At 42.8% G+C, this 235,199-nt stretch overlaps 2 protein-coding genes across 21 annotated transcripts; one reads left to right on the top strand and one right to left on the bottom strand.

Moving 5' to 3' along the window:
* Positions 1-18,075: 18,075 nt before the first annotated feature.
* HOOK3 (hook microtubule tethering protein 3) lies at positions 18,076-161,270 on the bottom strand. 12 transcript variants are annotated; one of them, XM_073345893.1, is made up of 25 exons: positions 136,231-136,315; positions 133,989-134,102; positions 133,454-133,520; positions 132,514-132,702; positions 127,388-127,460; positions 112,922-112,972; positions 109,181-109,313; positions 106,747-106,814; positions 100,330-100,392; positions 98,514-98,597; positions 97,483-97,646; positions 93,868-94,008; positions 92,172-92,373; positions 82,802-82,912; positions 80,409-80,496; positions 79,354-79,423; positions 68,785-68,925; positions 63,607-63,694; positions 56,144-56,178; positions 47,352-47,434; positions 44,588-44,688; positions 39,669-39,773; positions 39,314-39,385; positions 34,576-34,712; positions 18,076-21,831 (listed from the first exon to the last, which is right to left on the bottom strand). In XM_073345893.1, the coding sequence occupies exons 4-25, from the start codon at positions 132,525-132,527 to the stop codon at positions 21,816-21,818; spliced, it is 2,040 nt and encodes a 679-aa protein (XP_073201994.1). In that variant the 5' UTR covers positions 132,528-132,702; positions 133,454-133,520; positions 133,989-134,102; positions 136,231-136,315; the 3' UTR covers positions 18,076-21,815. The 12 variants fall into 12 exon arrangements, with proteins under 12 accessions (XP_073201994.1, XP_073201999.1, XP_073201997.1 ...); XM_073345898.1 differs by lacking the exon at positions 132,514-132,702 and adding an exon at positions 116,307-116,409; XM_073345896.1 differs by lacking the exon at positions 133,454-133,520.
* Positions 161,254-206,208, top strand: RNF170 (ring finger protein 170). 9 transcript variants are annotated; one of them, XM_073345904.1, is made up of 10 exons: positions 161,254-161,354; positions 164,166-164,223; positions 172,320-172,360; positions 174,253-174,296; positions 176,010-176,153; positions 184,805-184,880; positions 186,065-186,173; positions 197,341-197,414; positions 200,013-200,117; positions 204,932-206,208. In XM_073345904.1, the coding sequence occupies exons 5-10, from the start codon at positions 176,017-176,019 to the stop codon at positions 205,199-205,201; spliced, it is 771 nt and encodes a 256-aa protein (XP_073202005.1). In that variant the 5' UTR covers positions 161,254-161,354; positions 164,166-164,223; positions 172,320-172,360; positions 174,253-174,296; positions 176,010-176,016; the 3' UTR covers positions 205,202-206,208. The 9 variants fall into 9 exon arrangements, with proteins under 9 accessions (XP_073202005.1, XP_073202003.1, XP_073202002.1 ...); XM_073345902.1 differs by lacking the exon at positions 174,253-174,296; XM_073345910.1 differs by lacking the exons at positions 161,254-161,354; positions 174,253-174,296 and adding an exon at positions 163,030-163,080.
* Positions 206,209-235,199: the final 28,991 nt, after the last annotated feature.

Raw genomic sequence — 235,199 nt, 5'->3', positions numbered from 1 at the left:
TTTTAGAATAAAATTACAGACTTGAACACCAGCTGGTGTTCTCAACAGAACTGTGACGTGTATACTAATCTAAAATAACAAAAAAAAACTACCCCACAGTTTGAAGTTTCAGTTTCATTCTCATTTTCTTAATCCTCAGATTCCAAGTATTTCCAGCCAGCACAGTACAACTTTGTTTTTGTTTAGTCTCTGCAACAGAAAATGTTTTAAGGGAAATTTTACACCAGTCCTCTGGTTATACTAGGAGTTACCCCCGGGAGGGATTTTTTTTATTGATTGTTGAGGATTTTCAGAACCAATTTTCAAGCTGTAGTCTTTTCAAACACATCTTCTGCACATTACAATAAGACACACCGTTCAATAAAGCATTTTCAAGACTGTTGTTCAGTTGATTTTCTTTGGTGTTGGTGCATTATCCTGACAGTTTGACTCTAAGATTTCATAGAAGATTTAGATTTGGAAGAGACCTCAGGAGGTCATCTAGTCCAACCCCAACTAAATCATCCCAGCTAGGGCTTTGTCAAGCCGGGCCTTAAAAGCCTCTAAGGATGGAGATTCCACCACCTCCCTAGGGAACCTATTCCAGTGTTTCACCACACTCCTAGTGAAATACTGATTCCTAATATCCAACCTAGACCTCCCCACTGCAGCTTGAGACCATTGCTCCTTGTTCTGTCATCTACCACCACTCAGAACAGCCCAGCTCCATCCTCTTTGGACTGGACCGAAAAATTAGCTGCAAACTGTCTACAAGGTCAGTTCAACTAAGCAACACAACTTATGTAAAACAAAATTGTGCAATTGTTTCCACAGTGCATGTACAAGCGAAATTCTTAGGGATGTAATTTTGCTTCACTTAACAGAAAAGCCAGTGTATAAAACCAAATAGGCATTTCTTAATGAATACTGACTATTATTTAAAACCTGTATAAGGCTAGTTTGGTGAGGACACTTATGTTACATGAGCTGCAAACTTCACTCCACTTCTAGATACTGTACTTCCTGCAAGGGCTGGTGCCACAAGTGTCTGTCTCATATGAAAGTCTGAATACCTGCTGGCTTATATTTAACAATGAATGTTGTAGATATTGTATATTTAAACTCTTCAATATCCCAGCTATTTCAGATTTTTTGATATATGTAACTTAAGCAAACACACTGTTTCCTAATGAAGCTTAAAAAAAATCTTGCCTAAAGAGTACTTGTAAGATGGATGAAGAATATCCTATAAATATTAGTTTAAATATTTTTTTCCATAAATGGTGATTTTGTAGGAGTGGTGGGGTTGGGGGGGAGAAAAGGAGTCCTAACGGTTTTTAACCCGGCTACTAACAGTTGCATTCATAAAAAAATGATGTTCTCATTGAAACTAAAAGCTTTCCAGAGTTTTGTATTCTGGGATATTTCAAAAATATCCATTAAATCAGTGCATTACGTTAAAGATGCCACTGGGTGAAAACAGCCCTTGAAGGTTTTCTGAGGGAAAGGGGTGAGGTAGGAGAAGAAGACAGACATCTCAGCACTCACACCTTACGGAATCTCTCCAGGTAGTGGGAGGAGTTGGGTCACCTAAAGTTGAACATTCAATTTGTAGATGAGGTGTCCCATGGAAGTCAGTGGGCAGCTTGTATGTGTAAAGTAAATTCCCACTTTCGGGCAAAAAACCCTAATAGTTGGGTGGCTTGTGGGCATCTGCAAGAGGAGGGGTATAGAGGCAGTTACCTTAGGGCCAGAATGGTGAGCTGGCAGAATGAGTAGCCTCCAGGCAGTAGCCTCTTCTCTCTGTTAAGGTCAGAGCAGAATATCAGTGCAGTGCATACGGGGGTGGAGGTCTGGCTCCATTGCCCTTTTGTGGAAGTGAACAGGCACGGGTCCTTGTATGAGCCCTCTATTCTGTAAGGCCTGAGTCCTGTGTGTGTGGAGTTAAAAGCGAGACTGACTGAAGTGTGTAAAACATTGTTGGTGATTAGTAAGATACGCAAGTGATCACGGTGGGGATGGGAGCAGGAGCGCTTTACCTTGAGGCATGTTTTACATTATATACAGGAGACAAAGGGACATACAAACTCTTGTTCACAGAGGACCAGGAACAAGTGTTCCTGGTGGATGCTTTTTCCTTAATACAAATGTGACTCCAACTATGTTTGAAACTAACGACTAGCTTCAATCAGGCTTTTTCATCTGTTTGTTCTCAGAAATATACCATAATGAAAATCATTTAATCTTAGCCATCATTAAATTGGCTTTCTGGTCCTATCCAGTTGTATTAACCCTTAAAACAATGACAGGTTTCAGAGTAACAGCCGAGTTAGTCTGTATTCGCAAAAAGAAAAGGAGTACTTGTGGCACCTTAGCGACTAACCAATTTATTTGAGCATGAGCTTTCGTGAGCTACATTTTAGCAGGAGCTGAGGGACTGCCTGGAAGGGAGAAGCTCCTTGCCTAAAGTGGCGAGTGTATTTCCTGGGGTTTATATAGCTATGGCTTTTGTACACTGAGGACAGCGGGGGTGACCTTTTGGTCCCCTTCCTGACTTTAGCAGTGGCTTCTCTTTGTGATGTCACCTCCCTGTCACTATTCCCTCCATTAATACTGCAAATATTACAGCCTAAGAACTAAAGCTGGCTGAAAGGATGGAAGTTTGTATCAACCTTCGCAGGGACCAAACTCCAGGCTGCCACACAAGCATGATCTTGCATAACTTCAGACCAGCTGCTGGCTACTCTATCAAGTTCTCTTTATCCTCCTGGCAGGGCTTTCATCACTTCCCTGCTCTAAGCAGCCCATTAAAACAAGGGGTAGGCCATGAAAGGGTAGACTAAGTTCCTACCCCCAAATGACCAGCTCAGGAAAACACCAATAATCCTAACATGACCTAACACATGTTAACTCATTTCCCTGAGGACTTTCTTTCTGAAAGGCGGTTTTGATCATAGTCATCCTACAGGAGTTTCTGACTTAGTTCCCAGCTATTGTAATGAATATTACTATATATTTGATCCACCCCCAGGAAGTTTCTTCACTACTTTTCTCTGGACCCTCATTGGCAAATCAAAGCATTGCCTTTTGGTCTAGCCATTGTTCCGGTTGCTTTTGCCAAAGCATGGTGTCTCAGGCCCTACAGAGAAAGGACCAGTTTATTTCTACATATCTCAGCAATTGAGTAAATGGAGGAAACGGTGCTGACTTTGGATGGGGTTTGGTCCTTCTTGGAATCACACGGCTGGGTCATAAACCAACCCAAAGTTCATGCTCCTGCTCTTGGGAACTAATCAACTCAGCGATTCCTGCATCAAGACCATAATTCCTGTCTCAGTCCTACCACTTTCTGAGTTGTGCCTGAGCAGTAACTTTTCTAAGGGTTTATTGAGAAGGGCAAATGTGTGTGTGTCCTGTCACACTACGGTTGTAGCATGGGAGATATGGGTTGTAGACTCAGAAACAGTGAAAGGAGGAAGCCCAGAGAGAAGACAGGAGGGGCTTGTAAATTTCAAAAGGACTTTAAATTTACAAGATGCTGGAATAGTCATTCATAGAATTACAAATCATAGATTTGTTTATTGGGACACTGTAAGTATCAACTCCAGTACACACAGGCAGGACTGAAGGTTCTGTTAACCCCCAACACAACACTGAGAGAAGGATATAGCACCATCTATTGGTGGAGGTGCTTGTTACCTGAATCATTACAACTTTCCCCCTTCTAATTAAATCACCATTTAAAACTAACTCCTAGGAACCCACGCAGTCTGCCACCCACTTAGGTTTCTTTGTGCATCTGCCTGCCCAAATCCTATAGTCAGTCATGAACCCCTTACTCATAGTTGGATCCAGATTATCAGAGCACAGAAATTGTGTCCTTAAGGTCAAACTTCTGTGTTGTGGACAGACTGTCTGGTGAAGACAGCAGTCTGTTGAGGTCCCAAGAACATCCTGGCAATGCCTCCTCTACAACTGGTCTCCCATGATGAAACACAAGTCCCTGCTGAGGGACCTCCCAATCCTCTTCTGCTGCATCCCTCTGGAATAGCTGTTGAGCATCCTCAGTGGCTGCCTGCCCCTTTCTTTCCATGAGTCTGTTTACCAGTTCTTGATGCATGACAATGGGGTGAGCGCTTACTTTTTGTAGCAGCAAAGATAAGTTGTTTAGTTTCATAATCACCAGATAAGATCCCACCAAAAAGAAGTAAGTCTGGGAGTTGTTTTTTCCCAATGCTTTGCCACATCGCAGAGCCACACCAGTTCTCCTTTCTGGATTTACTTTCTTTTGCCTGTGATGCCACACGTGCATTCCACTCTCGCTGTCCATGTGCCCCATTGCTCAGCCATCCAAAACTTCTTGCCTCAGCAGCACTCATCCAGGTGGCTCTCACACCCTCCACTGTGGCATGACACTGCAGGTATAAAGGACAAAGCTGCCCTTGTGTGCCCACCGGCACCGAGTCTTTCTTCCCACCCAGGCTGGTCATTGGGATGTCTCAGCCTTTGTGTAGATAGTTTTGTGTCTCCTAATTAAGAAGTTTCTAGTTTAAAAAACAAAATCTGTTTCTCTGTTCCCCATTTGGGGAGCTTGTGCCAGGGTCTGCCCCAGTCACTGGGCTTCAAGTCTTCTGCATCTGGCACAAAACACGGGCCTGTCAGCAACTGCATGACTCTTGTCTTAAGTGCCTGGGCAAGACACACTTAAAGGACTGGTGCCAAGTTTGTTAGGACTTTAAGCCGAGAACAAAGAAGGCCGGGGAAGCTAGGCTGACGCCTACCCTAGGCAACGGCCCAGTCTGAGTCCATACCGCATGCTGCAGCTTCAGTCAGAAGCTCCCCGCCAAGACTGTCGGAGTCCCAGCCCGCGTCTCCTTCGCCTGTGCCCCAGAAGAGGCCTGAGGCTGCCAAAGGGGCACCAAGCCTGGGAAGCGCTCCACCCCCCGGGCTGGCTAAGCAAGGAGGAAAGGAGGCGGGTAGAGCGTGTTCCAGTTTGAGGCATGGCGCCTTCTCCAAGTTTGTGGCACTCGCGGCAGCGTTGACTCCGGTGCTGCTGCAGCCTCTGTCGAGTCCAGAGCCAGAAACTGCAACCTCAGCTGGAGCAGCACCGCGGCAACAGGAGACCGTCTCAGTGCCAACGACACCAGAGGTGTTTGCTGTGGTGAGAGACTTCCTAAGCCTGTTGGTACCCATGTCTCCAGCAATACAGTTAATAGCTCTCCCGGTGCCCTCAGATTGCCCAGCACTGACTCTTTTGGAGCAGCACCCTGATCTGCACCACTCTTACAAGTCCTCCTACTCATCAGTACCCTTGGGGGCTGGGGGGAAGCTAGCAATGATGGCGTTTCTTCGGCAGTCAGGGTCTTGGCACCAGTCTCTGGCACCAACAGGATCGACCCCTCCATGGTAGGTGGAAGGAGCGGCCTCTTCTTCGGTCTCTGAGGTGGGATCATACATCTCCCAGCCTCAGAGCAAGACTCGTCCCGCCCTAGACCCTACCACCCTGGGTACCCTCAGGCCTCTGCCTCAGGGCTTGCTGTGGGAATGTGGCCAGGAGGCCCTTGGGGCCTGATCCTTTATCAGTGGCCTTTTTGGAGTCCCTGTGGATTCCCCTAACTGCCAGGTCATCCCCACATCCTTCTGAATCAGTGGCCTCACCCAGATGAGGTGAAAGGTAGCACTGAGTCAAACCTGCTCCTGTGGCCGGTACTGGGCCCGGTCCCGAGCCACTGGCAATGATTCCTGAAGAGCCTGCATAGCAGCCTGAGGAACAGGTTGCGGAAGAGACATCCTGAGTTTTCATCCTCATCCTCTCCGGGTAAGGCGGTGTCTTCTGGGATAACCTCATCCCCAGCTGACGGCTATAAGGTATAGCAAGAGCTACTAAAGAAGGTGGCTTTGGACCTGGGCATTCAGGTTTAAGGAGGCAAGGGAGCCCTCTCCTCACCTTATTAATATTTTATCTACAGCAGATCCATCTAGACAGGCTCTGCCAATCAATGAGGCGATTTTGAGCCTATAATGTCCCTTTGGCAGACCCCATCATTGTGGCCTCCCACATCAAAGCTTGCAAAGTGCAAATATTATGAGCCCTCACAGGGGTTTGGCTACCTGTACTCCTGTCCTCGTCCAGAGTCACTAGTGTTTGCGGAGGCTAATGAGAGGGAATGAATGCTAGGGGGTGTCAAGCTACCACCCTGCAAATCCAAAGGTGCAAAGAAGCTGGATTTATTTGGTAGAAATGTTTAGTTGACTGGAAGGCCACAACTTAGAATTGCCAACCAACAGGTCTTGTTGGGGTGCTATGGTTTTAACTGGTGGGTTTCTATGTGGAAAGTTAAGGATCTGCTGCCCAAGAATGCTAGGTAGAAGTTCTCCTCACTAGTGACTGAGGACAGGTTAGCGGTGCGGACTTCAGGTGCAGGCAGGGTTAGCCGCTGCAGACGCATATGCAGTCTCTGTGGGAAGGTGCTCTTGGCCTCATTCTTCTGGTTTACCCCATGAAGTTCAGCAATCTATTCTGGATTCACCCTTCGAAGGTGCTTTGCTGTTCTCAGAGGACAGATACGAAGCTACATGGCCTCAAGGACTCAGGGGGCAAACTTTGAAGTCTTCGGGCTTGTATCCCTGTATAAGGCTACAGCTCCTCGTCAGGACCTGTCCGGAAAGAAGAGCAGGGGTTTTTAGGAATATATCTGCCCCTCCTTCAACTTCTGCATTAGCTCCTGGCCCTTCTAGACACTCAGTGGCAAGTAACGCTAAGCAGACATTTTGACGGCTCAGTCGAGGTTGTCATGCCGGCCTCCACGCTTCCAGATCCTGTTTCACCTATTTTTGCAAATTGTCTCTCCCTCTTCTGCAGTGTTTGGTCTGGAATTACTTCAGACTAACGGGTCTTCAGCACTGTGGAACCAGGCTACAGCCTCTACTCCTCCTTCCCACCCTCCCCATCCCTCTTCAGGGACCATCTCATGAGAAGCTCCTCCTCGAGGAGGTTTAATCTCTCCTTCAGATGGGTGCTGTAGAGGAGGTTCCACAAGGTCTCAGAGGGATGGTGTTTTTATTCCCAATCCTGAAAGTGAAGGGCGGGGGCAGGTCTCAGCCCACTCTTGGGATTGCGTCTTCTCAACAAGCACTTAGTCAGTTTTCCATGGTCACCCTAGCTTCTGTTTTCCCCTCCCTTTACCCTGGAGACTGGTCTGCCAGTTCATAGGGGTAGTGCTGGACAGATCTCAAGAGAGAGTTTTCCTTCCAGAGTTGAGGTTTCAGACAGTTCATGCCATTGTTACAGATCTCAAGTCTCACCCCATCACAAAACTGTTTGAGGCTGCTGGGGCATATGGTCTTGTGCACATAACGTGGTCCAAATATGCCAAACTGTGCTTCAAAAGTCTTCAGAGTTGGCTAGCCTCAGTTTACGCACTGAGCCATCATCTCAACTTCGTAATGAGGATGCCCTCTCAGGCCCTTACCTCCCTCCATACAATGTGTGTGGGGGTGTCCCCATTGACTGTCCTCAACGGACCCTCACATTAGTGATGGATGCATCTGCTCTCAGCTGGGGGGCCCAACTCAGTGCTCTGCAGACTCAGGGATGATGGTCTTCAGGAGACCTGTCTTTACATATAAATGTCAGAGAACTGAAAGCTATCAGGCTAGCTTGTCAGGTTTTTCTTCTGCAGGTGCAGGGGAAGAGCCTGTTTAGTTCTTACAATACAGTGGCAATGTTTTACTTCAACAGGCAGGAAGGAGCCCAATCTTCCCACCTCTGCCAAATGACAACTCAACTTCGGGAGTTCTGCATTGCCAGCTTGGTAGCCCTCAAAGCATCTCATCTTCTGGGGATGCAGAATGATCTTGCAGACCACCTCAGCAGATAATTTATGAATCACCACAAGTGGTCTTTTTGCTCAGATGTGGCCAGACTCATCATCCAAGGGGGGGTGGAGGTTGTCTCCACTGATTGACCTATTTGCCACAAGAACCAACAGAAAATGTCAGCAATTCTGTCCCCTACAAGGTTGCAGCCCAGGCACCCTGACAGTTGCAGTCTTGCTTTCCTGATTGGTCAGGCTCCTCTATGCTTTCCCAGCAATCCGACTTATTCACACAGAGTATTCCTGACCATCAGGTAGAAACAGGATAGAGTCATACTTATAGCCCCAGCATGGGCCCGCCAACATTGGTTCTCCCGTCTCCTAGCTCTGTCAGTGAAGCCCCCAATTTTGCTTTAATTGGACTCGGACCTAATTGCCCAAGACCATGGTCAACTGCATCACCTACAAGCTCTTCATTTAACGATACAGATGTTCCATGCACAGGGCCGGCTCTAGGCACCAGCAAAACAAGCAGGAGCTTGGGATGGCACATTTCTAGGAGCGGCAGTCTGGCCTTTCATATGCAATCCAGACCAGTGAGGGACTCTGTCACCATCTTCCCTGCAACCTGGGGTGCCTCACAACGCCTTGCTGCTGTAGCTCCCAACTGCCTGCCAGCATGCAGGTTACACCCTAAGTGTCTGTATGCTAGGCCAGCAGCTCTGACTTCACCAGCCTGTCTACAGCCCCACTCTGGCTTCCACCAGCCTGGGTTACTGCATGCAGGATGACCCCAGCACACCCCCAGTCCCGAATTTCCTTAAAACCATCTTCCCTCCAATGTCCAGCTCTCTCTAGGATAGTTCAGAGAAATAATACATTTTGTTTGTTCCTTTAAAGCCACAAAAACACATCACAGCCTAACCTAACTGGGGGCAAATACACCCTGCCTTTAAACGCAGCACAGAGTTGGTTTGTGGTAAAAATGAAACAAACAAAAAATAGATGCAGGATTAAAGGTGAGTTCAAGTACAAGGAATAAAGGAAATAGCTATAAGTAAAACAAAATGTTTTTTTTCTAGCAAGATACTGGCTTTGTTCAAGATGGTTTTTCTCACCAGTTCTTCTTCTTCCCAGCCTGGCTGACTTTCCCTCAGTCAGCACCTTCCACGGAAGTACAAGGTGCTGGCTTCCCTTGACTTCTTAGGTGAACGATCTTTGCTGAAGAAGGTTTCTCACCCATAATTAGACTTCAGTCTGCATGGAGCACATGTGTACCCCTCAGTGGAATTCTCATACGGCCCCGCGCTCAAAGAGCTCTGTTTTGTACTGTCCAGGAAAGGGCTGGACAGTGGATTTAGCACTGAGGTGACGTTCTCAGGTGCAGACAATGTCAGGAGGAACAGAATAGGCTGCAGTATTTACTGTTGTCAACAATCCCTCGAAGCTGAGGATGGTTTTATCTGGTTTTATTTTTCATGGGTCCTTTGGTGACTGAAGAGTCCAATTCTTGAGCCACAGGCTCATTAGCACACATTGCAGGAGATGTTGGAAGACAGGGTTGGGCCGTGATTGCTGTATGACTGTTGTTGTTGTTCCTTTCTTTTCCGGCATTTTTCTGAGACCAGGGCAAGGCAATTTTCCTCAACAGTGGACGTTCCCTCTGACAAGTTTTCACCAGTTATCCATATCCCAGGCTGCTGTCTCCTGGTGTGCGGTGTCATTGGATCATAGAAGATTAGGGTTGGAAGAGACCTCAGGAGGTCATCTAGTCCAACCCTGATGCCACATCTCTTGATGTTTATCTGAGGGTGTCTTTAAAGTGTTTCTTTTGGCCTTCTCTTTTTCTCCTTTGGTGAGTTGGGCATACAGCAGTTGTTGTGGTAAGTGTACATCAGGCATGCACACACAATGCCCGCTCCACCTCAGCTGGTGCTGGATAATCAGGGCCTCTGTGAGGACACTGACATTAGTGCGGTTATCCTCCCACTTTATGCTGACGATCTTCTGAAGAAAGTGCTGGTGCTGGCATTCCAGGTTTTTCAGGTGTTTTCTGTAGGTCACCCAAGTCTCACAGCCATAGAGGAGAGTTGGGATTACCACCGCTTTGTAAACTAAAAGTCTAGTGTGTGTGCTCATGTTGTGATTGTTGAACACCCAGCGAGACAGTCTGCCAAAGGCAAGACTGGCACAGCAAATTCTGTGCTGAATCTCAACATCTATGTCTGCCCTCTGTGAGAGATGGTTGCCAAGATAGGCAAAGTATTCTGCATTTTCCAGTTCTTCTTTGTCAATATAGTTCTTCCTTGCTGGGTCTGATGATTGACTGGGGACTGGCTGGTGGAGAACTTGTGTTTTACTGATGTTCAGAGTTAGCCCTGGGCTTTTGTAAGCTTCAGAGAAACAATTAAGGGCTGTTAGAAGATCCTCCCTTGAGTGCAACTACAGCACAGTCATTTGCGTACTGGCGATCGGTTATTGTTGCCGATACTACTTTAGTTCTGGCACGGAGTTCATGAGTGGGGTACTTATGGAACTCCATTCATGAACCTCTAGTGCCATTGGTGTGACTTCTGGAATGCATGTGTATTGGAGCCAGGCCCTGAAAGTCCCAAGCAACTTTATCACCATTTAGGCCCCATTGTGAAACCCTGTTGCCAGTATAATTATGAATCGAGCAACGAACACTTCCCAAATGAATTCCGGGTGAGCTGCATTTATGCCTCTGGGCTAATGGGTGAGTCAGATGAACAGGCCAAAGTCTGGGAGAGTGACAGACAATAGAAAGACTTAAGGGCACATTTCCACCTTTGTGTAAGTGCTAATTTGCACCTGAAACACGTTGGATGGCAGTCTCACAAATACAGCGCCCTGAGCCAGCCCACTGACTAATGGGAATGGTGCTGCACTGCATCGCATCATGAGACACCCAGGTTCAAGTCTCCGTTCGCAGTCCATAGTTTTCTGAGCTGGAAGGAGCAGGGAGGGCCACGGAAGCAGCGCATCAACCTCAGCTACAGTTGGGTAGCTCTTAGTCTTAGGTTACGAGTGGGGGAACTGAATCCCTCCCCCACCTACCCGCAGCCACTCTGTGTCGCTCTGGTCCATGGGATTTATCTCCTCACACACCTCTTCCTGATTACAAAATGGAAGTGTAGTGTTGTGTCTAACCTGGGCCAATAGCTACACAACAGCGATGCAACAGTACTAATACAAAGCACAGTATTCTTACCTCAGCCCTGGGTAGCCACAGCCAGAGGGAGGCTAGGATTGTCAGCACGGCGTACCCTTCTGGTGCCTTCAGCCTCGCAGAGCCTCTCATCCCAGCCTTGCTCCTTCAAAACTAACCTGCAGCAGATGCAGCTGTTTCCGAGCTGCGATTCTGATGTTGCTCAAGGCCAGTTCTGAGGTCATCACATGACACAGCCTGTTGCTATAACGACCTCACACACACTATTGCTAATGCTCACAGCACACAGTTACTTACAGAAGTGCCTCCAGCTTGGCAGTAACTGTCAACGGAGTATTTTCAAAAAAAGAAAAGGAGGACTTGTGGCACCTTAGAGACTAACAAATTTATCTGAGCATAAGCTTTCGTGAGCTACAGCTCACTTCATCGGATGCATTCAGTGGAAAATACAGTGGGGAGATTTATATACACAGAGAACATGAAACAATGGGTGTTACCATACACACTGTAACCAGAGTGATCAGGTAAGGTGAGCTATTACCAGCAGGAGAGCCGGGGTGGGGGGTTGGGGGGAAGAACCTTTTGTAGTGATAATCAAGGTGGGCCATTTCCAGCAGTTGACAAGAACGTGTGAGGAACAGTGGGGGGCGGGAGGGGGGGAATAAACATGGGGAAATAGTTTTACTTTGTGTAATGACCCATCCACTCCCAGTCTCTATTCAAGCCTAAGTGAATTGTATCCAGTTTGCAAATTAATTCCAATTCAGCAGTCTCTCATTGGAGTCTGTTTTTGAAGTCTTTTTGTTGAAGAATTGCCACTTTTAGGTCTGTAATCGAGTGACCAAAGAGATTGAAGTGTTCTCCGACTGGTTTTTGAATGTTATAATTCTTGATATCTGATTTGTGTCCATTTATTCTTTTGCATAGAGACTGTCCAGTTTGGCCAATGTACATGGCAGAGGGGCATTCCTGGCACATGATGGCATATATCACATTGGTGGATGTGCAGGTGAACGAGCCTCTGACAGTGTGGCTGATGTGATTAGGCCCGAACACGGCTGCTACTCTGAAACTTGTCATTAGGCAAAGGCACAGAGTATTTTCAAACTCTCATGCGTGTGCAATACCTTTTTGTGGGAGGGAGTAAACATTTTTAAAAACTGTTTTGATGGAAAATATTAGCCTGAGCTTGTCAAGAAACACTTTTCAAAAAATTAAAAGTAGGAAAACAAGAGGAAAATGCTTTTAACTGGGAGAAATTTAGCTCTTTAGAAATGATCTTGCTGGAACATAATTCATATCTATTATAGGCAGCTTGTCATTGTAAAGCCTCTTTGTAGCCAGATTTTAAATGCTGTGAGTAGCTTTAGAGCTTTCTGGGGCAGAGATGTGCTTGCTACCATTCATCCATTACACATGTACTCTGCTGTATCAATAATAATATTTATCATGTGTGTTCGTCTTGTGGGACTCACCTGTTTGCAGGGATTCCTTTCACTGCAGGTTTCTTCCGCTTGGGGTGAGGCACACCCTGAGCTAGGCTTGTTTTGTGGTGGTGGCTTGTACTTGATGGAGTTGGGGTGGGGGCAGAAAGGGGTTTGAGCCTGGAGCACAAGGCATTGTGGGAAATGTAGCGTTTTCCTGAAAGCCAAATCATGGGGAACAAGGCTGTGGGGTGGGGTTGGGGGGCAGCTTCAGGTCTACAGTTACCCTACTGTAAAGCCAGGGTAAGTGCAGTAGTGTCACTCTACTTTTACAGCAGCACCAGTGCAGAATTTAGAACTCTAGCTTTAGAGGGGACATTCCCCAGCACTGGAGATGTGCTTTTCCCCTCGGCTTTGCTGATGGACAATGCACTGCGACAGCCAGGAGTGAGCAGTCCTCATATACACAGCAGTCCTGCAATGGTATAAAAGTAGGTCCTGGAGCGCGCAACTTTGTCCAGCCTAGGGGACAGTGGAGTGTCCCGCCACTGACTGAGCTGTGTCCATTGCCAGGGGGCACATATTCGTAGTATGCCCTGTAGAGTCTATAGGGAACTATTATTGTGCTTCGTTTGACAATAAACCTGGCTCGGGTTTCTTCGTACCTTACTAGAGTCTGTGGTTTTGGGGGGTTCTCTCGGGGTCTGTTGTGTTAGCGATCTGCGCAGGGCTGGGGCAGCACACAGAGGGAACACGCACGCAGCCGACTGTTATCATCATCGAACAAGACTGGAGCACCACACTGGTAGCTACCGACAACACGGGTATGTCTCGATTCTTCATACTAAACAAAGAAGTTGAATCCCAGCCTCAGTATAGAGCTGCCCCTGTGCCAGTAAGTCTTGGTACGTGTTTGTGAAATGCTGGGAGATCCTGGCATAGAAGGGCCTATAACTGTGATCTCCCCAGACCTGTGTAGGTAGGTATTGGACAGCCCATTTCCCGAGCTATAAAGTGAGTTTACTGAGAGGGTAAGGACTCTCACAACTGTGCCAGAGCTGGGAATAAAACTCAGGAGGTCTGGCTCCCACTCTTGTACTCAACAACTAGACCACTCTGCTTCCTATAGCATCTGAGCACCTCCCAGTCTCCAACGGGGTTTATCCTCGCAACAACTTGGGACTATCCCCATGGTACAGGCAGGGAATTTCAGTACTGAGTAGATTAAGCAACTTGCCCGAAGTCACACAGGGTGTCTTTGGCTGAACCAGGAATTGTTACCAAGTCTCTTGAGTCTCGGTCCTGTGCCCTACCATCTTTCCTTCTCTTAATGAAAAGGACCTGGGGATTACAGTGGATGAGAAGCTGGATATGAGTCAGCAGTGTGCCCTTGTTGCCAAGAAGACTAATTGCATATTTGGCTGTAGTCATAGGAGCATTGCCAGCAGATCGAGGGAGGTGATTATTCCTCTCTATTCAGCACTGGTGAGGCCACACCTAGAGTATTGCGTCCAGTTTTGGGGCCCCCACTACAGAAAGGATGTGAACAAATTGGAGGGCAGCGAAATGATTAGGGGCCGGGGGCACATGAGTTATGAGGAGAGGCTGAGGGAACTGGGCTTGTTTAATCTGCAGAAGACAAGAGTGAGGGGGGATTTGATAGCAGCCATCAACTACCTGAAAGGAGGTTCCAAAGAGGATGGAGCTCGGCTGTTCTCAGTGGTGGCAGATGACGGAAAGAGGAGTAATGGTCTCAATTTGCAGTGGGGGAGTTTTAGGTTGGATGTTAGGAAAAACTTTTTCACTAGGAGGGTGGTGATGTGTTGTCTAGGGAGGTGGTGGAATCTCCTTCCTTTGAGGTTTTTAAGGTCAGGCTTGACAAAGCCCTGGCTGGGGTGATTTAGTTGGGGATTGGTCCTGCTTTGAGCAGGGGGTTGGATTAGATGACCTCCTGAGGTCCCTTCCAACCCTGATATTCTATGATTCTATGAATTCAGAGGACTTTAATTGCTTAACTAAGCATTTGCACTGATTTCAACTGCATGCTTGCTGATGTGGTTAAAAAAGATGTGGCCGCCCCTTTATACTGGAAGCTGAACAGGAGGGTGAAAGTCCACCAGGTTGTGCATACTTGTTAGAATATAAATATTCAGGCCTGCCTGTAAAGGCCTATACTTTAAGAACTTGGGTGTATTTTTATCACTTAGCTAGTTACAGGAGTATTAAAACAACAAATCCAAATCACAGTCTGCCTGTATATGGGCCTTCTCTCACCAAGATAATGGGAGGCCTTGTTGTTAGGCTAAGGCCTTTGGCTAAGCAGCAGGGGCAGCCATAAACTGGGAGGCATATGGTCCCATCCTCACATTCCAAACCAGTCACACTGAAATAAGGTGCTATTGGGCTGTTAGGAAGATGATCCTGTCCTGATAATGCCCATCACCACCAGATAAACAGATCTTAAGATGGTTGAAGAAAAATTAGTTTGACAGCATCCTGTCTGGCAAGAAATCACTTATCAGTGGTTGTGAAACCCTCATTCCTGTATGTTTTAATCTTTATGGCCCCCCACTTTTCTATTGTTATTCTGTCTGGTTCTCTAATTGTTTGTCTGCTGTATAATTAATTTTGCTAGGTGTAAGTTAATTAGGGTAATGGGATATAATTGGTTAGAGAATTATGTTACAATATGCTAGGATTTGTTAGTTGAATTTAAGTAAAATGATTGGTTAAGGTATAGCTGAGACTATTACTATATAATCTGGGAAGTGGGGGGGAAGGGAAATTGGAATCATGCTTGCTAAGGGGGGCGGAACGGGAACAGGGAATGGGGAACAGGGACTCAGGCAAGGCTCTGCGGCATCAGAGCCGGGAAGGGGGATGCAGGGTAAACGCTCTGCAGCATCAGAACTGGGAAGGGAACACTGGGGAACAGACTCTACTGGAATGTAGAGATAAGCCCAAGTGGTGTAAATATGCTTGCTTGGAAACTAACCCCAATTAACATTGCATTGTCTGTGCTTCGGACTTCTGGTCTTTTACTGCTTGCTGTCTGCATGACAAGAAGCAGGGAAGCGGGAGGGTTGAGGGAAAGCCCTCTAACATCTTGGTGGCCTGACTCGGATGCATCACGCTGGACAGGTAAGTAGCAGCCAGGTAGGGTGACTGGACAGCAAGTGTGAAAAATTGGGATGGGGTGGGGGGTAGTAGGAGCCTATATAAGAAAAAGACCCAAAAATCAGGACTGTCCCTATAAAATCGGAACATCTGGTTACCCTACAGCCAGGTAAGTCCCTCTCCCCAACTGTCCACGCAGATGCTTGGAGGGGTATGGCAGGCTCTCATAATGGTAGCTGTGGGTCCTTGCAAGCTGTGGTAATGGTCTTTTTGGATAAGTGGATATGGAAGAATCAGGGTCCATCCCAGGTGCGGGGGGTCAACCTGGGATGAGATTAAGGAGGAAATGGGAGCAGTGTTAGGGGATCCAGGGGGATGGGGACTGGCTGAGGAGCCCACCCTCCTTGGTAAATGGGTAGCGGAAGGAGGTCCGTGCCCAGGGGACAAGATGCCTTCCAGGGCAGGAGGCACTTAAGTCCGCTGATAGGAGGTTTGAAGTAAAGGCAGCATTATGGGAAGCTGCCAGTAATCTTTCAAGTTGGTGCTACTCCAGCGAAGGCTACTGGAGAATTGTAAATTAGAGTTAGGGGTGGTTAAAGATGATTTGGCACAAACAGTTTGGAGTCAGAAGCAGAGTTAACAGACCACCTTAAGAGACATGAGCTGGGACTTGCTCCTAAGGGAGCAGAGAAAAAAAAGTTTCAAAGTGAAAAACAGCAAGGATTGCAGGAGTGAGTAACAACCCCCACTCTTCTCCCAGAGCCAGGATAAAAACCTGGGGGTAAGGGTTCCCAACTGTTTAAACTTAGGGAGCCCCACCCTGTGCTCAGAGCTAACTATATCCTTCTCTTCCTTCTCCTAACAGACTATCCCTCTGAAATGGGTCACTTTAGGGGATTTTTCAATGTACATTTGGGGATTGTTTTTGAATTTTTTAACTTTACTGGGACATTCCCCCCAATGTTATGGTTCTCATATTTTTCCAAGCGACCTTCATCCTTTTGTTGGTGACACTGTCAAAAATAGATGCTAATCAGTGATAGTGTTAATGTTTTAATAGAAGGGATGTGGTTGAAAGGTTGAAGTGATGGACTTGGTGGTCTTTTGGTAGTTTGCATTTATAAATTAAGCTTCTGTAATTTAGATCGGTGTGTGACATCACACTGGACAATGAAGGTGCATGCTAAGAGAACATACCGTAGAGTGCTGCCAGCCCTGAGTCTCCAGGAACATGCTGCTTGCTTAAGGGCTGATTTATTAAGATGTTTGTGCTGCAATTAATAGGAGACAAGAAACAGAAGCCTTGCATTTTCACTTGTCTTGGTTTGATTGTCAACTGAACTCAGAGGCTAATTGTTGTATCTTCATGCAAACCGGTATGATGAACTTTCTAGGCTAGTTTGGTGATGGTGCTGGAATATTTTTCACCTTTAAGGAACATTTCTAGTTTTCTTTTTAATTAAAAAAAAAAAAATGTTGGACCACTGTAGACCACTGGCAGTCCTTTCTCAATCTTGAGAACTTTCTAAGATAATACAGGGGGGATGGTCACTTTTCAGATATATTTTGGACATTTCTGGTAGTATTTTATGACCGTTTCTAGGTAACTGAATATTTCTGGAGGTGCTTCAGGGTACATTTCTTAGTTCTTTCTAAAATGCTTTGAAAAGGATCCCAAAAACAATCACCAAAGAAATGGCCAGAGAAGGTTCCAGTCCTGCTGGAACATTTCAGAACGTTTTTCCATTTTGCAGGAGCAATTTCAGACATAAAACTGGAAATACACAAGACCCATACCAGGACACACTTATGCACCTGAGTAACAAGCCGTTCAATTGAATTCAATGATAAAGTTACCGCAAGCGTTTGGAGGAGGGGAGCTTTAAGATTTTTGGGACAAGGACCAGGTCTTCTTACATTCTCTGGGAAGGGCTTAGCACACTTTCAGGTAATAATATTCAGATCTTTTCAAACACTTTGGTTGGGGGCATGTCGAGACTTTTTTTGGACACTCCTGGGACTTCTCTCAGGGTTTGTTTGAGGCCAACATCCAGACCTTTTGGAACAACTCTGAGCTAGGGTTTCGTCTTGTCTCAGAGGCCATTTCTAACGTAAGTTTGGATATTTGGATGTTTGTGGTTTTTGAGGACCTTTTTGGCCTTGTCTTGAGCACACAGGGAACATTCAGACATTTTTCGTACATGGCTGGCACAAATTTGGAACCATTTCCTGGCTTTTCTAGGATATCTTAACAGCCAAACTGACATTTCTGGAGTACACTAAGGACATTTTTAGAACTATATTTTATTGGCCTTTGCTTGGAAATTTGTCTCTTTGGAACTTTTTGTGCCTTCCCTGGAAACATAGACTATTAGCCAACCTTTTTTGATTTTTCAGAGATATCAAAACACACCTTAATATTATTCCATTATATTATTGCCCAGAATTTGTTTGTTACTCCAATCCCTGTTGCAGTCTAAATTTTGGTAATTTCTTCACTACCTCAACTTTCTCTTCTGGCCTCTTCCTCGACCATCCCAACCCCTGCTGTCACAATCATCTCCCTTTCTTGAGCATCTGCACTGACATCTACTTTCCACGTTACATTCAAGCTTGTGTTCACTTTCAATTCATTCCATGATTCTGTCCATGCTTACAGTTTTGACTTCATCTCTGGCCTCTCCCTCCCTCCTTTAGTTCATACCTGACTTTGTGCTTTCCATAAGCCCCATATGGTTAAGTCTTTCTTTTCCTCCTAGCCAATATTTCTGAAAATCTACCTGTTGAGTGAAGCATTCCAGCTATGACTAATGACCGCTTACCTCACTGTTCTGTAATTTTACTGTGCAGTCTTCAGGGGATGGACTTGTTACCCAAAGTTCACCTTTTGTACAGAACTCAGACACACTGTACAGATATATGTGCTTCTGGAGGGTGGCGAGAAAGGTCCCTGTGTGGTGGGATGTAGGGCCAGCTTTGAGACCCTGTAATGAGTAGGCCTTAAAGTTTTAATTGAATTGTATTTAATAATCTCAATCAAAAAATATATAGCATAACTAGCTTCTTATTACAAAGGACAGCTTCAGATTTAACAAACCCACAATTTTAACAGAAACCTCACTTTGTGCACTTTCTCTAATACAGTAACAGACCAGAAAAACAAGAGATTCCATTTTATATAAGCCTTTATTTACAACTTGTTTAACAACTGTACACTTTTTTGTAGCCTTGGAAGCATTATTGTATTTGACTGGGAAAAAACATTATTAAAATGTTTGCATTCTTCTGACCATTATCTTGTATTTTTGTCTTTTTACAGATATGTATATTAATGCCACTACCATGACAATCTGGTAGTTACAGGATAAGAATCCATAGGTGAACTGAAAAGGGAAATTAATGCGTTGACACTCTAGAAATCCATTCTCTGACAGAAAATATATTATTGACAATTTCACAAACAGTTATTTTGATAACTGGTCAACACAAATTAGGACAGTCAAACAAGCTGCCACTGAGAAAATAAAACAGTCTCTTACGCACACATCCGGTTAGTACATTAGAAACATGCTTGGGATCACCCTCTGGGGGAGAGATGCTAGGATAACTTAATTAAAAGAAAGACAGCACATTTACTTGAGGTTACTAGCTCAATCTGACATTTCCCTACTGCACTGAGTAGACTCAAACAGTTATGTCAGGCTAAAAACTTTTCAGGAAGATACAAATGCCTTGGCTTCAGAACAGCTTGAATAGTAAACTACTAATCTACACAGCCAGCCTGGTGGCAGGGAGAACAGCTCCAACACACCCAGCCCCACTACTCCAGAAGTCTCTGTCTAACCCCTCAACAGTCAAATGGCATTGCCAGCCCAAAACTACCAACTCTGGAGACATCGATATCCAGCAGCGGTTGGGGAAGACATCACCAGCTGCACTACAGAGTTGGAAAACGCAGCTCAAAGCCACTCATCCAGTTCCCAACAAGGAGAGAAGGCATGTTTATACAGTACCTCCTAGCAAGGGATCTACGGTTATTAATGCTGAAATGTCACATACCAGGCCCAGGGGGCTCTTTGCTGTGCATTGTTCAAACATTGCCTGTCCCACCCTGATCAGATCCTAAGGCCTTTGTGTGGGACAGATTAGTGACGCTTCTGATTCCACCTACATCCTGAGCTTCCCCGGGTGGTGAAATCTGTAACTGCATTGCCCCAGCAGGCTGGGAGGTTGTAGAGATGAGCCCCCAGCTCCCTGATGGCAGTGATGAGGGCCCTTCCTGGCAGAGTACTTGGATCCCATAAGACTGAAGAACCTCCTGCATGGCCCTCAAGAGAGGGAATGTGGAGGGATGAGTCATCCTCCTCTGCCCTCCAGCAGAGAGAATAAGGAACACAGTTCCATCCCAGTCCTTATTTTCTCCCCTACCTCCTGCAGAGACCCCAGTTCTAATCTCCCTTTGGCCCCCAAAGAAGAGCCAGCGATTGCTGTAAGGCAGAGAGAGGGACAGTGAGCTACATGTTCCCCTGCATCACTCCTCACATCACCGCCTCCAGATCTGGTGCAGTTTCCCTCCAGGCTGATCAAACCCGGGGTGTATTTGACCAGGAGGGTTGCCTGGGACTTACGATTAGGGGCAAGGTGAGAGCCCAGGCCCTAGCTAGTTGGACCTGGTGCTGAACAGAATGCTCCTTACAGGTTCTGAAGAGGCTGCAGAGACTAGGGGTGCCCAATACTCCTCCAGCCCTGCCCCACCTATCCCTGTGTACTGATGTGAAAGGAGGGTGCACAGAGCAGGCCTCTGTACCAAGCAAGGGATGTGCTGCCCCTACCCAGCCTCCTAAGTGCTTTGCAGGCACAAAGACAGGGTCAATTTACCCCTAAGGCTCTGATGCTTAAATTTGCTCATGAGTAAAGTTAAGGATATGTCTAAGTTTCTGCAGGGTTGAGATCTAGGTAGGAAGCATGCGGTTGCTCAAGAACTGGACTTCTAATCAAACGGAACAATGTACAGTACTAATGATTCCAGATTCTCTTGAGGCTTTTTAGCGAATACTATGGCTTACGAGGTCTCACCTTTGTCCCAGATGTTAAAACGACAGTATCTACACAATAAACACATGAACTTAGAATACTACAAAACAGCATTTCCTCATGTCTTGTATCTTGCCAGTGCTGTCTGTCCAAGTACAAAATGAAAATACAGTAATACAAACGTGTGGATATTTAAGAATTTAAAATTTTAAATAAGCAGCTTTTAAAATTAGTCAATATAGGCAGAACAAAGCATTTTGAGTTATACCGTCTACATACTGCAAATCTTATAGCAATACTTCATAATACAAAGAAACAGGCATGCTAGTGCAAATGGAAATGAAACAACTGAAACGGGGATAAGAAAAAGACAACTCAAATAGTACAAGTAAAATATAAACAACCCAAATAAGCTGGCAAGGACATTTTGCATAATACTGTAAGTCAGCAAGTGTAGACTGATTTTATACTAGTTATCTCCATTCATGTTCCTTTCTAGAATTGTTTAACTTTTGTACACAGATAGAAAAAAATATTACTGAAAGAAACTGATGACAGCTAAATGGACAGAGAAAAATGTAACAGTCACAAACTACTGTGTATATACATATTAAGAAAGTATGCAGTGTTTGTAAATAAAATATTGCATGATAGTTTGTCCAGGCTTGGAGCTTAGCAGATATACCTTGCTTATTTTTTAAGGAACATGGGAGGGTCAAACAACAATTCGTAATAGTTTTTTCCTGCAAGAAAACTTTCTTGGCTTTACCTTAAATATTAAAACCTGATTAGACCAGAGCCTTCAAATGTGCAAGAGCTTTAACAGATGAATGATCAGAAAGATACATTTATGACCTCATTAAGACTAGCTGTTGTCTAGCTTAGCAAATGGAAATGGAGCAGAAGGTTGTGTGTTAATAATCAGAATGAAGTAGTCAAAGTGGATAGACAGAAAAAACGGAGTGCTGAAAGGGAACTGTGTCAATTTACCAAATACCCTCTCAGGAATTCTGAATACTGGTTTTTCCCTGGCCCCAGTCTCCTGGGGAGACTTTATTCTGGAGGGGAGGTGGAAGAGGGAGATGGTAAAGCCACTCCCCAAGATGGCAAGCTTCTTTGCAAGTGGATCTCTCTCTTTGAAATCAGATGCCATGAGTCTTAAGTGGTAGAACTGGTTAAGTTTTGGGTTATGCAGTCTGGACAGAAAGCAAGTCATGCACTGAACAGTCCCTGTTTGATAAATAATGCTGCAGGTCATGCAACCACATCACTGCAAATAAAAAAATAAAGAAGAAAGTTAAAAAGCAGCCAACATTTCATTACTGTTAAAAATGAAAACAAAACATATGTTTTCTAAGCAGTTTAGTAAAGCTGTGTCAAGTTATAGCTCAGCTAGGTCAAGGGGGCTTCAACTGCTATTTTATTAAGGTGACTAAAAGCATTCACAATATGATTAATGTGCTAACAGCTGAATGGAGGAACAAAAGCTAGTCTTGGTTTAGATCAGCGCTGCCACCTGGGGTGGGGGAAGGGTGGGGGGGACTGGGAGGAGGGTCATTTGTCCCCAACCTCCCTCAAGCTTTTTGCATTTGGTCAAAGCCCCACAGGCCATGGAGCTGGGGATGGCTGTGGCCTGGCCACTTTTAAGCAGTGGTCCTACACTAGAACAGTACGGCTGCTGCCAGAGTGGTCCAGAGCATTGCTCCAGCTGCATGGTGACAACGGCGCTGAAATTTGACCAGGCTGCCACTCCACACAGATAGGTGACTGGGCCAAATGGTGCTGTGCCTTGGTGGCACATGGGGTGGGAGTTCCTTTGCGGCGGAGCTCAGGGGAGTCTGTTGAGAAAGTGAGTCCTGGCAGCACAGGCTCATGCACGGTGTGGGTAAGAGAGAGAGGGGATACTCTGGAGCCGAGGAAGACCTCGGGTGGGGTGGGGTGAAGATACTAGGAGTGACAGGAACGGGGTTTCTGCTGGAGGAGGGGGTGGGGGAAACTGGAATTGCACCCTTGCCCCCCTCCAAAAATACCTGAAATTGGCACCACTGGTTTAGACATCCTAAAACGGAGTCTTGTACAACTCCTAGTAACAGACCAAGGCCCAGATCCTCAAAGGTATTTAGGCACCTAATTCAAATCAATAGAAGCTGAGCACCTAAATACCTTTGGGGATCTGCACCCAAGTGGCCATACCCAACACCTTAGTGCAGAATGCCTTGTCAGACACATACGAAGCTCAAGGAATAGTTATGAAATTGGCCTCCACAAGTTTCACTCATTTTTGCTGCCTGTGAGCACAATCAGTAAAAAAAAAAAAAACATTTCCAGATGTAAAAAGGTGTCTGTCTCACATCATGAGTTTTAACCATTGAAAAAGGCAATGGAGTTATAATTTCCATTCTCGTCTGAGAGAAATTCCACATAGTGTTACAAGATAAAAGCATTATGATTAAGCATTAGTTTTGATTAGCTGCACCAAAGCAAGCCTTTGTTTGATGCACATCCCGTGTCACATTCTTACATTAACAAGCTTTAGTCATTTGATGTAAAATAAGTTTTTGATCAAAAGCAAATTTTAGATATTACTGCAGAAATATACAGAATAGGAGAGAGACTTGTTTCTAGTGTCTGCTCATTCTGATTTTCAATAATTCCAGCACAATGTAAACAGCAAATGCTGTCCTCTGATAGAAGACATGCTCTGTGAATTTGGTTTTTTCCTCTAAGAATTTCCCTGATAAGTACCTAATTCTAATAATGCTTCTTGTGGCACGAAAATCTGGATTGAATTTATTAGAGAAAATATCTTTATGACTAAAAGTTAAGACATTTCTTTCAAAAGTTATAACTACAGCACAAGTCCTGTAGCTGATGATTTAATTCTACTGAAGCCAAAAGAATACAGTAACTCAAGTTTGCTGCACATAATACAAGTATACAGGCGAGTCTCATCTTACACTGGGGTTACGTTCCGTAGTCAGCACGTAAAGTGAAAATCGTGTATAGTCAAAATTACATTTAGTGTAATCGCAGGCGGAATCGCCCGCACTACAGGTACAGTATTGAAATTGTTATTTTTCTTTTTTGTTTTGTTTTTGCCGACCATGCAAAGCTGAATTCACACATGTTAAATGCGCGTAAGACGAGACTTGCCTGTACTCTTTCAAATTTCTGTAACAAAATGACCTTCCTGTGCGCCTCCCTTCTCACCTGTTTCCTCCTAACCAGAATACTTTTTATTTAGGAAAGTCGGAAAGTGCACACAACAGAGAGAACAGACTAACAAATTAAGTGAAAGAAAATCAGGAATGCATTAAAGAATGCATTCAAAGCAGAATATTGATAAAGTGTGTTTTGAATAACACATCCCTTAGATGAGGTGCATTGTTATCCACTCAAGCACTGCTAAATGAGCCTGCACACTGGGGTGTGGATGATTGGAAATAATAAAATGAACAATTAATTTTAGTAATGCCATAAAAAGTTAAAATGTTAAAGCTATCTGAGATCAGAGTTTACTTCTTTAAATGGAAAATCCTGTTTTTTTACTCTCATCAGAATGTGAGATAATGCAAATCTACTTGTACAACAGGACTAAGTGAAATATAAAGGTACACAGCTAATGCACATTAATAGAATGGAGAGAACAATGTACTCTTCAAGGTGTTAGTGGGAGTCCTTTGAAAAAACGGGTAAAGTCTGGCCAAGGACGTTACAGAATACACTATGGTCCTAGAGAGGGAGAGATGCTATTACCCTTCCAGCTAGAATAGTGCACGTTTTATTACTAGAAAAGAATCTGCTAACAACTTCTTCTAGGAAAGATTTAAACAGCAAGAAATTTTTCTACCATTTTAACAGCAGCTTGTTTTTGCAGCACCGTTTTATAAGACCGGAGAAATCCAAGATATAGGGGCAGATCCTCAGCTGCTGGAATGTGTCATTGTTTCGGCTAGGAAGGAGCTATGATGATTTCCAGCAGCTGAGGATGAGGAGGTTACATACCTGTAACTGGAGGTTCGAGATGTGTGGTCCCTCTATGTATTCCACTGTGGGTTACACAGGTGCACCACACGTCTGGAGTCGGAGATTTTGAAAGCCGTGTCAGTTGGTCTGCACACACGCCCTGGCTTGCCTCGTGTTTCCGACCAAGGTGATGAAAGGCAGGGTGAACCAACCACCTCTTCAGTTCCTTTGCCACCGCCGAATCAGGATCTGAAGCAGAGGGGAAGAAGGGCGGGTAGTGGAATACATATAGACTTACATATCTTGAAGAACGTCTAGTTACAGGTAAGTAACTCTTCTTTTTCTTCAAGTGATAGTCCCTATTGTATTCGACTGTGGGTGACTGACCAGCAGGTCAAAGCAGGTGGAGGGTGAGGATGGTAGGGTCGAGTGGAGAATCGCCGTCCACAATGAGGCATTAGCAGCCGAGTCTTGTACTAGGTTGTAATGTCTTGCACTGTGTGTACAGAGCTCCACATGGGTGCTTTACAGATGTCTGGGAGGAGTACATCGTGAAGAGATGTTACAGTAGTGGTCTGGGCTCTTGTTTAGTGTGCTCATAGCCCCATTGGGAGAGGGGAAGTTTGAGAGCTGATAGGGAAGAATGCAATCAGATATCCATTTGGAAATTCCCTGGGTGGAGATGGCATGTCCTCTGATTCTCTCCTCTATAGCAACAAACAACCTTGAGCACTTTCTCAATGGTTTTGTTCTCTGTAGGCAAAAGGCCAAGGTTTGCTGACCATCTAGGGAGTGGAGCCTATGCTCTTCTGCAGATGCAGGTGGTTTCAGGAAGAAAACACTTATGTGAATGGATTGGTGAAGGTGAAATTTCAAAACCACTTTAAATTTGGTGTGTAGGTGTAAAGAAACTTTATCTTTGGGAAATATAAGGTGTGGAGGATCTGTCATCACTGCACCAAGTTCACCGACCATCCTAGATGATGTGATGGCTATGAGAAAGGCAGCTTTCAAGGAGAGAATGGACATGGAGCAAGTCACTAAGGGCTCAAAGGAGGGCCGTGTTAGAACCGAAAGGACATGATTCAAGTCCAATGGGGGTGTCATCTTTTGAGGAGGTGGGAAAGTCCTTATCAGGCCTTTCCAGAATCAACTGGTTAGCAAGTGTGCAAAAATAGAGCTGCCCTCCATAGGGGGATGTAACGAATTAACAGCCACCAAGTGGACTAGCGTGGAACTGAGGGACAGGCCCGATGTCTTTAAAGATAGGATATAGTCTAGGATGAGTGGAATACCCATAATTTTTGGTAGAATGCTGTGTCCAGGATGAGAAGTGTTTCTAGTAGATTGGTAACATTTCCTAGTTGAGTTCTTTCTGCTATAAGAGAGAATGTCTCACACAGCCGAGGAGCACACCCGTTCTAGGGCTGATGACCATCCAAATACCATGCCCTGAGGAGAACTGTTAGTGGATTAGAGTGTCTGATCCTGACATTGCACTGGCTCAGGAGCACAGGGAATATTGGGAGAGTAATGGGAAGGGAGACGACAGGCGTAGGAAGTTGGGGAACCAAACTGTCTGGGCCAGAAAGGGGCGATCAGGATAACTGTTACTCTGTCCTGTCGGTTCCTGAGTAACACTCGTGGCAGCAATGGTAGCAGGAGGAAGGCATAATTGAACTGGTATGACCAGGAAAGGAAAGTGTCACTGTAGGAGTGGTAACTGAGGGTTCCTCTGGAACAAAATGTGGCACATTTGTTTTTGGCCTGGAAAGCGAACAGATTCCTGGGGTCCCCCATTGTGTGAAAATGTTGTGGAGCACAGTGTCATGAAGTTCCCACTCACGGTCGATTGCGAAGTGTCTGCTGAGGGAGTCTGTGAGCACATTCTGCATCCTCAAAAGGTAGGCTGCAGATAGGGTGACTGATTCTTGATGCACCAGTTCCAGAGATGGACTGTTTCTGTAGACAGGGAGGCAGATCTCGCTCCCCCTTGTTTGCTGACGTAGAAGACCATTGTAGTTTTGTCTGACATTATGAGGACATGATGAAAGCAGATGAAAGGAAAAAAGGACTTGCACACCTTCCGTGCTACCTGTAGTTCCAGGACATTGATGTGCATTCTGGACTCTCGAGATGTGCACATTCCCTGTGCTGTGTGGTTGCCCATATGTAGAGACACAGCCGTAATGATCACCTTGTCTGGTGGTGAGGGGAAAAAGGGGACCCCCTACACGTATGTGATGAAGATTTGTCCATCACAGGAGGGAAGACAGTACCTTGGCGGGAACTGTCAGTGTGAAGTTCATGGAATGGTGACTTGAGGAGCAAACTGACTGTAGGCAATGAAGGCGGAATCTTGCAAATGGAGTGACATAGGTGCACGAGGCCTCGTGGCCAAGGAGGGACTGACATGTTTTGACCTCTACCCTAGGATTGCTCGTGATGTGAACTATGATATCATTCATGGTCTGGAACCTATTTGTGGGCAACTACACCTTTGCAGTGAGAATTCAAGATTGCCCTGATAAAATTCAAAGATTGCGCAGGGGTAAGAAAAGATTATTCGATATTCATGCTGACCCACAGTGAGAAAAGGAGACGGAGCATCACAGAGATTGACATAAAGGCTTCATGGCAGGATTTGACAGCGAGGCATCAGTCACTGATGTAAGGGAAGACGAGGAGGCCATGACATCTGATATGAGCTACTACCATAGACAAAACCTTGGTAAAGACTCTGGGGGCTGTGGCTATTCTGAAGGATAGAACTCTGTATTGGAAATTGTCAGAGCCCACCGAAAATCTGAGAAATTGTCTGTAAGCGGGATGAACTATTTATGGCTAAAATAATGTTATTTTTCAGAATGATGTAAGAGCTGAGGACACTAAAGGTTGCAGTGTCAACTGTGAAGAATTGATGGCTCACTCTCCCTTTTAGCTTCTGTGTCACATTGCAATTTGTCATCTATCACCCCTACACTATGCCGTTCCCAAGTATTTGCATCCAGTGAGTATGTGCTTTGGATATATTTTCTCCAGATTTATTATCTTGCATGTTTCCATGTTGAATCTCGTTTCATTATCTTCCTCATTCCTACTTCTAATCGTTTTTCCTTCCTCACTGGTGTTTCCAACACTTCCCCATTTGGCTCTCTACAAATGTATTAATAATACTGATTATTAATAATAGCTCCTTCAATGCAAGGATCTTGAGAAAATTGATCACTTTATAAATATTCTGCCTCACCATGTTCTTCACCTCTCATCCCAGATTCTCACTAAAGTTGATAAATGAAAGCAGGCATAACCCCAACCCCAACAAAACTCCACTGGACAGCCCCCGCTGTGTTCTCTTAAAATGTATGCCATTAGGGGCATTCAAGTTACACTGGCAGGATAGCAATTGTAAGGCAAGTGCTTGCTTTCTTTTGTAAGATGAGTGCCACATTTAGTTTACTCATCTTTTCTATTACTATCTCCCTGTGTAATTATTTCTGTCACAGCAATTCAGATCTTTGGCATTTTTGTTACCATGCCATCTTAGCACAGTGACAGTGTAGGACAGGTTTTTAATAATGCTAATAAATTAGCAAGACATGGAAGCATAATGGCTGAATAATAAGCAGTTTCTGAACTGTGGGCAGCAAAGATTCCTCTAGGAAGAGGCCACCTGAATGCTGTTAAGTTTTGAAGTAGCTGCAACCTTTCAGTGCATTTTCAATGGTGGCCCTAAAACTGGCACCACAAAAGCAAAGATCATTGTCCTGAGGATCCACAGCTGGAAGTAAAGGCTGAAACGTCCACTTTTTTGAAGATGAAAATAGCCATTTCTCCCTAACTGTAACCTTCAGCATCTGTTCAAAAATTGTTCCCATGCCTAACTGCAAAACACGCCAGCACCTAGCAGTAAATAAGGCTGCCACCAAATACAAATGATTTCCCGGTTGTCCCATCTCTTCCCCTATAAGTAAAACTTTCATTTTGTCTGGACAGTGCTTCAACCAGCTGTCTCAAACCCGCTTTGAAATCTGAGGCAACAGAACAGCACTGAGAGAGAATTCCTGTGATCCCATGAGATGGGGGTTTACTTTAAATTGTGGTATCAACATATAATATGTCAGGCTATGCCTCCTTTGTCAGTTCTCCAACTGGCTTCACGTACACAATGAACAGCAGCAGAGAAAATCTCCAATTCTCCATTAGCACCAACCAATGTGCAGAACCACTTTAGAGAAACCCCATTATCTCAGCAAGTCTCTTCAAATGTGGAGTGAAAACCTGCCCCACTGAGATCAGTGGCAAAATGCCCATACATTTCAAAAGGATCAGCCTTTCACCTAGACTGTAGAGCATTCGTCATGAACTGTTTCTAACCCATCAGCTGTTTTTGATATCAAACAATTAGATTGCCTTGAATCCACTGTTAGGTGTTAATTTGATGTCCTGTAGGATAGTGCAGTTTGGGAAACAATGCATATTGCTTTTAGAAGAGTTTTCTAGGGCTTTCTAGTCTACTTTTATTTGTTAAATGTCACCATCTGTCCAATTCAATGAGTTGATAATTTTAAAAATGACACTCATGTCTCAATCTCCAATGAAAACATTAAAGTCAAGAAAGGAAAAACAAGAGAAGCATTCAAATTCTCCAGCTATGGTGCTGGTTGCAGTGAATCTCCAGAGATCTATTGTGCCAAATGGGAAAAATCTGAGGTTGGCATGGTAGAAAAAGACAACCTTATTCTGATGGGAAACAAGCACCTTTCTGGAGTTTCTTGTTTAGTCAGCCGTAACTCAAAAACTAACTTAAATCAGTTCCAGGAGCCCAGGTGTTCAGTATTCTGCTTCATACGGTGCACAAACAGCAGCAAAAATCTTACAAAGAAAAACACACTGCTCCTTGGAGTTTTATACCTTGGAACAGATCTTCCTCCCTTTTTTCAGCTGAGGAAAAAAAATCCTCTTGTTTTCACCTAGATTTGGCTGCAGAGTCACTAACAAGCTTCAATTGCCTTCCTGAATTCCAGACAGGGAAGAAATGTCAACTGCTCATGCTTGAGGAGTTCCACTGCCGAGGACCCACAAGACCCAACTAGGATCTGAAATAAAATTGCTGAGAAGCCTTCCAATTCCCTGAAAGTGTCAGCCAGTGGCGTACATATAGCAACACTTTTTGCTTGTTTTAGGGGCTTAGTGTCTTCAGCAGACATGAGGTCGGGGTGTTTCTGACTCAGTCAGGATTTTCCCCTTGAAATGTGACGGGCTCACATGTCCAGGCACACCAGATCATGCCAAATTATATCTATTTTTAATGAGAAAAGACAGGTAGGCAGGAGAAGTGGTTTTATTCCCAAAAGTGAAGTGTGCTGGGAGAACTGTGCAGGGAAGTGGGCAAGGCTGAGCTAGGATTGACTTGGCTCAAACCATTATTAATCTTATTCCTCAATTTTGTGACCATTAGATTCACCTTTTCAGTTTAAAGGGGAAAATCCCATGCACGCTTCAGGCAACACAGTAATTTTAAGGCAGGATGGTTGAAAGTCATTTTGCTGTCCAGTGCAAGGGAGCTCATTTTAGGTCTTGTTGAGAAGAGGCTTCACCAAGAGTAATCCAGGTCTCTGAGACACTGTAGACCAGGGCTCTCAACCTTCTTTTCCCTGAGGCCCCCCCTACCATGCTATGAAAACTCCACGGCCCACCTGTGTCACAGCCACTGGTTTTCTGCCTATAAAAGCCAGGGCCGGCGTTAGGGGGTAGCGAGCAGGGCAATGGCACGGGGCCCCATGCCACAGAGTCCCCACCAAACTACATTGCTCAGGCTTCAGCCCCAGGTGGCAGGGCCCAGGGCTTAGGTGAGTAGGGCTTCCTACCCTGAACCCCAGTGAGTCTAATGCTGGCCCTGCTTGGTGGCCCAAGGGGCCCCGGACCCCTGGTTGAGAACCACTGCTGTACATGACACCATAAGTATGTGACTGCCTAAGTCCTATATAGAATCATTTTGGGGAGATCTAATTATTTTAATGACAGACATTGTAAAACATAAAGGGCCAAATTCAATTCAATTTACACCCATATAAACCTACTTGAAGTCAGATTTAAGTATTTGGCCCTACGAATGCAAAAAGATTTTCCTCCCAATCCTCTCCAAGAGTAAAAGTAAAGAGAAAAATTCTCAATCTAAGGCATCAGATCCAGGTGTTGTTCTAAGTATGTTTCATAGAAAATGAAAAATTGGAAAGACACATTCATGGTATTCTTCCTCAGAGTCACTGTCTAAAGGGAGTGGTGAGATAAAGTATAATCTAACTACTACATCTATGCCAAAGCATCAAAGCAAATAAAAAAAAAAACTATTACAAATCAACCAGGAAGCTGCCAAGTAGACAATCTGATGTAGAGGAATATTGAAAGAATGCAGAAATCATTTGAATGCATCTTAGCAACTTGCACATACCACTCAATGTTAAGAATGCTAGAATAACTCAATGCTAGAAAGTGGCAGGTAGAGTAGTTCTAAACAGGATTTTAAAAATTCACCCTTTCATACACTAATGAACATAAAGTTCCTAATGCAATCCATTGGAATAGAAAACTGCTAGCAATTTTTGTTAAAGTGAATGTAGAAATTACAGAAGTCACCTGCTGGTGACACTAGAATTGCAAAGGATTCTTATTTGCTTAATATCAAGAAGGATACAGTGAAAAAATAATTGGCAATTTCCTATTCGTATTATTTTCATTTTAAAACGTTTATAAATGTGTATTTCTATATTAGACTTCTCTTTTGTGCTACACTTTGGCTAAAAGTTAACTTTAAAATCAGTTTGTTACTGTTTATACAGCATTCTGAAAAATGTAAACCATTACACAAGTGCTAAGTATTCTTAGGGAAAAAATGGACTGTTAATATTCTTCTTTATTATGTATCTACTATCACATGCTTGGCACTTTACAAGCTTGAATCCACACATGTCCTTGAATATAAAAGAAGTTAAGTTCCAACCGCTTGACAGCACTGTAAAGTAGTGGTCTCAGCCTGGAATCTTGTGGACTTGCTTACGCATTAGACCATTTGCTTTTATTTTAGTTAATACAAAGCTTACAAAAAGAAGGTGCCTGCCTGACATTGCCACAGTTGTTAGGAACCCCAGAAAGGGCTCGTATGGACTGCTCAGCTTTTCTGTCATTATCAGCTAAAAGTGTTGCTGCCCAAAAGGGGTGTTTACCTCTTGCAGGAATGCAAATTAGTTCTCCCATCAGGGAAGTAACATTTTTAGGTGAGCAGGGCAGTACTGTACGTGTACTTTATTTAGTACTAATTTATGGTATTAGAAATAGTGACGGCAGTTTTCATATAAACTTGTAATTATCCACAACAGCAGCAAAATATAGACTCAGTGTTAGTCTCTGCTCTTCCTATCTACACAGTGTCCTCTGTAAAAGTAGCATAAAACTCAACAGGATAGTGCAGATTTCACTCAGATGCTCAGAAAGAACTATGGGAAGCACCTCAGATAGTATCTGATCTTGTGGGGAAAGGAAGAGGAAGGCCAAAATAAAAAGAGAGTGGGCTCCAAAAAAAAAAAAAAAGTAGACCTCAAGGGACCAGTGGCAACAAAGAGGGGGAGAAGAAGCCAGAAAAGAGAGAGAAAAAACTAAAAAACAAAAGCAAGTTGTTTAATTTTAGGATGGAAATTGTATCGGAGTTTCTTTCAGATATACATCTAATTAACAGTAATCTTAAATGGACTCAGTAGACAAACTTGGAGATATAGCCTCCCCATTACAATTTTGGAACCCCCTTCTTTCACAAGTAGATTTTGGCAGATGGTGGTGCAAAGGAAGAGCCTGACAGACAAAAATAAAAACAAAGCCTTAAATATTCTTGGGTTCCTTCTTAGGGGCTGAAAAATGCTGTACATACTTATTCATGGACATTGACTACCTCTTGCTCCCTTACACACACTACGCACAAGACAGGTTCCTAAAGTGACCAGTCTGAACTCCACAAAAGACGTGTGTCTGAATAATCATATTGCTAGATGGCACTTACGAAACTTGTCCGTTTAGCATTTTGTTTCTCAACAAAATACAGGAAGGCAAATATCAGTTTATGCCTGAACTGCCTTTACATTGTTAGCTTTACACATACTACAGGAAATATCTTACCTAACCTAATTTTAGGCACAGTACAGAGGGCAGACAACAGCTATAAAGTCTTTTTGATCACTACTCTACATATAACACTACTAAACAATTATTTCTCTCTCTTTGGAATAAAAGACAAACATTTTGCTCATGGATGTCAGAAGATGTTCTTTGTATTGCTGGGAAAATCAGAATCAAGATAAATGCTTTCAACATATATTTAATGGCCATTTTTAAATGGATTAGGTATGAACAGTTGGATGTGCTCTGGAATAAAACAGCACTTACAGATGTCACTGTCTTTGAATCCATATGTACTGGTCCTTCAGGGTCCTTTGACCATTTTAAATCAAAAGGTTAGATTAAAATATACCTTGGAATGCTTAAAAAAGCCAAGGTGAGCTACTTTTGAAGGGATTTATAGGAAGGAAAGTTTTGCATTGGGCAAGAGATTAAAATAATTTTACAAAATTTAAACTTAGAAACTAGATTGTATGCACACCATATCAGGAGCAAGATTTATGTTGAAGGTGATGTCACAAAACACACACATACAAAGCTCCCCTACTAGTAAATCCATAAAGGCTGATCCTAAGAGGTGCTAGGTGTTGAGCATCTTCAACTCTTCAAGAAGTTATTGGGAATTTAGGGCATTCAGAACACTCAAATACTCAGCACTTTGTAGGAGTATCTGTCCTAAATTAATGTCAGCAGTGAGAACCACTCACTTGTCTTACCAATCAAAGCGAAGATGCTACATATAAATGGACAGGTATGTGTTAAAAGAATTAGACTACAAACAGAGTTTTCAATAGAGTAAGCAACAAACTTGTCTAAAGGCACAGCTACCATTAGTAAGGCAATTGATATAATCATCCTCCTAATTGACATATTAAAAATAAATCTTTCAGTGGTAGATGACAATTTGAATACATTAACCTCAACAATATTCAGCTGGGCCTTGATCCCTGATGTATGGTTAGTCCACCATTACAAAGCTTTAAAATAAATACCTTCTTTTAAATCAATGATGCTGTAGCACATTAAAGCATTACAAATATTTCTTGATCTTTCTTTTTGGATATACTCAACCAACCAGAGTGGGGAGAACAATCTGAAACATTTCACCTGTGGCAGCAAACAATAGACAATACCAGTGGAGAAATAAAAGCAGATCTGAAGCCTTTTAAGAGAAAAAGAATGAAAGAATGGTCTCCAAATCATCCTACTTCCCTATTAAATGCCAAGTGCCAAGAACAGGAGCAACCTCTTCACTTGAAAGGAGAAACTCATTTTTGTTCTGTAAACATTCCACATCAGGTGTCACAGGATGTAGCTAAGTTGGCACCTATGCTAATGTCTAGGGTGGCAGGGTCCCCCCCCCAGGAAACATGTTTTATAACAATTTTATGCAGCAATTTTGCATTTCTTATAAAGGATTTTCAGCTATTTTAAACAGATTACTACATAGTAAAAAGGAGAGTAATTCCCTTTCAACAAAGAGAGTCTTATAAACGATAGTAACACACGTAGATACACGTATACCATTTGTGACAGAAAATGTATGTTTGCTACATAGCCTATGTCAGACATTAGGTAAGAGATGACAACTTCATACAAATTTAAAAAACTCCATTATAATAAAGCACTCCTCTGGATGTTTTCAAAATTTTGGCACATTTAAAGAGAGAGAAAGAAGACGACTCCAAAAAAATAAGAATGGAGGGCATTAAAACAATGAGAAATCATAATAAATCCCCTTCCTGCAATGAGAAATAACAGTGGTAACGAGGAATAAAGATAGAGAAAGGATGCTAGTTGCATTTCCTGAAACGTCACGTGGAACAAAGTATGCCTGGATCACAGGGTTGATTCCTTTCTAAAGGCCAGGCTTCTCTACCTTGCTGTAGCTGGTTGGACATGACCAGGGTAAGATCTCCTTGTGCTGGTGGCTTGCCTTTGTCTAGCCAGGAAGGACTGTCCAGAGCCTGTACTAGCCAGTCTATCTTCTGCTGCTTTTTTATGCAGAGTCATTCCCTGTGAATAAAGACAAACTCATTAGTGAACATTCGTGCATGCTTCTCAACGTGTTGTCCATTTACTACTTGTCTTTCCTTTGCGTTATCAGCACCATCTAACCTGTTTGGGACTTTGACATTTTGCCAGAGAATTGTGTGAAAAATGTGTATTTTTGCAAGCGTAAAAAGGCTGCTTTACTTTCAAAGTTTGTAGTAATCAAGCAAAAAGGTTTCAAGGATAGTAAGTTATGCCCTCCCATACTTGAGCATGATTTTCTGCATACATTGCAACCACACATTGCCCGGGCACTCTTTTTTTTTTAAGTTATTTTCAAATAAAAATAAGGTGCATCTCTCAACTTTTAGCAATGCATTTCTCACATGGAAATATCAGCATATTATAAATGGCAGGAATTTGTTCTGAGAGAAAACACAAATATGTTTGTTGTTGATGATTGCAGCAGGAGCTAATTGGCCATGCTGGCTCCTGACTGCTGATTGACTGGGAGAGATTAAAAATTAAAATTCCTGACAGCACGCGCTCAGACAGTTCTAATTGAGAGAATCAGGAGAGAGAAAGAGAGAGAGAGACTGGTCTGGGCAGTGGAGAAGAACGGAGGCCTAACCTGGAAGGAAGAAGCAGCTGAAGCTATAGCCACCCATCTGGACCTGCAGAATAGCCAGCCAGCTGAACTAGCAGCATTCCCACTTGGGCCTTGTCTGTACCAGCAAACCATCCCAGAGCAGACTCAGCTTATACCAGCAGAAGAGTTCTTTTGCAGGTATACTTTATACCAGTCCCTAAACAAAATAAACTATATCAGCAAAAGCACTTTTTTGCTGGTCTAACTGCATCTCCACTAGGTCTTCTGCTAGCATAGTTATGCTGGTTAGGAATCTGACTTTTTCACCCTCCCAACAGGCATAGCTATGCTGGCAAAACTTTAAAGTGTAGACAAGGCCTGGGAAACAAGGGGCCTTAAAGGGACCTGGTCATTTCAGAGAAAAAAAGAGCAACAGAAACTTGTGAGTGGACCAGGAAAAAGACCATTGTTATTTCCATGCTGTTGAGACTATATACAGCACTTCATAAATTCATGCCAAACAAAATCTCTGCCACATGGAATTTACAAACCAACATATATGACACATCTGTAACAGGCAACACTTTGAACACAAATGGGTGCTGCTATTCAGGGGAGGGGAGGTTTAGCTGTTTAAGTACAGGATTTGGAATCAGGGATTCCCGGGTTCTACATCCAGCTGTCACTCACCTGCGGCAAGTCAATACCTTTCTGTCTCCAACTCTAAAATGAGAATGGTAATTCCCTCCCTCAGAGGGGTTTTGTGAGGACTAACGGGATGATGTTTGTAAGAACATGAGAACGGCCATACTGGGTCAGACCAAAGGTCCATCTAGCCCAGTATCCTGTCTTCTGACAGTAGCCAGTGCCAGGTGCCCCAGAGGGAATGAACAGAACAGGGAATCATCAAGTGATCCATTCCCTGTCGCCCATTCCCAGCTTCTGGCAAACAGAGGCTAGGGACACCATCCCTGCCCATCCTGGCTAATAGCCATTGATGAACCTATCTTCCATGAATTTATCTACCGTATATACTTGTTCATAAGCCGAATTTTTTAGTAAAAAAGGGAAGCATCAGAGAAGGGGATCAGCTTATGAATGGGCAGAGAGGGGGACATAGCCCCTCCCCCCAACAGAGGGGGCAAGCAGAGGCAGCACAGACAGCAGAGCCAGAAGGGAAGAGGCGGGGCCAGAGTCTCTCCGCTTCTGGCCACGCTGCTCTCCCCCCAGCCTCCGAAGCAGCTGCAGCTCCAGGGCTGACAGGCTGCAGCCACGCCGCTTGGCCCCGCCAGCCGGAGCAGGCTGCAGCCACGCCGCTCAGCCTGCCAGAGCGGCTCCGGCCAGGCCAGAGACATCCTCCCCTGGCCCGCCCCAGCTAAGGTGGGAAGGGATGGGATGGGGAGATTGTGGGGGTCCCGGGCTAGGGTCATGTGGGGGGTGGTCACAGGGGTTACTCCCCTGACCCCCAGCTTCTCTCCCCCCCAAATTTCCCCACCAGTTGCTGTCCCGGCCCGTCAGGGTAAGCAGCTGGTGCACCTGGACAGTTTGTTTACGTAGGTTTACTCCGTGCCTGCGGACACTTGAGGTAAACAAACTGTCTCTGCCCGCCAGCGGCTTATCCTGATGGCCCAGGAGCCAAAGTTTGTCGACCTCTGAATTATAAAAATTCCATTTTTACTTATCCATCCAGGGGGGAGGGGAGAAGGGGGGCGCGGGGGGTAGGCTTATAAATGAACCAGCTTACGATTGAATATATATGGTAGTTCTTTTTTGAACCCTGTTATAGTCTTGGTCTTCACAAACTGTAAATTGCTTTGACTGTGTGAACTGCTATTCAAGTATGTCATGCGATGAGAACTCATTTGTTTATCCTTACCCATAGCTGCTGTATCTAAACTATTAACATGATATATATAGGTAATTGTGAATGCTTGTATGATGGAGAGTTTTCAGGCTCATGTCACACAGAAGAGAAAATTCCTGTCACAACAGACTGAGTCTTCTCCTTCTAGTTTGTTGACTTTGATAATCTGAGGGCATTTGATGTACAAACCCTTTCACTGGTTTGCTGGTCAGCTGCACTGCTCTGGGGGGAGTTCATATGCACATTCTTCCCCAGGACTGCAAATAGGGTATTGACGAGTCAGGGAACAAGGCAAGCGGCAGCAGGCAAGCACGTGCACAGAAAAGATGGGAAAGTGAGTGTGCTCGAGGATGTTTGGTGCTGTAATTCTCTATAAGAGCCTTTTGAATAGTGCAGGGGAGCAGAAAAATCCTTAGAACTATAAAGGAGTTTTTACAAAACTATTTCAGACCACACTGTTTAAAAGGTGATCTGTCAGGGACTGGAAAAATACAAAGTGATGTAATTTAAAAAAACTGAAGTGGTCATTGTCCCTTTAAATGTTAATGGGATGTTTTATCTCCAAGTAAGCAAGCATAACATTAGGAAATTATGCAAAGTCATCTGAAATTGCTTTCCCACACCAAAGGTTCAAATAATCAAGACAGGATGTGGTGGAGCATTGTTTCTTCTTTCCAATTAATGAACATGAGAGGGAGCATATTGGCTGCCAGGCATCTTAAGGGAAGGGACCTGGGAGGGATTCAAGCTCCCTTCTGGGACATCGACATACCACAAGGATCAGAAATTCCATCTATCAGGAGGGTGGTTCTGAAGGGGCCATGCCCTCTGTCATGGGTAACTCTGGTTCACTCAGGGTGAAATATACCCCCTGTCCAAAGGGCTAGGTAAAGCACGTGGCCCTACTTTATGCTGTATTTTGAGGACGGAAGTAGTGCATCAGCCTTGCGCTGGCTCTGTGCATGTTCCCCCTGATATTCCTTTTATATGCTCCAGGGGACAGCTTCATGTATTGGAAGGAGGGAGTGTTGTTTTTACCTATATAGCCACCATTACTGTACTCTGGTTAAATTCCCCTTTGGTTTTCTCAAATATGGTTCTCTCTGCTATGTGTGGAGAAACTGTCTGTACCATTCCCCTCTATTCGACATTGGTGAGGCCTCATCTGGAGTACTGTGTCCAGTTTTGGGCCCCACACTTCAAGAAGGATGTGGATAAATTGGAGAGAGTCCAGCGAAGGGCAACAAAAATGATTAGGGGACTGGAACACATGAGTTATGAGGAGAGGCTGAGGGAGCTGGGATTGTTTAGCCTGCAGAAGAGAAGAATGAGGGGGGATTTGATAGCTGCTTTCAACTACCTGAAAGGGGGTTCCGAAGAGGATGGATCTAGACTGTTCTCAATGGTAGCAGATGACAGAACGAGGAGTAATGGTCTCAAGTTGCAGTGGGGGAGGTTTAGATTGGATATTAGGAAAAACTTTTTCACTAAGAGGGTGGTGAAACACTGGAATGCGTTACCTAGGGAGGTGGTAGAATCTCCTTCCTTAGAGGTTTTTAAGGTCAGGCTTGACAAAGCCCTGGCTGGGATGATTTAACTGGGAATTGGTCCTGCTTTGAGCAGGGGGTTGGACTAGATGACCTTCTGGGGTCCCTTCCAACCCTGATATTCTATGATTCTATGATTAACAAAACCAAATATGCATAACTTGGCTAACTGCCATGGTAGGGGACCATAACAGTCAATAACCAGTGTCTAGAACCTCTTTCAGAGACATTTTAATGAAGTATAAATAAATACACTGAAGGTTGTGAGCAATCAAGGAAGGAAAACCAACTTGACTTTTATATTATGAACTCATGTTTAACCTGATGTCTGTTATCAACATGATCTCTTTCAGCATTTTGTGTATCCACTTTAAGTTATGGCAAGCATAGCTACAAGATACAGGTACATGCTTTAATTATTTATATTTTTTAGTGTTGTCTTGTTTATAGATTACTGAGCCAAATTCACTCATCTATCTGTGTGCACACAGGACAGTTTTTTGTTTTTTTTTCTGTTCAAACAACTATATTGTACTTAAATGAAAAGGGTTCATGATAAATGCCACACAGACACCACCAACAAAGTCTGACAATTGTAATCCTAATACAGTTTGGAGCATCTTACCATATTATACCAGGCACTCACAATAAATTTCTCCTCCATCTCTCTTTGCGTCTTTGTTTTCTCATATTCTTTCTAGGGGAGAAAAAAAAAAAAAAGAAAAGAAAACAAAAAGACCATACATTTAAAGCTGTATGACAAGAATGGATAATATGTATTAGACAGACATTGCCTGAACCCAAAATGCCTGGATTCATAGATTCCAAGGCCAAAAGGGACCATTGTGATAATTTAGTCTGACCTCCTGTGTAACACAGGCCCGAGCACTTCCCCAAAACAATTCCTAGAGCATATCTAGCAAACATGGAAAAAATCTGGAAAACCTAGAACAGCCAAGAGAAAACATACGGATTGTTACCTCTAATGAATGAAACATTCGGTCCCGTTCCTGCAGTTGATTTTTCAGAGCCTGAATCTCAGGAGCTGTGCCCTGGTTTTGTTTAGGATCTAAAGTACGGATAACCTGCAAGATGCAAACACAACAGTTCATTTAAATAAATACCACAAAGTGATCTCACTAAATACATCTAGATAACATAAAAGGCACCAAGCGCCAAAGGATTATAACCATCCAAGATAGGTCTTAAGAAACATTAAAGTCTTTTAAAGTAGGTACTTGTAACTATGTGGGATGGTTTTAAGAAACTTAACACAACACAATGTGAGAAGAACACACTATTCTAAGATTCTGTATCCTTTCATCCAATCACATCCACCCTGCTAGGTCAGTCAGTGGTGGTGAACGTCCTGCCACTGCCTGACTTCACCATGTAGGGTGGTGTAAATTGAATCCTATTTAAGAGATGCCATAGCATCTGCTCTCTGCTGTCTCTTAAAGGACTCCATCAAAACAAAAAGCTCGAAGGCTTGATGTCTTGGACTCAAGAATATAGAGTCAGAGAGAACTAGTTCTTCTCCCGCTTCCAGTGTCACAGAGTGAGGGTGAAGGGTATCCGTCCCTGAAGCCATTCTCCTCAGTGCTAAGGGATACATGCAGGAAATATTTCCCTCAACTTTCCACCCTGCACTCAAAGACTCCCTCTCACTGGAAAGAAATGGTGGAAGGTGACCATGACTCAGGGACTTGGAGCACCATTTGTCAGTTTCTCCCGGTAGCTCTGCTGCAGCCATTAGCAGGAATCCGAGGGAAGTGCCAGGGAGATGAAGAATCCCCATTAAGTTTGATGGGTCGATATCTCCCTAGGTTCATATGTGGCACCTACCACAGTAGGATTTGAACACCTATAAAAATTGAACTAAAGCAAGAGAGAGAGTCCAACAAGTGGCCTAGATTTCGAATTCCATCCAAGAAAGTTGCTGGAAACTTTTTAACAGTAAACGTGTGTGTGTGCGCTAGCATGTACACAGCCACTTCACTTCCTCCTCCTGTCTTCTGCCTACTTCAGAACTTCACATAGGTAATGAGGATGAAGTGATGTCAGACACTGAAATGTCAAATAGAATATGCTGGAACAAAATCATCATTTAAGTTTTAATAAACCTCCTTTAATAGATGGTATTCATGCAAGAGTCCTGAAGGAAATTAACAATGAAGTGGCTGAGTTACTAAGATACTGTGTACTCAGTCATTAAATCTAGCCACTACACTGGGTATAATCACTGTATCCATTTTTTAAAAAGGCACTATGGAAGGATCATGGAAATATCAGTAAGTCACAAAAAGCATAAATTTGTTGAAAAATAATTAAAGCTAGTGTTACATAAAACTCTTGGATCAACATGCTATGAACAGGACAAATCAGCACAGCTTATGCAAAGTGAAAATCTTGCCCCTCTAACTTGTTAGAATGCTTTGAGAGAGTCAGTAACACAACGGATAAAGAAGAAGTGAAAAATATAATTTATTTGGACTTTCAAAAAGCCTTTGAGATCCTTTACAAGAGGCTATTAAGTCACAAAAGAGGAGAGGTAAACTTCTGTCATGGACTAGAAACTCACGGATGGGTTCTAAATTAATTCTTCTCACTTAGGAAAAAGACATAGGCATCATCATGAACAGCTCAGTGAAAACATCTGTCAGTGGATGCAAAAAAACTAACAAGATGTTAGGGTGTATTCAGAATAGGAAAGAAAATAATAGTGAAAATACCATACTGCCATTATAAAACTGCTGGCATACCCACACCTTCACAAGGGGTGATGGCCGAGAGATTAAAGTGCTCAGTTACAAACCCAAAGGTTGTGGGTTTGAGTTTCGCTTGATCTCACACTGAAGGGCCGCCTCCAATTCACCCAGCTGCAAAATGGGTACTTGATCTATAGGATTAGGAAAGTAAAAGGTCACAGCAGTCCCTTGTGTACTGTTGGCTATGGAAACTGACATGTCTATAAAACTGTATCAGCCTGATGAGCCATCTGTGGCTTGAGGAAGACTTTGATTTTTTTACGTCAGTTTTGGGCACCCCACCTTGAAAAGGATATAGCAAAATAGAAAAGGGGTAGAAAAGGGAAAAGAAGTGATTAGAAGCATGGAACAGCTTGCATATGTGGCTGTACTAAAAATCCTTCATTTGGAGAAGAGATAAATAAAAGGTGACACAATAAAGGGGTATATAAAAGAATAAATGGCATAGAGAATGGCAGTTGGGTGCTCCTATTTACCCTCTCAAATCAAGAAGGGGAGACCAAAGAAATTAAAACTGACAAATTATTTTTTGACACCGTGCATACATAATTAACCCATAGAACTCACTGAGACAAAGAGCTTAGTAGGATAAGCTATTTCTATGAATATCTCAGTTATAGCTGTCATAATAAACATTAAAAAGGGAAATTAACCCTTATGCTTCAGACATAAACCAACCCACTAACTGACTAGAGTTGGAAAGAACTTTCCAACTTTATGGAAGAACTATGGAAGAAATTTAAAGAACTTTATGGCAGGCGACCAGCTTGGCTTAACGGTGAAATCCTAGCGGATCTTAAACATAAAAAAGAAGCTGTCAAGAAGTGGAAGTTTGGACATATGACCAGGGAAGAGTATAAAAATATTGCTCGGGCAGGTAGGAATGAAATCAGGAGGGCCAAATCGCACCTGGAGCTGCAGCTAGCCAGAGATGTCAAGAGTAACAAGAAGGGTTTCTTCAGGTATGTTGGCAACAAGAAGAAAGCCAAGGAAAGTGTAGGCCCCTTAATGAATGAGGGAGGCAACCTAGTGACAGAGGATGTGGAAAAAGCTAATGTACTCAATGCTTTTTTTTGCCTCTGTCTTCACTAACAAGGTCAGCTCCCAGACTGCTGCGCTGGTCATCACAACATGGGGAATAGATGGCCAGCCCTCTGTTGGAGAAAGAGGTGGTTAGGGACTATTTAGAAAAGCTGGACGTGCACAAGTCCATGGGGCCGGACGAGTTGCATCCGAGAGTGCTAAAGGAATTGGCGGCTGTGATTGCAGAGCCATTGGCCATTATCTTTGAAAACTCGTGGCGAACGGGGGAAGTCTGGACTGGAAAAAGGCTAATGTAGTGCCAATCTTTAAAAAAGGGAAGAAGGAGGATCCTGTGAACTACAGGCCAGTCAGCCTCACCTCAGTCCCTGGAAAAATCATGGAGCAGGTCCTCAAAGAATCAATCCTGAAGCACTTACATGAGAGGAAAGTGATCAGGAACAGTCAGCATGGATTCACCAAGGGAAAGTCATGCCTGACTAATCTAATCGCCTTCTATGATGAGATTACTGGTTCTGTGGATGAAGGGAAAGCAGTGGATGTATTGTTTCTTGACTTTAGCAAAGCTTTTGACACAGTCTCCCACAGTATTCTTGTCAGCAAGTTAAAGAAGTATGGGCTGGATGAATGCACTACAAGGTGGGTAGAAAGTTGGCTAGATTGTCAGGCTCAACGGGTAGTGATCAATGGCTCCATGTCTAATTGGCAGCCGGTGTCAAGTGGAGTGCCCCAGGGGTCGGTCCTGGGGCCGGTTTTTTTCAATATCTTCATAAATGATCTGGAGGATGGTGTGGATTGCACTCTCAGCAAATTTGCGGATGATACTAAACTGGGAGGAGTGGTAGATACGCTGGAGGGCAGAGATAGGATACAGAGGGACCTAGACAAATTGGAGGATTGGGCCAAAAGAAATCTGATGAGGTTCAGTAAGGATAAGTGCAGGGTCCTGCACTTAGGACGGAAGAACCCAATGCACAGCTACAGACTAGCGACCAAATGGCTAGGCAGCAGTTCTGCAGAAAAGGACCTAGGGGTGACAGTGGACGAGAAGCTGGATATGAGTCAGCAATGTGCCCTTGTTGCCAAGAAGGCCAATGGCATTTTGGGATGTATAAGTAGGGGCATAGCGAGCAGATCGAGGGACGTGATCGTTCCCCTCTATTCGACATTGGTGAGGCCTCATCTGGAGTACTGTGTCCAGTTTTGGGCCCCACACTACAAGGATGTGGATAAATTGGAGAGAGTCCAGCGAAGGGCAACAAAAATAATTAAGGGGTCTGGAACACATGACTTATGAGGAGAGGCTGAGGGAACTGGGATTGTTTAGTCTGCAGAAGAGAAGAATGAGGGGGGATTTGATAGCTGCTTTCAACTACCTGAAAGGGGGTTCCAGAGAGGATGGTTCTAGACTATTCTCAGTGGTAGAAGAGGACAGGACAAGGAGTAATGGTCTCAAGTTGCAGTGGGGGAGGTTTAGGTTGGATATTAGGAAAAACTTTTTCACTAGGAGGGTGGTGAAACACTGGAATGCGTTACCTAGGGAGGTGGTGGAATCACCTTCCTTAGAGGTTTTTAAGGTCAGGCTTAACAAAGCCCTGGCTGGGATGATTTATTTGGGGATTGGTCCTGCTTTGAGCAGGGGGTTGGACTAGATGACCTCCTGAGGTCCCTTCCAACCCTGATATTCTATGATTCCCCATGAGGCAGGTTATCACAAAATTGTTACCTTACTAGGTGCCACCTGGTGCTGGTCACTGTCAAGGACAGAATACTGGACTGGGTGAACCACTGGTGTAAATGAATATGGTGCTTCCAATGGGGGGATTGGTGTTTGTATAAAAGACAGATAGGTGAACAGGGGCAGTGGGAAGTTGGTTTTCACAACCATGAATTTGAGGTAGAGGCTTCTGCAGGAAGAGAAACTTAATACTATGTAGCATATTGGTATCAAACTGAAAAGTACAACAAAACCCATTAATTAGCTTCCTTTCCTGTGGTGATTAACATTGTTAGATCTGTTTTATTTATTTTCATTACCACAGAGAGGGGGTGAGCAACATAAACCTCAGCTCAGAGCACCATGCACTTACACTCTTGGCCTTTTCCAAGTACTTTTTGTATCGTTCCTCCATTTGCTTCATTTCTTCCTCTTTTTTCCGTAAAGCTTCTTGTAATTCTTCAATTTTGAGTGCTTCATGTAGGGAGAAACGCATTTAAAAAAGTCATATTAAAAATACACACACTTTAATATTGTATGTTTAAATATAAATTAAACCCATAGCTAGCACTTATTTTTTCAGTAAAGGAGAGCACAAGTCAGGATAGCAAAATGTCCTACTAATTCAGCAGACAAAGTGGTTAAGTATTCAACAACTCAGAAACACATGTAGGGAGAAACAGTGTGTTCTACTCCACTGTATGCACCAGTTAAATAATTAACCTGTAGACAACGTTACTATTGGAGCATATGGAAAATTAAAGGGATAACTAGTGCCCTTCATTAATGTCACTATTGGCCAACTCACTGTTAATTCATAAAAGTGAGGGTTAGCAATGCAGTACACGTTCCAAAACATTGTGACAGTATAATTCACCTAAGGCAAATATAAGTTAAAGAAATCTATAGGAGAAAAAACTCCTGTACATATTCCCCCAAAGGTAACACTGAAGAATTTCACCAAAAATGTGACATAAAAGTAACAAATTATTTTTAACATTTTATAAATAAGTTTTATGGACCAGCAGGACAGTTTCATTGTACAGACACTTGAATGGGTTGATTTATGAGGATATCTAGCCAACAGCATCCGTATAGATTATCGTTCGTCCAAGGACTTGTCTGAAGAGACTGATTTTGTCATCCCTGATCAAATGGTGCATGACAAAAGTGTTTGGTTCTTGGAGAATCTCAGATCAGGCATAACTCCTGATAATCTGTTTTGCAATAGCACTTTGTTGTGGCACTCACTCCCATTTATCTTACTTGCAACATCCTCTCCTGGCCTGACACTGAGAATGTGACCGGGAAAAGTAAGATCTACTTTACTGATCATTACTAGAGTCAGAAAGGGATAGTCAGAAAGGTTATATTATCTATTTTAAAAATTTTGCTTCTTACTCTACCCTACAATCCTAGATATTTTCAGTTGTTTCCACTCATGACTGTTAAAAGAACCCAAAAAATTTAATTACAGACACAGTTTTTACTGTGACGCTTCAGAGTAGGATAACTCTTGAAGTACAAAAACTTTAGAAGGTTCCATAAATGGCATTTAGGCCTATCCAAATAAAAGCTTAGGCCAAGATTTTCAAAAGCTGCTAGTGCTTTTGGGTGTTCAATTTGAGACACCTTTATGAAAAAATTCCAAGTACCTGCCCTCTAAAAATCAGGCCCCTTTAAGGTGTCAGATACTTTAATATTGAGGTTCAGCGAGTGGGGAAGTTGCTGAATCCCCATATTCTTTATTTCCAGACATTTTATCATTTTTAAGGTGTGGAATTTTTGTGAAGTGTAATATTATTTTGTGCGGTTATTGGACTCCACTGAAAAACATTTTCAACTTTAACTCTTTTTGAGCTAAGTTTTTCTCTTGTATGAATAGACCAAAATTTGTAATATTGAACAGCTCCCAGATTGGCTTTTACTCTAGAAAAATCAGAGAAAACTGTTGCTGAAATGGCAGCTTGGCTTTTCTCGGTGAGTTTTCTAATGGAGGAAAACTCACAACTGTTGTTATATCTTGGTTCCAAATCTTCAATAATGTGCATGATGGAGAGGGAGGGAAGGGGCAGCCATTTAAAAATGTCACTTCCTCCTTCAACCCTTTACTGTCATCTGCCACTCACTCCCACTGCCTATTTTCCCTCCCATCCCCACAGATACATAAGTGTGCCCATCCCCTATCAATGTGCCCGCGCTCAGACACAGTGGGCATAAGGATTATGTGGGCTGACATCTTACAAAGGCCTGACTAGTCAATACCACATCTTTGAATTATCAGAGTCCCCCAGCCATATGTCTTATATTATAGAAGATAAAAAACTAAGGAATGTGTCCCAGTCAAACTAATGCAGAACAAAATAGTATGTAGATCTTACAGGATCCTTTCATGAATAAAGCCTGTCTGGCACCTTCAGATAGATGCTGGCGTTGTTGTTTGAAAGATGATGGGGCACTTATTTTTTTCCAACCTATTCAATGTACTGGCGGCACACAATTGCCTTTTTTCTAAAAGCAATACACCATTTAGAGTCCTTTTCAATTGGGCCTTGGTGTATGGCTGTGAAATCCCAAACTGGCCTACTTGTCCAAAGCCACATTCTCATTGACCAACCAGCGTCCAAAGATTTACTCTAATGATTTTTCTGAACCTCCAACTCTGTCAGCACCATTCCAGTCTACTATCTGAACACATGTTGACGCAACATGTAGTACGTATCAGCATATTGTGGGAGAGCTAATAAGCATGGAGGGATTTTTAACGTAACAGATACCAGGGATATGAGCCTATCTCAGATAACAGCAATTTTGGATAACTGAGGTTATGACGACCAGTAAAGAACTGTATTAACTTGACATTCCTCTGGGCATCAAGATTTTAGTAAAGTGACCTCTGCTTCCTCTCTATAAACATTAGCAATATCTTTAGGGTCAGTAAATCTTGATAGTCTCCTCTGCAAGAATTAATATCTGCTTACCATTGTCAGACTTCCCTATAATTCTGTATCAATAAAACACTTAAAAATTTACAATCCATTTTTTTACAACGTTTTACAGTTCCCTGTTAATTAAAGACCCTCCGAACATACAAGCTTTTTAATGTAAAGACTGTGTTCTAATGGAGGAAAACTCACAACTGTTGTTATATCTTGGTTCCAAATCTTCAATAATAGCTCGTTTCCTCTGTATTTCATTGTTAGCCTCATGCAGCTTCTCCCTGTTACAAATTGTGAAAAGATACATTATTGTTCCAACACTCTTCTCCATCTCAAATGAAAATTAAGCAATAAAAAAAATTCCAGGTTCTACAATTCTAGGAAATTATAACAAAGCTGACTTTTGGCTGCGAGGCACTAGGGCATGGTGAGTGATGATTTAACTGGGAATTGGTCCTGCTTTGAGCAGGGGGTTGGACTAGATGACCTTCTGGGGTCCCTTCCAACCCTGATATTCTATGATTCTATGATTCTATGAATGAACAAAGAATGGAACTGTTTAAAAAACAGAAGAAAAAACATTACTGTATATGCACAGTTGTAACATCAGAAAGCTCCATTCTGAGTCCAAAATTCTACAATTACTTTATAATTTACAATAACCTGTACAAAGCCTGCTTGAAATACATGATTTTGACAGCTATGATATTATTAAAGACTGGCTAACCCCCCACAATGCTCCAAAAAGAGACTATACACTTCTTGTAAGCCAGTAGGTCATTAAGTGAGGAGGTTACTTACCTGTAACTGGAGGTTCTTCAAGATGTGGGGTCCCTATTTGTATTCCATAAGTGGGTGGCATGCACACCACGCACCGGAGTCCGGATGTATTTCTAGCAGTGTCCATTGACCCACACGTGTTTGCAGCCAAAGGTATAAGAGACGCAGATCACACATCCCCTTTTCAGCACCCCCTCTTACGGCTGTGCAGTCCAGTCCGCAGCAGAGGGAACGGACGGCAGGTATTGGAATACAGACAGGGACCACATATCTTGAAGAACCTCCAGGTACAGGTAAGTAACCTCCTCCTCTTCTTCTTCTTCTTCGAGCGATGGTCCCTACACTTATTCCATATGTGGGTGAGTAGCAAGCAGCAATCAGTGTGGAGGTGGGTGAGAGGATGCAATGGGAAGTGCAGTCTGCAGTACGGCTTGGCCCGTAGCAGTGTCCGTAGCCGCTGCTTGTGCAATGGCGTAGTACGACGTGAACGAGTGGACAGAGCACCAGGTTGCTGCACGACAGATGTCTTGCCACAAGACGTTCGCACGGCAGGCCAATGTGGCTGCTTGTGCTCATGTACAGTGTCTGTGACTCCATCAGGTGGTGGTATGTTGGATCATACCTAGGATTCGTGGATGCACCTGAAGACCCATTTGATTCATTGGGAGGAGAGGGCTTGGCCCTTGGATCGGTCGGCAACGTCCACAAATAGTTTTGGCAATGAGCGAAAGGAGTAAGTCCTGTGGAGATAGAATGCCACTTACACGGCAGATGTCGAGGGAATGCAGGACCCTGTCCGCGTGGGAGGCATGTGGTTTGGGGCAGAAAACAGGTAGGTGGATGCACTGATTTAGTGGAGTATGCTCTGTCTATCCTTGAGCCCCATCCAAAAATCAAATTGGGGTGCCGGCACTGATCCTGTATGAGGAGATCCCGGAGTGTTTGGAGGCAGAGTGGTGTGTGGATGGAGAGTCTGAGGAGATCCATGAACCAAAACTGATGGGGCCAGAATAGGGTGACGAGTATTACAGTAGTTCGGTTCCAGTGGATCTTGCGTAACACTTGTGGGAGGAGGAGAATGGGGGGAAAGGCATAGCGGAGGTTGCCTGTCCAGGGGAGGAGAAGAGCGTCGCCCTGCGAGTCCTCTCCCATGGCCCCCCGGCACAATAAAGGGACAGCTTTAAGTTCTCACAAGTGGAAAAGAGGTCCCACCACAGGGTACCCCATTTGTGGAAGTAGTATCTGAGTGTGGCATTATGTAACTCCCACTTGTGGGTTGAAAGAGAGAGAGCCCTGTGTGAAGGAACAGGGGTTGTGACTCGGGCCACACAGTGGTAAGAAGGAACTGAAGACACATTGGCCCGCACACCCTATTATATCCTTGGCTGAGAACACAAGGGGATGCCCTACGCACGTGCGTGTCAACAGATACTGCTAGAAACATTTCTGGATTCAGGCACATGGTGTGCATGCGCATATACGTATGGAATACATGTAGGGACCACCACTTGAAGAACAACTTTAGGTAACAACTGCAGTTCAGAAAAGTGTAAAATTAAGACAAGTGTGTAAATGGTAAAACAAAATGATCAAATTTTTAAGATATTATCTTTTATTCTGTTTGTCGTGTTGTAACCCTGTTGGTTCCAGGATATGGGAGAGACAAGGTAGGTGAGGGTAATATCTTTTATTGGACCAACTTGTGCTTGTGGAAGGTACAAGTTTTTGAGCTACACAGAGCTCTTCTTCTGCTCTGGGGAAGGAAGCAGAGTATCTGAGCTAAATAGAAGTTGAGACAGATTGTTAAAGCAGAAGGGGTAATGCATTTTGGAGGTGCTCACTTGAAATGAAGTAGGCAACTGGGAGTTAGATCAGTTATGCATGAAGGGTAGCAGGCAGTGTGGTGTGTTACAGATTGTTGTAATGACCCATAAAATCACTGTCCCTGTTAAATTCATGGTTTTTGGTGTTCAGCCGAGTTATGATTTTAAGTTCCCAGGCTCAACTTTTGGAGGTGCTGTGCAGGTTTCCTTTGAGGACAAGTACTGAAAGATCAGATACGGAGTGATCACTTTGTGAAAAGTGTACACCCACAGGTATTAGGGTGTTTTTGTTTATCGTTTTTCCTGCGTGAGTACACTGAAGAGTGTAGTCGACATCTGGTTTCACCCACGTACTTACTGAGTATTTGATGCACTGGATGAGGTACACCATCTGTTCTGATAAGCACGTGTAGGATCCATGAATCTTGAAAGCTATGTTATGGTGGGTATGATATCTCTCCTGCTGTGTGTCTGCAAGTTTTGCATCTGTTTTTCTGGCAGGGTCTGGTGCCACTGTTAGTTGGTGTGTCCTGCTCTGTGGGGAGCTGCTTCTGATGATGAGCTTGGCAAGGCTGGGGGTTGTTTGAAGGCCAGAAGAGGGGATTCAGGAAAGATTTCTTTCAAGATGTGGTCCCTATCAAACATGGGTTGTAAGTGTTTGATGATATCCCGTACGGGTTCCAGTGTGGCGTGGTAGGTGACAACTAGGAATGTGCAGTCAATATGTTTTTTTTCTGTAATAAAACAGGTTCTCTTGGGGTATTTGGTTGGCCCATTCTCTTCTGTGATCTACTTCTCTGGTGGAGTGTATTTGTTTAGTGAAGGCAGTTTATAGTGTATTTAGGTGTGTAGCTCAGACTCTCTCTTCAAAGTCTGTGGTATATGAATGCCTGGCTGCAGATAACAGATTTTTTGGTATGTCTGGGTGGTTGCTGGATCTGTGGAGGTAAGCATGGTGATCAGCGAATTTCTTGTATATAGTCATTTGTAGGGTTCCACTGTTTAAACTAATTGTAGTGTCCAGAAAGTCAAGGGAGTGTTCTAGAGATAGTTTGATGGTTGGGTGGCGGGTGTTGAAGTTGTGGTGGAAATATATGAGGGAGTTTAGGACTTCTGTCCAGATGATGGAAATATCATCTACATATAGCAGGTATATCATTGGTTTCATGGTACACTTTTCTAGAAATTCTTCCTTGAAGTGGCCCACAAAGAGGGTGGCATATTAGGAAGCCATTCTAGTACACATGGCTGTTCCCATGGTTTGGTCAAGGTGTTCATTGTTAAATGTGGAATTGTTGCAGGTGAGGATGACATGGATGAGTGTTGTGATGTGTTTTGGGTGGATTTCCAAGCACTGTCTATTATCTTATTTGTATTTGAGTTATGGCAGCGATGCTGTCATGGCGAGGGATGTTGGTGTATAGGGAGGTGACATCCATGGTGTTCAGGTGGAGGTTGTTAACGTGGAGTTTCTGGAGGCTAAGTTCCCTCTAAGCTGTACGGCCTTGCAGAGGACTATTAAGTGCCACGCAGGTGCTCAAGGCTATGGCGGGGAGAGATGTCTCTCCCCCAGCCCCGGACATGCCGTGGCCAGAGGAGAGGCACTCCTCCCATGACCCAACCCAGCCCAGCACTGAACCTGCGGCAGCCAGGTGAGAGGCGTCCCTCCCCTGGCCTCAACCCAGCCCCAGCTGGGACCTGCCGCAGCTGGGGAAGAGGCACCCCTCCCTCCTCCCTCAACCCAGCCCCAGCTGGGACCTGCCGCAGCTGGGGAAGAGGCACCTCTCCCCTGGCCCCAACTGAGCCCGCCCCGGACCTGCCGCGGCCGGGGGAGAGGCACCTCTCCCCTGGCCCCAGATCCGGAGCTGCTGCAGTGGGTAGAAGCACCTCTCCCCTCCAGCCCAGGTGCTGCTGTGGGGAGAGAGAGCTAGAGGGAAGTCCTCTCTCCACACTGTAGCCCCAGGGCAGCCTGCACCCCAAATCCGTCATCTCCAGCCCTACCCCAGAGCCCACAGCCTCAGGCGGAGCCCTAACCCCCACCCCCACCCCAACACTCTGCCCCAGCCCTGAGCCCCCTCCCACACTCCAAACCCCTCAGTCCTACCCCCACCCCATGAATTTTGTTATCTGTACCAATATGGAGGTGATGTTTTAAACATCACCTCCATATTGGTGCATATAACAGAATTCACGCCACACATGCATGGGAAAAATTAGAGGGAACACAGTCTGGAGGATGTTGTTAGTATCTTGGAGGAAGCTAGCCCTTTGTGTGGTGAGTGGTTTAAGGAAGGTTTCTGAGTCCTGATATTCTTTCCATAAGATTGCCATGGCCAGATACGATGGGTCTAATTGGGTTCCCTTGTTTGTGTATCTTTGGAAGCACGCAGAAGGTCCCTGGGGGTGGTTCGTGGTGGATGATGTTGTAGAGTTTTCCTTCGAGTTGCTTGGGAAAGGATTTGATGGTATCTTTAAACTCCTGGGTGAATTGTGATGTGTGGTCTTCTTTCAGCTCCCAGACTACTGCACTGGGCAGCACAGCATGGGGAGGAGGTGACCAGCCCTCTGTGGAGAAAGAAGTGGTTCGGGACTATTTAGAAAAGCTGGACGTGCACAAGTCCATGGGGCCGGATGCGTTGCATCCGAGAGTGCTAAAGGAGTTGGTGGATGTGATTGCAGAGTCTTTGGCCATTATCTTTGAAAACTCATGGCGATCGGGGGAGGTCCCGGACGACTGGAAAAAGGCTAACGTAGTGCCCATCTTTAAAAAAGGGAAGGAGGAGGATCCTGGGAACTACAGGCCAGTCAGCCTCACCTCAGTCCCCGGAAAAATCATGGAGCACGTCCTCAAGGAATCAATCCTGAAACACTTACATGAGAGAAAAGTGATCAGGAACAGCCAGCATGGATTCACCAAGGGAAGGTCATGCCTGACTAATCTAATCGCCTTCTATGACGAGATTGCTGGTTCTGTGGATGAAGGGAAAGCAGTGGACGTGTTGTTCCTTGACTTTAGCAAAGCTTTTGACACTGTCTCCCACAGTATTCTTGCCAGCAAGTTAAAGAAGTATGGGCTGGATGAATGGACTATAAGGTGGATAGAAAGCTGGCTAGATTGTTGGGCTCAACTGGTATTGATCAATGTCTCCATGTCTAGTTGGCAGCCGGTGTCAAATGGAGTGCCCCAAGGGTCAGTCCTGGGGCTGGTTTTGTTCAATACCTGCACTAATGATCTGGAGGATGGTGTGGATTGCACCCTCAGCAAGTTTGCAGATGACACTAAACTGGGAGGAGAGGTAGATACGCTGGAGGGTAGGGATAGGATACAGAGGGACCTAGACAAATTGGAGGATTGGGCCAAAAGAAATCTGATGAGGTTCAACAAGAACAAGTGCAGAGTCCTTCACTTAGGACAGAAGAATCCAATGCACCACTACAGACTAGCGACCAAATGGCTAGGCAGGAGTTCTGCAGAAAAGGACCTAGGGGTTACAGTGGACGAGAAGCTGGATATGAGTCAACAGTGTGCCCTTGTTGCCAAGAAGGCCAATGGCATTTTGGGATGTATAAGTAGGGGCATAGCGAGCAGATCGAGGGACGTGATCGTTCCCCTCTATTCGACACTGGTGAGGCCTCATCTGGAGTACTGTGTCCAGTTTTGGGCCCCACACTACAAGAAGGATGTGGATAAATTGGAGAGAGTCCAGCGAAGGGCAACAAAAATGGTTAGGGGACTGGAACACATGAGTTATGAGGAGAGGCTGAGGGAACTGGGGATGTTTAGTCTACAGAAGAGAAGAATGAGGGGGAATTTGATAGCTGCTTTCAACTACCTGAAAGGGGGTTCCAAAGAGGATGGATCTAGACTGTTCTCAGTGGTAGCAGATGACAGAACAAAGAGTAATTGTCTCAAGTTGCAGTGGGGGAGATTTAGGTTGGATATTAGGAAAAACTTTTTCACTAGGAGGGTGGTGAAACACTGGAATGCGTTACCTTAGGAGGTGCTGGAATCACCTTCCTTAGAAGTTTTTAAGGTCAGGCTTGACAAAGCCCTGGCTGGGATGATTTAATTGGGGATCGGTACTGCTTTGAGCAGGGGGCTGGACTAGATGACCTCCTGAGGTCCCTTCCAACCCTGATATTCTATGATAGGTTGTGTCAGAGAGTTGTCTGTGTTGATGCCATCATTACAATTAAGAACTACGACAGCACCTGCTTTGTCTGAAGGTTTGATCTGGTGGCTGATTTCAGGGACTGTATAACTATCCTCTTGGCGGTAGAGACTGTGGTGGTTATAATGCTTGTTGAGGATTTCAGAGTCTGTTTTTTTCCTGAAGTAATCAATGTAATGATCCAGTGTGTGGTTTCATCCAGGGGGCAGGGGGAGAGTGTTCAGTCAGATTATTCTTTTTTCTTATGACTGTTAGTGGGGCAGTGGGCGATGTCCTTGTTGTGAAAAAATTCCTTGAGGTGGAGTCGGTGGAAGAATTCTTCTAGTTCTCCACATGTTAGTAGAGTATCAGGTTCTGTGGTGGGACAGAAGATCAGTACCTTGCAGAGTACAGATACTTCAGTTCTGTTTAGGAGTAGTCTTGATAGGTTGATGATGTTGGGGTGTCATGTGGTGTCCCCATACAACAGAATCATAGGACTGGAAGGGACCATGGGACGGAGGAGGGATAGCTCAGTGGTTTGAGCATTGGCCTGCTAATCCCAGGGTTGTCAGTTCAATCCTTGAGGGGTCCATTTAGGGATCTGGGGGAAAAATTGGGGATTGGTCCTGCTTTGAGCAGGGGGTTGGACTAGATGACCTCCTGAGGTCCCTTCCAACCCTGATATTCTATGATTCTATGACCTCAAGAGGTCCAGTTCCCTGCACTCATGGCAGGACTAAGTATTATCTAGACCACTCCTCACAGGTATTTGTCTAACCTGCTCTTTAAAATCTCCAATGATGGAGATTTGTCCTCCCTAGGCAATTTATTCCAGTGCTTAACCACCCTGACAGTTAGGAAGTTTTTCCTAACATCCAACCTAAACCTCCCTTCCTGCAATTTAAGCCCATTGCTTTTTGTCCTGTGATGGGTAATAGTGTCTTAGTTTCTCCGAGAGGTGGTGTTCTGTTGGTCGTGGAGCTGACGTAGTTGGTTCCACTTTCTGTTTTTGTGTTGGATGTCTGTCATCAGGTTTTTTGATGGTTATTTTGGGTTTCCTGCATGATCTCTAGATAGATCAAAGGCAACCAGCACACCACCTTCAAAAGGCGAGCCTGGAAATTAAAATTTATAATTCTGCTAGACACCAAAAACCATGATCTTACATGAACATTGGTTTATGACTCATTACAGCAATTTATAACACAGCACTCTGCCTGTTACCCTTAACTGCCCACTTCAAACCCTTTATGAATAACAATCTGACCCCCAGCTGCCTACTTCATTTAAAGTGACTACTTCCAAATGCATTACCCCTTCTGCTTAATCTGTCCCAGCCTGTATTTAGCCCGGACACTCTTCTTCTTTCCCCAGACATAAAGAAGAGAACTGTGCTCAAAAGCTTGTACCTTCCACTAACACAAGTTGGTCCAATAAAAGCTATTACCTCACCTACCTTATTTTTTATTATCTTTTATAATGCAGTGGCTCTGAACCTTTCCAGACTACCGTACCCCTTTCAGGAGTCTGATTTGTCTTGTGTGCCCCTAAGTTTCACCTCACTTAAAGGTTACAAAATCAGACATAAAAATACAAAAGTGTCACAGTAAAATAGCTGACTTTCTCATTTTTACCATATAATTATAAAATAAATCAATTGGAATATATATATTGTACTTACATTTCAGTGTATAGTACATAGAGCAGTATAAACAAGTCATTGTCTGTATGAAATCTTAGTTTGTACTGACTTTGCTAGTTCTTTTTATGTTGTCTGTTGTAAAACTAGACAAATAACTAGATGAGTTGATGAACCCCTTGGAAGACCTCTGCATACCCATGGTTGAGAACCACTGCTATAACGTATACTTAAAAATGGACAAGTAAATACTGTTTATATTAAAGTGCTTTCTTCAGGACACCATGAACTATTCCTCTTGATTTAAGCTTTACAAAATTTTTAATCAAATTTTCTAACACCATAAAATGATTATTCTTCCTTAATTATTTTTCTTTGGCAAAGTCTTTCTCTACAAGATGTAAATAATACTTGAATAATGGCTTCCTTAGGTATATTTGACTGTCTACACTTCTGTTGCTTACATATCTTCCAGATCATTAATGAGTGGCTACCTTCCTGCTATTGCTACTGGCTAAGCATTCTCCAATGTACAGAAAGTCAGTATTTTTATTTCATAATACAAAAACAATACAGGAAAGTTTTATTACTTACAGATGTTCTTCGAGCTTCTTTTTCAGAAGAATTGACTAAAATAGAAAGTTAAGTGTGTTAATTATTTAAAAAATTGTGGAAATTTAGATTATATCAGTTATGGTGAAAAACATAATTTTATATTTATACCAAAGCTGCCATATTTTCATTTCATTCTGTTTATAGCAAACATTTACAGCAGTTCTCTATGGTACTGTAGTAATTATCCTTCCCTTGACAGTTATATGATCACATGGAAGTTAGGATGCTTTACAACCATTTCTCTGAAATTGGAGCAATACTGAATAGATCAATTTATTAAAAAAAAAATTCTGTTTCATTTGTTTTCTTTTCTCCATGCTCTGGTATGTTTGCAGGGTAATACAAACTTCTTTATCTGAAACTAAAAGACAGCGCAGCAAGCTTTCCTGAAGAGTTGCACTACTAAAGCATTAAAGAAACATCACTTTTAAAATAAATCGGTCTAAAACCCTGGTTCCACCAAAATCAATGGAAGTTTCACCACTGACTTCAGTAGGGACAGGAGTTCAGCCTCAACTTTTTTCTTTACATTTTTTTCCCCTGTTCTTTGTTCTCATGTCTTTACTGTTTGACTACAGATGCACAAATACCTTACACCTGTGGTGTCCTAAGCTGTACCTTGTGGTTAAGTCACAGCTGGATAAACATTTTTTTTAAAAAAAGCTTCAAAATAATTTTTCATTTGTGACAAAATGTAACTTTACATATTTAAGCATCTCATTTTTTATCAAAACCATAAATGCCTAAAAACATAATAGTGTTAATGAAACAGAAAGCCATACTCACAATAGCCTTGAGCAGAAACCCATGCCAAGAGACAGAGAGAACATATTAGTATGAAGCAAAAACAGCAGCCAAGAGAAGAAACTATTTAGTAACTCATGAACAGAAAAAGTTAAAACTATTTATGGGTGGGGTGAATATATGCACATTTTCCCTTCCTCTCTGTCCTTAATCGTTTCATTATCCTGTCTCATTTTCTGGGGACTTTTAGAAAGCTAGCACAAATTATCTATACAGCGTTCAAGCGTGTGGGTATGTCTACACAGCAGTTAGACACCCGGGGCTATCCCATCCCAGCTGCAACTGTGCCTGGAAGTCTACACTGCAATGAAACAGCCCCATAGTCCGGGCGCTGCGAGCCTGAGTCAGCTGTCACAGGCCTGCTGTGGGTTTTTATTTGCAGGCCAGACGTACCCGATGAATGCTTTTCCGCCTCCACACTAAAAACAAACAATATAAAAGTAGTAAAGAAGCAAATATGTGAACCAGCATACTCAAACTAGAGTTTCATAGGATAGTAGTTGCTGTTTTTAAGAGTCATTTTGAAGGCGTGCCCATGTTAGTGACAAAACAGTCAAACAATATGTAGTCTGTTGGATGGACCTTGTCTTCACTAACAAGGTCAGCTCCCAGACTGCTGCGCTGGGCATCACAAAATGGGGAAGAGATGGCCAGCCCTCTGTGGAGATAGAGGTGGTTAGGGACTATTTAGAAAAGCTGGACGTGCACAAGTCCATGGGGCCGGACGAGTTGCATCCGAGAGTGCTGAAGGAATTGGCAGCTGTGATTGCAGAGCCATTGGCCATTATCTTTGAAAACTCGTGGCGAACGGGGGAAGTCCCGGATGACTGGAAAAAGGCTAATGTAGTGCCAATCTTTAAAAAAGGGAAGAAGGAGGATCCTGGGAACTACAGGCCAGTCAGCCTCACCTCAGTCCCTGGAAAAATCATGGAGCAAGTCCTCAAAGAATCAATCCTGAAGCACTTCCATGAGAGGAAAGTGATCAGGAACAGCCAGCATGGATTCACCAAGGGAAGGTCATGCCTGACTAATCTAATCGCCTTCTATGATGAGATTACTGGTTCTGTGGATGAAGGGAAAGCAGTGGATGTATTGTTTCTTGACTTTAGCAAAGCTTTTGACATGGTCTCCTACAGTATTCTTGTCAGCAAGTTAAGGAAGCATGGGCTGGATGAATGCACTATAAGGTGGGTAGAAAGCTGGCTAGATTGTCGGGCTCAACGGGTAATGATCAATGGCTCCATGTCTAGTTGGCAGCCGGTGTCAAGTGGAGTGCCCCAGGGGTCGGTCCTGGGGCTGGTTTTGTTCAATATCTTCATAAATGATCTGGAGGATGGTGTAGATTGCACTCTCAGCAAATTTGCGGATGATACTAAACTGGGAGGAGTGGTAGATACGCTGGAGGGGAGGGATAGGATACAGAAGGACCTAGACAAATTGGAGGATTGGGCCAAAAGAAATCTGATGAGGTTCAATAAGGATAAGTGCAGGGTCCTGCACTTAGGACGGAAGAATCCAATGCACCACTACAGACTAGGGGCCGAATGGCTAGGCAGCAGTTCTACGGAAAAGGACCTAGGGGTGACAGTGGACGAGAAGCTGGATATGAGTCAGCAGTGTGCCCTTGTTGCCAAGAAGGCCAATGGCATTTTGGGATGTATAAGTAGGGGCATAGCGAGCAGATCGAGGGACGTGATCGTTCCCCTCTATTCGACACTGGTGAGGCCTCACCTGGAGTACTGTGTCCAGTTTTGGGCCCCACACTACAAGAAGGATGTGGATAAATTGGAGAGAGTCCAGCGAAGGGCAACAAAAATGATTAGGGGTCTGGAACACATGACTTATGAGGAGAGGCTGAGGGAACTGGGATTGTTTAGTCTGCAGAAGAGAAGAATGAGGGGGGATTTGATAGCTGCTTTCAACTACCTGAGAGGTGGTTCCAGAGAGGATGGTTCTAGACTGTTCTCAATGGTAGCAGATGACAGAACGAGGAGTAATGGTCTCAAGTTGCAGTGGGGGAGGTTTAGATTGGATATTAGGAAAAACTTTTTCACTATGAGGGTGGTGAAACACTGGAATGCGTTACCTAGGGAGGTGGTAGAATCTCCTTCCTTAGAGGTTTTTAAGGTCAGGCTTGACAAAGCCCTGGCTGGGATGATTTAACTGGGAATTGGTCCTGCTTCGAGCAGGGGGTTGGACTAGATGACCTTCTGGGGTCCCTTCCAACCCTGATATTCTATGATTCTATGACCTGTGGGCCATGATGTAGAAAAATATTTATTTTGGGGAGAGTGACTTTGAGCAGAACATCTCACGTCAAATTAATCTGCATTACTATTTTCAATTCACACTGATCATCATTATATACAAGCCAAACAACGTAAGCTCTTTGGGGGAAGAGTCCACCTTTTTGTTCTGCTTGTACAGTGCCTGGTATAATGGGGTCCTGGGCCTTGACCGGTGCTACTAGGCACTACTGTAATTCAAATAATAATAACCAGCAAAGGTACAATGATGAAGTCACTGCTCTACCTCCAAATTCCCCTCAACAGGGGATTAACTACACAGCCAAGTATGGACCATTTAAGTGCAATCCAAGAAAAACTCTCAGCTGGTCTAAGCATTTTAAAACACTGTTTTTACACTCACTCTCCTCCCTGTTTCTGAGGACAGGCTCTGATTATTTCCGAGTGGGACTTCCTTGATATACTTCATATTCTGGCAAAAGGTTATGGACCAGACGCTCAAGTGGTACAAACTGGTGAAAATCCAACTTCAATGGCATTACAGCAATTTACACCAACTAAGAATCCAACCCTGTGTGGTTTTTGGTCCCTTCATCCTTGGAATTTTTCCTTTTACTTTTGCTGTCTCTGTACCAAATGTAATGGAAGACAGGCATATGGCTCCTTTAAACAACTGTTACAAACTGTTGTATATATCACCTGGTAAAGGAGATGTGGAATAGTCACAAGGTATTTTATCCCTGGACACTTAGGACTCAATTATTCCCATTGACTTCAAAGAGGAAGGATCAAGGCATTAGTAGTGCCCAGTCTCCTTCAGGTCTTGGGAGTAGAAGACTAAACCAAGATTCAAATCTGGGTGTCCCACTTAGTGCTCTGATCAGTTATGTAGAGACCACAAGTGGCTGTTTAACGGAGTTGATTTTGCCTGCATGCATTTGCTTTTATTTTTATTACTTGTGCAACGCCAAAGATGTGAATTGTGCATTAGAAACACAACTGAGATAGGTTCCTACTCTAAAGGACATGTAATCTCACTGGGATGGATACAATATAAACACTAAAAAGAAGAGGTGCAAAGGTGAGAACTGAGTTATAACTTATCAGTGATGGCAGATTAGGCAAAAGGATGCATTATGCACCCTATGCATGAGTTCTGTATTGCTCTGTAGTCAAGCTGATATTTATATGGCACATTTTACCCATTTGAGGTTGCTGCACATACCTACAGCACTATAGAAAGATTTTCAGGGACAGTAACAAATATATTTGAGTTAAATAACTAAGTAAAGAAGTGATGTGCTACAAAAATGTATAGCAAACCCTTTTAAAGGCCATAGCCAAGTTGAAAAACACATTTCTGTCTCAAAATGTTGTACCTATTGTTGTTACAAGTAACCCTTACGACTACAGTCTTGGGATGCATCAGGAGAGGTATTTCCAGTAGGGATAAGGAGGTTTTAGTACCGTTACACAAGGCACTGGTGAGACCTCACCTGGAATACTGTGTGCAGTTCTGGTCTCCCATGTTTAAGAAGGATGAATTCAAACTGAAACAGGTACAGAGAAGGGCTACGAGGATGATCCCAGGAATGGAAAACTTGTCTTATGAAAGGAGACTCAAGGAGCTTGGCTTGTTTAGCCTAACTAAAAGAAGGTTGAGGGGAGATATGATTGCTCTCTATAACTATATCAGAGGGATAAATACCGGAGAGGGAGAGGAATTATTTAAGCTCAGTACCAATGTGGACACAAGAACAAATGGATATAACCTGGTTATTGGGAAGTTTAGACTTGAAATTAGATGAAGGTTTCTAACCATCAGAGGAGTGAAGTTTTGGAATAGCCTTCCAAGGGATGGAGTGGGGGCAAAAGATCTATCTGGCTTTAAGATTAAACTGGATAAGTTTATGGAGGAGATGGTATGATGGGATAACATGGTTTTGGTAATTAATTGATCTTTAAATATTCATGGTAAATAGGCCTAATGGCCTGTGATGGGATGTTAGATGGGGTGGGATCTGGGTTACCCAGGAAAGAATTTTCTGTAGTGTCTGGCTGGTGAATCTTGCCCATATACTCAGGATTTAGCTGAGGTATATTTGGGGTCGGGAAGGAATTTTCCTCCAGGGCAGATTGGAAGAGGCCCTGGAGGTTTTTCGCCTTCCTCTGTAGCATGGGGCACGGGTCACTTGCTGGAGGATTCTCTGCTCCTTGAAATCTTTAAACCATGATTTGAGGACTTCAATAGCTCAGAGATAGGTGAGGTTTTTCACAGGAGTGGGTGGGTGAGATTCTGTGGCCTGCATTGTGCAGAAGGTCAGACTAGATGATCATAATGGTCCCTTCAGACCTTAGTATCTATGAATCTACTATACTGGATAGGAGGAAAAAATTATTTTTCTCCATTTAAAAATAATTGACATCATCTTAATTTTCCCAAAGTTTCACAATTGTTTGCCATTGGCCCTGCTCAAAACCTTCATTCACTTTAGGAGAAATTTCCCTACAGCCGCCAGCAAACTCCCACCAGCTGTTTTGCCTTTTTCTCCCATGTGGGAAACAGTTTATTCGTTTATGACAAATACTCAAAGGCAATTAGAAGTCAGCTTTATCCTACTGTCATTACACAAAAAGCATTTGTAGTTTTAAACAGCTGCACACAATTATCATAAAAGAAACTCTGGAAAAAATATTCAGGAGGTGGATTTTAAAATAACAACAACATTTAATAACTAATTTATCTCTACCTCAAAAGAAATTAGGAAAAGAAAACTGCTTTGCCAGTGATTTCTTACCTGTATAAAGAAACAAAGGAAAAAAATTCCCACGTAATTCTGTCTTTGCCCCGCACCCTCAAAATGAACTATTTCTGTCTCCATGCAGATCACATGTTAGGAGCACATGTACTTGGATTTGCAGAAGTGCCTGACTTCAGAAATAAACAATATTTTTACTACTGCTTTATGGGACAGGAAATGGAACTACTTAAACTTTCAACAACAACTAAAAAACATCCCACATTTCCAGATGGATTACAATACTGATCTTCCAATTTTCCAGGCCCACCAAGAAAAACTGGGTCTTTGATCCATGTAACTGAGGGCACAGAGTAGGTCTTCGAACAATAGAATGGCATAGACCTACCTTCAAAATAAATTATCTACACTACTTATTTTTTTTTTAAAAATTGTATATATAAAACCTATAACTAATTATAGGTAAGTATGGTTTATTTTGGTGTAGTTTACACTGGTAAACACTAGATTAAATTAAAATAAGAAATTCAAAACAAAATAAGCAGCTACATACTAAGGGCCTATCTCCACTTACCGTGGATCGACGCTGTGGCGATCGATCCACAGTAGGGTCGATACAGCGGGTCTAGTGAAGACCCACTAAATCAACTGCCAATTGTTCTCCTGTCGACTCCGGTACGCCAGTGTAGACGCCGTAGTAAGTCGACCTAAGGTACGTAGCTGGAGTTGCATAACTTAGGTCGACTTAGCCCCGTGGTGTAGACCTGCCCTAAGTCTGCTTTTAAACAGTAACAGCGAAGAAGAAAGCAACAGCTTGAAGACTTGCGCCTATGGGTTAGAAAGTAATATACATTTGGATATGCAAGAGAGCATACACACAACCCCAAAGGTTACTGCTTTCTTGAGAGCTCTGGAGCTTGTGGGTTTTAAAACATGTGCTCTCAAAAGCAGGATCTGCACAAACAATTCTCAGTGGAGAATTTTAAGCTATGCCTCCACAGCAACTGTACCTTTGCCCCACACTGCATTAAAAAGGCAGTCAGGTTTATCAAGGCATGCATGAAGGGACAATACTGTATTCGTAAGAGGGCTGATGGTTTGAATTTCTTGGCGCTGGCACGTGTAAAATCTCAACCTTAATTTGCACTATGCAGGTACATTTATAACAGCAATTCCTGGGTTTTCTTTGGTAAGGAAGGACTTTGCTTCAGGAAAATAACACAAACAAAAACCACAGTATATTTTACTAAATGGTACTGAGAGTGGTGAATTTACATAGTGTGGCCTTGATTTTCTAAATCTCACTAATCTACAGAGTACAAACAGAATTTGAAATTAATGTTGAATTTACCAAAGGAACAGGGACACTGAAGATGACAAGACAGGGAATGAACTTCACTTCTTTTCTACACATGGTAATTTGTTTTAGACAAGAGTCTCGTTTTACAAGAAGTAGGTATAGTTTAATTTTAGGCCATGTTGCTGAAATCTAAACTTGGGAACATGAAAAGCTGCCAGAAATTTGCATCTGGACTATTTCGTCATAATTTAATATGTAGCTGGTATCACATAAGGGGCAAGTTAGGATAACTGTGGGTACTTGAATATAGGTATGATGTGCACTTCTACTTACATCTTCAGCTTTTGAACCTTGCTCCTGCAAAGATTTCTGCAATTCTTCAACCTGTGACTGCACCTCCAGAAGTCTCTGATTTACCAGCCTAGAAAACGGATACAAATTTTACTTTTCAAAGGGAGTGAATAATTGTGTCTGTGATTTTTGTCTCTCTTTTAGAGCTTATTTTTCAGAGAATTTAATTTTAAATATACTGACAGTTTCATACATTCAAAAGTCTGAGACACACATTTTGTGCCCACCAGTACTGGCCCACTTACACAAGAGATGCAAAGACACATTAATTTATTCAAAGTCTGCAACAGCCTTTAGAGAGATTATGGCCAAACTCTTCTGCTGTTTCCTACAGCAGTGGTTCTCAACCTTTCCAGACTACTGTATCCCTGTAAGGAGTCTAATTTGTCTTGCGTACCCCAAGTTTCACCTCACTTAAAAGCTACTTGCTTACAAAAATCAGACAAACGTACAAACGTGTCACAGCACACTATTACTGAAAAATTGCTTACTTTCTCATTTTTACCATATAATTATAAAATACATCAATTGGTGTGTTATACTTGAGCCTCTTTTTCTCTTGTGAACCTTATTTGAAGCCCTAGTCCAACCACCTGGGGCTGAAGCATTTAAGTGAGCTTTGCCCCTCCCCCCCCAACTGCTGCCCCTGTTACATGGGGCTCCAAGCAACTGTCTTGCTTGCCACCCCCTAACCCATCCCGCAACCCCGAAGTTGAGAAACACTGATCTAGATGAGTTGAGTACCCCCTGGAAGACTTCTGCGTACCCCCAGAGGTACGTGTATCCCTGGCTGAGAACCACTGTCCAGGAGCATCTCTGTCCATGAACACTTCAGGTATGGATATGCCTCATATGACTTTCTTTCCAGTTGGACATCATGGGAAGCTGTAACACTCATTATTAGTGGGTCAAAGATGCAGCTTTTTCTCTTATGAACCCACACAGTGATGACTTGCCTGCTCTTTCCTATCACTCAAAAAGAATAAATTTAAAAAATGTCATTTTAAGCTTATTATGTCTTTCTCCTTTTAAAAAAAATGACCTAGAAGATTAAAATAGTTCTACCATTTAACAATTATGCAGTATATTTGGTAACTTCAGGTTAACTCATGATTATGAGTAATAGTTTAAAAAAAACAGAGTAACTAAAACAGTTGTTTTTTCTGTAAAATACTGCGAAGCCCTGTGGGTGAGCCATGACTGCATAACTTATATATCAAAAGAGGTCTTCTTTTGGACAAAACTAAACCATTACCCGTATCCTACCAACTTTTTGTAGCTTATAGGAATGAATCCTTAGGTAGAGCATTTTCTACACAGAGACTCTTCAAATGGAACTAGCTCTGCTATCATCAGACTGGAGTTCCAGTTCCTGAAGGTCTAAAGACGTGTTCCACATGGAGCATGGCTGCTTCTGCTGACTTGGTCCGAGATGTATCTATAGATGAGATCTGTCAGGCTGTGCAGGGGGAATCAAGCCCTAGTCATAGACAATTAGGGTGGAAGAGACCTCAGGAGGTCATCTAGTCCAATCCCCTGCTCAAAGCAGGACCAACACCAACTAAATTATCCCAGCCAGGGCTTTGTCAAGCTGGGCCTTAAAAACCTCTAAGGATGGAGATTCTACCACCTCACTAGGTAACCCATTCCAGTGCTTCACCACCCTCCTATTGAAATAGTTTTCTCCTAAAAGCCAGCCTAGACCTCCCACATTGCAACTTCAGACCATTGCTCCTTATTCTGTCATCTGCCACCTCTGAGAACCACCAGGCTCCATCCTCTTTGGAACCCCCCCTTCAGGTAGTTGAAGGCTGCTATCAAATCCCCCCTCACTCTTCTCTTCTGCAGACTAAATAACCCCAGTTCCCTCAGCCTCTCCTCATAAGTCACATGCTCTAGCCCCCTAATCATTTTTGTTGCCCTCCGCTGGACTCTCTCCAATTTGTCCACATTCTTTCTGTAGTGCGGGGCCCAAAACTGGATGCAAAACTCCAGATGCAGCCCCACCAGTCCCGAACAGAGGGGAATAATTATTCCCTCAATCTGCTGGCAATGCTCCTACTAATGCAGCCCAATATGCTGTTAGCCTTCTTGGCAACCAGGGCATGGTGCTGGACTCGTATCCAGTTTCTTGTCCACTGTAATTCCCAGGACGTTTTCTGCAGAACTGCTGCTTAGCCAGTCGGTCCCAGCTTGTAGCAGTGCATAGGATTCTTCCATCCTAAGTGCAGGATTCTGTTGAACTTCCATCCTAAGTGCAGGACTCTGTTGTCCTTGTTGAACCTCATCAGATTTCTTTTGGCCCAATCCTCTCATTTGTCTAGGTCACTCTGGACCCTATCCCTACCATTCAGCACATCTACCTCTCCCCAGCATCTTAGTGTCATCCGCAAACTTGCTGAGGGTGCAATCCATCCCATCATCCAGATCATTAATGAAGATATTGAACAAAACCAGCCCCAGGACCGACTCCTGGGGCACTCTGCTTGATACCAGCTGCCAACTAGACATCGAGCAGTTGATCGCTACCCGTTGAACTTGACGATCTAGCCAGCTTTCTATCTACCTTATAGTCATACAATATCAGGGTTGGAAGGGACCTCAGGAGGTCATCTAGTCCAAGCCCCTGCTCAAAGCAGGACCAATCCCCAATTTTTGCCCCAGATCCCTAAATGGCCCCTTCAAGGATTGAACTCAGAACCCCGGGTTTAGCAGGCCAATGCTCAAACCACTGAGCTATCCCTCCCCCGCAATTAGTCCATTTGTCCAATCAATACTTCTTTAACTTACCGTATTAAAAGCTTTGCTAAAGTCAAGGTATAATTTATACATTTATAAAGCACCACCCTCTCAATTCTAGGACTTGATCAGATTGCTGTTTGAAAGGGCAGTTAGTTCTACAGTCTTTACTCAGAATTACTCCTAAGGCCTCCTGCTGGAGTGTAATACTACCGGCTAATCAATACTCCCTTCTACCAACAGAGGAGGTCTGCAGAGGTAGTTCATTAAGGAGAAATTTTTAGTTACCTGTAAATGGACCTCTCTAACTGTATTACCACCTCTGCAGACCTGCACTAATCCCTTTTCTTCAGAGTCCTTTATAGGACATACTGAGGCAGAGAAGAACTGAGAACAGGTTAGGGAGCAGGACCATATAGCTTTGGGTCAAGGACTACTGGGAGGCCAACGAGGCAGGGAAGCCACCAAGTGACTTTAATACTAGCATCAATACCATGGTTCCCAATGTGTAAATCCAAGATTCCTCATGAAAAATGAGTATGTCCAAATATAAGTAAAGAAAGATACTGCTGAAAAATGTCATAACCTATATAGAAAACTTCAGTCTTTAGGATTCTTCTAACTTGGCATCTGAGCCAACTGTGTGGAGCCGTTTGGTGAAAGGTTTCTTGGCACAACTTTTGAATCACCTGCCTAATCTATACTCTGGCCCGACCTAGCAATTCCACTTTGATATCCATTTCACTGAATGCTTGTTTTCAGAAGGAAAATTTATGACCTCTGAGTTTGGGATTTGAGGTGTAACTCACGAGTGAACAAAATGCAATATATGCCTCATTATTTAAAGCCTGCCTGACTGACCAGATATAAGGAAATCCAAATACTCCAGGAACTGTGAGAGTTGCCGAGCTGCAACCTTCTCAGTGACCCTTCAAAAAAAGGCAGATGTCCCATTGGTCAATCATTAGCACGTAGTCATAATCAAGACTGGTTTCTTGAGCAGAGACCTCAACAATAGTCCCCTAAAGGCAAACAATGATGATCTCTACCAACAATGGACTCAGTCCAGTTCCCCTCCACTGTCCCTCCCTAGCTGGGAAGGGACATGGGTCTATCTCATAGGCTGTAACTCAAAGCTGCCCAGCATTTCAAAAACCTTAGAAAGGAACAAGGGCTAAAACTCAGGCAGCAAAGAAAACCTAGCATTTGCCCACTAGAGATATTATTCTGTTTCCACCGAAGTAACTAAGACTGGATCCCAGTGATTTTATCTTCAAAGTAACATGAAAATTCTCCACAGTGAGAAAAACATGACTGTTTTGCTAACTGGAGGTCACTAGCATTTAACAAGCTATCAACAGCTCAGAACAGTTCCACTGTCAGAGACTGAACAGCACTTCTTTACTTCCTATATAACAACAACATACAGTGTTAAAAATCTGTATGTCAGGATCAGTTTGACTTGTCATCAGACTCCAACCAACAGCACTCTAGCCATCTCCCCTCTTGCTTCATCAATGAATCATGGTGACCACTGAGGACAAAACTGGGACAGAGAGCATTAGAAGCAGCTGTATTGATAGTTGAGGACAAAAGATTATTATGAAGTCCTATGTCCTACTAAACCATCGAGAGCATGGTCAGTTGGTAGAACAGTATTTGCCCACAAAGTTACCAGGAAACTCACTGTGTTCCATCAACCTTTAAGGTCAGACCATTAAAAGAGGTCCCACATATAACCTACACTTAAGACAAGTGCACAACCTCACGGTAGGGTGGAAAAGACATGCCCATGATACTAGTATATATTGCAATGTTTGAGCTGCAACTATGGCAGGATAATGTCCAAATTCTAATAATTTCACTGGAATTATTAACAAAACTCATGAAAATATTTCTATTGCTCTAAACTTGTGCAAAATCTTTATTTTACAAAACTTAAATCAACTTGACAGAATCTCTAACGAGATTCTAACTGGCAACAATATTTATCGGTCTTTCCTTTTGGAGATACTTGTAATGTCTTCAAAAGAACGAAAAGACAAATGGAAGGAGGAGATGGAAGAATGGGTGGGAAATGAAGAGGGGAAAAGAAGGGTAGTAGCAAGGATGCAGGATCATCTTTTGTTGTGGCAGTACTAGAGAAGGGGATTCTGAAGCAATACAGGCTGCCCGTTCTGACCTTGCATTTGTCAATATCCTGAATGCTCTGCCAAGCTACACCTATAATAGAAAAGTGATAGAGGCTCCAAATTCTGGAAAGGTTTAGGTATGCTCATGTGTGGACTGAGTTGCTTTTTGATACAAAATGGCTAGATTCTTTGACCTGGGTAATGTAATGCTGACAACAGACTTCACAAGACAAAGGTGTACGAATATTTAGAAAAACAGTCATTAGAACAAAGGAATGTATTTTCATACCTGTTCTCTGTCTCCAGTTCATTCTTCCGTAGATTTGCATCATCTAGCAGGCTCTGCAACAAGGCAATCTTTTCATTGTCGGAACCTTCTTGGTTAAGCTTCAGCATCTTGTTCTCATGCTGAAGACGAATGAGTTTCTCCCTGGAGAAACAAAATAAAAACTTCTATACAAATCGTATAGATCGCTACAAGGAGCTAATCACAGGAAGTGTGAATATAATTTTCTCTTTACCAGTTTTAGAGATGATTAGAGTAATTGTTAGTAATTGATAGAAGTAATTGTTACTTCACTTGAACCACCAAAACAGTAACATGTGATAGGGTTACTTATTCTGTTTGGAACCTGAAGTTTTAGATGGAGATTCAGTCATTTTCAGAAGACAACTGCTTGGGATTTGATTCAGTATTCGTCAGCTTATATGATATCACTAATAAATGTTAAAGAAATATAATACACACAAAAGAAAGTTACTCATCCATAGCTGGCATTCTTTGAGTACCTTATTACACAGATCCATGCTCATGGAACGTGTCTATATATTGCACCAAAGCCTGCATCAGTGGGGAACGAGTGGACTTTGTCTTGAGCTATGAAATATTCCAGGCGAAGCTTAAAAAGAGATGTGGACCCCCATGTACCTTCATTTGTTTCTACTTCATTGGAATCCAACACAGACTCAAAAGAAGTGCGGATAGAAAATGGGGATGTGGATCTGTACTAAATCTACTGAAAAAATTCCAGGCATAGTTGAATAACTTGCTTTTTTCTTTTGTGTACTGTTAGTTGAGATACCCACACTTGGAAGACTGACAAGTGGTAAACCCGAGAGAACTGATTTGAGGAGAAGACTAAATGACTGCAGGACTCCCCTCTCAAACTGGATTTTTAGAATGATGAGGTGAATAAAGCTGTGTAAAAGGTACAGGCTGAACTCCATACAGCAGTGCCAACGAGTCTTTATCAGGGACAAGAATATCCATCGATTCAACCTTTTAAAGCAGGTTTTAACCCATTTTGACAAAGGAAATTGCTTCTTATTTAACCCACAAATAGTCTAGGGGATTTAAGGAAGAATTTTGTTCTGTTAAGATAGTGAACATGGGTCATCTTAGGATATAAAGTATGCAGCATAACCTCCCTTGGCAGGGATAAATGTTGGGCAAAGATGCTGCTCCACATCCTCCTTTCAAAACACAGGGGTAAACAGGTCAGCCACTGAAACCTGGAGCTCACCATTTCTGCTGGATGGTATAAGGGGCACAAGCAGCTTAGGGGTCAATCATAAGACCCATTCTGGAATGTAAATGGGTCAGAAAGACGATGGCTCTGGCCAGCTATGGATTCCCCTTGTGAAGAACAAGTCAGGGATGGTGTAAAGCTGGCACGTTCTCTTCTACACTAGCTCCTGGAGGCTCCCAATGGCAAAGGGGTGGATACACCAGAGAAGGAGTGTGTACTCTGGCAACACATGGCTGGAAGTTGAGGACTGCCCTTGTATTCTGTCAGACCAGGATTTCTGATTTCTAAAATAAGATGTCTTTTTATGACAGTCCAATGAAAGAAAGAACTGAAAGGAGCTATGATATCTAAAAGGTGGTGTTTCTCCTGGAAGTTCACTGTTAAAGAAACAGTTTACCTAGAATCCCTTCCTTCTTCTAACAACCTACCTCGGTAGCTGGTAGCTCTTTGCTGTCAATCCCTGCTGGAACCACTATCCCTACATCTTATAGAGGAGGAGTGGTTCTCTAGGGAGTGATGGTGCTGCTTTTTCTGATTTTTCTCATGATCTCTCAATATCAAGGAAGAAGCTTTCAGTAACAAACTCAAAGTCACTCTTCAAAACATTCCAGTCCCTCGCAGAGTTGAACTTTGACTTGCCTCAAGGATGGGACTTGAAATAAAGGATGGCTCAGACTCTGCCCTAGAAGCTATATCTTTTTCCATCAGCATCAACCAGAGTGGAGACCCAGGTAGTTATGGGCTCAAGTAATAAACTGCAAGCAGACAGAGGATCCTGAGGCAAGCGCCCCTCACTGAGCATTGAGTATCAAGGTCTGTTACGATATGTCTACACAGCCCACAACAGTGAGTCTCCCAGCCTGGGTCAACAGACTGGGGCTTGTGCTACCACGCTAAAAGTAATTGTGTAGACATTGCAGCTTGGGCGAGAGCTTTGGCTCTGAAGCCTAGGGATGGGGGGGGACATCAGAGCCCAAGCTCCAGCCTGAGCTGCATCCTCAAAGCATTGTCTACACAGCTATTGTTAGTATGGCAGCATGAGGCCAAGTCTGTCAATCCGGGCTGGGAGGCTTGCTGGCACGGAGATGCGTAGACATACCATTACAGGTTTCCTGTCTCTACAGCAAGGTTAGGTCTTAAAGCTCATCTTTCTTCCTGGGTCTGCCACCATGGAAGAATGACCATCACACTGAGGATAGGAGAGAGAGATGACTAGAAAACCGAAACAACTTAATCCCTAAATACTTATAAACAGAAAAACTGTCAAGGTTCCTTCCCCACTCTGAACTCTAGGGTACAGATGTGGGGACCTGCATGAAAGACCCCCTACACTTATTCTTACCAGCTTAGGTTAAAAACTTCCTCAAGGTACAAACTTTTCCTTGTCCTTGAACCCTATGCTGCCACCACCAAGCGTGTTAAACCAAGAACAGGGAAAGAGCCCACTTGGAGATGTCTTCCCCCAAAATATCCCCCCAAGCCCTACACCCCCTTTCCTGGGGAAGGCTTGATAAAAATCCTCACCGATGTGCATAGGTGAACACAGACCCAAACCTTTGGATCTTAAGAACAATGAAAAAGCAATCCAGTTCTTAAAAGAAGAATTTTAATTGAAGAAAAAGTAAAAGGATCACCTCTGTAAAATCAGGATGGTAAATACCTTACAGGGTAATCAGATTCAAAACAGAGAATCCCTCTAGGCAAAACCTTAAGTTACAAAAAGACACAAAAACAGGAATATACATTCCATTCAGCACAACCTATTTTACCAGCCATTTAACAAAAGGAAATCTAACGCATTTCTAGCTAGATTACTGACTAACTTAACAGAAGTTCTGAAGAGCACTCCTGATCTGGTCCCGGCAAAAGCATCACAGACAGACAGACCCTTTGTTCCCCCCTCTCCAGCTCTGAAAGTATCTTGTCTCCTCATTGGTCATTTTGGTCAGGTGCCAGCGAGGTTATCTTAGCTTCTTAACCCTTTACAGGTGAAAGGGTTTTGCCTCTGGTCAGGAAGGATTTTATAGTTCTGTATACAGAAAGGTGGTTACCCTTCCCTTTATATTTATGACACTAACTCTACCTATTACTATGCTTAGTTGACTGTTTACAATAAAAACTAACTCTTGACCAAGGAGAAATAACAAAGGAAAATGATCAAAGGACTGAAAAAGTTAAGGAGTTCTAATCTGCTGCCTTGGAGACTGGAAGGAACCAAAGGTGAACAGTAGGCATGGCTCCTTCTAAAGCCCTACCTCAAACTTTTCATAGCTCAAGGTGAAGTCTGCATTGCCCCCAAAGAACAAAGCTTTCCAGAGGGCTCTGGGATTAGTATGGAAAACGCAGGTACATCACAAGAGTATGTATCTCTGACAATATTAGAAGGGAAAGCTCTTTTTAAAAATAGAGGATAAACTTAGCTTGGAACTGACAGCATGGTTTTATCTAAATTATAGTTGAACTCTCACTATATCATAATAACGTGCAGACTGTATAATATACTGATCAGAATGTATGCTTACCATTGCCTACCACTGCTAAATGGCACTTTCCCAAGACCTTTTCTGTCTGGTTTTAAAACATGGTAGCTGCCTATTTACCATAGGAAGCCGTTACTGAAGGTATTTTGTACTGCTTTTCCCAAGCCTCTATATGAAAATCTCCTTTTTATTCACAGTTCTGAATCAATAAAGAAATAAGTGATTCAGAACTGAAGGAACTTAAGGGCCTAGCCCTGCAACTGCTTGCTGGAAAAGCACTTACTCTTGCGTGTGGTCCCCTACACATCAGGAGCACTATTCACCATAGTAAGCACTATATCTGGCAGTAAGCATTTGCAGAATTAGAGTCCTGGGATGTGGACAGCAGTGCACACCAAAATGCTGTGCTGTAACTGCTCCCATGCGAATGCTTTGGGTACAAACTAAACGACTCCTACTTTGCATTAATGTAGTCCTCTTCAAACAGGACTACTTGAATGTAGTCACATTAGTAAGAGTACAACACGAGTATAGCAGTAGGAATATACTACCAACCCCCTGATCAGGATGGTGAAGGTGACTGTAGAATGCTCAGGGAGATAGAGAAGCTACAAAGGCAGAAAATGCAATAATAATGGGGGTTTCAAACTATCCCCATATTGACTGGGTACATGTCACCTCAGGATGGAATGCAGAGATAAAGTTTCTTGACACCATAAATGACTGCTTCTTGGAGCAGCTAGTCCTGGAACCCACAAGGGGAGAAGCAATTCTTGATTTAGACCTAAGTGGAACACAGGGTCTGGTCCAAGAGGTGAACATAACTGAAGAGCTTGGTAATAGTGACCATAATGTAATTACATTTAACATCCTTGTAGGGGGAAAACAGCTGGAAAAACCCACTACAGTAATATTTAACATCAAAAAGGGGAACTACACAAAAATGAAGACGGTTAAAAGGAAGAGTCACAAGGGAGAAATGCCTGCAAACTGCAAGGGGACTATATAAAAACTCCACAATAGAGGCTCCAACTAAATGTATACCCCAAATTAATAAAGACAGTAAGAGGACCAAAAAATGCCACCATGGCTAAACAGCAGAGTAAAAGAGGTGGTTAGAGGCAAAAAGGCAACCTTTAACATTGGAAGTCAAATACTAGTAAGGAAAATAGAAAGGAACATAAACTGTGGCACATTAAGTGTAAGTGTAAAGCAGGCAGGCCAAGAAAGAATTTGAAGAGCAAGTAGCAAAAGACAAAAAAAATTGCTGTTAGGTTTTATAAGTACATGAGAAGCATGAAGCTGGCCAAAGAATCAGTGGGGCCACTGGACAACTGAGATGCTAAAGGAGCACTCAAGGAACACAAGGCCGTTGTGGAGAAGTTAAATGAGTTCTTCACATTGGTCTACGTTGCAGAGGATATGGGGGAGATCCCCATTCCTGAGCCATTCTTTTTAGATGACAAATCTGAAGAACTGTCCCAAATTGAGGCATCAGTAGAGGTGGTTTTGGAAGAAATTGATAAATTAAACAGTAAAACACAACACCAAGATAAAATGGTATTTCTGAAGGAACTAAAATGTGAAATTGTGGTATGTATTCTATCACTTAAATCAGCTTCTATAGAAGATGGATGGAGGGTAGCTAATGTAATGCCTATTTTTAAAAAGGCTTCAGAGGTGATCCTGGAAATTATAGGTCAGTATCTAAAATCGTTACCAGGAAAACTGGTTGAAATTACAGTAAAGAACAAAATGATCAGAAATGCAGATAATCTCAATATGTTGGGGAAGAGTCAACACAGCACAGGGAAATCATGCCTCACCAATCTATTAGAATTCTTTGTGGGAGTCAACAAGCATGTGGACAAAGGTGATACAGTGTACTTGGACTTTCAGAAAACCTTTCACAAGGTCCCTCACCGAAGACTTTTAAGCAAAGTAAGCGGTCATGGGATAAGAGGGAAGGTCCCCTAATGAATCAGAAACTGGTAAAAAGATAGGAAATACAGAATAGGAATAACTGCTCAGTTTTCAAAAAGGGGAGAGGTAAATAGTGGGATCCCCCAAGGATCTGTACTGGGACAAGTGCTGTTCAACATATTTATAAATAATCTGGAAAATGGGGTGAACAGTGAGGTGGCAAAATTTGCACAATACAAAAAGATAGTTACATTCAAAGCTAACTACAAAGGAATCTCACAAAACTGGGCGATTAGGCAACAAGTGGCAGATGAAATTTAATACTGATAAATGCAAAATAATGCACACTGGAAAAAATAATCCCACCTATACTTACAAAATGATAGGGTCTAAAGCAGCTGTTAACACTGAAGAAAGATCTTTGAGTCATTGTGGATAGTTTTCTGAAAACATCCGCTCAATGTGCAGCAGCAGTCAAAAAAGCTAACAATGTTTGGAACCATTAGCAAAGGGATAGATTATAAGACAAAAAATATCATATAAATCCATGGTACGCCCACACCGTGTGTGCAGTTCTGGTTGTTTCAAATCTCAGAAAAGATCTACTAGAATTGGAAAGGATACAGAGAAGGGCAACAAAATGATTAGGGGTATGGAGCAGCTTCCATCTGAGGAGAGATTAAAAAGACAGACTGTTCAGGTTAGAAAAGAGACAACTAAAGGGGGATATGAGAGAGGCCTATAAAATCACGAATGGCATGGAGAAAGTGAAAAAGGGAGTGTTATATACCCCCTCACATAACACAAGAACTGGGGGGGGGGGGTCACCCATGGAAATTAATAGGCAACAGGTTTAAAAACAAGCAAAAGAAAGTACTTCTTCACATAACATAGAATCATAGAATATCAGGGTTGGAAGGGACCCCTGAAGGTCATCTAGTCCAACCCCCTGCTCGAAGCAGGACCAATTCCCAGTTAAATCATCCCAGCCAGGGCTTTGTCAAGCCTGACCTTAAAAACCTCTAAGGAAGGAGATTCTACCACCTCCCTAGGTAATGCATTCCAGTGTTTCACCACCCTCTTAGTGAAAAAGTTTTTCCTAACATATGGTCAACCTGTGGAACTTGGTGTCATGGGATGTTGTGAAGGACAAAATTATAAATGGGTTCAAAAAAGAATTAGATAAAATTCATGGAGGGTGGGTGCACCAATGGCTATCCGCTAAGATGGTTAGGAACACAACCCCATGCTCTGGGTGTCCCTAAAAGTCTGACTGCCAGAAGTTGGGACTGGATGACAGGGGATGGATCAGTCAAAATTGCCCTGTTCTGTTAATTTCCTCTGAAGCATCTGGCACTGGCAACTGACAGAGACCGGATGTTGGGCTAGATGGACCATAGATCTAACCCAGTATGGCTGTTCTTATGACTGCAGGATCCCCACCAGGTGGCAATGAAGGACCTGTGTACTTAGCATACTGCAACATTACAGGGCAAATTAGATGAGAGAGGAGGGGCACTTTTGCCTGGAAGCCCATTTTTTACATTGTTATTAATTATTAAATCATGTTTATTATGGTAATGACTGAGGGCCAACCAAGAATTTTGACACAACAAATCCTGCTTTAGATACAACAAATCCTGCATCTTGGCAGAGGGTTAGACTAAATGACCCTTGTGGTCCCTTGTAACCCTCTAATTCTATAATGGGGCCCCACTGTGCTAAGCGCTGTACAAACACACAGTAAAAAGGAGTACTTGTGGCACCTTAGAGACTAACCAATTTATTTGAGCATAAGCTTTCATGAGCTACAGCTCACTTCATTGGATGCATACTGTGGAAAGTGTAGAAGATCTTTTTATACACAAAAAGCATGAAAAAAATACCTCCCCCCACCCCACTCTCCTGCTGGTAATAGCTTATCTAAAGTGATCACTCTCCTTACAATGTGTATGATAATCAAGTTGGGCCATTTCCAGCACAAATCCAGGTTTTCTCACCCCCCCCCCCCACACAAACCCACTCTCCTGCTGGTAATAGCTTATCTAAAGTGACCACTCTCCTTACAATGTGTATGATAATCAAGGTGGGCCATTTCCAGCACAAATCCAGGGTTTAACAAGAACATCTGAGGAGGGGGAGGGGGTAAGAAAAAACAAGGGGAAATAGGTTACCCTACATAATGACCCAGCCACTCCCAGTCTCCATTCAAGCCTAAGTTAATTGTATTCAATTTGCAAATGAATTCCAATTCAACAGTTTCTCGCTGGAGTCTGGATTTGAAGTTTTTTTGTTGTAATATCGCAACTTTCATGTCTGTAATCGCATGACCAGAGAGATTGAAGTGTTCTCCGACTGGTTTATGAATGTTATAATTCTTGACATCTGATTTGTGTCCATTTATTCTTTCTTTATTTCTTCAGACTGGACAGTCTCTACGTAAAAGAGTTCATAAACACTTCCATCTCTCTGGTTGGATTGGATACAATTAACTTAGGCTTGAATGGAGACTGGGAGTGGCTGGGTCATTATGCAAGGTAACCTATTTCCCCTTGTTTTTTCTTACCCCCTCCCCCTCCTCAGACGTTCTTGTTTAACCCTGGATTTGTGCTGGAAATGGCCCAACTTGATTATCATACACATTGTAAGGAGAGTGATCACTTTAGATAAGCTATTACCAGCAGGAGAGTGGGGTGGGGGGAAGTATTTCCTTCCTTAGAGGTTTTTAAGGTCAGGCTTGACAAAGCCCTGGCTGGGATGATTTAACTGGGAATTGGTCCTGCTTCGAGCAGGGGGTTGGACTAGATGACCTTCAGGGGTCCCTTCCAACCCTGATATTCTATGATTCTATGATTCTATTTTTTTCATGCTTTTTGTGTATAAAAAGATCTTCTACACTTTCCACAGTATGCATCCGATGAAGTGAGCTGTAGCTCACGAAAGCTTATGCTCAAATAAATTAGTTAGTCTCTAAGGTGCCACAAGTACTCCTTTTCTTTTTGCGAATACAGACTAACACGGCTGTTACTCTGAAACACACAGTAGTAGACTGTCCCTCCCCAAAAGAACTTGCAATCTACTGGTTTCTTATGAATGTAGTTGGCATTTATTCAACTTCCCCGAGCTGCCTTTCAAGGTGACCTGCAAAGGATTTTTTTAAGAAGGGCTTATGCACTGTTTGCCTCATCATGACATATAAAGAAGGCCTGAAAGGTTTTTTGTTTTTTATTTTAAAAAGAGGTTCGCCTCCTGCCCTCTGCTTGTTTGTATACCTTAGAAAGTGACAGGAATGTCAACTCTGGTCTTCCCTCATTTTCCTGGAGGATTTGCAGTAGGATCTCACAGGGAGTATATTGTTCTTACATCTTAACTGAAGGGGTGAAGGTGCTGAATCTAAGATATTCTTCTCTAAACTCTTAAAGATGGTATTTAAAAAAAAACGGTGAACAGTATGACTGAAAATTCCTTCCTCACTCAATGGATCAACTTTCACCCTTCTTGGCTGTCGTGATGTACTATTACACTAGCTTTCCTGGAACCAAAAGCCTCATCTAGACTAGGAAACTTTTTTTTTTTTAAATATTGGCTAATATGATTTTATATATCACGAAGCCATCGTCTACATGAGGTGGTAGGTGGTGTTTAATGTCATTTTAGCTAAATTGCTTAAAAAAAAACTGCTCTTTTTTCCTAGTCCAGACAAGACTAGTGTCTTTCAAGCTAGAAGGTACCTGATTTCCAAGTTTAACATTAAATAAAAACCCGTTTCCTCCAGGGAAAAAATACTTTCAGACCTTCCCTATTAATCATAAAGAACCAAGCTCGCACAAGTCACAACAGAGGAATGTTCCCTGTGGTGTCCAGATTAGTTATAAATGTTGAAGGCTGTGTGGCCTGGTGGATAGGGCATTGGAATGGGAGTCAGGAAACCTGGATTCTATTCTCAGCTCTGTCACTGAGCTGCTTGATATCCTTGGGCAAGTCATTTCACCACTTCGTGTGTGTTTCCCCTCCCACCCTTTGCCTATAGGGCCCAGAGCTCCATTGAGAATGCTGAGGTTTGTTTTCTCTCCTTTGTAGGTTACCTTTAAGGCTCTTGTGATAAATGCCTCTTTGAAAATACTGCTTCAGAAAGCATTAATCCCCTCTTCACTGCTCTTTAACTAACCTTGAACTAACTCATGTCACAGCTACGTACAGTAAAATTGCCAGAAAGGAATCCCCTTTTGTTAGTAGCCATCCAGCAAGTACCACCTTCACCACTCCAGAGAAGAGTTCTCAAACCCATATGCATCTGCCCAATCATTGAAAACAGATGTACTGACATCTCAAGAGGAAAAAATAATTCCAATGGAGTTACAATGTATTTCTTAGAGATGGGGGTCCCCTAATTACTCCAGTTTCAAGCTGCAGTGATACTAGACTGTCTGGACAATATTAAATACACCCTGGACAGTCTTAAACCATACTGATTTTCAATTCTGACTTTATTCTCCTCATTTTCCCTGTTTTTTGACAAGTACTCCTGTTCTTTTTCCCTCACTTGATAATACAAATGATTTTTAAATCCAGTTTTCAGTTTGATATTTTAATTGTTTTCTCTTCAACAACATGAAGTCCCATTGTTACAAATGTTTTTCTTTTCTAACATGCCTAAAAATAGTAATATCACAAACTCTTTAGAGAAATGAGATCCAGTGAAAGCACTTAAAAAAAAACCAAAAAAAAAACCAGTATGATACAGGCTGAGGGAAGGTCAAATAAAATTCATCACAAGTGTAAGAGGAATGGCTTTGTAAGAAATCCAAAGGAGGAGAAAAGAACTAGTGTGAATCTTAGGGATAAACTTAAAAACACTGAAAAAGAACTAATCGTGTGCATACACATCCTAAAGTCTATGCAAACAATAAGCATGATTTCACTTACTTGATTTCAGGAGTAACAATTTCTGCTGCTAGGCTGTCTGACGACTCCTGGCTTCCCAGTGGCATCAATCCTGTTTCAGACATAAACAAAGAAAAGGATTAACAGAAAGTACAATAATTTTTGTTTCAAAAGGCGATGGATAAATATTGTTCAACAGGATTAAATTTGAAGAGAACATTTAAAACAATATGCTCCTTGTGAGTATGAGAGAAATAATACAGAGTCACACTATAATAGGAAGGAAAGATGAACATAACTCCATTTTTGAACAGGTTTTCGGTTTCCATTTTCCTCCATTTTGGACAAAGTTCTTTTTGTTGGTGGTGGTGTGTGTTTTTTTGTTTTTGTTTTTGTTTGGGTTTTTTTTTCAAAAAGAAAAGGAGGACTTGTGGCACCTTAGAGACTAACCAATTTATTTGAGCATAAGCTTTCGTGAGCTACAGCTCACTTCATCGGACGCAACTGTAGCTCACGAAAGCTTATGCTCAAATAAATTGGTTAGTCTCTAAGGTGCCACAAGTACTCCTTTTCTTTTTGCGAATACAGACTAACATGGCTGTTACTCTGAAACCTTTGTTTTTTTTGTTTTTGTTTTTTTACACACAAGTTACGGTTTATTCCTTGGTTCATGTAAAAATATGAATATTTGCATGGTGTGATATATGGAATATAAATCAATGCATATGTGCCATATGCACCACATAAAAGTTTAGGAAAACTATGTTAGGACATTAATGCTAATTTTTTGGAGATGAGGGAGATAAGAAAGTTGGTTTCTCACTGCCATTACTTAGAAATCAAACTCTTAAAACTTTTTTAAAACATCACATTTCGGAAGAGACCAAGCATGGAAAATTTCAGCCAGAGGTTGAAAGCTTCATGAAATTCTGAACATCTAAAAATGTGATTATAGCAGAAGTTGTTTTGTAATCTCAAGTTAGTGGATGTTAATTGGTCAACTATAAAACAAAGGTAAACCTGTCTACCTTGCACCTGTGAAACCTCTGTGGACGTTCTTTAGAAAAAAGGAACTTCGGTTTCTCTTTCTCCATTACCTGAAGTGGTGAGCTGCCCTTCTTGTGCTTGTACACATCGAAGCTCTTCGATAGTTTCTTTTAGGGAATCTCTTTCCGTTCTTAACCTCTGTGTGATTGGAAGGACAATAAATATTAATCTCATCTCTACAAATCCATCTTTAACTCTAAGCAAGTTGCCACTATGCACATCATTGCCAGCACTTTAACAAAGAGGATTAATGTGCACTGCTAGAAACGCCTTTCATAGCAAGGAATCCCAATTCATTCCCCAGGCAGAATTTAAAAAAATAAATAAATAAGGAGCAACTACTCACCAATAACTGTGGTTCTTTGAGAGTCCTGTACCTGAATAACTACACTTGTGGGGTCAAGACACCTGTACCATGAACTTCCAGAAACGTAAGGAGAGCAGTAACCCCAACAGGGCCACTCACATTGTCTTTCCTCTCCTCTTGTGCAGGGTTCCTAGCTATCCAATGGAAGCGGGCCAACACACTTTCAATTCCTTCCCCTAATATGGGAATTTTTAACCCCACTCAGAAGAAGACAGGAAGGCAGGTGGGGAATGGGAATATGCAGAAGCAAAACACTTGAGGAACTATGATTACTGGTAAGTAACTTCTCTTTCTCCTTCAAGGGCCTCTGCATACTTCCAGTGGTGGAAGATCAGTGAGCAGCATAACCCCCTAAGAAAGTCAATGGCCTTGACCTTTAGTAGAGCATTCAGTTGAGACTGGGACATGGATGAAAACTAACTGCTTGTGGCTCAATCCAGGCAAGACTGAGGTAATGCTGGTTGGAAAATAAAATCATGAAAAAATGGCAAGGATAATATCTGTCCCTCTGAGTGTTTCTCATCTGTTGTTCAAATTTGCAACATTCAGGAGACTGTTTAGATTCCCAGCTTCTTGATCAGGGAAGAAGCAACGCCCAGGATGACATTTTATTTAACAGTGCCCTAGAACTGATCAGTCACTAAACATGTTTTTAAAAGTATTAAGCCCTGTCTCTTCCAGTTGATTGGTGGTATTTAAAAACATTAGACTTAATTGTGTCAGCGAACACATTTTAAAAACACTAATGATTTTTTTGTCAAGACACTGCACAAGATCCTCCAGTCTAATGCTTTTTCTCATTGGCCAGTGTCATTACCTGACAGTCCAGGTTTGGATGAGTTTAAAAATACTGATGTCCTTCTCAGGGACTTTATATAGACTGTCCGACACCTCCATGTGGGAAGAAATTAAAAAGTTGGGGTTATTGAGGCTCTCTCAAATGCCAGGCCCAAATGGTCAGATTACAGGAAGGTTCAGTACAAAGAATGGGAGCTATTCGGTGTCTCTGGCATCAACAGGTCTCACTACAACCAGAAATAGCATTGATAGTACTGGCTATCCCAGACTCCAGGACCATGGGAACTGTGGACTCTTTGACACTCAGAGCCCTGAATAGCTGCCCACTTCATACCAGAGTTACATGACAACTAGATCTGCAGGTGGAGTAGAGGATGGTCTAGGGTAAAAATCTAAGCTGCAGTCTGCCTCAGAAGAACTAGGATGTGAGTCAAGTGACCAAGAACTCCAGGACAGTCTTCAACCTCCATCCAGGTACAGAGCTAATGTTCGTGAGCAGCTCCTCGCAGCTGATCTTGATGAATGCTCTCCCACCATGCCTGATCAACCCAAGTGCACCTGGGGGTCTCGGGCACTTTGGCAAGCAGTTCTCTGCTCCACCTTTGCTGGTCAGAAGGTATGGAAGGGCAGTTAAGGCTTCTTCTCTTTTTATGCCCTCTGAGCCCTGGATGACAGGAGGGGTGAGTGGCCCCAGTTGAGACTGCCCTCTAGAAGATTCCAAAAGTTCGCAGCACATGCACTTTGATCCCACAAATAGGACTATGTAGAGGCTGCACTGAAGATTTTTTACTTTAAAAGAAAACTTCTGAGTTACCTCCAGAGGAATATTGAAAGTTTGAAACCCAGTTTAAAATTAAATACACTTTACAATTACATTTGAGATTTCTGAGTCTTCCACTGCTGGATGCTCAAAGCAAAAACCTGTGACACTGTACACATGAGGAATCGGTGTAGGAGGTTAGATAAAGACAGCATGGGGAGGGACAGGAGAAAAGGATATCGAGAAGAAAAAAAAAAAGACACAAATGTGTCTTCCTGGCTCTTCATTTTTAAAATCTACTGCACACATTTTCGTAGTTACCCTGAAGCCAGATGATCGGTTTATCAAACTCCATAGTTATTATATTTATACAATATTTTACCCAGACAACAGACAATTTAAAGTGAACAAAGAACTATAACTTGGCTAAACAGGTAATTTTGATAAGCAGGTCCAGGGTAATAAGGATACAAATTTGTTTCCACCACCACAAAAAAAAGCAACATCTAAACACTTACATCTTTTTCTTTTTGGAGGCTGTCTACTTTTTCTTTCAGCAATTTGTATTCAAATTCTAATTTATCTGCTTTCTTCGATTCTTCAGATAATCTGTTTTGTAGTTCAACTACCTGTGAGACAAAGAAGGAATTGTTTGTCTATCCGTGTTCAACATAATATGCATGAAGTAAAGTTATTAATTACACTACAATGTGAGATCAGTGTTAAAACAAATGGAATATTCATATCTAGCACATTCAAAATGGTTTGTTCACCTATCTATTGTTTCAATCATCAAGGTCATTGAAGGGATCAGAATAGTACCACTTCAGTGCAAGTAAAATCTGAGACAACAAAGCTGTGAAGAAGAGAAACTGTTCTCAGTTTGTCCAACCACCCAGCTAATTATACTTTAAAATTTAAATTTGAGTAAAATCTCTATATAACCAATGAATCACCATAACTATACAATTGAGTGGATCAGAGAGATGAGGAAACTGATAATGGCCTTTCTCCATCCTCAAAAGTGTGGGGAAAGAAATCAGAAAAAAACAAACAAAACAAACAAAAAAAAACACCATAGAGAAAATCAGAGGTGCATTCTCCTACTTGCCCTATCTCTCTGTTTTCCAAGCCTCACTTTGAGAAGTCAAGCCTAAGCTTATCTGAACAGGTAATTTTTTGCTCATTTGTAAATGTGTTTTCTCATGGTTTTTGAATCTACTAATATGGAGCTTCATCTCCAAGGAATGACGGTCAAACCGCAAAATCCAAAGGAACAGAGGCACTTTTGATTATTTAACAAGAGGAAATAATGAGCTATCAAGGTCCAGTCAAAGTTCCCTTGGACACTACCATGTAGAAGATCAGCGAACAGCTATTTACAACTAGAAGAGGAGAAAACTGAATAAACCTTTCAGAGTGGACACGCAAGTCATGAAAAACAAATCAGCAAAAAGTTGCCCACTCAAAGCTTTATACCTCCTTTAACAAAGGCTCAGTTCTAGGTATAGAATTAGTAGCATGTCACAGAAAGAGCTTGGATAGAACGGCACTGAAGGAAGATCAGCATGCAAACTCTATAGCTGAATGGAAACTCTGATGAAGATACATCTACTTGTAGCTTCTTGTGAAGCAATTTATAAGGAGCCAATGTCTGCTTTGTTTTAGAGTTAGAGAAAGAGGTATGTGTGTAAATAAAAATACGCTTTAAATAGGGCTGTTGATTAATTGCAGTTAGTTCTCGCGATTAACTCAAATAAAGTAATTGCAACTAATCGCAGTTTTAATCGCACTGTTGAACAATAGAGTACCAATTGAAATTTATTAAATATTTTGGATATTTTTCTACATTTTCAAATTCATTGATTTCAATTACAACACAGAATACGAAGTGTACAGTGCTCACTTTATATTATTTTGATTATAAATATTTGCACTGTAAAAAAAAGCAGTATTTTTCAATTCACCTCATACAAGTACTGTAGTATAATCTCTTTATTATGAAAGTGAAACTTACAAATGTAGATTTTTTTGTGCTACATAACTGCACTCAAAAACAAAACAATGCAAAACTTTAGAGCCTACAAGTCCACCCGGTCCTACTTCTTCCTAAGACAAACAAGTTTGCTTACATTTATGAGAGATAATGCTGCCCGCTTTTTATTTACGTCACCTGAAAGTGAGAACAGGCATTTGCATGGCCATTTTGTAGCCAGCATCACAAAGTATTTATGTGTCAGGTATGCTAAACATTCATAAGCCCCTTCATGCTTCGGCCACCATTCCAGAAGACATGCTTCCATAATGATCATGCTTGTTAAAAAAAACAATGTGTCAATTAAATTTGTGACTGAACTCCTGGGGAGAGAATTGTATGTTTCCTTCTCTGTTTTACCCACATTCTGCCATATATTTCATGTTATAGGAGTCTCGGATGATGACCCAGCACATGTTCGTTTTAAGAACACTTTCACCGCAGATCTGACAAAACACAAAGAAGGTATCCATGTGAGATTTCGAAAGATAGCTACAGCATTCGATACAAGGTTTGAGAATCTGAAGTGCCTTCCAAAATCTGAGAGGGACGAGGTGTGGAGCATGCTTTCAGAGGTCTTAAAAGAGCAACACTCTGATGCAGAAATTACGGAACCCGAACCACCAAAAAGAAAAATCAACCTTCTGCTGGTGCCATCTGACTCAGATGATGAAAATGAACATGTGTCGATCCGCACTGCTCTGGAGCGTTATCGAGCAGAACCTGTCATCAGCATGGACACATGTCCTCTGGAATGGTGACTGAAGCATCAAGGGACATATGAATCTTTAGCGCATCTGGCATGTAAATACCTAGCAATGCTGGCTACAAAAGTGCCATGCGAACGCCTGTTCTCACTTTCAGGTGACATTGTAAACAAGAACCGGGCAGCATTATCTCGTGCAAATGTAAACAAACCTGTTTGTCTGAGCAATTGGCTGAACAAGAAATAGGAAGGACTAAGTGGACTTGCAGGCGCTGAAGTTTTACATTGTTTTATTTTTGAATGCAGTTCTATTTTTTACATAAGCTTGTACTTAATTTACATTTGTAAGTTCAACTTTATCATTGAAGTGATTGCGCTACATACTTGTATTAGGTGAACTGAAAAATACTATTTCTTTTGTTTTTTACAGTGCAAATATTTGCAATCAAAAATAAATATAAAATGAGCACTGTACACTTTGTATTCTGTGTTGTAACTGAAATCAATATATTTGAAAACGTAGAAAACACCCAAAAATATTTAAATAAATGGTATTCTGTTATTGTTTAACAGCATGATTAATGGCGATTAATTTTTTTAATCGCTTGACAGCCCTAGTTTTAAAATTATAGCGTAACAGTAGCAAAGCCTAAAGTTAAGGTTGCCTAACACTTTCCATGTAACCTTTTGTTTCCAATTATTTATATCTTTGGCAGAAAGAATGAGGTTCCCCTTGTGGTCAGTTGGCTTGTGTGCGTGTGCTGTTCAGCTCGGCTCAGACAGTTCAGCTCGGCTCAACCAACCTCAACATCAAGAGTTAAGTGTTGAAGGCTAGAATGTTGTTGCTCAGTAACACTGTCCAGGTTGCTCAGTGCTTCTGTCCTTGGAGCTCCAAATGTTATCACTATTAGCAGCAGATAAGGCAACCTGCTCATTCAACAGACCTCGATGTTACCCAAAGAAAAATCACAGGCATGGTTCGGTGGCGAAGGCCCTTGGCCATGTTTATTGTCAATGAAGCACTGTACTAGCTCCCTGGATCAATGCCTACAGTTACATTAAAACATGTATGCTCATTACAATGGATTCAGCTCAGTCAGTGGTCAGACTTGCCGCTACCCCATAGGCTGGAAAAAGAGTTAAGGCGAAGTATCTCAACATTTATAGACTGAGACAAACAACAGTCTTTTAGGAACCTAAGTACCACCATGCTTATTTCATGACATCTGTTTGTTACCTCTCTTTGTTCCTAATATCTTGGATGAAACATCCCTATTCATTTTGTCAAACCATCTTCTCTTGTACTAGATTGTGATGTAGCTGTACTAGCTAGAATATATTTGCATAAATATCTAGTGCCTAGTTCACTAGCAACAACGTTGCCAAGTTCATGTACTGGACAGTGAACTCGTAAGCATCTGCTTTAATATATGGCCTGACTTTGGCTCACAGCCTCTGGTTCAGGACTCAGCCCAGGCCTAGTGCTCCAGGCTCTCTCTCTCACTACTACACCCCTTTCCACTGCCCAAGGCTCATCCCATGTTAATGGGGGAACAGGTACGATCAGGTGCAGACACCAGTGCTAATGTGCATGAAGTCCTGGCAGATCAATATAGAGTAGAAGCACAAGCTGCCTCAGAGAGGTATGGACCTTTTGTCCACCCATCTTGAAATAAAGTACTCCCCTTCACCTTTAGTAAACTGGAAAATGTACACTCCCTTCATTTCAGAGGGTGCTGGTAACAAGAGGGGTACTTAACCCTCCCATGGCACATAGGATGAGAAATACACATCCTCTCATCTCGAGGTAACCTGCCAGGGCTGGCACTTAGGGGAAGCGAAAAACATCCCCAAGGCCATGTCTACACTACGAAAGTACTCCGATTTTACAGAAGTCAATTTTTGGGAACAGATTGTATAGAGTGCTTGCGGCCACACTAAGCACATTAATTCGGCGATGTGTGTCCACAGTACCGTGGCAAGCGTCGACATTCCGAGCGGTGTACTGTGGGTAGCTATCCCACACTTCCCGCAGTCCCCAGTGCCCATTGGAATTCTGGGCTGAGCTCCCAATGCCTGATGGGGCCAAAAATTTGTCGCGGGTGGTTATGGGTCAGTGTCCTCAGTCAACTCTCCCTTCCTCCATGAAAGCAGCAGCAGGCAATCATTTCGTGCCCTTTTCCCTGGATTGCCCGAGCAGACGCCATAACATGGTAAGCATGGAGCCTGTTCAGCTCACCGCAGCAGTTATGACCATTGTAAACACCTCGCGCATTATCGTGCAGTTTATGCAGAACCAGCACCTGAAAAACCAGGTGAGGAGGCGACGGCAGCACGGTGATGAGGACATGAACACAGATTTCTCTAAAACCACAGTCCCCAGCAATTTGGAGATCACGGTGTTACTGGGGCAGGCTCATGCTGTGGAATGCCGATTCTGGGCCTGGGAAACAAGCACAGAGTGGTGGGACCGCATAGTGTTGGAGGTTTGGGATGATTCCCAGTGGCTCTGAAACTTTCACACGCGTAAGGGCACTTTCATGGAACTTTGTGACTTGCTTTCCTCTGCCCTGAAGCGCAAGAATACCAAGATGAGAGCAGCCCTCACACTTCACAAGCGAGTGGCAATAGCCCTGTGGAAGCTTGCAATGCCAGACAGCTACCAGCAAGTTGGTAATCAATTTGGAGTAGGCAAATCTACTGTGGGGGTTGCTGTGATACGATTAGCCAACGCAATCGTTGAGCTGCTGCTATCAAAGGTAGTGACTCTGGGAAATGTGCAGGTCACAGTAGATGGCTTTGCTGCAATGGGATTCCCTAACTGTGGTGGGGCTATAGACGGAATGCATATCCCTATCTTGGGACCGGACCACCAGGGCAGCTAGTACATAAACCAAAAAGGGTACTTTTCAATGGTGTTGCAAGCACTGGTGGATCACAAGGGACGTTTCGCCAACATCAACTTGGGATGGCCGGGAAAGGTTCATGACGCTTGCATCTTCAGGAACTCTGGTCTGTTTAAATGGCTGCAGAAAGGGATTTACTTCCCAGACCAGAAAATAACTGTTGGGGATGTTGAAATGCCTATAGTTATCCTTGGGGATCCAGCCTACCCCTTAATGCCCTGGCTCATGAAGCTGTACACAGGCACCCTGGACAGTAGTCAGGAGCTGTTCAAGTATGGACTGAGCAAGTGCAGAATGGTGGTAAAGTGTGCATCTGGACGTTTAAAGGGTTGCTGGCGCAGTTTACTGACTCGCTCAGACCTCAGCGAAACCAATATTCCCATTGTTATTACTGCTTGCTGTGTGCTCCACAATCTCTGTGAGAGTACAGGGAAGATGTTTATGGCAGGATGGGAGGTTGAGGCAAATCGCCTGGATGCTGAATACGCGCAGCCAGACACCAGGGCGGTTAGAAGAGCACAGCAGGAAGCGCTGCGCATCAGAAAAGCTTTGAATACCAGTTTCATGACTGGCCAGGGTACTGTGTGCCCCTTCTGTTTGTTTCTCCTTGATGTAAACCCGCCCCCTTGGTTGACTCTAAATTCCCTGTAAGCCACCCGCCCTCCCCACTTTGATCACAGCTTGCTTGCAAAGGAAATAAAGTCACTATCGTTTAAAAAACATGTATTCTTTATTAATTGATTATAAAAATAGGGAGATAACTCACAAGGTAGCCTGGGTGGGAGGAGGGAAGGAAAAGGCCACTTCAAAACTTGTTGAATGCCAGCCTTCTGTTGCTTGGGCTGTCCACTGGGGTGGAGTGGTTGGGTGCCCGGAGCCTCCCCCCCGGCATCCTTGGGCGTCTGGTGAGGAGGCTATGGAACTTGGGGAGAAGGGAGGGTGGATAAACAGGGGCTGCAGCGGCAGTCTGTGATCCTACTGCCATTCATGAACCTCCACCAGACGCCGGAGCACGTCCGTTTGATCCTGCAGTAGCCCCAGCGTTGCATCATGCCTCCTCTGATCTTCCTGCCGCCACCTCTCCTCACGTTCATCGGCCACTTTCCTGTACTCTGCTACTGTGTCCCTTCACACATTCTGCTGAGCTCTGTCAGTGCCGGACGACTGCATGAGCTCAGAGAGCATTTCATCGCACATGTGTTTTTTTCACCGCCTTATCTGAGATAGCCTTTGGGATGAAGGAGGGAAGCTTGAAACATTTGCAGCTGCTGGAGGAAAAAAAGGGAGTAAAGTATTTAAAAAGATACATTTTACAGAACAATGGCTATACTCTTTCATGGTGAACAATACTATTCCCATTACACAGCACATGTGATTTTGGTACAAGGTTGCATTTTGCATCTTGTATTGCGGCTTTGGCATTAGAGATCACACACGCAGTGCCGGGCAACAGAATTCGGCTTGCAAGCAGCCATGGTAAGCCATAGTCTTTCGGCTTCTGCAACTTTCATAATAGCAGCGCCCTTCTCTCCCATACCAAGCAAAGAACATTGAGTTGGCCATTTAGTGCTGCCGTTTTCCTGTTAACACGCAGCAGCAGAAACCAAATGAACCTTCCCCCCCGCACCCCACCCATTCAATTCTCTGGGATGATCACTTTACCCCTCCTCCCACTGCGTGGCTGGTATCAGGGAAGATCCCTGCTAGCCAAACGGCCCCCCCACATCGCATGGCTAACTGCAGGGAGGATTTCTTTTCAGCCACAGGCAAACAGCCCAGTAGGAATGGCCACCTCTGAATGTCTCCTTTATTAAATTCCCCTATTTCAACCAGATTACCATGAATGATATCACTCTCCTGAGGATAACACAGAGAGATAAAGAACGGATGTTGCTTGAATGCCAGCAAACACCGGGACCATACGCTGCCAGGCTTTGTCATGCAATGATCCCAGATTACTTGCTACTAGCATGGCATGGTAAGTGTCCTACCATGGAGGACGGAATAAGGCTGCTCTCCCCAGAAACCTTTTGCAAAGGCTTTTAGAGTACCTCCAGGAGAGCTTCACGGAGATGTCCCTGGAGGATTTCTGCTCCATCCCCAAACATGTTAACAGACTTTTTCACTAGCTGTACTGGCCATGAATGCATCCCAAGTCCTCAGGGCTACTTAATCATCAAAAAACGCTTGCTTTTTGTAACATGTATTGTATTTAAAAAAGGTACACTCACCAGAGGTCCCTTCTCCGGGTTAGGAGGGTATTTCAGTCAGGGTGATAAAAAGATCCTGGCTGTTGGGGAGAACGGTGTGCTGTGTACTCTCCACAAGCTCGTCCTCCTCCTCCTCATCTTCCTCATCCGCAAAATCCTCAGGCATGGCAGAGAGTACCCCATCATCAGAGTCCACGGACTGGGTTGGGGTAGTGGTGGCGGCCCCCCTAGAATTGCATGCAGCTTAGCATAGATTAGAGCATAGCATAGAGCCCCATTTTGTCTTGGGGCTCTGTCCAGGAGCGTCCGTTTGATTCTTGGTTTTCTGATACTCTGAGCTCCTTAAGTGTCACGTGGCACTGTGTTGCGTCCCTGCTGTAGCCTCTGGCCCTCATGGCCTCGGAGACTTTTTGAAATATTTTGGCATTTTGTCTTTTGGAACTTAGTTCTGATAGCACGGATTCCTCTCCCCATACAGCGATAAGATCCAGTACCTGCCGTTCGGTCCATGCTGGAGCTCTTTTTCGATTCTGGGACTGCATGGTCATCTGTGCGATGAGCTCGCCTGACCAAACAGGAAAGGAGATTCAAATGTTCCCGGGGCTTTTCCTGTACACCTGGCCAGTGCATCCGAGTTCAGAGTGCTGTCCAGAGTGGTCACAATGGTGCACTGTGGGATAGCTTCTGGAGGCCAATACCTTCGAATTGTGTCCACACTAACCCTAATTCGAAACGGGGATGTCGATTTCAGCGCTAATCCCCTTGTTGGGGAGGAGTAGAGAAATCGGTTTTAAGAGCCTTATATGTCGAAAAAATGGCTTCGTTGTGTGGACGGGTGCAGGGTTAATTCGATCTAATGCTGCTAAATCCGACAAACTCGTAGCGTAGACCAGCCCCAGGAGTCCAAACCAGGCAGACTCAGAGCAAACACTGCACTGGGGCTGAGAAAAACCTGTCACAAACTAATGGGAGACTCCCTATCACAAACTGCATTTGCGAAAGTGTATACCAGGTCAAGGGGATGGACAGAGACTAATCACCAGGCAAGGGAAGAATCTCAACAAATCTCCTCTTACCTTCTCTCTTCTTCCTTGCAGGAGAAGAAACAGAGACGGGAAATGCAGACAGTGCAGAGAGCTGACCTGCTTGCTCCATGGAGCAACAGGACACTGAAGATTGAGGGGAAAAGATGTGGAGCCTGTGCAGAGCATGAAATGACACAACTGCTACTGGAATATTGTGTCCAGCTCTGGTGTCTGCACTTCAACAACGTTGTTGAAAAACTGGAGGTTTCAGAGAGCCGTGAGAAGGATTAAAGGATTGGGAAACATGCTTTATAGTGAAAGATTGAGTTCCTTTAATCTATTTACCTTATCCAAGATAAGGTTAAAGGGTGACTTGATCAGTCTATATATACCTACATGGGAGATAGAAACGTAATAATGGGCTATTCAATTTAGTCGACAAAAGTATAACAAGATCTAATAACTGGAAGCTGAAAGACAAATTCAGACTAGAAATAATGTGCACATTTTAAAGTGAGAGTAATTAACCATTAGACCAACTTACCGAGGGTTATGATGGATTCTCCAACACTGGAAATTTTTTTAAACAAGACTGGGTATTTTTTCTAAAAGATTTGCTCTAGTGTAACCACAGCTATTGGACTTGAAGCAGGAATTACTTCAAGTAAGTTCTATGCTTTGCTTTATGCAGGCAGTCAGACTAGAAGATCACAGTGTTCCCTTCTGACCTTGAAAATCTACACGTCCATCAATACATTTTGTCTATCCAAGAGAGCCAGCTCTTGTTGACTTTTTTCCTACTTGGTAGGTGGAGCTACACCAGCTCTACATAATGAGCTACACAAGCTAGGGGGAGAGGGATATTTACAATAAAACAGATCCTTTACATAGAACATGAATGAGTTCTTCAATGAACTAGTGAATGAGTTCTTGAGATATTACCCAATATTAACAGAAAAGGCTAAGAAATCAACAAATCAATTGCAATAACTATTTCTGTTCTCACCTGTCTCTTGTATGTTTCCAGTTGGCTACGCGCTGCATTGGCTTTCCTTAGTTCTTCCTCCAAGCTTACAGTGTTTTGCATATACATAGTGTTCTTCTCCTCTAAGAGTTTCACTTGCCGACGCAGATCACCAAGATCTTCCAGCTTTTTTTTGTATGACTCTACCTGGCTTTCTAACTTAGCCACTTTATCAGAAGAATGCCTGGATGAGAATAGAGAAGGAGAAGCTGCATCAAACCTGTTCAGACTGTAAACTTCGGGGCACGGACCATCTTTTTGTTCTTTGTTTGTACAGTGCCTGGTCCATGGGTAGGACTGCTAGGCACTATGGTAACACAAATAATATATAATAATATTCAAAATGCTAACATAATAAGCGCTCTGAAGTCTCCTCAGTATTAAACTCAATACAGAAATGGTTTCCAAACACCAGGAGGAGCATAAGAAAGCTAACAACTTATCCTCACTGCTATGTTTCTTGGCTTTCTCTTTGCTAGCCTCTCTGCTTCTCCCCTCACCAACCTACCCAAAATGAGGTAGTTTCCAATGATATCACTCTTTCTGCTTGAATGTATTACTGTCCTCTTGTCTGTTTCTTCATCCAGTTCTAACTATTTTCATGCCATCCTCTCTCTTAGGCAATCTCCACCTCAGACTCCTAATCCAGCCTCAAAACTCACTTCTTTCAGGCAGCCTTTCAATACTATCCCTGCATCTGCTCTTGTTTTCATGCCTACCAACAGATTAATTGTTTTTAAAACAAATTAAAAAATCTGAAAGACTTGAGCATCTTTACTGTCAGTGAAAGAAAACAGAGTGGAACACACAAAGAACTGTTATGCCCATTTACAGGACAGCCTGTGCCCTCTCCACGCAGTGGCAGTTTAGTAGATTAGATTAAGAATTTTAGGAACATGGATGCAGGATGGGGTTCAGTTTATAATGCTCACCTTTGAATAAACAGCTCTCATTGCGGAATATCACAATTTAGAAACATAGCCAAAGAGAATTTTATCAAATTTTTCAAAGAAATTTACCATTTGGTTATGAGCAAACAAAAGACATTTCAGGCCAAAGGATAATTTTTTATAAAAAGTTGTAAATGCCTTAAAACAGGGGCTTATAATGATGAAGGGCTACTGCATCCATAATACTGATAGTGTGGCAATGCCACATATACAGTGCTTAATGATGTGAGATCAGGTTGCTTGACTGCCAAAAATTCGCAACCTCATAGTTTTGATGGTAACTGGATGCACTTTGGTGCTTGTTGATAAACTACTTTAATGTATGCAAAATTTTGAAACTACATGAATGTTAATGGAGATAAATTGATAGTACAAATGTTGTTTTAGGAATAAAAAGAAATATACATCCTAATGGTTAGAGCAGTGGTCCCCAACCTTTCTGTAGAAATAGCATATTGCTATTCCCAGAAGACTATGGCGGGCGCCAGACACCCTGCCACCGAAATGCCGCCGAGAAGCGGCAGCAGCAAGAAGTGTCGCAGCCGAAATGCTGCCGAGAAATGGCAACGCTTCTCGACGGCATTTCGACAGACGGTTCTCCGGCAGCCACACCCAGAGGCAGCATTTGAGCGGTGCGGTGTCCTGGGGGTGCAAAAAAATACCCCGGCAGGCGCCATGGCACCCGTGGGCACCACTCTGGGGACCACTGGGTTAGAATAATAGTTTACCTAAGTACATCCATCTCATCCTTCAAAGACTGAGCCTCTTCTGCTAAAGTGGTTAGCTCTTCATTCTGCTGTCGCAATTCTGCAATTTCTTTTTCCAGCTCTTCACAACGTATTCGATAATCATCTTTGGCTGCCTCTAGCCTACAGAATTGAAATAAAACAGTAGATAAGAAAGGTTATGTTCTAACCACAGACCACTGCTACCTTCTTCCTTTATAGCAACTTTTTGAGACAATAAAAAAATAAAGCCAATGAACATCATCATGTTGCCAGTTTCTCTTACATTTTCAAGGAGGTGGAGGTAGCTCCAGTTTTATGGGTACACATGCTTCTAAGTCAATGTCATCAACAACTCTGCCTTGCAGTGCAACAAGGAGATGTATACTTTCCATCATAGTTTTATTTGAAAGAAAGAAATCCTAAGGCTTTCACATGCTACTGAAAATCTTTGCTAAAACACTCCTCTCAGAATGCCTGGGGCACAAAAATATAATCTTTTCTGGCGCACAAAGAGGATTACATTTACACTTTGTTTTATCCCAGCATAAGCAGGATTATGTACAATGGTCAACATTTTCCAAATGCAGGTACCTTAGACAACATACTCTATCCACATTTGGGCAGCCAGATAAGTGGCCTTTTTTTAATGGAAGCTGCGGATGTTCAGCACCTCCAAAAGATCCCATTTTGGCCAACATTCAAAATGTGCTGAACAAATAACAGAGCCTTTGCCCTAAGAAATTATACCATAAATGCATAAGAGAATATAATAGGATACAGTAGAAGTGGGGTGTGCTCTTTAATAGATGGAACACAATGTAAAATATGGTTGTTCAGGTTTTTGAAGGAGAGAGGTTGCATGGTGTAGGATAAATATGAAATTAAAGAATTAGAGTTAGCTTAAATTTGAATTAAATTAGGGTTAGCTTAAATTTGGTTAAGAAAAATGTGCTGTAAAGAAATGCCCTGACTAGGAAGTAGAAGGGAGGCCTTGAAAATAAGTTAGAAGGTCAGAAGGAATAAAGCAGAGAGGATGTCTGGTTCAAAGAATAACTAATGAGATAAAAGGAAATTTCTAAAAAGATGACCTTTGGCCAATAGGGGCGACTGCAGATGGTTTTAAATAAAACAAAGATTCTGTCTTAAAATGAGCCAACAAGGCCCTTCTCCAACCACACATCAGTGGTAAAGCCTGTGTGAACTCAAGTGCAATGGGCAAACTGTTGGACCGCAGTTATGGGAGGAAAGGCCTTGGGGAAAAAAGGAGGTTGTAAATCTTATCTGGATTAAGACTGGAAATAAGAGTGAACTGTCTCAAATTGGTTGTTACCTGAAGTCAGTAATTGGCAGTGACATCACTTGTTTGTTAAAGGGTATAAAAAGTAAACTCTTACAGGACCCATTGCTTACACCCACCTGAACAGGTTGGAGTTGATCAATGTGGGACCAAGCACCCCAGCTTTAACCCATTTGTAAGTACCTTGATCAAAGGCTTATAAATGTTTTGTTATTGTTTGGATGTAGTAAATTGCTTAGTATCTAGGCTTTTTAGGCATGTTTAAAGCAATTGTATACATACCATTTGGCCTTTCACTTTAATAAAGGAATTTATGGTTAAGTTAGTGTTTGGTGGTTTACCGTATTAATATTAATTCAAATATTCTTAATAATTCCAACACATGGTAAATACTAAACGGGAGCGGTACCAAGCACAGAGGGCAATGTGAAAGAAGGCATGAAACTGCGAAGGGATGCTGGGAATAATCAAGAGAAATTTCGGTGAAGCATCCTGTTTGGGGGGAGGAAGAGATTGCATAGGCAAGGCAAAGCTGTGCGGAGCCTTGGAAGTGAGAAAGAAGAGCATGACTTTGATACAAAAAGAAAATGAAAGCCGGTAAAGGTAGCTAAGAAGGGGATGGGTCAGGCAAGAGAGAGCAGCAGTTTATTTAATGAGACCAATGAGAAAGGGGTTACAAGATCTGAGACAAGATATGGTCAATGGGAGAGGCAAGAGAAAAAAGAAAATAAAAAATGACACACAGTTTCCGGGACTGACAGACCAAGAAGGCTGATGATGTCATGGACAGAGAAGAGAGGAGAGGAGAGATTTTGGGTGGGAAGAGAACAGGTTTAGACATGATGCTCTGAATTCAGCCCAGATGCACTGGGTACCAATGAGGCTGTAACCACTTTAAATCTGATTTACTGGAGTTTGCAGTAGTAGTATGTCACACAGGCTTGAGAATTAAACTTGAAAGACATAATGTAGAGAGTGCAGAAAAGAGGACACCGAGGGCAGAGTCCTGGAGGATAGATGGAGAGGTGGCAACGGAACAGGCCACAAGGAAAAAACTCTTTAAGGACAGGTCAATATTCTAAAAGGAGAACTAGCAGGGGCAGACCTGAGCAGAAGTGTGCGGAGGAGAATGAACTGATCAACAGAATGAAAGAAAGTGCGAAAAAAGAAAGAGAAAAGAAGCTGATCAGCATAACTAGGAAGTGGTCATTAGTGAATGTGGTATGTACAATTTCAGCAGAATGAAGATAGTGATGTCAAGACTTAAGAGAGTCAAAGCATTAATTAGCAGGAATATGTGTACACTACTCATACATAATGTGGATGTAAGGAGGGAAAAGGACACTAGTTGGAGTAACATAAAATACAGTGAATTTTTTTTTAGGATAGTGGAAAATGAGAGCATGTTTGAACACAGAGGGGAAGGAACCAAGACAGAGGGACAGCAGCTAAGAGAAATGAAGCAGTGGGAAAAGACTGGACCAAAGCCACTGGTTCTGAGGTAAGAAAAGGATTGAAAAAAGACGTCAGAATCAGAGATGGGGCAAAGGAGGAGACGGTGGGATTGGCCCCAGAGAATAAGAGAGGTTGTTGATTTTGCCCTTATTGAAAGTGGCATCATCTTGAGAAGAAATAGTAGAAACAGAGGAAGGGGACAGAGTAGGAGGCTTATGTAGTTAAATGTGGTGGATAACTTGTCAGGTGTTAGACGCACAGAACTAGAAGAGGGAAGAGAAAGAATTATTTGGAAGAGAACAAAGCAGAGCTGAGGCAGGAAAAAACAAAGTGGTAGTGGAGGAAATGTGAGTGGGAGTGGAGCTCTCTCAAGCACTGCTTTTATCTTTGAGTAAATCACAAAAAATTGTTTTTTCAAACTTAGCTGAGGAAACACTCTATTATTAATGACACTGTCCATACCAACCTTTCAACTGGGAATTTCTTGGTTTTGAGGTAATCTTGTCCAGAACAGTGGTTAGCTGTAAGTCTATATATTTTATCCTCACTGAGCTAAAAAATGTCTGAAGGGATTACATACAGATTTTTAAACTACTACTTTGAGCAGACAGCAAGCATGGAAAATTTCAGCCTAAAAAGCAAAATGTTCATTAAATCTAAGCTTATAAAAAGATGGGTCATAATGGCAACTTATTTGTAAACTTAACTACAGCAGTCATTATGAGCACCCAATATAATATTTCAACATAACTGCCAATAGGAACAAAATGTTTACTAGTTAAAAAGAAATATTTGCTTTCTGGAATACTTCATAAGAAGTCTGTTAGTTTGAAATGAAATTTACCAACTCTGGATCTCTTTACCTAAATGTTTCCTCCTGGAGCTGTTCTAACTGTGTCTGTAGTTGCAGGTGCCTTCGCCCTGCAGGGCTGTTGGGATCTTCTATAGAATCAGATTGGTTCAAACGTTCCATCAGGATCTGGTTCTCAGCTAGTAAACTACTTTTCTCCTCTTGAAGTGCTGCAACCTGTTACAACAAAATTGCAAAACTGGAACAATGAAATTGTCAGCTTAAAGAGCAAAACTTGTGTGCAAGTGATGGAGCTAATATGACCCATAACTGGCGATAGATAGACTTTTAATAAATTTATATGAGAGCAACACATCCTAGCCTTAATATTTATCCAATTGCTATGTGATGTACCCAAGGTATTATAACAATGGGGGCATAACAACATTAATTTTTAAGAATATAGATTCTAAATTATGTTTATTAGAGACATCTAAAACCAAACACAATTTAGCCAGTTATTAAACAAAAAGACTAATACATTAAAGTCTTAGTCTACCTTCGAAACCAAAATGTTAGTGTGCTGTAATAAAATCTTATTAAAGCGCACTTTTACTCTGAAAATTGACTTTGATAAAACATCATTTCTGAGCTCCAGGTTTATTCTCTTCATTCTCTTTATTCTCTTCCAGATCAAGTTTGCTCAATTTACTCAAAAAAGATGACCTAAGACGTGTTCTTCACATAATTTTTGTATTGGTGTAACTATTTTGCTAAGGGGCACGACTCTCCCCCCCCCCCCCAAATAGTTATACCTGTACAACTCCTAATGCTATAATACCAATATAGCATATTCCCTTCTTGTATGAGAACAGCTATACTAGTATAAAGCCCCTTTATACTGCAATCACACTCAGGCAGATTGTATTTTTATAACTAAAGTGGTATAGTTAAAGAAGTACAACTTCTGAGTATACTTTTAAAAAGACCAGTCTCCAAGCTGCCTCCTTTCTTCAGCTGCCTTAGAGTCACCATGCCCCTTCTTTCTCAATCTAACTCCACAATTTCCATAAATTTATTGTGCACATATAATAAACTACCTACCTGCATATCTAATTCATGGCACCTCTGAGCAATTTCTTCTTTTGTTGCTAAGGCTTCATTTAATTCTTCTGTAGTTTTCTTCAACTATTTAAAATTAATATAAACATTTTTATTTTCACAATAACATTACTATAATACATGTAATTCTCTGTAACCATAAAGGATGTTGAATTATATCATCACTGTAAAGTATGTTTTTATGCTCATATTTATTTATTTTGAAAAAAATCATTAACTATTCTACTTTTATAATAAGACAAAGGGGCACTTATCATTAAAGAGCTCAGATAATTCATATGTGAGAGATGAACATAGCTGAAGGCAATGCTCTGTTCCAAGACAAAGTATTAAGGCAATCATTTTCATTGTCCATGTTGAGCTCAAGAACCCACACAACCTGAATGTTGGAAGGTATACCACCTCTGTACATTTAAAAAACTGTCAACACCACTTTTCTTTACAAAGAGTGAATAGTTTCAGTTTTCACTATGTTTGCAAATACACAAAGGACTGGGAGATGGATTACAAGGAATAGACAATTAAGGTAAAACCTGTCTAGCCACTGGGTACACTACTTTTGCAGCACAAAGGGGAAACAATTGCTGTGGTAGAGGAAAAGTCTAAATCTGAATGACATCATTTAACATATACATTTATTCAGTTATGTCTCTAAAGGACTTTATAATAACAGAAAGATTTATGGCTTCCAAGTTTCTCTAGGATTGTAAAATTAAGTACATACAAAGAAAATCAGTCCGAGAAGCAAGCATAAAGACACTATGTATTTTTGGAATACATGTCAAGAATTCTTAGAAGCCTTACAAGGGCCTCCTACTTCTCTCGACGATCCAATCTATTGTAGAGAATGGCATCCTTTTCATTTTTCAGGTTTATAAGGGACAGCTGACATATAAAAATGAACTCCATCTCTTAGACAGTATGTATGGCCACACAGATAACTTACAATATAATGATTCATTAAACACAGTACCATTCTCCAGATTATCCCTCTACCATTTTAGGGACTGTGGTTGAGGCTGTAGAAACACAACACAGATGACAGAATGTGCTCTCAAAATGCACACACAATAGCTGATGTACATTTGGTCCAGCATTTTTCACAAATACTTCAGCCACTGAGGAATTTTCCCAAAATTTCTCAAAGTAGGAAATTCACAACAGTTCCCAGGACTGCCACAAGGATATTTGAGCCTGATCTAACCCACCAAAGCCAAGTAATATCTTTCTATTGACTTCAGAGAGAGTTGGCTAGGGCAAAAAAGTTTTGTCTACAGCTAATAAATGTTACTAATTCTATTTAGTTTCTTCCTGATTATCTTGTGACTTGTGAGGTCTTCACTTTTGCTATGTCAGAAATAATGCCAGTTTTGAGCATGTTAGCTACAAACTATTCATAATGCTTATAATGAATTTTATTTTCCAAATAAATATTTTTGTTCTGCACATGCATTGTGAACAATCACATTCAGAATTATACATCCCAATGTTCTTTTATTTACTTATTTACTTGTTTAAATGTAGCACATACTACTGATTGACATAAGCCACAGATAAATATATGTAATTGCAACTTTTGATTAACTGACTTTCTTTTAAAAAATCGTACTTTAACAAAGAAAAAATATTACATTTAAACTTTGAATGTGTGTTCCTTTGTTTGAATCTTCCCAAAAGACTTTCAAAAAAAGAGAAGAAGAAGATGATGAGGCAGCCTGCTTACAACATACCATATACCAGACTGACTGCACACTGATTTCCTATGATTAAAGAAAAAGAAACATCTGGTCTTAGGTACCTGACGATCAAGGTCAACGTAAGCATCATTTCCAACAGAGACTGGAGATTCTTTACTCATCAACTGCAATTAGATTACACTGGATTAGAAAAAGCAAAAGATTTATTTGTATAATAAAAGCTAAATTTTCATTTATAAAAAAACCCAGATCAATCTTAAACTCAAGAAAGATTTGTTCTGAAGATAAAGCCTTAAGTTTTCACACCACATTTTTATGTATGTTATACAGAGAGAATTATAAATCTGCAAGACAAACACTCTAAAGGAATATGAAAAAAAAATCTTATCTGGTACATTTCTCTCTGTAAAAGCATGCCTGTCTATCATTCATCATGAAAAGCTCGGGATGCTTTTTGCAGAATACTGGCAGCAATCCATATGGCAGTAAAGATCTACTCCGGAAATTTCACTCTAACAGTGGTTCTCAACCTTTTTCATACTTTGACCCCATGTAACACCAAAACAAAAAATCTGGGGCCCCTGCTCCTCCCATTTAATTAAAAAAAAAAAAAAAAAAAAAAGAGGTGCAGATTATGACTCTCCCTCCTGACTTGTTTGCAATTTCTAGGTTAAGAGCCCATGCTCCGAAATGAATATTTTCAAAACTGAAACACTACAAGTTGCATGATATATTAATTGAACTATATTGTTTGGAGAAACATAACCTGTGGATTTTTTAGGGTTGGTGGAAAGAGAGAATCATATATCTTTCTTAGTTATAGCTTTCTAGGGAGGCTCCAGATTGGCTGAGATGCTTCTCCAGAGGAAAAAATTAGCAGATAAGAAAATATATCCTCTTTCTGAACAGACAACCAATCTTTTACAATATCAAAATGGCTAGAGGGGAGTTCAAATATAAAAACAGTGCAAAAGGAAATTCCCAGATTGAGGGGAAAAAAAAAACTATGTTAAGACAGAAGTTAAGACTGAGATACATACTAGTAATATACAGATAAAAATAATTATGTTGACATTAACCCCAAAACAAGTACTACTGTACTGCTTGTTTGGGGGATTATTGGAACATACTCATTTTTGGTATGTTTTTTCTATTACATGAATAATAGAAATTAGAAATGAAAAGGACTAACCAATCTAACCATACATCTAACCAATCCTGATTCCAATGCAAGACTGTTCCCTTCAGTGTAATTCCTCATGCTTCATCTAGCCTGGGGTTAAAAATCTCTCCACAGCCCACTTCCACTACATTCTGTTGATGACCACTCTATAGTTACACAGCTCATTGTCATAATTTCTTCTGCTACCTAGCACTCAGTTTTCTTTTGATTAAATGACACCCCATAACTTCTGGTTACATTACAATGCACAGTAACAAATTGCTCCCCATCCTCAACATTCATGCCATTCACATATTTGTACACCTTTGCACCCCACTCTCTAGCTGTCATTTAGCCAACCTATAAATATTTAGGCATAGTCAATCTTATCTCCAAAATCCCTCCAGCCATTGACCATTTGTGTTGCTCTTCACTAAATTCTTTCCAGTTTATCTACAACCTTCTGGTGACAAGCTGCTCAGAAATGAAATATTCCATCTACAGAGCCCAAATTCTTATGAAGAGGGATTATAAAGTCCCTGTGCTGTGATTTGGTGTTTCTGCAATGCCAAGTTAATGGCCTTTTTCATTGCCACAAACCATATCGTTGTGAACTCGTATCTAATTTATTGCCTTAGTTTTCTAAGTTGAATATCATTTTGTAGTCCCCTGCCAAAAAGTTCTAACCTTGCTAGGCCCCTTAGTATTATTTCCTTTCTCCTCAGAGGCATTCACACCACCTTCCAATCACCTGATTTTTTTAGTGGCTGTTTATATTCTCTTCCAGATCATTAATGACGATGTTAAGACTGAACCCAACACTGACCCTGTGGTGCCCACTTAAGCCATCTCCCCTGCCCAGATGCCATCTATCATAACCTTTTAACAGACCAGCCATTAGTTTTCAGTCTCACTATGACAGCATCCCTAACCAAGACAATTTGATTTTATAAGACTTCACAAGAAGCTATATAAAATGCTTTACTAAGAATTATATGATCCGAGCTTTAATTTCAACCCATCCTTCACGATTCAGCCTACAGAAACCTCTAATATTTTCCCCCAATTAACTTATTCTTTGATAAATGAGAGGTAACAGATCCCTGATCTTAAAAGCACAGGCGAAACAATCTGGACTACAAGTTCATTTAATCAGTTTATATTTTAATATTTTTATAGAAAATATCTGGCATTCCTTTTATTATTCTAATTACACCTTTTTCATGCCCACAGTTATGACAAGCAGCATTACAAAAATAAATATATATAACCGTGCTAGGTGTTATTAAAACCTTTATCCAATTTTAACTGGTTTGCTCATGAGGGCTGAGTTATTAGTGTTGTCATGGATACAAGGTTGGCAACTAAGATTATCATGAGATGTGTACATGAAGGCCCTAGAAACATACACTTGATTCTTCTTGTTTATCATACACGACTGTTCTCTCTCTATTCTATAAACGTAATTTGCAGCTTATTTTATTATGTCATAACATGAAGATGTTTGATACTGCTGTTGCATTATATATAAGATGCATGCTAATTTTATTTCCCTTTGTCAGACTAAGCTATCTGTTTTCTGGAGATTTTTTATTTTCAAGAGACCCAATGGTATATCTAACATCTTCTACAACTTCTAGTATGGTATGACTTTTGACTTTTTCCACCATCACTGATTATTCCATAAAGCAGCCTCTACAAAGAATAGTTCTGACTGAAGACAAAATGAACCTTGAAAATAATTAGGCTGAAACACAGGAAAACTGATATTTGCTATCTCTGTGAAAACAACATTTTTGGGACCAATCTAAGGAGCAAGTCCCTCTTGCTATGCAACCTCAGACAGGTTTGAAACTGCCTCAAGTACTCTGCAGTAAAGAGCATGATCTTATTTTCATGGTCTGGTGGACATGCTTATTGAAGGGGAAAAGGAACTTGTTATAAAGTCTCTACGTTTAGTTATTAGGAAATGAAGGTGTTTTCCTATTTATTGGTAAAGAACTATCAACCTTCCAAATGACTATTTATATATGAGGCTTTGGAAAAGAACAGCATAATTTGTCAGATGCATTATGAAGCAATTGCAAAGCTGTATTGTCACAGAAATAGATGTCATGAGAAATATTAAATTTTTGTTTGCCATGAAAAATCAATCTGTGTAAAATGTGAAATTGAAAAACTTTGTACTAGATTTTTCATTGCTTTGAAAACCACACACTTCGGCCCCCATCCTGCAAACTTATGAGTTCAATGGAACTACTTATGTGCATGAATGTTTGCAAGGGCCTTAGAATCTCAATGCTGGAAACACATGAATTCAGCTCCATTGAAATGAACAGACTATCAAGGGACTGTTTGGTTTATACCGGGTTTATAAGGTGTTTGAAATGTTTCAGAATCTACCTGAAGAAACAAAGATTTTCCATTTATTTTTTAGCTTGGGGTTTTACTTAAAAAATTCGGATAAAGTATACAGTTGTTCAAAAGCACAGGAAATTCAAATAAAATGAAGATTCTTTTAAATTCATTTTCTTGTACAAAATTTCACATGTGAAATTACCATTTCGCAGAAAAAAATACCACCTTAGGTATAGGCTATTACAGGTGATAGATGGGCCAGTTCTGCTAGGGTGTGAAACACGTTTCCATGAGCAGTATTACTTATTGTGCATAAATTAATAAAATATCATCTATAAGCATTTACATATATTTAACTGAAGTAGAAAAATAAACTATGCAATACAGTAGAAAGATTTATTTAACAGGTCTTTTTATGTAACTAATTCTTAAGACAGTCTAACTGCATGGAAAGAGTTTTGCAATGCTTGGATGATGTAGGTATGCAATACCTACACTTCTCACCTGTCTACATGGCCATCATATCAGCACTTATTTGGTGACTCCTCCACATACTTGAGTCACTCAAATCCCTCTGCAGAGGTCTGTTCCAAGCAGTCCATCAGACCATGAAAAAGTTCTGAATGTCCTGGATCCAAGAAGACCCTAAACCTTTTGAACTTTCTAGGACCCATAGAGGCTACCTACTTGAGGCAAAATAAGAACACAATTCTTTGGCAATAACTCTTTATCTGTTGCCCATCCAGCTATGTTTTTCGCCAAAGATGGAGATTGCAGCTCTGAAGATTTTCCTGGGACCTGAACTCTTGACTCTGAGAAGGATTTGAAGATTTTTGAATAAGCATCTCAGAACTCTCCATTTGGTTCCGAATTCCTTAGTCTTCTAAACTCTTTGAATGATAGAGTCAAGCCACTTCGATCTGGAGTATTACTTGGAAAGGAGCTCTTTTGATCAACTGAGTTTCAAAGACCCCTCCAAAGGAGAGCCCTCAGCCTGTGGTGTCACTTTTTTCTTGGCACAGGGCACAAATACTGAAAAAGCTTCATAGCCACTGGACAAATGCTTCATTAAGCCATTAAACAATGGGCATGATTATTAATATGGATACCTTATTAGATTAAAGAACACATCTCCTGAATACAAACTTATTTTTTGTCCACTGTAGCAAAGTGGAAAGTGCTACTAAAAACTGGGGACCAATAAAAGACAGCTATAAAAAATCCTATCAAAACAAATTGGGGAGGGGGACATAGAAAAGGAGACACACATGCACAAAAACTGCCAAAAAAACCCACGTGGTCAGGAAACCAGGAACTGACTCCCTGACAGCACTGGCTTAGGGAAGGACAGGGAATGAAAGATAATCTAGGGGGATGGGTTTGTTTTTTTTTAACCCTCATTTCCAGAATACTAAATCTGAGAAGCAAGTGTGCTTGCCCCCTACCAGTTTTAGTACTCTACATGGTTCCATGGTCATCAAACAGTTCATATGACTCCTAGACTATGGATTGCAGAGACAAGTCATGATGAAGACTTGAGCAACCTTTGGCTCTGTATCATTTATTTCCCTTTTTGGGAACTGTAGGAAAAACACATTTTATATATTGGTAGACAAATCTGAATTTATCACACTGAAGACAGCTTAGTGTTCAACTGCTGATTTATCAAGATCTAAGTGGAATTAGATGCTTAAACATGGTGATTTTTTCTAACATGCAAAACTGATCATCAGTTATGTTAACATCAGTTAAACTGATCATCAGTTATGGATTGGGAAAGAAAGACATATTGGCAAAGACCTTAGTGAACTTTTGCCTTCTTGTGGAGCATGTGCCAAGAAAACATTTACTTTGGAGGTCAGCAAAATCTCTGCCCCTTTTAGATTTCCTGTCTCTCTCACATTAATTTGTCCTGAGTTACAAACCATCCATGAAACCTGTTTCCGGTCACAGAAGAGGCCACTCGGCTGCTTTTATGTCAGTGAGGTTGAGCTACTAAAGTGGTTTGAAGGGAGTTGCTCCATCTGAATCAGAAAAGTGCTTTATAGCGTTGGGTTTCAGCTAAGGCACTATTAGCTAAAGCCCCATAGGCAAGACCCAGAACTAAGGCACGGAAGTCCTACTGAGCTGAGTATCCCTGTATTAGGCAGGCACCTGTTTCAATAGCCAAAACTCGGAAGAAGTAATGGCAGCCATTAACAACCGATTTCACTGTATTTGCTTCCTTTCTGCTATGCTTCCATCTAGTGTCTCAGCATGACTCATCAGTTAAAGCAAGATTGTGAAATCATTCCTTAAAAAAACTGTATATAGTCAACTTGCTGATCTAAACTAAACATTGCTAAGCTTACCAAAAAAGGTGGCCTTTCCCCACTTCTCAGCTTTAAGAACAAATGCTCTTGTGAGGTCTCATGTTACTAAAATGATGTTATTTTTACAAAACATATTACAGTACATTTATTGACTACTATGAAGTATTACCAGGAATAATTAAAACTAAAAACTAGACAACAGCTAACAAATGAGAAACTGTATTTTGCAATGCATTTCCTCTTTTTACTATACTTGTTCACTTACTTGCCCATTTACAAAATTCAGTAATTCAATGAGTCTCCCCGTTACTAGGTGCAAATGAACGACGTTCTACAGTACTTGTTTTGCTACTTACACAACAAAATATAGTGTGTTGTTAGGAGCCATAGGAAAGGAGAGGTAAAGGAAGGGGAACCCTGTATCAATATCTAGAAGTTTAATCTTCTAGATTTAAAGAAAAGTGGGAATTTGCCTGAATTCTATTATATAAATAAAGCTTGATTAGCAAAACTCTGTTTTCCCTAATCAAAAGAGGAAAACATTCCTTATTCTAACTTTATAAATGTTACATTCCATGCCTCTGCTATTATTTTTTTATACTGAAGTTAACAAAACTGAGAAAAAGTATATTCCGGTACTGAATTGAAAAGCTGAATTGTTACATATTATGGACACTTCAGCATACCTCCTGAATAGCTGTCATGACAACATGTTGAACAGACTCCTCCATCATCATGATGGTCTGGATGTACTCTGAAAACAAGAACATTCTTGCATGTCATTATTTACACTTAAACTTAAGATGGTCAAACAGAACAAAGGGGTAAATAGCCACCTCTCTCCTGCAAATTGTGCAGGTGCCATTCCTGGGACTTGTGCCCAGTCAGTGTCCAGACCCCACCCCAATAAACCCAGGAGCACCGTAACAAAAAGCCAAACTTCCAAGTAATGATGCAAGGCTTGCAAGACATTTCTAAAGGTCCATGCGTGTGCACATATGCTGGCAGGCCAAGTGAAAGATGGAGACATTTTCAAAAACTCGAGTCATTTCAGGACCAAGCAGTATATATTCTAATATTGATATTTAAGAAAATCATCACTGATGTGCAAAGTACTCAGTTGTAATACAAACAAGCTTGTAGGCCAGTTGCAGTATCAAAAACTGCAAATTATGTACAAGAACAGGGATAATACAGTTATCCCTGTTGCAAGGGCATCTTGTCTGGATACACATTTTCCTTTCTATGCTCTTTCCCATGGGTGGAGTAGCTATGGAAAGTGGGCTTGTAAGTTAAGGGGGCAAACCATTAACTACTATTGTCCTGACTGATATTGGCAATAGGCAGTGGAGAGTGGAGAGTGAGTTTGTGTGTGTGGTTTTTGGAGGAGGGTGAGGGGGTGAGAGAACCTGGATTTGTGCAGGAAATGGCCCACCTTGATTATCATACACACTGTGAAGAGAGTGCTCACTTTGGATGGGCTATTACCAGCAGCAGAGTGAGTTTGTGTGTGGGGGTGGAGGGGGGGGTGGAGGGTGAGAAAACCTGGATTTGTGCTGGAAATGGCCCAACTTGATTATCATGCACATTGTAGGGAGAGTGGTCACTTTGGATAAGCTATTACCAGCAGGAGAGTGAGTTTGTGTGTGTATGGGGATGGGGGGGGTGAGAAAACCTGGATTTGTACTGGAAATGGCCCACCTTGATTATCATGCACATTGTAGGGAGAGTGGTCACTTTGGATAAGCTATTACCAGCAGGAGAGTGAGTTTGTGTGTGTGGCTTTTGGAGGGGGGTGAGGGAGTGAGAGAACCTGGATTTGTGCTGCAAATGGCCCACCTTGATTATCATACACATTTTAAAGAGTGTGGTCACTTTGGATGGGCTATTACCAGCAGGAGAGTGAGTTTGTGTGTGTGTGGAGGGGGGGGGGCGGAGGGTGAGAAACCCTGGATTTGTGCTGGAAATGGCCCAACTTGATGATCACTTTAGATAAGCTATTACCAGCAGGAGAGTGGGGTGGGAGGAGGTATTGTTTCATGGTCTCTGTGTGTATATAATGTCTTCTGCAGTTTCCACGGTATGCATCCGATGAAGTGAGCTGTAGCTCACGAAAGCTCATGCTCAAATAAATTGGTTAGTCTCTAAGGTGCCACAAGTACTCCTTTTCTTTTTGAGAATACAGACTACCACGGCTGTTACTCTGAAACCTGACTAACAGTTGGGTCAAAGTAATCATTTTTGTCTTTAAATGCCCACTCAATAATTCCCACTGGAACTGTCTGTCCTCCAGTTGCAGCTCCCTTTTTTCCCAGATAGAAGGACCAGGGCACGATACAAGATAAGGTCCTGCCCTTCCATGATTTTCAGGATTCTCATCCTACCTTTCAATAGTGACTCATTTTGTGTACCTTGTGCATCTGGTCAGAGACTCTACTCTTGTCTTTGTTGCATTTTCATGAATATATGCCCTTTGTTTTTCCTCTTCCTGGATCTCATATTTGTAAGTTCCAATATCAGCTGATTTTATAGTACCTGCAAAGGACTCATTTGCTGATGGATATGAGGCATGCTGGGAAACCACTGAGTGGGTAGCAAATTCTCAAGAGTAGAAAAGGCCAGAGAGTTTTAAGTCATGTGCCCAAGGTGGGAGCAAGTGTCAGAGTTGGGAGCAGAATCCAGATCCTATAGCATATGGCTCCCAAACCTATATCATAACCATTTTTTTTGTGTGCAATGTGTATCTTGTCTATGAATTTGTAATTACCCAGGTAAGAATCTGCAACTGAGCCTTCCCACAATAATTAATAACTAAAAGCTGGGTTCAGTAATTTTCATCTGTGAAGCTATTTTTCATTTCTATTCATGGAACCAAAAGGAAATATATACATCAGAAGCATACATAACCAGCTCCACAGTTCCAGCTTGCAAACTCAAGTGAAGCTTGTAATGTGATGTCAACCATCATCAATAAGACAAAATGAAGTCATGACCCACAGAAAAATAAACTGTGCCTCTGACAACAATCCCAGACACACCATTTTCCCCACATCATTTATATAGCAAGTCTGACTTGCATTAACTACACAGAGAGAATAATATATATTTAAAATTGATTACCTTGCTTCTGCTCACAATTCACAGCACATCCCAAAATGAGCTGAAGCATTCTTCCAAGCTCTGCAACATCTGAGTGCTCTCCAATCAGGTTAACATCAGGAAGGGTAAAGTCATTAATCTGCTGCCCTAAAATCTGCACAAAGACACAACATATATATATATATATGTATCAAAATATGTAGATAAGGCAAGAAGCCAGTAGAAAGAGCTCACCTTTGATCTCTGGCAAAGTTTTCAAACCCAACTTCGAGTCTCAAGTGAAATAAATTGGATATCCTCAGCCCACTTATCTTTGGACAAGATTCTACAACACAAATTCCATCTACATAATTTGATACAACCAGCCTTTCAGAGAATCCAGAGAAGGCTATCTCAACTAATACCAACAAACAACTACTCTCACCACTACAGATCTGTTCTTCCAGGCTGGGAAAGGCCAGCAAAGAAGCCATTAACATGAGGAAGTTCAAAAGACAGCTGACCAACAGTACCTGTCTGATGGACTTTTAAAAAAATGAAGTTGTATTTCTACAATTTAAATAAAGAATTCTTCAGATACAAAAATATGTCATCAGACAGAATAATTTAATTGCATCTGGGAAATAAGCTGTAAATCACAGAAGTGGAAAGCTAAAATTCCAAAGATATAAATGTGTGTGTCTAGCCCTGATGGATGACAAAACAAAAGACTGTAAAACTGTCACTAATCCCTTGGTCTAGCAGTTTTACAGGCCTGGTCCAAAAGACATTTAGCAAGTCCGAGATGTAAAACAACTGATTTTCAATCTGTGGAAACAGTCTGAAATGGTACAAGACAAACTGAATAGCAGAAAGGTGGTCACAAAAGGAAAAAAATGCTTGACATAGAAGCAGGGAGAAAGAATGGAAAGAAGCTGAAAGAGAAGAGAATCATACCTGACATACAATTATTGTAAGCCAATTTACAATCTAGAAGGATTTATACATTAATGAGCATTAGTTGGGAGAATTAAGCAGTTCTGCTAGATCAGAAAAAGCTTTGTAAGAGTTGAAAATATTACTATGAAAATTGGGATGAGTCAAACTTTTAGCACATAAATTGCAGATAGAAAAAAAACCAGCCAATTTAACAGATCAAAAATGCAAACGGAGGAAAAAAGAGTGACTGTGAAAGGAATGTGTAATTTATTTGCTGGTTTTTTAAGCCAAAAAATAGCTTTGGAAAAGATATTTACACAATAGTATCTAGCAAATGTATGTATAAGAATACATAAATGACTGTCTTGCAAATCAAGTTGTTTTAAAAAGACAACAGAGATTTGCTGCCTTAGAAGTCTTACCCAAAGAATGGGCATTAACATGACTAATGCCCGCGTATTATGTGGCAAACTGGACCTAAATTCTTGGGCAAGGTTCCCTCGTTTTTCTGACACTCCAGTGACCTAAAACGTGAATTCTGTAGCAGACCCAGGTAAATTGAAAAAAGAATATTTTTATTAATTAAAACAGAAAATGAATAATATAATCAATACAGTATTTCTTGAATGGTTATTTTGATATCCAATTTTGACATTGCCCCAACCTTTAAGATGTGATGCAGATTTTTATATTGCTTTGTAGATGCTCTTAGGGAAGCTGGGTAGGACATATGTCATTTGGCACTATGAGGACATGGGGTTGGGATTGTGAAACAAACATGTTAGCTGGATACTGCTGTCAAAATGGTATGTTAAAATTAGGCGCCAGTGTCGATACCCCACTGAAATGAAAAAGGAACGAGTCGTAGCTATTTGAGGATTTAGCAGCCTCAGGAAACAACCACCATATTGGTTTGGACTCTGACAGCTGAAAAGTCTTCTTTGCACAAATACTAGAAACTTTAAGGAAAATAGCGGAAGCTTAGATTTTACAGCAGAATTCTCTGGGAAGAGGAATAGTCTATGGCAACTTCTTTGGAGATCATAAAGTACACAGGATCCTGGACAGGACCATCAACTTGTTCTCCTGCGAGGCTGTAATAGTGCAGGATGCTTTATGACAGCCATTAGAATCTCCTTGGATACTCCATAAACCATTGAGTTACTGTAAAATGAAACAAAAAAAGTGCTCTAATTCTCCAAGGCTTTTGTCTATGCTAGGTAAAAGCCTAATCTTTTCACATCTAGCTTGTGCAGAAGGACTTTGCCAGGATGTGCACTCAGATGAGAAAAATGTAGGCAGGACAACTGACAAATGTAAGTGGATCTTCATCACCATGCACTTTTGGAAGCAATCTGGGATGTTCCACAGATGCATCTTATCTTTGAAGAATTTTGTACTTAATGAATCAGTCAAAGCTTGAAGCTCAGTCATTTTCTGAATTTAAGTCACTGACTTTCTAAAATAAATTAACCATGTCAGAAACTTAAACTTACATATACTTAGTGGCTTAAAAAGGAGCTGACATCATTTTGAAAATACAACATTGGTATTCTAGGATATAAGGAACTTTTATAATGCATCAAGCTCTCACAAACCCAGAGGCTGTGGACTAACTGCTCTTCCTTCAACATGACCATGAAAGAAATATCTGCCGAATGAAGTATAAGAGAAGATTCTTTTAAACCCAGATTGACAAGTGAAGGTAGCAAGCAGTGTGTGTGCAGGGCACGGAAAAGGATCCATATGGGGTTGTTACATAGCAGATAAACAATTCCCAAGAAAAATGTATGTATGTCTTTCTGATAGATTCATTCTGAGCAGCTAACAGGACTTGGCATGTTTGCTCAGAAACATCAAAGTTCTGAATTCCTACCCTCCTGAGACTTTAACATGAGCTAACTTTAATGGGATACTCAGAACTTCTGAAAATCAGTCTATTTATTAAGCTTGAATTTGGGAGTCTAACGTTAGTCTAACATTTTTGAAAATGTTGCCCCCTCCCCAAAAGTCTTAGCAAATGTATTATCTTCCTCCTCTCTAGAATATTTATACTGTTCAGACAGAAAACAAGTGCTTGGAGTATTCCATAATGTGCCTGTTTCACTGCATTCTTAATGCACCAGCTACCTCAGCACATAGCAGGGAATAAATATATCTTGTTTTCCTTCCCATGGAGTGCAGTCTTGGAGACAAGCAGCACAAGAGCTTCCCCATAGAACACACATGCCACAATAGTAGATCTCTAACAGTCCAAAATTAAAACTTTTAATTAACTCCTCTCTCCCCACCTCAATTGAGTATTTTCCCCATAGAAAAAAATGAAAGTGATAGTCTTTACTAGGAGCAAAGGAGAAAGTCAGACAGACAAGCTTTATTTTTTATGCATTCAACTCCAATATGGAGTCACCAAGAACATCTACTATTTTCATGTCAAGATGCTTAAGAATATTAGTGCTTTTATTTTCAACACAATTTGGAAGTTGGGTTTGTTCCTTAGTGGCATATTTGATGAAGCATGGAATAAAGCTTTGGAGCAGTCTAGTACTCAAGGATAGTCCATGATGAGTTCATTTATTTTGGTAGAATAGGTTTAAAGAGTATGGAAGGGCGGATAAGATACAGAATAGCTATTTAGAAAAATGAACAATTTCATTTCATGAGGAAAGGGTCAGATTTTTTGAAAGAGCTCAGCTCCAATGGAAGTTGCTGGGTGCTGAGCACATGTGATATATCTGGACCTAATACTAAACGAAACAATACTCTGTAACATGTTCAACAAGCATAATGAATATATTCAGCAAAAGGAAAGGTCTGTATAGAGCACTGAGAAACAGTTCTTACCTCATGATTATAATCCAGTATTCCTTTTAAAATTTTCTTCAGATTGCTTATCTGTTTGATGGAAGAGAGAGAAATTAAAATATAGAAAGCCACTGAATTTAAGATACAGTAGAACCTCTAATTTTACAAACTAATTGGGGACTGATGTTTATAAAATTGAAATGCTCAAAAAATTGTACATCTCAAAATTACAGTAGGTATGGTGCATAAATTGCAGTATGGTGCACTACATCGTCGTCGTCTTGTTCTTTACACCACTGCAAAGATACTTCCCATCCACTGAAGAAATTGGAATGTGAAGAGATGTCGACTTGTTCATCGACATCACTTTCATTATGTGATTTTCCCCCCCTTCCGGAAAAATTATTTATGTAACTGGTCATTTATAAGGCTGGTTTTAGTAAAATTGAAATTCTACTGTATTTATATAAATATATAAAAACAATTGTGTAGGTATACAGCAGGCTAAAAAAATCACAAGTAATACTGTAAGCAGAATCACATACACAAATGTAAGTCCATTTGTATTTCTAGTGAAAAGTATCTTGCCTGAATCAATAATTCATTATGATTATATATGATTGTCCCATGATGCGGGCCTGATCCGAAGTCAACGCCAGCCAATGGAGCACAGTGAAGTGAATGACAAAAATTCCTACTGACTGGAATGGGCTTTGACTCAGGCCATGGTGAAAAATTGTAAGAGTAGCACTGTTTAAGCCAGTGTCATGAAAGTGATGGGGAAGCTGGGGCTCCAAAATGAGAGGGTGAACTATTTCCTGATCTCGGTGAATGGGGAAGGCTCTAGGCTAGTTGGAGGGAAAAGGTACGGCCCAGACAGGAAAGAAAAGGAGTAGATTTCTGCTAAAGGTGGTGCTGAACTCTGGGGGTACTGTCAGTACTGAGAATTTAGACATCAGAGTTAGTGCCAAGAGTAACGTCCTCAATACAGAGGATGGCACCAGATAAGCAGTGACTTCCAACAATAGTTGGTCTGCTGGATCCATTAGGGCTTTGCTCGCCAGAGCCAAGGTATCAGTAGCAGATGTAGGTACACGGGCTGTTTTGGTACTACTTAGTACTGGGCCAGGAATCAATACCATGTCACTTGCCCTGTATTACTAAAGGACTTTCTGCCAAATTCCAAGGAGGAGCCCGAAGGCAAATGATCTTTTCTTAGGCCTCTGAGCTTTTCCCTTTTTACAGGAGGTAAAAGCACTGGTGCTAGGAACCATGGCCCGTTTGGTGTTCTGGTCTACCTTGATTCCAAGTGGAGGATACATCTCAGTCTTTTGGTGCCGGAGCAGCCATCAGCGATAAGCTGACTTGGGCAAGTCATGGACAGCCAATGGACAGTCATGGACAGCCAATCAGTACAGTGTCAGCTGCCTTATCAGAATTTGCCTTCAGAGTTGCATTGCAGCTCACAAGGGCTCTAACTAACTGGACCTGGAGGTACAAGGTCTCATCTTGCAGCCTGATGCCTATTCTTCTGGGTGTAAAAGTGCCCCTCACAGACTGCTCCAACAGAAATAGTTTTAGCCCAGTGTCTCCAGATTTTTTCATTTCTGATGAGAAAGACTGGCAGACAGTGCAATGGTCAGTCATACGGCTTTCACCTAAGCAGAACAAACCATGGCTACCTCCATCTGTGAGGAGAATGTGTCATTTGTGAGATGGACAGGGTTTGAAGCCACCATGATAGTGGTTGTGGTGAAGAGTACTGAATAATAAATAATTTTTGGGAGTGGCAAGGAAGGAGGTTTGCAAGAAAATTAAAAGAATTTTCTGACAAGAATTAACCCTAGTTATCTACCTAGAGTATTTCCTCTCTTTACTTGTCACTAGCTAAAGGGTAGCAGGCATATATAGCCTGGTTCTGTCTCGCTGCCACAGGCAGTAAGAGAGACTTGAAGGATGGGTCTGATCACTCTGCTGACCTTTATGCCCTCATGAGGGAGTGGGACGAGGACCTGTGGGGTGCAGGCATGGCCCAATGGACACTGCTATTCAAAGATTCTGATCTCACATCCTTGAGCGGCATGCACATATAGAGTGGGATCCACACCGACACATACTCGAAGAACAAGAAATTTTATCTCCTACAAAGTGGGGTAAATAGGAGAGAGAGAGAAAGAGAGAGAGAGAGAGAAAGAAAGCCTGGCTGTGGATTTAACACATACTGGAGCTCTAAGGGACATGTTTTGGTTACATCTCTAACTATACTAAACTTAAAGTGTGTCCCTTCCTTTTTACATTTGTGGTAGCAGATGATCTCAACCCTGGAACGCCTGTCAGCCCTGCCAAAAAAAAGACCTAACATCACCCCCAACTTGATTTTACTAACTATGAAGGGCCTGGCTCTCAGTCAAAGATAGACGCTCCCTTAGTACTTCAGCAAGTTAGACTGGCCAAAACTGCAACCAAAGAAGATTTTGCATCTGCCCCCGAAAGGAGTTAATCCCATCTCAATCCTTTCTATTTGTCCATGATGTAGACAGAAAACTATTCATGAGAAACTGCTTCTGAATGTAGGCAGCTAGGATTCACCAACCTATGTACCAGTCAATAGCCACTCATAGATGTTATGGCTTTGTAGACACTATGGGGAGGGGAGGGGGAATAACTCTTCATGTCCTTTAGAGTGATGGGAGAAGATTATAAACACACTCTATACGTAGCCCAGTAAAGAGCACTCTAAGCAGTGCCACAAGCCATCCGTATTCCAACAAGACCTAAGAAGACAATGCAGAGAAAATTTAGGAACCACTGTACTGATATTAAAGGGCACACTGTGATGACCCACTTGGCCAACAACAGAGTTAGCCAACAGAGAGCTCTGAAAGCCATTCAGCTCTATCACTCTCCACTGGCTAAACAATGAAACAGACCCTCCATCCCCAAAAGCACAAATGTTAGCTAAAAACACTTGGGATAGGTTTATGGGTGTCACGATGACCATGAAATCTCAAATCAGACTAGAAAAAATGCTATCTACTTGGATTTTTTAAATAAAGATCAGCCTAAAATGAGAAACTGGAGACACTGCAGAGCAAACTGCATACTGCAGCTATTCCAAGCTCTCTAATGATGTGAGACTGAACAAAGAATTGTCATTAATTCCACAATCCTAAACCACCTCCCACACCTTCTCTGGTGTCAAAAGTTCCAACTGCCAAGGCATCCAGTCCCCACCACCTCTGGAAAAAAGATGTTCACAGCAGTTATGCATTTTCATTACAAAAATCTGCAGCAAATTTAAAATTTAGGGGAAAGGTAAATTACTTGATTTTAATATTAAATCGAACACGATAAGGAATGCTGTACTGATTGTATTATTCATTTTCATAAATGATTCATTAAAAACCTCCAATTTTGAATTTACCTGAGGCTGCCGCAAAATTTCCAGCCAGCTGCACTGAAGTGCCATAGAAACCAAGGGCCATGCTGCAGAATTAAGTCCAGTTTACCTCAGAGTACATGGGGACCTTGAGTATTTCCCAAAAGTGACAAAGAAATAAAATGAAAAATACTACCCTTTTCCCCATGTGAATCAAGATTCCCTAATCAAAAAGAAAGTGATCATGTTCCTTCCATATAATCCCCAGCCCAGATTTCACCCCTTTTTGAGTAGGAGATTCCAGCTCATCTGCTACCAAGACTAGGGTGGTTAGAGAGCGCCTCAGACAGAGGTGACTGAAAAGAAACCCAACATCTGATCTCCATGACCCCATCTTTCTATCTCCATAACAATCAATACCTCGATACATCCCGTTCAAGTGTTTGCTGCAACACCATGGTAAAACACACAACCAGCCAATCATAAGACCCACCATAATACAAGTAACACCAACTTAGACTGGTCTAACATCTAACACTAATCATGAGTCCAGCAGGGAAGGGACATTTTTAGTGGCTTACAGCAAATATGCTGGAATACAGCTGCTGCCAAGGGCCAATCAGCGTGGGAAATTAGTGCAACTGTTTTCTATTTTAAATTCGACTCAGTAGCAATATTATCATCACCTTCCAGTCACAACACACATTTTAAGGAGAAATTCAAATACAGTGACAAAAACATTTATATCACAACAGGGAAGCAAAGCAAGTGCTAAGAGCAACTGATTAATTTGTAAAAGTTAAATACCAGGACTGAGGGGAGAATATAATTATATTGTTTCAGAGCTTTAGAAAACAAAGGGGCATTCAGTCAAGCAATGACAGAAGTAGAAGTAATTCCATATACAAACTACATATAGCATACTGCTCTCTGCTGGATGGATTAAACACACTCAGGTGTTTGCACTACAGTCCCTGACCTAAAGGTGGGATACAAGTCCTACCATTACATCTTTGAGTACACCTCTCTGTTCATTTTTAAAATTTTCTGTTCTGTGTCATTCTTTACCGTGTCTATCCAATGCACCCTCGGTCTTCCTCTATTTCTAGTTTCTTAGCCCTGGTCTACACTAGAACTTTAGGTCGAATTTAGCAGCATTAAATCGAGGTAAACCTGCACCCGTCCACACGATGAAGCCCTTTATTTCGACTTAAAGGGCTCTTAAAATCGATTTCCTTACTCCACCCATGACAAGTGGATTAGTGCTTAAATCGGCCTTGCCGGCTCGAATTTGGGGTACTGTGGACACAATTCGACGGTATTGGCCTCCGGGAGCTATCCCAGAGTGCTCCATTGTGAACGCTCTGGACAGCACTCTCAACTCAGATGCACTGGACAGGTAGACAGGAAAAGAACCGCGAACTTTTGAATCTCATTTCCTGTTTGGCCAGCATGGCAAGCTGCAGGTGACCATGCAGAGCTCATCAGCAGAGGTGACCATGATGGAGTCCCAGAATTGCAAAAGAGCTCCAGCATGGACCGAACGGGAGGTACGGGATCTGATCGCTGTTTGGGGAGAGGAATCCCTGCTATCAGAATCATAGAATATCAGGGTTGGAAGGGACCTCAGGAGGCCATCTAGTCCAACACTCCGCTCAAAAGCAGGACCAATCCCCAATTAAATCATCCCAGCCAGGGCTTTGTCAAGCCTGACCTTAAAAACTTCTAAGGAAGGAGATTCTACCACCTCCCTAGGTAACGCATTCCAGTGTTTCACCACCCTCCTAGTGAAAAAGTTTTTCCTAATATCCAACCTAAACCTCCCCCACTGCAACTTCAACTCCATTCCAGTTTTCGAAATGCCAAAACCTTTGTCAAAATCTCCCAGGGCATGAAGGACAGAGGCCATAACAGGGACCCGAAGCAGTGCCGCATGAAACTGAAGGAGCTGAGGCAAGCCTACCAGAAAACCAGAGAGGCGAACGGCCGCTCTGGGTCAGAGCCCCAAACATGCCGCTTCTATGATGAGCTGCATGCCTTTTTAGGGGGTTCAGCCACCACTACCCCAGCCGTGTTGTTTGACTCCTTCAAGGGAGATGGAGGCAATACGGAAGCAGGTTTTGGGGACGAAGAAGATGATGATGATGAGGTTGTAGATAGCTCATAACAAGCAAGCGGAGAAACCGGTTTTCCCGACAGCCAGGAACTGTTTCTCACCCTGGACCTGGAGCCAGTACCCCCCGAACCCACCCAACTGCCTCCTGGACCCAGCAGGCGGAGAAGGGACCTCCAGTGAGTGTACCTTTTAAAATACTATATATGGTTTAAAAGCAAGCATGTGAAAGGATTACTTTGCCCTGGCATTCGCGGTTCTCCTGGATGTACTCCCAAAGCCTTTGCAAAAGGTTTCTGGGGAGGGCAGCCTTATTGCGTCCTTCATGGTAGGACACTTTACCACTCCAGGCCAGTAACAGGTATTCGGGAATCATTGTACAACAAAGCATTGCAATGTATGTTTGCTGGCGTTCAAACAACATCCGTTCTTTATCTCTCTGTGTTATCCTCAGGAGAGTGAGATATAATTCATGGTCACCTGGTTGAAATAGAGTGCTTTTCTTCAGGGGACACTCAGAGGAGCCCATTCCTGCTGGGCTGTTTGCCTGTGGCTAAACAGAAATGTTCCCCGCTGTTAGCCACGGGGAGGGGGGAAGGTTGAGGGGGTAGCCACGCGGTGGGGGGAGGCAAAATGAGACCTTGTAACGAAAGCACATGTGCTATGTATGTAATGTTAACAGCAAGGTTTACCCTGAAAGAGTGTAGCCACTGTTTTATAAATTGTGTCTTTTTAAACACCGCTGTCCCTTTTTTTTTCTCCACCAGCTGCATGTGTTTCAATGATCACAGGATCTTCTCCTTCCCAGAGGCTAGTGAAGCTTAGAAAGAAAAAAAAAAAAACACTCGCGATGAAATGTTCTCCGAGCTCATACTGTCCTCCCACACTGACAGAGCACAGATGATGCATGGAGGCAAATAATGTCAGAGTGCAGGAAAGCACAAAATGACCGGGAGGAGAGGCGGCGGGCTGAAGAGAGTAAGTGGCGGGCTGAAGACAGGGCTGAAGCTCAAATGTGGCAGCAGCGTGATGAGAGGAGGCAGGATTCAATGCTGAGGCTGCTGGAGGACCAAACCAGTATGCTCCAGTGTATGGTTGAGCTGCAGCAAAGGCAGCTGGAGCACAGACTGCCGCTACAGCCCCTGTGTAACCAACCGCCCCCCTCCCCAAGTTCCATAGCCTCCACACCCAGACGCCCAAGAACGCGGTCGGGGGGCCTCCGGCCAACCAGCCACTCCACCACAGAGGATTGCCCCCAAAAAAGAAGGCTGTCATTCAATAAATTTTAAAGTTGTAAACTTTTAAAGTGCTGTGTGGCATTTTCCTTCCCTCCTCCACCACCCCTCCTGGGCTACCTTGGTAGTCATCCCCCTATTTGTGTGATGAACGAATAAAGAATGCATGAATGTGACGCAACAATGACTTTATTGCCTCTGCAAGCAGTGATTGAAGGGAGGAGGGGAGGGTGGTTAGCTTACAGGGAAGTAGAGTGAACCAAGGGGCGGGGGGTTTCATGGAGGAGAAACAAACAGAACTTTCACACCGTAGCCTGGCCAGTCATGAAACTGGTTTTCAAAGCTTCTCTGACGCGTACCGCGCCCTCCTGTGCTCTTCTAACCGCCCTGGTGTCTGGCTGTGTGTAACCAGCAGCCAGGCGATTTGCCTCAACCTCCCACCCCGCCATAAACCTTTCCCCCTACTCTCACAGATATTGTGGAGCACACAGCAAGCAGTAATAACAGTGGGAATATTGGTTTAGCTGAGGTCTAAGCGAGTCAGTAAACTGCGCCAGCGCGCCTTTAAACGTCCAAATGCACATTCTACCACCATTCTGCACTTGCTCAGCCTGTAGTTGAACAGCTCCTGACTACTGTCCAGGCTGCCTGTGTACGGCTTCATGAGCCATGGCATTAAGGGGTAGGCTGGGTCCCCAAGGATAACTATAGGCATTTCAACATCCCCAACAGTTATTTTCTGGTCTGGGAATAAAGTCCCTTCCTGCAGCTTTTGAAACAGACCAGAGTTCCTGAAGATGCGAGCTTCATGTACCTTTCCCGGCCATCCCACGTTGACATTGGTGAAACGTCCCTTGTGATCCACCAGAGCTTGCAGCACTATTGAAAAGTACCCCTTGCGGTTTATGTACTCGGCGGCTTGGTGCTCCAGTGCCAAAATAGGGATATGGGTTCCGTCTATGGCCCCACCACAGTTAGGGAATCCCATTGCAGCAAAGCCATCCACTATGACCTGCACATTTCCCAGGGTCACTACCCTTGATATCAGCAGATCTTTGATTGCGTGGGCTACTTGCATCACAGCAGCCCCAACAGTAGATTTGCCCACTCCAAATTGATTACCAACTGACCGGTAGCTGTCTGGCGTTGCAAGCTTCCACAGGGCTATCGCCACTTGCTTCTCAACTGTGAGGGCTGCTCTCATCTTGGTATTCATGCGCCTCAGGGCAGGGGAAAGCAAGTCACAAAGTTCCACGAAAGTGCCCTTACGCATGCGAAAGTTTCGCAGCCACTGGGAATCGTCCCAGACCTGCAACACTATGCGGTCCCACCAGTCTGTGCTTGTTTCCTGAGCCCAGAATCGGCGTTCCACAGCATGAACCTGCCCCATTAGCACCATGATGCATGCATTGGCAGGGCCCATGCTTTCAGAGAAATCTGTGTCCATGTCCTGATCACTCACGTGACCGCGCTGACGTTGCCTCCTCGCCTGGTATCACTTTGCCAGGTTCTGGTGCTGTATATACGGCTGGATAATGCGTGGGGTGTTTAACGTGCTTCTAATTGCCAAAGTGAGCTGAGCGGTCTCCACGCCTGCCTTGGTATGGCGTCCGCACAGAAAAAAGGTGCGGAATGATTGTCTGCCGTTGCTCTGATGGAGGGAGGGGTGACTGATGACACGGCTTACAGGGTTGGCTTCAAGGAGCTAAAAATCAACAAAGGGGGTGGCTTTACATCAAGGAGTATTTCAGGCAGGACTTCACAGAGGGTTCCAATAAGAAATGGTGCACCTAAGTTATTGTTCTTATTGGAACAAGGAGGTTAGCCTGGCCTCTGATTGATACATGGCTAGATTTACCTCGCTGCACCTTCTCTGTGAGTGACTGCAGTGTGACCTAGAGGAATGAGTCCCCTAGACAGGGGAGGAGGCAAATGAGTACAAACCAAATCTGGTCTATTTCTTGTTTTGATCCACTCCATCTATCTTTTACATCTTTGGCTGGCAGCAGACGGTGCAGAAGGACTGCATGCCATCCACATCTCATGGCTGCTCGGCAGAAGATGGTACAGTACGACTGCTAGCCATCCTCATCTCTTGCCTGCCCGGCAGAAGATGGTACAGTACGACTGCTAGCAATCCGTATCTCCTGCCTGCTCACCATAAGACGGTTCAATAGGACTGACTGCAGGACTAAAGAGAATGACCTGGTCAAGTCACTCCAAGTTTAGTCCCTGCGCCCATGTCTGCCCAGGCGCTCCCAGCCGACGTGGCCAGGAGCACCTCGGACGTGACGATGACGGCTACCAGTCATATTGTACCGTCTGCTGCAACAAGGCAAGAGGTTGCTGCTACTGTGTAGCAAAGCCGTACCGCGTCTGCCAGCACCCAGAAGACATAGGGTCACGGTTACCTGAGCGGGCTCCATGCTTGCCGTGGTATGGCGTCTGCACATGTAACTCAGGAAAAAAGGCGCGAAACGATTGTCTGCCCTTGCTTTCACGGAGAGAGGGAGGGAACGGGGGCCTGACGATATGTACCCAGAACCACCCGCGACAATGTTTTAGCCCCATCAGGCATTGGGATCTCAACCCAGAATTCCAATGGGCAGCGGAGACTGCGGGATAGCTATCCACAGTGCAATGCTCCAGAAGTCGACTCTAGCCTCGGTACTGTGGAAGCACTCCGCCGAGTTAATGCACTTAATGCACTTAGAGCATTTTCTGTGGGGACACACACACTCGAATATATAAAACCGATTTCTAAAAAACCGACTTCTATAAATTCGACCTTATTCCGTAGTGTAGACATACCCTTACACTCTGAAAGGAATTGCCATGTACGGTATCCTCCCTACATGCATCTTGGGCACATGTCCGAACCACTGCAGTCTTTCTTGAATCTTCTGTAACGGAGTTACTTCTTGCCCTGTTTTCTTATCACTTCATTTATTATTTTCTGCAGTCTTGAAATTCTCAGTATTCCCCTCAGCCAGTTCATTTCTGCAGTCAGTATCTTTCATTTATCAATCTTCCGCATACTCCAGCATACTGACCTATATAGCAGTATTGTCACAACAACTGAGACATAACATTAACTTGGTGTGCAACAGAATGTCATAAGAAGAGAATGGAAATGATTTTATTAACACTATTGAGCTGTTTGTGAATGATTTGGTGATATATTAGTGATTTATTTCTCTGAATGTCACTGTAACCAGCAGTGAAAGTCACTAGATTTGTCACTGGTCACGTTGACAATTATTTCCTCACTAAGGAAACCAAAAAGTCACTAAACCTAGTGACAAAGTAGCGAAGTTGGCACACTTTGGAAACACTTCTGGAACCAAATGCATGGCATGTGTGGAATACACAATAGGGACCATCACTCAAAGAAGCAGCACTGGTTCAGAAGCTGGGGCTTAGTGGAAACTAAGCTAATTGTGTTAATCACTGATCGCCTTCTTGCCATGAAGATAAGTGTCTGTGCAGGCTCTTTCAGACCAATTCACAGCCTTTCATGTGGATGACCATGAGCTTCTGCAGTCTTACCTGCCGATCCTAGCAGGAGGTTCTGTTCCTATCTGTCTGAGAGAACTGAAAGGGTAATTTGTTAGCAACTGCTCCTCTCCCAGAGGACTCTCTTATGTAGGATGATAGTAGACCATGGAAAGGACTATAATGAATGGTGATGGTACCCAGTTCTATGCTTGTTACATCCCACCCAGCTGGGGCAGTGGAACAAAACTCAATGTCAATGTGATCTTAGGGCTTGGAAGACAGATCCAATTTATTTAATGTAAGACAGAGTGCTGGTGGGATGGGACACACCTAACTCAGGTCCAGCAGTCATCATTTTTTAAAACCAAACTTTATTAGTGCTGCTGCACAAACAGAGAATTAAATAATCAAAGTATCACAAAGTGGTATAAAACTATACTAGAACAAGAATCAAAAAAATAGTTTTCAAGAGTCCAGATTTGGTTATAGTCCTAAGCAGTCTATATCATAATTTAATAGATTATTCCATTTTGCCTAAACTGTTTCAAACTGAGAGCCATTCATCTTTGAAAATGTCCTCCCTTTCCACAAGACATCCAATGTTCTGTTCTAGTGGTAGAAAGTCTAACAGAAACTATCATTATAAGGTTGGACAATGTTACCCAATATTTGAACACACAGTCTGCTAGTACTAATGGAAATAAATGACATTTTTAAACAAATGCTGCAGTCTGATTGCCCAGGCAAATATCTAGGACAAAAAGCTTGGGATCAAACAGGAGATAACTGAGAACTTATTGCTCAACTTTTCCCCAAAATTTATGAATTTCTGAAAACTACCATAGTGAATGAGAGAAAGAGGACATTATCCAAGTTTTTGTTCCCATCCTCCACACATTCAATAATATTCTGCACAGACATAAAATGTGATGAAATAAAACACCTATGGACATTTGTGTCTGTCTCAAGTCATTATGCACAGTAATGTTATCAACTGCTTTTCAAACTGACCAGTCCTCCTCAGATAATGGTATTCCTATATCTTTTGAACACTGAAATATTGAAGTTTGTGGTTTAGGGAAGTTCACAACTGCAAGGCCTTGGTAACAGAATGAAATATTTTTTGTGCTGTTTCCCAGTTACAATGATTGGCATTCTGTTTCCAAAATGTGTTTTTAATAGAAAATCTCTGTTCTGCATGCAATCTAAAATATAATTATGCAAAGTGGATTTCTCTTGCACTAAGCAAGGCAAGAGATAATTATCTTTTCATTTTTAGAGATTTTTACAAAAAAAACCCCAAAAAACCTATTTCGTAAACCAAAATTGATAAGCTGGGTGTTCATTACCAATAGAAAAGATGGATTACCAATGATTGTGGTTATCCAAAATTTTGCACATGAAATGTGGCATCTTTCCTTAATTCTATTACATAGAAGTATAATGACATACATAGTGGCATTTAACATAATAAAAAAATTTGGTCCATTTTAAGATACAGTGCATTACCTAGTAGAATGAATTCTAGTATATACAGCTCTGCCTGTACCCAGTGCTATAATGTGTCCCCGATGGTCTTTTCCTACCCTTTTTCTCTGTCTCTGAAGCCAAAAGTATGCTCTGCAACTGGGAATATTAAGACCTGCCTACGCAATTTATGTTCCTTCAGAATTTGAGAATAATCTTTAGTATTCAATCATACAGATAAGTTTGCCACTGGTATAGTAAAAGGACACTACATTTTTAATAGGACAACTCTGTCCTTCATAGTTATTGGTAAATTTGCCTAGTGATTCAAATCACTTTAAAACTGATTAAGTGAGAAGGCTAATAATTCAATATTTGGATTTCAGACCAAATCAAAGAGATTATGATGATCAAATACTTAATCTAAGTGCGTGCTAACGTAGCACTGAGCCATGCATTCTTGCACAGCTCCGATGTACAATCAAAACTCTGATTTAAGGTTCAATTTATAACCATGTAATTTTACTAAATTCCTCAATGACAATGGCACCTGGAGTAGGATGTCATCAGCGTGGGGGGTGCATCAGGAAAACAAGATCAGCTGCATAGTATTCTACCTCATCATCTATTCCCCAGACTTGGATACCTTCACTGATTTGTACTTCTAGTGTAAGTGTTTGACTACTACACCATGCAACATTGGAGACAGGGAACAAAGCTCTACCTTGTGCCTGACACAGTCAGAATATTCTTCTATTCACTATAACAGAGCCTTGTGGGATAGTGTACAAAATGCTTCAACAAAAAAACTTCAAAAACAGACTTCAATGAGAAACTGCAGAACTGGAATTAATTTCCAAACTTGACACCATCAAATTAGGCCCAAATAAAGACTTGGTTGATACTCACACCTTCTTGTCAACTGTTGGAAATGGGCCACATCCACCCTGATTGAATTGGCCTCGTTAGCACTGACCCCCTACTTGGTAAGCCAACTCTCATCTTTTCATGTGCTGTATATTTGTACCTGCCTAGTGTATTTTTCACTCCATGCATCTGATGAAGTGGGTTATAGCCCACGAAAGCTTATGCCCAAATAAGTTTGTTAGTCTCTAAGGTGCCCCAAGGACGCCTTGTTGTTTTTACTATTAAGGATGTTCACAGATACATGCTACTGACATCTTAAATCTGGAGGTACGCCATCTAAGTATACATACTGAAGATGTCCCCACTCACCACGTTTTAAATGACCAATATATAGAGAGCTGAAGACAAACTGTAACTGTGTTACTTGTCAGATATGCATACTCCTTATATCAAGGATCCCTGCAAGTGGCGAGGCTACAAAAGGAAGAGTTAAATATTTTGTTTGTGCCCTTTATTATTTTTACAAAGGTCTCAAAGGTTGCATTGTTGTTGGGGTTTTTTTGTTTGTTTCCTTTAGTACACTCCTTGCATGAAAAGTATTAGCTCTTCACATTCTTATTTATAAAGTGGAGGATTGAAAAACTACTAAGATTCTGACATCAACGGACAAACCTCAGCTGCTTTCCCTCTCTTCATTTAGGAGGGGAAGAGTTTAATATGGCTGCTTTAAACTTTTTTGGGGGAACACTCCCCTTCATGTCAAATTCAAACTCCTGACAAACTGGTACGAGAAAGTTCCCTTCCCCCAATTTCAACAGGGATCTGCAAAAGCTGCAGTTGAACTTTCAGCCTATTGTGATATTATGGACAGTAGTTCTCCAGTTGATCAAGAAAAACAGCAGTCGAGGCTTGTTATTTCTAGGAGGAAAAACAAGCAAACAACCTTTTTATGGAAAAAGGTGAAGAGCAATAAAGAGGCACAAACAACTTTTTGATAGCAGTTTACCTTTCACCTATGGTTCTATCCTGAAATGGGATTAAATCTGTTAGTCTCTAAGGTGCCACAAGTACTCCTGGTTTTTTTGAGGATACAGACTAATAGGGCTTCTACTCTGAAACCTGTCATTGTAGGGTTGCATATCTGATTACATCTCAATGATCTTCAGATCAAATTTGTTCAATTTACAACTGAAGGTATTTTTCCTCAAACCCACATTGGGATCTCAGCATCTAGCTGTGTTCTTTCTAGTTTGTGGAGGTCGAAAACTACCCTCCACTACACCTGTGCAATCTCTACTGACTTGAGGATTTGTAAAAAAGTGTAATTGAAGATATTATTACAAGGTGACTGAGTTGCACAAGTGATTGTGGAACTAGAAATTAGTTAACAAATCTGATGATTATGCAAAATCCAAACCAGAATAGTTTGCTCTTCCACAGTTGAGTGGACACTGTAGTAAAGAGTAGCATCATTTTACCTCTTTATCATAGATATGACTGAATATACCTTAGAAGCAGAGTAGTAAGATGTCATTTTTCCACAGTCTTTTCTGAAGTGCACTTAAGATTTTTAGGGTAATTGGTTGGGCATTTCCATACTTAGCAATTAAAAAAAATATATTTTTTACCTTCATTCAAATTTCCTACCTGTTGAAATTTTCTTTAAAAAAAATTTTCAAAGCTCTTTTAAGGTTTATTTTTCTGATAAGTTTTCTCCAATTACTGAAATGGATTTACATCATTAACTTGGTTTTTGACATTGAATTAAACTCTAAAAGAGCCAACAACTTTAGATAATGAGAAATCCTTAATTACATTTAGTACAGTTAGTTTGATATCTTCTACTGTAAGCTAATATTTTAATTTAGGAATAAGTTAATACTGAAAAAATATTTTATTAAGAACTAAAATACTGACTGTAGAAAAGCAAAGCATGAAGAAAATACCTTTAGCCTCCAATTATCTCCTACTTCTGTTTTGATTCTGTTTAACCAGTTTTCATCAAAGTATGCTGGATCTCTGAAAATAAATAAAATTAGCATATATGTTAAAAACACCAATTTCTAGTACTAACAAGCTAGAGATTCCAGATGAATCCTATACTGATGTTCATTTAAATGCATATACACATATAGATATTAATATAGTCTATCTAAATATTTATATCACGCTCATCATAGTGTTATCCGAATGCCTCCAATACTTACCTAGTACTTTTGAGGTGACTGTAATACTCTTAAAATGACACCTAAGCCGTGGGGGCCATTGTCTGGCTTATTGTAAAAGGTGCGTGCCCCTTTGAGTGGTAAAGAGACAGCGAGTGACTTTCTGCTGCAGTGGCAGACCAAGTCAGCATGCGGATACTGACCCAGCCCCTGCCAGTGACTGGAATAGAGGGGCAATTATATAGGTCCATGCCGGTGCAGGAAAAGCCCTCTTTTACCTGGACCAGACAGAGCAGCACCCACCCTCCCACCCACAGAAGTGGTGAAATACTAGGTTTTATCAGGATCTGCTGTGGGCATTCCTCTGCTCGCTCCTTTTACAGGGGGCACAGATGGAATTTTTCCCTCATCACATTAGCCAAGGTGAAGTGGGTTTTTTTCACCTTCCCCACACAAGGATTAGAGGAGCTTAGTTAGGGTGAACATGAAATGGGAGTTAGGCTATGATGTCGCAACTCTTTATGTAAACGTGGGGTAGATGTCCAAGTGTAGGTACTCCGTAGGGAAGGGATACAGTGATCAGATAAAAAGGATTGGTAACCAATTTAAGGGAGGTATTCTTTAAAAGAGCAGAACTGGAGGGGAGGGGATGGTTCAGGGCTCCTATGAGTGGTATGGCAGGGAGCCAACCCCCTCCCTCTTTATAACCCCCCCACCCTCATTCAAGGGGGAGAGATGGTAAAGTCCCAGAATTGGGTTGGCTGGGGATGAGGATGGGTAAGCGGGATGGCCCATCATGTATATATTAAAATGATAACCTGCATTGTACACTTTTATCTGTCAGGACTCCCAGACATTTAAGAATAAAGTTGCGGCCTAATTAAACCGCATCAAACATTTCCTGTCCTTCTTCCAGCATAACTGGACAAAGCACCTAGCCAATTTGTACCATGTTCTGCAAATGGAAAATTTTCTTTCCAATCCTCACAAGCAATCACCTAATGCCTGGAATCATGAAGTCTGAATTATCTTACAATAACCATATTTAGCTTGCATACTTGTATGTTATTATTGATACAATTAATAGACTTTTTAAATCCAAACACAAGTACTTCTTATGAATTCCTGGAGCAGTGAGTTCCCACATACTAACTTTAAATATTTCTTTAAAAATGTAATCCCTTCAATTTCAACCAAAAAAACCCAAATAAACCCATTCTCATACAGTGGAAAAAGTTGAAAAGGAACACTTAGTTTATATTTTCCTCTGAGCATCTGCTTAATTGTTTTCCCTTCTATCCTATAAAAATCCCAGCATTTTAAAAGCATTTTCCTTGTAAGCCCCGCCAAACCTTTAACTTTTTTTTTTTTTTTTTTTTACAGTCACCCTTCTTTCAAGTTTTTTCCAAGTTTGGCTCCTAAGGTGAAGCAACCAAGATAGAAAACAGTACTCAACGAGGGCACACTATTGTTTTGTATAATCTGCCATTATATTTTCTGTTCACCTCTGTTTTCTATCCCTCTGGCAGACATCTTCCCTGAGCAACTGCTAGGGCTTTCTCCCCAAGGTTCAGAGACTAGCTAAAAAGAGCGAATGTTTCTTACTGGTAACTGTTTATTCAAAAATCACATTTTCCAACATAGAATTTTGATAGTTATGTTCCCACCTACAAAGAGGCCAGGAACTAAATGTAACTGTCAGTTCCAGTAAACAAGTATCCAAAATCATGTTCTCTCTCTCTCTCTCTCACACTCACTCAGAATGAAGCAGAAAGAAAACAGCCAAACAGAACGAAGAAGAGACAAAGGGAACAACAATAAAAAAAAATTAGTGATTTAGTAGGTGACATTTCCGCATCTTAATCAGCATTAAAGCAATGCCCCCTAGCACAGTTTCACGGAGCACTTTGCTATAGGGGCCCCCACATTTTTTATGACAAATGAAATCAAAATCTGATCACCAGTAGCCAGAAAACTGATGGCACTTTTTGAACGAGTATGGCTATTAGGATCTACTTCTCTAGTGAGTCTCCAAAATGGGTAAACATGCAGGCAGTTTCAAGAAGAAAAAGTATTCTTAGATTGCGGACTTAAAAAGTTGTGCTGCCACTGTGCACTGTTATTGCTTTGTTCGATCCAGTGGTGTTGAAGTGAATCCTATATGAAAAAAGTATATCGGTTATTAAGTCTTAGCCACTTTGTGATCTTTTGGGATGGTCCATTTATTTTAAATCTATCAAATCCACTAATGTGCCTTGTGATCCAAATAAAGCTCGAAACTCAGATACAGCTGGCCAACCATTAGATTAGCGCTTTGATGGCTAGACCATACAAATTTTTGTCCTCTTTCTTCTGCTACACTAGCTCCCAGGTATCCCCTTTCTCTACAATGTCCTCAGAGTTAACAAATGGTCTGAGATAGATTACGTGGCAAAGGAGACAGAAGATCACAATGGTGACAGTGTCTCAACTCAACAGATTCCAGGTGCTATATTACACATTCCTCTATGGAAATTATGATGAAGGCTAAGGCATATTTCTTTTTCTCTGACAGCATCTAAAAACACATAACTGGAAGAATGATTTTAAGTACTAGGCAATCTTATGACTCCAGACTGCTCCCATTCAGAGACATAGCTCAGATCCATGACTACGGACACAAGAGTACAAAAGCATGAAACAGCAAATGCAAAATATATGGTAGAGTTTCATCTGGTTTTGCTGATAGATCTCACTATGTGTGTGAAATAGACTTTGTCCAATTAGCTGTGAAATGAACCCTTCTCTCTCATGAACAGGTAAATCCAGGAAGGAAAGCTTGGTTCCACTATTGACAAAGATTATTAATGACTACATGAAAGCATCATGCCAGTCTCTTTTAAAGTAAGTGGTGTTTAACACCTTGCACAAGAAGCCATCTTCTGTTTTACTCTGTTTTCCATTCAGTCCCAAATCTCCCCATTCTAGAGATTTAGTGAGAAAATATCAGCTGGACAACTGTAGCACGATATAGATTCCAGTTATATGAGGGCTGGATAAACCTAAAAAACTACACTAGTATCTTTGGTTGATCTCGGCTACGAACAAAAGTCAGGTGTCCAAGTTGATCTTGTTATATCTTTCAGCAGACTTACTGACCATGCTGCATTGGTTCATATGAGTGACTTATCAAGAGGGCAGTGAATGATCACCTGTGCCTTGCTGTCAAGGAAGTCTTATTGTACTCTCCTGTGTTCTGCCACAAGATTTTCCTCCTACCACCCCAGTCATTTAATGGCTATGGGAGGCCACTTACTGGACATCTTCAATCACTTCAGGCTGCAGTGCCATCCTTATGCCGACACCCTAGTTTTACATTCTCCTCTGAGACAGCTGGTTTGAAATTTAAGCCGGACAAGAATGAGACACTGCTCATGAGCAGGGAAATGATTTTGAGGAGCTTGCTGAATGACAGTCATGAAAATTATTAAACAAATATGCCAATCACTAGTGAAACGGTGCAAAACTTGGTGTCAACCTCAGTTCTGCTCAGTCCGGAGGATAATATTCTGATAGTCAAGAGTAGCTATCATCTATGCCTTCCTCAGCAATGAGTGTAGTATGAATACCAAACAGACAACTGCCCTTACTGTCTTCTTGGGAGGGGACAAAAAAAACAGGATGCCCACACCTGATATTTGTCCATCTCTGCATATGCATTTTAGTCTTAAATGTCTCATATTTCATTTTAGAGGGAGAATCCATAAATGAGTGAATCCATACATGAGTGAATCTTTTTCCACAGCTCCCTTTTGTACTTGCCCAGGAAGGACACTTCACTCCCAGTGAGGGTTCCAGTCACTGGCAGGCTGGTAAACTCTCCATTCAAAACGTAACCTAGATTCTCTGATTGTCATGGAATGCCAACCATGAGTTTGGCTAGAGCTCCCTCCAGGAAAAGGCTACCGTGGCAAGAATAGCGAGCACTGTCCCAATACAGAAAATATTGACTTGGTTTTGCCTCTCTAGTTCTACTGTAATCTGCCCTGATGAACATTTGGTCAGTCCCTTCCATCAAAGCAGAGGTTCATAAACTGACAGGGAAACAGATACTATTGTGTTCAGAACTTCAAACATCATGAGCTTCAGTGACAAGATGTGCCAGCCTAATCCACATATGGAGATGGGCCCGGATCACTACAGTGATGCAGGAAACTAGCATGCCCAACATCTTCAGATTTCTATCCAACACTCTGTCTGATCCAATTAGCTGTGTTCTTGCTGACTGTATTTTGGTTACTCATGGAAAACTGACACCTTGTCAGGAGTCTAATAGCACCTTAAGTGGATATTTTCTTCAGCAACACTCTGCTTTCTTGATGCTCTTTTACAAAACTGATTGATTTCTCTTGATGAAACTCTTGATGCCATCTAGAAATGGATATAATTCTCTCTTCTTCCCCCATGAAGATAGATATTGATATTACTAGGATCATAGTGAACACACATGGGCAGAAGACACATTCAGATATAGGACCTTATACTGGAGGCAGTTGTGTAGAGCAACCCTCAAAAAATTCAGGCAGGGATAATACAGTTTACCTTTCTCAAAGGGACTGATATGATGAAATAGTCTAAGTCACCTGATTGACTTCAGCTCTCCATTCTAATAAGGTGCACTAGTTGAGAGATTTTCACATCAAACTCTCACAACCCTTCAAGTCTTCTTGGGGATTACTGAAGATAACTAGAGTAAGCACCAGACATCACGTCTGTGTTACTGGCTCTATAGCACCTATTCGCAGTAAGTGATCTATTGGCTTCGGAAGTGAATTTGCTCTTCACTGAATTCAAGGATGTTGCTGGAGTGCTCAAATCTTTGTTTTAACTTTACCCAACAACTCTTCTGAATAACTTCTAGCACCCACCTGTCTCCTGTCATGCATTTCTACTCCTGCGACAGTTTTCCCCCAATTAGTTGGTTGTCTTGGGACAGGAGTGGGAGTCATGCTGCTGATCTAGAAGGAATGGTGGACTGGAGAAGTCAGCCCTGGACTCCCCCTCCTTTGCTTGAACAGTCCCGCCTGCCTCTGGACTAAGAGTCCTTTCTGTGGTACCTGTTTGAATTGAAGGAGCAAAAGGAAAACTTTACTGGCTGTTTCAAATTATATATATATATTTTTAAATAGCTGATGGGAGCCAATGTTTTTCCTCTGTATTTTCTAAAATGGTTTTGCCTAATGGCTCCCAATCACCTTACCAACTGAATACTTAGAGATACTCATAATGTGTTAGATTTATGGGCAAGCTTTCTGAGACACAGGTGATCACTGGCTACTGTGTTTACTGCCATAGATATCTGAGAACCTAAAAGAATCCATCGAGGCAACCACACTACAAAAGAAGAAGCAATTGTAATTTTCTTTTCAAACGATTTAATACCTGATGACTACTCTGAAAAAATTCAAAATCAGCTGATATTAAGACTCTTTTGCTCCGAAGCGTTTCTTAGCAGTAAGACATTCAAAATTATTGTGAAACCGATGTATGTATATCAGTAACTAGAAATTTGCCATCTAGCATGCCTCTGCAATGAAGTTCAATTAACAGGAGCTTTGACAGCCATAAAGTCTATTTAGACTGGCCCAAATTATTGTATGGGGGTTATCACCTGAACTTACAAATTGCTTAGTTGACCTTTATTACAAATCACTGGTTGCATGGGGAAAGTGAATTCAAGCTAGCATTCACTGAAGCTGGGGGGGGAAGTGATAACAAAAACAATCACTAAAGCATCATTCCATTTCAATGCTGCTATGGAAATGCAAATTTTATACTGTACACATTTCACCTATCACGACTACACACCATAAATAAATATCCCCTGTGCAGCTGGAAACAGTAAGTCAGGGTTGATTTTCTTGGGACTCTGCCCCTGGAAGTGTACAAGATACAAGGCCCAACAAAAGGTTAAAAATATGATCAATAAGACTACTGAGCTCTCCCTCCCCATGTCACCCAAGAGTTTTATTTTTGATACATACAAGACATAATTCCTACAGACCCCCATTTTGAACTATACACACCAGTGAGCCACATGTGTTGGCCAACAGGTGGATACAGAAAATAATCCTATCAACTGCTGCTTAGTGATGAAGTTATGGGACATACACAGTATGACGCAGATGCATCACTTCATGATTAATGGCTACCCAAACTATACAATGTACTACTATGATCTTGCATGTGCATAACTTTATGATTAACAAATATCTAAAGTATATAATGTAGCAATATGGTCTCAGCTTCATGAATGTTCTGAAACATGATTCAAGAACAGTTAAGTTAGAATCTCAACTTCTTACAAAATTTACTAACAAGATCTCTTATCCCAAGTGCTCACCTTCCCTCAGTATATTCTGTCATGTTCCCTCCTTCTTCAGATGGTGAGAGTCCCTTTTTAGATTCATGTTGTTACAATACCCGATTTATGTTGTGGATTTCCTGTTTTTTAGGCCTAAAACATTGACATTCATCTTTCATGATACATAGACTAGTAATGATGGTGCTAGTCTAAAATTGGGCATACTATACATGTTTTCTTTTTTGCATCCTCTTTAATGTCCCCTAAACAACAACATTCGAATAGTAGAGCATTTTTAATCACACTTAGGAGCAGCTAGAACTGTTGACATATTGTTTGAACATACCAGGATTCCTTTCTGACAAAGCATGTACAAGGCAGCGTAGCTTTCATAACTGATGCCTCTGTTTCTGTGTAGGAGGACTTCAACTTATCTGTGGGATATGTGCCAAGATGTTGCCCTTTGAGAGTTTTATTTGTTACTTCAGTAAAACAGCCATGTCTGGAAAATCTCCATGAAACCTGCTTTTTTGCATTACTTTTCTGTTGGGCTTATTTGTATTTCCCAAATTCTATTATACAATTTCCTCCAGAGCAGAATGAAACTATATGGCATAGGACCTTCTTAAAAGTTCCAAGGAGGAGGTAAATATTTTCTTCATTTTTAAACCAGGATTATCCTCTTCAGTTCATTTATATTCTTCCATATTAAGTCCTCTTACAAAACATTTTAAGCATTGCCTCAAAATATTAGACAACTTCTGAGTTTCCTTCCACTTCCTCCTGTGTACTGCAGGCAGACTGCTACTCCTTCCCTCTGTGGAATAAGGGACTGCTGATGAAAAACTAATACCTATTTTTATTCTTTTTGATTTCCTAATCTTCCTTTTGGAGGATTTGTGCAGAAAACTACTTTTAGATTTGTTTATTTGTTTTTGCCCAGCAATTATTTTGATTATGTTCTGTACCTTCCCCATATTAAGGAATAAAGTTGGTCCCTTGACTCTTTATAAGAATATAGGAATTGTCATACTGAATCATGCCTATTGTCCATATTGACCAAGTCCCAAGGCCAGAGAGGCCGGGTAGGGCCAGACTCAGCAGCCACCTCCCCCATTTTTAAGAGAATAGGGTTGCTCTGCTGGCCCAGGGACTAAGTTGCCAGGCCACCAACCAGTTCTCCCCATTGCACCCAATGGGTTGATCTCGGGACAGATTTATTCCCAGCAAATGTACCCCAGGGGGTATCAGGCTCCCTGTCAGGAGAAGCCACAGAGGAAGGCCCTCTTCAGCTGCTGTAAAGTGGGGGACAAGTACCTGCCATATCAGATGCTTATCCCTAGTCTCAAAACAGAAACAGAAATCTCTCCATAAAGGATAGGTAAGTATGATACACTTGAAAATAAGCTTTGAAAATAAACCTCATTTACCAACAAACTACAGTGATGCATTCTGAATCAGTGTATACAGCATCTTAATCCATATTTGGATCCATCAAAGGCCTATTACAAAAAGTCATGACGATCCCAAGCACAGAGAGGTTCCCTCCCCCCTTAATCTTTTAGGAATTGAATGGTCTTTGAATGGTGCTAGATTGGCAGTATTAGAAATAGACCTTCTCTGTTTAACGCAAATCTTGTATTACATGAGCATCAAGTTTCCTTACACTGCCTTGCCGGTTTGACTCAACCATGACTTGAAGGGATTCACTCCAGCAGATGAAATAATAATAAATTACCCATGTCTGTTCAATCTCTGAACTCCGCACTGACACTACTAAAAAGGACGGCAATATGGGGAGTTATTAAAACTTTTTGACAGGTATAGCAGGCTCAAGATTTATCACTACAACATATTGTAATTTATGACATAGTATGTGTTTAGTAGTTTTCATAAATTGTCCTCAACTAATAAGCTATTTTGCATTATTAATCAAATTAAAATCAAACTTTTTAACAGCGGTGTAAAAAGTATTCTTCTTAAGTTTTAACCATTTTATTTCTCAATAAAGTTGAAACTTCGTACACAAACTCTTTGACCAGGTACTTCTTTTGCCTTAAAATAACTGTACTTTTCAGATGTTTTTCTCCATTTTCAAATAACTGTTGGTTATGCTTTAGGTGAAAACACAAACTAAGTTTAGCAAGCTGAGTCCTTACTGGATACTGGTCAATTTTTAATATGAAAACATACATACTTACATTCAGATAATTGGGTACATTTACAAATGATCTATTCTGCATGCAAAAACCCCACAAACCATTAAACAATTTGTTCTTACATCTTTTGAAGCACCTGGGCCATCACAACCCCATTCGTTAAATCCTCCACAGTCTGGCATGGTGCTTCAACATTAAATGTCTGGATCTGAAGGGGGGAAAAATGAAATTTTCTTATTAGCCTGCCTTAACCATTTCTTACTAACACATCAAAGAGTTTTCAAAAGCAACACAATGGTATTGTTACTACCAAACAACAGCAAATGGCAGAGAGAAAAACAAAACAAAACAAAACACAAAGGTGCACAAGTTTAATTCTATCAGTGGGGAAACATTGCAAGTGCTAGATTTCATTTAGTGAACCACAACACTGAGGTTTGTCTTGTTGTAGAGCCATGGACACAGCTTCGTAGATATGGTTGCAACCAAAGTTCTATTATAAGCTCTGACCAAGATTTTCAAAACATGCTGACTAGAGTTACATTCCTAAAGGAGGGATTTGCAAAAGCATCTAATAATTTAGAACACAATTCCCACTGAAGGTTAGTGGAACCTATGCTTTTAGGTCACTCAAGCACCATCCTAAATCCCTATTTAGGCACATATGTAAGACGCCTGATTACTAAAAATGCTGATCACCTAGACCGTCCACTGACTTCCCATGGTTATATAGTTATATATACACATGCATGCGCTCTGAACAATTAACTCCTCCCTAGTGTGGGATGAGAGTGAAATCGTGCTAGTACTCGCAGATTTGTATTGGCCAGTGTTAGTTTGCTATTAATTGCAAGGTGCTCAATTACTAGGATAGGTGTGGCAAAAAAACACATCTAGACAGAGAGAAGTCTCTGGTATAAATATAGAGGTTAAGATGCAAGGTGTTGGTATCTGACTTAGAACTGGGGGAACAGAATGTGGCTCAGTCAATAGTGCCATATGTGGGGGTGAGTGGTGGTTTCCAGTCCATAACAGAAATACATCTGAAGTAGGCTGGGTGGGTGACAGTCATTTTGGTCAACAGGCTGTGACTAGAGACACATACTGGGTGGGGTAGGGTTTCATTTTTGAATGTGCAGTATAATATACACTTCAATATTTGTGCAAGAGGTTGCAAGAACTTCAAGATCAAAGGAGACTTCCCTGGAACTTTGTGCTGAGCTTGCCCCTGACACAGCAGTACCAGACGATGAGAGCTCTCCTTCACTATAGAAGAGTGAGCAGCCATAACACTGTAGAAGTCGACTAACCTAGTTTTCTACTGTCCAGATGGAAACCCAGTTGGGAAGTCCATTGTGAATGCTGTTGTGCTAGGAGTTTGCACTGTAATAAATACTGTGTGTGTTACAGGGCAAGTGATCAAGACTGCTAACATGCCAGAGACCAAATAATTTAAATGGCTGCACTCCCCAAACTGACAGAGCCATTAATGGAATCCACATGCCCATTCTGTGCCTGAGCACAACAAGCAGAGAAATAGGTAACAGAAAGGAAACTGTTTCCATGACGATGAAGTGTATCTCCCTGGGAAACCCTGGGCATTGACATACAGTAGCCTGGAGAAGTGCATGATGCCAGGACTTGAAACAAACCACAAACCCCCACCACCAAACTCTGGACTTCTCAAAAACAGGAAAAGTGAAAAAAACTATTCCCAGTGAACAATATTGACATTATGGGTATTTCCATCCCCACTGTGCTCCCAGGTGATCCCGTCTACCCAGTACTGCCTTGGCTCATTAAAACTTCCCCAACTACATAAACAAAAGGTAGAAGATTCCACTACACACTGAGCCAATGCAGGATGGTGGTGAAGTGTGCTTCTGGGATACTGAAAGCAAGACGCAGATTGTCTGTTGACTGTTCCATGACTAATACTACCATGATCATATCTGCTTGTTGCATTTTACATAACATAAGCGAAAGCAAAGGAGAGGTCACCAGTAAGGACTAGAGTGGCTCAGACAGCCTGCCCTCTACTTTTTCACAGCCAGAAAATCATGTGGAAGCAGCTGAAGGATGAGAACATTACTTCTGATGAGCAAGCGCTACAGATCTGAAACAGAGGGCATCAAGGACTAATGCTTTGTTTCTTTTTAGGACTACTTGAAAATACCTTATTTTGTACAGGGAAGAATGAAGGACTAGATGGCACAACATTGATGTTAACCTAGCATATTTATGCTGTGTTAATTTTTTATTGATGTTATAATGGAGACAGTGTCACCTTATATTAAGTATCATCAACATTAAAAAACAATGCCTTTTTTCCAAAAACAAAACTTCGTTTTAATAAGGGAGTCCAGCTGCAGAAACAATTTTCTTTCCCTGTGTCAAAAATAGGAGTTGAACATCTGGAGAATGGCTGGGAGAGAGCCAAAGAGGTAGATCCCAATCCAAAAAGTTCTATTCTCTGCTTTTGGGAGGGGATGGTAGTGGGCAGCACATGGCAGCGCAGGAGCAGACTAGTTGTAGGGACAGAGCTGCAAGCAGTTTCTTTTGCGCCTTTAGTCATTAAATAATGGCTGCTGAAACTCTGCCTCCCTGTAAATTTCTGCTGTCTATATTTTTGCATGAGTTCTGTCCTCCTGCTGGAGCTGTTTCTGCCTTCCAGGCATGTTCAGGACTGCCTCATCTCTCACTCCGCAAAGTGGTAAATTCCTTCTCATTCTCTGTTCACATTCTCTTGCGCTTTGATGAATTGGTCCTTTCAACTTTGCCACCAACATGGAGTCTGGACAATATGCACAGCTGGACAGCAAGCCCTGACAGAGAAAATAAGATATGATTGAATTAACACGCACAGCAATCCCTCACACGTCCCATGAAATGTCAACAAATGAGACAAAATAAACTCTCTCTTCTCTTTTAAATTCCAATAACTAATCCAGAGCCATCCGACACAGAATGTTAAGGACATATGTTCCCAATTCTCACACAACACTTAAAACTATGGAGAGGTGTGGGACTATTTTAGATCAGGGGAAGCGACATATGTAGTGCATAATGCCAAAATGGTATAAAAAAGTTACTTACTACAAAAAAGTAGGATCTTGGAAAATGAGGGGTTTTGGTTTTTTGTAGGTGATATCCAATGAGAAGCTCCATGACTGGTGATGCTTGGTTAGCTACCTTGCTGATATGCCTTATTTAAAAAAAACAACAACTTCATATTAACTTTGGAGAAGTTGCCATACAAACAGTTCTCCAGTACAGGAGCTACAGACTGGGGTAAAATAAGGGATAGAAGGATCTACGAGATCGCCCTTCACAACACAAAGCACACAGCTTGTTACTTGCATAATTACACTCCAAACTTGTACTTATACTGCTTTACTGGCATTACATAAACAGGCATTTTCATGCATTCATTAGAAAGACAAACTCTAATGTGATTGCAGATAGCCAAGTTGTGCATGCTGTATGGAAATGGCCAGATGCCATTTGGGCCAGCCAATACAATGTAAGGTAAATGCTTTGGCAAGCATCCAATAATTAACTTATTACAGTAAGTTACAGGTCCAGCTGTTTTTATTTTTCCATTGGTGTTTCATGTGACATTAAAAAAAAAATCCCCATTACGTGCCTGCTATTTTGGATGTGGCTATATGGTATAGAACCGCCAGCTGCTGTAAGTGTCAAGCCAAGTGCTTCCTCTCTTACCGTAACTGGCAGGCCATGCAGCTGAAAAGGGTACCACAAGTGAGAGGATGGAAGGGTGGGGCCAAGACAGACCAGTTATGGGGGAATAACGGTTTTGAGTGGGCTGCTGTGGGGCGGTTACTTATACTATGGCAAAGAGGATGAAGGAGGGAGTGGTTGAGGGAGTGAGGACTGGCAGAGCAGGGGGAAGGTGAAGTGGACACTTTCATCTTCACATAAGGCTATAACTGCCCATTCACAAATATTAAGGATGGCATTCATAAGAACCCAGAAAAATTTCTCTCAGCCCCAGAATCTGAAAAAAAAAATCAGTCCCCATCAGTACTGTACACAATAGTAAGCTGCATACCTGATAAAGCTTTTCTCATCTCCAGATTCCACTTCCTCATGCTGAACCAGCTCAGTCATCTCAGGATCTGGGCCTCCATCCTACAAATGGATCTTGTGATCTGGGCAACTCCTGGTCAGGCTCCCTGACCCCCGTTCCTCCTACTTGGCAATGGTGTTCTCTTCTCCCCTGAATAATCATGCTACCAAGTACTTTTTCATTATGTTTGGGAGCATCTTAGGCTGAGCAGAGGAGTGAGTCTTCAGGCTCCTAGCCAGACCCTTGCGGAAATGAAAAATTCTATGCCAGGACTTGAGTTTTCTGATGTCCACTGACTTTACGCTGTACTTTAGGTTTTTGATTTTATCCCAGCGTGGTTTATAAGCCCAGATTATACCAAGTATTCAGATGACTGGTTGTATGTACATAAGAGCATTTAACATCACTGGCCAGCTGCTTCTGGATTTTCTCCTCATCCCATTATAAGATTTGGGCCCAAATATCTGAGCCGGGCAGCAACACAGTCAATAAAGGTTCTCCTTTAAGACATCCTAGTACAGGGGTGACCAACCTGAGCCTGAGAAGGAACCAGAATTTACCAATGAACACTGCCAAAGAGCCAGAGTAATACGTCAGCAGCCCCCCATCAGCTCCCTCACCCCGCTCCCAGTGCCTCACACCCACCAGCAGGTCCACCGATCAGCATCTCCCATGCCCTATCTGCACTTCCCAATCAGCTGTTTTGTGGTGTGCAGGAGGTTCTGGAGGGGTAAGGGGTGGAGCAAGAGCACGGCAGGCTCAGGGGAGAGGGTGGGAAGGAGTGGAATGGAGTGGGGGCAGGGCCTGTGGCAGAGCCAGGGGTTGAGCAGTGAACACCCCCGGCACACTGGAAAGTTGGAGCCTGTAGCTTCAACCCTGGAGTTGGTGACTACACAAGAAGCCGCATATTAACTTCTGAAGAGCCACATGTGGCTCTGGAGCCACAGGTTGGCCACTCCTGTCCTAGTAATACTTGTGATGTTCAAAATCAAAGAAACTTGCAATTGTGAAAGAAGTTGTTTGCCGTGCAAACTGTCTGCACTGAGCTCTATGGTCTGTGCGGTGCTATTATACAGGTAGATGGCTTCTGGCCAAGAAGACTCCTGTGCACTAGGATGAAGAAAATGGACCAGACAAATGGCCTCAGTACTGACTGGAGCACTGTGGGACTTGAGTGGGAGGACAATATGAATTAGTTTACTACTACACTGGCTCCATACTGCCTCTAAATTGCTGCAGCTTGAACCAATATGTAGACCTGCAGAACACAAGTCCAATCCAAATGATATTTGGAATACATTAAACTGTATAGAGAATGTGTATGCAAGATGCTTGACAAGTATGCTGGGAGACCACAAATGTTTCTTAGCCCTGGTCTACACTACAGGGTTAGGTCAAATTTAGCCGCGTTAGGTCGATTTTAAAATGAAAGCATCTACACAACCAACCCTGTTCCATCAACCTAAAGGGCTCTTAAAATCGACTTCCGTACTCTTCCCTGGCGAGGGGAGTAGCACTAAAATCAACCTTGCTGGGTAGAATTTGGGGTAGTGCAAACGCAAACTGACATTACTGGAGCACTCTGCGATAGCTCCCGGAGGCCAAAGTGACCGTTCTGGACAGCACTTTCAACTCCGATGCACTAGCCAGGTACACGGGAAAAGCCCTGGGAAATTTTGAATTTCATTTCCTGTTTGGTCAGCGTGGCGAGCTCAGCAGCACAGGTGACTATGCAATCCCCCCAGAATCGCAAACGAGCTCCAGCATGGACTGAAAGGGAGACATTGGATCTGTATGGGGAGAAGAATCTGTGCAGGCCGAACTCCGATCAAAAAGGAGAAATGCTAATATATATGCCAAAATCGCACAGGGCATGATGGACAGAGACTACAACAGGGACACACAGCACTGCTGTGTGAAAGTTAAGGAGCTCAGGCAAGCCTACCAAAAGACAAAGGAGGCAAACGGTCACTCCGGGTCAGAGCCCCATACATGCCACTTCTATGATCAGCTGCATGGCATTCTAGGGGGGGACCCTACCACTACCCCACCACTGTCCGTGGACACCTACAAGTGGGGACTCTCACACAACAGGGAAGAGGAACAGGGAGAGGAGGAGGAGAATGCGCAGCAGGCAAGCAGTGAATCCGTTCTCCCCATCACCTAGGACCTTTCCAACACCCTGGAGCCAATACCCTCCCAAGTCGGGATCCCTGACCCTGAAGCCGGAGAAGGCACCTCTGGTGAGTGCACATTTGTAACTACAGTACAGGGTTTAAAAGCAATGGTGTTTAATGTTTGATTTGCCCTGAAGAATTGGGATGCAGTCGCGGCCAGTACAGCTACTGGAAAAGTCTGTTAACGTGTCTGAGGATAGAGTGGGAATCCTCCAGGGATATCTCCATTAAGCTCTCCTGGAGGTACTCAAAGCCTTTGCAGAAGGTTTCTGGGGAGGGCTGCCTTATTTCGTCCTCCATGGTAGGACACTTTACCACGCCAAGCCAGTAGCAAGTAGTCTGGAATCATTGCAGCACAATGCATGGCAGCGAATGGTCCTGGGTTTTGGTCGCATTCAAGCAACATTCCAACTATATCTTTCTGTGTTAGCCACAGGAGAGTGATATCATTCATGGTCAGCTGGTTGACATAGGCGAATTTTTGTAAGGGAACAGTAAAAGGACCCTGTTCATGCTGGGTTGTTTGCAGTTGGCTAAAAGGGATCATCCCGGAGAATACCCACATGGCAAGGGGAGGGGTGAACGGATCATCCCAAACAGCCGCCAGCAGTGGGGTGGGGCGAGGTGTGTGCTGCACATCCACCCAGAAACCGCAGCCCCTCCTTTTAAATGTGAAACCCAACTGGCATTGTTTGCTATGGAAAAGGATGGTGCTGCAGTCTGAAACCATTCACATGTTATGAAGGCAAAAGAAGCCAACCCCGCGTACCAAAAGACTTACCAGGGCTGCCTAGAAACCGAATTCTGTTACCCAGCCGTTTGTGATGTGTCACCATACTGGCAGGCGCTCGACATAAAAGCCAAAATGCAACCTTGTACCTAAAGCACACGGGCTGTCTGCTGTGAATTGCTTGATTCACTGCGAAAGAGTCCCCCTTTTGTTCTCAGAAATGTATCATCTTAAATTTTACTCTCCCTTTTTATCTCCCACCAGGTGCAAATGTTTCTAGGCTCCCCCATCATCTCCATCTCTGAGGTTATCGCAGATTAGAAGGTGAGAAAAAAAAAAACCCACTTGCGATGACATGTTTTCCAAGCTCATGCAGTCCTCCTGCACTGATAGGACACAGCTTAATGCATGGAGGCATTCAGTGGCAGAGGCCAGGAAAGCATTAAGTGAGCATGAAGAGCAGAGGCAGGAGGTGATGCTGAGGCTAATGGGGGAGCAAATGGACATGATGAAGCGTCTGTTGCAGCTGCAGGAAAGCCAACCAAGAGCACAGACCCCTGCTGCATCCACTGTATAACCGCCTGCCCTCCTCCCCAAGTTTCATATCCTCCTCACCCAGATGCCCAAGAAAGCCCGGAGAGAGGGGGGGGCTCCAGGCACCCAGCCTCTCCACTCCAGAGGATGGCCCAAGCAACAGAAGCCTGTCATTCAAACAGTTTTGATTTGTAGTGTGGCTACAATAAGCAATGTGGCCTTGTCCTTCCCTCCTCCCCCACCCCACCCGGGCTACCTTGTCAGTTATCTCATTTTATTTTTTAATTAATAAAGAAAGAATGCATGGTTACTTTATTTCCTTTGCCAGCTGTGATTGAAGGGGGGAGGGTGGTTGGCTTCAGGGAATTAAAATCAACAAAGGGGATGGGTTTGCAGCAAGGAGAAACACACACAACTGTCACACCATAGCCTGGCCAGTCATGAAATTGGTTTTCAAAGCCTCTCTGATGCACAAGCACGCCTACCTGTGCTCTTCTGATAGCCCTGGTGTCTGCTGCTCAAAATTGGCCATCAGGCAATTTCCCTTAACCTCCCACACCACCATAAACGTCTCCCCCTTACTCTCACAGATATTATGGAGCACACAGCAAGCAGCAATAACAATGGGAATGCTGGTTGCGCTGAGGTCTAACCTAGTCAGCAAACAGCGCCAGAGAGCTTTTAAACGTCCAAAGGCACATTCTACCACCATTCTGCACTTGCTCAGCCTATAGTTGAACTGCTCCTTACTACTGTCCAGGCTGCCTGTGTACGGCTTCATGAGCCATGGGAGCAAGGGGTAGGCTGGGTCCCCAAGGATAACTATTGGCATTTCAACATCCCTAACAGTAATTTTCTGGTCTGGGAAGTAAATCCCTTCTTGCAACTGCTCGAACAGCCCAGAGCTCCGAAAGATGTGAGCGTCATGCACCTTTCCCAGCCATCCCACACTGATGTCAGTGAAACATCCCTTGTGATCCACCGGTGCTTGCAGCACCATTGAGAAGTACCCCTTGTGGTTTAGGTACTGGTTGGCATGGTGGTCCAGTGCCGAGATAGGGATATGTGTTCCCTCTATTGCCCCACCACAGTTAGGGAACCCCATTGCAGTAAAGCCATCCAGTATGACCTGCACATTTCCCAGAGTCACTACCCTTGATAACAGAACATCAGTGATTGCATTGGCTACTTGCATCACAGCAGTCCCCACAGTAGACTTGCCCACTCCAAACTGATTCCCAACTGACCGGTAGCAATCAGGCGTTGCAAGCTTCCACAGGGCTATCGCCACCCGCTTCTCAACTATCACGGCAGCTCTCATCTTGGTATTCCTGTGCTTCAGGGCGGGAGAAAGCAACTCACAAAGTTCAAGGAAACTGGCCTTAAGCATGCAAAAGTTTTGCAGCCACTGTGAATCATCCCATACCCACACCACTATGCGGTCCCACCAGTCTGTGCTTGTTTACCGGGCCCAGAATCAGCGTTCTACTGTATCAACCAGCCCCACTGCTGCCATAAGATCCCAACTGCCACAGCCCGTGCTTTCAGGAACGTCTGTGTCCATGTCCTCATCACAATCGTCCTCGTGCTGGCGTCTCTTAGCCTGCTACTGCACATACTCCAGGATAACGCGCGAGGTGTTTACAATGCTCACAACAGCGGCAGTGAACTGAGCGGGCTCCATGCTTGCCGTGGTATGGCGTCAGCACAGGTAACCCAGGAAAAAAGGTGCAAAACGATTGTCTGCTGTTGCTTTCATGGAGAGAGGGAAGTAGGGAGGAGTGACTGACGACATATACCCAAAACCACCCTCGACAATATTTTTGCCCCATCAGGCATTGGGAGGTTAACCCAGAATTCCAATGGGCAGCGGAGACTGCGGGAACTGTGCGATAGCTACCCCCAGTGCACTGCTCCGTAAGTCAATGCTAACCACGGTACTGAGGATGCACTCCACCGACTTAATGCGCTTAGTGGGGACATACACAATAGACTGTATAAAGTCGATTTCTAAAAATCGACTTCTATAAAATCGACCTAATTTCGTAGTGTAGACATACCTTTAGAATAGTAAATTTCTCTCGTGCAGACAAGACCCTTAAAGAGACAGAAAACCGAAGGCTGAGGAAAAGCTATACAACATGCAAGCAGAATGATCAAGGATGAGAGGCATGCATTTTATTAGTTCAACTTTTCTCCTTTTTAATAATTAGCTTATAAATGTCCAATGCCTGTTCTAATATTCCAATTCTAAACTTTTGCCTATTATTTGCCCTTGCTTACTTCTTTTTGTCTTTTGACCACTCTCTATTTAACACTTTTCATAAACTTTCAATTCTTCTGGTGTTGCCTGTGCATATTCACATGCAGCCACACATCAACCCCCTTCTCCAAGTGCCAGCGAGCTTCAGGTTCCTTCTAGAAAAGAAGTGCCTATTAGGACCACATAAGTGCCTTCTCATGGCACCAAATGTTCAGATCAGAGGTTTTCGGTGAACCACCCGAGTTTCTTCTGCTGAACCTTAAGATCCTTAAAGTGACAACTCTGGGCAAGAAGAGATGATCAGGCTATGTGAAAATACGGAGGAAACATTCCAGAAGAAGTACCGTTACTACTAGGTAATCTCTCTCCTTCTACAAGGCAGTCTGCTTCTGCATACTCTCAGTTATGGAAGTCCAGTTAACAGGACAACCCCAACAAAGGTGAGCTGAGACATTTTAATTAAACAAGGATTACAGAACAGTTCTCCAAAGCAAATATCAGATCTAGATGATAAACCAAGAAAACAGTGCTCAGTAAACCTTTGAAGAGAACCCCAGCTAGGCAGCCCTGTAGATTGTAATGTTTCCATCACAACAGAGAACCCATTGGAAAACTGAGTAACCCCGGAGTGTGGGCCCCAAGAACTCAAGTGCTTACATGGTAGATAAAGCACACATGCAAGTGCAAAATCTAATCTATTTTGACAGTCACTCAGCATTCCCCATATACTGATCCACTAAGACTGCAAAAAAATCTAGGCAATTTCCAAAATACCTTTGTCCTCTCTCTACACAGGACAAAACTCTAAGCACTTAACTTCTAGGACACAGAACCTAGGGTTTGGTTAAAAAAAACCCTAGAAGACTAATGCCTGTGTTCAGGTAGAACTCAAACATTATTTTAAAGAAAAAAAAATGGATGAGCTTGCATGACAGCTTTGTCGTTAGGGAACGCAGTAAAGGTTGGATCAATCATTGAAGACTGCAACTCACTCATTCCTGTCTTGCAGATGTAACTGTGATGAAAATGCTGCCTTTGTGATAGGTGGAATAAAGAGCACTTTTCAAAAGGTTCAGAAGGTGAATTTGTCAGCACTAAGTTGAGATGTCACATCAGTGAAGTTGTCTGCCCAGCGTAAGGACAACAACCAATCCTTCAAAGAACCCCATGACTGTAAAATGGCTTTTCAGTTTCATCTAGAAGCTAGTATTCAAAAATAGCAGACAGAAGTATTTTGATCAATCACAAGGACAGGATGAGAAACTTCAAGTATAATAAATAGTCCAAAATTGACGACATGGGTGCAAGGGTATGGGGTCAGGTTGTTAGATGCTCATACTGAAACCTTTGTCCATTTCCATTTCAGGAAGTGACATTACAGGGTGAACAGCTTCTTGCATTGCAGCAAAATATTGCTTTGTGCTTCACCAGAAGTAATTAAAGTCCCATGAATCAAACAATGGAGAAAAGTGGATGCAGAAAGAAATGTGTTCTTGGGATATCTATGTAACAGTACTGCCTGACCCAAGCTGGAGTGATAAGGATGATCCTTGACCCTGCACTGGTCTTATTTTCCTGAGCATCAGTAGAAGCAATGGAATCAGTGGGAAAGCATAGTCTCTGCTCCAATCCAACAAGAAAACCTCTTATTGAGTTTCTGTCCATTCCTGTCCTGAAATAAAACTGTGGACCGTTTCTATTGCTAGTTGTGACACAAAAATCTAAGAAAGGATAACTCCACCTCCTGAACAACAGCTCTACCATCAACTGTTTCAGAGACCACTTCCTCTGGTCTTTGCTTCTATGATTTTTCTTATCTGCCAACCAGGTGGATAAAAATCAGTGATTTTTTTTTAATAAAAAAAATTAATTTTTTTACATTTAAAATTGGATTTTTGTGATAAAATGCTTTTTGAGGAAAAAACCTAAAGATAGTTTTAATTAAGATATCTTTGAGCTATAATGTATCTCATCATGGAATAGGGATTATAAATTCTAATTCAATAGCATGAGACAATATATTCATGTAATGTTTAAGAAAAGTTTTGTAAATGAGTTCCAATAGTCCATGGATTAGGGACTCAATCTTATGGGGTTCCACAGGCTCCTGTATAGATTATTTAGGTTAATCTTTATCTACCCAATGGGTCTCAGTTCAGAAGATACCATCAGAGATGCTTAGTTTTGCAGTTCTCAAACTGTGGATTTATGTCTCCAGAGGTAAAATGCTTGTTAACAGCAAAAATGTTTTAAAATAAATAAATAAATACTATAGAGAGGTGAGAAACAACAAACTTCAACTCTACTGTCCCTCTGCAAATTTGTGTACACAGAGTCAATCCCTTACCTCTCTCTAAAAGTGCAAAGTTTCAAAAAGTTAAATTAATAGAAGATTGTTGGGGGCAGAATAGATCTGGACAAGGAGAAGAAGTCTGGAGATAAATGGCAGAAGCTTTTTTGTTAAAATATTATATGTTTGCTGTTGAAGAAAAAAATCCAGAATACTTAACATTGTTGTTTTAGTTAAATAAAACAATTTAAATGTCTGTATGGTGATGTTCTCCTCCTAATACAGCATGGCAAGAAAATCCTCCAAATATTAATGATTAACCTGTTGAATTGGAGACAGTTCACCTCCCAATGACTTCATAAATATCTGCTTCAATTACCTTTGGTAAATGAAATAACCAAACAATCATTCATTTTCTGATAGAGCTATAAAACTAATCTGAAAAGTTTTCAAAATATATCACTGTTTAAAATTGTATAGGGTGTACCTTCTAAAAAGGAAACCTACATCTATCTGAGTTGTGAGGAATATGTATTAAGGTTATAACAACCAACAAGAATGCACTTTTATGTAGAAAACCATGATTAAACTGAGTCTTCCTGACTAGTGATTTAAATCATGATTTACAAATCTACTCTGCTGCCAACACATTTTCTTTGCCAACCAGCTAGAGGTACACCATGTAAATTTGATGAGCCAGACACTAGTCACAGAGACAAGCACCTTCCTGCTTATTAAAGTAGAACTTTGCTGTCTTGTCGGGCACATGCAGCCATGGAGAAGAGACAAAAGACTGAAAACTCCATCTGATATATGGAATCTACTTTTCCACATCTTCCAGTCACCATGAATATCAAGCCAATTTTCCTAGTATAGACACACATGTACACCCTGATGCCTGAAGTATGCTATTATCTAACCCAGAGGTTCTCAAACTGTGGGTCAGGACCTCAAAGTGGGTCATGACCCCATTTTAATAGCGTCAACAGAGCCAGGATTGATGCCCTTGAGCTTCGGCTTTGCCCCCCTCCACCCGGGGTGGTGGGGCTCAGGAAGGCTCAGATTTCGGTCCCTGCTCCTGGGGTCACGTAGTAATTTTTGTTGTCAGAAGGGGGTTGCAGTGCAATGAAGTTTGAGAACCCCTCATCTAACCAGACATTTAATGAACACTCTCTAGAGATGCCAGATCCAAGAACGCCATATTGGTCACGACTGTTTCTATATAAAAGCATAATTACTTTCAGGTCAGTCTGAAAGCTACATGAAAATATGTATCTTCTATGTTGAGAGCCCCAAACCAGTCTTACAGGGATACAGGTAGGAATAACAGAAGGACAGGGATACTAGGTAAAATCAGCATGTAAAATTTGAACTCTAATGTAACTGTTTAACTTTCTCAAGTCCATGATGAAATGAAGGCAATTTTTTGTATTTTTTAAATGGGAATATAAGAATGGCTATACTGGGTCAGACCAATGGTCCACGTAGCCCAGTATCCTGTCTTCCAACAGGAGCCAGTGCCAGATGCTTCAGGGAGAATGAACAGAAATGGCAATCATTAAGAGATCCATTCCATTGTCCGCTCCCAGCTTTTGGCAGTCACAGGCTAGGGACACCCAACTGTGGCCCATCTTGGCTAAAAGCCATGGATGGACCTATCCTCCATGAACTTTAACTGTTTTTTTAATCAAGTTATACTTTTGGATTTCACAACATCCCCAGCAACGAGTTCCACGGGTGAACTGTGCACTGTGTGAGGAGGTACTTCCTTTTGTTTGTTTTAAACATGCTGCCTATTAATTTCATTAGGTGACCCCAGGTTTGTGTGTTATGTGAAGAAGTAAACAACGTTTATTCATTTTCTCCACACCATTCATGATTTTATAGACCTCCAACATATCCCCCCTTAGTCATCTCTTCTCCAAGATGAACAGTCCCAGTCTTTTTAATCTCTCCTCAGAAGGAAGCTGTTCCATCCCCTTCATCATTTTATTGCCCTTCTCTGTAACTTTTCCAATTTGAATATATCTTTTTTGAGATGGGGCAACCAGAACTGCACACAGTATTCAAGGTGTGGGTGTACCATGGATTTATATATTGGCATTATGATATTTACTGTCTTACTATCTATCTCTTTCCTAACGGTTCCTAACATTGTTAGCTTTTTTAACTGCTGCTGCACATTCAGCAGATGTTTTCAGAGGATCATTCACAATAACTCTTTCTTGAGTTATAACAGCTAATATAGATCCCATCATTTTGTCTGTATAATTGGAATTATGTTTTCCAATGTGCATTACTTTGCATTAATCAACTTTGAATTTCATCTGCCATTTTGTTGCCCAGTCATTCAGTTTTTGTGAGATCCGTCTGTAACTCTTGGCAGTCTACTTTGGACTTAAATATCTTGAATAGTTTTGTATGCTCACTGTTTATCCCTTTTTCCAGATCATTTATAAATATTTTGAACAGCACTGGTCTCAGTATAGATCCCAGGGGGACCCTGCTATTTACCTCTCCCCACTGTGAAAACTGACTGTTTGTTCCTACCCTTTGTTTCCTGTCTTTTAACCAGGTTTCAGAGTAACAGCCGTGTTAGTCTGTATTCGCAAAAAGAAAAGGTGCCACAAGTACTCCTTTTCTTTTTGTCTTTTAACCAGTTACTGATCTATGATGCTACCTTCCCTCTTATCCCATGACAGCTTACTTTGCTTAAGAGTCCTTGGTTAGGGACCTTGTCAAAGGCTTTCTGAAAGTCCAAGTACACTATATCCACAAGATCACCGTTGTTCACATGTTTGTTAACCTCTTCAAAAAAATCGAATAGATATGGGGGGCATACTTTCCGTTTACAAAAATGGTGTTAACTCTTCCCTAATAAATCATCATCTATATATCTGATAATTCTGTTCTTTACTATAGTTTCAACCAATTTGCCAGATACCAAAGTTAGGCTTATTAGCCTGTAACTGCTAGGATTGCCTCTGGAGGCTTTTTAAAAAATTGGTATCACATTAACCCATCATTTAAATCAGCTTCTGTACCAGATCACTGAAGGATAGTTACATAGGACACTTAGTAGTTCTAAAATTTCATATTTTAGTTCATTCAGAACTCTTGGAGAAAAAACCATCTGGTCTGTTTAATTTATCAATTTGTTCCAAAACCTCCTCTACTGACACCTCAGTCTGGGACAGTTCCTCAGATTTATCACCTAAAAATGGCTCAGATGTGGGAATCTCCATCACATCCACAACAATGAAGACCAATGCATTTAGCTTCTCCGTAATACCCTTATCTTCTGAGTGCTCCTTTAGCACCTCAATTGTCCAGTGGCCCCAAAGATTGTTTGGCAGGCTTCCTGCTTCTGACGCACTTTACCAAAAAAATGGCTGTTAGTTTTGGGGTCTTTTGCTAGTCGCTCTTCAAATTCTTTTTTGGCCTGCCTAATTAAACTGTTACACTTGACATGCCAGAGTTTATGCTCCTTTCTATTTTCCTCAGCAGGATTTAACTTCCAATTTTTAAAGGCAGCCTTTTTGCCTCCAATGGCTTATTTTACTTTGTTATTTTTCATCCTCAAAGGGAAGAACTTCTACCTTGTCTTGAGCCCTTAGCAAAGAGGCTGGATGACTTAAGCCAAGAATACCTACTGGCCAAGAGTGATGCCACTTGCCACAGTTCTCACCAATATATGACGCATCATAAGAAGCAAAAATGACATGTCTAGAAACAGTGCAGACCCCAATGTCAGTATCTTTTACCATTTTACTTTGCTCCTCGAAAAGATGGTCAAGCAAAGGAAGTATCTGATACCAAACTTGGAATTTGCGAGGCAACAGTAACCATGCAATTGGTGACATGGGTTCCTAATTTATTCAAGTACATCACTATCCAGGAAATCAATCTTTCAGGTATTTTGGTTGGGTAGGCCAGAACAATGGGCTCTTAGATTTCCCACTCAAAGACTCCTAGAGCAGGGATGGGTCACTGGCAGCCCAACAGTTGCATTTGGACCACCAGGTCATTTTATTTGGGTCACAACAGTTAAGAGGTGATTTATTCTGCAATGACATTTCTTATTTCTCAACCTTTTTTTTTTGGCGGGGGAGGGGGGGACGGGACATGCTGTGATAAACATACCGTGAGTATAAAGTGCTTGTTTCAATATGGAAGACTGATGGCTAGAGAGAGTAGTTGTGCACTTCTTTGAGTTGCATGTATGCTGAACAGAAGGAAACTCAATACCCTGAAACATCAGAATTATGTCTGCTGTGCTATGAGTGAGGTAGGAAACGGCTCACTGACAAACCAGTGGTTGATTCTTCTGCCTTCGCAGTTTATCACAAGTAAAAGAAAGACAGAGAACACTAAGTCTCCCATGCACAGTGGGAGTGTGACTATCTTTGTACTTAAAATGGAGGTAAGCACCAATGCCTCATATGTTTGCAAGTCATGACAATGACAAATGAATAACTTGAAAAATCACCACAGCACCAATCACAAAGCAAATAATGAAATACATGCAGGGATAAGCCACTGTGACTTATCTAAAAGGCAAAGTTTTAAGGCAGAAGAGTTGTTTTGCTAGAGTTACCCCAGTACAAACTTTGGGTCTTACTGCATCCTACCTTGTCACTCTTGAGATGGCATGGGCTAGAAAGACACTGAGGAAGAGGGAAAGAGTGAAAATGTGCAGTGCAAATGGTAAAGGCGTTTGGTGATGACAAAATGGCAAAAAAAAGATTCAAAACAGTATCTCTATGTACAGTTTTGTGAAGAGTTTCACATATCCATGAACACGTGGAAGGGAAGGTGAACAAACCACCATGCCTGATTTTTTCTTCTTGGCATTAGGCGACAGTACAGCTGTGTCAAATGTAAGTCAGCTATGATATATGTAGGGACAATTGATAGTAATGTTAACATGAAAAGAACAGGAGGACTTGTGGCACCTTAGAGACTAACAAATTTATTTGAGCATAAGCTTTCGTGAGCTACAGCTCACTTCATCGGACATGCATGTCATGAATAACTTATGAAATTAGCTTCATTACACAGAACAACAAAGGGTCCAGATATTTTTGGTGTGCTTCAGGAAGCTGTTCCAGGTTTTGGAGATTTTAAAAAGTTGCAGGTTGTTGTAACAGATGGGAGCACCTGCTATGCATGGCTCAAGGGCTGGGTTTCCAGGCTTACTGGCACACTGCCCAACACTGCCCTGCATTATTCATCAAGAGTCGTTGTGTGGAAAATCGTTGAATTTTAATCACATCATAAATGTGGTCATGAAACTTACAAACATGATACAAGGTACAAACAGATCACTCAGCCAACACAAATTAGTAGCTTTTCTTGATGAAGTGGATGCACAGTAGGACAATTTGCAGCTATACAGAGAAGTGTGATGGATAAGTCATGGAAAATGCCTCGTAAGGTTCTTTCCAATGAAAAACACTGAGAGTGTCACCTTCCTGAAAGACACTGAGTTCTGATACTATGGAGTTTCAGGAAAAACTGGAAGATTCAGTTTCTCTGTGCTATACAGCATTTTTGAGAGACATAACTTGAATTGTTTGAATCTGCACCTGCAAGGCATGGACTAGACTGCATCAGACCTCGTTGCTCAGATGGATGGGTTCTGAAGTAAGCTCACAGTTATTAACACTCACCTGTTACATTTGAATTTGCCCACTTTACAACCTGTGATGCACATACATCAGAACTACAAGAGTGCGAATCAGAGTTTAGCAGGAACTATACTCACAGTGAAATGCTGCTGCTCAATTTCAACAAACATTTAAAGCATTTTGAAAGTTTTCAACCTCATCTGATGCTTTTTAATGATCCACTTGCAGCTGTTGTCAGTGACCAGCCTTCTGAACTGCAACTAGAACTGTGCAAACTGCAGAACCTTTCTTTGTTGTAGAGAAGAATAAAAGGCACACTCAGTTTTGGAAACTGCTTACTGAGTCCCATTTCCCAAATCTGAGAAAGTAGGAGTTGAAATTGTGTTCTCTGTTTCGGAGAACCCATTTGTGAAAGTGACTTCTCCAGACTGAAATCCAAGGAAAGGAACCAATTGAAAAATGAAACACTCTTCCATCTTATGCAGGTTGGATGCACTAAAATTGATACACATATGCCCCTCAGTGTGCACAAAGGTTCACTCTTAAGTTTCACACTGACGGACCAGATACTGTAACAATGACAAGCAGCAGAAAAAAAATGTTAAGAAAGATGTGTTTGGTTTTTTGTTATTTTTATTTACTAAACCCTAGCACATCTGCACAGAGACTAAAAGGTTAGTGAAAAATGTGTTTAAACTGTTGTAAGGTTTTATTGTTTCTTTTCCTATTATTATATAAAGGTCATGCTATAGGGGACTTTTATAATTAGGACCACTTCAGTTTTACATTGTTAATACACCTTAACTGTATGCTAACATGCTGCACTGTAGCAAGCATTTCTGAGTTATGCCATATGTATCCTCTAAAAGAAAACATTTGGCTCGGCAAAGGATTTTAAGGGATTTTGTGGCCCTCTATTACCTTAAAGTTACCCATCTCTGCACTACAGAACCAGGATACATGTATAAGAATACCTGTTTGGGGCCTGGTTCACACTATCTGCCTCTTTAGTGACAGCAGGCACAGATGCTGGAATCCACCAAATACCTTGACCAGTGTGCAACAAACCTTAATCGACAGTCAAGGTCACTTTTCCTTTTCCCTTAAACTACAATTTATCAAAAGATAAGTCTTTTCTTGGCTGCTGTTGTATCCAGCTCTAAAGAGTCACTCAGCCAAACCAGCAACTCCCCAAAAGTTGTTGTCATCAGGAGGTGAGAGATGCAGATTATCAGGAGAAACAGAAAACACTGTAACTTTGTGGTCAAAGGACTGATTCACATCACCTACTGGCAAGTCATGGTGGATGCTGGCCAGCAGTAACTGAAGTTCCAAAATGGGAGATAATATGGATGGTGGCAGTTGCAGCTTAGCCCTATTAGGAGGGGCAGAAGAGTGAGTATAAAGAACCCGGCTTCTCAGATGGCCTCTTCTGGTATGTCTGTATTGCAGCTGAGAGCATGCCTTCCAGCCTGGGTAGACAGACACGCAGTAGCTTTGCCAGAGCTAGCAGGCTAAAAATGGCAGGGTGGATGTTGTGACATGGACTAGCTGTCCGAGAACAAGACTACCCAACCCCCTGGGTCCGTACTCAGACAGACAGACCATGCTGCCGCCTGTGCCACAATGTCTACACCAGTAATGTGATGGTCTATCCAGGATGGAAGGCTCAGTCCCAGCTGTACTGTAGACATACCATTACAGTCCTATGGTGCCCAGGATGTTGAAAGAGGTCCTTACCAATCTAAGTTAAATGGGGGGGAGGGACGACACATACTGATCAAGTAGTGCTATATAAAAAACAAGGCATTTTTGAGGTGCTTGGGAGGGAAAAGCAGCTTCACCAGGAAGCTCTAGCAGCTTTGACCCCCTTCGGAAAGGGATCCTACAAAAAAATTACACGAAGACGCCTGAGCAATCCTGAAGATCTAGCTTCTAGTGGAACCCAAGTGAACAACATGGAGGAACTAAAGTCCTTATCTCTAGAAGCTGCGCAGATGAACCTCCAAGCTCATCCCATACGGCCCCAAGACTGACCTGGACAGCCCTAGAACTGAGGCTGAATGAAGAAACCCAGGTACACGGTCTAGATCCATAAAGAAACACTAACATACCTCTCTTGTGAGGAATGGGCACCATGTGGAAGACAGAGGGCATCTGCATTGGGGGAACTACACTATCCACGAAAGAAGAAGAGCCAAACTGAATACTAGCAATTGAGACTAGAAAAAGGGCCAGAGACACCCTCAAAATAGAGGGAGTACAGAGATCTTGGATCTGTAGAAATGCTTACAGAATGTATATATATCAGAAATGTGTAATGCTACCTCTGAGGTTATAAACACCCAACTCCTCTTACCATTCCTTAAGGTCCTCTCTACCCACAGAAACACTATTTGTATCTGAGCTACACAGCAGAGGGAAGGAAAGAGGCTAAAGTACATCTCTGTCGTGACAATCTCCACACAGACTCCACAGAAGACTAACTAGCACTGACCTTTCTGAGGACTCCTGCTGCTTAAACAGTGACTGCAGCACTGCCTTCCCAAAACCAGCATCTGTTCTTGATACCAGGTCAAGAAAATGGTGATTTATGAAGTTGTGCATTGAATATATAGCAGCCTTACAAATTTCATATAAGGACACTCTGGACATATGTTACACTGACATCGCAACTTATGTGGTTGAGAGCACCCCTAGGTACTGAGTCAAAATTTAATATTACTGATTATATTTATTATGGTAGTACCTACAGGCCAACCAAGAACAGGGTCCCATTGTGCTAGGTGCTGTATAAACACACATGACTCTTGCCTCAATCTAAATATACAAGACAGATACACAGTGGGGGAAGGGGTATAATACACAACTCTCAATGAGAACATTTAACAATGCTCTCAAATGGAGATAAACAAGACTTTGAGAACAAGACCCCAGCTTAGAACAGACCCCTGAAGTCTGATGGCAGGTGAGGCTGTGATAGGGAACCCCACAGGAATTTTCAAAGCAGCAGAATTACAGGGAAATAACTTTAAAGATACCACAGAAACAGGGGTTTCAGTTGTGGAAAGTAAAAGGCCCAAGGGACATCTCACTATGAAAGAGAATAGAGACACTGTGAGTTAGCAGTGGGAGGAGCAGTTTCAGGTTGCCTGCATCCACATTAGCAGACTTATCAGTTTAGTTTGAACAGGTTCTCAAATTTGCTGAAATACAAGTCTTCTCCAACTGCTTCTCAGAACATCAGAAAACCGGTTGAAGCACTTGTGTATGAATGTGAAGTGTTTCACAAGCACTGTAGGAGGTAAAACAAATTCTTAGAACACTCAACTTCTCTAGCATAAAAACACCTTAGTATTCTCTAAGTAGTAGCTAATAGCTCTTTTGACAAAGAGGATGAGCAACTTCACCTCCCAAGAATAGCTATGGGGCTTTGGAAAAAAGTCAGGCAATGACAGCAACTGACAAAGACTTCTAAAAAATTGTTTCACCAGGGGATCAACAATGGTCTTGTTTTGCAAACCCATACACCCTTACACAAAATTCTGTTTTTTAACCCAGCTCAACAAAACATATTTTAAAACCAGTTGGGGCCACAATGTAGATGAGATACTCTGAACCCTGAGTCAGTTTCAAAACCCCCTTGATACAAAAATATTAAAACTGATAAACAGCAGAGAAAACTGCACATCCAACTAAGAATTACAAATATAAACAAAATGTTCTAACTACCATGCCATTTAACCGCTATTTGCAAATAGTTCTGCTAACAAAACCAATTTTTTCCCCCCTTTCTTGGTTGTGTGACTGCTCCAGCAGGGATATTTATACACTTGGTCCATGAAAAGTTTGGCTTGCGCAATACTGTGTTCTCCCTCAACGTGGCCCCCTCATACAATGGGGGTTAAAGGTCCACCTGCATGGCTGGAGTTGTAGGATCAAGGACTATGACTGCAGACTGTTGCTCAAAAACAGTCCTATGGCCATGTGGCTAGGCACATGACTCTCATATATGCCAAATGTCTTGGTGGAGAATTAACAGTTCTCAAAGATTTCCATTCTAAAAGATTTTTAGTTGCTTGTAACTTTTTCCAACTTTCACCTTTCAGACTCAAATTTTCCAGCTCATTTCTTTGCCCCAGGGTGATTTAAAACAAACAAAACTGAGCAAAATGATTCATCTGTGTGAAAAGACTGAAAATAAGTATTTGAAAGGTAACGAAAGTTTGCCACCTTCTACTGAATATGTCTAGTGCCTCAGTGAGAAGGGATACAAACTTGATACGTAGCAGGAACAGTTCTAGTTGATACATATGCCTTTCTGTGGTGGTGATGGCAAAATCTACTTTGATTTTTGTCAAGGGACAATAGTTTAAAAACATACTTCACCCATATTCACTAGTCCTCATTCCCCACAAACAATGGTTGGTTTGTTTTTTAAACAAAGTATCCCACTGTGCTACTGGTACTAGACATGCATATGTAAGTTGAGTGAAATAGTTTATCACTGAAAGTGCATGCAGACCATCTTTCCATGGGACATTCGAAAGCCTGTATGGAGAAGTCCTGAGTCATGAAAGAACTTACTAAGTGCGAGTTTTGTGAATTTTACTGTTATCTAGTTATGAAATTTCTTTGATTTACTATTCCTTTTTAAATCCTAGGAAACTTTGTATGTATGAATTAAAATTAATTTTAGTATGTATACTTTCAGAAATTTAGCACTGTCAGACTTTTTTGGTCCAAATTCTCTTAAAAACAGAACACAGACTCTCGTGTACAGACTGCATTTTAAGAAAATAGGTTGTACATAAACTGAGTATTACTGTATCTAATTGTTATGACTATAGACAGGGCCATGGTCAACAGCTCAGGTCGCTCTTAGCTGGGGCAACCATTGTATCAGGCAACCGAACCTATAATCAATCACCCTTGCTCTTTAAGGTTCAATGGCCACAGGCTAGTAGGCATCAGTGCTTGAAATGCTGCTGTGGCACTGCTGCTTTAGCTCCACCATGCACCATGGCAGCACTGCCAGGGCAGCTGAAGTAGGAGAACAGGGAGCCCTTAAAGTACGGAGATGCTCAGAGACTGGTGTCCATCCACCACCCCATCTCAAGCCCTTCCTTTTTCATAGCACTGGTCTTCTTAACCGCCACACATAATCTTTCTTTCCCCAAGCTCATACACACACCTGCTTCCTCTCAACTCCAACTAGCTCCTGCTGAATCCCTGCACTCCCTCAGGTGCCCCCAACCACAGAAAACAGCACTGTGGAGAGCCAAAGGGAGAAAAAGTGGCTATGTGCATTAGCAGAGATGTGAAAAGGTCAATGAAGAAAGATTGCCTGGTCTCTCCAATCCAGATTCCTGCCAAGTGTATACCCCTGGTCTCCCCAAAACAGAACAACACTTCACTTAACTGTCCCATATCACAGCCCCTGGCCTCCCCCCACTACCTACAACCATGCCACTAAATCCCTCTGCTCCCTATATATCCCTGCTTATCCACTTTGACTTCCTGGGAGAACTCTTTTCTTCCATTCCCCACATGCCCAGTAATCCCCTCTCACCTATTTTAAATACCCTTGCTGCCCAGTTTGACTCCAGAGTTTCACAACCAACATTTTAAAAAAGTGAATAATATCTTCCTTTTCAGCTATGACAGTTTCATGTGCTGGAAGTTTACCTTGTAGTTTTGCCTATATACATGTAAAGAATTAAAATGACAAAATACAAATCAAACAATTAGTCTATAATTCCAGATAACTAAACCAGTAAGTCACCTGCAAATTAAAGGTCAGATTCACCACTGCACTCCTGTTACTTTGTGCTGTTCTGGTGATGCAAAACACCTGTAAACTCATCTTAAATTAGTGCTAGATGCTTTATGAGGCTCCAGAACAACACCAGAATCAGAACATACTGATGAATCAGGTCACAGAAGTTAAAATAAAAAAGTAATTTTAAGGTTGATATTACACATCAACTCACTGGAGATATCACATGGTAACATGTGCGTTTGAGTTTCTTATTTAGTGTTCAGACATGACATCTTTATTTTTTTTAAAAAACAATGATATTTTCAGATAAAATGTTTAATTGCAGCTAAGATAGAGAGTATGTACAAGTAACTAAGGGTAAAACACACATTACAGGAATATCACAGCTACATCAAAAACAGGCATTACAAACCTAGGAAATTGAGAAATCCAAACACAGAAATGCACAATTAAAACACCGGAACAACCTTCACTTGACCTTTTTAGTATGTGCGGTGCCAGATTAAACTAAAGTGATTTTTAATTATACTGTGGGGTATTCTTTGTTTTTCCTCATGGTGTCAATACAAGACAGAGTTAAGGTTGTTTAGTCCACTTCCATATGTTGATAGGACCGGATTTCTTAGCACAGACAGAAAGATGGGGGGTGGCGAGCGTTGGTGTTATATTGGAGGGTGTGAGGTCCTGGCACCAACGTGATGCCCCATCGGGTGGGGGGGGAGAGCAGGCACACAGAGACACATCATGGTGGGGTGTGACCAACTGGAGAGGAGACACTTCTGCTTGGACAGTCATGGGAGCTGGGGGTGCGAAGAGGTCAGAGGCGGGGATTGGGAAGGGGGTGAATTAAGAGGCAAGGGAGGCCATGGCGCAGAGAGAGACATCTCTGAAGGGTAATATTGGCTCAGAAACACCTTGTGGGGACAACTGGGAGGGAAGACCTAAGGAAGACACTGAGGCCCCAGGCCAGACAACTCAGGGGAGGCCTGGGAACTAACACTGCACTGGGGGTGGGGGAATCTGGAGAGGAAGCCCGGGCACTGACACCCCACTGAGAGCAGTGGTTGGGGGGAAGGGAAGGAGGCCCAGACACTGACACCCCATGGGGGGGGGGATCAGGAGGGGAGGCATCAGGGGGAATCTGAGCCCGGACACTGACACCCAACAGGGATGGAGGAAACGTGAAGGGGAGGCCAAGGCGGGGAGGCTGACGCCCCGCGGGGGGAGGCTGACGCCCCGCGGGGGGAGGCTGACGCCCCGCGGGGGGAGGCTGACGCCCCAGGAGCGAACGGGGGGAGGGGGGCAGACACGGAGGGGGGGAACACACGGACGCTGACACCCCACGGGGGGGAGCCCGGACACGGGCGCTGACCCCCGGGCCGGGCCGGTGAGGGCGGAGCCGCAGGCCGCGGGCGCTCGGGGCTGGCCGGGCCGGGCTCGCCAGTCACTCACCCAGGTGAGGAGACTCTCCCCGAGCTCGGCGCGCTCCAGGCTCTCCACGTTGAACATGATGCGGGCGGGCTCGGCAGGGCACGGCCGCCAGACACCGCTGCCGGGGCCGAGTCGCTGGCGCCGCCGCTTCCCTGGGCCGGGCTGTGGCGCAGACACGTCACCGGGCCGCCGCCGCCGCCAGGACCCGCCCGCTCCCGCCGCCGCCGCGCATGCGCCAGGCGCGCCTCACGCGCACAGGGCGGGCGGGGGCTGGAGTCCGGCCACGGGGAGGCCTCGGCTGAGCCAGAAGCGGAGAGAGGTACCGACCCCTGCCCGACTGGCCGGACCCTGTCCGGGGCGAGCCTGGCTGGACCCGCCTTCTCGGGCGCCTGGCGAGCCGGCTACCCCTCCCCCACCGAACACCCCCCCCCTCGGGCGCCCGGCCCCACGGCGAGCCCCGCCACCCCTCCCCCACCGAACACCCCCCCCCTCGGGCGCCCGGCCCCACGGCGAGCCCCGCCACCCCTCCCCCACCGAACACCCCCCCCCTCGGGCGCCCGGCCCCACGGCGAGCCCCGCCACCCCTCCCCCACCGAACACCCCCCCCTCGGGCGCCCGGCCCCACAGCGAGCCCCGCCACCCCTCCCCCACCGAACACCCCCCCCCCCTCGGGCGCCCGGCCCCACGGCGAGCCCCGCCACCCCTCCCCCACCGAACACACCCCCACGGCGAGCCCCGCCACCCCTCCCCCACCGAACACACCCCCCCCTCGGGCGCCCGGCCCCACGGCGAGCCCCGCCACCCCTCCCCCACCGAACACACCCCCCTTCCGGCGCCCGGCCCTGGAGCGAGGCCCCCACCCCTCCCCCACCGAACACACCCCCCTCGGGCGCCTAGCCCTGGAGCGAGCCCCCCCACCAAACACCCCCTCGCGCCTGGCTCCAGGGTGAGCTGAACCACCCCTCCCTCATGACACATATACCCTCCTGGTCCTGGGGCAAGCATGGCCACTCATGCCTCCACCAAATACACATCCCCTCTTGGGCACCTGGTCTCAGGGCGAGCCCCACCACTCCTCCCCCACCAAGTACACCACCCTCGGGCGCCTGGCCCCAGGGCGAGTCCCACCCCCTCCCCGCCAACACTCCCCTTGGGCGCCTGATCCCTGGCGAGCCTTCGCTGCTCCTCCCCCACGAAACACACACACGCTCCTACCTCTATGGCCCTTGTAGGCCACTGCATCCCGATGACAGGTTTCAGAGGAACAGCCGTGTTAGTCTGTATTCGCAAAAAGAAAAGGAGTACTTGTGGCACCTTAGAGACTAACCAATTTATTTGAGCATGAGCTTTCGTGAGCTCATGCTCACATCCCGATGTGAGCCCGGATACTCCTCCTCCCGTTTTGGGTCCCCAGGTCCGGTTGTGAGCCTGGTTTCTATCACCACTATATTTACTTGGCCACCCTGCCACCTATTCTGTTCATTTCTCTCCCCAACGTACAATGTATTGTCCTGCCTTCTTGCCTGTTTATGAATGAAATTTGGATCTAAGCACAGTGTTCCACATAAGTGGTTGGTTTGAAAAAAGAAAACTTGGTCTATTTGGTTCTTTGTTTTCCATCTCCCAGTCCAGTCGATAAACATTAATTAGGGAACGCTGATGCCTAAAATGGTACAGCTCAGAACTCCAGTTTGGATGATTTTAGATGTCAACTATTCTGAGAAACTAGGTTCCCAGCCCTTGGAGCTCAAAGAGCCAGGGTCCTTGCTCACACTCAATTTTTGACATTGACAGGGCATGCCCCTTATAACCACTACTGGCTCTTGGCCTTATTAGCCTGTATATTTCTATTGAGTTCCATGGAACTGCCGTAACAGAAGTGCTGAACAGTATATCGGTAGTTTTCAGAGTAACAGCCGTGTTAGTCTGTATTCGTAAAAAGAAAAGGAGGACTTGTGGCACCTCAGAGACTAACAAATTTGTTTGAGCATAAGCTTTCGTGAGCTACAGCTCACTTCATCGGATGCATTCAGTGGTGTTTGCAGGTATGACCCATAGCTTGTCAAATCAAAGAGATGCTTGACATTTATATGTATATAGTCTTTGTATTGCTCAGTTCAATAAAGAAATGTTTTTAAAAATGTGAAAGTAATATTTTTACATAAATAGTGGAAATGACCAGTTAAGATCATTTAATGCTGAGATAGATACTTGTTTCAGGAAGACTGAGTTACCGTTCCCTTTCCATTAGGAATCTGTGAAGGCAGTTTTGCATGGGAGAAAAGTAGGTTACTTATAAGTAACCAGTATTCTCTGAAAATATTGCCTCCGCAGAGAAACACCCATCCTCTCTACTTCTTTGCTTCTCCATAGGATCTACATTGGGCAGGTCAATAGGAACTAGGGATTCAGTCTGTCATCATTCGGCAATGAACCAGGACACCCCAAGTTAGCTAACTGCTTTTAAATTGTTCCAACTATCTCACAACACAGTTTGTGGATTTATGAGGACAGTATGTTCATAGAAATTATTACTAGTAAGTAATATAGTTTGAGAATGTGAGAGTGGCTTTTAAAAGGAGGAATTTGTCAGATATTTTTCTCATTCTTAAAATTGCTTCATATCTTCTTGATAAGGTCTTGTTTGTCCACAGTGAATTCCTGTTTACCCACAGAACAGGTAATGTATAGGCAGTGACTGAGTGTTTCCCCACCCTGCCTACCCAATATGTTTCAACTCTGCACTGGGTGGGGGGAATATGTAGAGGGGTGAGCGGGTAGTTCAGTCTCAGTAACCAGTTGAATCCTTAGCCTGTCTGCTGAGGTAGCCAAAAAGGATGTCAATTATGATGACTTATGTGATGTGGACACCCTATTAGCTAGGAATTGGACTGAAACTGGTTTTGTCTGTCTGCTGCAAGCTGTCTGCAGAGTTTCACCCATACAGTGAGAGAGAGGTCTTTCAGTTCTAACAAAATGTTTTAGTTCTGTAGTATCTTCTCTCGGGGATTCAGTCTTTGAAACTCTTCTTGGAGAGGAAGGGGTGTTTGTACCCTGCAACATTTTCACCCTCTGAAGTATCTCTTCCCCCAGCAGGAGAGTAATACCTACTTTCTTCTTTCTCCTTTAGGAAAAGATGTTTCCCAGAGGCTACTGACCCCAGACTTCCCAAAGACCTAGTTCAGCAGGTAAGTGTATGGAATTGTCAGTCCTAAGGGTTTTTACGTGGACGCAAAGGACACCCTCCCAGTAAAACTGCACTTGCAGAGCTGAAGAACCTCAGCTTTTCAGGAAAATTTCCACTTTACTGGTAAAGCTACCAACGCTGTAAAGGTCTCTTTCACAAATACACTGAGTTCAGGGGTCAGGGGGAATCTGAGACTGGTAGAGGCTCTAAGAACAGTTGCTCATCCCTTGAGTGAGTGTTTCACATGGATCATGGTGACAGCATAGGTCTCGGTGACACCAAAAGTGCTGGTATAGATTTGATTGCACCAGCTAAGATGACTTATTTAATACTGTAATGTCAGAAGTATTGTAGCTGTATCTCTAAAGTAGTTACCCGGTAATGTTGATACTATTAATACTCACTGCTTGAACACTTAACACACTATCCGAATAAATAGTATTCGTTTTATTCTTCCCACAGAATTTATCTTGGCAATTAATAAATTACTCTTATTTTAAAAATTGCTCTTGTTGCTTGACTGTTTCAGATGTTGTCCTTCCTCCTTTTAGTTTGACTGTCTGCAGTTTTTATTAAGTATAATAAAAATTAACAAAATAGTCTTTAATATTGAAGTTTATTTATATTATTTTTACTTAAATGTGTAAACACATGTCTGGTATGCAAACATCTCATCATGTTTACATAGTCAAAATCAACAAATCCCTACTGCCTATGATATAGACAGCATCAGTTGATAACCCTCCATTCTCTAAAGATGCCATCTGCTAGAATTCTTGCTCATGGCTTTTAGTTCCTAGACTTGATACCAGCAGATCTTCCTCAGCTCTTAAAGAATGTTCGCCCAGAAGGAAGTGGCAAAGTGTGAGCCAGGGATATTAGGCATCTTACTGACATATCGTGAGCTACTGGAAGATAGACCAGGGTCTCTGTAGCCCCTTGGCATCCGATTCATGCAAGGTTTGATACTTTTAAAACTTCCCACTGAATGCATCCGATGAAGTGAGCTGTAGCTCACGAAAGCTTATGCCCCCTATGTCATGCAGTCTTAATGTAGTCTTGGCAATCTGATGAAAGTTCCTTTTAAACCATTTATTTCTGTGAATTTTAATCTCTGATGTGGAAATTCCTTTGGTAGTAGTGATACCAGCTTGTCAGGTAAGTTTCAGGGCCTAATGATTGATCTGTCTGACACCAGATTATACAAGCAATAAGTGTGCTAGAGTCTCCTCTGAGATTCCTCTGCAAGGTAGTGCTGGAGTTCCTGTCCTGCCAGTGTTTCTCCTATGCTCATGTACTTAACCCAGTGATGCCCTTCTCTATGCATTAATTGTTGAAAGGTCCCTGGGATTCTGCATGAAGTGGACTAAGGGAGCATAGAAATTGTCTGACTGCATCAGACCAATGGCCAGTGCTTCACAGGAAGAAACCTTGCAGTAGGAAGATTTGGGATAATCTGGCACCAAGTAAAATTTCCACTGTCCCCCAATATTTAAAGGGTAGTTTATGCCCCCAGAGTTTGAGGGCTTGTCTACATAGTAAAAGGAACCAAAATAACTACATCAGTTGTAGGTCACATCTTTAATTATATCAGTGTAAATCCATATGTGCATATTCTTATTTTGGAAAAAGTGCCCTATTGTCCATAAAAATTAACTTAAATTATATAAAAATAGAAAATAAAAGTATCCATGCACAGACTTGCACTGATAAGTAATTATAGTTGTGAGTTGAACCTTAATTTCGTTCCATTTCCGTTTAGATAAACGCTGTGGGATTATATTCCTTCCAAAACTTTTGTTTATTTTTTAATCCTATTATGAGGACAACAAGAGTTAATGTCCAGTTCTTTTTTGGATTAGTTATTTTTTCTGTTATCCTGGTACATTTTTCTTTGATATGTATTTTTTTAGTCATGATAAATCATTTTGCATTGTCTTATCCTGGGAGCTTCATCTCCTTTGCAACCAAAGAAACTGACTAGCACTTTTAGAGGACAGTATTTATACCAGCAGGAGTTGGCATGCAACAGCCATTAGGGGGGCCTGGGCTTGTGCCCTGCTACTGCTACCCTCACTTATGTAAATCGTTTAAGAGCCAAGGGTATTCCACCAGTCTTGCACTAAGAAGCAAAAGCCCAGGAGCAAGAATCCTGTCAGAATATTGTCTTCTGAGAAACACAATTTCAGGTAAATAATTTCCCCTTATTCACCCTCAACAAATCCTTAAAAGGACACTATCAATTCAAATCCATCTTTAAGTAAGGGATTTGAGCAAACTGATGAGCCCTGTACTATGCCCTGAAAGTCAACAGATGTATGTGACCTACTAATTTCTTGGTTACTCGTTTTTCATGCCATTATCTCAGTGTGTCATTTCTAGACCATCATGCAGAGCCATAATAAGGTCCTTCATTTTTCCTGTACCTATGTGACCCTTCTGTCTAAGATCTTTGTAATCTCTCTTGGAAGTAAAATAGCAGATAAGACATCCCTGGTGAAGTAAGAGACACTAAAATATATGGAAAATGTAGAAAATCATGAATATTTTGGTCTGTCTAGCCAGCAATAATTATTTCACATACTATGGCAAGCACTAGTTCATTTTTAGTGTCCTCCTAAGTGGTGTTATGTGGCATTGTTCTAGCTGTGCCATATGAAACAGAATCTTGATAGTATTTCTTTTGTTAGCTGGCAGTTCAGAAGCATGATGAGGTAATACATCTGCATTAACATGCTGCTTTGTGCCCTTAAATTTCAATGTCCTCTGTGTGCGCTTCCAAGAATAAAAGCTACTGTTGTAATTTAACATGCTGTTATTTGTGATATTCCTTTGTTGGGAAAGGAGCAATGGAGATCAAGTAGATAACTTGTGACCAATGTGAATTTTTAGCCTGACAGTAATTAAATCAGCCTTGAAAAATTCTACTTGCCTAAGGCAAATAATTCTTTGTTGACAAGAGAGTAAATTATCATTAGTTTTACTATCATCAATCTGAGTCACCATGATAAAGAGCAGGCAAGAATTTGTGCCTGAGCTGGTAACTTGTAATGACAATTTTGCCCAGATAAATTATGTTACTTTATACCCTTCTACCACCCCAGTCCCTACCAATCTGTCTATGTATAGTTCCATTCCATAATCATTGAGACTCATGGTGCAACTGCATCTGGTATCTGCTTGTCTGCTATTTAACTAAGTCCTGATAAAACCAGTTGTGACATAGTTGGGTCACAGTGCAAAAGATAAGGTAATTTCTTCTTTTCTTTTTCTCACTGGAGAGCCCTGCTATTTTGTATTAGAAATACCAGGAGATTAAAGAGGACTGGCTATTAAAAAATTGGTTATTGTCCTTTTTGCTTCTTTTTTGATGTTTAAAGAGGGACTGAAATTTTTTGCTATTTTAAAAAATAACTTTGCTGTTTTTTGTTTGGTTTTTGTTTTTTTGTCGTTTGTAAGTTGATTTTGCTGGAGGATTGTGAGCTTTCTCATTCCTTAATTGAAAGGCAGTGTGGGAATGAATCTTTGTTTTTTCTTGACATCCATCCAACTGAATAATCAGTTGGGAGACTCTCTCTTTAACAATCAGTTCTTAAAAGTCTGAGTAAAAGTTACCTCTCCTCTGAATTAATAGTTTCACTTACTTGGTTTTTTCTGAAGTAATTTTACCAGTCATCCATAGTCTTCCATGAAAACTAGCATAAACAAGAACTGAATTTCTAGTATAAAAGAGAAGGAACAAATTTTAAAAACACCTTTCTATCCTCCTTTATACATCATAAAGAAATGATGAGAACAAATTTTTAACACAGAGAAGGAAGAATGTCTTTTAAATGGATTATTTGGCATCTGAAAAACGCATGGTCTTGCAGTTAGTTTCGTTCAACTAAAATTGTTAAGCTGAAAAGGTTAGGTAAATATCATTTTAAAAAAATAATAATTTGCATAAATAATGGAGCATTGCAAGAATTTAATAAAGTGGTTGAATACAAACCTTATTTACCTATGTCAACTCATTGCTGATTCTCTAGGAGAGCCCTGAGACACTTCAGTAAAAATCAATAAGTAGAGAGGCTGAAATCTAAATTTAATTCAGTCTCCTACATACCCCTAATCCTTACCCACATCCATCTCCCATAACATACATACTTCACTTCCAAACAACATGTCAGTTTTAACTTGGACCATGGGGAGTTTAGAAATTGATGTTTCTCAGTTCCCTTCCTGTCAGTCAGTCTTTACAATGGGCAAACCCCTTCTGTATGGCAACTGGAGGCAACCAAGATCTTTGCTCTGAGCTTGGCTTTAGGGATGCCCCTCAGGAAGACCTCCCCAGAATTTTTTGCCTTCCAAGCAGCACATACAGCAGAATTCAAGTCTCCCTTTGCAGCAGAGCTTTCACAAGATTTTTGAAGTGTTCTTAACTAAACATCACTGTTTCTTCAGTGGCTTCAAGGCTTTTCGCCTCAAAACTGCTGAATTTAGAAAATCTTTTGGCTTTCAGGAGGGGGTCTGAAAGATTTAATCTCTCCTCCCCTCTGAGAAATGGCAGATGGACAGTAGGCCACAGAAACCCAGCTCTACAGTAAGACAGTTGAGCAGGCCTCAGGGAAGCTTTCTTCCCTGACACCTGGCCAGAATCAGAGGCATGGAACTAGGGGTTAAGATTTTCAAAGCCTCCCTGCTGCTGCTCCCCGTGAATCCCACAGCCTGTAAAGCAAGCAGAAAAGTTTCACTGGAGTCTCCTGAATCTCAGGAGAAGGAATGATTTCCTCTATCAACCAGGACGAAGAAATAACTGTTCCCGGTCAACATATAGGCAAGGTCCATGCTGAAGTTGGCTATTAAACAAGCCCATCCCACAAGCTGTTTTACTGCAAGGCCACAGCTGCCATGAAGGATGCCAGCTACTGCCACCTTTCTGATGCCAGTGAGTTGCTAGTGGCTGCAGCTCAACTCTCATTCAGTGCAATCGGTCCCCGCTCAGCCCAGAGCATGGAGTGAAATAATCCTTTCACACACACCCTCATTTTTCTCTCAAGGGTTTTGGCCCAGGGACTGGTGTTAAAGAGACAGCAGAAAGTCTCAAAGCTTCTCATGGGTGAATCTCCTCTCTAGATTCTCAAAAGAAAAGGAGAAATCTCTAAAGCTGGGCCTTTGAGCCAGATACCTCATGTTCTCAACTAAGTTTCCAAGAATTATGCACAAATAGGGGCTCTAATTTCTCAGGTGCTTATGTTTTCAGAAGATTAACAACCAAAACCTTGCAAAATTGAAGAGCTGTGATTAAGATACAGTGGGAATTCCCCATCAAGAGTCACTTGTATATAAGGACTAAAAGATCTTCATTACTCTGCCTAAGGTTAAGCTTGCTGTAGCTTCCTTAGTAAAGGGCATAGTCATACCAGCTGAGAGTCTGTTCCTGCCAAACCCATAGACAAAAGAATAAGTTAATTGCTCAGACTAAACTTGTATACAGCCGCCTCAGCCCTGTGAATATTGGCTGCAGTCTTATTGGGTGCAGCTCTGTGCTCAACTGAAAGGCCATTGAAGCATACACACATACACAAAAAAGGCAAAGTAAATCCTACATAAAACTACCTTAAACTTGATTTCCTTAGCAACGTTTTCAGAGCTGTTGTTCCACCTGACTCTGATTTCCTATATGTTCAAAACTTCCAAAGACATGGTCCAAGGGACCTATAACACCACTTGAAGAAATTGGAATGGCAGGCTAACATCTGATATCCTTCCAAATATCTTGCTGATAAGCTCTTTGGGGAACAAAGAGAGACAAAGCTGTCAGTGAAGCTTTACACAAGGGGAATAAGTCTCTCCCTTCTTCCAATGAAGCTTCTCTATTCAAACCACCTTATTTCAGCAAGTGTTCCCTTTGTAGTCACTTCTCTTCCAGCATAGATATTATACATTAGGAGGAGGCCATTGCTGCCTTTCCTCAGAGTTGGAAGATCAAGGCAGGGATTCTCTGGGAAACCATACAACCCACAAAGCTTCCCTTGATTTTTGGGTTTCCCAAGTCTGGGCATATCCCAGCCCTTCTACCAGAGTGGAGGGGGCCTCATCCAGAAGTGAGTCATCTCAAAAAATGGGTGCTTGAGAAAATCAGGGTGGACTCATTATCACAGGGATAAGTTTATCCTTTCCCCCAAAGTAAATTAAAATAAACCAATGCTATCAACAAGACCTTCCATCGCATCAGAAAATGAAATTTGAATTAGCCCATCTCTTACGCATTGGAACACTAAAACCAGTTCCATGGAGAGAGAGAGATTTTGAAAAGGTCACAAGAATCTCTGTGGTACAAAGAAAACAATAGCATACACCCTATTTCAGATCTTGTGTCTCTTGTTAACTCCATAAGGAAATCAATATTACAGGGAGAAATACTGAAATCCATCATTCCAGTATTGTCTTCCCAAGCTTAGAATATGAAAATAAAATTCCTGGAGGTCTATCGAAGATGTGTTTGGGGAGAATTACCCAGATATACTTCAGCTTGTGCTCTAAGAAGCAGCATTTTATATAGTGCTCCCTTTTTGGACTCATAACTTTTTCATGAGTGTTCACAACTGACTCCTTTCAAGTATCATCCCTCCTTTCAAGTGAAAGGGATACATGTCTGCCCTGTCAGGTTTACTTCATCATGTTACACAGGGCCCAGAAGCCATTTCTAAAAGCCTTCAGAAACATAGCTTGAGCAGACAGGTGAGCAGACCAATTACAACCCACACAAAACTCCAGCATCTCAAGGTATCATCAAAGAGAATCTTTATTTCAGAAGAGAGATGGAAAAAGGTAGTGTCAGACATTCCAAACATTAGCACACTTTTCCTAAGATAAAGTCTCTGACCTTGCTTCTTGGGTAGTTGGTCTCATTTGAGGAATTTAAGGAGCATCTAGCAAAAGATTCAAAAACTAACCGTAACAAATTTAAGTACATCAGAAGCAGGAAGCCTGCCAAACAATTAATGGAGCAACTGGACTAAAGGAGCACTCAAGGAAGACAAAGGCATTGCGGATAATCTAAATTCGTTCTTTGCACTGGTCTTCATTGCAGAGGATGTGACGGACATTCCCACACTTGAGCCATTTTTAGATAACAAATCTGAGGAACTGTCCCAGCCTAGGATGTCAGTAGTAGAGGTTCTGGAACAAACTGATAAACTAAACGGTAGTAAGTCACCAGGACCAGATGGTATTCCCCCAACAGTTCTAAAGGAACTCAAACATGAAATTGCAGAACTACTAAGTGTGGTGTGTAACCTATCACTTAAATCAACATCTGTACCAGATGACTGGAGGATGGCTAATGTGATTCCAGTTTTTAAGAGGCTCCAGAGGTGATTCTTGCAGTTAGTCTGGTAAGACTAACCTATAGGAAAGAACAGAATTATCAGACACACAGATTATCATGATTTCTTGGGGAGGAGTCAACACAGCTTTTATAAAGGGAAATTGTGCCTCCCTAATCTATTGGAATTCTTTGAGGGGGTCAACAAACATGTGGACATGGGTGATCTGGTAAAAAGACAGGAAACAAAGGGTAGGAATAAACAGTCAATTTTCAGAAGGGAGAGGTAAATAGCAGGGTCCCCCAGGGATCTATACTGGGACCAGTGCTATTCAACATATTCATAAATGATCTGGAAAAGGGGGTAAACAGTGAGGTGGAAAAGTTTGCAGAGGATAAAAATTATTCAAGATGGTTAAGTCCAAAGCAGATTGCCAAGAGTTACAAAGAGAGCTCACAAAACTGGGTGACCGGGCAGCAAAATGGCTGATGAAATTCAAAGTTGATAAATGCAAAGTAATGCACATTGGAAAACATAATTCCAACTATACTATGCTTCAAATGATTCATTCCCTTTGAAGCATCTAGCATTGGCCAGTGTCGGAAGACAGGATATTGGGTTAAATGGATCACTGATCTGGCCCAGTATGGCCATTCTTATGGTACCCAGTATAATTCTTGCTTCACTTCCAGCCAGCAATTGCAACAAATCCGTTTAGAAAGATCTTGGTCAAGATCCAGTACTGGTATCTCTTGGTGAAATTGTTCTTAATATTATTTAACAGCTACATGATATCACGTCCAGAGAAGCTGATCATCAGTACAGGTACATATTCTATGTAGGGGGAACACATTTGAACTCCTTTATGACTTGGGGAGAGGAAGGGAAATGTGACCCAAGAGGGAGACATTGAGTATAAACTGTTTCATGCTATGGACTGTCAAGCTCGCCCCTCCATTTCCAGAAAATGATTTTTCAGAAACATGGTGTGTGTATAACTGCTAAGAAGACAGAACTTGGGCTTCGTGAGCAGCCCAGCAGAGAGGGGAGCCCAGTCCCTCAGTCCCAAGGCATTGGTGCTTGAAAGACTTGGTTAGCACTGCAGCCTCAGGGTTTGTCTACACAGGAAGTTATACAGATAAAATTACACCAGTATAGTCACATCACTATACTTTATTCTGGTAAAACTTCCCATGTGGACATTCTTATTTTGGTGCAAGAGTGCTCTTTTCTGATTTAGCTTATGTTGCTTTGAAAGAGTTAAGTTAAACTGAAAAAAGGCACTCATACTGGAATAAGTGTCTCCACACAGGGCATTATGCTGGTATAACTATAGAGTTTCAAATTCACACCCTACCTTATACGCGTATAACTTCCCACATATTCCCTTGACCAGTACTGTTTCTCTTGGTCATTCCTATCCTAAAATCATTATTAAATGGTGGTTGGGGCTGCAAGATAATTAAGCCTAAGGCACCATAGTCTGATGAAAGTATTATTTAAGTGGGGTAGGACATAGGACCTGGACCTGTCCATAAAGAAAGACCTGAGGTTTTTTTTTATATATTCATATATATGAAGTCTATTGTGTGAATTCTAACTTTACTTTAGTTGTGATTTTTCTGAGAGTCCTGGTTTGGTACCATTGGAAAAGATGTTCTGTAAAAATTTAAACAGACTTTGGCACAGGTGTTTGGGAAAAACTATAATAAGTGCAAATTATAGACTCATAGAAATGTAGGGGTAGAAGGACTTCAAAGGGTCATCTTATCCGTTCCCCCTGCACTGAGGCAGGATCAAGTATGTCTAGACCATCCCTGACAGGTGTTTGTCTAGCCTGTTCTTAAAAACCTCCAATGACAGTGATTCCACAACCTCCTTTGGAAGCTTATTCCAGTGCTTACCTATACTTATTATTAGAAAGTTTTTCCTAATATTTCACCTAAATCTCTGTCAGTGCAGAGATTGCAACTCTTGTCCTATCTTCTTGCAACTTCTTGTCCTATCTTCAGTGAACATGGAGAACAATTGATCACCATTTTCTTTACAGCAGCCCTTAACATTTTTGAAGATTTTTATCAAATCCCCTTAGTCTTCTTTTTTTCAAGACTAAACACACCCAGTTTTTTTAACCTTTCCTCAGAGGTCTGATTTTCTAAATCTTTTATCGTGTTTGTTGCTTTCCTCCGGAGTGTCTCCAATTTGTCCACAACTTTCATGAGATGTGCTGTTCAGAACCGGTTACACTCCTCCAGCTGAGGCCTCACCAGTGCCGAGTAGAGCTGGCAAACTGTTACAACCATAGTTACAGAAGCTATGGTCTCTGTTCAGGTTGAGGCATATTTTAGGACTACTTAGGGCTTGTCTTCACTAAGGGGAGATTGGCGTTGCTGCAATTGATGCAGCAGAGGTTGATGTAGCGGGTCCAGTGAAGACCCACTAAATCAATGGCTGAGTGCTCTCCAGTCGACCCTGGTAGTTCAGCTCTCCCAAGAAGAGTAAAGGAAGTCGACCAGAGAGTGTCTCCCATCAACGCAGCACAGTGAAGACACCACGGTAAGTTGACGTAAGCTACGTCGACTCCAGCTACGTTATTCACTTAGCTGGAATAGCATAATTTAGGTTGATTTACCCCAATAGTGAAGACAAGCCCTTAGAAACTGTCATTTCACTTATTTCATGTATGCTTCGTTCCGTTTGGTTTTTCACTGTGGAAGGCCAGTATATAGGAACATTGAAAGGAATCGACCCTTCGTTCTTGGTAAGTTTTCCCCATTTTTCTAGTCCTTAAAAATATCATCTCTCATCCACTTACTGGGATAGCAGAATGCATTGGCTTGTCTTTCTTCACTGCTGCACAGAAACTGAAGTAGTTAGCTCCCACAAATGTAATGGAGGCTAGCGTGTAAATTCCCCACACTGACAAAAGAACAGACCTTCATGGTCCACATTGAGTTTTGGTGAAAAGATGTTTTTTGAGACTATCAGTAGTAGACTGGTGGAATTTGTGGCAGAATAATGGGTATGCTTTCCTCTAAGTGTGATGATACCATTACTGGTGCACACTAATCTCCATGACTTTGGTGTTCTTTCTTTCTATTTAGTGTGTATTTAGGGCTAATTAACAACTTCCTTGCTGGCATTTTTCAAACATTAAGGGCCAAATTCTGAAATGATTTATTGTATAAGGAGGTATAAGTTACATGGTGGTAAATGGATATGAGTCTCAGGGAGTCCTAAAATGGTGGTGTATGTACTGAGGGGGGTGGAGAGAGAGGTAGAAGAATATATAAATTATACAAGTTTAGATTAGTCTCAGATTTTGTCTCCAAGAGTCCACATTTACCATCAAGGAAAAATATTTTTAAAACTTTAATTGTGATGGAACACAGCTCCAGCATGATATTTTGTAAATATGTCACTCCTTTCCCAAAGCCAGCTTCATTTTCTCTGGGTAGTTTCATAATGTTCACAGCTGTGGGTCAGAGCCCTTCTTGATTGCCGCATGAGTGATTTAACAGCTGGTTGCAGCCAATTTTGTTTTGTTTACCTCTCCAGCTGTAGTTTAGTCAACCTTATCTCTAAAATACAAATCACTCTGACCTTTGCCATATGAAGTTAACAAAAAAAAACAAAAACAAATGGTATGTTAAGGGTTAGAACAAGAAGTAATCTGAAAATGACCTCTTCCTTCAAGGCTTAGCCCAGAGGCTTCCAAACTGCTCTGAGGAGCACTTGCTGTTTGAGGAAAGTGGCTGGGTGTGCTGTGCTAGATGTCCATGTTTCCAGCAGATGAAAATGGAACATGTAGGAAGGGCAGATACAATGAAGAACAAGAGTAGGAGGCATGATTATCTCCTCCCCCATCCCCCCATTAATACTACTTAACATTCTTTTGGGTAAGTAAATGCTATAGGGTGGATTTCTCAAAAACTCCCATTGACTTCACTGGTAGCAACATTAGGCTGACATATATAGCATATGAAAATCCCACCTGTAGTTGCCATAGGTAGGGGATGGTCCAAAAGACTACATCTGTTAAGTTGTGGTCTATACTATAAAAAAGTCTGAGAACCCGTGGCTCACCCTAGCACTCCAGATTATGGATGCATACTTGATGTAATTAGGCTATATTTGGAACACGTCAAATCAAGCAGTCTCTCCTATCAAGGATCCCCAGGTAATATATCTGGTAGATTAAAAAAAATCTTGTTTATTTTTAACACTTTAGGCAGCAGCCAATCATTTAAACCTTTTGCTGGTATTATAATGGCATTAGTTCAAACCCCTACAACAAGCTGTGTATATATGGTCAAATTCAACTTCTTTCTCCCATTTCACTTTTTTTGGTATATACTCCAAGCAATAAATTATATATAGTTTCAAGAGGGGTGTGTGTTTGTGTGTGTGTGTATATATATATGTGCATACATATATATATATATATTATATATATGTTCTTTTTATGTTTTAGACCTGGAATGGCCAGTCAACAAGCAGAAGTTCAGAGTTTGAAACTAGATAATGATTCGGTTATAGAAGGAATAAGTGACCAGGTCCTGGTGGCTGTAGCGCTCAGTTTCACTTTCATTGCTGCTCTGGTGTATATGCTTTTAAGGTGAGAAAATGTTGATAGGAATTCATCAATACATGCATTCCAACATTATTGTGAAGTTTTAACTTTTTCGGTTAAATTGAGTATTTGCATTATGGTGCAAAGTAATTATGGTTCCATGATGTTGAAATAAATTGTTGATATCTCAGTCTAGATATCTTATTTAATTGCAGATTGCTTGACACAGTTTGATGTTCATTCCATAACCATAGTGAAATGACAAGTTTTCCAGGGATGATGCCAAACTCTTTTCCTGATCTTCAGCTGGTCAAACTGAATAGGGTCCAACATTCCCTGAGAATGTAAATTGCTAAATTCATGGCCTGCATAGCTAATAACACAATCACTTGCTACTTATAGAGATGTTAATAGTGACGCCGTAGTTAAGGTTAAGTTAAGGTTGTAGTTATACTTCTGTTATAAATCCTAGTTTTAGTTCCCTTAAACTTTTGAATGGACTGACTGATTTGTTTGCAAATATGTTTCAAATACTATAGGATAGGAGGAGATTTTTTTTGAAAAAAGGTATCTATAAATTTAGCATTAAAGAATTTTATGTGCCAGGTAATCAAAATGTGTCTGGATTTTCAAAATTGCTCTATTCAAAGTAATGAAGTTATTATTGATTCTTCAGCAAATTAATTGTCTACACTTCAGATTGCATGCCATTATGCAGGTTTCTAGACATTTGAACATAGGAGATGTTTCACAGCCAGGGAAATGTAGGAGAAAAATTTTAAATAAACTTCATCATGCACTGGATTTCCATCACTGAATTCTGCATGAAAAGATGTGCATGCTGGCAAGGGAAGCTGTCTGAGGGGCAGAGCTGGAGGTAGGGACAGCTATGGAGCATGTTAGTGGAACCTGGAGGAACTAAGGGAGTAGACTAGATGGTGGGGCTTAGAAGCATTTCTGCAGTTCAGAAGTAGCACATGGGGTAGAACAAGCACTGTACAGTTTCCTGTATCAAAGGAATCCTAGAAGAGGGGTGCATTTTAACTGTGCGTCCCTCCTGCAAAGGTTAGTTTTTGCTCCTCAGACCCCTGAAAGACTCCCTCTTGTCTTCATCCTATGTCTCCTCAGTCTCCTTTTTCCCAGTCCCTCTGGCCTCTTCTGTGACTTGGCCCATTTAAGTTTTTAGTTTTATAAATTAAATGTATAAACATATAAATAGGGCTTCTGTTTTGGAGAATTTTTAATTTCATTTTTCAGGGTTTACTTTTTAGTAATTTTGAGTTTTATGTAGATGTCCAAAATTGGGGGGATTTCTGGGATTTGTCTTTATGTATACTGTAATGAATAATGTATATTACAGTATATACATTACTCATTGCAGTAGTATATACTGTAATTAGTAATCTTTTTGTAATATTCCTTAGTGCGCTTTCACATAGTACTGTTTCAAACAGCACTTCATTAAAGCACACTAGGGAACATTTAGTGTGCACTAGCAGCGTCTACATGGACAAATTCACATGTGGCTTGTAAGTGCGATTTAAAAGTCTCACCCCCATAGTTCTCATTACTGCTTCATTGGGGATAAGCCCTTAGAGACAAGTAACTGTTTCCTGTATTTACTGGATAAAAACCATTTTTATTTATTTATTTGTGTGTGTTTACTGGGTGTTTTTTCAGTGTTTATTGGTTAAAACCTAAAATCAGAAGTCCTACATATAAACAAATATTTAAATGTTTAACATCTAAAAGGTTTATCTTTAATAAATTAAACATTTTGATAAGTTTAATTTGGAAATGTTTTTAACTTTAAAAAGGAAGGTAATAGAAGTATGAAGGAGGAAAGAAGAAGGGAAGCATAAGGAGGCATGCATAGAATAAGGGATTTTGATGAGCAATATTGGAGCAGGCAGAGTTTGCTTGGAGTTGGCGTTTCAGGGATACATGGCTACGATGGGAGTTGCTGATGGCCTGGGTAAGGGAGCTAGTCAGTTTGATACCTTGTACAATGCAATGGGCTGCATACAGAACACGCACACTGGATCCGCCTTCGTGTCCTAATGGTTATTTGCTGGAGAAGCAAACTGGATTGAAACACAGAGCAGTTCAGTGCTTCTGTGCTTAAGGTTGTCTTTAAGCCAGCATACCTCTTTAAAGAGTTAATCATAGAACTGGAAGGGACCTCAAGAGGTCACTAGATGAGTCCCTTGGACTCGTGGCAAGACTAAGTATTATCTATATCATCCCTGACAGGTGTTTGTCTAACCTGCTTTTAAAAATCCCCAATGATGGAGATTCCACAACCTCCTTAGGCAATTTATTCCCGTGCTTAACCAACCTGACAGTCGGGAAGTTTTTCATAATGTCCAACCTAAACCTCCCTTGCTGCAGCCATTGCTTCTTGTCCTATCCTCAGAGGTTAAATCAGAAAAACAATTTTTCTCCCTCCTTGTAACAACCTTTCATGTATTTGAAAACTGTTGCATTTCCTTAGTTTATGAGAAGGTCATGCAAGACGGTATCAAAAGCTTTTACTAAAGTCAAGATATACCCAGTCTACCGCTTCTCCCCTATCCACAAGGCTTGTTACCCTGTCAAAGAAAGCTATCAGGTTGATTTGACACGATTTGTTTTTCACAAATCCATGCTGACTGTTACTTATTTTATTATTTTCTAGATGTTTGCAAATTAATGGCTTCATTATTTGTTCCATTATCTTTCTGGGTACAGAAGTTAAGCAGACTGGTCTGTAATTCCCCGGGTTGTCCTTATTTCCCTTTTTATAGATAGGCACTGTATTTGTGCTTTTCCAGTTTTCTGGAATCTCTCCCGTCTTCCATGATTTTCCAAAGATAATCGTTAATGGCTCAGCTATCTCCTCAGTCAGTTCCTTGAGTATTCTAGGATGCATTTCATTAAGCACCATCCTTCGCTGATTCAGCTCCTGAGTTTGAAGGATAGTAGGCACCCTGACTCCCTTACCCAGACTCCACAATTGTCCCCACCTAAATCAGTAAACCTCTTGGGTACCTCTCTCCTTATCCACCAAACACTGGAGGGGAGGAGGAGCATGAGACTCATATTCTTCCATGTGTGTCTCAACACCATACCCCTCCATGTTGCCATACCCTGCATCTGTTCCCCTTTCCCCAGTCTCTTTCCCATCCATTCCTCTGTCTCATGCACTTATTCAGTTTTAGACATTTTATTTTAAAATATTTTAAACTGGGTACGAGCAGGTGGCAAGTATAGCGTGGGAAAGAGGAAACTGGGAATCTTGGGGTGGGGTTCATAACTGTTAAAGAGGGGTGCCAGGGAAGGGAAGGACAGGAGACAGTAGGAAGCAGTACAGGGTGGGGAGCAACAGTGTGTTTGAGTGGGGCCTTGAGGGCAGAAGTGGAATGTGAAGGAGAGGGTCTATTGAACTTAAGGGATGTGGTGATTTTCCCCTTTTTTATTAAAGAAAAACAAATGACAGTTCGGAATCAATGCGTGAATTCGAAGTCTGAGCTGTTGAAGAAGAAGCTATTAACAGTAAAAGAGAAAAAAAATATTAAAATCTTCCAAGAGTTCCAGCTATTTAATTCAATCATTATAATGACACTTTTGTTAAGTCAGTTTGCCTTTATAAGTAGCTAAATCTTGACAAATTAGTCAGCTTGCTGCCATCCTCTCTAAAAGCTGAGAGTTAGTTGTCACAATAGACAGAGCTGAGATGGTGAAATTTTAGTTCATCTAACAAGTTAAAAGGAACCACACAATCTAGAATATTATATCAGAAACTACCTAATTGTCCCTCCTGGCTTATCTAACCTGCTTTTCAGTATCTTTGTTATCTAGTCATTGCATATCAGTAGTCTAGTCTATCGTACACTTTTCACTCTTATAGGTACATCAGTGTTTCCAAAAGAGGTGAAACCTACAAGGAGACCAACTTTTTAACAGGGGAGATTAAAGTGTTACCATATAGGTAAATTAGATTCCATATGAGCAGTGTCTCATTTTCACTGGAGGAAAGTGCACATTGAATGAAGCAGGAACTCTTGCCTCATTTAGATCCACACTTTATTTTGTGAGTCATGACATTTGGAAGTGGCTATTGAATCATTCCAGATTATGGGATTTTTTTTAAACAAATAAAATAAGGTTAAAGCTGTTGTGTGGTTAAGCACTCAAAATTCAAGAATTTCAAAGTGAAGATTGCACATCTAATCTTCACTCTGCTTCCTTGTATGCATACATTAGAGCAGGCTTTAATTACATAGTCACATATAATTTCTTGTCTATTCCAATGTAATAGACACAGTTTTTCCTGTCCTCTTATAAGGCATGCTACGAACAAAGCAGGGCTCCTCAGGAGCTCTTGATATATTTTCTGTGGACATTGCACAGTGAATGTCCTTATACACAGCATCTTATGTATAAGGGACAGTAGTCTATATATGTATATCTAATGTTGTAAAACAATACGTTATTGTATATTGCCAAGCATGCAAGTACTCTGCAAACAATTTTCATTTATTTCTGAAAGAATACATAAACTTTTAAATACTAAAAACTACACTAATAAGATGCTAAAATTGCAAAGTCAGGTATGCAAAACTGCCAAAGTTCATAGACCCATTGAGGAAATAGCCACTTTAAAGAAATATAAATAAAAATTAGAGTTCCAGAATAAGTATTTCCTGGAAAAAAATTGGGTATATAATTATGTTGTAAACAAGTCGTAGATTCCAAGCCCAGAAGGGACCATTGTGATCCTCTAGTCTGATCTCCTGTGTAACACAGGCCATAGAACTTTCTCAAAATAATTCCTACAGCATATATTTAGGAAAAACAGCCAATATTCATTTAAAAATGGTCAGTGATGGAGAATCCACCACAACCCTTAGTAAACTGATCCAATGGTTGTTTATCCTCGCTGTTAAAAATGTATGCCTTATTTACAGTCTGAATTTGTCTAGCTTCAACTTCCAGCCATTGGTTCTCTGCTAGATTGAAGAGCCCATTATTAAATATTTGTTCCCCGTGTAAATATTTATAGATTGTAATCATGTCACCCTCAACCTTTTCTTAACTAGGCCAAGGTCTTTGCGTCTGTCATGATACGGCAGGTTCTCTAATCCTTCCATCATTCTCTTGGTCTTCTGTGAATCTTCTCCAATTTATCAACATCCTTCTTGAATTGTTGGCATTAGAACTTTTCACAGTATTGCAGCAGTCACACCAGTAACAAATATAGAGGTAAAGTAATCTCTACTCCCACTCAAGGTTGCCCTGTTTATATGTTCCACAACATGTTAGGTCTTTTGTCAAGAGTCACACTGGGAACTCCTACTCAGCTGATTATCCACAACCCCCAAATCTTTTTCAAAGTCACTGCTTCCCAAGATAGAGCCCCTGTCCTGTAAGTATGGCCTACATTCTTTGTTCATAGATGTATACATTTACATTTAGCTATAATAAAATGCATGTTGTTTGCTTCAGCCCAGTTTACCAGGTGATCCAAATTGCTTTGAATCAGTGACCTGTCCTCTTCATTATTTATCATTCCCCCAATTTTTGTGTTATGTGCAAACTTTATCAGTGATGATTTTATGTTTCCTTTCAGGTCATTGATAAAAAATGTTAAATAGCGTAAGGCTAAGAACCAATTTCTGTGGGACATCACTGTAAACAAACCTGCTCGATAACTATTCCCCATTTACTTAACAAAATGTTAAGTCATCCATCAACACCTTTTCAGAAAATATTACATGTTTAATTCCACAAAGTTAACTTTGCTACTGGTGCATCCTAAATTTTTGCATTTCCTGACTCCGCTTTTAACTATATAACCTTAATTACTGGCAAAAAAGAAATTGCATTTGGTTAAGTCACTATGTAAATGGTCTTAAGGTCTTTTTTGAGTATTTTGCTCTGTCTGAGTGGGACATTTACAGTCTCCCACATACGAGCTGTCCCAGCAGAAGTCATAGTACTTCTGGGGGCATTCTGCGCCAAAAAATTAAAAATCTGCGCACAATGTTTTAAAATTCTGAATTTTTTTTGTCAAAATAACAGTACATAATCATGCCAGATTCAATTATTTTGATAATTTATTTCAGTTATCAGCAAGTGTGTCTGTAACAATATGGACACACATAAAAATTCCCCCAGGAGTAGAGTTAAAGAAACCCCTATGACACCCCAGTTCCTGTTTCTCTGTCTCCACCCCGCCCGAGCCCAGCTGCGGGACCCCCCCATTTCCAAGACACCTGCTCGCTTTCCACCAGAGCCCAGGGATCCAGAGGGAGAAACAGCCTGATGCTCAGTCCCAAGCTTGCATGGAGTTTCATGTGCCGCCCTCTCCTTCCCTCAAGGTATGCTGGGAACTGCAGCTGCCAGGAACCCTCTAGCTCCCTCTCCTTCCCCCCCACAGCAGTGTCTTCTATGTGCAAGCTGGGCTCTGCCAAGTCCAGTGACCCCTAGTGGCAGCTAGCAGCTAACCCCATTTCTGTGGGGGAAAGGTAATTCTGCACACACAATGTTAAATTCTGCAAGATTGTGCAGTGGCGCAGAATTCCCCAGGAATATCATAGGACCGTAGTCCTGTCCCTTCCAGCCCATTGTGCAGGGAGAACAGCAGTTCAGCCAGGCACCTCGGCAGTGTGATTGTGCACTAAGGTGTCAGAGATGGAGTAGCTCTTTCTTAGGGTATGTCTATTCGCGTCTAGTCTAGACACGATAAATTGACCCCCAAGCACTCTCCTGTTGACTCCTGTACTCCATGAGAGGCTCAGGCAGAGTTGATGGGGGAGCAGCAGCAGTCGACTCACTGCAGTGAAGACACCACGGTGAGTAGATCTAAGTACATCGACTTCAGCTATGTAACTTAGATCGATTTCCCGCCCCCGCATAATGTAGACCAGGGCTTAGGCTCAGCTAAAAATCTTAGCAGATTCCCATGTAGCATGCTCACTAGCAATATTTCAATTGCTTAGATTTTATTTTGCTTTAATTTTTAATCTTTTTCCAAAACCAAGCAAAGGCACTACTAAAATGGGAAAAGTGTGTTGTTTTTCAACATGGCCAAACTTTAAAAACAAGAAAAACCCCACACAACTGAGAGAATTGTGCGACACAAGAACAAATGGATATAAACTGGCCATCAGGAAGTTTAGACTTGAAATTAGACGAAGGTTTCTAACCATCAGAGGAGTGAAGTTCTGGAACAGCCTTCCAAGGGAAACAGTGGGGGCAAAAGACCTATCTGGCTTCAAGATTAAACTCGATAAGTTTATGGAGGAGAAGGTATGATGGGATAACATGATTTTGGCAATTAATTGATCTTTAACTATTCATGGTAAATAGGCCCAGTGGCCTGTGATGGGATGTTAGATGGGGTGGGATCTGAGTTACTACAGAAAATTCTTTCCTGGGTATCTGGCTGGTGAATCTTGGTCACATGCTCAGGGTTCAGCTGATCGCCATATTTGTGGTCGGGAAGGAATTTTCCTCCAGGGCAGATTGGAAGAGGCCCTGGGGTTTTTTCTCCTTCCTCTGCAGCATGGGGCACTGGTCACTTGCTGGAGGATTCTCTACGCCTTGAAGTCTTTAAATCATGATTTGAGGACTTCAATAGCTCAGACATAGGTGAGAGGTTTATTGCAGGAGTGGGTGGGTGAGATTCTGTGGCCTGCATTGTGCAGGAGGTCAGACTAGATGATCATAATGGTCCCTTCTGACCTTAATCTCTATGAATCTATTCATTTTGCTCAAACTTTCAAAAAAAAAAAATCACCTTTTAGTAAACACCAAACATGGTGGTTTCATCCCCAAAGCTCAATGTTTTAGAAAATACGGAGCAAATGAAAACAGACTTATAATAGAACTTCTTTGCAACTTCAACAATACTCAATATAATACTGAAAATTCTGTTATCTCTTGTATAAGATTTTTAGCTGAGCTTAATGACACCACATTGATAAAGAAAGATTTCCATGAGGCCTGCTCAAGTCTGGGAAAAAGTGATGAATGTTTATCTCCACCCATGTCTCATTAGTCCTCAGTGCAGCCCTTCCTTCTGATTCTCCTTTTAAGTAATCTGTATTTTTATCATGTCTAACCTCTACTCTTGTTGCCGCTGGGTCATCAATGGTTTCTTTTATGTTTTTAATGCTGGGAGTAAGTTATATGAGATCAGTGTTCAAAAACAAATGAAAAGCCTGCCATTTCTTCTCTTGAGTGTTTTCATAATCCTTCAGATAGCAAATAAAATAGATTTTAAAAAAACAAGATACTTCAACTCTACAATAATAAATGAGTATATATGCATGCAGCGAAGGGAAAAATCATTAAGGCATAATTACGTTTCCAGCAACAAAGGAGTTACCAATGGAAAGAAAAAATATTATAACTCTTATTTCTGAGTTAACTAATATGTATTTACAAGTAACTTGATTTTTTACACAATAATGATTTTGTTTTCATTTATTAAAACTGATAATTTTCAGCCAAAGTTGTTCTTGATGATTGGTCATAAGAAGGGTGTTTTCCTTTGACGAATGGTCACAGTGCCACATGGTTTACAATATCCGTGAAACCTTCTGCAATACATTGATCATGCAGATTTCAGAGTAGCAGCCGTGTTAGTCTGTATTTGTTTTTCTGTGTTCTGACAGTCATTGTTCTTTCACTTTTCCCCCCTCTCTCAGAAATGAGCATCAGAACATTCATCCAGACAACCAAGAACTAGTGAGGGCACTTCGGCAGCAGCTTCAAACAGAACAGGTACCGTTCTAGATGTTGGAAATGGCCATCCATGTAATAATATGTGGTATAGATCTGTTGTTCCTTTACTGCTAAAGTTTAAAAAAAATTCTGAAACACATCATTCTAGAAAAAGAAAATGTGTTCATGTCCATTGTATAAACTCCATTTGCTGCAGATAGACTTATCAAAACTAGCTTCAGTTATTGGTGAAGTGACAAATTTCTTGTATGGATATCATGATAACCCCTTAAAATTTTAGGTCATAGTTAAATGTGAAAGGGCCTGTGAGATCTATCCCCCCTGTTTCTCAAACTGGAATCCATAATCAATTTCAGAAGAGCCTTAAAGAAGCACAGGACACTTCCAAGTTTCCCCACACGGGGACGTAAGTTAGATTACAGTGCATGCTCCCTGCACAATAACATAGACCCTGGCAGTAAGGGGTCAGGAAGTCAAATCTGGAGTCCAGTTTGCAGCTATGGAGCAGGGACCAGAAGCATTTAGACTAACAAGCTAAGCTTCCTAGAAAATAGCACAGCAGCCAAGGCCCAGTGAACTGGGGTGATGAGCCACTCAGGCCAGCTAAAGGCATTGGCCCGTTCCCTGGCACATATGGGGAGATTCTAGGCTGGGATGCCTGTGACAAAACCATGGAAGGAATCCAAGGATTAGCCAAGCAATCATCAACATGCTGGAATTGTTAAAGTTCAAAGTTAACTATCCAGCATCTGAGCTTGTCATCAAGAGGTACATAGGCTGCTTCTACAATAGGGCCTGGGGCCAACATTTATTATTGTAGCTAAAGCCTCTCGCCTAGTATAGACAGGCTTTTGTGAGTAGTGTATTGGAAGCAAGTTTTTTGGGTGTCACTCGCACTTTAGTGCACCTGAACTAAAGGTTTCTGGTTATTAAATATAGGATCACACGGTTCTATTTTCATTGTCCTTAATTAGATTGAAGTGTATGCTATATAGAACAGATGGAAGAAATAATGTGCTTGTTGCACAATACCTGCTTACTGATTTAATTTTTCAATTTAAATATTATTCTGTTCCTGCTCTTATTTAGTTTTAAATTTGAGTCATCTGTCTCTGACTTCTAGCAAGTGGAGAATATATTCTGGGTTTTTTAAAACTCAAGTGATCTTCTAAATTGAAGTTAATTCCTGAATAATTTAAGAAATTATTTTTTTGTCCCAACAGGATGCATCTGCTGGTAATAGACATCGTTTCTATACTGACATGTCCTGTCCAGTCTGTTTACAGCAGGCTACATTTCCCATCGAAACAAACTGCGGACATCTTTTCTGTGGTAAGTAAAAATGATCAGCAGAGAAAATTAACAATTCTGACATTTAAACTATAATTATCACCATTCGATTAGAGAGTTAACATCCCATTGAGATGATCAGGGCAGGTCACACCTCTCTGAGGACAGAACTTCCCCTCCTTCCTCATTTCAAAGCCCCTGACCTGGAGGTGCTGCCCCTGCAGTTCCCATTGGCCAGAGTTCCCAGCCAGTGGGAGCTGCGGTGCCGGCACTCGGGGCAGGGGAGAGTGTGGAGCCCCCGTGGCTGCCCCTACACCTAGGAGCTGGAGGAACATGTTGCAGCTTCCCGGGAGCTGGGTAGGGAGCCTGCCAACCGGATTTTTAACGGGGTTGACCAAAGCTACCAGGGGCCCTTTTTAGCCGGGTGTTCCGGTCAAAAACTGGACATCTGGCAACCCTATGTGAAATTTTTCACAGCCCTGAGCAACGTATCTAGGTCAACCTAAGTTTTAAGTGTAGACCAGCCCTTAGTCCACAGCAACCTGGGGAGTTAATTTACCCCTCATTAGTGTCTCACATACTGTCCTTCTGGCCACTACTGCCATGCCCTAACAGTTCCCTAGTCTAGTGCACATTGATCTACCCCTGTTTCAAAGCAGGGTAGATCAGAAATGCTAGGGAATTGTTAGTGCGCGGCTGCGGAAGCCAGACAGATGCTTAGTGTGCAGCATGCTAGTACTGGGTAGATTTACATTTCAGCTTGCTGCGAACTTAGTGTCCATGTAGACAAGCACTAAGGCTTGGTTTTGAGTAGGAGAAGTATCATAGAATCATAGAATATCAGGGTTGGAAGGGACCCCAGAAGGTCATCTAGTCCAACCCCCTGCTCAAAGCAGGACCAATTCCCAGTTAAATCATCCCAGCCAGGGCTTTGTCAAGCCTGACCTTAAAAACCTCTAAGGAAGGAGATTCTACCACCTCCCTAGGTAACGCATTCCAGTGTTTCACCACCCTCTTAGTGAAAAAGTTTTTCCTAATATCCAATCTAAACCTCCCCCACTGCAACTTGAGACCATTACTCCTCGTTCTGTCATCTGCTACCATTGAGAACAGTCTAGAGCCATCCTCTTTGGAACCCCCTTTCAGGTAGTTGAAAGCAGCTATCAAATCCCCCCTCATTCTTCTCTTCTGCAGGCTAAACAATCCCAGCTCCCTCAGCCTCTCCTCATAACTCATGTGTTCCAGTCCCCTAATCATTTTTGTTGCCCTTCGCTGGACTCTCTCCAATTTATCCACATCCTTCTTGAAGTGTGGGGCCCAAAACTGGACACAGTACTCCAGATGAGGCCTCACCAATGTCGAATAGAGGGGAACGATCACGTCCCTCGATCTGCTCGCTATGCCCCTACTTATACAAGTAGTCGAGTTTAAGTACCCAGAACTTAAGTAGTCAAGTTTAAGTACAGTGTTCCAGCTGTGCTCTTATCAGAGCCATGTAGGGCTTGTCTACATCTAAAACTTAGGTCGATCTACCTATCTTGCTCATGGCTGTGAAAAATGTCATGGTCTTTGCAATGTAGTGAGGTCGGCCTGACCCCCATGATAGATGCAACCTGGCTGTCAACCTAGCTGCCGCCTCTCAAAGAGATGGATGTATTACAGTGACAGCCCCTGCCGTTGCTGTAGTGTCCATGCTACAGCAGCACAGCTGTAGTGCTTGTAGACATACCCATAGAGAGGGTCTCCTGCCATGAGGGTGACCAGATGTCCTGATTTTTGGGTCTTTTTCTTATATAGGCTCCTATTACCTCCCACCCCGTCCCGATTTTTCACATTTGCTGTGTGGTCACCCTACCTGCCATCCTCCTGTGTACCTTGAGGCCTTTTTGTATATATATGTATATAGCACAGACATATTGCACTTTTCCTCCTTAGCATGTTGCAGACTTGTCTGATTTGTCCGGGGTCTTGTTCTTCTGGAGAGGCAGAAGGAAAGAGGCAGTGGGGAAGGGTAACCCAAGTGAATATATTCATATGTAGTGCTCCAAAAGTTAATAAGAAAAGGAATTCTTGTGGCACCTTAGAGACTAACCAATTTATTTGAGCATGAGCTTTCGTGAGCTACAGCTCACTTCATCGGATGCATACTGTGGAAACTGCAGAAGACATTATATACACAGAGACCATGAAACAATACCTCCTCCCACCCCACTCTCCTACTGGTAATAGCTTATCTAAAGTGATCATCAAGTTGGGCCATTTCCAGCACAAATCCAGGTTTTCTCACCCTCCGCCCCCCCCCCCACACACACACAAACTCACTCTCCTGCTGGTAATAGCCCATCCAAAGTGACCACACTCTTTTAAATGTGTATGATCATCAAGGTGGGCCATTTCCAGCACAAATCCAGGTTTTCTCACCCCCCCCCCCATCATCTGAGAAAATGGTTCCATCATCTGGACCCATGGAAAAGAAGCCCTTGAGGAATTCCACCATGATTTCAACAATTTCCATCCCACCATCAACCTCAGCCTGGTCCAGTCCACACAAGAGATCCACTTCCTGGACACTACAGTGCTAATAAACAATGGTCACATAAACACCACCCTATACCGGAAACCTACTGACCGCTATTCCTACCTGCATGCCTCCAGCTTTCACCCTGACCACACCACACGATCCATCGTCTACAGCCAAGCTCTGCGATACAACCGCATTTGCTCCAACCCCTCAGACAGAGACAAACACCTACAAGATCTCTATCAAGCATTCTTACAACTACAATACCCACCTGCGGAAGTGAAGAAACGGATTGATAGAGCCAGAAGAGTTCCCAGAAGTCACCTACTACAGGACAGGCCTAACAAAGAAAATAACAGAACGCCACTAGCTGTCACCTTCAGCCCCCAACTAAAACCCCTCCAACGCATTATTAAGGATCTACAACCTATCCTGAAGGACGACCCAACACTCTCACAAATCTTGGGAGACAGGCCAGTCCTTGCCTACAGTCAGCCCCCCAACCTGAAGCTAATACTCACCAACAACCACATACCACACAACAGAACCACTAACCCAGGAACCTATCCTTGCAACAAAGCCCATTGCCAACTGTGCCCACATATCTATTCAGGGGACACCATCAAAGGGCCTAATAACATCAGCCACGCTATCAGAGGCTCGTTCACCTGCACATCCACCAATGTGATATATGCCATCATGTGCCAGCAATGCCCCTCTGCGATGTACATTGGTCAAACTGGACAGTCTCTACGTAAAAGAATAAATGGACACAAATCAGATGTCAAGAATTATAACACTCATAAACCAGTCAGAGAACATTTCAGTCTCTCTGGTCACGCAATCACAGACTTGAAGGTCGCTATCTTACAACAAAAAAACTTCAAATCCAGACTCCAGCGAGAAACTGCTGAATTGGAATTCATTTGCAAATTGGATACTATTAATTTAGGCTTAAATAGAGACTGGGAGTGGCTAAGTCATTATGTAGCTTATTTCCCCTTGTTTTTTTCCTACCCCGCCCCGATGTTCTGGTTAAACTTGGATTTATGCTGGAAATGGCCCACCTCGATTATCATGCACATTGTAAGGAGAGTGGTCAGTTTGGATGAGCTATTGCCAGCAGGAGAGTGAGTTTGTGTGTGGGGGCGGGGGGTGAGAAAACCTGGATTTGTGCTGGAAATGGTCCACCTTGATTATCATGCACATTGTAGGGAGAGTGGTCACTTTGGATAAGCTATTACCAGCAGGAGAGTGAGTTTGTGTGTGTGGTTTTTGGAGTGGGGTGGGGGGGTGAGAAAACCTGGATTTGTGCTGGAAATGGCCCATCTTGATTTTCATACACATTGTGAGGAGAGTGGTCACTTTGGATAAGCTATTACCAGCAGGAGAGTGAGTTTGTGTGTGTGGTTTTTGGAGTGGGGTGGGGGGGTGAGAAAACCTGGATTTGTGCTGGAAATGGCCCACCTTGATTATCATACACATTTTAAAGAGAGTGGTCACTTTGGATGGGCTATTACCAGCAGGAGAGTGAGTTTGTGTGGGGGGGGGACGGAAGGTGAGAAAACCTGGATTTGTGCTGGAAATGGCCCAACTTGATGATCACTTTAGATAAGCTATTACCAGCAGGAGAGTGGGGTGGGAGGAGGTATTGTTTCATGGTCTCTGTGTATATAATGTCTTCTGCAGTTTCCTCTGTATGCATCTGATGAAGTGAGCTGTAGCTCACGAAAGCTCATGCTCAAATAAATTGGTTAGTCTCTAAGGTGCCACAAGTACTCCTCTTCTTTTTGCAAATACAGACTAACACGGCTGTTACTCTGAAACCAAAAGTTAATGAAAATTACTCTCCCAGTGACTTATTTCTGAAGGATATTTGGAAACCGAGGTTCTTGGGTAACAGTGTAGTGCATGAAGTTGTCGTGTTGACCTTGGTTTATTGGACACTTTACCTGCGGGAAGGGACTCTCTATCCTTTTCTCCATGGGCCTCCCCCCACACCGTATTTCATAGAATTATAGACGATTAGGAAGGGAAGGGACCTCAGGAGGTCATCTAGTCCAAACTCCTGCTCAAAGCAGGAACCAACACCAACTAAATTTTTCCAGCCAGGGCTTTGTCAAGCCGGACCTTAAAAACCTCTAAGGATGGAGATTCCACCACCGCCCTAGGTAACCCATTCCAGTGCTTCACCACCCTCCTAGTGAAATAGTTTTTTCCTAAAAGCCAGCCTAGACCTCCCCCACTGCAACTTGAGACCATTGCTCCTTATTCTGTCATCTGCTACCACTGAGATCAGCCTAGCTCCATCCTCTTTGGAACCCCCCTTCAGGTAGTTGAAGGCTTCTATCAAATCCCCCCTCACTCTTCTCTTCCACAGACTAAACAATCCCAGTTCCCTCAGCCTCTCCTCATAAGTCATGTGTTCCAGACCCCTCATCAGTTTTGTTGTCCTCCGCTGGTCACTTCCCAATTTTTCCACATCCTTCTTGTAATGTGGGGCCCAAAACTGGACACAGTACTCCAGATGAGGCCTTACCAATGTCGAATAGAGGGGAACGATCACGTCCCTCAATCTGCTGGCAGTGCCCCTACTTATACAGCCCAAAATGCCATTAGCCGTCTTGGCAACAAGGGCACACTGTTGACTCATATCCAGCTTCTTGTCCACTGTAACCCCTAGGTCCTTTTCTGCAGAACTGCTGCCGAGCCATTCGGTCCCTAGTCTGTAGCAATGCATGGGATTCTTCCATCCTAAGTGCAGGACTCTGCACTTGTCTTTGTTGAACCTCATCAGATTTCTTTTGGCCCAATCCTCTAATTTGTCTAGGTCCCTCTGTATCCTATCTCTACCCTCCAGTGTATCTACCACTCCTCCCAGTTTAGCGTCTTATGCAAACTTGCTGAGGGTGCAGTCTAAGCCATCCTCCAGATCATTAATGAAGATATTGAACAAAACCGGCCCCAGGACCGACCCTTGGGGCACTCCACTTGATACCAGCTGCCAACTAGACATGGAGCCATTGATCACTACCCGTTGAGCCCGACGATCTAGCCAGCTTTCTATCCACCTTGTAGTCCGTCGATCCAGCCCATACTTCTTTAACTTGCTGGCAAGAATACTGTGGGAAACTGTGTCAAAAGCTTTGCTAAAGTCAAGGAATAACATGTCCACTGCTTTCCCCTCATCCACAGAGCCAGTTATCTCATCATAGAAGGAGCATGTTCGGGCTCCAACCACACTTCTCTTGGAGTGCCTGAGACCCGTGGTACTGTCAGCAACCTCAGCCACCATCATCTCTGTGCAGATTACAGGCTTGGTACCGACAGCAGGCTTTGTACTGCAGGACTTCCAATTTCCCCAGGACCTGGCTGCATCTGACATGCCCGATTCTCTGGTGCTTGGCTCCTATGTTCTTTTTGTACCAAGGACATCGAGATTCCTGAAGTTCATCTGGTACCGATGGTTTCACCTCAAATTTCTTCAGGCACTTCACCATTCCAGAGTGCGTTTGAGGATGAGGATTCTGATGAAGACGTTGCCTTGGTGTCCCAAATATCAGTTCAGGTCTCTCCCCTCACTTCTGTAGAGGCCCCTTTCCAGAGGTCTCTGACCCTATAAACACTCGTGGCACAAGATTGCAAGCACCATCTTGCTTGTATGAGCACCCAGGGGTGCCTTCTAAGCCTTCCTCACCACCTCGTTGGCCACATTGGGACCCTTGATCAGTCTATCGTCAACAATATTCCAAGACATCGAGCACCACCCATCACAGAGAGACAACCGGCATGGCCTGCTCCCTCTAGGAGACTTGACCCTCAAGAAGAATCTTCTGAGGAGCAGGAAGCTCGAGCTGTTGATGAGGTCTCTCCTACAGCCAATATCTCCTCTTCATGTCCGGATGAAGCTATCATTTGTCCTCCTCCTTCCTTGGCGGAGAATTTTAAGCAGTTCCAGGATCTGGTCAAGAGGATTGCTGACTCGTTGCAATTAATTCAAGGAGGTTAAAGAACCTCATCATACGCTGCATGTTCTCCTTCGTCTGACCTCGTCTGCCCACATAGCTTTGCCTGTCAATGAAGCCCTTCTGTACCAGGTGCTCCTGTTAGGCCTGTCATCTGCCCCAACTTCTGAGGTGTTAGATCACTTCAAGTTGGGCCTGCAGTTGAATGTTCAGAAATACACTTTGACCACTGTGCAAAACTTAGAATTCATAGGAGTTCTGCTTGATTCAGTAGCAGCAAGAGCCTACATTCCTCTGCATAAGTTTGTGGTCCTTTCCAACAAAGCCAGTGCAATTCAACTCAGCCCCCATACTGATCAAGCCCCCTGATCAAGAACTGTTTTCAGTTGTTAGGGCACATGGCAGCCAGTACCTTTGCCAGAGACCCCGCAAGATTCCGAATCCATTGCCATCAGGGTGGCTCGGGACTGTTTATTCACCAAGCCGACACAGTTTAAATGTACATCTTTCCATATCCACCTGCGTAAAACAATCCCTCAACTCTGGTAGAAAGACTATCGCAATGTCTGCTCAGAAGTCCAATTTGCACGTCCTCCCTCAGCGGTTGTCATAAAGACAGACATCTCTCTGCTATGGTCGGGAGCACATCTAGATCCAGGGCAAGTAGGCGTCGCAAGAGACCATGTTACACATCAACGTCCTGGAACTCAGAGTGGTTAGATACCCCTGTCTCCAGGTTTTGCCACTAATTGCACAATCTCATAAAGGTCATAAAATCATGGGGTTGGAAGGGACCGCAAGGATGCAGGATTTGTTTGGACCACATATCATGCATATTTATATCGGCAAGGAGGCACAAGATCCCACTGCGTCAAACCTGTCAAGCTTTGTAATTGGTACATACTCAACCAGGTCTTCATCACAGCAGCCTATCTCCCAAGGATTCAACATGTGACTCTGGATGCATTCAGCAGGCACTTCTTCCAAGACAACAAGTAAGAAATAGGATACAGCAAATCATACCAAATATTCTGTCAGTGGGGCACCTCTCAGATAGACTTGTTTCACCACAGTTTTATGCTCAGTTTTGCTCGAGAGGCAGACTGGGTCACAGATCTCTGGGGATATTTTTCACTTTCATTGATCGTTGAATCTCCTTGTACGCATTCTCACCGATTCCTCTAGTTCTCCTCAAAGTACAAAAGACAAAACCGGAGTCATCCAAATAATTTTGACCCTGTCCCAGATTAACATGTTTTCCTTGCCTGATACAGCTGGCCATTTGCTCTCCAATCACTCTCCACACTGCTCCTCATCTCCTCTCCCAGGAAGACAGGATGATCCTTCACCCCAATCTTGCAGTGCTTCGTCTCAAAGCACGGTTGGCCGATGATTCATGGGTCTAGACACAGTCTGCTCAGAGGAAGTAAAAAGAATTCTATAACACAGCAGGAAACAGTTCTACTTGCTACACATACTTTCAAAAATGGACAAGATTTCTTTCTTGGTGTGACCTCAGACATATTCCACCAATGACCTCATCGCTGCCAGATTTATTGGACTACATCCTTACACTAAAAAGTTTAGGACTATCGCTGAGCTCTATTAGAGTCCATCTGGTGGCCATCATGGCTTTCCACTCTCCAGTACAGGGTTATTCTGTGACAGATTTATGTTACCAATCTGAATGAGGCATCAGGTGATCAGGCTGAGGCCACAGGATCATTACGGGAGGGAATGAAGGAGCACACCAAGTGACTAAATTTTAAAGCTTTATTAATAACAGCGGAGGGTGCTGGGTTCTCCCCACGTCACTCAGGGGAAGAAAGAAAGCATTAGTGCCCATGCCCTAACCCACTTTCTTACTCACATACACACGACCCGAGGCTGGTCATGCCTGGGTGTAACGTTAGAAGAAGAGGGGGAAGGGTGGATGGGAGTTCTGTCCTGTGCACAGGCTGCCCAGGGTCCACTGTGGATCTCTGATTTGCTTCAGCTCTCAGGAGGGTTTTAAGTCCTTAGGTCTTTTGGGGGCATTTTGTTTAGGGACCATTGTTCCCTGTGCTCTTTGTACCAGTCCAAACCGGCCTTCCATGGCTTCCTCAGCTTTCCCAAAACACCCTGTTGTTTCCCCTCACGCTGGCCTTCACTGTCTTCACAGCCCCTGCAGTTTGTTCAGCTGAATCCTCGCTGGTCGGGGTTGGAATCCAGGCTCCCGTCTTTCTTGGCAGGCAGCCGAGAGTAGGTCGTAGGTCGTGTGCCATGGCCTTGGGCTGGAGTTAGTGTCTTGTCTTCGGACCTAGCTGGAGCGTCGAGTTAACCCGTTCCCTTCTCTCTTCCTCCCTGTATGGCCTCTCATAACCTGCAAAGGAACCTTTCATTCCACACTTACACCTTTAACCCTTCCCAAACTGCCTTGCGATGCCTGCAACAGCGTTAGCAATGTACAACACTGATCTGCCTCCCCGGAGCACCCGTAAGGACACTACTGGAAGAAGAAAAAATGATTATTCACTGTGTGCGGTAACTGAGGTTCTTCAAGATTTGTATCCCTACAAGTGCTCCAGTACCAGCCCTCCTTCCCCTCTACTTTGGCGTTCTCTGCGGTGGAGCTTGGTAGTAGAGAAAGAACTGAGGGCGGTTCACCCACCCAGTGCTGTGTAACAATGGCTCAGGGCACGGGGCTTAGTAGCACGCATCTGTGCGCCAGTCGGACACTGCTAAGAGAAACCTCCAATCAAAGGTGCAGCAGGTGCTAGCATGTCTCCAGTGGAGCACCGTGGGGGGCACATCTTGAAGAACCCCAGTTACTATACAGGGTGAGTAACCATTTCTAAAGAATCTTAAATTCCTTAACTTGATCTGAAGAGAAAAACAGTTTTTCATAGCATAATACTATTAAAAACAAAGAACTTTATGTATAACTTCTTGAGAAAGTGTCTGGTAATAGATAGTGTCTAAAATTACGTTCTAAAGTATTTTTTTTCTGTGCTACCAGTTTTTAAATCAGAATTTCCACTCATCTGCAAATATATTTGATTCTGTGTCCTTAAAGTTTCTAAACATGGAAAAAATTAACTCAGAATTAACTGAAAATTAATTCAGAATTAACGGAAAACATTTTTTAAAATAAAACGGGGGGAGCTGAGGTGGCAGTTTTGTAAACACATGTAGAAAAAAAACTAGCAAAACTCTGGTTGGTGTCCTCATCCAGGACAACACGTTTACATTGAAAAATTGAAGTCTTTAAGAATTATGCTAAAATTTACAACATTCACATCCTTAGCTTACTTGAGGTATCTGTAGGGGTAATTTTATTTTGTTACATTATGTTTATCATTTTGATTTCCCCTCCTTCAGATTCCCAACATTTGAGATTCTCAAACAAGGATTCTTTATTTGTCTTCATCTAGTATCCATGGGGCTATCGTAACTTATACATTATCTGTTCATCGAGAAAAGTTAGTTGGTGCAGACTTGGAAAAGATTAAAAGGATTCAGATTTTTCCGGACACCTCAAAACCTGTGCAATTTCAAAGCTTGAAACATTAGGGTTTTGTAACAAGCTGAATTTTTATTTCCTGTAGTTTTCCCAGCTAAACTTTACCTTAGTAAAGGCTTTTAAAACTAATCATTTTCCAAATACAATGATGTAGAAGCTTTTTGACTCCTCAGTTAATATATATGCTCTTGACCAGGATGGATTGATTTAAGTCAGTGCAATTTAAATCACCCAGTTTAATCATAATTTAAATCAGTAAGTTGAAAACCTTTATTTAAATAATGTATTCTAATCGTGTTCTGCATTTGTACTTTTTAGTTATTTTCCTAAAGAAAAGTTGATTTTCATTGGTTGTTAGCTATTAAAACATGTTGATTTTCAGTTAACCATAGCCTTTACACTGAGGCCTTGTCTACACTGCCACTTTACAGTGCTGAACGTTTCTCACTCAGGGGTGTGAAAAACACACCCCTGAGCGATGCAAGTTTCAGCGCTGTAAAGTGGCAGTGTAGACAGTGCACCAGCACTGGTAGCTACTCCCGTCGTGGGGGTGGGTTTTTTACAGCTCTGGGAAAGGTCTCTCCCAGCTTTGGTGCCGCAACTACACAGCCACGTTAAAGCGCTGTCGTGGCTTCTGGGAGCTTCCAGCCCCCGACCCTGCTCCCCGGCTGGAGCGCTGGAGCAGAGCTCAAGGGCTGGCTTAAAATAACTGGCAGTCCGGATCTGGTCCATGGGCTGCAGTTTGCCCACCCTTGGCTTAGCCAGTGACTTCCACAGTTCTGTGGTTTTACTTTCTTCAAAAAGTGTCAGCAAACGTATTGCTTAACATTATTTTTATGTTTGTTTTAAATGATTTTTAAAAGTTTGGAGTGGTCAATTTCAAATTTAATCTTAAATGGGTTTATTTTTAAAATATAAAATCAATTTTTTTATTTGTTTTTCCACCCTGCTATAGAAGTTAATGTTGAAATTGAACTGTATCAGAATTTATTAACTGAATTGCATCTGGAATTTGGATAAATTTGGTTTTACTATCTGCAATTAATATTATATAAAAACAGCCAGTTATGCCTAAAGTACTTGAGCCTAATATTTTAATAATCCATTACCGGTTTTCTTGGTGCCTAATATTTTGTTCTTGCTGAAATAATTGTTTTAAATCAAAAATGTCTAACAGTGTAAAATTTAAATCATTACAGCTTTGATATTTACCTCCATTAGGTATGTGCATTATTGCATACTGGAGGTATGGCTCGTGGCTGGGTGCCATCCGTTGCCCAATCTGCAGACAAACGGTAACACTTTATATCATCAAAGACCCGATGGTTCTGATTCCAAATTTAGGCCCGGATTCTGAAAACACGCACTCTCATGCTTACCTCTAAAAATAAGTAAGGGATGGCATAGAGGGAAATTGTGAATGGTAAGACTCTATTAGGGGAAAGGGGAGGGATATAGGCAGGCATGTGAGGGACAGAAGAACTGGTGGTGGGGAGCGTGGAGGGAAAATGTGAGTGGGGCAAGAGACTGAGTGGGGAAGTGAGAGGGAGACCAGGAGGGGAGAGAGAGAGAGACAGAATAGCAATAAGGTCTGGGGAGGTGAAAGTCTTTTGTCAGCTACACACCCACACCCACACACCAAGAGATTGGAAAGGGTTAGCAGAGTGTCTTTCTGAGCAACCAGCAGGGAGGCCTACATTTCTGCATATGCATTTAAGCTTGAATTTTGAACCTGAAATGATCACTTATATTTTTGGTGGCAAGTGCTTCCTCCAAAGGCTCAAAAACAAGAAAGCAAATTTAAAAAAAAAAAATAAAACACAAACACCTAATCCTTTTTTTAAAATCTCTCAATTTTTGGATGGTCTGGTAAAGACCATCTCTCAGCAATCAGGCTGTGAGGGTTCCCGCTGGGAAGAGCAGGGTTGCACTCCAGCTGGAAGGGCTGGAGTGGCTGTCCAGGGACAAAAGAGGACAGAGTGTCCGGATATGGTTGAAAGTGCTGTGGTGTGGTACATGGGGCATCATGAGATGAGATGTCGGATGATCATAATGATTATCTGCACTGGGAATAATGAATGGTAATGCTCAGAGTGAGTCTCCAAGTCCTAGCCCATTAAGGTTCCCCTTGACTGGAAAGCTGGCCGTCTCACACTTCCTATGGGTCTAGCTCTTCGCCTCTGGAGATGAGAGTAGATAAGGTCTTCTGCTGCTCCCCTGCCATCAGCCCTCTCTGGCCCTTGGCTATGGTTCTCTGGCTTAAAGGCAACTCCTTCTGCTGTTCACTGGCCTTCAGACCCCTCTAGTCCTGCTTCTGACTTGGGGTCACCAACCAGCTAACCCCTCTTGCTGCTCTCCTGCCTTCAGCCTTCTCCCAGGAACCATAATCAGTCTCCTGGCTCTGGCCCTTCATCTCAGGAAAGTCTGCCGGCTAGTCTTCCCAGGTCTCCACGCTTTTCAGCCTCCTGGCACTGGCTAACCCCTCCACTGGCTCCCTGATAATTCCTCCCTTGTTCCAGGGTGGGCCTACAGAGAGCTATCTCACCATATCTCTTTCTTCCCCAGGCATCCTCTTTTATAGCTCAAAGGGCCAGTGTCACCCTGTACACTCCTCTTTCCAATGGACTAAAGAATCCATATCTAGCCATGGAAAGTGACGAGCTATTTCATCTTAAGCCTGTCATTGATCTGGGACTGAGTGTTCTCAGCCTATGCAGTGGAAGGGGGATTTCATATTTGGGAGGGAGAGGAAGAGAGAGGAAACTGTCCTTTGGCAAGCTGCTGTTTAAAAAAAAAAGAAGGGGGGGGAGGGGAGGGCAGGGCAGGTGTTTGCAACTGCTTGATGGATTAGTGGCAGAGTACAAGGTAAGGTTTCAAAGATGAAAAATTGCAAACAATGTGATAAACTGCAGAACCTTACGATAAAGTGTATCACATGAATATCATCACCACATATGTTTAAAATTACAATAGTTTTTTGTATATAGATAAAATGTACACATGCGTATGTATGTCATATTGTGTAGTTTTAGATATTTGTAGCAGAATTAATTCCCCAAACTATATTTTTCTTTAGGAGGAGAATTCTCCATTCATTACTCTTGCAAAAGCCCTGATTTATCCTTTTTTCTTGTCCTGCCCACTTTTTCTCCAATTTACTCACCTTATCCTCAAAGCTTCCCATTGTACCCACCAGCTTTCCAGTTGAGGGGAACCTGAATGGGCTAAGGCCTGGAGACTCACTCTGAGCATTACCATGATAGCCAGGATCACGGAGGAGGTTGCAGTGGACTCCCCCTAGGCTGGTGCACTTTGGAGGAACAGTGATGGCGAAGGGCCCTCAGCCACTGTGCTATAAGTGGATATACAATGAACTCAAATTTTGCTGCTTTTATGCTTCAATGCAAGATCATCAGTAATGATGACGGAAGCATTTGTCTGATTTTGGGATAAAAAATTCAAACCCCCAAGGATCTAAGTGCCTAAGTCACCTCTGAAAATGGGATTTGAGTTCCTAACTCACTTATGCACTTTTGAAAACTTTACCCTTGATCTACTTCAGAGACTGGGTTCTTGTACTTTGTCCTTAGTAAATATTCTTGAAAATAGCTTTCTATATCCTTTTTATAGTATCTTAAAATGTTAATTCTGTAAGACTTGGGAGCTGTATCTAAGTAAATACAGTGCAAGTATTAAACACTTGTTATTTTTAGGTTAATACTTAGAAGCAAGGCAACATATATCTAAAGTTGTACCAAGGTTGGTCTACAGTAATGAATTGTACTTAAAGTATGAGGTTTAGCACTGAATTATTCCTGTTTCTTTTATGAATTTGCAATTTCATATTCATGAGAAGTGCCAGGCATGAAGTGGCTTCTTGCTGTTGTGCACAGGTAACATTGCTTTTACCACGCTTCAGTGAAGATCAGCAGGATGCAGCACAAGTGCTTCAGGATGTCAATGATTACAACCGGAGATTCTCAGGACAGCCCAGATCTGTAAGTAAGGTGGGGGAGGGGGGCGGGTCAATAACCAGTGAAAGACTGACACTGTTTTATAATGTGTGATTTTCTTCCAGGTGTTTATTTTCTGTTCATAATTCATGGGAACTACACAGGTTTTGTTTAGTAAATACAAGTTTCTGCAGGTTAAGCATAGAAACATTTATTTTTAACTACTTGTATAACCTTGCATTTCTGTTGTAATAACATAGTACTTACTAAAGCCCTGATTCAGAAGAGCATCCTTTATTCAGGAAGTCTGGTTAAACGTGTACTTACGTGCTTTCCTGATTCAGGGCCTAAATTATTCATAATTAACAAGTAAAGAAATATGTGGAAAAGAAAAATATCTTCTTTCTGTAAAGAAAAATATTTCCCTTTTTGCTCCCAGTTTATAAAGACCCAGAATTGATCAGGAGAATTTAGCTTTGCTTTCTTCTGTATTGATATAGCTCCCTTTCTTTTGTAACTGTATTTTGAGTTCTGTGCTTCCTTGATTTCCTAATGAGTTGTGTGCCTTCTCTATTTTGTTCTCAAACTTATCTGAGTGTTATTTGTATGACTGGGTGTCATAATTAGAGTGGTAAGAACTTTAGAATGTACACCTTGCAAGCTACTGTTGTCACATTTGCTAGGCACAGTTCGTACACGCAGACCCTGATCCTACAAATGAGATGTGTCCAGGTAGATACCAGTGATTTCAGTGGGGTTCTGCCTGCACATATCTCATCAGTTTCTTCCTAGGGACCCTACCCCAAATAGTTTACAATCTAAATAGACGACACAGACAATATGAGAGAAAGGAAGTATTATCCCTATTTTACAGGTAAAGAGATTGAAAGCCTGGTCCAAAGGTCATTGAAATTAAGAGACTCCCATTAACTTCAGTGGGTTTTGGGTTCGGCCCTCAGCAACTTGCCCATGGTCACATAGGAAGTCTGTGGCGGACCCAGGAATTGAACCTAGACATCCTGCCTGTGGATGTTGAACACAGTCAATTGCCTTAATCACAAGACTACCCTTACTGTCTAAAGTATTTTTTTAAGCTCAGTCCATGTCTCCTTTTAGCACTGGTTCTCAAACTGGGGGTTGCGACCCCTCGGGGGGTTGCAACCTGGTTATGTGGGGGGTCGCGAGCCCTGACCCCAGTGCGCAGCTACAAGTTGAGAGCCCCGATCCCTGCGCCCTGGCTGCGAGCCCCGACCCTGACAGGGAAGCGTGGCTGCGAGCCCCGACTCCGACCCCCCATGGGGCTGTGATCCCAGACCCCAACCCTGGCCAGGAGCAGGGCTGCGAGCTCCAGGCAGGCACAGGGCTGCAATCCCTGAGTCCAACCGCCATGTGAGGTTGCGAGTCCTGACCCCAACCAGGAGAGGGGCTGTGAGCCCTGAGCTGGGGCATCCAGGATGCTGTGAGCCCCGACCCCTGTACTGGGGTTGTCAGGCAAAGCCCTAGCCATGCTGAGGGTTATCAGCCAGGAGCTCTGCCGGGCACAAGGTTGTTAACCCTCCCGCTCTGCCACACACAGCCCTGCCTGTCAGCCCCGAACCCCGCCACCCGCTGTGTGGCCTTCAGCCAGGTGCTTGGTTGTGAGCCACCATCAGCACCATGTGCCATCCTCAGAGCCCCAAGCTCCTCCAGCCCAGCTCCGCCTCCAGTGCTGCTCCACCTCCAAAGACAGGGCGCCAAATAGAAGTTTGCCCAGGGCACCATTTTTGCTATGGCTGGCCCTGGCACTGAGACAACATTAGAGGGCTTGATTCGCATCTGAACGAGTACTTTATTAATTAACAATCAGACACACAAGTGCAAACTTTCTCCTGAAAATAATGGCCACTTGTACTGCTGAAACCGCAAAAAAACAAAAGTATCTTGAGTCTTCCATTAAACTGGATTTTCCCAGTATCATCACCTCTGGGATTGAAAAGCCGCAACGTGTCATTGGCTGTGAAGTTTTGTCTGCTGAATCAATGAAACCATGCAAACGGCAGCAACATCTTGAAACTAGACATCCTGAGCATAAAAATCGAGGCGTGGATTTTTTTCAAACGCAGAGAAGCAGCAACAAAGGCGGCCCGGCCTGGTGCTGATGGAAGTTTCCGACAGCAAATGTCTTCCGCTGTGGAGGCCTCTTACACCGTGTCACTACGAGCTGCCCCTACTCAAGCACTGCATGCAGCAGGTGAGGCGCTTATTCGGCCAGCAGACAAGGAGACTGTGGCACTCATGGTTGGCAAGGATACTGCCGAAAACCGGAATACCTCTCCCTGCCTAATGACACTGTGAAACGCAGGTTATGTGAGATGTCTGAAGATATCAAAAAACAAGTTGTGCATGAAATTAAAAATTCTGCTTTCAGTATGTTCAGCCTGCAACTTGATGAAACCACTGATGTTACTCACTGTGCACAACTGGTCGCATCCGTAAGGTGTGTTAATGCCGGGGATGTTAAGGATGAGTTCTTAGTCTGTGAACAACTTGAAACAACCACAACAGCACAGGCCATTTTCAATAAGGTGAACTCCTTTTTCGAAAGCAATGGCATTGAATGGAAAAATCTTTGTGGTATCTGTACCAGTGGTGCTCCAGCCGGGATGGGTGCACGGTCTGGCTTTCGGCAGAAGGTAAAGTGCGTCTCACCTAATGGGATTGTCACTCATTGTGGAATCCATCGTCAAGTCCTCGCTGCAAAGACATTGCTAATATGCCTTAATGCTGTGGTGGATGTTATACAAGCAGTGAACTACGTTAAAGCTCATGCTCTGAATAATCGTCTCTTTCGAGAGCTCTGCAATGAAATGGGTGGTGAATATGAAGTTCTGCTTGTCCACACTCAAGTCCGATGGCTTTCTAGGGGACGCACATTAAAGCGCGTTTTTATACTTTGCGAAGAGATGGCACAGTTTTTCCTGTGAAAACAGAAACAAGAGCTGAACAAAATGTTCAGTGACAAGAAATGACTTCTCTGCTTGGCATACCTAGTTGATATCTTTGGTAGCCTTAATGATCTCAATCTGTCAATTCAGGGAAAATGTTCAACATCAATAGATCTGACTAATAAAATCAAAGCCTTCCGGATAAAGTTGGATCTGTGGTGCAGGAAGCTGGACACAGACAGTTACGGCATGTTTCCGACACCTTCCTTGTTCAGCGAGGAGGAAGAAGTTAACATGGATAGCGCTCTCAAGTCAGCGATCAGTAAACATTTGAGAGCCCTTCATGAAGAGTTCTCACACTACTTCCCAGCGCTACCAGAAGCACTTCATTCCCCGGTGAAGAACCCTTTCAGTGTGGCAGCTGAGCAGTTGCTACTGACAATATTTACACACAGGAACAGTTTGTCGACATGATCAATGATGATGGCGTGAAAGCAAAATTCACACAGCTGCCTCCAAACCAGTTCTGGTGCTCAGTTGCAAGTGAATACCCACTGGCATCTGAAATGGCCCAGAGAGTCGTCCTGCCATTTCCTACTATCTACGAATGCGAGAGTGGATTCTCCAGTCTTCTCACAGTAAAGACGAAATCTCGAAACCGACTTAATGTGAAGGGCGACATCAGATGCACCCTTTCTAAAACAACACCAAGAATAAACAGCATCATCCATCTCACTGATTTTTTGGCTGCTTCAGGTCATTAATTGCTGTCAAGTATTAAAATAAAATTCTAATTAAAAATAACTTTTCCACTTATATTTAGTTCGATAAAAATGTGTTTTAGTCTTAATTTAAAAGCAGTGAGAAAAGGTAAATTCATTTTAAGCAATAGGGTTTAAATTTAGTATTTCACATAGTGTTAAATATCAAAAATGTGTTTTTAATTTCTAAGGGGGGTCGCACTCAGAGGCTTGGTGTTCGAAAGGGGTCACCAATACAAAAAGTTTGAGAACCACTGCCTTTTAGTCTTCTATTCTGTGGCTCTGTCTGCTTTGGGAAAGGAGTCATTATTGAAACAGTGCTCGAATTAAAAAATGGCTCCCACTGAACCATGGCTAATTAATGTGGATGAAGCCACAGAATAAAAGATAAGAAGGCACCGTGGCTGGGTTTATTTTGTTTTCTAATTTTAAAGCTTGGACAGTCCCCTGAAAAGCCTCATTTAGCCACAGCTTATATATTGCATTATTCTTTTTCAGAGGAAATGTAATCTGTTGCAGCTTGATTATGGTGTCTCATAGGGATCCCCAGATTTCTTCCATATTCTTAGATTTTCCATACTTTCTTCCATTGCATCCTACTCACTCGATTAACATTTTGCTTTCCTAAAATCTGTTTTTGTTTATTTACCTTTTCTTAAATATATACCGCTGCATTCTGTGAATCTTCTCTTCGTTATAATGAATTCAAGCCCCTTTCTTTATTGTATTGAACTAATATAACTTATGATCATTGGTTCCAAACTTCTCTACCGTTGTTATATCCTCAATCAGTTACTACTTATCAGTAAGAAATGGATCCAGAATAGTTTCTCCACTGCTTGCTCTTGCTACATGGTGAATCATAAGTTGTCTTCTGTGTCAATTAAGATGCTAATTTTCCTTTGATGCTAGTTTTCCTGTGTTTCTTACCCAATAGGTGTCTTGGCAGTTAAAATCTTACATTAATTCATTATACTGTGGTTTCAAGTACCAGGTCTAGAAACTTTCAGTCTTGTGACCTAATGGATTCCAAAACTGGTGAATGTGGTAATATCAATGTTGTGCTTTAAAAAAAAAAAAAGAAAAAAAAAAAAATCCCATTTAGGAAGTATTTATTTTGGCATTTTGTATGATGCTACAAAAGATTAATTATTTCTATTTTGTTTGTTCATAGATTATGGAAAGAATTATGGATTTACCCACTTTACTGCGGCATGCTTTCAGGGAGATGTTTACTGTAGGGGGCCTTTTCTGGATGTTCCGTATCAGAATAGTCCTCTGCCTGCTAGGAGCTCTGCTCTATCTGGCTTCACCTCTGGATTTTCTTCCTGAAGCCCTCTTTGGAATTCTGGGATTTTTAGATGATTTCTTTGTCATCTTTCTGCTGCTGATATACATCTCTATCATGTACCGAGAAGTAATAACGCAGAGACTGAATAGATAATGAGTGGAAACAATCATGATACAGAAGTTTGTGTGGAATGCTGAACAAAGGGAACCATGACAGTATGACATAGTAAAGCACCTGTATAAACTTTTACTTTTTGCAATTAAATAGCTTGTAGTAAATTACTTTGTGCAAATGTGAGGGGTTAAACTGTGGTGATGCTTAACTGGAATCTTTAATTTGTGTTACATATGCTTAAATATTGAAGAGGTTAGATTTATGATGTAATAAATTACCTACATCTGCTTACTCCCAATGAGCAATTGTATGTAATGCAAGATAATGCTAGTTATAAAACACCTCTTCGTGTGTAGTTTGTGAAAGGGAAGTTCTATTTATGTGATGTCAGGACTTCAAACAAAAAAGAATTCAGATTAGCTTGGTGCATTAAGACACTTCAATATATAGCTTATCAAACTGCTTAATGTCTCACTGTGGTGGGTCAAAGTATTTTTAAATAACAATAGTTTTTCATATCTGTCTATGCAAGAAGAAACCCAAAGACAGCATTACAGGTTGACACAGTGAATTTTACTGCTGTACACAATTCATATTGCACAAAGAGAAGAAAAAACACTTCAGTGTTGCTTTAACTGCACTATGTATAATATGTATTTCCAACAATTTTACTTTTCAGTTTTGGGGGGAAAAGGCTTTCCATGAGGGCCAAGATGAAGAAACCACGAATAGTCAACACTTTGGTGACTGGCACTGATTAATCTTTTTTCACATAGGTTTTGTGTACATTAGCAGTACAGTATTTGAACATCGGGTAAGTTGCACTGTTGTAGCCCTACTTTATATCCCCCTGCAACACATTTAAACTGGGGGTTTGCATCCATGCAGCTACATCAAAGTAATTTACCACTGCAAAAAAACCTGTAGGTTTTTAGTAGCAATTTGTTTGAAAGTGGGAATCCAAAGTGTATGTCATAACAAGATAGTTTTTACACTTAAAATTTCACCTGAATATGGATGGTAATTAATAAAGTAATTAAAGTATTTAGGTGAATCCAGTCACTTTATTCTTTCTCACAAGTTTGTATCAATAAGTTAAAAAACAAAAACAAAAACAAAACAGTAACTTGGGGCCATAGAAATCTGCTGAAAAATTAAAAATCTGTAAGATTTTTTTTTTACCCCAAATGTTTGGAATTTGTGGGTAGTTTTAACACCAGATAGCACAAGCTACAAGGAGAATGATTTGAAAATATTTTCATTTTATGAAATCAGTGCTGCTAGGAAACTCAAAATCCACAAGCCATTCTGTGGGAATTCAGTACTTTCTAGCTGGAGGAAAGAAATATTTTTGAAGCAAAATAGCAAACATTCTAACTTTCTGAATACTTGAAAATAAAATTAATAGAATAAGCAATCCTTTGTATGGTTACATAATGTGGGTTGGGACATATTTTGAGACGGCCTCCATTAATATCGCCTCCATTTTCTGATCATGCAAATATATGTGCATACAAGTTTCAGTGCTTATACACATATAGGAAGATGATGGTATTTTTTCATTGAATGCTTTTGGTTAATGGGTATTGCAGAGTCTGTCAGTTTTGTGTTGTTGTATCAGTGCTTAAAGTGCACATCACTGGTTTTGCCTTTATAAATATAAGACGGGGTGGTTGTTGGGTTTTTTTGGTTTTGTTTTTGAAAATTTGCCCTTGAATATCCAAAGTCATGTTATGATTTAAGTGGATTGTTGAACCTTTCTTCACACGCATCTTCTATTTGAGATGGGTGAAAAGAGAAAATGGAGGAGATAAAAACAAAAAAATTAAAAAAGAAAAAGACATGGCAATAAGTGTATGCTATTGGCTTTGGCTGCCTTTAGTGTTTTTTAGCACCTCAGCTTTTCCCTTACTTTTGTCAACACTAGTGTACGATGACAACTTGTTGGCTACCTCAGTTAACTTGTTGGCTACCTCAGCATGTCAACATGCTGATACTATGTGAATCTTGCTTGATATTCAAGGAACTTAAATCCTGCCTGATATATGCACATTTAAGATGACAAAGTACGGTATTATGGAGAGTCAGGTGCACAGATCTGCGCATTGCTGCTGTAGGCAGAGCTCTCCAAGAGGTCCCACCTGCTCCTTTAGATGGTGGCAATATTGAAAAGATGATTATAGGACTGATAAACTTATCCTCGTACGTCTTTTGGGGCTTGGCCATCATGAGTCCTATGGTCACAAATAGCTTCCTCTTTACTTCCCAAGAGAACGGTACAAACTAGTCATTTTGGTAAGGGGAGTCCTTTCCTAAACTTGATATCCCATTTATCTGTTTCTTCCACAGATGTGTTCACATTTTTGCCCTTGCCGCTCTTTACACCTGGAATGACCTCCCTCCTCTGATCAACAAGGCACTCCCTGAATCTCCTCATTCAAAGCCCTGCTTAGACCCACTTCTGCCATGATGCCAATGCAAAATTAGCCAACCTGAGGAGTCTGTTCATAAACACTCTCTTTAGTATGTGAGCTCATGCACAAGCTGTCACTGAGTAAGTGCATAATCTTACTGATGTTACTGTTTCCTCCCCTCCCCCTTCCTTTCTGTCTTGCCAGGCCATGCCTAATTTTAAGCTCTCAGGGTCCAAGGATCCTGTCATCTTTCTGAGTAAGAGGCACTCAGCTCACCTTTGGGTGCCGATAACAATAATACAGGCTTTGGTTCAGCAAAGCACTTAAGGATGTGTGTGTAAGTGCTTGGCTGAATTGGGGCTGCCTATCCTACCTGTAAAAACTAGGCCAATTGATGATATTCTAAACCTATCATATGTTTTAGCAGGGACATTTTAAATATGTAGTATGACAGTTTTCAGTGCTCTGTATGGTTAAGGAGGCGAGTGCTGTGCTCAACTCGGTTATACAGGAGCAGAAGATGCGGCCAATATGCTGAATTTGTTCATTTACTTTGCATCCATGCATTCCTGCATAGATACCTTCCTTGTCCAGGAGAAAATTCTTCACCAAACCACCGATTATCAGTATTTATGGAAGGAATGACTGGATCATGCTGCCCTTATTTCAGATTATTCTGTTGTTGTGTGGCAATGTGTGTATATAGAAGCATAAGTATTTTTCATGCACTCAGCGCTGCGGTATCTGAGCACCTATATGGATGCTTCTGTAATTCTTCACAGTAAACGTAAATTGCACTTACAAAACAATGCTCAACAATCCTCCTCTTTTGACTAGATGCAAACCTGTGTTCCACTTAGGTGTGTACATGCCCAGCGCACCAGAACCAGAGACTTTTGCCTAGCAGTCCCAGTAGAGGGGCGGCGCTTGTGGCAATGGCCCCTCCCCTGGCGATATAAGGTGGCGCCAGCCTGAGCCCCCTCAGTTCCTTCTCACCACCCGTTGCTGGAGTCTTTGCTCCACTCCCTCTGTCTCTCCGTACCTTTAGGGGTAGGCTGGTCCACTTTTACAATGCTTGGGACTCAATTGCCTACTATCAGATTGGGCTACACAATCCAGTTCCCCTCCATGCCCTGTTCTCACCTCCTTTCCCCGTCCCTCCTCGGGCAGCCATCTCACAAGACATTGCTCTCCATTCTGGTCAGTTCTTAATGGTGGAGGAAGTTCCACAAGAACACTGAGGCCATGGCTTTGACTCCTGGTACCTCCTGATTCCAAAATCCCAGGGCAGGATGAGACCCATTCTCGACCTTTGTGGCCTCAACAAATTCATCAAGTACATGAGATTCTGCATTGTCACTCTATCTGCAATCCTCCCCGCGCTGTCTCAGAATGACTGGTTCACTTCTCTGGACCTTCAGGACGCTTACTTTTAGGTGGTGATTCTGCTGGGCCACAGGAAATTTCTGCATTTTGTGATAGGAGAATGCCACTTCCAGTATATGGTTCTCCTGTTCAGCCTCTCTTCTGCCCACTGATCTTACCAAATGTATGGCGATGGTCTTGGCATATCTCAGGAAGAAGGGAATCCACACCTTCCTGTACCCCGATGACTGGTTGCTGAAGGGTGGCTCCGGAGAGGAAGTTCTTGATCACATCGACATATCATTGCATTTGCTCGACCATCTGGGACTCATTTTAAATACTGCAAAGTCAACCTTGGCTCCCACTCCGAAAACCAAGCCCATTGGGGCCCAGTTAGATTCCATGAGGTTGAGGGCATTCCCGATGACCGGCTTCGAGGCAGATGTGCCTCAGTCTGCAATCTCAGCCCTCCATGACAGTCTGCGTGTGCCTGAGCCTTTTGGGCCTCATGTCCGCTTGCACGCAGGTGATCCACTTCGCTAGGTTGCGCCTTTTCCTTCTTCAAATGTGGTTCAGAACAGCGTACCACCCTGAATTCTCTGGACAGGTTGGTTCGCCTTTCTTCACCAGTCCTAGATTCCTTGTGTTAGTGGGAGTCCCCACACTGTGTGTGCCAAGGAATCCTCTTCACCCAGCCCTCTCCGACCAAGTCAGTGGTTACTGACACTTCCCTTCTGGGTTGGAATACACATCTGGACTTGTTGAGGGTGCAGGGCCTGTGGTTGGAACAGGAAGCCTCACTCCATATCAATGTGTTGGAACTTCAGGCCATCCTGTCATGCTTTCCAAGACTGCATCCAGGCACTCAGTGTTTCACATACTCACTGACAATACCACCACGATGTACTATGTGAAAAAGCAAGGAGGGGTGCATTCTAGGTTATTCTGCCTGGAGATGATCAACCTATGGCAATTTTGTATCGAAGAAGACATCACCCCATAGCCGCCCGTGTACTGGGCGTGCAAAATCGTCTCACGGACCATCTCAGCAGAGTTTTCTCCCGGAGCCACAAGTGGTCCCTGAAGGGGAGTGTTCTCTGGGTTGTCTTTGCAACTTGGGGCATCCCTGCAATTAACCTGTCTGCGATGAGGGAGAACGGGAAATGTCAACTATTCTGCTCTTGAGATGACGCCCCCTCTCCAACACCTTCCACTACACCTGGTGGTCAACTCTTCTGTATGTCTGTCTACCTATTCCGGTCATTCCACGAGTCATCCTCAAGCTCAAAGCGGATCGAGCCAAGTTCATCCTTGTTACTCCTGCGAAACAGTGCTGGTTCTCCTTGCTCTGTCAATTCAACCTCCCATTTCACTTCCTCTCCATCCCAACCTGCTCATGCAGAGCCACAACCAAACCCTCCATCCTGCAATCAGTTCCCTGCATGGCTAAATGAAGAGGAAGAGTGGTGCTCAGAGGCCGTCCAACGAGTCTTACTCCACAGTAAGAAGTCCTCCACTAGGATGATCTGCTTGGCAAAATGGAAGAGGTTCTCGATCTGATCCTTGGCCCACGGGACCCAACCAACAGAGGCTTCCATCCAGGATATCTTGGAGTACCTGCAACATCTTCAGAAATCGGGCCTTGTGCTCAGTTCACTGAGAGTGCATTTGGCAGCAATATCAGCATTCCATCCCCTGATTCAAGGGAAGTCAGTTTTTTACCTGTTTTTTCCCTAAACCGCACTCTTCCCTGGAAGAACAGTGCCTCCACTCTCTGGATGTCTGGCAATGTCTAGCCTTTTTCTAAACAGGACTAAACCTTTTGCATGCTTCGCCTCACCTGTTCAGGTCCTATGGGCCGCATGAAGGGGCAATAGTCTCGGCACAGACCATCTCTAGATGGGCAATACCCTGTGTCAAGACTGCTTATGAGATAGCTTGGGTTACACCTCCCCAGCAGATACGGGCTCACTCCACAAGAGCTCAACTGACTTCAGTAGTGTTCCTCAGGAACATTTCCATACTGGATATTTTCAGGGCAGCCACGTGGTCATCCATACCTACGTTTAGGGACCATTGTGCTCTTATCGCATCTTCCGGGGTGGATGCAGGCCTTGGGAAGATGGTCCTGCAGTCCGTATTGCAGTAGACTCTGAGCCCCATCTCCAGATTGGGGTACTGCTCGTGAGTCACCTCCATGGAATACACACGACTTGAAGAAGAAATGGTTACTGACTGTAACTGTGGTTCCTTGAGATGTGATGCAGACATGTATTTCACAGCTCACCCTCCCTCAGCATCAGTCTCCTCTCAGGGGCTTTCAGTGCAAAGGAACTGAGAAGGGTCAAGGCGCCGTCACCTCATATAACCAGGGGAGGGGCCACAGCCATGAACCACAAGCACCACCTCTCTACAGGCAATGCTAGGCAAGTCTCCGGTTCCAACACACTGGGCACGCACCCCTAAGTGGAATACTTGTCTACATCTCATCTCGAGATGTAGCTTTATTCAGAACCACCAGTAGCCCATCAGTAGATGGGAGTCTTTTTGTGAAGGACCCCAGCATGAACAGAGCCCTCACCCTCAAAGAAAGGGATGCACTGTTAGCATTATTCATAGGGATTTTTCTCCCAAAGAGTCCTGAGCCCATGTAGCCTAGATAAAAATTTGAAAGACTGACAGCAGCAAAGCGCCAATGGAAAAAATGACAAGCCCTGAAAGATTTTCATAGCTTTCCAATAAGCCATGAACTTTAACAAGGGGGAACAGCCAAAACAATATGTCTTAGCTCCCATAAAATATCCTGCAGCACCCTTAGGCCTCACAGTGACCCTTATCAGAAGTACTGTATAGAATTGCCTGTTGCCAAGTTGGTTGTGACTTGCAGCATTGATGTCATTGGTAACAAGGGACGGGGCTAGAAGTTGAGATAAGAATATTGCCAAAGGTCTCCCAACAGCTGTTTGGGGCTAGGGTCTGCATGCTACACAAGATAAAAGCCTCTAAAGCAAAAACAATTCTAAGCTGTCTGTTTTTTACTGATAATAAATCACTGTTAAAACAAGGGTCTCCTTGCTGATTTTTTTTACTGGTTTTGTGGGTTGGACTCTGTTCTGTTCTCTCCCCTCAAACTTGGTTACAGACACTTTTCTTTAAAAATACAGTCTTCTAGAGTTGTCCTGACTAGGTGTCAGCTCCTTAGGGCAAGACAGCTGGAGCTTGCTCAGCTCTTAGAGGTGGTTTTGTTGTTGTTGTTTAACTTTGGAGGGCAGTAGCAGTTGGGTGAAATGTGGACCAGGTCACCTGCAGGGTCACCCTCACTAGGCATAAACACTGCCCTCTGCATGTTCTAGCCAGTTCCTTCAGTCACACAGGAAGCGAAGCTCCCAGAATAAGCCAATGCAGATGGTCAATTATTGCCCAAAAAAATGCCCAAAGTAAAATAGGAAAAAGATGTTAGGACTACGCACCTTAAAAGAAGAAAATCCCCAGACTTGTCAGGCAGGTAGGTGTGACCTCCTCCTCTGGTATTATCTGGGCTGGTGATCTGCTAGGTCCCTCCAATTCTTGACTCTGGGAGCCAGCCTTACCCTGCTCACTATGCCACTGTGACGGGATCCCTCCGGGCTGCAGCCTGGGACTGTGCCCCCTGAACTCTCCCCAGCCTAGGCTGTTTCTCACAATGCCTTGCTAGCAAACCCTCCAGGAGCTGTGATCACTCATATCTGCATGTGGAGCCCCACACCCAGCTAGGTTGCATGAATGCTCCCAGAGCCACTCACAGATCACACAGAGAAAGGCACCAGCCAAATCCCCCCAGCTCCCAGCAATGTACCCCAGGAATATACTGTCTTGCACTGCTCAAGATGAGCAGTGCAAATTTATTAATTAGTTCACCACTTCAGCAATGGAAAGTGGACATACACCAGCCTTTGCCAACCTGAGCAGATTTGCCCCATGTTTCATACAAACTCACTGGTAAAGAGAAACAACCAAATTTATTGACTATAAAGTGTAGATATTAAGTGATAGGCAAAAAGTCAGAGTGGTTACCAAAATAAAATAAAATAAAATATAAGCACGCAGTCTAAACTCTCATCTCTGTTAGACTGGGCAATATCTAGATTAAGCAGTTTTTCTCACCCTACTGGATATTGCAGTCCTTATTATACAGATTTGTTCCTTAAATCTGGGCCAATCTCCTCTGTTGGAGTCTTGTCGTCTTCTCGGTGTCTTAGTTGCTTGCAGCGAAGGTGGGGGCAGGAGAAGGGCCCGGTATGTGTCCACTCTGTCTGTTTTATACCCTCAGTCCATGTGCTTTGGGAGCACAAGTCTGGCATGACTGTGGGGAATTGCTGAGTCTCTCCAAGCAAGGTTGAGAAATTCCCCTGGTGTGGCCTCATGCAGGTGACTCATTGCATTGTAGCTCCCTTTGCTGGACAATGGCTGTTGATGGGTTGTTTGACACCCTGCCTGGGTGTTGGTTACTTTCTTTGCTGTTGCCTCTGGGGAGCTCATATCTGGCTGATTCCCCAATTTACAGCATGTTTTAGAGACAGCCATACTACATAATTCTTATAACTTCATATGCATTAATGATATACATATGTGGATAGAGAAATTACTTTCAGCAGATCATAACCTTTCCCCTGATACTTTACAAGGCATGCTTTATATGTAAGATCACGATTATATGAAAATTGAGGAATAAGGGGTTACAGGACACTTCCCAAGGTATAGAATGTCACAGTAGGTGGGTGACAATCCTGCTGAGTGACTTAAACAATTTGAAGAAGGTAGCTTCATAGCTTTTGTAGGGAGTCAAGCAAAGGAGACCCCCTTGGGTGTGATTATACCACAGTGCAACCCATTGCCACTTGGGCTTGTAAGTCATGCTGGATGGTTTCTGAGATTCTAGGAAGACATGAACCACCTCCTGAGAGATACCAGGCCTGCACCTTGTCAGGAGCTCCTGGGATGGGACAGAGTGAGGTGCCCTGGTTACAGCACCCATCCAGGATGTGGGAGACAGGTTCAAATCCACTGGGCTATGTGATGTTCTGAGGTGGGGCTCTCAATCTTTCCTACTGAAGCTGTGTGGATGCCTACCGGCAAACTTTTATGCACCTTAAGGAACTTTATGAGTAGAAACATAGGCACTCCGAGACTTTAAGCACTTCCAGTGTCAGGTGGCAGTTGGGGTTTTGAGGATCTATATTTTGGATGCAGGCATCCTGATTCCTGTGTTAATCTAACCCATACTTTATAAGAGCAGACATAGAGGGAATGAAAAGAGGCAGCTCTTCCCAGAGCTTTGTAGATCAGCATAAAGAGCATGAACTTGACAGAAGGAGCCAGGAGGCCGCTGGAGGAATTTGAGTAATAGTCTGATGTACAGATCCATTGTCTCCTTTTATCAAGGCTAAGAAGTTACAAATTTGGTGCTGCCAAAACACACACGACTAATTCTGACCAATGCAACCATTCTTTCATTCTGCCACTTGAAATATGAACCAATTAGCCAGTGGAGCTCATCGCCACAAGATATTACTGAGGCCAAGAGCTCAGCAGGACTCAGAAAAGGACTGAAAATTTAGATGGAGAACAAAAAATATTCAGAGTATAATAGTAGGTGGTAAAATGTAACAAGATTGCATAGGGGTATAAAATCCTCAAGCTTCAGGTATAAGCCAACCTCTGGATATTGAGGGGGTCGGGGGGTGCGGTGTGTGGAAGGAAGCTTTCTCTGAAGCTCCTACTGCAGTGTTTCTTGCACCTTCCTCCAAAGCATCTGGTGCTGGCTACTGTCGGAGACATAATACTGGACAAATGGGCCTAGTGTGATCCAGTCTCTTATGTCCTGTATTTCTAATCCATGTTAACGTTATGCACCAGTCAATATTGCCGTCTTGCTTCCTTTTCTCCAGCCTTTTTAATAGATAGCTAAACTTTAAAAAAAAAAAAACTATTAACTTTCTCAAGGCATCTTACTGATTATTTACAATGTTCCATTTTATTACAAAACCTCAATGTTTGTCCCTTGTTTTCCAAGAAGATGATTTGTTTCTCATGATTAACAGATGCTTAATTGGTGGGAGGAAAGAGAGTAGCAAGTGCTAATATGAAGCCAATTGCTCATTGCTGGCAGGTGACTAATGAGGAGCAGTGGGTATATCAGGTGTTACTAATCGTTTGGCTAGAATATTAGGTGCAGAAAGCTGTTCAGCTTCAAACTGACATATGTTGTGCATCATATTCAAAATCTTATCTCTCCCTCCCCCTTCTGGAAATTTACTTGCTACATTTGCAATAGACGGAGCTGGGAAGGGCTTCCATTTCAACTTGTACATTGTCACATTTTATACTGGAAAGTAACAACCACTTATTGCAAGCCCTCTTGAGTAAACAGCTTTTGGCTGCGGAAGTGGCTCCTGCGTACCCTGAAGATATGTTCCTATAGGTGGTAGTTCAAAATCATGCCTCCAGCTTGGGCACTAGAAGTTAGTAGGATGCTTGGCCAAAATCTGTTGCATTTGTTCCCCAAGTCATATAGAAAATTTGAGAGATTTTAATGTAGATTTACTCCAAATACATATGAAAAACACCCAATAAACTCTTTAGCAAAGTATGTGTCACCAATGAGCTGCTTTAATTTGGATGTTTTGGTTTTTTTTCATATAGCCTTTTTTTTTTTTTTTTTTAATTCTCCTCAATCAACCTGAAATCTTTCAGTTCCCTGCTTCGATGTTTTCTCCAGGGATCTTCCTATTCTGCTATTTCCCCTGCCCCTTCCCTGCCTGCGTACGATGCTGAGGACCAAAAGAAAACTGAATAAAAATCACAACTTTGATAGGATAGTTGAAGATTTACATCTTTCTGAAATTTACACCCTGATTTCAAGGGAATGTCTTTTCCAGTAAACCCAATTACCCTGGATAAATACCTGAGCAGAAGTGCCTGTAAAGAGAATCTGCAGTTGCCAGCTAAATTATCAAGTCCTGGAGTTGTTAACCCACTGACTGTAGTTCCTGTGCACAGCAAACTGAAAAAACCCTTCAATGGCTTTGTTCCTCTCCCTCCCCTGGTCCTGGATCCCATGGTAATGGGGGCAAGCAGTGCTTTAGTTTAGGGTATTGGCTTCCCAGAAGCTTGTGTCTTTTGGTTTGATAATTGTTTATATAGATCAGTGAGAATACTGGGCATGGAATTCAAGTGGTACAACCTGATGCACTGAGCTACAAAAGCCATGGTTATATTCACACCAGGGTGTCTGGGTGTACCATAGACTATTTGCATGAAGTTGGAGCCACACCTGGAGAAGCTGGACTAATCACTGTCATCAGGATTGCCTGCCACAAGCATCATCTCAAAAACCCTGGGACTTTTAAAATCATAAGTGTTGGGTTCCTTTTCATTGCACCTTTTTGAGCCTTTACGGTTTGTGTTCTCAAGCTTTTCTTCACAAACCTGAGGGCTAGAAACGTCCTTTTAAAAAAATGAAATCTGAAATCCTTACATGAGTCCAAGAGCCAGGGATTCAAAAACACCACCAAATATCAAGAGACCTGCAATAAAATCACCAGAGTTGGCAACCCCAAGTCATTGATACTCAGACTTGGAAAATCCTGGCCAGGATAGCCTTCAGATTCTGGCAAACCCTGCTCTGGACTCAAATCTCTCCTGATGACTCACTTCATCCTCGGTGCTAACAAGAGCCAAGTCAGTCAATAATAATGACACTTTCCGTGTAAGCAGCTAGAAGTGCACACACACAAAGTGAGTAACCTCATGGGTTTATTTCTGTAACCCTTGTCCTGTCTGACCGCACACGCCCCTGCTGTTTGTTAACCCCGGCGAGTGAGCTCTTTGGGGTGTGGACGGTGTCTTTCTATTTGTGCAGCAAGAACCTGATTTTCAAAAGAGCTCAGTCTTTGTCCTCAATAGGAGCTGCTGTGTGCTGAACTATTTTGAAAATCTGGCATTTTTAAGTGCTGTACAAGTCATTTCTAATAGTAAGAGGTGATGAGTTCCTGGAGGATCATCATAGAATATCAGGGTTGGAAGGGACCTCAGGAGGTCATCTAGTCCAACCCCCTGCTCAAAGCAGGACCAATTCCCAGTTAAATCATCCCAGCCAGGGCTTTGTCAAGCCTGACCTTAAAAACCTCTCAGGATGGAGATTCCACCACCTCCCTAGGTAACGCATTCCAGTGTTTCACCACCCTCCTAGTGAAAAAGTTTTTCCTAATATCCAACCTAAACCTCCCCCACTGCAACTTGAGACCATTACTCCTTGTCCTGTCATCTTCTACCACTGAGAATAGTCTAGAACCATCCTCTCTGGAACCACCTCTCAGGTAGTTGAAAGCAGCTATCAAATCCCCCCTCATTCTTCTCTTCTGCAGACTAAACAATCCCAGTTCCCTCAGCCTCTCCTCATAAGTCATGTGTTCCAGACCCCTAATCATTTTTGTTGCCCTTCGCTGGACTCTCTCCAATTTATCCACATCCTTCTTGTAGTGTGGGGCCCAAAACTGGACACTGTACTCCAGATGAGGCCTCACCAATGTCGAATAGAGGGGAATGATCACGTCCCTCGATCTGCTCGCTATGCCCCTACTTATACATCCCAAAATGCCATTAGCCTTCTTGGCAACAAGGGCACACTGTTGACTCATATCCAGCTTCTCGTCCACTGTCACCCCTAGGTCCTTTTCCGCAGAACTGCTGCCTAGCCATTCAGTCCCTAGTCTGTAGCGGTACATTGGATTCTTCCGTCCTAAGTGCAGGACCCTGCACTTATCCTTGTTGAACCTCATCAGATTTCTTTTGGCCCAATCCTCCAATTTGTCTAGGTCCCTCTGTATCCTATCCCTACCTGCCACCGTATCTACCACTCCTCCTAGTTTAGTATCATCCGCAAATTTGCTGAGAGTGCAATCCACACCATCCTCCAGATCATTAATGAAGATATTGAACAAAACCGGCCCCAGGACCAACCCCTGGGGCACTCCACTTGATACCGGCTGCCATCTAGACATGGAGCCATTGATCACTATCCGTTGAGCCCGACAATCTAGCCAGCTTTCTACCCACCTTGTAGTGCATTCATCCAGTCCATACTTCTTTAACTTGCTGACAAGAATACTGTGGGAGACTGTGTCAAAAGCTTTGCTAAAGTCAAGAAACAATACATCCACTGCTTTCCCTTCATCCACAGAACCAGTAATCTCATCATAGAAGGCAATTAGATTAGTCAGGTATGACCTTCCCTTGGTGAATCCATGCTGACTGTTCTTGATCACTTTCCTCTCGTGTAAGTGCTTCAAGATTGATTCCTTGAGGACCTGCTCCATGATTTTTCCGGGGACTGAGGTGAGGCTGACTGGCCTGTAGTTCCCAGGATCCTCCTTCTTCCCTTTTTTAAAGATGGGCACTACATTAGCCTTTTTCCAGTCGTCTGGGACTTCCCCCGATCGCCATGAGTTTTCAAAGATAATGGCCAATGGCTCTGCAATCACATCCGCCAACTCCTTTAGCACTCTCGGATGCAACGCATCCGGCCCCATGGACTTGTGCACGTCCAGCTTTTCTAAATAGTCCCTAACCACTTCTTTCTCCACAGAGGGCTGGCCACCTACTCCCCATGGTGTGTTGCCCAGCGCAGCAGTCTGGGAGCTGACCTTGTTCGTGAAGACAGAGGCAAAAAAAGCATTGAGTACATTAGCTTTTTCCACATCCTCTGTCACTAGGTTGCCTCCCTCATTCCGTAAGGGGCCCACACTTTCCTTGCCTTTCTTCTTGTTGCCAACATACCTGAAGAAACCCTTCTTGTTACTCTTAACATCTCTTGCTAGCTGCAGCTCCAGGTGCGATTTGGCCCTCCTAATTTCATTCCTACATGCCCGAGCAACATTTTTATACTCTTCCTTGGTCATTTGTCCAATCTTCCACTTCTTGTAAGCTTCTTTTTTATGTTTAAGATCCGCAAGGGTTTCGCTGTTAAGCCAAGCTGGTCACCTGCCATATTTACTATTCTTTTGACACATCGGGATGGTTTGTCCCTATAACCTCAATAGGGATTCTTTGAAATACAGCCAGCTCTCCTGGACTCCTTTCCCCCTCATGTTATTCCCCCAGGGGATCCTGCCCATCAGTTCCCTGAGGGAGTCGAAGTCTGCTTTCCTGAAGTCCAGGGTCCGTATTCTGCTGCTTACCTTTCTTCCCTGTGTCAGGATCCTGAACTTCACCAACTCATGGTCACTGCCTCCCAGATTCCCCTCCACTTTTGCTTCCCCCACTAATTCTTCCTGGTTTGTGAGCAGCAGGTCAAGAAAAGCTCTCCCCCTAGTTGGCTCCTCCAGCACTTGCACCAGGAAATTGTCCCCTACATTTTCCAAAAACTTCCTGGATTGTCTGTGCACCGCTGTAGTGCTCTCCCAGCAGATATCAGGATGATTAAAGTCGCCCAGAAGAACCAGGGCGTGCGATCTAGTAGTTTCTGCGAGTTGCCGGAAGAAAGCCTTATCCCCCTGGTCCGGTAGTCTATAGAAGACTCCCACCACTACATCACTCTTGTTGCTCACACTTCTAAACTTAATCCAGAGACACTCAGGTTTTTCTGCAGTTTCATACCGGAGCTCTGATCCAGTCCATCAATCTGATCAGTCCATCAATGGCTATTAGCCAACATGGTCAGGGATGCAACCCCATGCTCTGGGTGTCCCTAAACCTCCCACAGCCAGAAGCTGGGACTGGACAATAGGGGATGGATCACTCAGTAATTGTCCTGTTCATTCCCTCCGAAGCACCTAGCATTGGCCACTCTTGGAAGACAAGTCTACTGGGCTAGATGGACCATTGGTCTGACCCCGTATGGCTGTTCTTATGAGTACGAGGCAGAGACGTGTGAGAGGGGAGCTCCTTTGTGTTGGAACAAAGGAGCCGAGACTCAAGTTAACACTACAGATCCTTAAATGTCTTGCCTTACTCCTGGTCAGACTCTGCTCTGAGACTCACCAGTGTAAATCTGGAATAAATCTATTGACTTCAGAGCTGTTACTCCTGAGTGATACTGGTGTACCTCAGAACAGAATTTGTACAGAATAAATACAGGAGTAATAAGAAATTAATTGAAATTTCATTGATAATGTCTGTTGCACTCCTGGTAGATTATCAACAAAGATAATTCTAAGTAATCTATTTATACCTGTCTCTATGTAACGAATATAGCTAGAGCTGGTCAAACATTTTCCGATTAAGGTTTTTAGCTGGAAAATAGGATTGAGTTGAAAATGAATATTTTTGTGGAAAAATAGTTTTTTACTAACTTTGCTATTTCCCAGATCTTTCTGAAAACAAATTTGGGGGAGAATAACAATTTTTTTCTAAATATAAAAATTTGTGGGGGAGCCTGAAAATGTTCAAAATGTTTGAAAATTTTAATTTCATATCTGTGGGTTTCCCTCCCATTATCTGACTGTTACTCAATTGGCAAAAGTTGGATAATAGGGAGAAAGTGTGGCAAAATCAACTTTTTCCAATTTCCTGACTTCTTTTTTCCCAGTTGGGAAACAGGAACAAAGTATTAATAGTATAACTTTCAGGGAGAAAATAACATTAATACTTTAAAGTTACATTTAACAGTGAAACATGGTGGGGAACCCACTTTCCCACAGCTTTGAAATTTCCCGGGGGACAATTGGCATTTTTCAACAGTAAAAATTCAAAGGGGGATTTTTCCCATGAAAATTCGAATGGGAAAAATCCAGTTTTTCAGCCAGTTCTATGTATCATTAGAAAAAGAAAACTACCATACTGAACCCAAACAGGGCAGTGCTACCTCTCCAGTGCTGCTGCAGCTTTGAAACTGGACGTGAATGCCACAGTGCTCAGCTAAACCCCTTCCTCTCAGGCAATTGGATTGCTCTGAGGGTGAAACTGTGGGAAGTGGCCATCTCCTATGGGCAGGAGAGAGAAGTTCTCTTGCCGTGGGAGGAGAAAGGGAGGCCACGGGAATCCAGCTCAGGAGAGGCCTGAATGAATAGTCCTTTGTTAAGGAGTCCTGACCTTGGGACAGGCAGTAAGAAAGGGCCCAGAAGGAGCCTGAAAGGGAGTGCTCCAAGGAAGTCTCTGGGGAATCCTGCTAAGGGCCAGAGGAGGCTAAGGAGCTGGAATAGGGCTTGGACTCACCATGCCTTGAGGAGTCCAAGCCGTGAAGCTGCAGCGTGGGGAGTGAGTTCCAACCAGAGGGAGAGATCCAGTGGCAAAGCAGGCAGGTCCTGGGATCACAGCTCGTTGAGAGCAGTGGCGAGGAGGTGCAGGATTAGCTCTGCTAGTTGCATGAGTGGTACTTAAGTGAATTATCCCACATTCTCACCTGCCAGCAAGGTTGTCCAGAATTTGAGGGAGGGACCTTCTCAGGCTGTGATCCTTGCCTCTGAGTGCCATTTTCCAGGGGACCCACTGAGTGCTGGACTCCCGCCGCGTTTGCCTACAGGATTTTGGTGCAGATGCCCCAGTTACCCCCTTTCCTACATTTCTGTGCTGTCTGGGCCTAAGCCTATCCTGGTCAAGAGGGAGCTGGTAGCTCCTCATACTGCTAGTGATGTTTGGAATCAGGTTGATGAAGTTCCTCTCAGACTGCCAGGCTTTCTGGATCATTCTATACTGGGTTTTCCTTGGCAGAATCATTCCTGGGTGTGAAGATTTTTGACATCACAACCTGCTTGTGTACATACTTAGCCCTACATGATCCACTGGCACTTCTGGAAGCTTCACAAATGAACCCAGTGTATGATCAAACAAGGATGGTTACCTCACCAGTCTGCAGTGCACAATGTACATAGTGTAGGTAATTTTCCTTCTTATTCAGATGTTACCTATCATTTCTTTTGCATTTTCTACTTTCTTTTATGTGTTATGTTTGTGTGAGTTTCATCTGCCTAGGGTCATTATAACAAAATAATTTGTCTTTGAGAGCAGTGATAATACAAATCTGACTATCAAGATAAAAATAATTCCTTCATTTGTGTTATATTGCCTTGTGCCTTGAGCAATAGATCAGAACCTCAGGAATTGTTGTCACACTTGAGCAATATTTTTGGTACCACCTTAGAGCCAGCCAATGTATGTACAATATATTATATGCCCAGCACATAGTCTGCAAATGGTTAACCTGAATTAAATACTAAAATCTGGTGAAAATGAAGTGCTCCGAATGGGAAAGGTGAATCAATTTGGGATTAGTCACCGCTGAGTAGGCTTTACAGAGGAGTAAAACCAATGTGAAAATGTAAACTAGCTTTCCATCCACCCACCATGCCATCAGTAAAGAGAGATGTTTGCTTGCTAGAAACATAAAGCAATAACCAATAGGCAAATCACCAGATTTCCTACAGAGAAGGTCAACAGGTTAGATTTATCTAATTAACGTGAATATGGATTCTCAGCCTTCACATCACACCAGTTTGAGCTGGGAAAGACTTATTAAATACCCAGTCTTTCACTGGTCCACCAACCACTATGTTACATAATGTTTGGTCCAGTCTAATGTTAAATATCACAAGGGATAGGGTGTATGCACATTCCCTTCGGTGATTATTCCACAGTCTTAACAGCTCACTGTCAGAAATATTTTCCCCATTCAGCCTAAAAATATACCCTTCATTTCATCCCCGTATTCCTGTGCATACATTCTTGCACCTCTGTAATTATTTCATCTAGTATTATTATTTGTATTACAGTAACACCTGGACTCTCCAGTCAGGAGCAGGACGCCTCCTCCCACCCCCAGTGCTAGGCACTGTACATACACATAAGCTATGTCTGCACTGCAGTTAACTCAGGAGCCTACTCTGGTGTTATCCCTAATCCCTCCTCACATCCACACACAAAAAGCTCATACCCAGGTTTGGCAGAGTTTTCAGCCCGGGCTAGCTGACCCAGCTGAGAGGTGTGGATTAGAGCCCGGTCACTGCTCTAACTTTCCCCCTGCAGGTAGGTTGCAGCTAAATCTCTCAAGTGCAGAGTGTCCTCCAATACCTTCCCCCAAGTCCTTATGTGCCCAGAAGAAGGGACAGATTCCCTGGGAGGGAATGACAAGCTGCTCGGCTTACTGCAGCACAAAGGATGTTGGGACGTGCCCCCAGAAGAACCAGGGATGCACATGGGGGAGCGCAACACCAGTGAGGAGACAGCAACGTGGGCAGGGCTTTGCAGTGTGGCTGATCCCCAGTCACCTGGGTTCGTTCTGCCGCGAAGATGTACCCGCTGTGAGAGAGAGAGTCCCTGACCAAAAGAGCTGTCAGTTTAAATGAACAAGATGAAGGGCAATCGTAGGCCCGGAGGTGAAAAGTCCTGCCCAGGATGTCTCAGATGGTAGGTGGCAGAGATGGGAGACTCGGGTCTCCTGAATTCCAGCTCAGTGCCTTGTACGTTGGGGCCATGCTGCCTCTCTTCCTTCCTGTTCATGCCTTCAGCAAGCCTGGCTGTTGTGAAGATGGAGTGCTGCAGTCCAAATGGAAAGGGGAAAGCCATGTCAGAAATGGACTGGTTGGAGGGTTTTTAATTAATCTGTAAATATACACCCTTAGGACCTGGCCCTAGAACCTGGGCCATCCCAGAGAAACACAAATCAACCTTCTCCAAGGTGTGAGAGACTTTCTGGGGCTTTATTTTCCTCCTCAGTTTGTTTAATTTTCCACTTTAATCCCCCTTCCTCCCCTTTGCTGTCTATGGTCATATTCTCTTCTTCTCTTCCTCTGTCTCGCCCTGGTGGCACATGTTAGCCTCCCTTCTCCAGATTCCCCCTGTGTTTCTTTGAATCCCAGCCTTGTCTTTTCCGCTCCTGGAGCTTCATTCCCCTACATGCACACACTCTCTCTCTCTCCTCCCCACCCATGACTAGGGCTTTCCTGACCCTGCAAACTGTGTCCTTTCAACCCCATCTTCTTTCTCCTCCTTCCAGTATCTTCTCCTGTCCCTCTCTCTGCTCGGGGTTTCCCATCCTCTCTAACCCAGATGCGGCCTTGTCTGCATTACAGGGACGATGCCCATAGTTTCCCTCAGTCAGTTGAAAAGCATCTCTGCCCAGAGGTGCTTCCGTTGACGGTTGAGGGTGGCGGCAATCGTCCCAATATCCCTCACCCCTGTGTAGAGTAAGGACAGGGCTAACCTGAACCAGCTCAGGCTCAGCAGATGGTGCACTAGAGTGGATGCAGCGCACTCACGGAGCTGGTACACTGTCACCCTGGACAGTGGTCGAACCTGACAGCTCCCTCAGCTCAGAACATTCTTGGTTCACTAACTGGAAGTCCCTTCTCACTTACCCCCCGACCATGCCATCCATATCCCACCAGCTCTGGTCCCCACCCCCACCATCCTCATCCAGGAGTGCACAGGCCTTTGTCTCCTCTGCACAGGGGCAACTTTTGCCTTTAGCTGTTTGTGCCTCTGTGATGGGTTAGACCCCCTCCAGCCAGGATGCCACCAGGGTCCCACTGGTTCTGCCTGTTCCACCAGCCTGGGTTTCCTCACCCTGTTCTACTGTGCCAGGCCATCAACCCTTCTCCAGCACGGACACACCCAGCTGCAAATGGACACAGAGACATTGAGATCAGCTCAGGGATTCACCCAGCACTCACACCCCCTTTGGGGAGTAAACCCAAAATAATATTGTCTTGTGCTGTATAGAAAAATCTGCACAGTGCAAGCTCATAGAAATTTGCCCTCTCCCTCAATGTGGAGAGAAATATGCACAGCTTCTTCCTTTCCCCACCCCCTCAACATGAATTGCATAAACTGGGTTTTGAAATAAACAAGAAATAAGTTTATTAACTACAAAAGGTAAATTTAAATTGATGATAAGGGATAGTAAACAGAACAAAGCAGATTACTGAACAAATAAAACAAAACACGCAAGCTAAGCTTAATACACTCAAGAAATAGGTTACAAAATGTAATTTCTCACCCTCAATGTTGTTTTAGGCAAGTTGCAGAGCTTCTGTATCTCAGAGTTCCAGTTATTTCTCTTTACAGACTGGACCCCTGTCTCAGTCTGGACTCCACCCTGCCTTTGCCTTCAGGTGTTTTTAGCAGTCTTCCTTTCTGGGCTGGCAATGGAAGAAAGTCCAGAATGCCTTCCTTCTGTGGTGGAAAATTAACCACGTGTTGCGTTTGAAATCAGAAACGCCTGAAGCACCTTTATTCAAGTATACATATACAGGGAGAATCAGCCATAGTTGCTCTACATAAGCAGAAAATATAGGAGTTTATACAGCTGAAAACCACAATTTCTTAAGCACACTTCCTTTAACCAGCGTTTTCCTTATATGGCATATAGTATAGGCTCTAACAGTAGTTTTCCTTATTTAGTATATAGCAAACAAGCTTTTCCTGTTACTGACAGGTTGTTCTTTGTGGTTAGCGAGTCTTCCCTAATTTCTGACTGTTAGGGTTACATTTCCTAAGTTGTTCTGTTGCAACTGCCCTACAGTGAAATTTTTTAGTCTCTATTTACGCTTTTACACACAGTTAGATGACTAAAGTTTTAGGCCTACTTCGGAAGTTTTAGGCCCACTGGATTTTCCCCCCACACTTCCCAGCCTTAAATAGAATTTACTTAAGGCGGGAAGCCTTTGTTTCCAGTGGAAAAGTACCAGCAGCGTCCAAGTTGGTAGTTTGTACCAAGTGACATTATCACATGACCTTGCAGTGTCAGGGCAACCATGAGACAAGGTTTATTTGCAGGCTCCACAGGAAGGAACTCCTGGGAAGATGGGAAATCCACATCTTCAAAGATCCATTGTCTTTTCTTATTGGCCCATTAAGGCTGATTGCTTACTGTCTGCTGGGCATTTCCCAAGCACGTACCCACACAGTTGTAATTGTTACTTAGACAATATTCCTAACGTCAGATACAGAAATGATACATGTATACAAATTGGATAAACACATTCAGTAAATCATACCCTTTTCAATGATACCTCACATGACCCATCTTGCATAAAATATATCTTAGTTATGCCATATTCATATCCTAACAATATTTTTGTGAAGAATATGGAGTGTAACGTCACAGCCTCTTCTTTACTCCCTGATGGTTCAAATATCTTTAGCTTTCTTGAAGAGGATGGACTGAAGAAGCGTCTTGAGCCATAGAATCATAGAATATCAGGGTTGGAAGGGACCTAAGGAGGGCATCTAGTCCAACCCCCTGCTCAAAGCAGGACCAATCCCCTACTAAATCATCACAGCCAGGGCTTTGTCAAACCTGACCTTAAAAACCTTGAAGGAAGGAGATTCCACCACCTCCATAGGTAACACATTCCAGTGCTTCACCACTCTCCTAGTGAAAAAGTTTTTCCTAATATCCAACCTAAACCTCCCCCACTGCAACTTGAGACCATTACTCCTTGTTCTGTCATTAATTTCATCCCCTTCCCTTTACAAAAGGACCTAAATTTCTTCTTAGTACATCAGCCTCCCCAACTCTTGTGATTTTATTGCAAATCTCACAATATTGGATTGCTTATGTAAAGTCCCAGCACCTGGAGTCGTGATGATATAAGAATCTCAGCTTTTATTTAAAATAGAGCAAGCGCCCCTTGTGGCTATGGAGAAAACCTTGAAACTATGACATCAGTGTGACTGAAAGGCTCAGAAAGCAGAAGGAAAAGAAAAATAAACCAACATTTATTATTATTTGTTAAGCCTCATGGTTTTAAGCCAGACTCATGATGCGTGGGACCTGACTCATAATTTTTGAAGATTTGGCGTTGCCAATACTGGCCCCCCGCTGATATATATGGCCTTGTAATTCTCTGGAGCCCCTTTGGCTAGCAGTACATAATTTTGCTTTAGTGTTGCCTTTGCTTATATTTTCCTGTGAGCCTTACCTGACTTGTAGTTTGTGATGGGGTGAGCTCCCCATACTAGCCTTGCAAGAGCAAAATTGGGCCAGGTGAGCCCAATCAGCTAATTAGGCTGCAAATGGGAGTTTTTGGAGGGAGCAGCTAATTAGAGAGAAGCTCACCTGTGCAGGAGCAGGCTTGGCCTATAAAACAAGTCCCAGCCTGAGGATGCTGGGAAGGGGGCAGTCACCCCTTGGGAAGAGGATGGAAGCATTTGAGCTGGTACATCTGGAGAGAACCTCCTCCATCCCCCGGCATACTCGGCCCCTGTCCCTGGCAGCCAAGCCCAGCCAGGCTCTCTCAGGCAGAAGAGGCTCTGAACTGCTCCCCACCCAGCTGCCAGGGAGAGTGACCTGCACAGGATGTGCCATGTTCCTCTTTCTCCCAGAGGATAGAAGTGACTTTGTCTGTATGAAGTGCAAGCTGGTCTCCATATTGGAAGAGAAGGTTAAAGGACTAGAGACCCAAGTATCAACCCAGCACTGCATCAGAGAAATGAAGACTTTCTGGATAGAAGTTAGCATTTGTTACTGCAGGCACAGCATGCTGAAGAATCAGAGAGGGCAGTGCAGAATGGGAAAGAAAATTGGCAGCATGTGACCTCCAGAAGAAGAAAGTGGAGAACCCATGTACCCCCAATGCTGATAGAGGTAAGAAACCGTTTTCAGACTCTCTGCACAGGTATTATGGTGGAGAATGATTCAGAAGAGTCATCTGAGGGAAGGGATCAGGAGGAGACCCCATTGACCGAAAGGCATGGGATGCATTGTCCTAGGGATGGGGGTTCCATGACCACCACTCCCAAGAGGAGGAGACAGGTGGTGGTGGCTGGGGACTTCCTCTTAAGGGGGACAGAGTTATCCATCTGCTGTCCAGACCAGGAATCTCGAGATGTGCGCTGCTTCCCTGGAACTAGAATTCAGGATGTGATGGAGTGTCTTCCAAGACTGATCTAGCCCTCGGACCACTACCCCTTCCTACTTCTCCATTTGGGCACCAATGATACTGCCAAGAATGACCTTAAGCAGGTCACTGCAGATTATGTGGCTCTGGGAAGAAGAATAAAGGAGTTTGAGGCTCAAGTCATGTTCTTGTCCATCCTCCCTGTTGAAGGAAAAGGACCAGGTAGAGACCATCAAATTGTGGAAGTAAATGTGTGGTTGCACAGGTGGTGTCGGAGACAGGGCTTTGGATTCTTTGACCATGGGATGTTGTCCAGGAAGAAGGAGTGCTAGGAAGAGATGGGATCCACCTAACGAAGAGAGGGAAGAGCATCTTTGCAAGCAGGCTTGTTAACCTACTGAGGAGGGCTTTAAACTAGGTTTACTGGGGGACAGTAACCTAAGCCCAGAGGTAAGTGGGATACCGGGAGGAAACACAAGGAGGAGGGTGCAACAAGGAGGCCTCCTGATTCATACTGAGAAAGTAGGAAAATCAGCTTGTTATCTTAGATGCCTGTACACAAATGCAAGAAGCCTGGGAAACAAGCAGGAAGAATTGGAAGTCCTGGCACAGTCAAGGAACTATGATGTAACTGGAATGAAACTTGGTGGGATAACTCACATGACTGGAGCACTGTCTTGGATGGGTATAAACTGTTCAGGAAGGACAGGTGGGGGAGAAAAGGTGGAGTTGAAGAGCTTGTCTACACTACCAGCTGGATCGATGGGCAGCAATCGATCCAGCTGGGGTCGATTTATTGTGTCTAGTATAGATGCAATAAATTGACTGCCGGTCGCTCCAGCATCAACTCCGATACTCCACCTCAGTGAGAATTGCAAGGGGAATCGACAGGAGACCATCTCCTGTCAACATACAGCCATGAAGACTCCTCAGTAAGCAGATCTAAGTACGTCGACTTCAGCTATATTATTAACGTAGCTGAAGTTGCGTAACTTAGATCGATTCCACCCCATAGTGTAGACCAGCCCTATGAGAGCAGTGTGATTGCTCAGAGCTCCAGTATGAAACTGGAGAAAAGCCTGTTGAGAGTCTTTGGGTTAAGCTTAGAGGCAAGAGCAACAAGGGTGATGTCGTGGTGGGCATGTGCTATAGACCACCAGACCAGGAGGATGAGGTAGAAAAGGCTTTCTTCAGATAACTAACAGAAGTTTCCAGATCAAAGGCCCTGGTTCTTATGGGGGACTTCAATCACCCTGACATCTGCTGGGAAAACAATACAGCAGTGCATAGACAATCCAGGAAGTTTTTGGAGAGTGTTGGGGACAACTTCCTGGTGCAAGTTCTGAGCAACCGACTAGGGGCTGTGCTCCTCTTGACCTGCTGCTCACAAACAGGGAAGAACTGGTAGGGGAAGTAGAAGTGGGTGGCAACCTGGGCAGCAGTGACCATGAGATGGTCGGGTTCAGGATCCTGACAAAAGGAAGAAAGGAGAGTAGCAGAATACGGACCCTGGACTTTAGAAAAGCAGATTTTGACTCCCTCAGGGAACTGATGGGCAGGATCCCCTGGGAGGCTAATATGAGGGGGAAAGGAATCCAGGAAAGTGGTCTGTATTTTAAAGAAGCCTTATTGAAGGCGCAGGAATAAACCATCCTAATGTGCAGAGAGAATAGCAAATATGGTAGGCGACCAGCTTGGCTTAACAGTGAAACCTTCGGTGAGCTTAAACACAAAAAGGAAGCTTACAAGAAGTGGAAATTTGGACAGATGGCTAGGCAGGAGTATAAAAATATTGCTCGAGTGTGCAGGAAGGAAGTGTAAACAGGAAGGCCAAAACACAACTGGAGTTGCACCTAGCAAAGGATGTGAAGGATAACAAGAAGGGTTTGTACAGGTATGTTAGCAACAAGGTGGTGGTCAGGGAAAGTGTGGGACCCTGACTGAATGGGGGAGGCAACCTAGTGACAGATGATGTAGAAAAAGCTAATGTACTCGATGCTTTTTTTGCCTCAGTCTTCACAGACAAGGTCAACTCCCAGACTGCTGCACTGGGCAGCACAGTATGGGGCGGAGGTGAGCAGCCCTCAATGGTGAAAGAACAGGTTCAGGACTACTTAGAAAAGTTGGACATGCACAAGTCTATGGGGCTGGATGCACTGCATCCAAGGGTGCTGAGGGAATTGGCTGATGTGATTGCAGAGCCATTGGCCATTACCTTTGAAACCTTGTGGCAATCAGGGGAGGTCTTGAATGATTGGAAAAAGGCAAATATAGTGCACATCTTTAAAAAAGAGAAGAAGGAGAATCCGGGGAACTACAGACCAGTCAGCCTTTACCTAAGTCCCTGGAAAAATCATGGAGCAGGTCCTCAAGGAATCCATTTTGAATCACTTGGAGGAGAGGAAGGTGATCAGGAACAATCAACATGGATTCACCAAGGGCAAGTCATGCCTGACCAACCTGATTGCCTTCTACAATGAGATAACTGGCTCTGTGGATGAGGGGAAAGCAGTGGACGTGATATATCATGACTTTAGCAAAGCTTTTGATACGGTCTCCCAGTATTCTTGTCAGCAAGTTAAAGAAGTATGAATTGAATGAATGGACTATAAGGTGGATAGAAAGCTGGCTAGATTGTCAAGCTCAACAGGTAGTGATCAATAGCTCGATGTCTAGTTGGCAGCTGGTGTCAAGTGGAGTGCCCCAGGGGTCGGTCCTGGGGCCAGTTTTGTTGAACATCTTCATTAATGATCTGGATAATGGGATGGATTGCACCCTCAGCAAGTTCACGGATGACACTAAGCTGGGGGGAGAGGTAGATATACTGGAGGGTAGGGATAGGGTCCAGAGTGACCTAGGCAAATTAGAGGATTGGGCCAAAAGAAATCTGATGAGGTTCAACAAGAACAAGTGCAGAGTTCTGCACTTAGGAGGGAGGAATCCCATGTGCTGCTACAGGCTGGAGACCGACTGGCTAAGCAGCAGTTCTGCAGAAAAGGACCTGGGGATTACAGTGGATGAGAAGCTGGATCTGAATCAGCAGTGTGCCCTTGTTGCAAAAAAGGACAATGGCATATTGGGCGGCATTAGTAGGAGCATTGCCAGCAGATAGTAGGAAGTGATTATGCCTCTCTATTTGGCACTGATGAGGCCACATCTGGAGAATTGCATCCAGTTTTTGACACACCCCCCCCCACTACAGGAAGGATGTGGACAAATTGGAGAGAGTCCATTGAGGGCAACGAAAATTATTAGGGGCCTGGGGCACATGACTTATGAGAAGAGGCTGAGGAGGCTTATTTAGTCTGCAGAAGAGAAGAGTGAGGGGGGATTTGATAGCAGCCTTCAACTACCTGAAGGGGGGTTCCAAAGAGGATGGAGCTAGGCTGTTCTCAGTGGTAGCAGATGACAGAATAAGGAGCAATGGTCTCAAGTTGCAGTGGGGGAAATCTAGGTTGGATATTATGAAAAACTATTTCACTAGGAGGGTGGTGAAGCACTGGAATGGGTTACCTAGAGTGGTGGTGGAATCTCCTTCCTTAGAGGTTTTTAAGGCCTGGCTTGACAAAGCCCTGGCTGGGATGATTTAGTTGGTGTTGGTTCCTGCTTTGAGCAGGGGTTTGGACTAGATGACCTCCTGAGGTCCCTTCCACAATAATCGTGTGTGATTCTATGAAATACAGTGCGGGGAGGCTGTCAGGATTCCTTCCCCACTCTGAACTCTAGGGTACAGATGTGGGCACCCACATGAAAGACAACCTAAGCTAGTAAGAATAAGCTTAGGGGAAAAACTTCCCCAAGGTACAAACTTTGCCTTGTCCTTGAACAGTATACTGCTACCACCAAGTGTTTTAAACAAAGAACAAGGAAAGAGACCACTTGGAGACATCTTCCCACAAAATACCCCCCCAAGCCCTACACCTCACCTTTCCTGGGGAGACTTGAGAATAATCTCCTAACCAATTGGTATGAAATCATCAAAGACCCAAACCTCTGGATGTTGAAACAATGGAAAATGCAGTCAGATTCTTAAAAGAAGGATTTAAAAAAAGAAAAGAAAAGGTAAAGATCATCTCTGTAAAATCAGGATGGAAAATACTTTACAGGGTATTCAGATTCAAAACACAGAGGATCCCCCCTCTGGGGAAAACCTTAGTTACAGAAAACAGGAATAAACCTCCCTCTTAACACAGGAAAATTCACATAAAACAAAAGATAAACTAATCCGCCTTGCCTGGTTTACCTATACTGGTTGCAATATTGGAGACTTGGATTAGGATGGGTTGGAGAAGATGGATTTCTGTCTGGCCTCTCTCAGTCCCAAGAGAGAACCAACAAGGTAAACAAAGAGCACAAACAAAAGCCTTCCCCTCCTCCCCCCAAGATTTGAAAGTATCTTGTCCCCTTATTGGTCCTTTGGGTCAGGTGCCAGCCAGGTTAGCTGAGCTTCTTAACCCTTTACAGGTAACAGGATGTTGCCTCTGGCCAGGAGGGATTTTATAGCACTGTATACAGAAAGGTGGTTACCCTTCCCTTTATATTTATGACACAGGCCCATGGAGAAAAGGATAGAGAGTCCCTTCCCACAGGTAACATGGGGTGTAGAGAGCGTTGTGGCCTTGAGATGGGTGTGCGGGGGTCACTGGGCTGTGGAGATGTGAGCTGGTCATGTGTCCTCCCCTTTAGATTGTGGTTCCTCCCTGTATGGGGAGCCACCAGTTGTCTAGCCCGGGACTGCTGAGCTGAGGCTCCCTGGCCTGGAACCTGGAGTGGAGGGTGGGCCTGGGTTCCCCTCTTGGCCACTGAGGGAGTGTCACTGGGGCAGTGAATGGGCAGACTGCCTAGGACTGTCGGCAAACGGAACCCTGGAAGAAGGAACACTGAGTGTCCTAGCTGGAAGGCGAAGTCACAAAGAGGACGATGCAGTCCTGGAGCGAGAGGGGCTGCAGACTAGAGTCAGAGCACCAGCATGTGCACTGTGGGCAGGGGCATTGGCCTCAAGAGCCACTCCCCAGAGTGACCAGAAGGAGGTGCCAGCACAGTGGTGAGTCATGTGCCCTGAGACAGAGTATTTTTGTTTGACTGCCAAAATTCTGTTCTCTTCAGTCCTTACTCAGCCAACCTTTCCCTTGAAGTCAATGCGGGGGGTGTGTGTGTGTGAGTAAAGACATCAGCATTTGGTCCCACAAGTGTATAACTGTGGGCCCAGGAAAATAATGTTAAAGTCTGGATATCTTGTTGTTTTTATTTAAAAAAAGTAATTATGCCAAGCCATCTGTGAGTAATGTAAAAAAAGATGTAAATAGATGATGCATAGTGTACAGTATGTCACATGAACCTTCCATCTGCCATGGGGAACGGCAACATTCTTCATCCTCAGTGCTGGAGACTGAGGAGTAATCTATGGTATAGAGCAGCATGCCCAAGACTCTTGGTAATGCTGAGCACCACTTCTGGACAATGTAACCAGTCACACACCTCCCTTTGGTGCCCCCCTCACCCTGTGCTGTCAGGGAGCTGTCTCAAATGCATGGCCACGCAGAATCAGTGGTCATGGGCGGCGAGTTCTATGGGCCCGTGGGGCCCGGGAATATTCCTGTCCCAGGGGGCCGGCTCCAGCAAAGTTTTCCCCCCCACACACATACACACACATTCCCCCTGCGCTTCCCGCGGCCCCACCTGCCGCCCCTGGGCGATTTAAAACAGCCTGGGGGCTCCTGCCGCCACCCAGCAGTGCAGCGGGGCTGAGCGGCTTCCTGCGCCCTCGTTCCACGTGGCTGCTGGCAGGTCCTTGCAACCCGTGTGAGGGGGTTGTGCCGCTGTGCGCTGCCCCCGCCCCACATGCCCCTGCGGTCAATGGGAAGCTGCAGGGGAGGTGCCTGGAGACAGCAGCGTGAGGAGAACCCCACCCCCCCAGCCTGCCCCGCCTAGGAGCTGCTGCCGGAGAGGGTGCCCCAGGTAAGTATCGAACCCCCCCACCATCCACTTCCAGAGCCTGCACCCACACTTCCTCTGCAAACACACCCTTCGGCCCCCAAATTTCCTCCTGCACCCCCATCCTGCACCCCCACACCTCCTCCCCCAACTACCTCTTGCACTCCCACCCGTCCCCCGCACCTACTTTTGTCCCCAATCTCCCTCCCAGAGCCTGCACCCAAACTCGTTCCCAGAGCCTGCAGTCCAGACCCCCTCCCCCACCCAAACTGCCTCCCAGAGCCCGACCTCTCACCCCTTCTGCACCCAAATTCCCTTCCAGAGCCTGACCTCTCACCCTTCTGCATTCCCACCCCCTCATGCACCCCAATCGCCTGAACCCTAGACCCCTTCCCCCACCCAAACTCCCTTCCAGAGCCTTAGGCAGGTGTGTGTGTGGGGAGTTGGGGGGGGGGGGTTCTGGGTGTTCTGGGCACCACCAAAATTTCTACAAGCCTGACGCCCCTGTCAGTGGATAGATTTCCACATAATGATGCAAAAAGAAAAGGAGTACCTGTGGCACCTTAGAGACTAACCAATTTATTTGAGCATAAGCTTTCGTGAGCTACAGCTCACTTCATCGGATGCATACTGTGGAAACTGCAGAAGACATTATATACAGAGAGACCATGAAACAATACCTCCTCCCACCCCACTCTCCTGCTGGTAATAGCTTATCTAAAGTGACCACTCTCCTTACAATGTGCATGATAATCAAGATGGGCCATTTCCAGCATAAATCCAAGTTTAACCAGAACGTCTGGGGGGGGAGGAAAAAACAAGGGGAAATAGGCTACTTTGCATAATGACTTAGCCACTCCCAGTCTCTATTTAAGCCTAAATTAGTAGAATCCAATTTGCAAATGAATTCCAATTCAGCAGTTTCTCCCTGGAGTCTGGATTTGAAGTTTTTTTTGTTGTAAGATAGGGACCTTCATGTCTGTGATTGCGTGACCAGAGAGATTGAAGTGTTCTCCGACTGGTTTATGAATGTTATAATTCTTGACATCTGATTTGTGTCCATTTATTCTTTTACGTAGAGACTGTCCAGTTTGACCAATGTAAATGGCAGAGGGGCATTGCTGGCACATGATGGCATATATCATGGATATGCAAGTGAACGAGCCTCTGATAGTGTGGCTGGTGTTATTAGGCCCTGTGGTGTCCCCTGAATAGATATGTGGGCACAGTTGGCAACGGGCTTTGTTGCAAGGATAGGTTCCTGGGTTAGTGGTTCTGTTGTGTGGTATGTGGTTGTTGGTGAGTATTCGCTTCAGGTTGGGGGGCTGTCTGTAGGCAAGGACTGGCCTGTCTCCCAAGATTTGTGAGAGTGTTGGGTCGTCCTTCAGGATAGGTTGTAGATCCTTAATAATGTGTTGGAGGGGTTTTAGTTGGGGGCTGAAGGTGACGGCTAGTGGCGTTCTGTTATTTTCTTTGTTAGGCCTGTCCTGTAGTAGGTGACTTCTGGGA

The sequence above is a fragment of the Lepidochelys kempii genome, chromosome 5, assembly GCF_965140265.1.
Source record: "Lepidochelys kempii isolate rLepKem1 chromosome 5, rLepKem1.hap2, whole genome shotgun sequence".
NCBI classification, from domain to species: domain Eukaryota; kingdom Metazoa; phylum Chordata; order Testudines; family Cheloniidae; genus Lepidochelys; species Lepidochelys kempii.
The sequence above is the reverse complement of the archived record's forward strand: the minus strand, read 5'-3'. Positions and strand labels throughout refer to the sequence as shown.

Excerpts from the sequence above, each read along its gene's own strand:
- RNF170 (XM_073345901.1), top strand. The coding sequence starts at position 176,017 with ATGGCCAGTCAACAAGCAGAAGTTCAGAGTTTGAAACTAGATAATGAT. Across the intron at positions 176,154-184,804 it reads CTGGTGTATATGCTTTTAAG|AAATGAGCATCAGAACATTC; the intron begins GTGAGAAAATGT and ends CCCCTCTCTCAG. Across the intron at positions 200,118-204,931 it reads TCTCAGGACAGCCCAGATCT|ATTATGGAAAGAATTATGGA; the intron begins GTAAGTAAGGTG and ends GTTTGTTCATAG.
- HOOK3 (XM_073345888.1), bottom strand. The coding sequence starts at position 161,113 with ATGTTCAACGTGGAGAGCCTGGAGCGCGCCGAGCTCGGGGAGAGTCTC. Across the intron at positions 79,424-80,408 it reads AGGGCAGCTCACCACTTCAG|GATTGATGCCACTGGGAAGC; the intron begins GTAATGGAGAAA and ends TGTCTGAAACAG. Across the intron at positions 68,926-79,353 it reads ATTGTTACTCCTGAAATCAA|GGAGAAACTCATTCGTCTTC; the intron begins GTAAGTGAAATC and ends TTGTTTCTCCAG.